The 284,673-nt window shown below is 37.9% G+C and overlaps 16 protein-coding genes, 2 long non-coding RNA genes and 1 pseudogene across 28 annotated transcripts; 10 read left to right on the top strand and 9 right to left on the bottom strand.

Moving 5' to 3' along the window:
• Positions 1–33,050: 33,050 nt before the first annotated feature.
• LOC136252077 (testis-expressed protein 11-like) lies at positions 33,051–99,112 on the top strand. Its single transcript, XM_066044434.1, has 28 exons — positions 33,051–33,166; positions 39,393–39,602; positions 53,190–53,269; positions 53,710–53,740; positions 55,020–55,069; positions 55,196–55,294; positions 55,940–56,020; positions 89,345–89,430; positions 89,497–89,551; positions 89,829–89,924; positions 90,478–90,641; positions 91,436–91,587; positions 92,559–92,644; positions 93,477–93,569; positions 93,809–93,853; positions 93,949–94,051; positions 94,343–94,434; positions 94,760–94,845; positions 95,121–95,174; positions 95,230–95,267; positions 95,465–95,622; positions 95,821–95,934; positions 96,262–96,331; positions 96,520–96,666; positions 97,670–97,778; positions 98,020–98,143; positions 98,218–98,288; positions 98,758–99,112. Exons 1-28 carry the CDS (start codon positions 33,094–33,096, stop codon positions 98,918–98,920), a joined length of 2,730 nt encoding a protein of 909 aa, XP_065900506.1. The 5' UTR covers positions 33,051–33,093; the 3' UTR covers positions 98,921–99,112.
• LOC136252085 (uncharacterized) lies at positions 64,899–65,723 on the bottom strand. Of its 2 annotated transcripts, none has more exons than XM_066044445.1 (2): positions 65,546–65,723; positions 64,899–65,372 (listed from the first exon to the last, which is right to left on the bottom strand). In XM_066044445.1, the coding sequence occupies exons 1-2, from the start codon at positions 65,621–65,623 to the stop codon at positions 65,046–65,048; spliced, it is 405 nt and encodes a 134-aa protein (XP_065900517.1). In that variant the 5' UTR covers positions 65,624–65,723; the 3' UTR covers positions 64,899–65,045. The 2 variants fall into 2 exon arrangements, with proteins under 2 accessions (XP_065900517.1, XP_065900516.1); XM_066044444.1 differs by having other exon boundaries at positions 64,899–65,411; positions 65,546–65,713.
• On the bottom strand, positions 70,135–70,737 carry LOC136252084 (uncharacterized). The gene is made up of 2 exons (XM_066044443.1): positions 70,594–70,737; positions 70,135–70,507 (listed from the first exon to the last, which is right to left on the bottom strand). The coding sequence occupies exons 1-2, from the start codon at positions 70,672–70,674 to the stop codon at positions 70,142–70,144; spliced, it is 447 nt and encodes a 148-aa protein (XP_065900515.1). The 5' UTR covers positions 70,675–70,737; the 3' UTR covers positions 70,135–70,141.
• LOC136252083 (uncharacterized) lies at positions 73,912–76,022 on the bottom strand. Of its 3 annotated transcripts, none has more exons than XM_066044442.1 (3): positions 75,727–75,930; positions 74,486–75,613; positions 73,912–74,399 (listed from the first exon to the last, which is right to left on the bottom strand). In XM_066044442.1, the coding sequence occupies exons 2-3, from the start codon at positions 74,564–74,566 to the stop codon at positions 74,034–74,036; spliced, it is 447 nt and encodes a 148-aa protein (XP_065900514.1). In that variant the 5' UTR covers positions 74,567–75,613; positions 75,727–75,930; the 3' UTR covers positions 73,912–74,033. The 3 variants fall into 3 exon arrangements, 2 of the variants coding, with proteins under 2 accessions (XP_065900514.1, XP_065900513.1); XM_066044441.1 differs by having other exon boundaries at positions 74,486–75,652; positions 75,727–75,918; XR_010699347.1 differs by lacking the exon at positions 73,912–74,399 and adding an exon at positions 76,008–76,022 and having other exon boundaries at positions 75,190–75,652; positions 75,727–75,953.
• Positions 83,342–84,090, bottom strand: LOC136252086 (uncharacterized). The gene is made up of 2 exons (XR_010699348.1): positions 83,860–84,090; positions 83,342–83,788 (listed from the first exon to the last, which is right to left on the bottom strand). It is a non-coding gene; the product is annotated as an uncharacterized lncRNA (long non-coding RNA).
• A 2,963-nt stretch (positions 99,113–102,075) lies between the features above and the next one.
• Positions 102,076–103,575, bottom strand: LOC136252081 (beta-1,3-galactosyltransferase 6-like). Its single transcript, XM_066044437.1, has one exon. It carries the CDS (start codon positions 103,486–103,488, stop codon positions 102,232–102,234), a length of 1,257 nt encoding a protein of 418 aa, XP_065900509.1. The 5' UTR covers positions 103,489–103,575; the 3' UTR covers positions 102,076–102,231.
• A 1,109-nt stretch (positions 103,576–104,684) lies between these two features.
• On the bottom strand, positions 104,685–106,497 carry LOC136252078 (tubulin beta chain-like). Its single transcript, XM_066044435.1, has 3 exons — positions 106,337–106,497; positions 106,056–106,275; positions 104,685–105,890 (listed from the first exon to the last, which is right to left on the bottom strand). The coding sequence occupies exons 1-3, from the start codon at positions 106,391–106,393 to the stop codon at positions 104,824–104,826; spliced, it is 1,344 nt and encodes a 447-aa protein (XP_065900507.1). The 5' UTR covers positions 106,394–106,497; the 3' UTR covers positions 104,685–104,823.
• Positions 106,498–106,539: 42 nt separating this feature from the next.
• Positions 106,540–108,259, top strand: LOC136252080 (tubulin beta-2B chain). Its single transcript, XM_066044436.1, has 3 exons — positions 106,540–106,703; positions 106,823–107,042; positions 107,098–108,259. Exons 1-3 carry the CDS (start codon positions 106,647–106,649, stop codon positions 108,162–108,164), a joined length of 1,344 nt encoding a protein of 447 aa, XP_065900508.1. The 5' UTR covers positions 106,540–106,646; the 3' UTR covers positions 108,165–108,259.
• A 22-nt stretch (positions 108,260–108,281) lies between these two features.
• On the top strand, positions 108,282–128,071 carry LOC136252082 (protein Wnt-4-like). Of its 2 annotated transcripts, none has more exons than XM_066044440.1 (4): positions 108,282–108,427; positions 125,947–126,188; positions 126,810–127,075; positions 127,363–128,071. In XM_066044440.1, the coding sequence occupies exons 1-4, from the start codon at positions 108,378–108,380 to the stop codon at positions 127,828–127,830; spliced, it is 1,026 nt and encodes a 341-aa protein (XP_065900512.1). In that variant the 5' UTR covers positions 108,282–108,377; the 3' UTR covers positions 127,831–128,071. The 2 variants fall into 2 exon arrangements, with proteins under 2 accessions (XP_065900512.1, XP_065900510.1); XM_066044438.1 differs by lacking the exon at positions 108,282–108,427 and adding an exon at positions 124,392–125,707.
• Positions 128,072–140,256: 12,185 nt separating this feature from the next.
• Positions 140,257–142,604, top strand: LOC136252073 (protein Wnt-4-like). The gene is made up of 4 exons (XM_066044431.1): positions 140,257–140,413; positions 140,533–140,777; positions 141,285–141,544; positions 141,845–142,604. Exons 1-4 carry the CDS (start codon positions 140,340–140,342, stop codon positions 142,298–142,300), a joined length of 1,035 nt encoding a protein of 344 aa, XP_065900503.1. The 5' UTR covers positions 140,257–140,339; the 3' UTR covers positions 142,301–142,604.
• Positions 142,315–165,874, bottom strand: LOC136252072 (zinc finger protein 184-like). Of its 2 annotated transcripts, none has more exons than XM_066044430.1 (3): positions 165,600–165,676; positions 164,023–164,526; positions 142,315–144,213 (listed from the first exon to the last, which is right to left on the bottom strand). In XM_066044430.1, the coding sequence occupies exons 2-3, from the start codon at positions 164,517–164,519 to the stop codon at positions 142,686–142,688; spliced, it is 2,025 nt and encodes a 674-aa protein (XP_065900502.1). In that variant the 5' UTR covers positions 164,520–164,526; positions 165,600–165,676; the 3' UTR covers positions 142,315–142,685. The 2 variants fall into 2 exon arrangements, with proteins under 2 accessions (XP_065900502.1, XP_065900501.1); XM_066044429.1 differs by lacking the exon at positions 165,600–165,676 and adding an exon at positions 165,793–165,874 and having other exon boundaries at positions 142,316–144,213.
• On the bottom strand, positions 165,873–168,447 carry LOC136252076 (adenylate cyclase CyaB-like). Its single transcript, XM_066044433.1, has 6 exons — positions 168,276–168,447; positions 168,149–168,204; positions 167,893–167,991; positions 167,629–167,677; positions 166,936–167,030; positions 165,873–166,132 (listed from the first exon to the last, which is right to left on the bottom strand). The coding sequence occupies exons 1-6, from the start codon at positions 168,445–168,447 to the stop codon at positions 165,998–166,000; spliced, it is 606 nt and encodes a 201-aa protein (XP_065900505.1). The 3' UTR covers positions 165,873–165,997.
• Positions 168,151–183,482, top strand: LOC136252074 (deoxynucleoside kinase-like). Its single transcript, XM_066044432.1, has 9 exons — positions 168,151–168,653; positions 169,151–169,225; positions 169,907–169,960; positions 170,201–170,290; positions 170,404–170,477; positions 170,911–170,999; positions 174,257–174,336; positions 182,819–182,902; positions 183,226–183,482. The coding sequence occupies exons 1-9, from the start codon at positions 168,534–168,536 to the stop codon at positions 183,331–183,333; spliced, it is 774 nt and encodes a 257-aa protein (XP_065900504.1). The 5' UTR covers positions 168,151–168,533; the 3' UTR covers positions 183,334–183,482.
• A 1,830-nt stretch (positions 183,483–185,312) lies between these two features.
• LOC136252070 (cilia- and flagella-associated protein 57-like) lies at positions 185,313–199,968 on the top strand. The gene is made up of 7 exons (XM_066044425.1): positions 185,313–185,469; positions 186,387–186,711; positions 188,141–188,206; positions 188,377–188,547; positions 197,770–197,832; positions 197,971–198,036; positions 198,760–199,968. The coding sequence occupies exons 2-7, from the start codon at positions 186,430–186,432 to the stop codon at positions 199,777–199,779; spliced, it is 1,668 nt and encodes a 555-aa protein (XP_065900497.1). The 5' UTR covers positions 185,313–185,469; positions 186,387–186,429; the 3' UTR covers positions 199,780–199,968.
• A 9,361-nt stretch (positions 199,969–209,329) lies between these two features.
• LOC136252071 (putative leucine-rich repeat-containing protein DDB_G0290503) lies at positions 209,330–222,494 on the top strand. 2 transcript variants are annotated; one of them, XM_066044427.1, is made up of 7 exons: positions 209,330–209,487; positions 209,602–209,910; positions 211,838–211,903; positions 212,626–212,748; positions 215,018–215,095; positions 221,064–221,120; positions 221,189–222,494. In XM_066044427.1, the coding sequence occupies exons 2-7, from the start codon at positions 209,611–209,613 to the stop codon at positions 222,215–222,217; spliced, it is 1,653 nt and encodes a 550-aa protein (XP_065900499.1). In that variant the 5' UTR covers positions 209,330–209,487; positions 209,602–209,610; the 3' UTR covers positions 222,218–222,494. The 2 variants fall into 2 exon arrangements, with proteins under 2 accessions (XP_065900499.1, XP_065900498.1); XM_066044426.1 differs by having other exon boundaries at positions 209,592–209,910.
• Positions 222,495–227,713: 5,219 nt separating this feature from the next.
• LOC136253849 (interaptin-like) lies at positions 227,714–245,812 on the top strand. Its single transcript, XM_066046510.1, has 13 exons — positions 227,714–227,755; positions 227,864–228,194; positions 228,822–228,887; positions 229,271–229,396; positions 229,888–229,962; positions 232,577–232,642; positions 235,514–236,484; positions 237,413–237,486; positions 242,518–242,675; positions 244,175–244,251; positions 244,301–244,702; positions 244,782–245,192; positions 245,734–245,812. The coding sequence occupies exons 2-13, from the start codon at positions 227,898–227,900 to the stop codon at positions 245,810–245,812; spliced, it is 2,802 nt and encodes a 933-aa protein (XP_065902582.1). The 5' UTR covers positions 227,714–227,755; positions 227,864–227,897.
• Positions 245,813–246,133: 321 nt separating this feature from the next.
• On the bottom strand, positions 246,134–254,674 carry LOC136254215 (uncharacterized). Of its 4 annotated transcripts, none has more exons than XR_010700370.1 (2): positions 254,549–254,674; positions 246,134–246,375 (listed from the first exon to the last, which is right to left on the bottom strand). It is a non-coding gene; the product is annotated as an uncharacterized lncRNA (long non-coding RNA). The 4 variants fall into 4 exon arrangements; XR_010700369.1 differs by lacking the exon at positions 254,549–254,674 and adding an exon at positions 248,446–248,947; XR_010700368.1 differs by lacking the exon at positions 254,549–254,674 and adding an exon at positions 247,649–247,764.
• Positions 254,675–254,710: 36 nt separating this feature from the next.
• On the top strand, positions 254,711–261,905 carry LOC136253475 (myosin heavy chain, clone 203-like). Of its 2 annotated transcripts, XM_066046152.1 has the most exons (6): positions 254,711–254,799; positions 254,850–255,144; positions 259,385–259,462; positions 260,349–260,423; positions 261,016–261,288; positions 261,337–261,905. In XM_066046152.1, exons 2-6 carry the CDS (start codon positions 254,863–254,865, stop codon positions 261,814–261,816), a joined length of 1,188 nt encoding a protein of 395 aa, XP_065902224.1. In that variant the 5' UTR covers positions 254,711–254,799; positions 254,850–254,862; the 3' UTR covers positions 261,817–261,905. The 2 variants fall into 2 exon arrangements, with proteins under 2 accessions (XP_065902224.1, XP_065902223.1); XM_066046151.1 differs by having other exon boundaries at positions 261,016–261,905.
• A 20,695-nt stretch (positions 261,906–282,600) lies between these two features.
• Positions 282,601–284,053, top strand: LOC136253848 (zinc finger MYM-type protein 1-like; annotated as a pseudogene).
• Positions 284,054–284,673: the final 620 nt, after the last annotated feature.

Below are 284,673 nucleotides of genomic sequence, written 5' to 3'. Positions count from 1 at the left end.
TCTGTAAGGTTTACAACTATATGATTTACACCTTCTTTTGAACTTGACATCAAAGATATGTGTGCATTGGGTTCTAGTCATTTGTTGGGCTTGACCTGCTGACTGTAAGTTGCAGAACCCTTTCCTCTTGAGCTGGTCTCTCCTCTGGAGTATGGTAGGCTGTTTTTCCGTCTCAAGATTGTCTTGGTTCTACCCCCTTGCTGAGTGTAATGCTAGGGGGTCTTGGAAAACCCTGGCTTGCCTTGGATCCAGCACCTCTAGCCTGGCAGAGGGTCTTGAGCTGTGTCAGGTGCTCCACTGCTTTCTCCTGAAAGGATGGTCCAAAAAGTGTTGTCGTAGCTGAGGGGAATTGATTGAAGTCTTGGCCAAGGTCCTTGTTATACTCCTCCAAAATGAGTGTCCTCCTCTCAACGTTACATTGGGAAGAGGCAATCCCCAAGAAGGTAAGAGCAGCTTTTAGTGCAGCCTCCACATCCTCCACAACAATAGGACTATCCTTATTAATGTTGTCTAGCAGACCTGTGAGAGGACCAGCTGCATCCAGGAATAGTGCCTGGATGCAGGAGTGGGATTGGTCTGTGGATTTAATGCTCTTTGAGCATTCTGTAACCATCAGTTTATCTAAACAAGGTAGAGTGGTGACGGGCGCGTCCGGAACAATGAACTTGCCCCTGGTGTTTCCGGTCCTCAATGGACATGGGTTTAAATGCCTCCCGTAGAAAATCCTCTGTGCTTTCCTCCACTTTAGTCAAGCAAAGTTTTTCGCCCTTTGGGCATTTCCCTGACTTGTTGACTTTGTCGACATCTGCTAGGTCGTCTTCGAGCTCCATTTGCTCTTCCCAGGTCAGGCATGTGGCGACATTGTCGTCATCATCACCGCCAAATACATTGTCTGGCTTTGAAATGACGCTTGGCACTGACCTACTTGGTAACGTGCTAGGATGATGTCCATAAGGGAGCTGTGCTCCCTGCCCTCCTGGGGACTGACTGCACTTCAAGCTCTCCACATCCGCACATACGGTTTCCAGGTAATCATTCATCTGTTGAAGTGTTTGCTGCATGGCAGCAAGCAGTTCTGAGTTGTCTCCCAACATCACAATTAACAATTAAGTAACTTGGATCTGTGAGAGATAAAACCTCAATCTTCTGTGCTCCATACCACTTCGCAATGTAAAGTAAAAACCTATATAATACATCAACATGTAAAGTAGCTGTCGGAGATGTTTATCTCCAATCCAAGTAAACCCTGTTTCCACAGATTATCTTCATGCTCCTCAGTAAGTATTTCAGCTTTTTTCACTTGATAACCCAGTAGTTTTCAATTCTCTCACTCGAGCATGTAAAGTAGCACGAAACCAACAAAACATAGGATCAGCTAGTGCATTGATGTCAGCTCTATCTACCTATGCAATAGAGTACAGCATATCTGATAAAGATGTACTAGGTGAGCATGGCCTTTCATCTTTTCAAGTATAAACTTTGCTAACCAAAAATTCATAGCTTGTTTAGACATTTTACAGAAGTCATTAAGTAGCTTGTGCTCTTTTTCCTCAAGCTCAACACATGGATACTGCAAATGGTATTGAACCAACTCATGCCATATATTCTCTTATTCGGGTCTTGTATTTTCACTAGTATTCTATACTTCCTTGGACATTTTTGGTGACCCATATCATGAACTATCTCTATATAACAATTCCAATAGTCTCACTAACAGCTCCGTTTTTACTACCTCCTTCAAACAGTGTTGGTTGAAGTCCACCATGAGTGTTACTGTGATGCAACAGAGACTGTTTACTGTACCTTCAAACTGCTGCAATGCAAGAAGAATGTCATCAATAACCTGATCGGGAACTCTTCCTTAGCCGTTTGTGAGTAAAGTATTGATGAACTGTTGTCGAACTATTGGTCAAACTGTTGTGATGCATTTCATCAGATACTTGGTCAGGAAACTGTTTCTTAGTCACTCGTAAGTGAATCATCGAACTCTGATTAGCTTCAACACCTGCGCCATTAAACTTTTATACCATAAAACCGAATGCTTAGCAAACGATACACTTGTATCCAGCTAGTTCATAGCAGTTTGCACCTGCTCAGTAACAGTTTCCACCTCAGCATTAGCTTTATATACTATCACCACTAGATTTGGATTCACTTTCTCAAGGTTCTCCCAACCAAGTTTAAATTGTTTATAACCTGGAGGAGGCTTCATAGTTTTAAACAATTTGAGCTCCAACTGTTCCACCATTTTCAAAATAGCTACAATTATCACAACCACAATCATAAATATCACCATCATATATGTTATAACAATACATATTAATAAACCAAGCCCTGTTCCAAGTCAATTAGGAATCACGCCCTCAGTTCTTCATGGTTTAGAAATATTGCTTCATTTAGTTTCTAGATTAATTGTGGGTTGAGTAAAACATCATCATGTCATCATATCTTGCACAAAATGTAAACCCACAATCACTTTCTACATTGTTATGTTATATTATATAAAGCAAGCTCACTGAATGTCTCTGCCTTCTGAGGGAGGCAAAGTAAATCAGTGATCACTTGTCATATCTGTAATGCTACCGTATAGCGGGTTATTTTCAAAACAGAAAATTTTGCACAAAAAGCAAAATCTGAATTTCGAAGGATTTTAATTTCAAAGAGTACATATCTTGAAGTCCGCGAATGGATTTCAAATAAACGGAAATTCGTATCACATAATATGAAGATGTGTGAACGTTTGCCAAAAACTGACTTACTAATGGAATAATCCTCATCCCTGTGCATTGGAGAGAAGACTGAGGGAGTCTCGAGTGGAGTAAATTCACTGGCTCGATCACACTCGATCGTAGCTATTGCTATCTACCATAGATTCTAGAGCAGACAGCATCAAGTCCCAATCTGGATCATCTGTTTTCTGGTTATTGGCACAGCAATGATACAGTTTACCCATTATCGTCAGTAATACTGAGCTAAAACTCGATGAATACACACTGAGCGAATCACCAAAAGTTGGATCATTGCTTTCACTTGTGGGAATTTATTTTTGAAGAACAACCAGATGTGAGAATTTATTTTCGAAGAGAAGAGCCTCTTCAAAATATCCGAAAATAAAAACCTTTCGAAATTACCAGCTTTACGGTACTCAGTACATCAGTGATCATTAGTGGGGTGTGCTGTGTGTGTTGACTCCCTCAACTGGAGATAGGAGCAGGGGGCGTAGCCAGACTTTTTGGTGATGCCAGGGCCTAGTTGTAAAGTGAAGACAAAAAAATACTGTAACTGCTCTATTAGAGCATCTCGATCTTGACTGCTCTATTAGAGTATTTCAAATTATAGATGCCCGAGCCTAGGCCCGGGTGGCCCAGGTTCTGGCTATGCCTCTGGATAGGAGGTCTAATTTTAGAGAACCTCTCCAGGAGTCCCTTAGGGATTAAAAAGACCTCATTATCTCCCAAAGATCAATGGGTTTTATACATACCATTTTCTAAATTCATGCAGAACTTTGGTCTGGGTTCCTAACCTATGTATACTTAGAAACATTTGTATGCATAACCATTAATTTCCATGGTAAAAAAAAAATTTCGTTACTTTTTGGTCATCCAATGTCTTCATGAGTTGTGTTAATGTTTGTGTCATGTTCACACAAAGTGTGCTTTATTGCTAAACAAAGAATAAAGCATACTTTCCCTTCGATATTACACATTAAAAGCACTTATAGTACATGTAATAGTTGTAACACACCCAATGAAGTTTGGATCTGATTGTAAACACGACACTGGAGAGCCGCAGTATCTGATTTGTAAACACAACACTAGAGGGCCGCAGGCAATCAGGTACCCCAGGCACTTGAGTGTGGTGTTTACAAATCAGATACAAACTGAATGGATGTGTTCTAACTGATTTGTGGTATAGGGCGTGTACAGATCAAAGGCACCCATTTGCAACACGGAAGGAGCAAGAACATAAGGCTAATATCGGCTACTGCTGAGCGCTTTGTACAGGGGTGGTGTACAAGGAACGATTTTACTTGCTAATTACTGTCTTGATGGTTAGTTAATTCATTGTTAGCTAGTTTATTCATTGGTAGCACGTTTTTTATGCATGAGTGTAAGGTGCCGTCATCGATGCCAATCACTCTAGCCATTGTACTGCTTCGCATCATTTAGATGGGGTGTAGCTGAAATGTCTGATATTCATTGTTGAGTGGTTCATCACTATAATAGCCTTGGTTAGCTTAATTTATTGGCGGACCAGATACCGGGCTAAGCCCAGCAGTTTGTACTGATTCCCATTCATCATATTCAGATGAGTGCAGTGTTGTGCGTTTATTCATTCCAGAGCGATTTACCTCCTTCCTTAATGTATTATATAGCCTCGTTTTGTGACTTCCTGTGTCAGTTAGGCCTGAGCCTAATGTGCTCAAAATTTTACTTATTATTCTTTCCAGAATTTCTCAAATTTTCTCCTGTTATTTTTTTTATTCTTGTATCTATAGTATGTACGCTCTGAGCTGAATCCTCAAAACACATGGATGCAATTACACATGATCTTGAAATTTGGCTCATTTGTAGTACTGCTTGATCTGCTAAAATATTTCAAAATCTTTTTGTTCAAATGTCTGACATCAAGACACACGGTAGTGTATCGTGCGGCCCAAGAAGCCGGCGCGTAACACCCGTGAGTATATTGACAGGAAGAAAGAAAACGCAATTTTCGCACCTCCGTAGCTCTGTGCTGCCTTGATGAAACAAGACGATTTTTTCTGTGGACATGCCCTCCAACTGCAGCACTCCACATTCCACATTTGAGCGAAATCGCTTCGCGCGTTCCCGAGATATGCGACTTCAAAAATTGGCTCAGTTTCTTCGTTTTTTTTCTTCTTCTTATTTTTCTTTTTCTTGTCGCACACTTACAAAAACTGCTATAAAAATCGAACGCCATATCCGATTGCCTTGAAATTTGGCACATAGAAGGGGGATATAAAGGCGCATCTCGGTACCAACTTTGGCTGGAATACGATAAACAGGCAAAGAGTTATGAGCGATTATTCACGAAAAATAACACCAATATGTTGTCACGCCTACAGGGTAAACCGCGTATGGGAAGAAGCTGAAAATCGGTGGGTGAATAGGTTAACTATTGAACCTCAAACCTTTTGTGGTTTGAAAGAAATCGAGCTAAAAACCAGGAAGATACAACAAAAAAACCAACAGTGTGTAACAATTACGCAATCGAGATCAGCTAATAAAAAAACGACTGCTTGCCACGCCTACCAGATAAAGCGCTTAGGGTAATGCTTTGAAAATCGTTGTACAGATGGAGTAATCATCTTAGAAAGGCTCACCAATGGTGTAGAAGAATCAGACTTAAAGCCACGGAGTTATAACACGAAATCCAACTTGGTGCAGCAAGTGCGAGATCGAGATACTCTAATAGAGCAGTCATCCTAATAGAGCAGTCACCCTGAAGAGAACTCAAGAGATCAGCTAGAAACAAGAAACCTGTATAGAGATCAGCTACACACAAGTCACCCTGTAGAGAGATCAGCTAGAAGAAGTCACCTTGTAGGGAGTTCATGCAACTATGGAAAGAGATAGTTCAGCTAGAAAAAATCACCTTGTAGAGTTCAGCTGCAAAGAAACCACCATGTAGAGAGTTCAGCTACAAACAAATCGCCCTGTGGAGAGATCAATAGAAGAAGTTACCTTGCAGAGAGTTCAGCTACAAAGAAACCATCATGTAGAGAGTTCAGCTACAAACAAATCTCCCTGTAGAGAGATCAGCTAGAAGAAGTTACCTTGTAGAGAGTTCAGCTTCAAACAAATCACCCTGTAGAAAGATCAGCTAGAAGAGGTCACCTTGTAGAGAACTCAGTTACAAAAAAACCACCATGTAGAGAGCTCAGCTACAAACTAGTGACCTTGTAGAGACATCAGCTAGAAGAAGTTACCTTGTAGAGAGTTCAGCTACAAAGAAACCATTCTTTAAAGAGCTCAGCTGCAAACAAACCACCTGTACAGAATTCAGCTACAAACAAATCACCCTGCAGAGAGATCAGCTAGAAGAAGTTAACTTGTAGAGAGTTCAGCTACAAAGAAACCATCATTTAGAAAGTTCAGCTACAAACAAATCTCCCTGTAGAGAGATCAGCTAGAAGAAGTTATCTTGTAGAGAGTGAAGCTACAAACAAATCACCCTATTGAAAGATCAGCTAGAAGAAGTCACCTTGTAGAAAGTTCAGTTACAAAGAAACCACCATGTAGACAGTTCAGCTACAAACTAGCTACCTTGTAGAGACATCAGCTAGAAAAGTTACCTTGTAGAGAGTTCAGCTACAAAGAAACCATTCTGTAAAGAGCTCAGCTGCAAACAAATCACCTGTACAGAATTCAGCTACGAACAAATCATCCTGTAGAGAGATCAGCTAGAAGAAGTTACCTTGTAGATAGTTCAGCTACAAACAAATCTCCCTGTAGAGACATCAGCTAGAAGAAATTACCTTGTAGAGAGTTCAGCTACAAAGAAACCATTCTGTAAAGAGCTCAGCTGCAAACAAATCACCTGTAAAGAATTCAGCTACAAACAAATCACCCTGTAGAGAGATCAGCTAGAAGAAATTACCTTGTAGAGAGTTCAGCTACAAAGAAACCATCATGTAGAGAGTTCAGCTGCAAAGAAATCACCCTATAGAAAATTCTGCCAGAAACAAATTGCCCTGTAGAAAGATCAGTTAGAAGAAGTTACCTTTTAGAGAGTTCAGCTAAAAAGAAACCATTCTGTAAAGAGCTCAGCTGCAAACAAATCACCTGTACAAAATTCAGCTACAAACAAATCACCTGTAGAGAGTTCAGCTACAAACAAATCTCCCTGTAGAGAGATCAGCTAGAAGAAGTTACCTTGTAGATAGTTCAGCTACAAACAAATCACCCTGTAGAAAGTTCAGTTAGAAGAAGTTACTTTGTAGAGAGTTCAGCTACAAAGAAACCATTCTGTAAAGAGCTCAGCCGCAAACAAATCACCTGTAAAGAATTCAGCTACAAACAAATCACCCTGTAGAGAGATCAGCTAGAAGAAATTACCTTGTAGATAGTTCAGCTACAAACAAATCACCCTGTAGAGAGATCAGCTAGAAGAAGTTACCTTGTAGATAGTTCAGCTACAAAAAATCTCCCTGTAGAGAGATCAGCTAGAAGAAATTACATTGTAGAGAGTTCAGCTACAAAGAAACCATCATGTAGAGAGTTCAGCTGCAAAGAAATCACCACTGCCCAAATTTCAAGGCAATAGCTCTTTCCAATCTGAAGTTATCAATTGTCAAAGTTGGCAAATTGGATGTGTGTGGAAGACCCCTTTTCGCAAATCCGATCACATATGTGGTATATATATAATTTGTACATTTACTGATAAAATATTTAAAGTACATCTACTTCATCTTTTCGTCTTCCTGTAGTAAAGAAAAAAAACATAGGTTAAAAAAGTCCCAAAGCTGGCCATAGGCCGGCTTTGGGGTATACAAATACAAAAAGAAATGAAATCTAATCCAAAACAGCCAAGCTGTAAAAAAGTGTGCGGCCCTCAGAAAGGCTATGGTGAAAAAAGATGTGAAATCCAAGATGGCGGCCAAGAAATGGCTGTGATGGTAGGTTAATGGTAAAAATTATAATAACGACAATTCAGGTGAATTTTTGTGCCGCTTCACAAAATTTACCTGAATTGTCATTATTAAAATTTTTACCATTAACCTACCATCACAACCATTTCTTGGCCGCCACCTTGGATTTCACATCTTTTTTCACCATAGCCTTTCTGAGGGCCGCACACTTTTTTACAGCTTGGCTGTTTTGGATTAGATAATATTTATGGCCAATCAAAATTTTCACAATATCTCCTATGTGGAAGCCATATAAGTAGAGTGTCAATTATAGCCCTTTCCCGAACTTGTAATGGAGCCAAACTGTACGCATCTCTTGTTGACACCTTTGCTATTACCACTAATCATCTGGTTGGCTGAAATGTTAACTCTGTTGAGAAAAAATCCACTTTCAATTTTTAGCTGCTTTCAGGATTCAGCTAGCTCAACTTGTACATACTATTGCCTATTATTCCATAATAATTCTCAGTTTCTGTGGTTGGTCACTTAGTTTTCAAGATGCTCATATGGAGTTTTGCCAAGAATTAATCAATAACCATTATATGAAGTATTCCACAATTTTTGTAATCATATAAGTTACAACAAACTTAGAAAAGCTATGTGCAGTAACAAGAGTTCATAATAATATAACTGATAGTAATAATTCAAGTGTTGTCAATTATTGGCTGCCAGTGTATTAAAGCTGTAGCTATAGCTATATAATAAGATAATGATATCAATCAATATACTCAAAGACTTGAAGAAGATACACTAGTATAAGATGTACAAGCTTCAGGAATTGTAGATAATCATGCAGTTAAATCCCTGATACTGACTGCAAATTGTTAACTTGAAATGGCCTGACTGCTCTATTAGAGTATTTGAGCATTCTGTTACAGTATATCAATCTTTTCAGTCTCTTCAGCGAGCACTTTGTAGCACTCCTATAATAAAGTCAGCTATACATCATTCTTTAGTAGCTTAACTTTCCTTCTAGCTACTCAAGAAGAGACACGCCCCTTAATTCCACCAATTATTCCCGTGAACATCCAATAGTTCTAAAATTATTCCTGTAATAATCCTATTACTCCAGAAATATTCTCAAAAAATGATGACCTATTATTCTCAAAATTATACTAGTACATTAGGCACAGGCCTAGTGTTGGTCTGGTGTTTGGTTTCGTTTGAAGTCTTGAACTAATTTGTTGTCAGACTATGTGGCCAAAAGGAGGTACTTAGCCATGTTACAATTATTTGTAAACCGGTTTACGACTGATTTGTGATAATGGCAGCAGCCTTTGATCTGCCCACACACCATACTACAAAGTACGTACATAACATATATACATATACACTGTTTGTACATATATACATTTGCATACCATCACTTTTCGTTTAATCCTTGACACAATACTCTAGAAGTAGATAAAATTAAAATAATAAGTTAATTTCCATCCAACACTGGAACATGAGCCAGATGAATACTTCTTCAAACAAATAATATGTGTACAACAAAGGTACATATGTACATGCATATTCTATTAATGTAGTGTATGACTTAAAATTCAACTGACAGAAATTTTGGTACATTAGATAGAATTTCAGACAAACATAAGGCACATCATTATGTACCGTATAGCCTAAATATTTTGAGGGGCAAATATTTCGAGGTTGAGCAATGTTACTAAAAATAAATTTTTCCCCAATTTGCAAACACTCCCTAAATGTATTAGACTATATGGAGGGCTAAATATTTCTTGGGTAAAATTTTCGCTGATAACCCCCAAAACTGCCCCTCGAAATATTTAGGCTATATGGTAGTTTATATGTATTTTAGCTAGTTTCTTACCCGCTGTAGCTTTTTATCAATATCTTGAGCAAGATTTGGAGAATTAACAGATCGTGATTGCAATGCCACAATAACTTTCTTCCAACTGGGTTTAGGGTCCGATTCCAACCATTCGGAGAACATTTCTGTACATGAATCTTCCATGTTCCTCATTTCAGCTCTTAAGCTATCCAATTTTTGTTTAGCATCTTCAGCAAATAGCTGTATGCCAAGACGGTACCATTTATTAGCAACATATGGAACAACAAAGTTGTTTAAATCTTTTAAAGATGGACAGTCATTTCCTAGCAAACAATAGCAATGATAGCTGTGCAAAGGAAAGAACAGTTAACCTTTAGCATTCAAAATTTGTGGAGTTCCTCGTGCAGCCATATTTATCTAACTCTTGGAACTACAGTTTAACAAAAATAGTATGCATATGTAAAATTACACATATACATATAAACAATAAAGACATAAAAGACCTAAAATTTGAAATTGTGCTAAATGATATTACTTGTTTCCCAGCACAGCTGGCTGGTACAATTGTAAATGTTTAACTCAATCACCTTGAAATTTGGTGTACATAAGGACTTACGCTAATAAGATAAAATCATATACTAAGTCTGGTATGAACCTGATAACCATTAATTTATTGAGTTATGGACAATTATTTGAATAAAAAGACCAATTTTTGTCATGTATACGAGGAAAACTGTTTATTAAATGAAAATTGGTTTGGATACTGAGAAAATGGTTTGAATGTTATGAGAATCAGTCTTACTATAGGTTACAGTAGCTCAAACCTTTTCTCTTCAAAAAGTTGACAGCTACACAGTTAAAGTAAGAAAATTAACTTGGTGTAAAGTTTTACTCTAACCAGAACAGTCACTAAGAAATTTAAAATAAACAAAAAACAGCTGTACTCTTAACTTCTGAGCCCTTTGCCACTGAACCCCTGTTAAAAGCTGTTTAACTCATTTAATTTTTACGTACCTCACAAATGAAAATTCTAGTTTAAATCTACGTAGCACTGAAAATATTACTTTATAAGCATGAGTTCAAAGATTAAATGCTGCTTTTAGCTGCCATCACTACATACAGCATGACCAGATGGCTAGCTACTTGAGTGTTCCATGTTGTTATGTAAGTATGCAGAAAGAACTGTAGTGACTGTATAGAGAAAGAAAGTACTTCAGTTTAGTTATACGTATATACGGTACTTCCCAAGTGCAATGTCGCACTTACTCGCACATGCAACTTTGCTCGAGATTTTATAAAATACTAATTAAGGGGTGTGACAACTGTTTCACTTGCGAGACAACGTGGCAGCTGTTTCGTTCACAAGAATCGCAAGCAAAACAGTTGCCATGCCCTTTAATTAGTTATTTTTAAAATCTCGAACAAAGTTGCATGTGCGAGCGAGTGCGACGTTGTGCTTGGGCAGTACTGTATATTGCATGGTATATCGCTGCAGAATGGATAGTTTTGTGTACATCGCTTAGATGACCTCCATTGTTTCATTGCTTTTTTTGGTCACTAGAGATATGTAATTTTCCTTGCACTTGTTTTATTTCATTTTTTTGTAACAACATAGTACTGGTGAACCACATCAAAGGAAAGAATGGCACTAAATCCATTATAACATTAATTGCATGACTGTGAATGCATGGCATGTCCCAAATAACAATTTCTGAAATGCATAATACACTGTAGTTATTCTGCTTTGTTTTCAACTACATATATTCACCTATTAATAGCAAAAGAACAGTACGAGAAGTAAACTCCAGTCACTACAAAAATTATGACATTGTGAGTAAACACATGCCACAACTAACCATTACTGAAATGAGGAGTAGTGCTATTCCACTTCTACATAATTATGTACCACTGGCTATACAGTGAAGAACAATACAACAAGTGCCTCTACAATCAATCCAGTCCCTCAACAGAATTAAAGCACCTACATGTTACCATCTACATGGTAGTAGAGAAGAAGTGGGGATAAAAGTAAGTCCATGATGTATGCATTGTAGCTGCTGCAGTTGGCAAGAAGGCACTTTTGACTAAAGCAATGAATAAATTGAATCCATAGCCTTATCATAGTTAAAGTATGCATGGCTATCATCAGTTAGTCAGACAGTCAGTTACTAGTAAAAATATAACAAATTATTAAAATTTCATAAAAACTTGTCAGAGTTGCTCTGAAGACTTTTATGGGCTTGACTATGCATAACCTCTGCCATTAAGGAAAAGTGAAGTTGGATATTTTAGGACAAAAAGCCTAAGCCTAACTATACAGTACAGTACAGAACAATACAATACTACAGTACTGTATGATGTAATTGCCAAAGAGTTCCTTAGAACATTTATGGTCACTCCTCAAGGATGTATGAAATGAATGTATGTACAGTGCTCCCTCCATTATCTGAGCTCATTGGGTCCTGGGTGAGTTCAGATAAAGTTCAGATAATAGAAGCAATAATATACAGAATTCCGTTCAAATAGAATGTACGCTTTCATCAAAATACTCAAATAAAACAGTCATTTCCATAAGTCAGATAGCAGTATATATGTTTGAACAATCGATGGCCAATTAATAATAATAATAATATTAATTAAAAAAAGGATTACTGTATGTGGCAGTTATCATTAGTAGAATAACAAAAACAGCAAACATATCACTCAGACTATGATCTAACCCAAACTTTGTTATTTCAACAGACCACAAACCACATGGTTATATTGGGCTGTCCAAACACAGAGAATTTTGAATTGAAATGCACAAAACACAGAAGTCACCAAAAACAGTATCCCATTACATAATTTAACATATTTACATAATCAATACCTTTACAAAGAAGATGCAAAGATCACAATTATTGTAATTGTTGTTAAATGAAACTGTACCAAGGAATGGCTGTGACAGGTGTGCAAAGAAGTGCAGTATTTGATAGTCTCATGTAGACAGATTGCCTTTTTTTTCTTTTGCATATATGATCTTTACATCTTCCTTGAAAAGATGTGAAAATGATATAACGGAATCATGTTTGTGTTGTGTGTGTGGTGCATTTCAAACTTCTTTCTATTTGGACAGCTCAGTATAAACATGTGGTTTGTGGTTTATAGACAATAACAAAGTTTGGGTTAGACAAAAAGACCAAGGTACAGTGTAACTAATGAAGTTGATATGTTTGCTGTTTTGTTATTCTACAATGATAACTGCCACATACGTACATTCATGTCATGCATCCTTGAGGAGTGACCAGAAATGTACAACGTAAGTAACTCTCTGACAATCAGTACGGTGTTACTGTATGTACCATACTGCATAGTACAGGACAGGTCACATTATACCAGAACTCAGTAATCAGCAACTTAGTGGCCTCAATGCAATAAAGTACGTACTCGGCTTTGTCTTATGCTTTATCAATGTTTCAGCCATGTACCTCATGCTTTAATTATTATCTTTATAGAACTTTGCGTGGGCGAGATCAAAGGAAAAAGTGTACTTTAAATTTCATAAAGTACACTCTCAGCCGGCCAACTGCTTCATCGACCACAAAGAGTGCTTTATTGCACCGCAAAGAGTGCTTTATTCGTTCAATGTACCACTCTGCGTGGGCAGTTCAAAGGCACCGCCAGTGCCATAATTTGTATATTGCACTGCTGCAGACCGCAGCGAGTGCATTATAACTTATAACACACTGGTTGCAGTTTTGTAGACCACAACGAGTGCATTATAAGTTATAATGTACTGACCGCAGTGCAATATACAGATTTTGCACTTGCTGCGGTTTTGTGCAGCATAGCACAAGTGCCGGTGGCGAAGACCACTACGACACCTCACCTAATAGGTGGAAAGACACTTCACAGATCACTCGAATTCTTTTATAGCCTGACATGTAAAGGTCGATTGTGGGCCATAACGTCACCAATACGTATAATGTTTACAAGCAGCCAATGGCGATCGAAAAATCCAACACGGGTGGCCACAACTCTAGTCTACATATATATATAAACGTACTTATACACCTTACTAGTCTGGTGCCATCTTAGCTCAGATTAAACTGTAGCCCACTTCGACAATGACTCAATAAAACAAATATATTCTAAATAATACTAACCTTTACGTTCGATTGTGGTAACCAGTTTTGTCATGCCACCTGATTCGAGTTTAGCCAGTGTGAATAATAAGAATTAGACTAGCATCGTTTAGTAGTTAGGTTTTGTTTACTTAAAACGTCTATTTAGCTACTTTTTTTGGCTCGAGAGAATCACTATGGCGATTAGTCTATATGGCGATTGAGTGATCACGCTGGCATGCTGAGCACTACATGATGAGAGTCGAACAGCGAATGCAGGTTAGTGATATAACCCATAGCGTACTAGCTTTCAATATCTCAGGTGGCTGCAGTACTGCAGGGGGAACGTCATCGCAACGTCCGGCTTGGTTACCCACAATCAATGTTAGAAACCTGGCCTTTATAAGTGTTACAGCTGTCTTGTGAGACTCTCCCCACCTATTAGGTGAGTGGTACATAGCAGTTATACAACGTGCACTCGTGCTCTGCCTGTATAAACGCACTTGCCTTTGGGCCTAACGGCCCTCAGGCTCGTGCGTTTATATCAGGCAGAGCACTCGTGGCCGTTGTATAACTATATAATAAAGCACTCTTTGCGGTGCAATAAAGCACTCTTTGTGGGCAATAAAGCACAGTTGCCCACGTGCCTTAGTGTAGGCTAATAGCCTACGGGGCTCGCGCCAGTACGACTAATCACCCAAGCCGGTGAAGGCTGATAGCCTCGCCGCACTGAGTGATCAATCACCCCAGCCAATACGAGTTCCACCACTGGATTGCTTTTATAGACATACCTAAATGCTTCAATGATGGGTGGGAGAAGGTAACGTTGCTGTTATGTTTGTTAATGTAAACGGACAAGTCCTGGAGATATCACGGAAATACTTCACCATGTGACTCACAATAGAATCTATTGTGGGTTGTGAGCAAAACCTGCCAAAAGACGCGATGAACGTCTACTATGCCAAACTATGGTGAAATACGCGTGAGTTACTTTGTTAAACTAGTTTGTGTGCGTTCAGGCTGCTAATAGTTCGTGCAACGCTTGTTAATTACGAGTCCTAGTGTATGGTGAAGCTACACGACTAGAAAGTTCCATAAATCATTTAAAGCATAGCCTTGCTCGTGCTATATGAAAAATAAAGTACGAGGCGCGCGGCCGAGATGCTAATAAAGCATGAGGCGAAGCCGAGTGCTTTATTAGCATCGAGGCCAAGCGCCTCGTTCTTTATTTTTCATATAGCACTCGCAGCTATACTTTAACATATACATATAGCACTTGCAGCAGTGCTTTAACATATAATAAACACTGCAGATTTTTTAATGGCAGTTGTGGCTATTATCATTTGCAGCTGTTTGATATGAGTTACTAACGGACAAGACTTATATATGCTATCGTTACTCATGGCTGCCAGATTTGTCTACCCTCTTTGTGTAGGAGCTGTTTCCCATCCTGTGATTTGCTTAGCTGCCTGTTATTCATCCACACTCTTAACTTAACTATACATTCATAATTAAATTTTCATGTGGTATCACAGTTGTATTGTGCATGTGAGAGTTTAATAGCTATATACATACATTTATGGGCTCTGTGAATAAACAAGTTCATGTTGGGCTACTTTAGAAACTAGACACCCAGTAATGCAATATCTGACTACGAACACTATTTGTGTTGCTAAGGAGCTCAAACCAAAATTTTATATATATATAAACACTATGCTCGAACAAACCACTTTATTCAAACTGCAAACGATGCACAGAACTATATCCTCAACTGCCTTAGGCTTGCTTATTGTGTTTTCTAAAAATTCTCTCAACAAACTGAACAAAGTTGCCAACCAGTGAGGAAAAGTGACATTATGTAAAGTAAAAAACAAATTCATTGTGTAGGCTTGACTATTATGTGCAAGCTCTCTCTGCCTTGAGTACTTAACTGGAAAACTTGATTATGAAACTATATTGTAGCCCATCCATGCATGCAGGCATATTTAATATGGGAGCTGCATTGCTAGCATGCTAATTTATAATCAATTCCTGCATATGGTTGGCTATTTGGAGGTTTGTTGTGTTGCTACCTCCAAGTTTCCTCTTTGCATCTTTACCAATATCTGGGTACAATTTTTTGCAATAATCACAAATATAATATACACAAGTGCAAGGGAAATTGAGAAATTCAGGAATTTTAAGTTAAACAAGTGAAATTGTCTACACATGCCCTGACAGTGCCAGGGCGTGGATTGTCAATTATGCCAGGGCGTGGATTGTCAATTAACCCATGGGGGGCAAACCTTGAAAACAGCCATGTTACACAAGTACACAGAGAGAGGCAGGCCGGTATAAATCCGAAGGATCCACAACAAGCTGAATTGTTGGCAAAATCTGGACAAGTTATAATGATGACCTTATTGGAAACCATGAAATATCATGCACTTGGAAAAATCTTAAAAATTTGGGCAAAAATCTTAATTGTAACTGGCTTTGTCAAGTTTGCAATTCCTCATCTGAATCAGTAGAGTATCACTAGATCTAATACACTATTATGGTTTAAAAGAATTTATCGCTATCACTTTTTTATACATCGAGTGTTCAAGATGTGAGCAAGGCCAATATGAACAGCAAATATCACCATAACTTCAAATAAAGTGTTTGCATAACAATCCACATGTTTCATTTGTTAAGAGAAGACTTGACACCTTGTTTAACCTATAAACAAGGTACACAGTACATTACAGCAGTTAAAGTATTACGTAACAGACAAGTTAGCAGATTCGCTTAAGACAATCACCACACGTAACTGTCAACATCCCGAGGGTTAACTACTAATACTTTTTGGTGAAGGTTCACTAAGTTGAACCGTGTATTGTGATAGAACATCATTTCCAGGAGTTAGCTACAGCTCATAATCTTGTGATTTGCAGATATTGCGATGATGCAACTCCAATTAAGAGACAACAGAAACATGTTTGAATAGGCAGGATGTATAGTGCCAGCAGTTACATGCATTAAAAAAACTAAGACAAAAACCTAAGAAAACAAAAAAAAGTTGCCTCAGCTACCCAGGCATCCATACTCACAATCTATGCTCATAACCGCTGTACCACCGGTGCTGCAGCTACTCACCTCCCTTAGTTTCTACCTCATAAACATCCAACTGAAGTGACTTCTATATATAACAAGAGTGAAGAAGAAACCAAAGCTGAACCCAACCGGCCGACCCTACCCTAATAACTACCTTTCACATGCCCTAAAGTACAAGACTTGAGGCAAACTACTGGTCATGTTCCCTAAAGTCGACTACTTGGGGCATACTGGATGCGTGCCAACCCTAGCTTGCCTTAATACAACCAGTGTGTTTGATAGTCCAGTTAATTGATGGACCATTGCCAGTAAAATAGCCATTCACATTCATAACCGATCCCAGCACTACATCCACTTCGTTTTGAATGTCATTTTTTGCAATGGAGAAGAGAAACAGTCTAGCGCAGCCATGCAGTCTCTTATTGGGTGAAGACTTCTTCCCAAGAGACCCAATGACAATAAAAGGACTAAACTGGGGCTAACCATACTAAAAGAAACCAAATAGCATTGCCATAATCTAAATCATCCTTCTCGTTTCCAAGTTTATCAGTTCATGTTTTTTAATTTTTTGCTTTACCAGTTTGTGGGGGATAGCCAGCGCCCACGCAAAAACCCAACACGGTTTACGAGAGTCCCAATATTTAAGTATTTAAAAACGTATTTCTGTATTATTTCAATAAATATAGTACTTCATGTATTATAGTTGGATTTCTCAGATAGTGTACGAGAGTCCCAAGACGTTAGCTACCCCTCGCCAGTTTGGAACTACAGCGAACACTAGAGGCAGAACCTGTACGAGGTGTCATGATTAGATTAGATTAGATTATCGATTTTTGTCAAAAGACAAGGGTCACACAAAAGGCAAAGCCTGCAAACGTGCTCCCCTTACAAAGACATACATACATACATACAGTTACAAGTACAAAATAAAACATACAGCAGAAACATGACACACGACAACTACATACCTATACAAAAAGAAAACAAAGAGAAAAATTCAAAATCAGGTTAGCTGAGCAGAAATCGACGAAGTGCCATCCGAAAAGGAATTGCTTTGGAAATTTGTACAATTTCTACAGGTACTGAGTTCCATAGAAATGGAGAATTTATAAAAAAGAACCAAGGAACCTAAGCTAGCTTCTTGCAGCAGACTGAAATACGGAGAATTCAACGGGTAATCTCACCATCATATGTGAAAGCACAGCTACCCACACTAAGCAGTGCCTTAAAATATATATGAGCGCAGATAAAGACACTGAATTTACATCAAAAAGAGTACAATACACAACTTCAAAACCATAGTACAGATTCTTACGTATAGGCGCAAAAACAGCGCGCCGTTTTGATGGGCGTATCCGCTCAACCTGTCAAAAACAGTGTCTTCCGGCCCTGCCGGTTCTCCTTTCGAATGAGTTGAAACAATTAAGTAGATTTATACCGAAATAGCTGAATAGACTCTAGCTACTGTGAATTCTAAAATTTAGCCACAATATACACAGTCTGTCGCTTTCCAAAACGCTTTCAAATGAAGTTCACGTGTTCTCATGCAAACCGCGCTTTAAAACGTGATTGCGGTTTCAGCACTTCTCAGTTACCAGGTATATTACGAGCTAGCGGCTGCAATACGCATACCTGCTTTCACCTATTATATATCGTAGTAGCTATAGGTATCAAAATCCATAGATTAACTATATGTGCAAAATCAAGCTCCATGCACATATCAAAACTAGTCTGTACATTTTGTCAAATGAAGCCATATGCGTATTTCGTTTTTTCAATACAATTTGTACGCAAAACACATGTTTTTAAAGCGTAAAGTTTTATTACACCTTACACATTAGACTTTTCCAAAAAAAAACGGGTGGAATTAACAATTTCTAACCTTCAGCTTTCTTTTGTTCAATACAATTTTATCACAATTCAACCGGGAAGTCACTGCTCTTGGAGGCTGAAGTCCGTTGATTGCAAATAACTCCCATACATTGCGTATTGATGATTGCGCATGGCTCAATTATCGCGATGATTCTAAGTCACACATGGGGAAATCCCCATTAAAACGGGTAGCATTATTTAGAGCAGTCTAGCAGCAACAGGTTGGTGTGAAATTTATGTGGATTGCGACAGTATTTGCCAGTGCTCTCGTGGGTTAAACGTTTGTAACAAAAACTCCATATATTTGAATGGACACACGAAATACCTACTTCCCAGAGAGCTACTTTTCGGATGTTACTCGATGCAACAGGGGTTCTAGTGGACTGAGGTTTGTAGTAATGTATTTTATATCAAGTAGGAAGAGAGATTCTACTGGTAACTCAGAGTCAAATTTTCGTATACGCGTAATTTAATTTTTGCGGTAAACTTGACACAAGTTTTATGCAAACTTCTGTTTAGACCATTGCGATCTAGAGCGTGGCACTTTATAAAATCACGTGCGCACATTAAAACGCATTAAAAGTTTGAAACGCCATTTTGTGAAAGAAAAAAGGTATTATTCTCATACCCAGACCCACCCACTGCTAGTCTCATCACCCAGACCCCTCCTAAAGCGTGCTTATCGGTAAGCATGCTTGAGGAAGGGTCTGGGTGACGACAAACTACATGCATCTGTTGCCCAGACTCCACCCACTACGTTACAACACTTCATATTACTCCACCTCTTGTAACTTTTATTATTATTACTGTGTAATGTACAGACCTCAATCACGAGTATATAGTGTTCTGTGATACAGTGTATTTTGTGTATCACATATCACCATCAATAAACTGTTCGATACGATACTGTATCATGATACTATAATGAAGTGGTCATATAGCTAGTTATGACTGGCATATTAGCTAATAGTTGTAGCAATATCTACTTTTTCTGTACCTTGAAAAGCCAACACTAATTCTACATTCATTGTGTATACAAATTTCTTTATTCAGTGAATTATGATAAACTACAGTATGTGACAAATATAGCTAGTGTGTTCTGATATGAATTTTAGTATGGAAAACAGAGTTGCTAGTGTTAAAACAAAGCACATCTGGATACCTGCCTCTATTACACCACCCAGAGAATTAGCTACCTCAAACATTTTAACACATGCTCCAACAAAGGCTTGTCCGGATTACTCCGCATTTTGATGAGTTGTCAAGATGGCCAGAATATACAATTGTTTACTGCTTAGTGGTGCCATTAAAGCAATTTATCTATGAATCAGTGTCATTGGAACACATTAATTAGGCACTGCCAAATTTGAGTTATAGCATACAGACCCTTATATTTTGCAAAGGAGCAGGTAGCGCCAGACTAGATTATGATACAACCTCCTCCAAGGAATTTGGTGGCAGGTTTCCTAATTTTCTGTTACATATACACGGGGTCTCAATGGGGAATGTTCCTCCAAGAAATTTTAGCTGCATATAGTTATTCCGAGATTAAATCTGGCAAAAATTATTTTTCACCAACATTTTAAAAATATGTTGGGAATTGATGGCAACACAATGTTTTTGTTTGAACTAAAGAGCACTCATACTAAAGGGAATTCATATGACATAATCAGCAGCTACATATTATGCTGCCTAATAAACAAACAATTAATGAAAGCAAAACAGCACAGCTACTGTATTTACAACAGCATATTCTGCCATATATAAGTTACAAAATTACATACAGCAACTAGAACTAGCTACAATAACTGAGCTTTTAGTTTTTGGCAAAGTACAGCCAGTTGCCATTCGTCTTGGACGTTTTACTGGCCATCATAAGGAAGATCTTGGATTGGGAATTTGTCAGCTAATCGAATGTTTTGTATATATGCAGCAAGTGGAAAAGTAGTTATCAGGAAAGGTATGCAACATTTGTGACCGGGCCTGCATGCGAAAATGGGGCATGTAGGCACAAACAATACACCCTGTCACTCTACAGGTCATATCTCAGTACTGGAATAGAATATTTACATTCTGTAACTTGCATCATGAAACCAATTAAACGCGTACTAAGGGTGGAAAATTCCATTGCCATAGTTCAATGGCACAAAACGTTATGAGTGACGAAAGTTTGAAAAAGTAGGCAAAAATCAGTACCCACATGCCCTATTTTCGCAGGCCCAGTCATATTTTAAGAGTGTTCTTATATTGTTACATATAAATAATTTCTTAACTTTTATTTGAGGAAAGCCAGCAAATACTTTGGAAGTTTTTGATATGCTTGGAGTGGAACTTAAAACCATTTTAAAAAGATCAACCAAACTGCTCTGACCTTTATTCACTTTGATAATTTGGTACCTTAGATGTGGCTCTGAACATTTAAGCCACTTTTTAAACTGTTTATAAATACTGCATTAGCTACTTATGAACCCTGTAGTCAGTAACACTAAAGAAATTCTAATGCCAAAGTTACTTATAATACTGACTGTAAATAGTCTGTTTTATGACTAAATAAATTTGTGTTTTAGTTGAATTGCATGTATATATACCTATATGTTTAATTCTGGCAAACTTTGAAACATCACCGACACAGCTTCTAGAGATGGGGGAAGGAGGGGGTGCCAGATATTCTATTCCTCCTCACTTCCTCCACCACTGAGTCATTTTAGTTGTATAGTTAAAACTTGATATTCCTTTTGCACAAAATTTTAATGAAATGTTAAATATCTATAAAGTCAGGCTACAGCATGTGGGAGCTGTGCCCTTACTTGATCAATCTCCACACATTTTCTTTAAAAAAAATTAGACTTCTGTACTGATATACAATTGTATTATTATTAGTGTTTAACAGTAGGATAAGCATGCCAATTAAGAGCCATGCAGTGGCGGATCTAGGAATTTATAAAGGGGGTTTCCAGTTTAGAAGGTGGAGATATACACTGACATGAGATACAAAAACTTTGCACTATTATTATTATTATTATTAATACTTTACAGAACTGTACAGATCAATAAACAAAATTAAACAATATTTAAGAGCTTATAACAATTAAATTACAGAACTGAAGGTCTACCTGTGTCTTGCACTGGTAGCCATAATTAATTACTTACAAATTACAATTAGCTATATAACTACAAATAATAATTACAAGGGGTAGCTATAAAGAGTACAAGTTAAAGAATAAAATAGTTTGTAGGAGCTGGAATGTTTAAACATTTGGAACAGGGGCAACGGAAATAAAAAGTACATAGGTTATTACTGTCAAAATTGTTAACAAAATGATTCCAAAAATAATTCTTGAGTTTGAATTTGATAGTTAGGAGGGTTTGGGATAGGTCAATTAATGGTAAGCTGTTCCACAATCTGGGTATACGGTAGAAGTAGGAATTCATTACACTGTTTTTAGATGCTATCATGTGTCTAAGTTTGTAACCTGCTGATCTTGTGGGTCCAGAGATAAATTCTACAAAGTTTAATATGTTGAACTTTTCAGATGGAAATTTTACTGATTTTATAAAAAACATGATGTCAGCTAAATCGTAAATATACATCAGTGGAAGAAGTTTCAGTCTCAAAAGCCTTTCTTTGTAGTTACTGGTGTAGTCATTAAGAATATATTTGGTTGCCCTCCTTTGTACTCTTTCTAACAGTTCAATATCAGATAGTAAATATAGCTTCCACAAGCAAGAACAATACATTAAAGTAGATCTAATCATTGAAACATACAGATTCTTCCTAGTCTCCAGACAGTAACTTTCCTTAAATATGCGGCGAAGTAATCCAAAAGATTTATAAGCTTTAGAAGTAACGTCTTGATAGTGTAATCTCCATGATAAACTATCAGAGAAATAGATACCAAGATCTTTACAGCTATCAGAGCAAGGAATGGTATTTCCATTGATGGTATAAAATGAATTAAATATGTTGTGATAACGTAAAAATATAAATTTTGGAACACTGAAGGCAAGGTTATTGTTATTACTCCAATGAGAAACTGATGACAAATCTTCTTGAAATCTATGGATGTCCAACTCAGACTTTATTTTCATAAAGCACTTTGTATCATCAGCAAAGACAAACATATTGGATGAATGAATAGCAGAGGGAAGGTCATTAATGTAAATTAGAAAGAGTAAGGGGCCAAGTATATTCCCCTGTGGTACACCTGACAATACGGGTAAGCAATTAGACAAACAGTTGTTGATAGAAACACATTGTACCCTACTGCATAGGTATGATTTAAACCACTTCCAAAGAGTTCCAGTGATCCCAATGTTCCAGAGTTTCACCAATAGTTGATTGTGCGGCACACTGTCAAAAGCCTTTCGAAAGTCTATGTGAACAACGTCCACTTCATCCTTGGAAGTTATCAGTTGGTGGTGATATAAAAGTAATTGTTGTAGGGTTGATGAGTTACTCTGGAAACCAAATTGACAAGGGGTAATACACTTAGCCACAGTACCAATCATCTTAACATATATCAGGTCTTCTAACACTTTTGAAACATTGCATTAAGGAAATGGGTCGGTAATTTTTGACAGATGTCTTATCACCAGTTTTGTAAATTGGAGTAATCTTATGTGTCTTCCATTCAGTTGGAATTACACTAGTGTTTAAGCTGGTGGTAAATAGGTGAAACAGTGGTGCCACAAGAGAGGTGGCACAATTTTGCACTACATCGTCTGGTTTAGTAAAGTGAGACCAAAAAAAAAAAAAAAGGTCACAGCCTCTTGATAATACATAAAATACCTTAAATAACTTGCTACACACTACTTTAATAGCTACTGTGACTGCTCTGTTAGAGTATCTCGATCGAGGCGCACGCCGCAATAATTAAACATTTAATTGTTACGCAATCATTTTTCAAAGGGGATTTCCGTGGAAACCTTGAAACTCCCCTAAATCCGCCACTGCCATGCACTGGCACGTGCTGCCATACTCAACTGACTAAACAATGACAGTAGCTTAAAAATAAAAAAAAACTTGTGAAAGTCACTATACTAAGGCCCCTATTCGGTGATTATTAGTTTCTCATCCAGCCTTTCTAATTATTATGATGCGGGCGGGAGGGGTCTTGCAGAAATTTACTTAAAACGCAAAAATTACCATACCCTTTACGGGAAAATTTTAAGTAACCAGCGCCATCATACTTACGGAGTAACTTTAAGTTATGTGTTCCGTCTTCATTACGGGGAAACTTTAAGTAATCATCTCCGTCATCTTTACGGGAGAATTTTAAGTCATTGCGTCACGTGATCTTAGTTATCTGCAGTTGTGACGTGTCTGCCTCCCACTGTCACGCAATCCGTCCCATGAATTCATTACTACAGTACCGTATTTATTAGCTTATTACTGGGCTGCTCCAAATCAATTTTGGTACCATCGCGCACACCCTCTATGATCACTCGCTGCCTTAGCCAGTATCACGTGATTTTAGCGGCCCTTAACCACTTGATTTTTGATCACGTGACTTTGGCGGTTCAACCACATGGATTATGAAGTGTACTGTAATGAGGCTGCAGATTTTCTATGCTATGACTGCAGTCCTGAAGGAAGGCCTCTTTCCAGCAGTTGCTCAGAATTATTACGACGTAACCCCAAAAGAACTGGACATTCACTGGTGAGTCTTATACCTCATGAATCTTCATACAAAATTAAATAATACTGTGTTGTGTGCATATGTGCCTGTAGAAGAGAGTCCCAGCACCTGACTGCCCAGCACCAACACTTAGTTCTCAGAGCTCCCATCACAGTAATGATTCTTTGGAGGGTGCCGAGGCCAGTAAAGTTTTAACTTTAGTTGAATCTTTTTCGCTTCTCTCCTTTTATCCGTATCAGAAATCCATCATTGATGCTGTACTGGATATGAAGAACACAATCATTATCCAATCTACTTGAAATATGAAAAGTCTTTATATAGCAATATGTTAATCTATGTCAACCTTAACCATAACTTTAGTATTGCCTGTTTAGCAAAATGATGACTTTCACTGTCCGTATGAAGGTAATTTTTTCTGAGCTCAAGGCGAGCATGGGTTGAAGTGAATAACTGAGCAGACCCTAACCAAAATTTATACTAGTGTATTTTGATAATACTGAAGTCTGTTGATAAATATTAGTGGTAACATAATATGAAGAATTAAATAAATAGACTGGTTAAGTTGGCTGGAAGAATAGCCTCTATGTTTATTAATGCACTATCAACAGGGTCAGTAAAATATTTGCAAGTGTTAATATACCCTAGCAAAATATTGTAGGTATGTAGCAATTATGGGCAGCACTAGTTAGGTACCATAAATGATGGTAACTTAATTTTGGCGAATCAGCATGCAAAGCAGGAAATGTTTGGCAAACATACTGTATATGGCCAGTACTGATTAGTATAAAAATAACTAATAGGCAAATAAAGTTTGGCAAATTTCCTTTGTTTGTCAAATTTGCTTAAGCCACGCTAAACTTTCGTTGTTTATGGTTAGTAACAAACCTAACAGTATCTTCAGAACAGCCAATAAATGTTTCGGGTAGATTGATACAGAATTTTTAAAAACAGAATTTTGGAATGACGGACTGCCTTCAGTCAGAACGGCTAAGGATACAAGCTCGCTGTTAGATGCTGACCGTTGCCTTTTGGCATACTGTAGTATATACAATGCACACACACATCATGCCATTCACATGCTTTCATTTGTCCTCCTTTTGTCCAATTTCTTACAGTGCAAGGTGTTGATTCTGTAACTCTGGCCAAACAGTGGCATTTATGGTTTCCCAGTGAATTGTCCATTTCTCCATAATGACTGGATTGAATACAGAATGGCTTTTCTACTAAGTGTTGTTTAAATGCTGTGTAAAGGGGACATAGCTGTAATGATAATGATACGGCTAACAAACTTTTACAAATTAATAGGAGGGACACACATTCGGACAATAAACTCTGTGTTAGCTATGCCAAATGAGCTATGCACAGGATTACCAGCACACTGATTCTTATCTAAGTACACCATACAAGTACAAGAAATACGATTACATTTGTTTACTTATTTGCAACACAATTATCACTGTAATTAGAGTCTTGTATGTAACATGTGCTGATAAACAAGTTATTAAATTCTGTTATAACAAAAACAGGTAGAAAGAAAAATATTAATAAGCTTTGGATTCATGGAGAAAGGTCAGGAAACAAGGGAGATTGCCAGCACCTGTGGACCCCTACTGACTGTTCTGTGTGTGCAACATTACAATACTGTTAATATATATTAGTTAATGGCTTAATGATTAATGTTATATGCTATTGGTAGATCAGAGGATGCTAAGAAGAAACGATTACAAAGCAAAAGAAGCCAAGAGATACTGCAGCTATCTATGGTCCTCCAGACAAGCAGCAACACTTTTTGAATGATGAAGATGACTTAAAGCAGGCAAGAAAAAGAAGGGTGCCAGTCCTAACAATAAACCCAAGATAGGAGGAAAAGTAAAGACAAAATATGACTGAGAGTGGTTTACAGGAGAACTGGTTTCCTACAATAAAGACATTGATCAGTGGACGATTTACTTTAAAGATAATGATTATACCAATTATGTGATTTTTTTCCAGACAGACATTAAAATGGAATATGACAAGCTTTAAGCAGGAAATTTTTATTATGTAATTGTGATATTGACATAAAATTACAATTTCATGCCTACATGTACTGAGACATATCGACAATATAAACCCCCATGTAGCAAAACTTGAGGTTCATGGCTAGGAGGGGGTATACACAGTTGCATGTATATGTGATCTATATTCTGACTTTGAGCCAGGCTTTAGTAATACAAGTGTAGTGGCTGGCATCCAAAGAATTTTTCAAATCTTGCATTGGTATTGTTCTTGGGCACCCTTAAATTTTAACAATACAACCTCCACTTTCCCTTAATGGACCATATCCACAATTAGAGGTGTACCGATAATCAGATTGGCCACCAATATGGGAATTTTATCCCATATCGGTAATTGGTAAAGGTGCTACAAGAATTGATATTGCTAGCAATATTCACACAGTGGGATTACATTGGTTTCTTACTTAATCAGTGGCACTTTTAGTGTCACTGCTCCTTGTTTATTGAGGCTGTGCAGAACAAAGCTAGAAGCCATACAAACACAGGCGATTGTTTCCTTGCTGAAGTGCTTATCCATTGTTTAAAATGAAATAGTAAAAGCCAGTAATTTAGAGATGATGAAATAGCCACAGGAGAACTAAGGAAGGCAGAATCTGTCTTCCCTACCAGCCATTAAAATGTGAAGTAATGCAAAGTAATCCGTTTAAGCCTTGATGGGAGCATGCATAAAGTAATTATTTGTGGTGCTTCTGGGTTGCACAATGGAAGCGACACCACAAACATAGACCATAGATTGCATTTAACATAAAAGAGCTACAGTAGATCATAGATAGGTGTAGTATTATCTATGGCTGGCTATATACATTTGTTGAAAACTGTGCCTTGCAAATATCAGATCGACCATCTGTTATTGGTTTAATTTCTTTAGGTGACATCAGTATCGGATATCGGAAAATGGCAAAAACCCATATCGGTAAACCTCTATCCACAATGACATCATAATTGACTAAATAGCCATGTTAGTGGGGTCTTCACTACGTTTTCAACTGTAGTAGCCAAAAGGAATTTCACTTGTGGCTTTTACGACATGGAACCATTAGATAAGGTAGCATGTATGATCAAGTGATGTGACTAAGCAAAACCAGACCAAAGTTGTGATGTGGATACAAACTATCAGAATTTGTCTTGTAAGTAGATGTACATGCCTCACCTTCCCACTTGCTGCAGTGCATGCATTATCACCACATCTCCCAATACCCCTCTGTACAATTGCAAGTTCCCCACTATTGCCACCATTTTTATGTTGTAATATCATTGTGTATAAGGTTCATACCCTCAGCCCATACTTGTGGTATTCGGACATTACATTGATAGGTGCATTTAAGGGTATACCGGACTAAACAAGCTGAGAGATACCTTGCTACAACTAATTGGTTTCTCGTGGTTTGAATTGGCCATTATCAAATGTACAACTACATTAATTTTATTCCCATAATGCCTATCCCCCTAACACAGTATGGGCAGGGTGAGGAATGAGTGGGGATTCACAAATCGAAGTGGAAAATGCCCCACCGTTTCCCTTCCCAACTTTGAAGTAATTCCAAAGAACCAACACGAAGACAAGAAAACTAATGCCAAAGGCCATTATAAATAGTGAATCTCCATATAGCTAATTCCCTCTGTACTGTGGGTACCAGGGGCGGATTTAGGGAGTGGGTGGGCTAAGGTGGCTGTAGCCCCCCTTCCTTAGTACTTAGCTAATAAAACCCTATATCTTCTGTGTGTATCATTATTTCAGGAACTATATACATCACTACCAACACAAATAATGTCTATGTAACTATACCTATTATTCAACTCTGTTCCAGTAGAATATAGCTTCCTTTTCCTATAAGTTCTTCAAAAACAAGTTTCGATTGTAGGTTGCATCTCCAGTTACAAAAGTTGTAATTGTGGGTTTTGTTTTATTCAAATGATTAGCAGTGTGGCTATAAGAGTTGATTAGTGTGGTTTTTATATTTAAAATAAATTATATGATTCAAAAAGTGTTAGTTGGTTTAATTGGTTAGACTTATCAACTTCAGTATAATATGTAGCTACCAATTCAGCCATTTAGCAAACTGTAGTCTTTGGAAATTTGCAGTCTCATAAGGCAGCTATAGCATATTCACCCACTTTGCTTTAAATATAAAATATGTATCAGTTACCTTCTGATATGACCCCATGCTGTGGGTTATGGTGCTGACATTTGTAACTAGCCTATAGTTCAGTCTTCATAACCTGGCAGATCTAATAAATTGACTATCACAACAATAAATTCAGAAAGTCCATAAATGCAAATATAGTTGCACTTTGCTAAGGATTGCCAGTGGACTAGCTAATAGCTACTAGTACCCTTCATTGCATTCCATTTTCAGTATATTTCATCGGTTTTATGGATAACAAATAGGCTAAGGAGCATGCATCATAGTTGTGACGTTCAACACCACTACTACTTAGCAGTGGCGGAGGAAGTAGTTATATGAGGGGGGGCTCCGCTGAGCTGACCCAGACTTACTTCTATAGTTTGGTAAGGTGAGACCAAAAAAAAAAAAAAAAAGGTCACAACCAACTGACAAGAGCTTTCCACCTCACTAGCTACCGTTTCTAGCTGATAAACTACATAAAAATCCTTACATAGCTCGTTACACACTGACTATTTTATTAGAGTGACTGCTCTATTAGAGTATCTCGATCTTCATCACGGTTATCAGCCCCACTCCAAGAAAGATAATTTAGGTGTGATATCATTCTGAGGGGGGGCTTTAGCCCCCTAGCCCTCCCCCCCCCCCCCCCCCCCCTTTCCGCCGCCTATGCTACTTAGCTATACATGTTTCTGCTTCACAGATTTAGGCATGGCTAAGAGGAGCTGATGCATTATGGCATATAGCTAGCTATATCTAAAAGCTTGGTAGCTACAAGTAAAAAGGAATGCATGATAGCTATACTCAATGCATATTGCAATCAGTCTTGATTTAATGGAAAGGTAAAATTTGAATGATAAAATAATAAACTTCCATTATTTTCCACTGAAAAACTGCTAAAATACTCTCAGGTTCACCTTTAGAGGGCCTAATTTTCAAACATTTCCTAGGGGGAAATGCCCCCAGACCCCCTAGGTTGGTTTGCACACTAATGTAGTCATTATTCCAAACAGGGGCAGATCCAGACTTATGGAAAGTGGGGGTCAAAGTTTAACTGAGGCACTACATTGTTTCTGGTTTGATAAGGTGAGACCAAAAAAACAAGGTCACAACTAGCTGAAAATAGCTGCCCACCTTACCAACCATGCATTTATAGCTGATAAAGTACATAAAAATCCTTAAATAGCTCACTACACACTGTTCTAATACTGTGACTGCTTTATTAGAGTGACTGCTTTATTAGAGTATCTCGATCTTGGTATACTAATAATTTTTGGAGGGGGGTCAAGAGCCCCCTTTGACCCCCCCCCCCCACCTGTATCCGCCCTTGATTCCAAATAGTTAATTTTACCATGGATGCTACATGAATCTTACAACTAGGGCCTTGTAAGAAGGTTTGGTATCTTCTGACGTCTGGCTAATTACCTATGTCCCTAGTCTCGTGCCCAGACCGCTTTTTTTTTCTTTTTGTGTGGGGGCGGAGAAAAAAAGGGTCTGGTGGATCTCTAATACCTTTTTTGTGCAGCCAGATCTGCAACTTTTGGGGATCGTTGATTAATGGTGATGAGTAGCAAAGGCTTGATAACGAAGCGACAATAGGAAATACGGCGCGCGTTTGCTTGGCAAGGCTGCATCCTTGGGCACGCACGCCGTATTTCCTATTGTCGCTTCGTTATCAAGCCTTTGCTACTCATCACCATTAATCAAAGATCCCCAAAAGTTGTAGATCTGGCTGCACAAAAAAGGTATTGGAGATCCACCAGACCCTTTTTTGTCTCCGCCCCCACACAAAAAGAAAAAAGTGGTCTGGGCACGAGACTACTATGTCCCTGTCAAGCTTAGCCCCCCTTTCAAAAAATCACCCCTGGGTACTAGGTGATACAAATTATAGGTGTATAATTACTAGCTTACCACAACTGGATGTCAGGAATTAGTGTGATACCAATTCTCAGCTATTCCGGATGCCGCAAAGGCACCATGCTACAGCTGACTATTCGCCATTTTGTCTTGCACGTCTACACTAAGGTTAATGGATCACGTGATCTTTTGAAAAGTACTTAAAAGTTCCCCGTATAAGGTATGGAGTTGCTTACTTAAAATTTCCCCGTAATATAAGTGGCGTTGCTTACTTAAAGTTATCCCGTAATAGATATGGAGTTGCTTACTTAAAGTTTCCCCGTATATATCAAGGAATTCATTACACTTTTAAGTAAATATATGTAGGACCGGCGGGAGGGTATTACCATTATGCCATTATTTTATAATATTAACATACTGATGTACAGACCTTGTCCAAATTGTCTTTCTTTCTTACTACAAACATTTCCTTCACCAGCTGATTCTACTTTTCGTGATCGCCAACTGTTTTTCGACAGTCAGCTGAAAGCCTGCTTTGATGAAGTCAAGCTCTTAGTTAAACTATCAAATTATGGAATAACTGGAAACCTCTGGAACTGGTTTAATAACTACCTACGTAATCGCTTTCAACATGTTAAAGTCTGCAATATTATTTCTGATCCATTGCCAGTATTATCTGGTGTTCCCCAGGGCAGCATCCTTGGCCCCCTGCTGTTTCTAATGTATATAAATGATCTAACACTAGCTACACAGTTTTCTAATCTATTTTTGTTTGCTGATGACACCAAGCTTTATAAAATAATTCTTCACCCCCCTGATCATACTGATTTACAACAGGATCTAGACCAGCTATATATCTGGAGCATCGACTCTGACTTATTTTTTGGCATCAGTAAATGTATCTACTTGAGTTTTAACAACAAGACACCTACTTCCTATTCACTTGATGGTAACACACTTCCTCGGCTGCACAGTCATCGTGATTTGGGTATACAAATTTCTGACTACCTCTCCTGGGAGAATCATTACAAACATATAACTTCCAAGGCTTATAGATATCTCGGCCTCCTAAGGCGTGCTTTTAGTAACTGTCACTCTGTTAAAGCCAACAAAACTCTATACATAACTCTTGTTCGATCTCAGTTAACTTATTGCTCTCAGCTGTGGAATCCGTACTTGATCAAGGACACTATTACCCTAGAAAAGATTCAGCGACAAGCAACTAAATTCATCCTTAAAGACTATGAATCTAGCTATCATACTCGTCTCCTCAAACTAGATCTATTGCCTTTAATGTATACACTGGATTTCTATGACATCATGTTTTTCATCAAAGCTCTAAAGCAGCCTTCCAACCATTTTAATATATATGATCATGTTTCTTTTAGCACTGCAAACACCAGATCATCCTCTAATAATAAACTCAACCATGTCTACACTTCTAACAATTACACCAGGAACTTCTATTTCAACAGAATATCAAGACTGTGGAATAAATTACCATCCATCGATCTAAGCCAGCCACTATCAGTCATTAAAGTCAACATCTACAAGTATCTACATCAACACTTCATACTTCATTTTTTAGCTAACAATCCTTGTACGTATCATTTTTGTTGCAGATGTAGTAATTGTTATAACGTAGGTTTATCTAGCAATTTCTCGGTACTTTAGTTTTGTAATTAAGTAAATTAAGTTTTAACTTTTTCGGGCTGCCAACACAGGTTGTTGGTTGACCCTCAATACGTTTACTGTATTGTAAAGTATTAATAATAATAATAATAATAATAATTAATAATAATAATAATAATAATAAAGTCGATAGAGCACGATTGCAACTGGCACTGCAGCAATTTGTTAAGGAAAACAACAGTTCTCCTGGTGATATATAGCGCATTGTAGCGTTCATCAACAAAAATTATAACAGTTTGGTATCACGTGTTCTTCTGAGCATGCGCAAAGTAAATAATGGCTCACCATGCAGTGGCTAAAGAAGGATGCGGGCGGTGGATGAGAAACTAATAATCACCAAATAGGGGCCTAATGTCTGCCACAATACTCACTATTTTTATGTGTGACCGTCACTACCATGCATATTTAATTATAGTAGTCAATGTCACTAGCTACTTAAAATAGCGAGTGCCAGTTGTGGCAGAAATTAGTCCGACTATTAAATTTCTGCCACAACACTCATTATTTTAATGCACTTGTCAATTTCATGCCCCACCCCCGGGCGTCCCCACACCCCAGGTGGAGATTTGACATTGCTTCTTGTCCCCACCCCTGAGGCAATTGACAGTTGTCCAATTCACTGACCGATTTTCGGTAGTTGCATTCTAAACAATACTGAAAATCGCGGCACTTGCTATAATTTTACTAGCTACACTGAGGGCAGGTTTATTACTAGTCGCATGCATGAAATATGCGCTTAGTCATCCTTGAGGTGTTGTCAAATCCCCTTACTATGGGGGTGGGGACATAGTGGGGATTTGACAGCCGATTTTGCCCCAGTAGTGGGGAATTTGACACCACGATTTGTCAAATCCCCTGTATTCCCCCACCTCCCCGGGGGGTGGGGCATGAAATTGACAAGTGCATAAGTAGTGACATTGACTTCCTCCATTCTTCTGGCTGCAGCTGGCTAGCTGAAAGAGTTGAATTTCAAGTCACGCGGCTTTCAGCTAGCCAGCCGAGGGGACAGCTGCATACAGCCAGAAGAATGGAGGAAATACTAATACATAGTAAACCTAGATTCAGTAATACCCTAGCTAGCTGCTAGCTGTATCAACCAGTTGCAGCTCTCCATATGGCCATATAGATGCTTCTAGCTGAGCACCCTAGATCCGACCTTCCAGCAAAGTTGACGCGCGCCCTTATTAAGAATTGTGGCGTCGCAAATTCAAGTATACGGATTCAGCCAGGTGATGTCAACGGACAATGTGAAAATGAGTGCAGAACCTCCTGATAAACTTGCAGGTCTACTGACTGCCATACAAGGTATTGTTTATGTATGTTTATGGGTATAAGGTATTAAGTAAAGGGGTTTCCGGACAGCTGCGTATTCGGGACACTTCGATTATACCCCGCTACTGAAGGATGAAATGGAAACCAATCAGCCTATGGTTTGAGTACCTAAGTACCCCACTTGTTTGCCATAAAATATTTCTCGATAGCTTCAAGGTCATCACGATTTTGCTTGTGCATGCAGAATATTTTTGTGTAAAAAACTTTCTATACGCGTGGTAAAAGATTGAGGGCATCGTTCATAATTCTAAGCGACCATATGTAACAAAAATTGTCTATACAGTGAACGGATATATGGTTTAGAGACAATACAACTGGATTCAAAGCCCATTACCTGCGTCGTGTTAACTAAAAGCGCAATCAACACAACCAGCAGCCCGGAGAAGCCTGCAGCAAGGATCCGCTGGGCCACATTGCTAAAGTATGCTGTTTCTGCCTTCAGGCAAGGGTTGGTACAGATTCCCAGGCAGTAGATCAAACGTTGCATCTTTGAAAGCGTTGTAAGGCAACTGCAAGGTCAACGCAATTCTGCTGCTAAAAAAACGCTGCCAGAAACAAAGTATCCAGGCGAACAGAACGCTGTCAGTCTCTGCTAGGCCACAGCACCATAGATAATATACCCTAACAGGGATTAGCCCATACCTATTGGATCTTATGTTGTGCGGGTAAAACATCTCAAAATGTTGGTAAGTAGGTCGGTTAGATAATGATAATCAAACGGTACGGTCGTACTATTTAAGTAGGGATCGTGGTGAATGTTTCGCATGCCACCCAAAACTCTGCCTTTAAAAATCATCCTACAGAAATTTTACGTGGCGAAAATTACCTTTACGGAATAGTACTAGTCCATATAATACAACAAAACAGTTACAGGTGGCTGGATATAAAATTTTTAAAACTTGCCAACAACTCGAATTTTAGTCTCACTGCCTGACCACAGTCGCAAGCCTAGAGCCCAAACGAAGCAGCATACAGTCACCATTTTACGCCACAACAACAAACCCACCGGTGGAATGTGCCTTTTGGGGTTCTGACAAGTGTCCGCCTTGTCTTTCCTTTTATCTTCACAATCAGGTTGGTTGTCTTCTTCAAGCATCGAAACCCTACCAAGGCATTAATTTTCCGTATCAACACTTTTTTGTAGACACCACAAAATTATTTTAGAAAGCACTTATGCTGCTGAAAGAGCGGGTCGCTTATAATTTCAAGTGTTACATGTGAAACACCAATATCATGTGATTATCATTCTTATTTGAGATCAAGCAAAAAGATAGTCTGTCGGGCCCGTGCAACATAAGATCCAATAGGTATGGCCTTAATGACAAAGTTAGCAACGCGTACTGATGTCACAGCAAATCCTCGATACGGTTGTACGCGGACCCACCCACAAATTTAAGTGCCTTTTTGGTTGCTAACTGTCCGCTACTATAGCAAGGACAGTGTTCAGTCCGTTCATCGCGGCTGCTACTTCATAAGTCTTTCGTAATATGGTATTTTACTTACTCTTAAAAGATTCTCACGTAAGTACGTATTCTTACGTATGCTCACATGGAAAGCTGTACGAATTACGTAAATTATGACATAATGAACAGGGTCCGTCCACAAGCACTTTTTTATTATTTTCTAAGCAACAAGTGATATTTATAGAAAGAGAATTGTTTCAGTGCAAGCATATAACTCCAAGAAGTGTAATTATCAAAATTTCCTTGTTTTGGTAAAATATTTTGAGTGAAATGAAAATAGGTTTCGTAGTTTTCACTCCCCATAGTAGCAATTTATCAAACATGCTTGTGAACATGTGAATAACTTTGTTTAATGAGTGTATTCAACACTATGGTTAATTAACATTGTACTCATAAAGTTGTTTTTAAGGTTGCCCAGTAAAAGTAGCCGTAGGGCGTATTCCTGGTGACTATAGTAACAATACTCATGGCTATTGCACATACAGGTACAGTAATTACCAGCGTAGCTATTTACGTCTGCTCTAATGAGATAAAAGAAGGTGTTAATTGGAAGACAACACAAGAACTGGGAAAAGAAACAACAGGCTTTAATGCAAAGACGAAGTTTTGTCAGGGATCTCTTAAAAGTATTCTTTTTGGTAAACAGCATGCTCAGGGAGGATGCAATGACAATCCAACAAACCATCCATTTTTTAAAGAATGCTGGTGTCAATACGAATTCAGGCAACTGTGGCAACAAACCCTGTACAGTGGAACCTCTCTTATCCGGGCGGTCTGGTACACACTACTGTCCGTATTTCAGAAATGTCCGTAACTAAGAATAGCATGCTATTATGCTAAAGTGACTAATTTAAAAACTAATATTGCTGTTATTGCTATATATCAGGTAGTGCTATGCAGTTTAGTGGGCATAGGGGAAGATACTACAGAGCATTCATGGCCACTTCCCTGGGCTGTAAAAATGGATTATCACCTAGCAACCAAGTGATAGTTATTATTAGTAGAATAAACAAGCCACCAAACTGGTAAACAGCAACCTTTAGGCTCCCTTCTTGTGCTTTCATGTAAACCAAACTTCATTATGGTCAATAAACTACAAGCCACATGACCAATTTGGGCTGTCCGGACAATGGAGGTGCCCGGATAATAGATGTCCGGATAATAGATGTCCGGATAATAGATGTCCGGATAATAGATGTCCGGATAATAGATGTCCGGATAAGGGAGGTTCCACTGTACATGGAAACTACAGAAAGAGACCATTACTTCAAGATGCTGAAATTGATGAAACACCACGAAGAAGAAACCACGAAGAAAACGTGGTAAACCATAGAAGCAATATTATTATTACTGCTATAACTAGACAGATGCTATAGCATCGAGGGGCGAGCCTGATCAAGTTAAGTAGTGATGCTCATGCATTATAATGGATTGAGATGATATTGCCACAAAAAATGAATAATTGCAAAGTACATAAAGCAATAATTGTACAAGTGTCATTTAATAAGCAGTACGTTCATGACGCAACCTGTGATACGGAAGTCAACTGTGTCCTTTGAATTAATGGTATACACCAGTACAGGTGCTGACAGCAACTGGTCTTCAAGGTCGATGCTGCTTGTGTGAGGCACTGCATACGCCAAGATCTGATTTAGAATGTCATTGAAAATGGTGACTTTATAAAAGGGTCGTCAAATGATGGCAGTTGGCGTGTAACAGCACTATCATTGCAATCCGTAGCAGCAACTTGTTCTCCTTTCGGATACAACACGTTCTCTTCTTCGTTGCGACAAAGCCCTTCGTTAATCTATAGTCATCTGTGCATACCTGCCTCTATCATATTCCCTACGTCTTGCAAGTCGCTCTTCTCTTTGCTCGGGGGTTTCCCTATTCCGCCTGGCTCTGTACTGCTCCCTCCTTGTCCTCAATCTTTCTTCTCTTTCCATCTGCAATCTAATCCTGGCATGGTTCACGTTACGACTGAGCGATATTTAGAAATGGCATGATATTTCCGTGCACACACACCGTGGCATGGTTGACCTTATGAACCATATTTAGAAATGGCGTGATATTTCCGTGCACATACTCCGTGGCATGGTTGACCGTACGAACCATATTTAGAAGTGGCATGATATTTTCGTGCACGTACTCCGTGGCATGGTTCACTGTACGAACCATATTTAGAAGTGGCATGATATTTTCGTGCACGTACTCCGTGGCATGGTTCACCGTACGAGCGATATTTAGAATTTTCGTAGTTTTCCGTTTTCGATCGCGAATGGTTCACCGTACGAAATCTCTCGCTAGTGTGGGGCTCGCTCAGGCTCGCCCCAATAATCATACTGTATTATATATGATATCACAAAGTATATTACAATATAGGATATTGCTTCGTAATTTCTTTAATTCTTTACGAAGTCCTTTCTTTTTCTTACTTTTGACACACGACAAGTGTTCGTACAGTTCCATCCATTGTGGTTATGCTATATCCACAGATAGTTAGCCACATGCTTATGATGGCAGTTAATAACTCGGCCTTCTACTCATCATTTTGCATGCTATTGCTTACAACATCCCAGTAAAGCAAAACATTAACATCACTCTTTACAAATCCCAGTATTTCTCTCCCGGATGACTGTACAGTGGCATTTACTCCCTGCCCAAGATGAGTTCTTAACCTCACTTGTATAGCTTTTCAATTTCTTTAAATAGCAAAAGAGACATCATTTACTTCATATAGTCCACCTCCGTTAATAACCCACTGGGATGTATACTCCATAAAAAGATGTCACTGGATGCATAGAGTCTTCGTTGTTTGGTTTTATTCTATTCAAGCATTCCACAAATGTTGCGTACTTCTCCCCATGCTGCTTCAAAAAAATTTGGTACAGTTTCTTTGCCACATATCCACAAGCATACTGTACTGTGACATTCTCTTCGCCAACTGTTAACTTGGCTAGTGTTTCAACTGGTTGTTCCATGTGTGTCTTGAATATAGATGTCAATATTTCTTCAAAGTTTTGCTGGTTCGTTAGTTACTAACGGTTCTGTCATGATATGAGGACAGCTTAATGCCTCACACTATTCCTTCCAATATTTTGGCAATTTGTTGGCCCGTAGATACGTCTGCAAATTCCATCCATATCAAGTTGTGCTGGTGTTGTTGACTTACTTACATGTAGCACTGACTGCATTGTAGATATTAGAGCTTCGAAGAAAGACTTAAAGCATTCCTGCCTGTCTTCTTTCTTTAAGACATGAAGCAACTCCAGGACGCATTCCTTAATTCTGCCAGTCCTAGCCGTCTCCACAGCTAATTCACCCCTCTTGAGTGAACTGCACACCTGACTGGCTAGCTCCCTCTACAGTACTCACAATGTCTCTTCTAAATTCATAGCACTCGAGCTCTTAATACGGTTACTATTGTTGCATCATGTTTACTTTAGCGCACTACGTAATATTTTCACGTGACCGTAATGAAGATTGTCAAACGGTTGTTAAGTTCATCACTAATCCTTGTTAGGGTATATTATCTATGACGGCACTCAGTGGAGTACAGCAATTCCCATAGCATTGCCAAGTATGCGTAATTTTACTGGTGTCCAGAAACCCCAGCCATATTAATTTTTAGTGTTTTCTCAATTTGCAAGTTTGGACCGTTCTTTCTCCTAGCGCCCTATACTTTACCACTCACAATTTATACAACTGATAGCCTATTTCATTGGCTACAATTCGGTACCAAGCATGCTAGAATCCGTTCTTCTCTCGATGAGAAATAACCAATTTTCTAATACATGTAGTCCGGAAACACCCGCCCTTACCTTATACTGAAAAATTGTAACGTTGTTTGGTGCTGACTCTATTATCTGTTGGTTTTTTTTTGTTGTTTTTTTTCAAGTGTTTTGTTGCCATCATCACTAGCAGTACAACCTATACAGCTGTGTGTAACTCGGTGTGTAATTAACAATAACGAGTTTTCCTCTCAATCATTGTTTTAACTCGTTATGAATGCAAGAGAGCACTCTACACGGCGAGTATGAAGTGTTTCTGATTGTTTCATATTCTATTGTTCGTACTTTTTGGGAAGCAGGATTAGTAAGGCTAGTTTTAGCGATTTACAATGTCACGCACATGATTAATCATGCTGTCTTAGTGGGTTGTGTTTAAATAGCTTCATGATCAGACGATCAGTAAGTGTTAATACAATCTATTTCTAGCTATAAAATGAACTGGTAGGATTAGTTGGCTGGTTTTAGCAATTTACAGTGTCATGCACATTCCTTAAATATATTCTCCACATAACTGTACTCTATTTGCCCTGGTGTGCTGTATTTGCCCTTGTGTGCTGTATTTGCCCAATTAAGAGCGTAACAGTACTTTATGACTCATACAGTACAGTTATGCAGCTAATTAGTACTGTATGGGCAATACAGTATGCGGCATCACTTTGATCATCCCACGCAAAGTACAATATTGTAAAATAAAGCATTGTATTCTATCGTCGTTAGCTGTGTAATGGTGAATTATATCATAAATGCATGGTGGTATGACAATCTAATTAAGGTGTGGTTTGGGACAGTAACATTGAATCAACTGTTGTTGACTAAAACTCCACATAACACCTACGTATATGGTATGTATGTCCGGTAAACACTATCCAGTAAGTCTTAATATCTTATAGTTGAAACTCAATGAATGACATATTTCTACACATTACCTATTGTTCTTCCCTACAGACCTCACTACCCAGCTGAGTACTAATGGAGGTTGTTGTTCAGAGCTAGCTAGTAGAGTAGTGGAGATGATGGAGGTGTTCCCTCCATTAGACCAGTCCAACAGACACACTAACACTTCACTACAACTACACACAATGGCCATCACATTATGGAACTTGGCTGTCACTATGAAGACCAAGGATAACACTTCTAATGAACTAAATGCTCAATGTGAGAATGTGTAGTGTAATATTAACTTGTAGAAACTGTCTAGTACTTCATTATGAGTACAGTGAATCCTTAGTTATCTATCTATATATATATAAAGCTGAAAAGCTGTCTGTCTGTCTGTCTGTCTGTCTGACGGTCACGCTGCTTACTCACCAGACTTGGCGCGAATCGACATAGTCTGTGCTGATAATGAAGCGCTCATCATCCGCCTACTCTAAGATTGTTATCACGAGTTCACGCGTGCTTCCGTTCGGTCTCTACAGCGCGTAGAAGGCCAAGGTGTAGAGAAAACTTGAGCAACATTCCTTTGAAAACCACAGCACATACTGTTCAAGTGGTAGAACGCCTGACTAGCGTGTAAGAGGTCGTGGGTTCAAATCCACGTGTTGACAGATTTTTTTCTTTCTACTCAGTACCTTTTTGTGAACACCTTTTTAAAACACGACTTTTAGCTCATCATATCTTGGCATGCAAAGCACGTATCGAGGCGGGACTTTAGCGAAATTAAACGCCCATCATCTGGCAACTCGAGTGTTGTTGTGGCAAATCAATACGTGCTTTTGTTCGCTCTTTATAGGGCGATGAAGGCACTGGTGTAGGGAAGGATCACTGAAAAGTTGAGCTACATTCCTGTCAAAACCACTGATAAACAACTGTGGCGATTTGTGCACCTCCCTTAACCCAAGTTATTATAACCAGCCAGGGTTCAATCCCCGCCTAGGTCATAACTTTTTTTTTCACTTTTGAGACCTTTTTGATGCACCTTTTTGCTCTATCTGTTCCATGCAAGTCTTCATCTACAAACTCTTATGATCAGTTTTTCAGCACTGGCACTGAATTACCTCACATAATAGGGACTCTTATAGTACTTTTGGGACAGGGCAGACAAATTGCCAACATATTTGTCCATCTGTGTGTTGGTCCAGTGTGTTGTATTAGAGTAGGTAAAAGCTTCTTTCACCAGTATCCAGAATATCTACATCTTTGTTTTAAACACATAGGTGTGCAATGACATGAAAAACTGTTTGTTCAGACTTACCTCAATACTGCTGTAGTAATAGGCAGCTTGCATGATTGAACAAATACTACTGTGCATCTGAAAAATGATAATACTGGAACCATGCAGATCCATAGTTTACACCGAGGAACTGCATCTGACCTGGCACAACTGTTTCACTATCCTGCTTACATGCTTTCACTCTAAAGATTCATACATTACCTTATTGGTCAATTACACTGCAGGTGTTTCAAAACTGGGTTTTTGTATGGCAAGAGGTATATGTGTCACTGCAACATCAGTACTGAAAGTGCATAGGACAAGTTCTGAACTTTTGCTTGCCATGCAGTAACTATAACTGCAAATTGTGTTGACTTTAAATTATGCTCAAGTTCATTTCTCTTTGTGACAGTCGGTAAGGTAAACATCAAAATGTAGAAACTGAAACTGTACCGTGTGTACACAACCTGTATGTAATGTAGGGTATACTGTATACAATTGCCTTAGCTCGCATGCAGTTTAACTAATTAGCTAGCCTTGCATGCATGCTTCACTATAAATTATTATGTACTGCATAAGGATCATGTACTTTAAAGCACTATCGACATACATGCTACACAGCAAATATAGGACACTAATATTTATGCTTGGTTCCCAATATATTAATCATCGTTGCATTAGTTCTCATGTAAAGCAGCAAAAGTTTCATTTGTTCTATACAGCACGTTGAAGTCACTGGTAGGGAAGATGCACTGAATAATTAAGCTACATTCCTGTCAAAACCACAAACAATAAACTTTAGTGTTTTGCATCATTAATGACATAAGAAAACCTCATGCTCTTTAAAAAATGTGACATCACCATGTACCCTACATAGCTACATTAGCAGTGCTGGTGTTTAATGCTTAGTCCCTCTTCGTGGCATTAAAATGTTTAATGTGGAGATGGTCCTGCACATAGGGCAGGTACCAATGCTAGTATCCTATAATCCAACAAGTGAATGTGTTACAATATAATACTCTCAATAGCAGCTTGACATATTATTTCAAGTGATTAGTCTATAGAATTAGTATTACACTTGTTTATCAAGGTTTCTTAACAAAAATCTGTAATACTGATCTGATTGGCTGAAATAGTGTGGTGTACAGTGGCATAGGCCCTGGCATCAGACTACTTTGCCCCACCATCAGCCACCCAGAGCAACTAAAGACGTGGGCTGGATTAAAGTTAGCTATTGTAGCTACAAGACTAGATAGCATAATTTGCACAATACTAACCGTGTTATGTTTTTCTTTCCAACTAGTCGATGGACAGAGATGGGATTATCCAAGGGATTTTCCCTATGAGTAACTCGATTGTGTACAAATAATAGGAGGCAATAAATAGAAACAAGATCATGTGATTACAAAAAGCCGTACAGCAGAGTAAAGGACAAGAATTTGTATTAGTTCTTCCAGTATAGTGGGATGAACAGTTAACATTTGAGTATCATTGTAGTCAAAACTCAGATCAGAGAATAGAGTTGAGGCAGCCTAGGCATTAGCAACCGTCAGCTATGTCAGATACTATTTTGTGATAGTTAAAACAGTGTGGAGTACTTGTTCAGTTAGCAATTTTTTTTTTTTTGGGTTTCTCTAGGCTGACTAGTGGCATTGGCAGGGCATAGTCTTCATGTGATACAACACGAAAGTGCCTCATGCTTTAATTCAGGTTTCTTCTTAGTCTGGTATTAAGACACAGAGATGTAGTAAGGAATAAGAAGGCCAAAAGCTAGCTAGCGTTCACTTAGAGCAAGGTTACAGTACATTAGTCATCTTGTATACAATAGTGTAGTAGCTATACGTAGTGGTGTATACACATTACTTTTAAAATGCTGTGTTGATGTCCATAAAGATGGACATGTGTTTGTGTGTTGCATGGTCGAATGGCTTGCCCACCAATGCCCTGGCATGACAAAAAGTCTGACTACACCACTGGTGGTGTGTTTCTATTGGAAGTAAATGTCCGACTTGACAGTGTTACCATAGTGATAGATGGCCCATAGCATAGCAACAATATGGTTGCTAGGCAGCAATTACTTTTTAAAGGTAACTCGTACAATACAAAGTACATATTACTTGCAACTGAACTATTTAGTTACAGTTACATACTACTCATAAAATATAGTAATTGTAATAATATTACATATTATATTACTTTGTGTCCACAGCCTTAAGCTGGCATGTGTGAAACTACCACCTTATCTCGTGACATGATTGCGCACTTGGATAAATTGAATGTAAGGTTCCTGTCAGAACTCCATTTGTATAGTGAGTCAGTATCTTTTTGCAGTTGGTCTGAGTCAGACAAGTTTCCTACAGTTTTGAAACATTTGGTATCATCAGCAAATAATAGTATTATAGAACAGCATAGTCTGGGATGTCATTGAGAAACAGTAAAGGACCTAATATACTCCCTTGCGACCCTTGGGGAATTCCAGATAAAACTGGTAATAAGTGGGAATGTTTGTTGTTGATTTTCACACATTGCTGGTGGTTTAGTAAGTATGACTTGAACCAAAGCCATAAATTACCTGAGATACCCATTGATCTAAGAAGTTCATTGTATGGTACACTGTCGAAGGCCTTGCAAAAGTCCAGATAAATTACATCTGTTTGATCTTTGGCATTGATAATGTGATTAAATAGGATTAGTAATTGGTGTGGTGTTGATCTGTTGCTCAAGAAACCAAACTGGTGAGGTGATAGGCAGGTTGTGATGTGAAAGATAATCTTGTTATAGACCAGACGCTCCATCACCTTGGATATATTGCACAGTAATGAGATTGGACGCATGAGACTTATCGCCAGATTTGAAAATGGATACTATGGAGTGAGTGCACCAGTCTGTAGTGCTTTCGTAGACTAAGTGTGAATAGAAAATGTAAAGGTTTGTATAACGATAAAGCACAAAGTTTTAGAATTTTAGGCCCTATGCCATTGATTCCTGTAGATTTCTGAGGATCAAGGGAGTCGTTGAGTGCCTCAAGCACTTCATCTTCAGATATAGACACAGAGACTAATTGGTTATCTATGGAGGAATCAATGGTATTGACATCATCTGGAAGGTCAAGTCTAATGGTAGTAAATATAGAATGGAAGTATTGGTTAAAAAGAGAAGCTTTGCTAAAATTGTCCTATGTGCTTAAACTGTTTAGTTGTAGGAATTAAATGGGAGTTGGTTAGATTTCGTACGTATGTATTGATAAACTTTTAAGCATTGGTAGAAGCAAAGTTGTGTATAAGAGTGGATTCGTAAGTTGACTTCGCTTGGATGAATTCGTTGTTGAGATTAGTTTCAGCTGTGTGTAGTCTTGTCTTGTTGTTTACAGTGGGTGACTGAAGATACTTTTTCCTTAAAGTGTGCACACATTTGATATGATGTCTCAAAGTTGGCATCTTGGTTGTTGATTTGGGCCAAGTTTAATCTAAAGAAGAAAGTGTAACAGATTTTATGGTGTCCAGATGTACTCAACGTCACTGGAATGGAGAAGTCAGTACTACATAAGTACATATTAAGGCTTTCATAATCTCCTCTGGATGTAGATATAGAAAGGTTCTCTTATTTGGTGATGATTCAGATTAATTTGTTTATTAATTTTAAATGATATCATGTGGTGATCCGATTTGAGAGAGGAGGAAGTTGTATCGTTGACTGAAATACTGTGAATTAGTTTGTCACAGTTACTGATTGCTAAGTCCAATGTGTTTCCATCTATGTGTGTTGGGAATTCAATTAGCTGGAAAATTTGTACTGAAAGACCGGGTCACAAAATAACGTAGAGAAATTAGAATCAACACTTAAAGATGTCCAACAAATATATGTCGTATTAAAATCTCCAAGAATAACAGCAGATTGCAATATGTTAGAAAGAAAATTTTAAAGGTTTTGCTGATAAGTGGCAGAACTGTTTGGGGGATTGTATACTAAACACAGGGATTGTGGGTGGTGATTTGGACAACAATTACTTCAATATTGTTAGGACTTGGAAAGATTTTACTAGGGATGGATATGTCAATGGCTAGCGTAACTCCACCTCCACGAGAAGTACAATCTTTACGGTAGATAATGAAATTGTTGGGTAAAATTTCTTTATCAAAAGTGTGATCACTGAGCCAAGTTTCAGTAATGGTAAAATTTTAAATGACAATGCGTACGCAAAACTAATAAGTGAGGGTAATTTGGTAACAATGCTTCTAGCATTCCATAGGCACACGTCGATATCTAGTCAAATTGAGACAGAATTGAGATCCATTGGTTGGGAAGTAGGAGTAGGGTTTGGTGTTGCAGTAGTTGTAGTTGTAGATCTGGCTTCTGGAGTTGTTGACAAGAACACTAACTTGTTTTCAAGTACCTTGGCAAAAACCGCATTGTCTACAATGAGGGAATTACGGTGGATTTTGGTTTGTTTCCAACTGTATCCATTTTGTAGTAACTGCTATCGTTGCTTGAGTAATAACTGTTTACTCAGTCGTTCCTGTTTTGTCATATCGGGCTTTATGGTAATTGATGATTGGAGGTCTCTTTTCTTTGATAGAGTACTAAGGACATCAGAGAAACATAGGAATTTCACTAGGATTGGTCTTGGCCTTTGGCAGTTTCTCTGGTATTTCCCAAGTCGAAAATGATCTTTGATGGCATAATCTTCAATGTTGTCATTGATATCAGAAGAAGTTTCTACTACTTTTGAAAGATCACTCTGGATATGCTTGGGGCTTTCTTTCCTCTATTCCATATACTATCACATTGAATTTTCTGTCAGCTGTGTTATATTCTGAGGTTTAGACCGCCCCAGCAGGTATCTGATTGAACAGAGTGTATTGAGCATTCCCTTCTAGTCTTGTTACATTTTGTGTGAGTATGTGTACTTAGATATTCGCTGGCATTTTCAAGGGATTTTGAGATTCTTACCTCAAGCTGCTGCAGTTTGTTCAAGGCCAGCTCTGGAGGGGGAGCCGAGTAGGCCATGGCCCCCCAAAATTTTTACAACTACAGTCAACTTGACTAGATTATAGTAGACTAACAGTACGCAAAGCCATACAATCCCGTGCAAGTCTGCTGCCTTTTTGTAGTAAAACTTACACTCAAGACTTCTTGTAAAATGTAGCAGTATAAAACACTAGTCTGCAAAATAGGTTAGAGGACTTAGATACTGTGCTACAGCAGTCTATACCAGTCTCTCAAATGTGAAATATTGCGGGAAAGTCTTCATCAAAATATTTGTAGGTGCCTTATTGTCTATGTGGTGCAATTGAGGCCACACCTCTATTACAGCGGTATTCATCTAGCAACCAGCCAATAAGCTTACTGTAGATTGAATGTTTACACATGCGGCTGTTAATCAACAAATTCAGTGTAGTGCATTCATTTATTTAAAGGATAACTATCTCCAACTCAAATTAGGCTAAATATGCTTCTAGGTAGCACTTCCTAGGTGATAATTTTAAAAAAACATTTCCTGGGGGAGCATGCCCCCAGACCCCCCTAACAGTAGCATGCTGAGTGTGCTTCACACACTATCTACCACCCACCATGGATGGCCCACCCAACCCAATTTGGCCAGAGCCGGCCCTGTTGTTCTCAAGGAACTTATGTTTTTCTTTTTCATCAAAAAAACTTCAGTGCTAGTTTGACCTTTGGTTCACAACAAGAGCAAAAACACATATACACCACCTGGGGAGCCAGAAAGAGTTTTATACAGACTTTTAGACAGCCAACACAATCTCTATGTTCCCAATTAGAGCACCGTTCACATTGTACACCATCAGATTGTATTGACTTACCACATTTGACACAAAGGTCCTCCTTCTGCTTGTTTTAAGCTATGGTGTCAGCAGTCGACTCACTTGCGGCTTTCTTGTGAGGTGGTGAATCGCTGTTTCTCTGTCTCATTTCTCTGGCGTGGCGGACTACTTCACCAAAAGTTGGTGACATATAGCGACACAAATGACACATGAAAATCGTGAGAAACACTAATCCCGGGTCTTGGATTCTTCTTGGTAAGGAGAGAAAGATCCTAGCCACACTTTGTGTCACACGATTTTTTTAATGCTCTTTTTGTTGTGTAACAATCTGCACTCTATTCTAGCAGTGTTGATTAGTGTCATGCTCTATAATATATGTAGTTCACGAAGTGAAAATACAGTCTAAAGAACAGAATAAGGTTGATTAGTATAATTTCAAGTCTTGATAGCATTGTATTAACCAATTTGCAGGAACAAGATGGAACTAAGTAAGAACATACTCACCAAAATGATGATAGAACAAAGTGACTGGATGTTGAAGATCATGAACCAATGGCTCATTGAAATGAAGTAGCTAAAATGCACTATTTTGCTATGCTAAATGACTTTGATCAATAGTATAATAACTTTTGACTTATTTACCTGCAACAAAGCAATATTTGCATGTACTATTTATTTAATTTAGCATTGTATTTATGCTGAATTGTATAGCTGTAGCAGCCAAGTTCATGATTGTTATTACTATAGCTGTGTACTAGAGTTAGCTATAATATGTAAATTCCATTATCTATGGTAACTTAACACTTATCCCTTCACATTAACTACAGTACTGTATATTAACCATCTCACTCTGTGTATTCTGTGAAGTCAAATAATTTTGCCAGTGTTCAAATTACAATAACTACACTGTACACTTGTCACATAGCCATCTTCTTGTTTTCATCAAGCACAGGCTTTGTGGTAGGGTAACACAGATGCCAGCATGATACCACTCCTTACATTAATCACATGCTATCATGTCCATCATTCGTGGCATTCTGCATATGTAATAGACACTGATAGTTTGTCTGTTATTCATTAAATTATTAAAAATACAATCCATACCGTGCATGTATTTGTACCGTAATATTTTCTATAATACTGTACCGGCTTTGACAAATCTCATACCACCCAGCTCTAGGTACTGGTTTATTACCGAAGCAAAGAGTGGTGACTAATACAATGACAAATATTCCACAATCATGAGACCCACTTTGCCTCTGGCAACCAACATATTCTAAGATGATTTCTGAGTAACTTTTATTCATTATACAAGAGATTTGTTGATGGATGTTTGGTGGTGACTATAATACTGTTTGTGTCGCATCAATGATCAATGAATTTAACCATGACTTGGGAGACTGGATGATGGCTTTATCAGATTCTAGAAGTACTGTACGTACCAATTCTTTTAGCCAGTAGTTGACAGTTACCATTTCTCCTTCTTCATTGTCTTTACAGTCAGAGACAAGGATGGCGGGGCTCTCATCAGGATGAAATTGAATGTTAAGCTCCTTGTGTCTTTCTCTACAGCCTTTGCTAATCTGTAGGCTGCTTCATTGTGGCAAGGAATTGGTTCGTGATCTTCAACATGCAGTTTCTTTGTTTTATCATCTTCATTTTTGGTGAGCATTTTCTTCAATATTTAATTTCATTGCTCCCGTATATTGCTCCTGCAAATATATTTGTATGATAAGATAAAAAGCTATACATGTAACATAACTCATCTTCTTGTTGAGATTTTGCTTTTACTTCATCAGTTTCTGGTCATGAAATTCCCTCTACAGAACATACAAAATTATACACGTATATAAAATTCAGCATATTCAAGTAACAAACAACATACTCCGTTTTTTAACTTCAAAATAATACAATCAGCAGATTTGCTATCAGTGGATTCATGGTTTTCAATAAATTCAAAGTTGTAGGTAGAGAGATTGGGTCATTAAGCACGTCACCATAGATCATACAGTCTTCTGGTGATTCCACATAGTAACAAATGTGGAGGGGCAACACTCCTTGCGTTGTTGGAACAGTTCTTGCAATATTGATTTATCTTTGTAAGTAGTGAGAACATATGAATGTGGAAAAGCACCTGGTAGATAAGATGTTAACTCATCAGGTATTACTGTATACAATGGACCAATGAGTGGACTATCAAATATATTACAGTTTTCCAAAACAATGTGCTGCATTTGTTCTGATACTTCTACAGGTGTGTCTTGGAACATTGAAGTGCCAGGCAGATCATTGTCATCATCAAAGTATCGTGTTGGGGATGGTGAAGGCGTGAAATGATCTTGTGAGTCATAGTCATCTGGAATCATGCCGTGCGCGCATTATATACTTGGTTGCTTTCTGGATGATTGATATCCACATTTCCTGGTACATCTTCTGTATGGGGATACACTTCAGTCTTCTTAGGATTCAGTGTAATTTCACCATCTGAAGGCATTACATCATTTGCACGAGGATGTTTTCTTCCTGGCCTCATACCTCAACCTCTGATGTTTCTTCGGAGCAATGTAAGGTTTGCTGCAACACTTTTCTGCTCTTCTGTGTCTCCAATGCTTCTTTTTACAGCTATAATGTGATAGCACACTCCTTTTGAAGGGCAGCTACAGTATTCTGCAGGAAATAGGCGTACAACATAAGACTTATCGCCAGAGCCAAGAACTTTGAAAAGGTGCAACTTTGGATCAAAAGAAATCTTCCCTGAGTCTATAAATGCTTTAGCTCCCCTGTAGCTGTCTGGCTCAGAGGAGGTATCATTCTTCTGCTTTCCACCGTCTGATTCTACTGCCATGTCCTTATTAACATTGAAAATTAGACCCTCTTTTATACATTTAACAATGTCTTTAGGCAGCACGCAACCATCTATGAATTCCACATCTTCCGTTAGTTCTAACAAATGTAAAAAGGCTGAATGTAGGTGGTCATCACCCTGATTGCAAGCTCCTCTTGAAATTTCATTCATAAAACAGCACTGAAGTAGTAAAACAAGAGAACCAAACTATCAACTGACACTTCCTTTCATGCCTCAAGCTGTTTCATTATAACATTGAAACTCTCTGATTGATTGTTATTTACTCCACTAAAAGGACTGTATACACCTTGTTCCTCCAATATCCATCTTCCAATTGATTTGCCTACTTCAGGATGGATATTTTTACTGTAATAATCACGGACTCTTTTAGACCAGTTAGGTGATAGTTCTTTGTATATTCCTGGAAGGATGGTTTATGGAACAGATCACGTAAGTCAGATATGACGCTTTTAATTGCAACTCTGGAAACTTTGGATGCAAGTGAGTGTCTAACTCCTTGAAAAATGTGATTCCAACATCGTAGCCTTCTTGCACTTGAAAGTATATTAGAAATGACACCATGCATTGATAGACTTTTCCTCATCAGTAACAATGGGGTAAACTTCTTTGACTAAGCTTGGGACTTTCTCAACAGCTATCCGAAAAAAGTCTCATGCACACTTTGAAACTTTCTCTCATGGATGACATGCCTAAACAGTACTGTGGATACATAGAAATCACCTAGCTGAAAAGTTGTATCATAGGATAACAATTGTGGTGAAGTAGAGTCAGTTAGTAAGATACGATCAAGACTTCTTATATTCCACACACACAAGGTAAATCTGGATATGTCTGAATGAACCAAACAAACTGAGGGAGGTCATACGCAATTTGATCTTTTGTGATAACCTCTTGCTCATTGCTCTTGTGCGTTGTTGGACAATGTGCAAATCTTGGTTATAAGTAAATGAATAAGCTTAGGCTTTGTTACTTTGTTGAGGCTCAGTGGAATACTAACAAGATTAGTAACTCCGTTACATGTAGTAATAATATTACGTAATATACACCTATCACAGTAACTTTATTACTTAGGTAACGTGTTACATTTGTAAGTAAAGTATATTACTAGTTTTTATTGTGTATTTCGTTACAATTACTTTGTTACCACAAAAGTAATAATTATTACGTAACGCATTATATAACAAGTAATGTGTTACCCCCAACACTGTTGCTAGGTAACTGTTGCTAAGGTAAATGTCATTTTGAGACCAAAGCAACGGTTGTAAATGTGATCGGTCTTTTGCAGTATTTTTAGTTTCTTTTGCTTAGTAACAGTTGCTATGGTTATTGGATTAATTTGTATTAGGACGGATGGTAGTGTGGGTGTTGTTTTAGAGTGTTTCTGTCAGGTAAACTTGTTATTCTCTTGTTATGGTGAGCCAGAATGAGCTAGTAGGATACAGTACAGCTCACAGGTAACGTCGTGAGTATACACGTGCGAGTAATGCTCATATCTTCTCGCGGGATCATTCTTCTGCAATGTACTGTGCAATACCTGTGGAACATCATGTGGATATGCACTAGCCACGCGAGAAACTCGCCACACATGAGAACACTGTTTAGAATACCTTCATGCAACACTTATACTACATAAACATTTGTGACCTGGTCCCAAATGTTCGTGCAAGCCTAGCTAGCTAATTTTACAGTAGAATGCAATAAACGCGTGCTTGCCGGCCCGCAGAATTCAATGGGTGGAATATTTACGAATCGAAAAAAAAATCCGTAACTTCTAAAGCACTTGTTTCACACTGAAGGAAAGTGATAACACCAAAAACGTTGATAGCATCGTGATCCCCAAAGTAAGAGGAGTTCCAAAATCTTTGTTTCGTGTCAATACTCCCAAGAAGACGGAAGATATCAGCATTAGTCTGCCTTGCATTGGAAGAGCGGTTCACTATCGCTTTTTCTCACGTTCGTTCGTCTTCGCCGGTTCCCCTTGGTCGTAGGAAAGGCCTGGAAGACAAAACTTACCCAGCAATGGATTTGCTTGTTCATGGAGAATTTGATGGTGCAAGTTGCATCTTGGTAGAGGACTGCACTCGTACGTTATGATCGTTTTATTAAGCACCTGTATGTCACCGTACAAATGGATTTTTGGCTGTTGCCATTTTGTAGCGCTGTAATTTCGAAGTTTCTTGGCTTGAAACTTCGGCTGACCATTCCTTTGGCTATCTAGATAAAGAAAATATGAATTTGAAAAATGCACTAACTGGGGTTCTGTCACATTACTTTGTGACCAGGTCTACGGTAACTACTGCTAGCTACAGTACTGACTGTAGTACGTGACTGGCCAGTCAGTAGCTAAGTGACCAAGTATTCGGTAGCTACAACACAGGCATTGCAACAGGAGACCTCACAGCTGGCGGAACTGAGCCAGTGCCGCCTCCCAACACCATAGGTGAGTCCTGTTATCTTGTCTTGCATGACACTCTCAAGTAAAGTTTGCTATCACGGAGCATTACTGTAGCCTTGCTGTATCCAAGCGGGTTACTCGAGCGCACCTCACGCGTGTCGTGCGTATACATGCGACATAACCCGTGAGCTGTACTGTATGTTGACTATTAATATGTTCTATTAGATAATTAGTGTTTGTGTACTAAACATTGTTTAGTTAAACAAAAATTTAATGGGGTGTATACTATTTGATGGATGAAAATATATTGAGATCCAGCGGGACCTCCATTGCCCAAACACCTGTACTGTGCCAGTTTGATCACAAAGATCTTCAGGGAAATACAAAATACAGTCAATTCGTTAAAAAAAGAACCAGTGCAATAAAAATTTGAAATAGGATTCCAGCGATAAAGATTAGTGAAACAAGAGATGATGGTAGCTATGAGAAAAAATTTCTATTTGGCATTGTAGCAATGTGGGAATGCCAAAGTAGGGATTTTCCCTCATAGCTATCATCATCTCTTGTTTTACTACTGGGACCATACTTCATTTTATATGTAATAATTTTTATTGCACTAGTTAATTTACTTTTTTCTCACGTGTGGTTGTGACTGCTGTATATATCTCAATCTCACTACAGTACTACGCAGTAGATTAAACTAGGGGACGTGGTACAATAGGCTACTTAGTTTTCTGCGGAGCTAGATTGTTGAGTGGCGTGGCCTCAGTGCTGCTTATTAGAGATATAGTGGTGTGTTCTGATTGTTTACAGGATGTGGCCCATTGTATTTATAACTTCATGCATTTTAGCTGCTACCTGATACTACCAAAGATGCCATTAAGTTCCTCAAATATTTTTGAGAAGGAAAGTGTTGATATGGAAAAAAATAACACCTGAGGGCACATTCTGTCATGAGTTTCCATATCCAGTTGCCTGTAGGTGTTTTATTGTTTATAGGCCACTTAAATTAGCTCGCTAAAATGACTCAGAATACAGTTTTCTTAAATACAGTTTTCTTAGACTGCTCTAGTAAGGTACCAACTATAAAAGGTGCTGGATGGCTGCACTAAGCCGCCAGTGGTGCAAAAAATCCTTAATGAAGTAAGAAAAACGGTGATGCAGGTGGGGATGAGAAACTAATAATTAAGTTTATGTGGCCTTATGCTGTATTTGAGTAGTACTATTCTGTTTTGTCCTGTATAATATTTCTATGACAGTTTTTAGACGTGACATTTTTTTTGGGGGGGGGGGGGGGGGGGACCCGATCTACAAGCACTTGTAAATACTTTAGTACAGCCACTTCTAGCATTCAGATAAGCAAGGGTTTGAAACAGCCAAGTCTTGTCAATCAAGATTTGGATAAAGTGTGATAAAGGTGAGACCACAGGCTGATGCTTCAAAATCACTTTCCAACAATAGTGTTCCTCTGTGTTATACTGTATGCACGTACGTATTTTATGGTGATTCAATTTGTTGACATTTAGTGTATTCCATCATTCCCTAGTGAGGTACATTGCCTGTAGTTTGGTGTTCAGGAGTAGCTCCCAATCTACCTCATCAACTACTGTCAACAAACAACTAACGGTAAGTAAGATTACTGTATAATTTGATTATGTTTTCATTTTCCATGTCTTGTGTTCCATGGAATGTACAGTTTTCTACGCTCACACGTGTATATATGGGATATGACAAGTGTGGTACCTATACACCAGTATAAATTCTGGTGGTGAACACTAGTGTATTGGCCAACAGTAATAATTTCAAATTGTCTGGTTGGATTATAGCAATTGTAGCAATTTTGGATAGCAGGTTTAGCAATTTTGAATTACTGTAAGAGTTCCACCTTTTGTATAGTCTTGTAATCTTATTTATTTCAGATGCTCCAAAATATACACAGATACAGCAGTCTGTTTTGTATCAGTAGCTGAATTGACTGTGTGACTTGTACTATATCCATACAACAATGTACATACAGTACTTGTACCAAATATGTGAAGATGACTACTTTTATTTGTGTATTCCAGATGGCAATAAAAACTGGACGAGCCTGGATGGGTAATGTTTGTATGTACTGTCTACATGTGTGTAAGCATATCACTGTGTAACAAGGTCACTTACTGTAACCACCCAGTATGTTTTTAATGTGAAAAAAAGTGATAAAACTGTGACGCATAAGTAGAAAGACCTGACTGTAGTAAGTACAGTGTATGTGTAAACACTGCACTGTACACACATACGTATGTGTGTCTTGTTTTGAAATTTGTTGTTAGCCAATCCCTGATGGACAATTATGGCTTGAGTTTTCCACATTAAAATAAATGATTTTGCAAAATAACATGTACCATGAAGCCACTTAACTTCAAAGGCAAATTTCAGGGTACATATCTTATAAACCATGGTACATTTAAGTTAAACCATGGCTGGCTACGGTACATTTTAAATGTACCATGGCCTTGATGTGGGAGCAGTACCACCAAATTCTTTATATAAAACTCAAGCTGAAATCAACTATGGGAATTTATTATTGGTTACGTGATGAAAACCATGCTTTCGATTTTGCATCCTACAGCACTCAGACGGAAGCAATTTGTCACCCTTGCCATCCTATGAGTTGAGAAATGGTGAGAACTAGTACAATAGCATACTCATAAGTGGTTTGCTGCATTTTCAAATATGGACATGCCCACTTTTTGAGCAACATGAGATAAACACTCCACAGCAAAGTTTACCCCTATAGATGTTTAATAAATGTAGTAAATGGTCTGTAAAGCGATGCAATGGTTTTATAATACTTGTAAAATCACTTAATTGAATTTTTCTGTGATACTGTTAGGACTTTTCCGTTCATGTTAACAAACGTAGTCACAACGTTAGTTGTTGCTGTTACATAATCAAATTTCACAAGTTGGTCTATATAATGAATTCAGTGGTCGGTCTCATATTGGTTTGGGTGATTAATCTCCTTCAGGCTCTTAGCCTGCATTGGCATGGTACATATCAGTTGTATCACGTGCCCTCATGATTTGCCTGATATGTACCCACGCTCTCGGGCCTGACAGCCCTCAAGCTTGGGTGTACATATCAGGCAAATCACTTGGGTACATGATACAACTATTACATATCCAGGACATGTTACAAATACGTACATACATACATCCTGTATGATCTGGACACACTAGTTACTGGGACCACGATAAGTTTTTTCCAAGTATCCCCATATTGGATGGGATCTTTGCTTATGTATGTAGTATGCATGTTGTTACATTGCATGAATATATGTACACAATTACCCTATAACATAAACATCTATTCATCTCCCTTGTCTCCAATACAGAATGCAGTAACTACACTATGGCAGAAACCTCCCTGAATTTGGCCACTGAGGTTGTGTTTAACTCGTGTGTATCACATAATGTGTCTTTGTGGTTGTTATTAAGTGTATGATGTGTTGTTGCTTGTGCCTCTGTACATGTAAAAACGTGTCCTTACAGTATACCATTTCTCCTCTAGTGTTGGGAGAGGATGACAAGGTTACTGGGGGAGAAGGCAAGGAGTAATGAGGACCATGCTAAGATGTTATTCAAGCTACTTTGTCTCCGATCTGAAACAGTAAGACTACAAACATGTATTGTAACCTTATCACAATATGTTACTAGATTTTAAGTCTATACTGTTATTGGTAGTATGAAGTAAGCCATGTGATGTGCGAGAAATCAAGTTTTAATTTAATGCACAGAAAAGTTTAGATTACAAGTTTTAAACACCAAATGATCACCAGCTGGTTCCATATCCTGCTTTACCTAATCCTTCTTGTAGATTCCTAATGGGGAAGTACATAGTTAAACAATAGGCAGCTGTGACTGTCTACTAATACATGTAACACTGTAGTGTAATGGTTGTAGTATATACATACACATACATACGTAAATACATCCATGCTACAAACGTGAGCATATGGCTCACTGTTGAGGCACATTATATGGTGAAAAGTTATATGGTGATTGTGATAGATCATGTCAGAGAATTACTCTACATTTATACATGTAGTTCTTGCTTTTTGTGACCACTTTGTTAGTTCACTGGTCCATGTTAGTAAACTGTACTCTAACTGAACAATCTGTTGTAGTTGAATGGCAAGTATACGTACTACATACACAGTTTACATGTATACATGTAATTATTAACCTTTTTCTAGCAGTACAAAAACTACTATAACAATGCAGTAACAACACGTGTGCATGTTTACATGTGTAGGCCCTGAAGCTATCCAATCACAAGCAAGCATTTGAACTAGTCAGTAAGGCCAAGGAGATTTTAAAGGACCTCAGCAAAGAGGTACCAGTGTGTGTACTGTAGTGTAGTGCGTCTGTCTGTAGTAGTTGTGTATGTACGTATGTTTACCATTCATATACGTGCAACTGCCAATGGTGTCAATAAAACAGTATACCCCAGCACAACATTGCACTCGCTCACACGTACAATTTTGCTCGAGATTTTTAAAATTGCTAATTATGGTACTCACGATTCTCATGAGTGAAACAGCTGTATCGCAAACGAAACAGTTGCCACGCCCCTTAATTAGTGATTTTAAAAATCTCGAGTAAAATTGCTTGTGCGAGCAAGTGCAATGTTGCGCTTGGGCAGTACCGTATGTCTATGTATATTCTTAAAATGTAGCCAGTCAATATGTAAAGTTGTCTGTGTATGTGTGTTTGTTCTGTATTGTGTAATGTTTGTCTGTATATGTGCATGTGTGTCAGTCTGTGTGTCACTATGTGTACATTTGTCTGTGCTTACAGCAGTTGTGTATGTATGATATAGTCATGCCTGTACACATGCATTTGCCAATGTGTATATGTGCACTGTATTATATTGCAATACATGTAATAGCTGTAACACGGGCATGAGGGCATACGTATCAGCAAAGCCCGAATGCCCCGTGTTACAGCTAATATGTAACACTTGTTAGGCTGATAGCCTGTACAGGCAATCAATCACCCAAACCAATACGAGTGTAGCCACTGGATGTATTATTATATGCATACCTGAAATTTTCTATTATGGGTCAGCAGCTAGTACGTTCTGGTTACGTTTGGTTATGATAAACGGACATATCCTAGAGATATCACAGAGAATTTCCGTTACGCGAGTTTAATGTTTTAACCAGTGCTATTGAATCGTTTATGGAAAAACTATGCAGTTCACTAAAGGCCTAAACAGGTAAGCTTGCTTGTAGAGTGGTTACTCTGTGCAGAGTGGTAGCTTCGTGATGGGGGTGTGTCTGTATTCGGAAATGATCGATGAATAAGCCATAGCACTAGTTTTCACCTTAGCCCAACGTTTTTCAACTCGTATGTAGGATGGCGAGGATAACAAAACGCTCTCCATCTGAGTGGTTTTCATAGCGAAATCCAAGTCGTGCATCCTAATCACGCGAGTGTTGATCGATCCCCACAATCGATTTCAGCATCAACGTCTATATAATTACTACCCAGTTGTAGACCAGCTACATTTCGTATGTAGCCCGGCTAGCTGGGCTACATACGAAATGTAGCCCGGGCAGCTCCTTTGATCTGAGGTGTGAAAGTGTTACATAAATGTATGTAGTACTGTGTGTGACACTACGTAGTTAGTATGTCAGTTTGTATGAGTTTTCACTAATGTACATACACACACACGTGTGGGTGTGTTTTCTTAATGTGTACACTCATATTATACATAGTACTTTAGTCTGTGTCATCCCTGTGTAAGCTACATGTACAGTAGGAACTAGTGTTGTAGTACTTTCTGTGTATATTATATAATACAACACACAAAGTCTTTTTATTCTTACGTATTTCAATACTCAGCTATTACTATACAGTAAATACTAAATACACAGGTGTGTACACTAACTGTACTCATATAGCCTCAGTGATATGGCCACTAGTGTACACATGCACTTGTGTATTTAGTATTTACTGTATATTTGAAGTTCCTTTATTGATGTAAAGCTGAGTAGTGAAATACGTATGTAAGAATCAAGGTAATGGGCACACAGATACACAACACATGAGTATGAGTTGCATGATGGAGATAATGCTACCATCACAATACTTATTCCAACAACATGGCAACCCATCATTAAGTCATGGTAAAGCATTACAAGTCAGAGAAAGGAGCCCACCATTTTTTGGCCCAAAAAGTTCCATTGCATCTGTTAGTTCTCCAGTATGAGATCCTGAATGTGTTAATCCATACTGTTGCACATGATGTCTAACTCAAAAACAATGTAGTCTGTGTAACAGTAACGTCTCACTAGACTATGTTGTATCTTTGAGTGCAGAAAAACTGTAATATTAAACAAGATATAATGTCTCACACTGTAATATTTTTTGTACAATATGTAAAGTAGACACATCTCATCTTAGCACTGTATACAGGTTAATGTGTAATCTTAACTACCAAGCCAGTGTGGCCTTGATAATGTGGTGGCCTGGACATGGACAAAATTTGCAGAAGACCTCGTAGTGTCCTGATTTCAGATGTGTCTTGATTTCAGGCATTACAAACATTTTAATTTTGACTTGTCATGAGAAATCTATTTGTGATGTTCGAAGCAACTGGCTTCCTTAACAAAACAATATGTTACAGTTAGAAATGTGCGCAAGCCAGCTATACAGTATTTCCTGTATGGTAAAAACCATTAGAGTGACCACAGCGGTTATTATATTTCATGTGGGAGTAAACCATACAGGATGAAACAGGACAGTAATATGTCTGACCAAGTGTACATTATAGCAGACAGTCATCCTGTGTGTGTTGTTATTTGTGGCCACAGGTAATGTATTATGTTACATGACTGGCTCCTCCTGTGTAAACCACAACTAATGATGGTGGACAATGGAATTTTATTGTTTGTGGATCACAACAATAGGTTGCCATATCAACAAGGGGATTTCCAAACATTCCAACATTAGCCAATATATTAGAAGCTGAAGTGTTAATTATTTTTTGCATGTCAGATCCAGTTTAATAACTGAACTGAAGCGTAGGTACATTTTTGGCATTCTGCTACCATGTTAAGTAAACAGATAGCCACATGATAAGAAAACATGTATAATGCATTACAAATATACAATCAATTGATGGGTGTGGCTCCACACATGCCTACAAACAGTGTTACACATTCCCAATAAGTGGGTGTGGCTCGCAAAAGTAGCTGGGCTGCTGTTGGACTAGACTATGATGCATGCACTTCCACATAATCAAGAGCTTATTAATTGATTTGTTTCACACGTGGTCCAATCCAGATCAGACCTGGTTGACTTGTGACTCAGATATCTAACCCAACTCAGACCTACAGTACATGTGGGTATAAACCACCCCGTGGTGGTTGCCATGTTCTCCACACTAGTGAAGAGTTATTATCACTGCCCGGCTGTGGCTTCAAAATGAGACCACTAGCACATTTTTTTCAGTTGCACTGGTGTTTTCAGATCTCCACTAGCAGTTCACCACTACATTTCTACAATGTGGCCCATAACATCATCTGTAGTAGCTTTGAATCATGAATTCTGTTCCCTTGTAAACCAAGCCTTCATGCTCAATAGCTACTGACATCACTGTTGAAAATAGTAACTGTCTTTGATACCAAGATAGTGATAATTGTAAAATGAATCTATTACATACGTGTTGTATTTACTCGGTTACATGCCTCAGCTACTATTATCCTTTTGTCTAAAAGAGGGTAGCGTTTGTAGTATAAACAGCTCAGCTTACTTCCTGGACATAAGTTTCTGGACATTAGCTCAAAGGATAAATCTCAATACAAGCAGCTAGTATCGTGGAGATTTATTCTAGATTTTTCAAATATGAAATGTCAACCTGATCACCTTATAAAGTTTGTTGCTCCTGTCCTGAAGTAAAACTTTCTAATTTTCTTTACAATGAAAAGATCTTGCGTTCCTTTAGCGTACTGTTAAGTTGGGAAGTGTTGTGAACATAACTGAACAATTTAAACTGAATGTCAGTTTTATTTTATTTGGAGAGGTTGGCCACATATACTTGTGGGGGTGTAGTACACTAGCCTGGCCATCTTGTGGGTCCCAAGTGTGCAAACTTGTGGAGTAGTGGCAGGTCGTGTGGCTGTGTTGTTTAATAACTAATTATGAATACAGTGGAACCTTGATTATCCAAACTCTCGATTATCCGGACACCAAATCGACTGCTCAATTAGGGTATTTTGTCAACAAGTGTATTTATACTTTATTAGAGAAGTTGAGCAAAGCTTTGTTATAAATGTATGAAAGTTTGATTTTACGTACTGTGTTCGCGCGATTATATGAACACTACTTCCCCCCAGTTAGTTCAGATAATCAAGGTTCCACTGTGCACTGTACACTACAGTTGGTTACACCCCCTGTATGGATGCTCCCACTTAAATGCCATTGCATTAGCACTTAATCCCATTACAGTGACTTCTAACCCAAACCCCTATCACTCCCACGATCAGCCATACAGTACTGAGGACATAGCTTCCCACTAGTGTAGGCTACTTTAATTAAATTTTAACATTTATTAGTACAACATTGTCTACACAAGTAGTATGGCATTAAATGAAAAGAAAAGTTGAGAAATTTCAGAAATAACACACAGAACAAAGCAGAACAGAACTCAGCTAGATTGAATTATTTAATTGTCAACCAACTGTATGTACATACACCAGTCCACATGTTACATCATACCAGCAGGAGCTTATTTCCTGTCTAATTCCATGACAGAAAAAGCATTTATTATGCCGTCTACAGTGTGGTAAGATTTTGTTCAGGATACTGATACAGGGTAAAATTGCTAACCATTTCAGAGCTACGTAGCGTTGTCTAAGAAATGAGAAGGTCATCTACGTAACTACAAGAGCTTTCTTTGCTATATGCACATGTCTTAATATTTACACAATAATCTGGCACTAAAGTACACATACTGTACCTTTGACCATTACTAGTATGCCACATCTTTGATCACATACAAATCGAATCTCAGCAAAAAGAACATCATGTTGTTTCAGCACATAAAAATAAAAACCACTATACAACTACAGTAGAGTATGGTTTCAGTATATTGCTAATTTTCTTGTAGAATTACAAATCTTTGAAGTATTTAACTTTTGTTTCATGTACCAGGGATCCAGTTGGCAAGCTCTGAAGAAAATATGTACTTCAATTATATACTCTTTATTACACAGCTAGCATTATGATGATATCAATTTATTTATTTTATTTATTAAGGCTTTACAGCACAAGTGCTAAAGGCCTGTAGGACACCTGGTCCTACAGCCTGTTTAAAGTTGTTACAGAAAGTGTGTTTGAAAAGTTGGAGAAAGGAGAAAAAATCCATGACTGGACCTAGGCAGCCTCAAACCTGCATATTAATTAACAACCTAGAGTTGTAGTCACTTGTATACTTGAACTTTGCAAGAAGTAAAGGACCATAACTTCAAAAACCAAGCACTTGCAAGACTCACTTGTCACTTGGCATAACATAATAGCTGGTAATCAAGCGGCTATACAATTGTATGGCATAGTTTCGATCACCTATTGTCTATCATCAATTCGTGTGACCACACCCACTTGTTCTATTGTGCTCCCTTCACATAGGACTTAGCCTTTTGCAGCTTTCTAGTGATTCTGAAGTCAAATGGTCACCCACTCTCTTTGTCTACCCTTAGATACATGTGTGGAGCATTTGTGGTATTTTACTAATTATTATTAGTCTTGTACCCAGCAGTGCTAATAGTGCTAACATCATCCAGTGATAATGTTTACGTTCCTTAGGCCCAGAAGTGCAATCCAGTAAAAATATTGACTGGCCAATCAAAATCGAGGAGTTGCATCAGGATAGTTAGAGTGGTACACAACAACTTGTTCCAGATATACGTAGCAATTCCTCCAATGCATTTCCATGTTCCATAGCCAGCTATCTGACTGTCCTGGGCTCTCAGGTTAGGATCGGTACACACTTCATCACAATAGGTCAGAGCATTGGTAAATTTAACACAAGTCACAAAAGTTCAACACACGCCATGCATGTGAAATGATATTACTGTAGTGGTGTAATTAAATCAATCAGTCAGAGTGCAACAAGGTCACTGACTAGCTAATCAGCAATGTAAACACTGATCACTTAGTTAGTTTGATGACAGTGTTTACTGTAAGATCGCCTTCTAGTCAAAGTTTAAATTTCTTAAGCTTTATAAGTAGAACTTTTAATCTAAGCACTTGTCATGTCATGCAGGCATCAAATATCAAACTTTTAGCTAACTAAAAAGAATTATCAATGCCCAAAATTTGCTATAGGCTTGATAATACAAAGACCTTGCACTCCTTGAGTACTGAACATTTCAAACTGAACTTTGGTATCATTGGATTTGGAGAGGTTCATATCACTGTGGTTTTGTCATTGCTAGGAACCACATCAGTTTCTATATTACAATAGCTGATATCTGAGATCTCAGAACATATTGCTGTCAGGGTGAATACTCATTAATACTCAACACTATACATTAATGTCATTACAGCCTCCTTTAATTTTGCAACCTTTTCACTCAATTTCACAACTTGGCTGTTGTTGTTTTTTTTTGTGGATTTTACTTCTTTTTTACAGGCCCCCAAGTCAGCTGATGGCCCACATTTTTCTTATCTACAGACACAATGATTATTGAAGACATGCAGTTAGTCCACCTAAGTACTATTTACATAAATCAAGTCACAAATATGGGTGCTAATTTATTGTGAAACAATGTATATAGTTCATACGTACATAACTCTATACAATTCTGTTTTGTAGAGTACACTTTTATGTGTGCACAAAGTAACAAGGTCAGTAGTCTGAATGGTGTCCAAACTTATTAGAATGGTACACAGCAACAGTAGTTTGGTCCACATCCTCCTCCACAACTGTTATATGCAAAGTAGTATTGCTTCAGTCCCAATGTGGGGGTAGTGCCATCTCCAGTAGCAGGACGGTTGGAGTACACATGGGTAGATCCAATACATCTCCATGTTTCATAGGTAGCTGTCTGACTGTCTTGAGTTCTCAGTTTAGGATCACTACATACTTGAGCACATGTTGGAGCTTTGGCACTACATTCTCTACGTACAGCATACACCCATCCACTGGGATCATGTGACACGCAGTGTTGGGAGTAACGCGTTACTTATGTAACGCGTTATGTAATACTATTACTTTTGTGGTACCTAAGTAATATAACGAAATATGCTATAAAAATAGGTAATATAACTCAAGTTACTTACTTACAAATGTAACGCGTTACCTAAGTAATATAGTTACTGTAACGAGTCTAATATTACGTAATATTATTACTACAAGTAACGAAGTTACTAATCTCGTTAGTTATCCTCTGAGTAATGCCTAGCCACAGCGAAGTAACGAAGCCTACTGAATGAAGCTTATTCACCAGCTTTTTACTTACAACCAAGATTTGCACATTGTCCAACAACGCAATCATGTCACGTGATAAGGTGGTAGTTTCACACGTGACAGCTTAAGGCTGCGGACAAAAAGTAATATAATATGTAATATTATTATAGTTACTTTATTTTATGGGTAATATGTAACTGTAACTAAATAGTTCAGTTGAAAGTAATATGTAATATGTAACTAGATACTTTTAAAAAGTAACTTGCCCAACACTGGTGACACGTAGGCTGCACATGATGCTTGAGCAATCACATCTTCAAGCTGATGATGACCAACAATGAACCTCTTGTTATGTGTAAGCTAAAGACAACATGTTTTTCATACATACATAAAAAGGTTTGCTATGGTATATTCCCTATACAGTAGCTGATAATAGCTGAAGATATACTATAGCTGATGATTTATTTCCGCAACTTCTGATCTGTTTAGTTCACCTTTTTAATTGGACTTACTCTCGTCACTCCATTCAGTGGATATTTGACGGATCATTTTGGACGTAAACTGTCCATTATTTTATGTTGTATTCCTTACATCTTTTATACTTTACAACTCAGATATATGTATTGGTGCGTACTAACTGGGAAAAAAAAGAATATAAAAACTACTCTACAAAGCATTACATGGTAGATTCTTGAATTGAGAAATCTAAACTGTCGAGTTCTAAAAGCTTACATTTCATAAAACAGGTTTCTGAAAACTCTTGGTGTATATGGAATATATTAAAACACAGATGTAGGCTAGTGTTGCCATGTTCTGAATAAAGTTCATAGATCTATAAACCTTTTTGTATTGTTTGTGAACCTGAAATAATCTATGAACTTTAAGCATGCTCAGGCTGCGATCTTCTTTTTTAAGAGATTCACCTAACTATTATCATTATCCTTATCATTATTATTATTTTGTTGTTGTTTCACAACAACAAAATCAACTTGACAATCAATTTAGATTTATTCAAATCATTCAACATTTCTTTCTCACTCATATCTTCTTCACAAACTCTAGCATTGGCGGTGAGCTTTGGGCATGGTTTCTGACATATGTAACAAACAGATCTCGATTTGTATCCATCAATGGTTGCAATTCCCATCTTCTTCCTGTAGAATCAAGAGTACCTCAAGGTAGTATTCTTGGACCTCTCTTATTCATTATTTACATGAATGATATCCCCCGTGCAGTTGCTCATAGTAAAGTTTTATTGTTTGCAGATTACACAAAATACTTTAGACACATTAAAGGATCTAGTGATATGCAGCTTCTACAACACAATCTAAATTGCTTGTCAAGTTGGAGCACAACATCTCTTCTACCATTCCATTCTCCAAAAGTACTCATCTCTCATTTAAATGTAAATTTACAACTTCTTATAGCATCAATGGCAATCCTATAAACTCGACCTGGGTGTTTTGATCAGTGATAATCTAAATTGGAATGTCCACCATAACTACATCCCAATATCTGATAATTCCCAATAGCTGATATCTGAGATCTCAGAACATATTGCTGTCAGGGTGAATACTCATTAATACTCAACACTATGCATTAATGTCATTACAGTCTCCTTTAATTTTGCAACCTTTCACCCAATTTCACAACTTGGCTGTTTTTTTTTTTGTAGATTTTGCTTCTTTTTTACAGGCCCCAAAGCCAGCTGATGGCCCACATTTATCTTATCTACAGACACAATGATGTTTACTGAAGACATGCAGTTAGTCCACCTAAGTACTATTTATATAAATCAAGTCACAAATATGGGTGCTAATTTATTGTGAAACAATGTATATAGTTCATACGTACATAACTCTATACGATTCTATTATGTAGAGTACACTTTTATGTGTGCACAAAGTAACAAGGTCAGTAGTCTAAATGGTGTCCAAACTTATTAGAATGGTACACAACAACAGTAGTTTGGTCCACATCCTCCTCCTCCACAATTGTTATACCCATAGTAGTATTGCTTCAGTCCCAATGCAGGGGTAGTGCCATCTCCAGTAGCAGGACGGTTGGAGTACACATGGGTAGCTCCAATACATCTCCATGTTTCATAGGTAGCTGTCTGGCTGTCTTGAACTCTAAGTTTAGGATCACTACATACTTGAGCACATGTTGGAGCTTCGGAATTGCAATCTCTGCGCACAGCATACACGAATCCAACAGGATCATGAGACATGTAGGCTGCACATGATGCTTGAGCAATCACATCTTCAAGCTGATGATGACCAACAATGAACCTCTTGTTACGTGTAATCTAAAGACAACATGTTTGTGGTGTATGTTAATTTGTACATACGTACATAAATAAAAAAGGTTTGCTATGGTATATTCCCTATACAGTAAGTAAAGTGTGTGTATTATACAGTACAACATACATATTGAACATACCTTGTCATTGTCCTCAGCTGGGGCTGCTGCTCCAATAGCAACCATTGCAGCAAGTAGGAACACCGCTAGAATCTTCATCGTCTTCTCTGTAAGTTTCTTCTCAGTCTTTAGCTGATTCACAAGCTGATTTCTTCTCTGTCTGCTTCTGATGATCAGCTCAGAGTTTGTGTCTTCTTTTATACTTCACCTGGTGACCACATATACACCTTGTGCTTGTGGGTGAAGTGCTAGCCTGGCCATCTTGTGGGTCCCATGTGTGCAAACCTGTGGAATGGTGGCATGTTATGTAGCTGTGTTGTTTACCAGTTATCTATCTGTTATGAATACAGTGTAGACTACAGCTGTTATGTCACATCTGCATTGTGGTGCTGACATATGGAATTTTTTTATTAAAGCTTTCTGTAGGACACTTGGTCCTACAGCCTGCTCAAAGATATTAGATACAAAGACATTAGCTACATAAGGTGTGTTTGAAAAGTTGCAGGAAGCAGGAAAAATCCATGACTGGACCTAGGTAGCCTCGAACCTGCAGCTATCCGATTTACGCTCAAACGCTTACAGGAGTCTACCAGGCAGTCAGGATGTTTTCTCCTTGTTATTTTCATGTAATTATATCCATAGGAGTTCTAGAGAGTGACTCGTTATCTCTAAGTACCCCCAAGTAGAACCAAATAGACACTAGTTAATTTTATTAAAGCTTTAAAGCACAAGTGCTGATGGTCTGTAGGACACCTGGTCCTACAGCCTGCTCAAAGACAATTTTTGCAAGGATAATGCTTTGTAGAGTAATTTTTATATTCTTTTTTCCCCCAGTTAGTATGCACCAATGTATATAGCTGAGTTGTAAAGTAGGTATATCATTTTAAAACTGTAAGGCACTGTTATGATCAGCTGGAGCTGCTGTTGTAAATAACACAACCTTATACAGAGTGCTAGCTAGTCAGTGTGCAAACACTTGAATGATCCACAAACCCTTGACTCACTCCTCTGAATCGTTGATACAACACTGCAGCTATAAAGCACACGCTGGTCTATAACTCAATGATGAAGAGTCAATGCATTAGCCCAGGATAGCTGGAGAAATTCAGTTAATGAGAATAAGCTTTACTGTTCTGTAATTGATCCAAACTATGGTCCCAAAGATTGAAATTTTGAAGGTATTGTGTATTTCTGTGCTGTTTTTGTACAGTGTTCAACCTGATTTACCACACTGCTGTTAGCTATGACATCATGTTTTGGGGTTAGCTCATCAAAACATAGCTATGTCACACCCAACAGTTGTGGGTTTGGGTATGTGAGTTTGTAGCTTATCCTGTCTATCTCACTTAAGTCCCTCAGTAGTATATTACTCTACAGTATATGAGTAAGTCTAGCATGCCAGTGTTATACTAACATTTGCTGAAACTGTGTGCCAGGCAATACCATGTAACAGGTTAATTTCAAAGGAGAAATTTTCAAAAAGCAGCTGGTAAAATTAATTGTTTTTGAATGCTCAATTGAGTCAAACATTGTGCATATCACCAATGAAAATAATTTTGGTGGTGCACATTTAACCAAGCAGATTTTTATTGAGATGGCGATGTTTAACAATACAAATGATAACAAGATGTCATGTCTACAACGAAATGTGTACCACTGCGTTATATAGGGGAATTTTATTATGTAGACGAGACTGAAGCGCCAAGAGCACGAATCATTGAATATGTCCGTGTGCACAGGGAATTCTCGAGTAGCTTTTTAGAGTCCACTTGCTTATAGCAATTGGCAATACAAAGACATGACACACTGTTGCAATTGTAGTTATGTACTTCCAGTTATGTATGCACTTCTGTAGCACAAGTTCACATGTAGTAGCGATCACCAAGTGAGTTCCAGGCTTGGCTATGTCAAAGTAGTCAGCACCAGCAATTGTGATGAGCATTAGTTAAATTTTCATAGAATTACTTCTCTTCAAACAATTCAACAGTTAAACTCCTTCAATAATAACCCCTTATATGGTAACTACATTACCATACAGTCCAATATAAAGGTGTGCAATAAGTGTTTACTGCAAGCAGCATGTAAATGTAGCCAAAAAAAATATCAAATGTGCAATGTCAGCAATGAAAATGCCAGTACCAGTAAACATGTTTATGCAAGCTGCATACAAAGCCATATACATACATCAAAGTACCTACCAAGTGTTTTACTGGTTTATATCAAAGCAGTCATAGAATACCCAGTTATTGACACTGCTCAGCTTCCCTTTGCCTTAGACTTGTGTCAATAACTAAGGTATTTTAGATATAACTATAACTTGTACTTTTGTAAGTCCTTTACCATGATACTTGAGAAACACATTATTCGTTTCCTGGTCTGGTCTACACAAGAGGGTACTGGATGTTCCTTGCTTTTTCAATCTTTAATAGCATTGATAGTAGCAAGAGTTCATATTATATGAACTCATGATAGTGGGTTATGGTCCACAGTATTTCAGACATATCCATAACAACATATTGCTGAATGTCACTTGGTAACTACAACAAGTTATATCACAGGTTTCTAATAGTAACCAGACCACATGACAGTAACATGTGGTTGAGATAAGAGTGTTATGTGTATGGCACAATAGATCATTAATGACATGTATAGGCTGACAAGGTGGCACATGATGCCATTGTTACTATAGGTCTAGACAAGAAAAAAACGTTATCTCACTTAAAGACACAGGTATAGGAGCGAGGAATTATCACTTAACTGCTGTGTGGACCACAATATTGTGTGTTCTACCTTTATACTTGTTTTATCAGTTACATGTGCTAGCTAGACTGTGTAGTTGTATAGGAAGCATATACAACCCTTGAAGGTTCACTGAAATGATATAATACACTTTGGTTATTATCAATCTAGGTTGGTGCATGTGATTTACATATCTACCATAACAATTTGAAAAGTTAAAACTTGTACTGCAGCCAGTTACAAGCCTATGGGAGATAGTTAGTGAATTTATGCTGGTCTTGTGGTGAAGAACACTCGAGAACACCTGGTAAAAGGACTGCCAGTCAACAGTACAATGGTCAAAAGTCTAAGTTATTTTCTTGGATGTTTTTGAGTACATTTAAGGCTCCAATACAGCGGATGGAGGTAGGAAAAACAAAAGCAATTGTGATGGTGCCACTGACAAGGTATGCACAAGATATTATCCCTACCAGGCAGAGAAGCTACTCAGAAAAGTGTAACAGTGTTTGTTTCATGGTTTTGCTAACCCAGCTTTGTAAACAAACTGAACTAATCATACGTACTTCAGAGAAGCATAATGAAGCGTGAGCTTCAATAACACAAAGCATAACAGTATAACTTGATATCAATTATTAAAAGGTTTTTTGTTCATTGCATATACAAACAACCTATTAAAATGTAAGTGGACCTTTAATGAGACAGGAGAAGTTATGCTGTTAAGTATATGTACTGGTTGAATCCTGAATTTCAGGCTGTGTTGCTCCTCAGGCACTTGCCTAGACTACAAGCTGTCTGTGGGTCAAGTCACCACCTGGTCTGCTGAGAGGTTTAGTATCATGTTACCTGCTACACCAGCTCCTGTACTACATATGCTGTTATTCTGGTGATTTGCTTCATACACATTTAGCAAAGCATATCAGAATGTTGCACTCTGGTATTGCTCGTGAGTTGTAGTCCATACCAGCTAATGATGTGGTGTGTAGTAAACTCATTAACTGGTTAATGGTGACCTTAATGATGATGTCATCAAACTACCTACCCAATGGTGGGTGACTTGACATCATGACCCACACAGTGTTGACTGTGTTGTGCATGTGATATAGAATGCTTATCTTATAAGATTTCCATGTTTAAGAGGTGTATGTGACCAAATGGAGGAACTAAAAAGTAACAGCAGACTTTATGGACACATAGTGCATGTCTGATACCAGAAAATTGTTCTCCTGTAACTATTTTACATTGTCTTTTGGTAGGCCAAAATTTCTCTCTCTCTTTTCATTGTTTGTAAGCTACATACGTATATGTGTACGTACATGTTTACTTATTGCTTCATCAGTTATAAGATTCTGAATGCGTATAGTAGCTATATTTCCTGGCTTTCTGTCTTCTTGCAAGTTCCCTTAGTGGAAAAGCAAATTCTTCTCCAATAGTGATTGATTGTATGTGTATAAAGACTTTTTGATGGGTCTAAAATTTATATACATCCACCTCATTGTCTATCACCCACATTCCTTACATGCAGTGATGTAATGAAGGCACTTAATTGTGTCATGTGATCATAAGCATGCGTGGTTACTATGATGGTAGAGATTCAGCTACTTTTGTTGATGATACTGCAGAAACATTCATGGAAGGAGTACCAAATTCAAGTATGATATAGTAGTCATACAGATACAATGTGGGGTCTAAGGGATTTATCACCCCAGTGGCTTGAGAAGTATCAGTTATCACTTTGCAATATCCCACCATTCATCCAAATACCATTCTCTTGATCAATTATATAATTTATTAAAATATCTACATCTAATATGCAATGTGCTAGCTATATAAAGTGGATACAGTATAGTTGTGTAACATTGTTTGAGAGAGCATGAGTCACTAGATTACTCTACAGCAGCAGTAGTTTGGTCCGCAATATTTCAGATTACAGTTAGCATAGCCGTAGTAGTAATCCTTCAGTCCCAGGGTTGGGGTGGTGCCATCTCCGGTGGCAGGACGATTGAGGTGCACATGAGTGGCTCCAATACATTTCCAAGTGGTACGCTTAGCTGTCTCAGGATCCTGGGCATGTAACTGGGGATTGTTGCACACATCAGTACAAGTTGGTGAATTGTTACTGCAAACTCTACGGACAGCGTACACAAAGCCTGTGGGATCATGAGACATGTAGGCTGCACACGATGCTTGACCAATCACATCTTCAAGCTGATGGTGACCAGCAATGAACCTCTTGTTATGTGTAATCTAATGTATTACATGCTATAAACAACTATACACCACACATAGACCATTGACTCTGGTAGTACAGTTGGTATTTGACATATACACACCTTGTGATTATTCTCAACTGGAGCTGATGTCCCCACTACAATTATTATAGTAAAGATGATCACAAACAAACTGTTCATCATTTCTTCTTCCCTCTACACTTCTTACTGTTGATCATCATAGACCATGTTCTTTTATACTGTGAACAGAAGTGACAGGTTTGTTAGGATATGTACTGTTTCCCAAATTCACTTGCATATTCATACATTACTAATCCGTGTGACTTTGAGAATCACACTGCAACTTGATAGTACACTCAAACTCTTAACAGTTCTTAGGCTTATACACTCCAGTCTGGCTTTGTGTACATTCCAAGACTGCCAAGGGTAATCTGAACCAGCCAAAGTTGGTTGAATTTTCCTGTAATATTGATATGTACAGTATTTATTTTACAACAGTGACATGCAAAATTTGTTGTAGACAACTGTTTATAAATTTACACAGTGGATGCTGAGGAAAACTGTGGCCAACTATCATGAACTGTATACATTTGTCTTCAGCTCAGCATCTTTGACTAAACAGTTTGGATCTGCTAATCCCTGGAATAGCAAAGCATGCAATTATATTGATATTACACCATGATTTAATAGCTATATCCGTAGCCTCCATTTTAAAAATAGCATTGATATATAAAAGATCATATAACTACAAAATGGATTGCTGATACACAAAAAGCACTGACAATGTTTAGTGAAGATGATGTCACGTGTCACTTCATATCACAAGTGCTCATTTATAGTGAATAGAATTGTTTATTTTGTAGCAATTTAAATGTTTTATGTCTATAACAATACTTTGTCTTTGTTTAACAGTAGAGTTGTGTAATACAAAGTTACGCATTCCTCTATACTTGAAAAGTCACTTGTTCTTAGTAACCAAACAATACCCATAACATCACTAAGCATACAAGAGATATATGTGTGCAGTATATGTTAACCTTATATATGCCTACACACATTACAGCTGACAGAAAATGGTACAAGTTCTCTTTTCCTGCCAACTCATTCCCTCATCGGCCTGCTCATTAACTGCAGGTCAGAGATGCTCTATTAACACAGTCAAGTACTCTGGACCAGACTACATTGTAAATTGTATTTATTGCAATCTTGCTCAATGTAATAAATTAATCACTTTAACTGTTGCAGGATCAGGATTGTAGCATTATGCACATGGGTGTTGTGTTATGTCTGATTACATCATTCACTATATAAGCCTCACGGTTGATGGCACTGCTGTGAACTGCTATTTGATTATATGTAGTTGTTTTATACCAAGACGTGACAATAATTGTTGCACATGCTGTACACATCACTAACTTTGTACCAATAGTACACTCTACGTATCTCTGTATTTGTTATAAGGACATGTTATTAAATCCTTGAATTCACCAGAAACTTATGCACAAGTGTATCACCTAGTGTTATGAACATAATCGACACATTCATTTGGTTGTACTTGTTTCCCAAATTTACTTGTATGTTTTCATACAAGCTGAATCCCTGTGTAATAGTTTGAACAAGGGGATCACACTGCAACTTGATAGTACACTCAAACTATTAACAATTCTGAGGCTTTTCTGGCTTTGTGTACATTCCAAAACTGTCTTTGTACAAGGTTATCACATACCTGGATTGTGGTTTGATGTCTGTATTCTAGTCTGGCCAGAGTAGGTGGAATTGACACCTGCAAACATATCTGTGATGTCAGTAACTATGATATGTTTTCTACTGTGAGCAGCTCCATGGAGGCTAGTTCTATCCCTTGTGCCTTCCTACATGTTGCTTCTTCATTTTATTATGCTGCTAGTGACTATCCACCCTCCTCCTATTGAATTTAGGAACACTATTATTAGGAATAGGAATGGCTGAAAAAATCCACAAAACAAGAATTTTTTATCATTGTTCCTTTTACCACAGTTACATGCATACTTTATGGTGAATATTTACCAGTTTAACGTGGGCATTCAAAGACGCCACCTGGGATTTAACTCCTGGCTTTGATGCCCAACCAGTTCAAAGGTACGTATGATTGAGTAAGATGGACCATTAATTTGTGGGTTTTAGTTTACAGGTTAGGCTAGGCTCATTGCATGTAGTTATTAAATTTTGGCTAGCTGATAGTTACTCTAAAACAAATGATCAGTAAACTAATCGTTTGGGCAATGTGCTCCTACCCACCACATGTCAACCATTGAGCAGAAAAAAAATTGTGATGGTGCCACTGACAAGGTATGCACAAGATATTATCCCTACCAGGCAGAGAAGCGACTCAGAAAAGTGTAACAGTGTTTGGTTCATGGTTTTGCTAACCCAGCTTTGTAAACAAACTGAACTAATCCTACATACTTCAGAGAAGCATAATGAAGTGTGAGCTTCAATAGCACGAAGCATAACAGTATAACTTGATATCAATTATTAAAAGGTTTTTTGTACATTGCATGATACAAACGATCAGAATTTTGCACTCTGGTATTGCTCATGAGTTGTAGTCCATACCAGCTAATGATGTGGTGTGTAGTAAACTCATTAGGTGGTTAATGGTGACCTTAATGATGATGTCATCAAACTACCTACCCAATGGTGGATGACTTGACATCATGACCCACACAGTGTTGACTGTGTTATGTGTGTGATATAGAATGCTTATCTTAAAAAATTTCCTTGTTTAGGAGGTGTATGTGACCAAATGGAGGAACTAAAAAGTAACAGCAGACTTTATGGACACATAGTACATGTCTGATACCAGAAAATTCTTCTCCTGTAACTATTTTACATTGTCTTTTGTAGGCCAAAATCCCTCCCTCTCTCTCTCTCTTTTCATTGTTTGTAAGCTACATATATACGTATGTGCATGTTTACTTATTGCTTCATCAGTTATAAAAGATTCTGATGCATAGTAGCTATATTTACTGGCTTTCTGTCTTCTTGCAAGTTCCCTTAGTGGGAAAGCAAATTCTTTTCCAATAGTGATTGATTGTATGTGTAGACTTTTTGATGGATCTATAATGTATATACATCCACCACATTGTCTGTGACCCATATTCCCTTACATGCAGTGATGTAATGAAGGCACTTAATTGTATCATGTGATCACTTAATTGTGTCATGTGATCATGAGTGGTTACTATGATGGTAGAGATTGAGCTGCTTTTGTTGATGCTACTGCAGAAACAGCCATGGAAGAAGTACCAAATATAAAATAATAGTTATACAGATACAATGTGGGGTCTATGGGATTTATAAATCCCAAAGGCTTGTGAAGTATCAGTTATCACTTTGCAACATCCCACCATTCATCCAAATACCATTCTCTTGAATACGTCATTGAATATATAGTTTATTAAAATATCTGCAACTAATATGCAATGTGCTAGCTATATATAGTGGATACAGTACTGTGTACATTGTATATAGTGTAACATTGTTTGAGGGAACATGAGTCACTAGATTACTCTACAGCAGCAGTAGTTTGGTCCACAATATTTCAGATTACAGTTAGCATAGCCGTAGTAGTAATCCTTCAGTCCCAGTGTTGGGGTGGTGCCATCTCCGGTAGCAGGACGATTGAGGTACACATGAGTGGCTCCAATACATTTCCAAGTGGTACGCTTAGCTGTCTCAGGATCCTGGGCATGTAACTGGGGATTGTTGCACACATCAGTACAAGTTGGTGAATTGTTACTGCAAACTCTACGGACAGCGTACACAAAGCCTGTGGGATCATGAGACATGTAGGCTGCACACGATGCTTGACCAATCACATCTTCAAGCTGATGGTGACCAACAATGAACCTCTTGTTATGTGTAATCTAATGTATTACACACTATGAACAACTATACACCACACATACACCATTAACTCTGGTAGTACAGTTGGTATTTGACATATACACACCTTGTGATTATTCTCAACTGGAGCTGATGTCCCCACTACAATTATTGTAGTAAAGATGATCACAAACAAACTGTTCATCATTTCTTCTTCCCTCTACACTTCTTACTGCTGATCACCAGACTGTGTTCTGTTGTACTCCAGCAGCTAGCGCACAACTTTACTAGCAAGTGTCAACTGGTGTGCTTGATTTATTGGTTGGCTTTTTATACTGCAAGTTCTGCAACTGTGTATGAGTTAGGTAGTTATGTCTTGAAATAGCTGATATCATGGGACACATGTAATGGTCCATATCCCATCTCATTTCTCTCACACATTCAAGTTGCCTACACAACTTTTTATCCATGTGTTCAGCATTTGTGTGGCTATTTGTAGTAAGGTGTTTTGTGGATAGAGACTGTTCTCTACATATCTACATTCTTGTATGTTTTAAGTGTGACTTTATGCTAAAAGTGAACTAGGACCGCTATAAATTTTCTTCTTTTCAAGAATTTACCTGCCAGGTAGTGTATGTCTACTACACAGACTTTCACTAGCTATCTTGCAGGACCCTAAGGGGTGCAGTGGTTTATAAATGCATCTTCCATTACGTAACAGGTTTATATTTTAACTAGTGCTAGTTTAGTCAACCCTGTGTACTGAGTGTTGCTTCACAAGGATGCAAAGCCGGTCAACCTCCTTGACACGTTGTACTGTGCTGCTCTATGTAAACATATGTACAGCTATTAAAATGTGTCCACTAAATTATTGCTCTACAGATGACACATATTACAATATGTAGTTCATACAGTTTAGTGATGTCAGAGGTTATGCAGTACAACAGCAGTAGTTTGGTCCACAAGTCCTTCCTCCACAACTGGCATACCCATAATAGTATTGCTTCAGCCCCAATGTTGGAGTGGTGCCATGTCCAGTAGCAGGACGATTGAAATATACATGGATAGTTCCAATACATTTCCATGCTTTCCTGCTAGCTGTCTGACTGTCCTGGGCATGTAACTTTGGATCTTTGCACACTTCGTCACAAGTTGGACTTTTAAGTGAGCAACCTCGACGAACGGCGTACATAAAACCGGTGGGGTTGTGGGACACATAGGCTGCACACGATGACTGAGCAATCACATCTTCAAGCTGATGATGACCAACAACGAACCTCTTGTTACGTGTAATCTAAATAAGTGATATGTGTGTATTTTATAGTACTGTGGAGTGCTTAAATGATCTGTACGATAAACTAAACACACCTCATTATTATTCTCAACTGGAGCTGATGTCACCACAACAATTATTGTAGTAACGATGATCACCAACAAACTGTTCATCATGTGCAGTGTACTAGCTTTCTTCCTTGTGTTAATCCTTCCTGTGTTGTTGTGATCAAATCTTTGCCTCTTCCCTTATATACTGCACCTGGTATAGACAAAGTTCTGTAAGGCTCAATGCCACTGTAGCCAATAAGGTCAGCTTTGTACTAATAGTAAAAATAAAATGTTGTCAATTATCAACAATAAACATTAAACTTTACCAGCTTATTCAGATCTTGACCAACTTGTTTATTGTTTATCCAGCAACCTGTCTATCAGGAGTTAATAATTTAACTACTTGATAATATATTATTAATAAATGAAGAAAATTAAATCAAGAGTTAATAATATGGAGAAAAATAGAGTATAGCAGACTGGATGAGTGAACAGCTCAAACAAGGCAAAATAATTTGATTAACATATAAAAGTAGTATACATTACAACAGTATTAAAATCATGAAGGTTGGCCAAAAATATCACCCAAAAACCAGATTAACAATGCCTTCATGGCAGTATTGGTTAGGTGCATATAACCAGGCCCAAAAATTCTATGACCTGAAATGCTTCTAACAGGTTGTTGCAAATAAATTTGTATTTTTATTATTATTATTATTCAAGGGAAATTTCTACTGACTGACTCACTGACAAACTGCCTGACTGATGCCTTCTGACAACAGCTAAGACCACAGGCTTAACTTTTTCACTGTTCAGCCTGACAGGTGCCTTTATGTATAACTTCATGGACTTTCCTGATGAATAGCTAAAAGCAAAACATAATGGCCACTTTAGTAATTGATAGTTGAGGAGCATAATCAGACGAAAGCAATAGACCTGGCACCATTCCTTGTTTTAATGTGGTATGCGCAGGTTCATCAGTCATAATTATGTTACACAAGTTTTGTTTAGGAATTTTAAGGATCATTGAAATAAAAAGTAGTGGCCTTATATTCTTAATTTTCCTTATACTGTACTAAATATAATATATTTCTAGTCACTTTTAAAATGAAGTAATATGTAAATTGTAGTAATTGCCTAATAGATTAACAGCTATCCATTTGGGGCAAATCCCCCCCACCAAGTAGTTAAAGTAACAACATAGCCAGAAATACAGTTGGTGACTCATACTATTGAAATAATAAGCATTAAATTAATTTGCAATGAGTGGTCACTAGTATTTGTGTTAGAGATTTAATATTTTAACAGTGTTATTATATTTTATATCTGTGTTTACTCATTTTGTAGATCACCCTTTTGCACACACACACACACACACACACACTCACACTCACACAAAGTAAAGCCTTTAGCAGTCACACCTTCCCAGTGAACCAACACTGTGACACCTGTGCACTACTGAGGTGCTAGGAGTCAGCGCAAGTGTATCCTCCTGGGGCACCCACAGGAGGCTGTACCATGTGTCACAGGTAAAGGTGTAGGCACCCAAATTCCCACCTGGACCTTCACCCACTGTGTGAGACAGTCATTTGCTTCCTTGGTTAATACCAGGTACCCATTATAATGTTAGCTGCTTCCACCAGTTGTCACCAGGTGCCCTTTTATACAGCTGGGTAGACTGGAGCTTTGGACCTCCTTTGTGTGTGCCAAATTTCAGCACTATCAATAACTGGTTTGAGTTTTATTGTAGCTTGACAGCAATTGTAAAAGGAAGTTTCCTTTGCCACAAATGTTGCCATGATCATTAAGCTATTTTGAGGTTAATGAAGAGGTCAATGTAACTCCCACTGGCTCACTGCCTTATCTTACAGACAGTTTGGAATGGTTGAGCCATTGCTATTCACTAAACCACCTCATTGTTGTGTCAGCATTGAAACTGGATTAATACTGTGACCCGGTGACCCACTGACCCGGTGACCCACTGACCCAGATATCTGGTTTAGTCAAAACATAAGTATGTATTAATAGCTACATTTTGGGCATAAACAGATAACTATTATAATAAATGGGGTTCACATAAATCTATGGATAACAAAACATGTTTCCTATAAGCATGTAGGTGTGGCTTCATGTATGCCTGTAAAGTTCAACATACCTTAGCAATGTTCCACATATGCCTACAGGCAACAGACAGTATAACACATTCCTAATGTTAAAGTAAGCATGGCTCATTAAAAAGAAGCTGGCCTGATGCAATAGGCTTATGACTCTATCGACTAGTTGGTGTGGCTTCAGCAAACATGACCTACAAACTGCAACACACCTACTGATAAATAAGCACAGTTCCACATCAAACTTAACGTTTGTCTGCAGACAGTAATACACAATCTTAATAAGTGGGTTTGGCTCATGAAAGAAGCTGGGTTGCTGCAGGACTAGATTATGGTGTAATTCCACATTGTCAAAGTATTTACTTCATTTCACAAATGATCCAATCTGGGTCATACCTGAAAATTCTATACAGACTTGGATGACCCAGTGACCCAGGTGACCCGACTAGTTCCTACCCTGTCTTGCACTGTGTAAACTAAATGGTGGATAAGCCACAGTGGAAAGTTATATACGCATTCACAAGCTGAGTTTAAATAAATTTCATTTGTCAAATCTTCATTTAGTCACACAGGTATACGTAGGTAAGTACAATGATTGATGACCATGTTCATGGTACATTATCTCTTCAACAGAATAGCTAATTGTGTTAGTTTCCCTCTTTGTACATTCCATGCAGTCGGTTCTTTCCCACAATACAGTACTACATACGTACCACATTTACTGGTGGGTGTAGTGAGCATAAGAAAGGTATTAGTATTAACAATGTTCATTGCATCCTATAAATTAGTTAATCCTTGCAATTTATGATGTGTAAGTTTACTATCCACACAAAAACAGCCAAGCTGTGAAAAAATGGTGCGGCCTTAAAAAGCCTGGGTGAAAAAAGTTGTGAAATCAAAGGTGGCGGCCAAGAAATGGCTGCAATGATGTTAATGCTAATAAATTTTAACAATGCACACAGCCATTATTAAAATTTTTAGCATTAACATCATTGCAGCCATTTCTTGGCCGCCACCTTTGATTTCACAACTTTTTTCACCCAGGCTTTTTAAGGCCGCACCATTTTTTCACAGCTTGGCTGTTTTTGTGTGGATTTCACTACTTTTTGTACTTTACAAGGCCCCAAAACCAGCCTATGGCTGACTTTGAGGTTTGTCTTTACTCACATTTCTTCTTTTCTATGTAGATACAATGATGATTATTGAAGACAGACTTATAAATGTATTTCATTGCATGATTTAATTCAATATTTGATAATATTATTGTAATACTCTAATAGAGTGCACATTTTTTTTGAGGACTTCTAATAGAACATACATAGAATGTTCTAGAACAGTCTAGAACTTCTATTGGTAGATCTATGAAATTACAAACGTTTGACTATAAGCAGATTTCAACTAGAAATTTCATTTATAAAGCAGAAATTAAGTGAGGTGATCAGTCAAGGTAGCAGTGGTTCAGTGGTTAATGATGCAGGTGTTAAGTATGGAGGTCCCTGGTTCGAACTCTGGTAAGTTTTTTTTTTCGACATTTTTTGCACACTTTTTTTACCCGTGGTGACTGCTCTATTAGAGTATCTCAATCCCGCGATTTTACACTTGCTTAGTTTTTGCTTTATAACTTTGTCGCTGTAACTCTATTGCTATTCAAACTATCAAAAGGCACTGCTACGATGATCAGCCTATCTACACACCAATTTTCAAGTTATTTCTATGCTTGGTTTACCCTGTAGCCGTGACAGAAGTTTGATCTGTTTAAGTTTACTATCTGCCATGATTGGCCTCCATCCAGCTAACTAACAACACTGTTTACACCGTGAAACTTTTCCTTGTTGATTTGGAAACATTTAGTTGTGTAAGCTACATATATTATGCCTTCATATGTACTTTTATAGACTAGCTCTCAACTGTACAGCCACAATGGAACCACTGATCATGTTCAGATAAATGAAAGTCCATAACTCCAAAGTTGTGCTTCAACTACTCTAATAGAACAGTCTTCAGCATTTGGTAACTGAAAGTTTAGAACACTGAAGATCCACTGTAGATTGACAATATGTATTTACATAAATACATAGCTGATAATTCTGTGTACTGTTTGGATCCACCTGTGATGTAATGAAACTAAAAGTTGAAACTGAAAGTTAAAATGAAAGTAAAGTTGAAATTAAAGTTGACCACAAGGTTAATGTACCAACCCATTGTGTAGCTGTAGTGGGTGTGTTGTTGGTGTCTATGATGTCATTGTGTATAACACCTGATACTTTATATAGCCTTCTTGTTTCCATATAAGGTAATTATTGCCTTTTATAGTAGTGTGATGTAGTATAAGATGATTACCTATATAAATGTTGTTTGTTGTTGACTCATATTATTTAGTAATAGACTTGTTGCAAGTGTCAATGGCTGTTGGTTGGTACTTGATAGCAGTGTTAGCTGCTATAGTCACACTTGCGACTGGTGTGGTGAGCAATCAATATGGTCTTATTCCTACACAACCTGGAAAGTCCTGTGGAGATATTTACAAGCTAAATCCATACTGTCGAGGCAAGTCTGGTTTCTATGTTGTAGTTATTGGGTCAACTCCTAACTTTGTGTACTGTGATATGGAGCTGGAGTGTGGTGGAGAGATGGGATGGATGAGAATAGCTGATGTTGATGTTGCTAAAAGAGACAAATGTCCCAATGGATGGCGTAAAATCTCTAGTCCTGTTGCAGCTTGCAGAGCACCTGGTGATCATGCTGGATGTTATTCCGCTCAATTCACAACACACCAAATTCCTTACAGTAGAGTATGTGGAATGGTTGTAGGCTATCAGAAAGGTACCCCTGATGGAATTGGGGGCAGCAATCAATACCCGTTAAGATCTATTAATGGTCCGTATGTCGATGGTGTTTCTATAACTTATGGGACCCCAAGAAAACACATCTGGACATATGGAATAGGCTACACTGATAACGCCAATCACGGAAGTAATCCAGTCAATTGTCCCTGTTCTCACTACCCTGGCCGTTGGCCCCCTGCTTTTGTCCATGAGAATTATTATTGTGAGTCCGGGGCATCAACTAGTGCAAGTGTTAGTCGATATTATACGAGTGACCCGGTGTGGGATGGTGAAGGTTGTCCCAGTGACAGTAGTTGTTGTTCAGAACCCAACTTGCCATGGTTCTATCGACAGATACCACTGACCAGTGACAAGCATCTTGAGGCTAGGATATGTCGTGATGAACATTATTCAAATGAAGGAATTCTGGTGAAGGAAATAAAGTTGTTTGTGCAGTAGTTGATGCTTGAGTTTTGTATACGTAGCTGACTTGGTAGTAGTTTTACATTTACCCCTTGAGTTATTTACTGAATACACAGACTTAATTCTTTTTACTGAAGTTACCCTACCTATATTCAGTTGATAAGTTTATATTCTAAGTATACTGAGTGAGTACATGAATCATTGTGTCATTGCTGCTTTTGATCTTGAAGATGATAGGTTGTTGTATTTATGTAAAGAAATATGCATGCAACAACCAAGTAATCAGTTTATTAATTCGTTTGATGAAAGCATTTTTAATAAACAAAATTGTTCATAATTGTTCATAAATTCATAAAATTTCAAATGCTACAAAGAAAAAAATATGCAAGTTTTTATCGGGCCAGTCTCGAAGAAGGAAGACTCAAATCGATTAGAATTATATACCATCTTATTCACCTGTTCATGAAGAGTTCGAAACTCTTTGTTTCGTTTCTGTAGCTTCAACGGTATACGTGTCACGTGCGTTTGTTTACGATGCGGTAAATGTTAAAAAGATCGTCATAGTTTCTTTTACCAAACTGCCTTCACATCCATATGCACAAGTGTCTACAGGGCTAACAGTATACCTTGGCTGATGTGCTGATCCATGGTGAACGTTTTAAGCCAAATTGCAACATTGTAGACTAATCCAAACGGAAGTCATGGCTGCAAATGTAAGTGCCTGTAGTTTATTTTCAGTATAGTTGCTGTACAAATGGATTATTTTGCTCTTCCTACTGTCTAATACTATAATTCCTAAACTACACTCCACAGAAGGCTGAAACTTTGGTGATCTATTCCTTGGACACAGCAGAAATGCTAAGTGAATTAATTTTTTTTTAATTGTGCGAACAAGTCAGGTTTTTGCTGAGACGGTCACAATCACGTTGAAAGAATGTTAAAAGTAAATAGGGTGCTAATAATTAGTTGCGTACACTTGGTCCAGGTCACAGCTCTACAACTTATCATATTAAGAACCACCAAACGTGTGTATGGAAAATACTGGATGACTGTGTTGTTAGTAACTATGATATGTTTTCTACTGTGAGGAGGCTAGCTCTATCCCTTCCTACATGTTGCTTCTTCATTTTATCATGCTGCTAGTGACTATCCACCCTCTTCCTATATGAATTTAGGAACACAGGAATAGAAATTGCTGAAAAAATCCAGAATTTTTATCTTTGTTCCTTTCACCACAGTTACATGCATACTTTATGGTGAACATTTACCAGTTTAACAAGGGTATTCAAAGATGCCACTTGGGGTTTAACTCCCATATTGCCTGGATAATATCATGGAAATGCAGTTTGCTCATGGCTTTGATGCCCAACCAGTTCAAAGATACATACATATGATTGAGTAACATAGAGCGTTAATTTTTGGGTTTTAGTTTACAGGTTAGGTTAGGCTCAGTGTATATAGTTATTAAATTTTGACTAGTTGATAGTTAGTCTAAAACAAATGATCAGTAAAATAATCGTTTGGGAAATGTGTGGATGTGCGCTCCTACCCACCACATGTCAACCATTGAGCAGACAACACGTAGAGGACAACTAGATGTAACTTGGTGAGTAACTTATAGTCCTAACTGCTTAACTTAATATGTTAACTTACTGTCCCAATAGGGAAGTTAATAGGCTTAATGTATTAAAATGGTAAAACTTAAAACTAGATCCCACAATCACAGTTTTTCTGGCATTGTCATAATGATGAATAATGTTCTGAGGGCTATTAACCCATACTTAAAACCCCTATCAATCATCAGATACTGATGTATAAAAGAAACAGGGTGAGTGCTCTGTACTTATACTGCAACTACGTCTGGTTTTGTTGATAGCCCTCAAGCCTATAGCCCTTGGACTTCGGGGTATATATATATATATATCAGCCAAATCCCTCACAGCCGTGGTGTAACTATTACATATTGTCCCATCTTGTCTTTCCACGTTTTTGGACCTATTTAACGATTTAATGAAATTAATTCTGATTGTGAGTATTGCTAGGCGAATACCTTGAGAAGTGGAATCTCACAGTAGTACCATAATAATTAGGGTATCTGTGTTATTACCCACTCACCACTCCCACCTTTCTAACTGAATCACTAAGGAGTGTGGTGGTATAATAGCTAGGTCTCACAACAACAGAGGTAAAAATTTGACAAATTGATTTGAGCAACACATGACTACACACCTACAAGGTGCATGTGCCACTGTTTGCATAACTGTGTTGTGGTGTCATCGTATACACTGTATATTACAAGTGTGCACTATAGCTGATGGTATACATGTATATACAATTTGCCAATGATATTTACAGTAATATAATGTAGTTCAGTGATGGTATATACCACTAGATTACATGGCAACAGCAGTAGTTTGGTCCACAATATTTAATATTACAAGTGGCGTATGCATAGTAATACTGCTTCAGGCCTAGGGTGGGGATATTTCCAGTAGCTGGACGATTGTGGTGTATATGAGTGGATCCAATGCATTTCCAAGATGTCTTCTTAGTGGTTTCAGCATCCTGGACTCTCAGTTTAGGATTACTGCACACTTCAGCGCAAGTTGGAGCTCCAGATTTGCAATCTCTATGTACAGCATACACCCATCCACTGGGATCATGAGACATGTAGGCTGCACACGATGACTGAGCAATCACTTCTTCAAGCTGATGATGACCAACAATGAACCTCTTGTTACGTGTAATCTAGTGTGTTGAATACACAATTTATACACCTTTGACTCTGGTAGTACAGTTAATATATGACATCTACACACCTCGTGATTATTCTCAACTGGAGCTGATGTCCCCACTACAATTATTGTAGTAAAGATGATCACCAACAAACTGTTCATCATTTCTTCTTCCCTCTATATACACTTCTTATATTGCTGATCACCAGACTTTGGACTGTGTTCTGTTGTATAGAACAAAGCCTCTTATACCTTTTTACAAAAAAGACACTGTTCTTTGGGTGTCTACCCATATGTGTATGCGTGATGGATTGATAATGTTAAAATTCAATGGTGCTATCTGCACCATATCATTAAGTCATTAAGTAAAACAAAAATACTGCCAACCCCTTACATGATAACAAATTGTAGTACAAATTACATAACTGCACATCAGTATTACCCCCATGTGTTGACCTATGTATGTGGGTCCATTGATATTATGCTGAATTGGTTGATGTTTAAGAGTACAGTGAACTGTTATTGACGTATGGTACCAAAAATAAAGCTTCAATAATTAGGTGGTATTGAAATCATGAAATACACCTTAGCTACAATGTGTAGGATCAACACGATCATGTTTATGAGCTACACATTGTCTATGGCTACTATAATAAGGTGGTCTTATTAGCCATAGTCAAATTTCACTGTGCTGTGATATCCCATGTCCTGTATAGCATGGCATAGAATATTGTAAACTCGGTAATACTGCTCCTTGGTTTGGATAACTGAGCAAAAGTCTGTGCAATACAGTACAGTATGTTATAGTTAAAGCACCACCACGCATGAGTATGGAAAATACAGCACGAGGGGGTGTGTCAATAGGTAAATACAGTACAAGGCGAAGCCAAGTGCTGTATTTACCTCTCTGTATTTTTCGTGCACACAAGCATAGGTGGTGCTTTAAGTGTTTTGTTGTACTTCCTGGTCATCTTGCTCGGAGTGATTTTCTTGAGTACCTGAATCGCTTCAATTTTCAGTTATCAGACTATCAGTTGGTTGTCGTAAAATCTATTTGTAGTCGTAGAACAAACTGGTAGGATTAGATTGGCTAGTGTTTTACAGTGTCACGCATGTGATCACTCTGTGTGGGGTTGTTGCTTCAATTTTCCATGTCAAATTATCAGTAAGTGTTCATGTAACTAGTCCTAGAACCAACTGGTAAGATTAGTCTGGCTAGTTTTAGCGATTTACAGGTACAATGTCATGCAGATGATCAATCATGCTGTCTGAGTGGGTTGTTTTCGTAACATTCCATACATAACTGCGCTGCATAGCTAACTGTACTGTATTTGCCCGATTAGCCACTGTATGACTCATACAGTACAGTTATGCAGCTAATCTATAGACGGGTTTAGCGGGAAGGCGTGGTCACCTTACATAACCTAAAAAATCACGTGAATTATATGTCCGCCATTTTGTAGGGCAAAAACGTGAAGCTTGACACAAGTGAATGCATGTTCAGAATTCCTTCCAATTGTTGTGCTATTATATACGCACCATGAGAAGTAAGAAATGTGGAATTGAACTTTATGGATTCTCCAAATACCCGGAGAGAAGATATCTTAGTGCAGTTTCAATCATGGTTAGCAGTAATTTGAGAGAGCTTTGGGATGGCTGTGTTGAGCGAACTTTCAAGACTCATGCTAGACAGCTAAATTCTTCTCACTATTATTTCAAGCTGATTTAAGATAGCTAATACTGGCATATCTGTTTGGCATACTCTGCACTGGTAGCTGGCACTGGTAGCTGGCACTATGATGATGTGCCATCAGGTTAATTTATTCCAGATTAACTACATTCTACCAAGAGAAGAATATCTCATTTTATTTAGCAGTGCTGGAAGGATGGTGCTGCTAAATGACTAGCTCTACAGTAGTTCAACATCATTGAGTTTTACTGATCAGTGTATGCAAGTTATGTATCCTGAGCCAGACAAGCAAAGCTAGACTTCATGTCAAATGATGAAGGACTGCAAGTTGCACTTGCGCTACAAATAATTGTAAAACACGTTGTGCATGCAAAGTATACATTTCAGCTTCTAAACATGACCATGCAGGGTTTGTGTCTCGCTTTATTAGGCTTTGGCTGCAATTACACAGACATTTAGTTTCTTGTAATTTATCATGACACATATTACACTGCATAGACAAACTATTGGCTTGAAACCAAGGTAAGGGTGCATCGTCAGCCTTGAATTTATGATTAATGTGTGCAACTCCTTGAAAATAGATATAGCTGGTCTGATATAATTGATATAACTCTCCATTGTACGTGACTGATATCTGGCTAAGAGTGTCTGAATGTAGCTATCACCTCACTTCATGAGTTGTTAACCTTCCTTTGTCTGTTCTATCAGAATTCTTGTAATGTGGTGAAGAGAACACATAGCTAGTTCTTAAATTGTAATATTTACACACGGAATCCACTCTTGATTTTCAGTGGAGCCTGGAATTTGATGACTATTCTACAGGATAATTCAAATTGCTGACCTCTACAGTATGTAGAAGTTGATGGTTCAGTTAGAGTCACTCAGACTGATACTGAAACAAGCTCACTCTGGAGCTGTCTAATCTGGTCATTCTTCAGCTTCACTGCCTCTGATGGAATGTACTAATCTCAAACAGATTATCCAGAATCAGTTACTGCGTAGGAAGAATATAGTTGATGCACTACAGACTCTAGTGAATCACTGAGTTTGGCACGAGTTGGCGAGAGGCTCCCAAAAACCCGACTTCAGCGCTGCATCCTCTCAGAACAAGTTTTGTTGTCTTTACAGAGAGCAATTCTATGTTGCTTATTTTCTTGTTGTGTATAATCCATTAGCACAACAACTGGACAGCATATTCATTCATGTCAAGCTTTGTGTTTTTGCCCTACAAAAATGGCGGACATATAATTCACGTGACCTTTTAGGTTATGTAAGGTGACCACGCCTTCCCGTTAAACTCGTCTATACAATCCAAAATGGAAAATACAGCATGCAGCGGCACTTTGATTCTCCCATGCAAAGTACAATAAATATTTTTAAAATAGCAAATATCTGGACATGTTGAACAAGATACATAACCACTGTACAATATACAGTAGTACCTAACTAGCCTACTAAAACAAGTTCAGGAACACAGTTTCCTCTAGTGCTACAGTTCTAGTCAATGTAGTGCTGTGTATTCTGTCGTTTCCAGATGTACCAGCAGAAGCAGCAGTACCGTGACATACTGCAAATCCAACTCCTGACGTTAAACCCAATCACCTCGTGGATTGAGTGTAGGAATATCCCATAGAACACAGCATGCAGCAGGATATTGGCGTTAGTGACAGTGCAGTATACAAGTGATAGCAATACAGCCCTTGCAACACCACCAATGTGTGGCTGTACAGCCTCAATGATCGTAGGGATTACGATACCAAGAATTGTACTGGAGCTAGCAATGATTAGAAGCGTGACTGAAGCCTTTTGTGTCTCCCTGAACTTGCTCCATGCTCTTCTCAGGCCAGAATGAAGCAGATCTGTGCTTCCATAGAGAATCATCTCCTTCACATCAAGGACACACTTGTGGTAGAGGAAGATTCCTTGTACTAGGGCAAAGCAGTCAGCAAAGGCTAGTGACAACATGGCAATACCAAACTCAAAATACTCAAAGTAGTTGTCACTGCAGTAGCCAATCTTTGATTTATTGGGGTTGGAGTATGGATGACCAAGACATGAAGAACTGGCGAGAATCGACACCATCCAAACAGTAATCACAGCAACATAGCCTCGCTTTTTATCATTCTTGTAGTGTTTGTGAGCTACTATGGCATACAGGCGATCAAAGCACACCACAGCTAACATCAGTGAGCTTGCCGTATTGGGAAATGAAGTAGCTCCAAGAATCCTACAATCAATTCCTTCTGTGTCTGGGTTTATTATTGTCATCAAGATGTTGGCAATGGGCACTCCATTCTGTATCACAGCCACCCCTACGTCAGCTATCATCAAATGTGCGATGAAGAAAAGGTGTAGGCTCTCTGAAATCCTGTTACTCCTTCTAATTGTTAATGCCACAAGACCAGCAGCTATGAAAATGGCAGTGGCAAGAACTAGCCTCAAGGATACAGCTATGTATAATTCTATAACTGGATAGTGAACATCAACACTCACAGTTCCATTGTAACTGGCTTCAGTATTAATATCTCCGTCGGCAGACATTACACACAACCACTACGTCTAATACTCTTTGAACTGACTAGAAGACCTGCTCATAGTGTGATTTATCAGTGTCGTTGTCAAGGAAATTTCCAGTCAACAAAGGGGACAAAAGCATACCTGTCAGTAACAGTAATGATGTGTTGTATACTGACGAAGAAGCCAGCTGATTGTAGCAATTAGCACTATTTGTGTGTGTTTGTTAGGGCGGGTTTGTCACTTCCTATGTGTGTACAGGTGCATGTTAACCTATAGTCTGTAAACAGCTGTTGACTACAAAATGTCTTGCTCTATGCAGCTGCAACAAGATCGTTCTTAGTGTTGCTACATGCCTGCTACATGCCTACTACCCGTACAATTAGTCATACTGAAGCCACAGTGGATTTTTATTTTATTGTGTACTGTGTTTCATCCAAGGAGCATTAAATTGGTTGATGCTATTTAGAATAATAGAAAACTGCCTAAGAAAAGCTCTGCTACAATTCTCCATTGGTATACAGCTGTAGTTATTGAGGTGTTAACAAGTGTGATGTTGTTTTAAGATCTGAAAGCAGAAATTGTCACATGAAGTACCAAAGTATCAAATTTACACTGAATTTAGTGATTAGCTAAATATGAGAGGAACAGATCTTTTTAATGGTGTGTTCTCACTTTTGAGTCACAGCATTCTGATCAGCCCTTTCTAGTATAGATACAGGCAGTACTATACAAGGTATCATTGTATCATTAGGACTGATGGATTTTTGATGGTGCCTGTACACAGTTGTAATGAGATAGCATGTGTGAAGCTAAACTAGGGAAGTCTAGAGGCATTCTCCCAAGAAAATCCAGACTGAAATCATGAATATAAGTTACAAGTGAACCTACAGACTGCTCTATTATTGACTGTTCTATTAGAATGCCAATCTCTTGCAATGAAAAGTGATCTAGCCAAACCACACCAGCCAGATCACTTGCTACATTACCCTGCTTTAGTAGATTGTGTGTGTTGGATGAACATGTTTGGGACATGGTAGCTTTGTATTTCATCAGAGAAGAATACTACAGAATCTGTGCGTGTTTAATTGAGTATATTATACTATTAGCACCATATCATGTGGTGAAGCTTCAACCTCTTATGAGGCTATGCAATATAACACTATGAGGCTACAATGTATTATTATTAATGAAGATAAAGTAACGTGACATGGTCACTACAATGAGATGGTCTTGTTAATAAGTTGACCTCTAAGTAAGTACTTGTGCTACATTGCATATTCAATTTTATGTGTATATACCGCCATCCATTATGTGTTAGTGGAGTAGATATGGTCAGTGATGATTTTGTGTGTTGCCATACAGGCTGGTTACTTGTCAATGTTGTGCTACAATTTTGGAGTGGAGACATTTCAAGAAGCTCTTTATGAACACAGTGTCCAGTGGCTGAGGTATGGACTAACTATTTGTGTGAAGTGTTATTAGTGATATGATTATAAAAGTTTTTCTCGTCATAGGGAAAGTTATGAGCTCGGTAAAAGTGATTTATCGTTTGTTGTTGCTAAGAAGCAAGTGAGTAACTTTATGTGATTGCTGTATAGGTTATAGATATGTGTGTTTGTGTATAGTACTCCACATGCACACTCAAAAGAGGAACACACACACACTCCGCACACACACACACACACACACACACACACACACACACACACACACACACACACACACACACACACACACACACACACACACACACACACACACACACACACACACACACACACACACACTAACAACACACACACACTACACACAAACACACACGTGCATACATCTCCATATATACTAGGCCAGGACACTGAGATTACTAGCCAATGCATACCTGGAGTGGGACGTTACTGCTTACTGGCAGAAGGCACTGAATGCAGTTGGCTTGGCTAACTCAGTAAGTTGATAATACAACACTTTGTCTTACTGCATGTGTACATGTATTGGTATTGTTAGTGTATATATGACTAATCATTAGAGTTGCACTGATATGACTTTTAGCCGATATTCCGATAACCGATATAAAATAATATTATCAAGCCAATAAATATTATCAAGCCAATAAACAAAGCCGATCCAATATGGTGGCATAGACCTTTTCTCTAACAATTTGCACTCTAAATTTAGTTATAAATTGACAGTGTGGGACTTTAATCAACAGTTACATAAACAGGCATTGCTAGTATTGCTAGAGCACGAGTGCCCCTAAATAGATGTTTATGTATATCTGTATCTGTTGCTTGTTTACACATGGTACCAATCTGATACAGATATGCAAAAACAAGGCCAATATAGCTGATAGCCAATCCGATTATCGGTACACCTCTACTAATTATACCCTAAGATGTACATATGTTGTTATTCACACTTCATATCAGTTGGTCAATAACTTAGTCTTCAAATCGTGCATCATACACAGTTGACCTTATGTACATATCTTTTGTATACAGGAACATGCCCACCCATCGGGGCTATACTTGAAGTGTAGTATTCTACTAAGACATGATCCTCATGATGTGCGACTACCCTCTGTGATGGAAGAGACATTATCCCACACTGAGTTGACCCTGGACCTTGCTCTGTCCACCATTAGGCTAGCGGCCCAACACAAGAGGTGACTGCATATTAGAGATGCAACAATATATCGATATATTGCGTATCATATCGTTTTAAGACAATATCGCTGCATCGATACAAAGTTAAACCATATCGATATATCGCGTATCATGATATATCGACATATCGTGGCTTATTAACATTGCTGACAATCAAATTATTGTACATTGTGGTTAAACTGAGTAGTATGTAATGCTTCTCGAAGAAAATTTAGCTCACTTATTTCTCTTAAAAAACAAAAATCAACATTAAAAAACAACATAGACCATTGCTTAGACTCCACTTTGTATCGCGCAATATATCGCTGTATCGTGATACACCAGAGGCAATATATCGATACATCTACACATTGTATCGTTGCATCTCTACTGCATATTATTAGTAATTGTGCTGTAAAACTACAACAGTTTGGTGTGGCTTAAGTTTGGTGGATCAGCATGCAGGGCAGATAAAAATTTGACAAATTTACCATGCAGCCAATATTGAATAGTATCAAAATGTTTGGTGGATTTCCTTAGAGTTACCAAACTCACAAAAGCCAAACTATAGTCACGCCAAATTTTTATTGTTTACTCTATACACTGCAATATCATGGAGGCTACTTATGCTCCTACGTACTCTGGCAAGTACAAGTGTATGAACAAATTTCCCTATTCTGACTTGCAGTATATCCATGTTACTCTAGTAGCTTTCCTACCTATCTTAAAACAGTTGCCAAGTGGTAACTACTTCAGAAATGAAAACACTTGTTTATATCATGCAGCAGTCACTTACATATGATGTTATCAACAGGTTGGAGTTAGCATTCTCTGGTCTGCAGCAGCTGCTGTCTCGTTACCAGAGCTCACATGACCTGTCAAAGGTGCAGCTACTTCAGCTAGAACTGTTACTGGAGAATGGACAAGTACAGGAATCTTGTAGGGTAGTGGAGCAGTGTATTACTGGTAATGTTTGTGTATGTAGTTGTGTGTGTTGCGTGTGTATGTGTATATGAGCATGTGTGCGTGCGTGCGTGCGTGCGTGTGTGTGTAGTGTTCTTCCGGTATACCCAGCACAAGGAAAACAAATGCCAACTCAGGGTTTAGAGGGATGACATTTGCCCCCCTCTTGAAAACTGCTTGAAATTTAAAGTTTTATGCTCTTAAAGGTGCTACAATTTCATTGTTTTACATTAACCCAATTGACTATACTAGTGGCATGCCTCCCTAGTTACTGCATGCTACCCTAACTGCATCAACCAAACTGGATTACATTACCAAAAGAGTTCATTTGTATTTGTCCTTGCTACCCCTTTGCCTCCCCTCCTCCACTGGCACTTTACCACATACATACAGTATGTCCCCTCTTGACTATATTTCTAAAATAAACTCTACAACTTCCCACATATCAGTGGGGTTCAATATTCACACCTTCACCCATGAGACACAGTACAGCTGTCTGGGGGTACTAGTTCTGCCCCAGGAGGGACTGACTTAAGAAATGTTGTCTTGAAAGTTTTATGCTGTCACACCATCATCAATTATTCATATATTTGCAAATACACATACAAATACACATACAATGAGATTTGTTCACACTTAATACAAGTGGTCTCACAATATCTATAGAACAAAGTTATTCAATTTCAGGATAGCAGCAACAGTAGTTAGGGCCACAAACTTCTTGGTTACAAGCCTCATAGTCAAAGAATATAGTCTTTAGCCCCCTTGTTCAATGTCAGCTCACACAATCTGAGTAAGCTCCAAATTTCTCTTCATTTCTTCTTCGCAAACAGCCAAAGACATACACATCTAGATAGAAGTGTAGTTTAAAACAAGAAGGCCACCACTAAACAACTAAATTGTTGCTGTGTTAGGGAATTAACTAGTAACACTCAACTCACTCAACCTGTTCACATTGTCATCATTCATTACAGCCCATCACTCTGGAAGTACTCTGGAGCTGAGTGTGAGGAAAAGATTTCATTGGTTACTTTGGGAGCAGGCAGCTAATGCTTATGAGGTAGAAAAAGTTTTGTATGAGCTTTGTGTGCTGTTGATGTACCAGTACCAGTATACATATTGACTCTCTCAATATGTGCTATGTACATTACAAGAGCAAAAATAAGTGTAACTGCTCCTAATCTTATTCATTTACACTTATGGGGAAACCATGACGACAACAGCAGTTGGTTTTTCTCACCAATATTATGTTGCTTTGAACTATTCAAGAGCCACAAAATTAGCACAACATGACGGGTAAAGGCTTAATAAGGGCAAAGTGTGATGGTGGGCAACCTCAGAGTGACTATGTAAACATACCTACTAGAAATTAAAGAATTACAGTACTGCTCAATGTAATGTTGTCTCACAAAAGTGCGAGCGATTAAAGAACTCACTAATTAAAGGACGTGGTACCTGTTTCGCTTGCGAGTATTCATCCCAAACAAAATGGGATGAATACTCGCAAGCAAAAAGAGTGTCACGCCCTTTAATAAGCGAGTGTTTTAATTGCTCACGCTCTCGCGAGATGACATTACATTTGAGTGGTACCGTATCTATGACGATACCATTGGAGATCTTATGCAGTGATTGATTTGGGACCTCTACACTACTACCATATGCACAAACACATTATCATATTATCCAGTCACATGTAACTATTTGTCCATAGTACAGTACATTGGCGTACAACAATAATATCTTAGAGGGACCAATGTTGCATATTTGGCCCAGACTTAGAGAAAGTACTTAAAATTAAGTGTACAATTGGGAGTGTGTTTAAGTAGTATGGAGTTGATATGTATGTACAATGGACAAGTTAATGGTTAATGAGAAGACTCAATACATCACAGAATGGTGACTACACTAACTCACTGATGTGGTACAACTACTCACTCAGTTTGTTCTCTACTGATCAGGTGGATAGTAACTTAGCCAAACTACAGGTATAGTGGGGACTACAATATTGAGCTTGTGTTTACCATATCACATACACATGTGTTTGACTTATAAGATAATACAGTGCCACGTGTGTATCATGTGATGTTTATACATGTGTGAGTGTCACAGTGTCTCAACATTACAATTGTGTACAATTCACTGTACATATGTTACCAATACACGTTTGTAGTATATGAATTGAAATGTACACAATGGGATGATTAATTGAATGATTTTATTACAGCGTAATCGTTGTTCTTGTTTCATTATGATTGGAGACAATGATAAGGTGAGAACATGATAGTGTTATAGTGTCCGTAACATGATATGTATGTATTTAAAATCATAACTTCTTTTTGGTGTACATGGTCCATGTGTTCACAGGCAGAAGAAGCTATCCAGGTGGCACTAAAGAGCACCACTGATAATCCACACACTCACTTCTTAGCCTTCAAACTGGCCTTAGTACAGGGAGACACTGATAAAGGTATGTTACATGGGTAAAGTGGACAGCATTTGTATGTGTAGTTCACTTTTTGACCACAATCTTTTTGGTACTAAATTCTCTTCATTCAAACCCTCCTTTTCCTCAGTTGCTTCAGCAGTCACCAGATGTGTCCACAAGAATAATGTTTATGGTGTAGTTGTACATGTATCATTAGAAAACATGTCACATAGCTAGGTACATACACAGCTGTGTTATCTTGAAGCTAGTGAGTAGTTGAGTGCTATAGTTCCATGATCATTTTAGCCATTTCTCCTTACATGTGATTTATAGCTATGGAGAGCATTGCTCACATGAGCTCATGTGATGCTGGTGAAGATAGTGTACATGGACTAGTGTGTTTAGCAGCTCAACTAGCATTTGAGGTGAGTGGAGCAATGAGGGGAAATGTGTATACATGTACTATGTTATCACTTGTGCATACGTACCACACTAACACTTCTATCATGGTATACAGTAGAACCTCGTTGGTCCTATGTAAGCACAAAACAGCCCACACACACTACTTTGCTTCTGCTCCATTTTTTCTCAACACCAGTAAGATAAGCTGGTTTAGCTCAACACTTAAATATGTATTTACCTACAGTATCAAAATCCCGGACTAACACACTAACCGTACAGCCATACACATGATCCATATTGACTATTTTTACAGCACAAAAAAAAAATTGTGCTATTTTGTCTTCACAGAAGAGCAACAGAGTGGTAGCCATTAAGGCATTAGAGCATCTTGTGGAAACTTCCCAAGACATTCAACAATCTCTGACAGCATTAAGGTAATAGTACGTATGAGTTAAAATTTGTATTAAGTAACTGTGTGTGCTGTTGTGGTAGTGTTTAGTATGATATATAAATAAGTATCCGTGTGTGTGTGCGTTCGTTCGTGCGTGTGTGTGTGTATGTGTCAGAATCCATCACATCTGTATTCTCAATTCCTGATTACTTAATTAAGGCCTGTCTAACTCTATTTTTATAAAACAATAGTATTTGTATACTGTGCCACATATAATTATGTTCAGGTTGGATGCTTACGCATTTTTATTGTTATTAGGTGTTTGGCTCGGTTAAAGTTGACGTTCATCTCACCTGATCAAAAGGACAAAATGTAAGTATGGTCATATAAGTGTGACTCTGCTGTTACCATATGACATGTCCCTTAGGAGTGGCATCTCCTGTATCCTCAACTATACCAATACTGGTAAGTGTGGACCAGTAGTGTACATGAGAAGTTTTCAACTGTAGTTCAACTGTAGCTTATGAGTAGTTTGTCACTCTTTTTCTTTTTCTCAGTGCATAGTTTCGTAGTAGAATCAATATATAGTCATTTTAATATTTATACATACGTATCTGGGGACTTCATGGTGACTGTTCTATTAGAGTATTTCATTACGACAGCACTAGCCAAGCTTCAGAAAGGTGTCACCACAAGGGGACCAGTGGGCACCTCACTACAAGATGAAGTCACCTGGTTCATGAAGGTGTCATGGAATGTGGCCTTGTTGTGTGGGGACCCCTGTCAGGAGATGTACCAACTGTTCTTAACCTGCTACAAGGTGTGTCTATTATTGTAGTACTATTTTCTCCTAAATGTAAATCACACATTATCCAACTGCTACAACACACACACACACACACACACACACACACACACACACACACACACACACACACACACACACACACACACACACACACATACACACTACGCACACATATGATATCACTACAGTGTACTAATGTAACATGTACAGTTATCGGAGTTGGGAGGTACCAAAGGAGACAGAGCCAGACAGAAGACTTGTTTGTTAATGGCATCAGCCATCAGTCTACAACTAGCCAGAGACTGCAAAGATGAAACCGAACAGGTGAACTTGGGTCTAATCATATAGTTAGGGGTATACCTGTTTAAAATGACCAGCATAAGAACCCTGCATGGTTGTAGCTTCACAGAAATCAGGCCGCCAGAGTTTCCTGAAACCTAAAATAAGCTAGGTTCATCCCATGATGTTACAGTAGCATCTGTCTTATCTTACATAACCTGAAGTCATACCTTACCATCACCAGATGATTAGAACAGGTCTCAGCGTACATTGTTCATACACGTGTGTGATGGTTGAGAATTGTTTGGGTCCAAGAGTGATCAGTCTATGCATGTAGAACATTTGTACAATTTTATAACATTATTATTTTAGGTAAAGTTACTTGAACAAGTCTTGGACCATATCTCTCAGTGTAAAGAAATTTGTAAGAAGATGTTGACAGGTAAGCGGGCTAACTGTTAATGTAAGTGTGTGCACTGCTATGACATGCCGTAAATGGAAACATCTAAACCTTTTGATTTGTGAAAGTTGGTTCACACAAACGTTTGTGAATTGTATTATCAATAGTAAACAAGTACCCACTAACACACCTACAATATAATACTGATACATGCATACTGCATGTTACAGAGTCTGGTGATGGTACATGGACGCTACTGGGGTTGTATGAGTATGAGGCACAGTTGAGGTTACATCACTATGATGAGCTGCAGGCTATACTGGATCACGTGTCCTCACAACCTAACGTGGAGCTGAAAACTCTCGAGACTATGGCAGGTATGTTGTGTCTGTATAGTACATATTGTGGTATATTGTGTGTACAGTGGTGAGCATGGTCAGAACACTGGTCTGGTAAACACAATGTTCCTAGTTGCTGTTGTTGAGTTAAGGGGTGCCTAGTGTCAGCTGGAAAATGCTCAACTGTCCACGTCTCACATACAGCTGACATACCCACACTTCACCCATGAGACATGCATTTTTTTTTATATACAGGGTATTCTCTACCTCCCTGACTCCTATCACCTGAGTAGTGTGCAGGTAGCCCAGTTAACAGAGTAGGCATGACCGTATGTGACTGGATCTGCAAGAATCCCATACATTAGCGCAAGCCTAATTTTAAAGTATAGTGCAATAAACTCAATGGGTGAAATACTTACGAAATCGAAAAAAAAAATTCTGTAAATTTTTTGAGCGTTTGTTTCACAGTGAAGGAAGGTGGCAACGGCAAATACCTTGGTACCATCATGATCCCTAAAGCAAGAAGAGTTCAGAAATCTTTGTTTTATGCCAGTGCTCTCAAGGAGACGGAAGATATAAGCGTTAGTCTGCCTCACATTGGACGAGTGGTTTACTATTTTTTGTTTGTTTTGTTTTTGTTTTTTCTCACGTTTTCGCCTTCACCCTGATCGTAGGAAGGACCTGGAAGGCAAAACTTACCCAACAATGGATTCGCTTGTTCATGGAGAATCCAATGATGTAAATTTCGTCTTGGTAGAGGACTGCATTCGTAAATTATGATCATTTAATTAAACACCTGTAGTTTATTTTCCGTATTGTCACTGTACAAATCTATTTTCCTGTTACTCCACTTTGTAGGCTTCTAGAGCTGAAACTTTGGTTGACCATTCCTTTGACTATCTAAAGAAAATGTAATAAAATGGAATTCGAAAAATGCGCTAACATATGCAGATCTGGTCACATATATACAATAGCAAAGTTGCTTTCACATGTGCTTGCATTTACAAACTGACAATTCACATTACCTCTCTAATGTACACAGCACTAGCATGTGACACTGTTAGTGGTCACAAGCCAACAGCAGTGACCACACTGAAGATGGCCATCAACAAACACATGCAGAGAGACAACGTGGACTATGCCCAATGCAGGTACACTGTACACACAGTACTATAGTGGAACCTCTTTAGGGACTCCATGAATTAAGTTAGACTATCCCACTTAAGGACAATGGTTTTGTGATTAGTCCAAAAGAAAGTTTGCTGTTTCTAGAGAAAAAAGTTTATTGTAGCAAGAAATGGACCACAAACTCTAAAATTAATGTCTGTGGTAAGGAGGTTCCATTGTACATACTTAGAAAAATAGTCAATTTTTGCTGTTGTATATTTACAGCAAGGCCTACCACAGTTTGGTACAGTTACTGATGCAGCGAGAAGCTTCCAGAGACATGGCAGGCAAAGAGCAGGCATGGCAAGTCTTTGTAGAGGCACTGAATTGTATCTCAGAATGTGGCAAAGTTAGTACTGTACACACACATGCACAGACAGTGCATTACAATTATGAGATCACTGGTATGGTGTTACTATACAGGGAGAGTATCCTGAGATGGAAGTGTTGTGGTTACTGACAAAGGCTTGGAATTGTGGAGTTCACCTGTACAGGTAAGATTTGTGACTACTATAAATGAGACACAGCAACCATTACTTGTACCCAAGTTATACCCATCCACAAAGTGCAAGGTTCCTGTCTTACTAAAGTATAATAAAATTTGTAAATTTCAAGTGCACAGCTGGTCATGCTGTCACCATGGCAATACCAAACAAGGTCATGACTATACACACAACACATATCACATAAACACAACTATTAAACCTCTGACCAGATTTGTGCTGAATGTAATGTGCATAACATGTGTCACTGCTGTGTCAACAATAATACTGGAGCCATTGTGGAATAACAGTGGTTACAGCTCAGCTACTGTAAGTAAAAAATAAACACCAGAAATTAATTTTAGGTTCTAAAGTATTACTCTTGGTATTACATTAAACAAAATCAGGATGTCACAGCACTTGTAGCTCTTGACTATAATTTCAGAGACGTGACACCCACTACACTTCACTATTGTTACAGTACGATGCACTACAAGGAAGCAGAGCAGTGGTGTAGTCTGAGTATGAAGTTGTTACAGCACTTGACTACATTACGAGCTAGTTATGAGGCTCAGATGACGTCCGTGTATGGTGAGATATTATCCAAACTTCAGTCAGGCAGTCTGCCAACGTGCACTCTCTAATGGAAACTATGTCTCACTGTATTTATGATATTTAACTCCACTATACATGTAATTCCTTAATTCCAATGTGTTTAACATGTAGTTTGATAATTCTTATGGTCTAACCATTCATGTTGTAAATATGAAATACTGTGTCAAGCATTCATGTATGTAGCGATCATTTAAAATAATGTTCTGGACTACTGTAAGAAATGAATAGTATTCAGCTAGCATACTATTGGTGAGGAATATTAGTTGGCCAATCTGTCAAATTAAACAGGCACCTATACGTAAACACTACAATAATTTTTTTTTAAAACAGTATTAGTGGACAAAGGACTGGTCACAAAGAGCGTACTCTATTTGATTAGTAATTTTACATGCATTATTAGCACCTACTGTAGTATGAAAACAGTCTTGGCTTAGTTCAGTCTTTAGCTGGTTGCATTTGCCACACCACATTGCGGGTGATGCAACCAGCTACCAACTCATTTTAGGGGAATAATTGCTTCGGTGAAGCAGTGGCCCCATGCTCAACATGAAGAACATTTCATTAAAGCCACATCACTAGGGTAAACCAAAGTTTCCATTATGAGCAAATTGCTTGGCAGACAACGGATTACATGAAGAACTCACCTTGACAACCAGGACACTTGTCTGATATACAAGGAACTGAAGGCTTTGTGTGTCAGCACTCACAATCAATAACTTCAAAACTTTGAATAGCAGTGACACATCTTTTCTCCTTGTTGTAGCAGAAAGGGGGGTAAGTTCGTAATACCAACCAAAGTTTAACAATGAGGGTTCCTCTTATATATGCACATGATACAAGAGCACACTAAACAGTAACGATGTTTGTCTGTTCAAGATGTTACTTGACTGGCAAAGAATGTGTACTCAACATCATACTTTGTTGGATTTTTTGGAGTCAAAATTGTGTAGTGTAAAAAAATTTGTTAAATTACAAAATTACCCAACTGTTCCACTACTATGACCACAGTGAAAAGCTGATTAATTCCCGTACAACTTTATAAGCACTTTAAGCATAAACAATCAACATAGCTGCAGTTGGTCGCTGTATGTTTTGAATTCTTCAGGGCTGCATGGAGTCAAACATATTATATACACAGAGTTTAGTCAGCCACCTACCACTCCTTCACACAACCAGAAGGGGACTCACAGCAGAATAAATGCAGCATAGTGAGGGTCATTGTACACAAACCCCTATACAATCTACCAATGCTCACCATTTAGACACTGGACAAAGAAGTGTTTACTATCAGCCAGACAGCATATAAGACAAATTATCTAATGAGGTAAACAATTAGAGAGGTAAAGATAAGCTATGCTACCAATACAAGACTTGGTCCACATGGCAGCGGGGATACCAGCTGCAAAATGCTACACTTAGTGGTAAAAACAATTTTTACATCATTATTTTACTGTAGCCCCCAGGTCTACGTAGCTAACTATTACAGGCTTGGTTTAAGCAAGAGTTCATAATATATATACTAAGGAGAGTATCCTACTCTCATATACCCCTGTAGAAAGGCGTATCGTGAAGTTATGACGTAACACTTCTGAGTTCACCCATTTTTCTTTGTATAATTAATGATGTCATTAGTTGAACATGGTATCGATTGAACGCGTGCCTACCAATGTCGCTAGCAACCAAATTAACTCCAGCTCTAAGCGTTTCTCACCCAACTACAATCGTTCCTTCATGGGTTAAGACCGCTTCGTACGTTTCTTACTAGGCCATTCGCGAATACGGCTATCCTGAGCGTCGCAAGTGTGAAACGGTGCTAACAATTCTTGCACTTTTACGGCTTCCTGTACGTCACAAACCACAACATCTTGTTGTTACATCATAACTTCACGATACGCCTTTCTACAGGGGTATATGAGAGTAGGATACTCTCCTTAGTATATATATTATGAACTCTTGGTTTAAGTTACTGGCATTTTTGTATCACTTCCTAATAACATGTGTTGATGACATTCGTGACAAATTTCATACCAATTTGAACTGGATAATCACTTCCTAATAACATGTGTTGATGGGGTACTGATGAAAGCTGGAATGGAGTGGAAGGGGGGCGCCAAATTAAAAAATCATTTTGAACAGATTGTGCACTGTTTCCAACTTTCACACGATAACTAGAATTGCCCTAGAATTAGTTTGTTTCTGCTATAGACATGCTAAAAGTCATTTGCTCGACAGCTCTATTTAATGCCCACTGCAAGAATGCGTTGTACAATCGTCTAAGCTAATTTAACTAAGCTGTTCTCCTATTTTTTGTAAGCACTGTTAATATAACATACTGCAGTTTGCTAACTCTCGTAAATCGCTGCCAATAATGGTAGAATTATAGTTGCTTTATAAAACCAGCGACACTTGTACTAAGAAGGCTTGAATACCGCTACAACTTGAAAATACTACAGTAGTTTACCTTTTAGAATGGTAAGGAAGTACTTGTACATCAGGATTAAGCTAAACTGGATGGATTTTATTCACACCTTTCCATGTGGTGGGCATTTAATAGAACTTTCGAGCGAACGATTACTAGCATGCCTATAAACAGAAGCAAACTAATTCTAGCTCAATTCTAGTTATTGTATGACAGTTGGAAACAGTACACAATCCGTTCAAAACGATTTTTTAACTTAGCGCGCCCCGATTGATTCCGTTCCATTCCGGGTTTCATCAGTTACCCGCCGTGTTGGTGACATTCGTGACAAATTTCATACCAATTTGAACTGGATAGCAGACACCAGTGTAGTGTAGTGTGTGTGTGTGTCTTCTGTCCATGACCATGTGGTGGAGATCAAAAAGGGACAGAGTGCCCTTGCAAGCCAACAACAAGGTTTACAACATTGCAGTGAGGATGAATCAAGAAGAGACTATGGCCTGTACTATTGTCTAGGCACTTGAAGGACCATTCACTCAACTGGCCTAAAAAAATTAAAAGCTTGTAACAGTACTTGCTTGTGTCCCTTAGCTAAGTGAGTGGGTGCCTCCCATGAGGGCAAAGGCAGGAATGCAGCAGTCATAAAGTGTGTTGCACGTGTGTAGTCAGTGCGAGTAAAGTGCACTACACAACAGCAAACATTATTGGTTCACTTTATACCAAGTACATTCCGCCACACAAATAATTGTGGTGTTACTGTAAGGATTCCCATACCATATATCAAGTATCTTTTTAAAAAAATCAACCAACACTTTGGTACAATATACGTATGCATTCTGTGCAGGTATGTTAGTACGACTCACATATTGGTCAACCAGGCATCTTCTCAGCTTTTGCCTACTATAACACCCTTGAGACTTCTTATATCAACCTTTCACTGGTAGATTTTGCAGACTTGTCTCTACTGGAATCATCCATAGACTTTGTAGTTACAACTGGTTTTGTAGTTGCCGATAGTGTAGAAATGTCTGAAGACTTTGTCAACTTTGAAGGTTTTCTTGTAGACTTTGAGCCTGATAGTGTAGAAGTGCCCGAAGACTTTTTAGTAAGCTTGGAGTCTGAAAGTTTACTTGTGGATGACTTAGAATTAGGCACATTTGTAGTTTTTTTATTTGAGCCTTTCTTAGAATTTGTTTTCCACGTAATTATCTCAATGGGTTTGTTTGAATTTAATTGTTCATAAATGTGATAAAACTGCTGTCGTATTTCATCGTCATTGTAACCAAAGAAAAGATGGGCAAGGATAGTTTCGTTACAACCAGGTGGATTAGTGGAGAGCTTGCCTGCTTGACAGAACATGTTATCTGTCCTTCTCTCATGATCAAATGCTGACAGCCATGCTCCGATGGTCGTGTCTTCATTAATGTGCCACTTCAATCGTGGTGACAGCACACTGATAAGTTGAACAAGGTCATGTGACAAAATGTACCCTCCACCCATAGCAAATGGTAGGTACACCAGACCCAAGTCCCACTCATCATCGGCCCACAAGTAATTTCCCCTAATGGGCGGATTATTGACTAGTATTATTCCATAGTACAGTTTGGTGTCTGTCGGACGTTTCTTCAATTCAGCAATCATGTTCTTCACAAACACATAAGTATCATCATCACATTTCATCAAATAGCTGAACTTAACGTGTCGGTGTGCCCACCTCATAATTGACATGGTCTTGTTGGTCAGAGTGCGAGAATTTTCAATGGAGTCTACATAAATGATGTCTCCATATGTTCCATTCTCTTCTGCTATTTCGAACCGTTTATTGGGGCCTAAGTCCCTGCCCCCTACTGCAAACCTCAACATACAGTCCTTGCTATCTTTGAATCCTTTATACCAGGTGTCGCGAATTAGCTGGCGCGCTTTAATGCCCCATGGACGCACTGGAATGACTATTAGAAGAAACGTAGAGAACCATACTGGCGAACATCTAGAGTAGTTGCAATTAATGAGATTACTTTCCACATCAATATGAATGGAGGGGAGTGTCGACCTCTCTACGAGTGTTAATGGCTCAATCTCCACAGCTCTTGGTTGGTAGAGGAACGCCACATAGCCCAGAAATACTATCTCAAACGCGAAGAATACAACACAGCAGACAACATTTCGACTAGTTCTCATCCAGTTTCAGTTAACCAATCGACTTATTCCTACGCAAACCACTACAAAGGCGGAGCCATCAGCACGTGGTCTTAAAAACATGGCGCATGAAGTTTACAAATATCGCGGGCTTTACTGAAACCAATGGCGGATCCAGGATGGGGCATTTGGGGCAAATTCCCCCCCTTCAAGAAATTGCATACAAGATCGAGATACTCTAATAGAGCAGTCAATTACTCTAATAAAGCAGTCACAATGTTCATGAGGCAGTGCAGCTTACTTATGAAGCTATAAAATTAATAGGATTTTATTGTGCCCCCCCTCTTTCCAAACTCTGGATCCGCCCCTGGAAACCTTCCAGCTAAAGTGAAGACATCCAAGTACAAAAAGTTTATTTTGATTGCTTAACATTGTCTCGTTTACATTATTCAACGTTGTAAGGGTGAGAGTCTCCTTATGTACTTTGTCCACTGTCAACATCTTTATTGCCGCACACCTTCAGCAATTCCCTTGGCAATTACGCTCTGGATTATCTCCTATTTCAGTTTCGTTACAACCAGGTAGATTAGTGGAGAGTTACAATCACCTCATGGTCATGTCCTTTAACGATGGTGATAATAAAGGTCATGTAATAATATACCTCCACCAATGGTAAATAGTATAGTCATTCTGCCCACAACTGATCTCTATGGATGACCCGAGTTATAGTTCAGCGACATACCATGACACAGTCATCACATCTCATGCAAATAGAACAGTTATAATTAGTGTGTCACTCATCATGTTTCATTTTCTACGTTTCTTGCTGGTAGGGAATTCCAATCTCAGAGTAGATAACTTAACAGTATGACAGCAGGGACTGCTATATTGAGGTTTACGGTAGGAGGCAGAGACACTGCACCAATATTGAAAGGGTTTGAATCAGCATAAGAAATTGATAACCCTGAGCCATTTTTTACTTAACTTACAAGAACATTTTTGTTAATGTCTGTACTGATTGTGCATTACCAGTTCTGGTATCTCCAGAGCCTCTTGAGTGGTAGAGGAATGCCACACATGTACTTAGTCCAGAAACACACAGCAGGCAATACTATGTTAGGTCTCAAATTTCAAACTGAACGGCTCCTATGAACAAGACAGGACAGATGTAACCTCATGCACAATACATACAAGGGGACCAACAGCAAACACCACTTCCCCTCCCCAAAGTGCCAGACTTGAATTTTCAAAATAGAAGAAACACCTGCAATGGCCGTTTATTATTAAAAATAATATATGTAGGCATAAAATAATAAGTTCAGCAAAAAACTTTTCGGCCAGTTTTTAAAAATGTTTATCTTTCCAGGAAGTGATCATTTAAGTAGCCTCTTCCTCTCCCTCTTCTTCCTCATCAAATTCTCCCTCCTCATCAGCAGTGGCATCTTGGTATTGCTGGTACTCAGAGACAAGGTCGTTCATGTTGCTCTCTGCTTCGGTAAACTCCATCTCATCCATACCCTCACCGGTGTACCAATGCAAGAAAGCCTTTCGACGGAACATAGCTGTGAATTGCTCACTGATACGCTTGAACAGCTCTTGTACAGCAGTGCTGTTTCCAATAAAGGTACCAGACATCTTTAGACCTCTTGGTGGGATATCACACACAGCGGTCTTCACATTGTTGGGGATCCACTCCACAAAGTAGGAGCTGTTCTTGTTCTGCACATTTAGCATCTGCTCATCAACTTCCTTCATTGACATTCGCCCTCTGAACATGGTAGCAACAGTGAGGTACCTTCCATGACGTGGGTCACAGGCAGCCATCATGTTCTTCGCATCAAACATCTGTTGGGTCAGCTCTGGGACAGTTAGGGCTCTGTACTGTTGAGATCCACGGCTGGTTAATGGAGCAAATCCTGGCATGAAGAAGTGAAGACGTGGGAAGGGTACCATGTTTACAGCTAATTTCCTAAGATCAGCATTCAGTTGTCCAGGGAAGCGCAGACAAGTGGTCACTCCACTCATCGTCACAGACACTAGATGGTTCAGATCTCCATAAGTTGGGGTGGTCAGCTTCAATGTACGGAAACAGATATCATACAAAGCCTCATTATCAATACAGAAGGTCTCATCAGTGTTCTCTACAAGTTGGTGGACTGACAGAGTAGCATTGTAGGGCTCTACGACTGTATCGGATACTTTGGGTGAAGGACAAATACTGAAAGTGTTCATGATCCTATCGGGATATTCTTCACGAATCTTAGAGATTAATAGGGTTCCCATTCCAGAACCAGTACCACCTCCAAGGGAGTGAGTGAGCTGGAAACCTTGTAGACAATCACAGCCTTCAGCCTCTTTCCTTACAACATCAAGTACAGAGTCAACCAACTCAGCTCCCTCAGTGTAGTGACCTTTAGCCCAGTTGTTTCCAGCTCCACTTTGACCTGCAGGTAGGAAGAGAAGGTGTCAATTACAAACATGCAATCAACAATATACACTCCTTTCATTTGCGCAACGCCAAAGAGTCAGCACATTGCGCAAGCGTTATAAAAACAAAAATGGCGCCAACACAAGAACGCGTGATTTTTTTTAAATATTCAAAAACTTACCAAAGACGAAACTGTCTGGCCTGAAAATTTGTCCAAAAGGTCCAGAACGGACGGAATCCATAGTTCCGGGCTCCAGATCAACTAGGACGGCCCTGGGGACGTACTTTCCACCAGTTGCTTCATTGTAGTAGACGTTAATCCTTTCCAACTGCAAATCGGAGTCGCCCTGATATGTTCCAGTTGGATCGATTCCATGTTCGTCCGAAATTACCTCCCAGAACTGTGAAAATTTAAAAACACGTTAAAAGTGACACACCCAAACCTTACTAAAATCGACTTACTTTGGAGCCGATTTGGTTTCCGCACTGGCCAGCTTGAAGATGAACGATTTCACGCATGTTTCCGCTTGAAAAATCAGCAAATGTAGCAACAGGCTTCGCAGCTCTTTTTTGAACAACTCACTGTTATCGACTCAAGTGTCGCTTAGCAACCGTCAGTGTGACGAAATCGTTACTAAGTAACAAAATTTGAATATGTTGCTAGACGACCAAAAACGCGGTTTGCATTATTGTCAGCAGCTGCTCGCTTTTCAGCTTCAGTTTGTTGTGCGTCGTTGAGCGTCTTTCTTAGTGATTTAGAACTGTGTGAAAAATGCGTGAAATTGTTCATCTTCAAGCCGGCCAATGTGGCAACCAAATTGGCGCGAAGGTAAGCTGTTAATAGTGTTTACTGGCCCAAGAATCCTTGAAAACCACATTTGGGCTTTGTGGTCAACCAAAAAAGGCCCGGGCATTTAACAGCTTACCTTACGTAATGTTTTTTTGCAGTTTTGGGAGGTCATTTCTGACGAACATGGCATTGACCCAACGGGGACTTACCAAGGTGACTCGGACTTGCAGTTGGAGAGGATTAATGTCTACTACAATGAGGCTACCGGTGGAAAATATGTCCCTAGAGCTGTACTGGTGGATTTGGAGCCAGGGACTATGGATTCTGTGCGGTCTGGCCCTTTTGGACAAGTGTTTCGCCCAGACAACTTTGTGTTTGGTAAGCAACACCTTATTTTTGTTGATTAGAATTATTTTTATTTTTTTTGTCACAGGTCAAAGTGGAGCTGGAAACAACTGGGCTAAAGGTCACTACACTGAGGGAGCTGAGTTGGTTGACTCTGTACTCGATGTTGTAAGGAAGGAGTCAGAAAGCTGTGACTGTCTACAAGGTTTCCAGCTCACTCACTCCCTTGGAGGTGGTACTGGCTCTGGAATGGGAACCCTATTAATCTCTAAGATTCGTGAAGAATATCCAGATAGGATCATGAACACTTTTAGCGTTTGCCCTTCACCCAAAGTATCCGATACAGTCGTAGAGCCCTACAATGCTACTCTGTCAGTCCACCAGCTTGTAGAGAACACTGATGAGACCTTCTGTATTGATAATGAGGCTTTGTATGATATCTGTTTCCGTACATTGAAGCTGACCACCCCAACCTATGGAGATCTGAACCATCTAGTGTCTGTGACAATGAGTGGAGTGACCACTTGTCTACGCTTCCCTGGACAACTGAATGCTGATCTTAGGAAACTAGCTGTAAACATGGTACCCTTCCCACGTCTTCACTTCTTCATGCCAGGATTTGCTCCATTAACCAGCCGTGGATCTCAACAGTACAGGGCCCTAACCGTCCCAGAGCTGACCCAACAGATGTTTGATGCGAAGAACATGATGGCTGCCTGTGACCCACGTCATGGAAGGTACCTCACTGTTGCTGCAATGTTTAGGGGAAGAATGTCAATGAAGGAAGTTGATGAGCAGATGTTAAATGTGCAGAACAAGAACAGCTCCTACTTTGTGGAGTGGATCCCCAACAATGTGAAGACCGCTGTGTGTGATATCCCACCAAGAGGTCTAAAGATGTCTGGTACCTTTATTGGAAACAGCACTGCTGTACAAGAGTTGTTCAAGCGAGTCAGTGAGCAATTCACAGCTATGTTCCGTCGAAAGGCTTTCTTGCATTGGTACACCGGTGAGGGTATGGATGAGATGGAGTTTACTGAAGCAGAGAGCAACATGAATGACCTCGTCTCTGAATACCAACAATACCAAGATGCCACTGCTGATGAGGAGGGAGAATTTGATGAGGAAGAAGGGGAAGATGAGGAGGCCACTTAAATGGCATTCTGAACATGAACTGGCAACTATATATATTTAAATATGCCTATTGTATTTATTTCAACTCAATGATTATGAATCACGAGTATAAACAATTACGTTTAAATTGTCAGCCAGTAACATGTCCAGTTAGGCCCGCGCTAATAGCGTTGTTTAAAATTTTAAAACCCACTATCATTGGTCTTGACTAGCCCTAGTAGTGACAAACAGCTGATGCTACTTTTCGAGGTGATTTTGTACCTTCTCAACTTAGTCATACAAGAGTGAGTATTAACTATACAGAAATTGTTATCTGGAGTGGTTTATTTATGGTTTGGTGCATTATTCTTACCTTATTAAAATAAATGTTGCATCTGTGTATTAATGATGAAACCATGTACAGTTCAGCTAGTCTTTAGCACACTTAAAATGGTTTGTTGTGTGTACGTATCTCCTACCTCAGTACCTGGTGTATGAAAGAGAATGATTTGATTGTTCTCTTGAGGCCAAATTGTTTTGTCAAAAAGCAGGTTCTCTAGTCTCGCGTGGCCAGACCGCTTTTTCTCCGTCACGGCGCTTATGGATTAGAGATTATAAGCACCTACTCCGAAAAAGGGTCTGGTCCAGAATCAATACGTAAACTCGTTTTCACAAATAGGCCAAATAATCAACTTTCGTCATAAAACGTATACTTCCTTTTAAATTTCAAGCCACGTACATACTGGAAATGCCATGAACAACAGCCGGTAGAGTTGATGAGAGACACTGAGGCTGGTTTTCTATGGTTAACAAGGTCATGGATCAATTCCTTGTGAAAACGAATAGACTAAAGGCGAACTGAGCAAGGAATCAACCCGTGTCCTTTTTAGCCTTAGAAAACCAGCCTCAGTGTCTCTCATCAACTCTACCGGCTATTGTTCATGGCATTTCCAGTGCATACGTGGCTTGAATTTTAAAAGGAAGTATACGTTTTATGACAAAAAGTTGATTAAACACCCCGAGCTCTTCTTGCTTGGGGTGTGAAAACAAGTTTACGTATTGGATCTGGACCAGACCCTTTTTCGGAGTAGGCGCTTATAATCTCTAATCGATAAGCGCCGTGACGGAGAAAAAGCGGTCTGGCCACACGAGACTAGTGGTTCCCCTAAGGTTGGTTGTGAAAACACATTCATGATACGAATATCTCGTGCTAGCATTAGCAAGTGTTGTTGCTCACCAATGAAATGAAGTGATAAATGATAGGCAGCAAATGTTTGCCAGAATGCACTTTAAATTCTGTTGTAAAATACACACGATTGCGTTTTATTTATCGCAAGCAAGTGCACTTATGTGGTCACAATAGTTTATGAATGGGTCACCTCTGGGACCAAAAATTTTGACCTCAATAATAAGGAACCTACTGGACATGGTCCCTATAACGAGGTGGTCTTATTAATGAGGTCATGAAGTACATCTTAGCTATGTTTAGGACCTACTAGCCACTATAATGAGGTGGTCTTATTAATGAGGTCATGAAGTACATCTTAGGCATGTTTAGGACCTACTAACCACTATAATGAGGTGGTCTTATTAAAGAGGTGGCTGCTAAGTGAGGCTTCAATGTACTTGTACTATAGTTGTACCAATTCCCACTTCAATGTCCAATAAGCCAATATTTTTCCCTATTTAATAGTTGACCGATACCCGATGGTAGGAGTCTGCAAGTGCATAATCCACTATGTAAGGGAAGGCACAAACACTGGACTGGTATTTTTTTGGCTTTTGATTGCATTTTTCAACACGTTAATTAGGCACATTGGCTGTTACTCTTTCTTCAACACTTGTTTTAGTCATAAATGTTTGAATGTGAGTGTGACATGTCCTAAGATTATTGTGTTAGCTATGGTATTAGTGAAATTTGACGAGAATGCCTCCTTGGTTTCTACCAAATCATTCTATTTTGAAAATAATAATTATGCACATATATGATGATACTAACTAAGCCAATGTGTACATATAAAGGTAGTGGCATATATGTCATTTCAACATCTTGTCCCAGAAAATTATTACACTTTGTGCAAATCTAGCAGTTGATCCAGAGTATCTCTCTTCAGTCAATACTGCTTACATTTGGGATCAAACATGGACATTAAAGCATTTACTATCAATATACACATTAACCTTTGAAACAGGAGAAATGCTTTGTAGAATTACTAGAATTTGCAGAATTCCTAGAATTTACCAAGCAGCGTATTTCTGAGGGATACGTTTTTACACAAACGCAACCCTATACCCTGGAATGTAAAAGATGAAATTTAAAACCAAAAAACACCAGTCCAGTAGTCCAGTCCAGTGATCCAGTCCAGTGTTTGTACCTTCCCACTATGTAAAGGTAATGCTCATACCATCAGTAAGTGGGCTGGGGCTCCAATCATGGAAGTACTCTTTTTGACGAAATACTGTTAGCCTTCATGCTCTGCCCTGAATAGCAACAGTCGTTAAGCATTTTGCAACATGCGTTTTGTATTAATTTTAAACTCTCTATTACAACTGAAACAGCTAGTTATCAGACTCTACCAATTACTGATCCAATTATCAGTACAACTCTAGCTTGTACTGTAAATCTGAAAATGAGTTTCTATAAGAAAACTAACTGGTTCATAAAATAAACCTTAGTAGAGTTTTGTTTGTTGTTTATTTTCAATGAAATGGGAGCTATTTAGGCCAACTTTTATTCTTTTTTCCCTATTTATCCACCTGCGTACCACCATAGATAATAGACACCCCCTTGTCTATTATCTATGGTACCACTTTACCCTACTGCACTAAAAATTAGAGATGCACCGATACTGATATTTTTTTTGGCCATTTTGGGTGGTATCGATTATGGATTGTTGGTACAGTTGAATGGGCAGTAAGCCACGAAATAAGATTCATTGAAGCCATATGTGATGATTGATCATCTGTATGATGGCCACAAAACCAACAAGCAGTGTTATAGAATAGCATGTGTATTTTAAGTAAGTTGGTTTATTCAACAGCAGTGGAGATACTGGTCGTTTCTTATAAATAATACCTGTATGGCAAAGTATCGGTATCAGCCACATTATGTATTGGTATCGGATCGGCTGGTAAAAAGTGGTATCAATGCATCTCTAATAAGATCAAGATACTCTAATAGAGCAGTCAGTCACTCTATTTCAATGCACTACTACAGCTGGGAGGTGTTTTTATAGATTCAAACATCTCTGGAAGATGTTAATTTGTTACTTAATTTCTTGGAAAGTACTTTGTTGTCCTTATGATGAAAAGATAACAATAATTTAGGACATCCATTGTAGATAGTCTACTGTTTTAAAACCATTGTATTGTCACTTCGAAGGCCGTCGAAGTATAATGAAATTTTGTTTATTAATGATACTAATTGCCCACCCTCAATAACTGATTGCTCATAAGGTGATGGGAAACATGGAATCTTGTTATGTTGACCTTAGCCCTCATGAATGAAACTTTTTTATCACCAGCCGGTCGCACAAATATTGTGGTGTTGCCCATACTGATGGCTACTAGCCTGAGGTGGTTAGAAAAAATGTTGTGGGTATTTTAGGAGGTATGTTGAATATTCTGGAAGAGGACTCATCTGTAAAAACACATTGATAAGTCATATTTATTTGGTGGAGTGTTTGTTGTTGGGTGCTATTGAAAATACGATGGTATGGTGATATACACTGTATCATGGGAATTATCAATCTGTATCACATAGTGCTTGATTTGAAAGTACATACAAGAATATTTTAGGAGTGTAGGTGACTGTTATATTAGAGTGTTTGACTGCTCTATTAGTGTCCCGATCATTATCAATTTGAGTTACCTGATTTTCATCCCCATTGTTAGATGGCATGACATGATGTGGTCCTTATAGACTAGAACAAGATCACTATTATTAGGGGATGAAAAGTAACCATTCTGTTAAATCATTAGTGCATCATATCATGATAATATTGTTTCACCAAAATTTCCAGCATCAATTCAAAAGCATGCTAAAATACTGAGCCACTACCCAGTCCTAGTTGTTTGGCTAATAGTTTGCTCATTATTAGCATTAGTCATTGGTTCGTGATTCTATTCAGTTGTCAACTACAGTGGAACTTGTGGACACTGAACACTTACAATCCTATAGTGTTCCTTTGGTACACCCTCTGAACTGGATACCTTGATGATTGTAGGAACTATCTTAAGTTAAACAAGCTACTTTATGGGATGTGTTACACAATCATGTGTGGTTGTGGTATTCTTGCCACACTAACTTGAACCCTACCTTATATTATTGAAGCAATTTCATTTGCTCTAAGAGCACATCCAAACACAGTGCACGTGTACATTCAGAAGAATACTCATACCTAACTTGACCTATATATGAGTGTGGATGTATCTCGTATGAAAAGTGCATACGTACAATTATATTTACAGTGTGCATGTACAATTTCAATGAGCATGATTGAGTAACTGGATTTTCTTGATTGAGTCTCCCTAGTAAAACGTGACAATGAAAATTTTACAGAAACTTGCATATGAAGTTTACTCAAGTCCCAATTAGCTGGCTCACTGTATAAATGATCATCGCCATCATTTGCTCTACTACCGATTAGTGGAAGCATTATCACCTTTATCTTATAGGCTTAGCTCTTCTTATATATACTGTTTGGCATCTCTGTCTGGCAACATAGATACTAGAATACATAATGGATTGGAAACGCAATACATTTTTTTACGGTTACAGGCTCGGTACGGTCACGTGATGACACTTACGGGGCACAGCAGCATTTTCAATAGGCACAATACATTTTTGTCGAATTCACCCAGAGTTTTCTCGAAAACAGGTGTCTTGTTCAATTCGTTCATACTTTTTTAGCACTCTCGAAGGTATGAAATTTTCTTTAGTATAGCATGTATCACTAGACTCGTTTACACAAAGCCAGGAAAACCCCCACAGCCACTACCGTCATGTAGCCATTCTTTTGCTTCGCTTACTGAAAGTAACTGCTGTACAGTACTAAAAATAATTATGTGCACTCATTACTATGTGGCGAAACTGTTCAGCACTTCTAAAACTTCGTATGTAATACGCCCTATGCACTAAAACCCCCACACTAGTTTTTGAACACAAATTTCGCATTCCTTCCTTCACACCTTTGGTTGTACGAAACGACTAACCTTCAGTCACAAACCAATAAATAGCTGAATCCTTTAGCAATGATTTAACACTTTATAAAACCTGTATAGTAGTCTCAGTGTTAAGAACAACTGCAGTTTCTACACTTGGTAACGTTTCCATAAATCACGTGACCATACCGAGCCCGTAACCTTAAAATGTATTGCGTTTCCAATCCATTATGTATTCTAGTATCTATGCTGGCAATGACACACACTCACGCATACACACACGCATGTGCACACATACACACACAAAAAGCAAAGCCTTGGGCTGCTGTGCAAGCACAGTCATACCTACCTAGTGAACTAGCACTGGGACACCTGTGTGCTACTCAGGTGCTAGGAGTCAGCGCAGACAAATCCTCCTGGGACAGGACTAGTAACCCGCAAGAGGCTGTACCATGTGGGGGACACACACACACACACACACACTACACATGCATGCATAAAATGGCTAGATTGTCTAAAGCAGGCAATGTTACGGTGCTCATGTCAATCTTCAAATGACAGAAAATTCCGAATGGATCATCCTAAATATATGAGTGCTGTATTTGTCTTAGTCTAGCACACATCTGTTGTCTGTCTGTAAATTAGTAATGTTTTGACATTAAGATTTAGGTATCTTCAATTAAAATAATAATACCACCACAAGCCAGGTAGAGTGTTACTGATATGATGTGAATGAACTAGTAGTCTGAGCTGAGATATTATAATGCAATAGAATCTGAATAGATCTCCATTGCTTTCCCTAACCAGTGGATAAACTGCAAAGGTGAACTTTATTCTTTCACCATATTGCTGATGCTTAAGACCACTTCTCTTTCACCTTGTGTACGTACTTACCTGCCACGAGGTTTGTGCAAAGATTTATTGCTTCAAATGCATGTGTTGACTACATGTACATATTTCTTGTTAAAGCCACAGTGCTTAGTAAATTAACTAATAAAAATTGTCGTATACAGTGCTTGTAAATATATGTTGAGTGTGTTATCTACTATAACTGTATGCTGTGGTACCTCACTACTGCAGAAATGGTGGTGTGTAGCATTTTGTGATATGGCTAGAAACTATAGAAGTAGTTTGCATATATCGACACGATTCATGCTCGAAAATAAGCGCTTGTCATCTGACTACCTTAAAATGTGTACATGTGCTCTCATATACTGTAATGTGTATACCAGTATATGTTACAACACAATTCAAATGGTTATCTGTTTTATTTTATAAATGGTACATGCCCAAAACTATGTCACTGTGACAAACTATTGTATATTTAAAGTAGTTACATCCATGCAGCCCTTTGTGGCTGTGGGGCAACCACATTAAACTTGTTCATCCTTATCAATCTCCTCAGTCGCTTCATCATCGGCTCACGAACTTGTCTGAAGTACAGGCCATATGCAGTTGGACTCAAGAAGTGGATCAAATATGTGCTGTTGTCAATGATAACATACTGCAACAACTCCTGGTACTCTACGAAGACTCTTGCCAAAAAGGACAATGCCACGAACACCAAAATGACCATTATATTACCCAGGGTGACCATGAGTAGAGTGATGATTGGCTTCATATTTCGTCTGCTGTTGCACTGCCTCTTCTTCAAGGCGGTAACCTTTGCAGACACTCCTGATAGCCTTGTCTCCTTCTCAATCTGCTTGCATACCTGGATGGCTATTTTGGCTAGATAAATGTTGAGAAATATCATGAGAACAGATTGCACAGTGACAGGGATTGTGAAGGCTAAGGGAAATAGCAACCTTTGCATCTTCTGCAGGAACACACACCCCATACTCTGGCACACTGATGACAACATCTTCATGCAGGATGATGATGCTGTAAACTGTAGGAATAACAGCTAACTAGAGGTGTACCAATGTGGTTTTTTTTGCATGTACCGATATCCGATATTGATGTCACCAAAAGAAGCCGATAACCGATAATTGATCCGATATTTGCATTATAGTTAAAAGTGTACATTTACCTACCCTACAACAACATGTGCATGTATTCATTGCTATACTCTGCCTGTGGTGGTATACAGCTTGGGTTTCTATTGTACAATCCAGACAATTAGGCACCCACAAACATTTTTATGTATACTCCCATGAAGCTTTATACGGATATTTCTGCATTACTCTGCATTCTAATGGTTTGTGAGAAAGCTGGTACAGCAAGTTTCCTTGGTTATCCTGTGACCCTTATTTTTATTACAAGGTACTCTATAACTGCTTCATTTATAAAGACTGTGATAAGCTTTCCAGCAACAGACAGTAGAATCGCGTCTGTTTATATGGCTTCTCATAGTGTAGCGCTTGTTTCAGATTGAATAATAAGTCACTGGCACTAAAGAGCCACATGAATAATGTAGAAAACCAATGCACAATCCGTTTATGTACAAACTATTGCTAGTGTATAAATATCGGTAGCGATATCGGTCCTCCTGCTGTTCTGTACCGATACCGATATTGGTAAAAATTACCATATTGGTGGCCAATATTATAGCCGATCCGATTATCGGTACACCTCTACAGCTTACAGTCATGAACCAGTGATATTAGCACTACAACACAAGACTTCATCTTTCTTCTGTGCTTGTAAGTCCTTAACTTGTGCCTTATCAGCTGCTATTACCACCGTCGATATACCTATAACATGAATTGGGAGCAACATATAGTTGTATATGGTGCAGCTTGCAATAGACTCAACCCCAAGCTGAAAGCTGACCATCATGGTAGAAGCAGTCAAGGTGAACATCAGGATCACAATCATAGTGGTTACCAGTAGATTAGCAACAAATATATTGTGAAGGCTTGTGTAGACTTCTTGTTGTCTTGATGGTATAGACCACCCAGCCTGATAGCAGTATGACAGCCATTGTAGCAGTCATCTTGAACACCAAGGATAGGTAGGGAACATATTCAGGAAGACCAGAGCTGTGATCATCTATTTGCTGGTTGGATCCTGACCCAGAATAATCGATTCCACCACTCAAGTTATTGTCTGTGTTAACACTGACTAACAGAGTGTCATTGTGATGGTATACACACTAGCATGTGTATACTATTACTATTTTATTAACAGTTGAGGAAACCTGTTAGCTCTGGCACAAGGAATGTGATTATTAGCACAGTTTTATTGATGAGCTTATGATCAGCAGTAGAGGCTAATGATTTTATATTATTTATTATGTTTCAGTCTTTGTTAATTTTTCAGCTTTTTTAGCTCTTACTAAATCAGGTGATGACATGAGGCATTTAACAACCATCATTAATTTTGGTGTTAACATACAGTTCAGCGGTGCTTTCCCACAAAAAAAAAAATACTGACCAGAAACTAGCCTTACAATATCTTCATGAGACCTTGGTAGTATTAGTTATACTAATAAGTTGTTTACCATTGAGATGAATTTGCTGGTCTTTCTAAACTGATGGTTGCTTTAAACTGGTGAATATTAATTTTTTTATAAATTTCTAAAGTAGAGGAATGGCCAGGTGGCTACCAAGCTGGGTTCTGCTGTAACAAATATGAAAACAAACTAATATTATTATTATTATTTATAGTTTCTTATATGCAGTGTTTCCTCGTGGATTTTATTTTTTATGTGTTGTTTGTTACTAGGAGTAGTCTACACCAGACAAAGTTGGCCACCTTTAAGTGTATCCTGACTTTCAGTCCTTTGACTGCTCTATTAGAACTTTGTATATGAGTATATTGATAGCTTTACTCCCACTCCTAGAAATATAATCTTGGATTAAGGGAGGGCTTCGGCCTCTAGCTCCACCCTCCGCCACCTATGGCTAAAATGGTTTATTCTAGGACATGCATTGTGTTGGGTCTACAATTCTTGAATACTTGATAATGTTAGTCTTATTTACAGTACTGTATCTCAAGGCAGTTTTAGTTAATTCTGAGGTGTCCATATGATGTAGATTTCGTAGTTATTACGGTTTCTGTAAACTCTCACATGTTAATGGATGCAATCCATATACTTACTGTACAGCGGGTTATGTGTGCAAAATCCAATTTTTTTTTGTAAAATTTGTGCATTGAAGCTTAACTCTGCTGGTAGACTGAATTTCTTATATTTTCAAGTGAACAGATTGACTAAGCCTTTCTATATTCTTAAGTTTTCGTAACTTTGCCATAGTATCCAATAAAATGCATAGAATTACAGACAATTTGTTCATGTCTCACAAATTTCACAATCGCAGAAATTTATGCTGGAGGCTATTTTAACAGCTTTGCAAAATTTTGGAATACCCTGCTATATGGTAGTTTTAGATACCACAATATCTTGTTGGCACATAAATGTGTTGTTCATAACTTGAATTCTTGGAAAACGTTATCTTTTATATGCTATGGAAATATGGAAAAAAACAATCACCCTCACTCACCAGCTGGTTACTTTCAAACAAGGAATTAATAAATGCTAGCCTAAGTAGAAAGGTTCCACTGTGTCACTAGGAAGTGAAATCAAAGTAAGTAGTTACCATGGAGAAACCTTGATGTACATGACTTGTAAGAGTTGTGACCTTGGTAACATGTCTAGGTGATGAATAGGTGCCTTGTGTAGGTATACATATTAAATTAGTCTACTAAATTGTGTAGTTTCTGTAATATACACATTGTGCTCAATATACTGCATATGGTTAAATTTTAGTACATTTTTAAAAATAAAATTTAACGGACATCCATAGGTTTGAGGATAACAAAATTAATGACATTTTGAAATTTTAGTTTGCGCAAAGTCACACATGATGTTTTGAATTACTTTCTAAAATTTCCACTGTGCGTCTAAAGCAGATACTCCCATCACAAGTTTCACATTCTAGCTATGACACATCTGTTGTCCCTAAATATGACAAAATATTTGCATGTCTCTTGAAATGCTTAGACGTCAAAATTGTAAGGTGTCAAATTGTTCTATTAAAATATTCCTACCACCACAAGCCAGGTAGAGTGTTACCGATATGATGTGAATAAAATTGGTGAAGTAAATTTGTCACTTGATAGTCTGAGCTGAACTATTGTGTTACAATATGTGCACATCATCTCTCAACTCCCTAGACGGACCACAGGTGAATGAAGTACATACCCTGTACCATATTCAGTGATGTCAATCACTTGTATGATGTAATTTGTTTTTAGCAAAATATCCACATTTAGAAATTGCTATACAAAAACTTCATTATAAAGACAAAGGATATTTGCAGGAATGCTCCATACAAATAGAGGTTGTTCACTTTGGCATAGACAATATTGTACTACTTTTAACCAAGGAGGACATCAAACAAAATCCCTTAGGAGAACATGGCAAACAGTAAATCCATCTCTCTACAGGGTATGTGACAAAATATCATATCAATCACATCGTTGGCTAAAAAGATTCTACCGTTCTTATGAAAGTTGCAGCTTCGTGATACATACTGTTATATTTGAACAGACATTTTGGGACACCTTGAATGTGCGTGTGCGTGTATGTGTGTGTACGTGTGTGTGTACGTGTGTCTTTGTGTCACACATTTGCACATGAGCACACACATGCATGCATGTCTGTATCTGTGTGCTTTCACAGTCTGCTTGAAGCCACCTCAGTCTTGGCAGTAACGCCAAGTTGTACCAAAAAGAATGTAAGAGAGTCAATTAGTATGCAGTTACATACACAGACACTACACAAAGATATACACACCTTATTACTCTCCTTAATACACACCTTATTCGTTACATCAACAAAGTGTTGTATTCCTGGAACTGATTTGTAGCTACCCAGATTGAATCCATTAAAAGCCCATTAGCTTGAAATTTAGCACTACAGTATAATTCCTGTTTGGGATTTTACATCACAGTTTTTGCAGAAACCAAATCTTGATAAACACAAGTGGTAAAATGTAATATGTGTAAAGCACAAAATCATTAGCATGTTCTGTCTACGGAGCTTCATAAGTTTACAAATGATTGTTTTGAGAAGTGAAAGCTTAACACATACTTTAGATTACTGACTCGCACACTACACACATGCTACTCACCTGCACAAAGCAAAAAAAAAAGACTCTGGCAGCTATGCTAAGCACAGCTATTGCTGCCTAGTGAACAACCAGTGGGAGGTTTGAGTACCACAAAAGCACTCAAATCTGTGCTGGCAAATCTTCCTGGGGCACGACTATCAACCCACTATAAGTGTCACAGAGAGATGCCTTGCAATCCAAAGTTTCAAAACAACCTCAAAAACACTAAGCGAGACAACAACAGTTGGGCATTTATTTCCTCAGTTGACACCAGCAGGTCACTATAGGTCTCCATTATACAGCTGGGTAGACTGGAGTAGTGTGAGTATAAAGTCTTGCTTAAGGAATCAACAACAGCAACTGGGCATCACAGAGTATTGAACCTGGAACCTTTCGGTTACCAGACCAATACACGCACACACATACATGCCCACTACACACACACACACGCACGCACGCATAAATACACACTCACAATTTTATTTTGCATAAATTACATAGTGTGACACTGTGCCAGTTGTAATCAAGTATTTAGATTTTTTTTTCAAAAATCAATTAAAACATTATGATTTTTTTTAAAGCCCCTCTTCACAGTAATACATCTACAGTATCTACGTAAGTGAGACCCTTGAAAGCAATTTGAAACTTAAGGAGGGTGTTGTACTGATATTATATCGGTATCAGTACCAGTATCAACATTGTTGCATTGGTTGTGATCAGTAAGCCTACCCTGTATATTTCATTGCTTACACTTCAAGTGATAGTAGCTCAGTAGGTATAGGCTCCAGGATAGTGGAAATTCTTGTGTTGTTATAATTAAAGGACTGGCCGTATTTCAAGGCAACACGACAGTTTTATTGTAGTTACATGCCTCTGAATGGAAATTGATGCATGCAAGCCATATTAGGGTTGATAAGTGGTGACATCATGACATGCTGTTGTCATGGTGAAATCATTGTAAGAAATGTGACCATGACAACATGTCAAACAATGAATCAATTAACCAATATCCTACAACTGTTTTTGTCTGCCATTGAATGTATGTCACCATAGATTATATAGAAGGGCACTAAGAGTCTATCTAATATGATATCAATATTGTAGAATTAGGCTTGTACATCTTTCAGGTATGTAGCTGTTGTTTCAATTTTATTTACAGTATGTAATGGTTACCAAAATACGAATGCTGCATACTGATAAAACAAGTGTCCAAATGGTTTAGGGTGCCAGGCATGTTGACCAACTGCACCTGATCTTATATCATGCCATATCTACAATGTAACTAACTGTGTATCTAAGGACTGATAATTACACAGGACAAAAGCTAAACTGGTTTTTTTTTTAATATTCCCATGTGCCTGGTTTTCACACATCCATGTTAAGGGAGAATACGTGCATGTTTGAGCCATTGAACTGCCAATGTACTTTAGTGTATAGTTTTCAAGAACAACATGTAACAGTGACTTTGCTTTCCTATCCCATGTTATGTACAGTGTGGCAATAACACTATACAGTGATGATACCTGTCGGATGTTACCTTATTAGCAAGTTGTTGCACTGAGGCAATAAACCCACTCAACTTTGGCTATATTCTACCATTTGTAAGCTACACTTAACCTCAGTTCTGTCTTGGTCTCATGTAATAACTGGTAGTTATATGAAATATCTGTACAGTTTTGTGTAGCACCTTTAGCCACATCCACATGTATGTGCATACACACATAAAGTGTGTACTCCGAATAGGTACAAGGAATGTACATATCTGCTATGTTTGCATGTGCTGTAAGAAATGTTAGAACAAGTGAAATTATAGTACGTAACTTCAACTAGGGTTAGAATTGAAAAGGATGTGGATTTACTTAGAACCCTGCTCTAACTTAATCTAATATCACTACACCTGTTGTCACTAAATATAGTAAAATATTTCCATGTCTCCTGAAATGCTTAGACGTCAAAATTGTAAGGTGTCAAATTGATTAATTAAAATATTCCCATCATCACAGGCCAGGTAGAGTGTTACCGATATGATGTGAATAAAATTGGTGAAGAAATATTGTCCCTTTAGGTAGTCTGAGCTGAACTATAGTGTTACAATATATACCCATGATTCTGTCACCACAAGATCAACCAGACACTGTGCAGATGTGACAATTTATAACCAGTATGGTATGAATAGAATTTAACAGGAGGTATTCATAGAGAAATTCCAGTGTAGCTTATAAGGGTTAATGTAATATCATCTTGTTATCTTAGTGTATTTACTTTGCGACACATAAGGACATAGAGAGATGTGAGTATCCACACTTCACCAATCATGGTCAGACAGATTAGCTTGGAGAGAAGCCTCACCAGGGACATCATGAATCTGATTGTGTCACTGATGAACATGTAACCAATACAAATTGGGAATAGTATGTTATAAGTGGATATGAGATGTGGTGGTCGTCTGATTGCTACTAATATGAAGCACAAGTGCCCCATTCATCTGTGGTGTGCTATACCTGCCTCACCCTGTACAAGATGTCTGGACACCAAAACTGTTTAATGCTAGCTTTTACCACGTACACATGTAAAGCTGTTGATCTGTGTGACATTTAATCCCACACCCTGTGGCCTATCACCTCCAAATTTGATAGACGGTACTTACGTGGGACCTGACAACTCAACGTAGCATAGTTTGTACCTACAGGTGGGCTGGTACCACTGCCCCTGTCATAACATTTTACATCTTTTCTCCCTATTGGTATAGTAGAAAATGTGTACAGGGACATGTTAAAATTTACAGTCAAATCCCTCTTTATTTCGGACACTTTGGGACTATTCTACAACATCCTTATTAGTGATGTGTCCTGATTATAGGAAGTCTAATGTAGTGTGTACTAGCAAATGAGACAAGGTGTCCACATTTCATGGTGACTATCCTTTTAAGGAATTCTACTGTATTTAAATATCTCAAATGTTTTCATAAATATATATAATTATATAACCACTGTGAGAGAAATTGTACGTACCTCTATGTACATACACAACTGTCTTTTTCTAATTTTCTTCTATTACAGTTTTAGCCTTGTGCTACAGGCAGAAATTTTCGACCAGAAAACTAAAGTATGGCTAGACAGATTAACTACTAATCTCTCAAATTATCAATTTAAAATCCTTTACATCCAAACCATGTACTGTATCTAGTGGTCATGTGTGCTATATGTCATCAGTGATTAGTCCCAGACAGCAGTGGCTATTCTCAGGTGTTAATGGTCATTTACTGGTGAATGCTGCAATTAAGATTATGTGGTGAGGGGCAGCCAGAAATGATTTCAATACGGTTTCAATACTTGAAGACAATCCCGTGAAGAGAAGGGATTTATGCTACATAATTGATTGTGGCATATCAAGTCTGGCTATTGAATGATGGCTATATGAAATTTTACTGCTCCACATATTGAGACCATTAAACAGAGCCAGGGGCTATGTTAATTTCCATTTCTGAAAAGTGCAGTATGTACATGTGCGTACATACATATGTAGTACGTGAGTACCATTGACTTCTGTCTAATAAGCAAAGCATCCACTTTTAGGTGTTGTTTCGGAGAGGGACAAGGGTACATATATCTATGCGTAGTCTCACTCATAACTCTTTCACTCGTCACTAAATAACATACTCAAGGACACACACTATATCCTGACTAGCGTTACAAGTTCAAGCTCAAGTAAGCATATCGATGTTATGCTTATCAACCAGTTAAGGATCTACAGACCATTACAGTAACCCACACATGCATTAGTATACATTATCTTATTCATTTAGTATAGTACACCTGGTAGGGTATGGAGGAGGTAACTGGTGGTAACTTGATCCACAGATAAACCTCACAACTACATCTCATGTACACTTCCTACATGTTCACACAGGGGGTGACTATCAGTGAAGGAGGATGTGCTGTATACCACACAATCACCCCACATGTGTTTGACCACCTCTCATGCCACTCTGTAATGGGATACTGCTGTAACCATGAACACTCCAGTGTAGCCTTGTATGGCTATAGGTGTGCAATGTTGTAGGGTTTAATGTAATAATCTTTAACTTAATGTCATTGTTCAATCGTGCTACTATATGATGTTAATAACATGTCGATTTGCTGCTAGTTTCAGTCTTATTTAGTGCATTGTTAAGTTTTTGGTTATTCCCTGTCTGCCTGAATTATTTTGTGGCTTTCTTTTAATATGATTGAAAGTGCAGTGTCTAGTTGCAAAGCTAGCCCATCTATCAGCTTATATAGAGGAGGGTTTCTTATGAACACTCTTAGTATAACCATTTAAATTCGACAATGTCCTTTGTCCTAATATGTAGTTAATTGCATGCGCTTCAATGTACACAGAATCTTAAATCACGTGATGATGTGCTCGAAAGAATGGTATTGCCCTCAATAGCTCACAGATCCAGTCTAACATGCTAACTATGTAAGTTACGAACATGTGAACTACGCCAACTTTTTTCCATGAAAAATATTTAGGAAAGCATTATAATGAAAGTATAACTCATTAAACACAGATTGCATAGCTATGTTAATAACTATTTGCATTGGACAATTTGTAAGGACAATTTCTGTTTCATACATGTCGTGTGATGTTGTTCTTTGTCAAACTGTGTAATGACTCCCATTCAGAATTGATAGTACTATGAACTTTGCCCTTAATGTGTTACTTTCACAGGAGACTACCAATGTGGAACCACTCTGTACAATGATCAAATTTCTTATTGCCTACACATCTAACTTCATAATGCTGCATGAATGCATATATCCGGCAGCAAGGCTCATAGTTACAGTCCGCACTACAATGATTTCTGTTATTTTGACTGAGGCTTCTGTGGGTAACATTTTATTTTGATTTTGCTATTGTATTTAATGAAGCCAAACAGTGAAATTCATTAACTCAAGCTACTTCCCTTGTGTAGATGAAGCATAGATAATATATACCTCCGGTCACAGTGTCCAGAGATATATTATCTATGGTTGAAGACACTTCATTCACATTAGCCTCAACTGTCCATGTCTCATGTAGGAGTGTTAGGCTTGTTGTGGAACTTCAAGCCGAGACTTATATCTGTGAGATATGTACAGTCCTCCTGGTCCTGCCCCAGGAGGATTTACATGCACTACTCCTAGCACCCGAGTAGTGTATTACTGGCTCACTAAGTAGCAATGGCCATTTAGTGCAGCTGCCAGAGGATTTGCTTTGCTTTTGTGTGTGTGTGGTGTGTGCATGTCTGTGTGTTTGTCACAGAGCATGGTATTTTGTGTAGGTGTGAGTACACATGAGTAGTGCTACGATGTGTCTATATGTGGTGTGTGGTAGTTGTACAGAGCAAGGGATTTCAGTTACTTTATCACAATAAATCCATAAAGCAACTTCTCTCCTAAACTTGCATAGTTAGCATATCATGCAGCACTACCACAACCCCTTGATCTGGTGGGCTTCTAACTCACTGCTAGTTCACAAAGACCATTCAAAGCTGTTTCCAATTTCAAAAACTGCTTGTCTGTGACTCTGAAAAATTTGTATTCCTTCTATCAAAGACACACCAATTATATACCACTTAAACTTAAGAAGCTTTATGTCAAAAATAGTAGCCAGAGCCTTTGACAGATAATGGGACTATAACAACTCTCCAGTACTACACTATATTTTATACAAATGCCATAAAACAAATTGTACCTTGGTATTCCATTATGACTTCCAATTGAGAGACACCATCCCTTAATCCCATAGACCAAGCTTTAAACACACCAACTTTTCCAGGAATAATGTGTTAGTCCATTTTCTATGCATTTAAATTCCTTATCAGGTCTCCACCACTTCTCTGCCTTATATTAGGCTGAATACATAACTACCATGGTGCCCACTTGTATATAGCGTCTAGCAAGGGTTTTGTGAAAATCAGATTTTATGGAATACAGACAGACAAGTGGACTGTATGAATGAATTGGATGAAACTATGAGATTAAGATCCGATTACATCTTCTTTTGGATGACATACTAATGCATCTCTTGTATGGCTTTGTGTTGATAGTGTTTATAAACGAGTGAGTGAGCAATGGTTTAGCACTTTTGTGAGAGTTACTCTGAAGTGGTCACTACAAACAGAAAGTGTTGAGTGCTTTAGCTTCTGTGGTGGCAACTTTTGACTGAGGTGTTGATTTTCCTGTAGTTAGGCATACAGCGTGTCAAATAGTTGCTATTTCTAGTCTGAAATCATTTGTAAGATTGTGTCAAGTCTTGTCCAGTACTAAGAATGGTGATCTCCGTTTGTTTGGGTGTAGTTATTTTTCTAACTGCCCTTCCACCATCACTATCCAGTTTATGGTAAGTAGATAATTGTAAGAACAGATATTTTGTGTCATCTGTTTATAAACATCTTAAGCTCTATTTTTCAACTATCTAAGCTAAAATTTGTCTATTCCAGTAGAGAATTGATAGGTTTAGTATATGTGCTGCTGTGTTAAAGCTGGCACCAATCATTATTGTAGTTTTATTTTTGTTCTATTATATTATTTTGTATTTAAATGTTTCTAAATTATTGAGTTTGTGTTTTATTTGTGCAGGTCTGTAGATTTTGCACTAAATGCTCTTGAGTCAAATCAGAGCCCTCTAACTGATATTTGTAGAGGAGACAATGGATTAAATTTGAATCAGAAGGATGAGTGTTTCCGACAACCGGATGCAGCCCTGGCCATTGCAGAAGGAGCACTGGATGGCTTAGTACAGTGTTCCAAACAGCTAGAACCCAGAAGATGGAATTGTCCATACAGTTCTAAAGAACTCTTCAAGAATGGTCTTGAAAGAAGTGAGTATTGTTGTGTTACTTTGTTCCTAAGGCTACAACTGTGTTGTCACATTAAGTAGCAATCATAGTGAAGAATCTGTTACTGTTTGATCTTCAGTCCTGGCCTTACTCCAAGGAATGTGTAGGCCTGAGTAGCACCTTTCACTCCTCAGTATTGGTTAAGTTGACACCGGTACAAATCAACTTACACCTAGCTACATCTAAGAAGGCATACAAATACTGTTGAAACCTATTTACTGCACACAGTAGTCCTACTTGTCTTTGTTAGTGAACTCCCAACTCTGCTGTTTACAAAGCTAATAACATTTCAGTTCTTATTAGCAATATAATTTTTAACTTACTTCAAGCTTGAACAGCTGTTGTGCTTTTGATGTGGCTTGCCTTATATACAAGCTGCTGTCTGAATAACTCAGCTGATTTTTAAACCCTCTCAGGCTTCTATTGTCCTACACAGCAATACTATACATGGGGCCATGAATTGATTTAGCTTAGCAAGGCACTGGCATGTAGACTGAATTTCTCAATTTGTTCAACACATACACCTTATATGGTTGTACATTGCGTTAATTAATGTGTTTACCGAACAAACTGCTATACTGAGTATCTGTTTTTCATATTTAGACACTCGGGAGACAGCCTATGTTCAGGCAATCACATCAGCTGGGATGGTGTACTCCATAGCCAGAGCTTGTTCCAGGGAGCAGATAGAACAGTGTTCATGTGATGCTACTGACCGACCAGCTCCAGCTAACAACTCATTCCAATGGGGAGGTTGTGGTGACAACTTGGCACATGGCTACAACTACGCCAGCAAGTTTGCATTGTACACATTGAGCGGTGATGCATCGAGTTTACTAAGGAACCACAACAGTGAAGCAGGAAGACTGGTAAGCTTTATGTGTTTTACTTGTAACTCCAGTTTTGACTCTTACAAAATTTTACATGGGTTGTAAAGTCCCAAATGTGTTCAGTTCAAACTATATTTGAATTTCACACAATGGTATGGACCTATCCTGATTCTATTGATTTTTACCCTACACTACCCATCCTGCTGGTTTCCATGTATATGGGCTCCCTGGTAATTAGTTTCAATTAAACATGTTTAAGTGTGCACTGAGTGTCAGTCAAACTCAGCATTTTGTGATTTGTGAATTATTGTTTATTTATCTTGTAGGCGGTGACAGAAAACTACAGAAAGGAGTGTTACTGTCATGGCATATCTGGATCCTGCAGCCTCCAAACTTGCTGGATAGTTACTCCAACTCTTAACACTGTCGGTGAAATGCTCACAGAGAAGTACAATGAAGCATCTCAAGTGACAGTATCCCAAAAGGACAATCGACCAGTTCTTATTCCTGGTAACAGTCAGTATACAGCACCAACTGGTAAAGATCTTGTGTACATTGAGGGCTCACCTAGCCACTGTGAAAGAGATGAACAGTATGGCTCCTTGGGGACTGTCGGCAGGGAGTGTGACAGAAAACCAAACTCCATCATGAACTGTGATGTCATGTGCTGTAACAGAGGCTTCCGTAGAAAGATAGTGACGTTCACTGAAGACTGCAATTGTAAATTTATTTGGTGCTGTCATCTGAAGTGTGAAAAGTGTACCCACGTGGAGGAACGTTACTACTGCAAGTGAACAATGTCCCAATACAATAGTGTAACCACAAGTACCGCCTGTATTACTGAGTAATACGTTTTAAATCACATTTTAATTCAATGTACATTTTATTTCACTTGTAATGTATTATGTGTATCTATAGCGACCGGTACATTGGATTAGTAGTGTATAAATCATATCTCTGTTGTATTTCTCTAGTATTGTAAAATAATGTATATAGAAATAGAGTAATAATATTATGTATATAGCTACCTACTGATATCTCTTATATATTTTTTCCTGTATGTAATAATATCAATGAATCTACAAAGAACTGTGAAATACCTAATTTTATGGGGATAGGTACTGTATTGGTAGATTTTAACAGTACTTAATACTATGTAGTAATAATGATTGCTTTAATACGCTTAAGATTTGTAAATGTTGCATCTAGATCTTTGCGGAATATATTTTAAGGTTTTTGGTGAGATACTTTTCAACATGTACAACTAATCAGACATCAAACCAGTACATAGATTACAAGCCACACATAATGTCCATTTCCTTTATAACCTTGAGCTCATCAACCAGCCTTACAATGTTGAGTTAGGCAGTGCGTGATCTTACCCCATAATGCATTGGCAGCCGTAAATGTGAATGATCCAATGTGCAATCTTATTGTGTGCAGGACTTTGGTAAGAGTTTAACTCCTTGCTATAATAGTTACAACATGTAGCTGTGCTAGTAACACTGTTCAGTTAGTATATTTGTGACAATATATAGTTATATTCTGTGTATATGTCCCACAGGATGTGTCCCTAGATCTGTGCATGTGATGTGGTGAAAAGATTTTGTAGCAAGAACTCTGTATTCATTCACCATCAGTGTCAGCTACATCAAGAGCAGCCGTATGGAAATATAATGAGAGTATCCTTTGTTACATGCCAGGAGCTTATATAATAGATTACAGATTCCTAAATTTTACTGATGTGTACTGCAGAAAGCCCTAGTATTTGTGGATGATCGGTGGATACCCAGCTGGTCTCTTGTACACATGATAGATTCTACACTTACCACCTTTTAGCACACTATACTTCTTAGTAGACTTCTTATATAAATCCCTAACAAGGCATATAATATTTAATCAAGAGTGCTACATCTATTAAAAATTTTAGGCATACCCTAATATGTCTTATAGTCTCGGAGCCTCCTGAAGCACAAATCAAATCATCATCCTGGCTTACTTGTATTGTCCAATTAAAGGTTTGTGACAGTTTCCAAGTACTACACCACAATGCTCAAGTTACAGGCCAGCCTTGTCTTATTGTATTATCTATTGTCTTTGGAATTACGCACAAAATTTGGGCTATCCAATTTATTGCCAGCCTTTTAAATGAAACTAAATCATTTCCACTTTAATATGTATTGCCAAACTGTACCTCCACATGTGGTAACTCATATAATTATGTATGTGTTGTAAAGAAAAGAATTGGAAAAAATAATGTGATGTAACAGTATTGTTCTAGCTATGTTTTAAAAGTGCATCTTGGTATAATGTCTCTGTACATCAAATTGATGTAGATGTTTTCCATTAACAACATTGTTGAAATTCATGAAGTCGATAAAGATTTCATAATTCTATGTGACAGGTAATTTTCTCAGTGCAGACTGAAATGCGTAGCTCCTAGATATGATTTCTGGTTAACTAAAACTATATCCATAATGGCTCCAGTTTATACAAGCTGTATTTACATGGTATTGCACTGGAAGAAAAAGGTATCAATTAAAAACAGCATCATCTGTGAGGCAAGATGCACCCCTCTTTCCTAGGAGGAGATTTGCTGACTCTTAGTATGTTAATACAAGGCTACTATGTACATCCATGTATAGTAATGTTAAAAGCATGCGTGTATGCACATGTCTCATGTGCACATCTACATCTGTTGTTGTTGGGTGCTTACCCTTTTGTGTTGGATCACATTTCATTTTGACAAGTTAAAATGTTGTGTGTGTATATAGCTAACTCCCGTCAACATGTACTAGTATGTTGTAGGTACAACTGTGGTCCTTTGTAAAAGAAACTGTGTTGTATCATTTTACCTTTGAAGACCCACTGTGTACTACTGTAGCATGCCAAACGATAAACGGCTAGGTTCCTCATCTTTAACTTTGACTTGTTGAACTTTTCATATGAGGTGAGTGTGTGTAATTCATGTGTTCTGTACATTGAATATATTTATACATGCATTGTGTATACTACATGTGTGTGTGTGTGGGTGTGTTGTGTGTGTGTGTGTGTGTGTGTGTGTGTGTGTGTGTGTGTGTGTGTGTGTGTGTGTGTGTGTGTGTGTGTGTGTGTGTGTGTGTGTGTGTGTGTGTGCATGTGTGTGCGTGTGCTGGTGGTCACTGGTTCTTTATTATTTTTTGTTTGTGGCTGTGGAAGAACTTCCTATCATTGTTCTAGGAGTACTACATTGGTCAACCTTGTCCACCAACTGAAACAGAATTTTGTTGTGATTCAATTTCACCATCACAAAAATTTAACCCAACAATACTGAGCAGTTCTTTGGACCCTTAGGCCAGATTTATGTGTGCGTGTATGCATGCATGTGTGCGTGCGCGTGTGTGCGTGCGTGCGTGCGTGCGTGTGTGTGCATGCATGAGACCTGGATAGTCCTCCTGTGGGTTACTAGCAGGAGTATTTGCCTGCACAAGTCTCAAATTCTTGAGTGGCGCACAGGCATCCCAGTGCTAGCTCGCTGGGCAGCAATAGCTGTGTTTCTTACAGTTGCCATAGGCTTTGTAAGCTTTGCTTTGCTTGTGTGTGCATGTGTATGAGTGTGTGTGTGCATGTGCGCGCAGTGTGTGTGTGTTCTACTTGTATGCCAAGTATTCCTATATATTGCATATTTTGTATCCACATGTCACAACAGTGAGTCAATACCAGTGTTCTTCTAGACAGACTAATACTACATTTTTTAGTTGACCGCTGTAACTAAAATGTTGCTATCTTTTACTAGATGACTAAACTGAACTCGACAAATTAAAGGACTATGATAAAACTAGCAATTTCCCCCCAGTGTAAAAATTTTGTGTCCCGGATAGAATTTAACTGGCAATACTCTGTTGCACTTTAGTCCAACAGCTATCATGTCTTCAAAAATTTATTCCCTGGACCTAAAAATATTCACTTACTGTTATTAGTGGACTAACCAAAACAATTGTTTATGACTAGAGCAACATTGTACACAAATACTCAAATGTTCGATTGTGGTGACTGCTATAAGTATAGCTTGGTCCTGTAGTCAGAAATCATCATGTCAGTGGTTGTTAAGGTCATAACTAATCATTAAAGATGTGTAGTATTGTATTGATGACAAGTTCACTTCACTGCACGACCACCTTACATCATTCACTAACATGTATCCAACTCCTTTTGTTTCTGATAATATTTATTTGTGATCTGCAGTCAGGGATGGTTCTACCTGTCCTATAAGGCATTTGTTTCTTTTTTCCCCTATATATCTGACTAGAGCTGTAACTGTCGAAACTATAGAAAGTTACATGCAGACATAATGCCACAGAGAACATTTTGGTTTGCTTTTTGTGTCTTACAAAGCTTGCACAGATACAGTCTATACATCCGAAGCAACAACATACTATAGTAATGAGATTTAGACTTGTTATAATTATGTGTGACATAGTTTGAGGTCACTTCCTGAAAGTTCGTAATACAATATATTGTTAATGTGTGACTGCAATTTGACAATTAAGCACTCAGCCAGGTTAAGTGTATTGTTGTGTAATACTTAAATTAATATGTTTATCTGAAGACTTACTGCAATTGCTAATCCGATTCTACCCAATCAGGATACAGTTTCATTGCTTGTTATTTGGTGGGAAACTCCTAAACAGAAGCAATGAAAAGCAATTATGAACTTTACACTTTTAATGATAAGTATCCCTAGTATGCCTATATAAGGGAGATATTTAAATACTTTGTGTGTATATTTGTAGACTGTTAGACTTTGTGCCAAAAAACTTTGTATTCTTAAAAGATCTTGTAAAGGGATTAAAAGCACACACAATAGTAATAGTTTTATTTGTGCCAGACCTGTAATTTACATGCACATATTCTTCTGCAAATATATATAATAGCTCTATGAGCTATTTATAATATAACTTTTCACTGGGGTCCTCATACTGACTGACATTTCAGCAAACATTAGCTATACCTTCCTAATACTGATCATTGAAGTACCCCTATGTGAGTTTAATTCCTTTCATAGGTCATTCATCAATGCTGTGGAGTATAACAGGCAGTGCATGCACTTTCAGAAAATGACTATGTTGTCAGTGTTGTGCATACGTTGAATAGGGTATAATTAATGTGCAAGCAGCTAGTATTCACTCTGTCACTCTCGTTGTAAGTTGTAAACTCATTCTGCTGTATGTATAGATAACACCAATACTTGTGTAGGGAAGTGAATTTGGTGTTTGTCAACATTATGATTTTGAACATTATATCCCATTGTACAGTAGTATGCAGTACGAGGCAGTAGAATGGTTTGAAGCCAGAGAGATGTGTGACCATGTATATCACCAGCTTCACTCAAACCGTTCATGCTGTGCCATCCAATTGCACCAGTTATGTCCTGGAGGGCATGTGTAAGGTACTATCTCAAGTCATTTCAACTTGAGTAAAATTTGCTCTCAAATATGACATCATGTTTTTCTAGAGGTGAGAATGGAAGGAAACTATATCATATCTGCATGAAAGTGTGACTCTGAGTTATGTACAGTATTACATTTGAGTGACTCTACCATATTGTAGACATTAAGTTAATAAATGTTTACATTCTAAATTGTATAGCCAGTGGGGATTATAGTATGTACGTGTTGAGCTGGATCCTGAAAAACAATTAATAACTCATAGATGCAATTACACGTGATCTTGAAATTTGGCTCATTTGCAGCACTGCTTGACCCACTAAAAATATTACAAAATCTTTTCATTCAAATGTCTGACATAGTATTTGCAATCAGTCAAAATTTTCACCACACGTTTTCTAAGTGGAAGCCATAAAAGTGCACTGTAAATTACAACCCTTTCCCGAACTTTGTAATGGAGCCAAACCATACGTGTCTGTTGTTGACACCTTTTCTGTTACTGCTAATCATCTTGTTGGTTGAAATGTTAACTCTCTTGAGAAAAATCCACTTTTAATTTTTAGCTGTTTTTCAGGATCCAGCTCAACTTGTACATACTACAACAAATCCATTAACATTATTTGCATTCTGCTATACAGTCTTATCAGTACAGACCAATTCCCATGTGTGTCTTTGTTGTGTCAGTGTTGTCCCAGTATAGGAATATGACACTTGATATAAACTAGAAAATTAGGAATTGCAAAAATGACAAAAAAATTTTAGTCAGACTTAGTTACCAGACTAAACATTTAAAGCATGTAATGACATGAATAAATGACGAGCTTCTGTAACACGCTTCATCACCTTTCTAAACCACACTTGTTTTGACAAAGGCATATGCTAGGTAATAGTATATGCTTGATGACGGGTATTACTGTTAGTGACAATGAGAATCTTTACATCAAAGAAATGCTGCACAGTGAGGCGGTGAAATACGCATGTGAGTCTAGTACATTTGTGTAAGGCATACAAACCTAAATAACTTTCCATCAGTTTTTCCACCTGTTTTGCTAATTTACAGTGTTGTTCATAAAATAGAAATACATAAGTCAAGGGATATACGCATATATGAAATAGCAGTATTGTTTCAAGACAAGTTGTATAACTTACTTATACATTATATTTTCCTTGGTTAAATGCTGCTCCTTCAATAGTAGCCACACATGAGTGATATCATACATACATATACATAATATTATGCATATGTTCTTCACTAGCTATATATATATAGCTAGTCTACAATATTATCTGCAATGGTAACATTCTGACTCCTTACATCAGTGTTCTTGTGGATTACTAGTATATTATTGTGAGGTAACAATTTCCTTCCAGTAAATAATACTCAAATTGAAATAGCGCATGTTTAGTATGAGTGTCCTGCTCTAGAATATAGCCATAGTGACTCAGTGATGATGATCTTGATCAGTGATGATGATCTTGATCAGTGGTGATGATCTTGATCAGTGGTGATGATCTTGATCAGTGATGATGATCTTAATCAGTAGTGATTGACTACATTGTTGACTCACTAGAAGGATCAAATCTAAAACCACAATAGTACTTATAGGCACTTTATCTATTTGAAAATTATCCTTTGAAAGTTTCTATATTGTCTTTTTGATTTTTTTTATCAATTTGTGAAACCATCAAAGTCTGTATAGATTGGAAACTACTTCTATTTCAAAAAACAACAATTATATACATACATGAAGCATTCTTCAAGATAGGTATGAGTGTAAGTAACTGGAGTACTTGTGGACACAAAAAGTCATAACATTTTTTGTATTCCACACAATACAAAATTATCCACTCCGCTGCACATAATGTATCTTGTATGGTATATCTGTCTGTATCATCGGGTGATAGACATACTTCTATCAATTATTTTTGATGTCACAAACTATAAAAGTAATACTTAAAAACCACACTAATTATTGGTAACTAACACTTTCAATGTTCTTAAGGCAAAAGCACAAACTTTTCATGGTGCTGTGACAAGTGTGAGGGATGATGATATTAGTGAAATGGAATCTGAGTTATATAAAAGAATGATGATTATGAGAGTTAGTTTTGTGTGATGTATGTATGCACACATGCATACACATACACCAGCACACACTACATGCACACACACACACGCACGCACGCACGCACGCACACACACACACACACACACAAAGCAATAACTTTGCCTACCATGACACAGCCATGCCTACCCAGTGAACTGGGACACCTGAGTCAGCACAGGTAAATTCTCCTGGGGCAGCACTAGTAATCAACAGGAGGCCGTACCATGCATACGTCTGAAAGATTAGGGTGTGGGCATCCAAGATCCCACTCTCAAACACTTCACCCACTGTATAAGGCATGGACAGTTGGGATTTGCTTGCTAGCTAACTCCAGGTACACATTGATGTTACAGATGGGTTGGCTGCTTCCCCAGTTGACCAGGTACTGCAACACTGGAGGAATGTTTCTTGCTCAAGAAAACACAAACATACAAGGTAGACTCGCACGCAAACACAACACACACAAATTAAATACATACACTGCACAAACATGCATACTACTCAAATACAAACATACACACATGCTTTTGAAGGGGGAAACAAGTCATCTTGCATGCTACATGTGTGGTAAAATAATTGCTAGTACATAGTGAAGCTAAAGAACCCAAGTATATTACACATTTTACAATACTTTATATAACTTCTGTTGCTGATGAGGCACAAGGCCGCCAATTGTTAGACTTGGTGTGGTCTTTTGTCTTTATGGCTTTAAGAGAATCTCTTCTCAATGGCTCACACAAGTCACAACAGTACACGCACAAGACCTGTGGCTACACACTTGCCGATCTGCACTCTCAACATCAAAGCATTCTTAGACCAGTGGAGGTTGTTCTTTCCTTTTAAAAATAGAATCTGGTGCCAACTGAGATTTAATAATGTCATTACACTCCCTTATGTGTGCAAAGGTAAGAGTTCTAATTGTTTGATTCACTTACGTACCTACCTTGTTCTCTGAAATCATGAAGTACAGGCAGTACAAGAGAAACCTTTGCTAGTAACAGTTCTTTTCACAGCATTCAAAAGTAATATCCCCTTAGTGGCTATTATGTACTCTTTGAATAGTCAAATAGACCAAATTACAGTACTAGTGTCTTTTGCTTACTGAGTAGTTTTGGCTGCTGTTGTATATGCATTCCAAGTGTCTGCAATGTGATATTGTTGTTAGAAAGTAGTTTGAATATTGAAAACTTCATAAAAGCATACTTGTCATTATCAAGTGGAGTCAGACTATACAGCCACTGTAAACAACCAGTGTTTTGTTAATCTTAGGGTTTGCCAACTGTAAATTATGACATTATGAATTGGTCTGCATGTGTATGAGGTGTTAAATGAACATACGAAATACTTATGAACACTTGAACAGGTTGCAATCAACTCCCAAAAATGAATATATACACTGCTGTTATTTACACTGAAAGTGTAGCAAAGATCAGCTATGTAAAACAAAGCATTTCCTGCTGTACTGGGCACTATAATAGTCAATGCAGAAGGTGAATCTTTCTGAGTCAAGACTAGAGGCAGGGCAGCCTGGGGGGAGCAACTGGGCTAACTTGCCCCAGGCCCCAGCCTGTTAAAGGCCCCAGTTTGCCTAACTTCTCTATATTGTAAAGGCCCCACTTTAATCTTTTGCCTCAGGCCCTCTAAAGCCTCTGGCCTGCAGAGGACACACATACACGCGCACACTAATCAATACACATAAATCTTTGTGTGGTATATACATGATCTCCTGGGAGGCCTCCTTAAGGCTATACTAAGTTACACACATACATATTGTACGTGCACACTTAGTACACAAGTATGAAAGTAACTTGGTCTTCTTTGATCACATTTGTTGATGAATATTACAGCTTCTACAAATGGCTTACACATTTCTGCAATTGTATTGCCTCTTGTTTACATTAACAAATTCCAACTGTTTGTTTTTCTGCCTCAACTCTGGGAAGAAGCCATTCACGAGGCAGCCTGTCTTCTTCTGAATGGCTTGCTGTAGCCTACCCAACTGCCTGTGCACATAATGTTTCTGCTAATCTTGTTTAGTACAAATTGCTACCTACTGCGATCCACTGGTATCTGATGTAGTTCAGTACAAGAAGAGCATAATGTGTGGGTGCTGGGTTATTACACCAATGGGTCTTGTTACATTTTTGTGTAATTGCAATTTGATTTACACTGTTCTATTGGTAAACTTTAATCATGCTTTAATTGTATCTAATTACTCACTTGTCTTCTATGGTAGTGTACTGCTAGTGTGAAACTATGTGGTGATTTTTGTGGTGTGTTATTTGTGTAAATGCTAAATACTACCTTGTGGAACTCCCTCAAACTTATTTGATATGGAACTGTTTGTTGCATTAGAACTAAACTGTTTAGAGTGCATTAGATTTGTTTCTGGCCCCACAGCCTAGGATTTTAGAATTCTCTATTATGGATCACTCTATTTGACCTCTACTTAAATGTTGCTAGTGTGTGTAATATATCACAAGCAGTCCCTCTATGACATATAATTATGCATGCATGCACACGCACGTACACACAATCATATAGTTAGATGCGACTGTACAATTCATGTAGATAAGTGTGAATGCACATTTGTATGGAAACACTTAGCTACATGATACTATGCATAATAATTGTATATGGCCTAATATCCATGGTCACTGTCTCATTGCATAAAATGACTGAATGTGTATCTGGTTATCTGTTAGCCATCCTATCTTCCAAGTAAGGAAAATATTGGCAACATTTCATGCATGCATGCGCAGGCCTTGTTATGGAGGAGTCAAAAAATATTATCAGTTATGATCTGTCAATTCTGCAATGAACACATCTATTAAGCATCGCCCACACCATAATTAAAAGTGGTACATCACAACTCTATGCAGGTGCATATTTGTGTCATAGTTAACAAAGCTTGAAAAACAATTACACAACAATTACACGCTCACCATACGGGGGTACATCAATGAAGATGTCCATCTGCACACACAACATGCATGTTACTAAATATAGATTCTGTGATAATATTATACACATAATAATGTATGCATATAGTTATATATTCTGTTACTCTTATATAAGTGGTTGTTGTTTTAGGTTATGCATACTTGAATTGCCAGTGGCCACAGATCCAGTTACATATTGTACAGTGTCTAGACCAGTAATAACCACAGGAGTGTTGAGAAATAGTTATGCTTAACATGTTATGTAATTCTTTGTCATTTTATTCATGATCATGTAAGTATGTACAGATGTACGTGTGTACGTGTGACCAATGACTTAGTTAGGAATGTTTATCTACTAGGTGATAATTGTAGGGGATGTTTGATCTGGTGTAATCAGTCTTAAAAAGGTGTATTTTTTTACAAAACCATTCATATTGGGAACATCCACGTGTACAGTACCTCTAGTAGGCGATAATTGCAGGGGGTGCCAGAAGATTCTATATATAATGTGCCTAAATGAATTGCTTTTAATACTTTCTAAATTTACATTTAAAACCCATGCAATATAATATAGGCAGGCTCCTTGTAAAGTATACATTAATTCTAGGCATGTACACCTATTATGTAAATTGTATGGTATACTGAAACTTTTGTATGTATTATGTGCCAAGTCACATTCTCAGTATGCATACACCCATACAATACTATAATAATGCCATACCATATTCTATGTTCTCATATAACTAATACAAAACATTTTTTCATCAAGAAACTTCATTTTTCTTCAGTTCTTACCACGTACATGTCATATTCATAGGTAATATTGCTATTGTTAGCCTGTAAGTTTCTAAAACTATTTTCCCACATTGTTGTGGGGGGTTTATTGGTTGCCGTTATCGATGGTTGTTTTCTGAGGGATGTGTGATGTGATGAATGTCAACATGTGTAACTCCTTATGACTTGGTATACTATTGAACATATCATGATAACCCTTATGAAAATGTGCACTATCTAAAACAAAGGGCATTTTTGGCTGTAAGTTTACAAACACATTGGCTTTGATTTACTAATTTAACAAAAGAAGGAATACAATTATGTGTCTACAATTCTTGGCATGTTTTGGTTTTCCCAACTTAGTGCCAATTATTCTTTCTTTGATAGTTTTGTTGTCGACGAAGCCAGTAATATGTGCTGTTACTAATATTACTTGGCTTCCATGGTAACAAGATTACAGAACAATTTGTGCACACACTACACGAAGCAAATTGTTCACCATATTGTAACAAATAATAATATTTTAATGTATCATTATAATTATTCAAATATGTATGTCATTTTTATTTTTTAGCTCAATACACAGTATGCATATCTCAGTTATACTTTTAGTGGTGGCAATTCCTGCTACAGACATTTATACATGGTTGTAAAAACATGAGTTATGGTCAGTGCTTTAGTTGAAAATGTTTCTACCATTGTAATAACAAGTACGTATATCGTGCACATGTGGATTCTAACAAATGTTATGCACATACATACTGCATTGACGTGCGTATGTGTTAATTATATTGATCATTTCCCATATACATATAAGGTCACTTTAGAAACAGTATGATCCCTTAGTGATAGTGTGGTCGGCAGGTGGACAAAAACTGACCAAAATGGAATTGATATACATTACAAGAAATTGGAACTAAATTACTTGCGTGCGTAAACTGAAAGTATCCAGTAGTCAGCCAAATGTCTGTATAGTGGCAACGGCTCTGCTGACTATGTTTGTGTAATGAAGAAATTGGATATGGTTGTGTGCTGTAACACAAGTCATTAGTGATAACTCCTTCAAGGCTAAAACCTGTCAACGACTTATTATATCTAGTAATAATTATATATAAGCTGCACTCAATATATGGGTTGTGTAATGTGTACAATATTGCTATAACATGTCACCAAATGCTTTCTGCATAACAGAGTGCGTTGTTTAGGTGGGTCACATGGGTATGTGTTTTAAATTACGGTGTACAAATTGATAGATTGTAAAAATTTTGTCAATCGGCATCCTTTTTTATTAGCTACCTAGCTGCAACAAAAGTAACACTCTTATGTTTCCAAAAGAATAAACAAAGACAGAAGTATTAGAAAGAGAACATATATAATTAGGCCAGAATTAATGTCAAATAAAGGTTGGAGCAAAAAGTGTAGCTATCATATGTTTTTATCTATTTAATTCATGGAGTTTGTACCTAGAGATCAGATTTAGACATAACATGTTTATGGGTACCTGTGCTCTTACAATATCTTAGCAACACTGTGCACATGGTGACAAAGTCCCACATTTATATAGTGCTTAAATTGTTGAGGGTAGGCAGACCTATACGGTTTGTTTATTGACTTGATAACACAATAATTATGCATCAATTCACTTTCAATTGGTTTAAAAATTGCATTTAATTCTGATTTACTTTGAGTATGCACATGTTTGGGCTTGATGAATACCTAACCAATACCATCATGAAGAAAGGTGAGGCTGGTCTATAAAACACAACCCTTTGTGATCCCTACTATACAGTACTACTGTATTGCATGGCATGATGAGGGCCACTGGTACTCACTGTAAAGAATATCATACTGTCTTTTGTTGATATCAGATTTTATGGTTAACAGACACTTTGACTTGGTTGAATGAACTTAGGTAAGTCTCACGTAACAAGTAATGTACCACTTGTGTGGCTTGCCATTTATAAAAGAAGAGTGAACAAAGGACAACATCAGTTTTGTGTGACTACAAGTTGAAGTGTGTTAAGCTTAGTTGCTTGACTGTACTTTGTCAAGAATGATGTTCATTTCACTGATCACAAGTGTAGTCATCTTACTGATCACCCTACCAGCTTCACACTCAAGTTTATGGTAAGTAGACAACTGCCATATATTTAGATCTACTAACTTCCAATTGTACTGATCTTGATGTATTGCATTAAGTATTGGGTGATTTTAAACTGCATCTTTTAATTTGTTTGCATATATAGGTCAGTAGATTTTGCACTTAGTGTGGCTGGGTCAAGTTACAATAATCTATCTGACATTTGCACATTAAAAAGTAATGGATTAAATTCAGCGCAAAAGGAAGAATGTTCTTTGCAGCCAGATGCAGCACTAGCCATTGCAGAAGGAGCATTTGATGGCTTGACAGAATGCTCCAGACAGCTAGCACCCAGAAGATGGAATTGTCCCTACACTTCTCAAGGAGTCTTCAAGAATGGGCTAAAGAAAAGTGAGCCTTTATAAGAAATAGTGTAACTATAAATGCTCTATATAGTCTTTGATATTGTATTGATCTCTGAACAAGATCTTGAATGGAATTTTCATTAACTGCAGCTACATTATCAGTACTTCAAACTCCCCCGTTGGAAACCTGCCTGCTGCAAGGAGCCAGTCCAGCTACCTGTATTTAAACTTTAAAGCTTTATCACTTACTAGTTCAACACACTTGAGCAGTGCAGAATTTTTGATGCTGCTGGCTTTAGACAATTACATCAATTTCTGCTGTTACGTTACTCTTAAAGAATTTTTAGAACCATATGTTTGTGGCTATATCTTGTTTCAGTTGGCTTCCCTCCTATACATCAACCATGAATTAATTTAAGTAGTTAGGAATCACTTCATAGTTTAATTCAACGTGAAAATATGTGATTGAATTTCAGTTTGTTTTAACACGCACACTTTAAAACGTTGTGTTATGTACAGCACGAGTATAAGACCATCTTTATTGTACATTTAGACACTCGGGAGACAGCCTATGTTCAAGCAATCACATCAGCTGGGATAGTGTACTCCATAGCCAGGGCTTGTTCTAGGGGGCAGATAGAACAGTGTTCATGTGATGCTACTAGCCGACCAGCAAACAACTCATTCCAATGGGGAGGTTGTGGTGACAATTTGGCATATGGCTACAGCTACGCCAGCAAGTTTGAGGCCTTCACAATAGGCAGTGATCATTCAAGCATACTAAGAAACCACAGCAGTGAAGCAGGAAGACTGGTAAGTACATTGATGTAGTAGACTATACAGGTATTCCCAATAACAGGAATAATATTAGCTTAGCTGTTTATTTTTTGACCTGGTGACTTTGAAGCCCCTGTGGTATGAGACTCCTACAGTAAATATACACATTTAGTTGTAGATAACACCTTCTCTTATTTCCCTTATTAGCACCCTACACTAGCCTTGTAATTACTGGTTTTCCTCATGTCTCAATTGCTTTCAATTTGAAATGAATTATCTCACCTACAAGTTGTTCGAAAATTTTTACTTGTAACTGTTTTATTTTTAATCTAATAGGTGGTGACAGAAAACTATGAAAAGGAGTGCTACTGTCATGGCATATCTGGATCCTGCAGTGTTAAAACATGTTGGATAGTTACCCCACCTCTAAACACCATTGGTGAAATCCTCACGAAAAAGTACAACGAAGCACTTGAAGTAACTGTGTCCTCAAGCAATCCACCATTACTTATTAGCCAGCTTAAGACAACTACCAGCAAAGACTTAGTCTACACCAGGTCATCACCAACTTACTGTGACAGGGACACACATCACGGTTCCTTGGGGACTGCTGGCAGGGAATGTGACAGAAAACCAAACTCTGTCAAGAACTGTGATGTCATGTGCTGTAACAGACGCTTCCGTAGAAAGATAGTGACGTTCACTGAAGACTGCAATTGTAAATTTATTTGGTGCTGTCACCTGAAGTGTGAGAAGTGTACCCACGTGGAGGAACGTTACTACTGCAAGTGAACAATGTCCCAATACAATAGTGTAACCACAAGTACCGCCTGTATTACTGAGTAATACATTTTAAACCACATTTTAATGCACTTGTAATGTATTATGTGTACCTATAGTGACCAGTACATTGGATTAGTAGTGTAGTGCAAAATAATTGCTATAAATAAATGTTTAGTTTTATAGTGAACAGTGATAAGTATCTTTATATTGTATTGTATATTGTGCTGGATGTGTAGTACAACAATATTTGTAAAATCAAGTAAAATACTAAACAATATTAAAAAAACAGTTTTTGCTAGCAGTCATTATAGTGCAACAGTTCAGTCGTTTTAAAGGTATGAAGATGATGAAATCTTCAACACAATTAAAAGCAGCAGAAACACAAAAACATCTATCAGGCTTCTATGGGCAAATGTACGTGCATGTCATCTGAGTCTAAAGCTGTGGTGCTCTCTTCGGGAATATCACAATCCGAGGGCATAGAGACGCTTGAAAGATTTAATGGTTGCTGCTTGTCACCATTACCAGAAGGATCATGCAATGCTTTCTGATGGTTGATGAGGTTGCTAGGGTGACTGAAGGACATGTTACACAGCTGGCAGGCATAGGGCTTGTAATCTGGGTGCAGTTTAATGTGCTGACGATAGTCAGATTCATTATCAAAACCCTTGAAGCATGTAGAGCAGTTGAATCTCTTGTCACCTTCATGTACTTTAATGTGTACCTCTAGATAAGCAAGGCGGGAAAATGTCTTGTTACAAACTTCACACTCAACCCTGTGCTCTTTTGTCTTGTGTAGTGACAGATCTTCCTCATTGGAAAATGTCTTATGGCAGTAGCTACATTTGTGGGCTGCAGTGTTTGTGTGTGCATCTCGAATGTGCTCCTTGTGTTCACTAGAATATGTGAATGATTTTTCACAGTAGCTACACTGGTATGGTTTGCCTCCAGTGTGGAGCCGAGTGTGTTGAAGCAACTGAGATGAATTAGAGTATGCCTTGTTACAACCCTCGTGTGTACACATGTATGGACGCATGTTTGAGTGTGCTGCTTTAACATGTGCTTCCAGTGAGTCATGGCGAGTGAACGTCTTAGTGCAGAGGTCACATTTTATCTTTGGTCTGTTTGGGTTGTGAACTTGCAGGTGCCTCTTCAGCCGGTACTGACGGTCAAATGATTTCTTACACAAGTAGCAGACGAAAAGCCTCTTAAGGGAGTCATCCAAAACGATGGAAGAATTTTGGCTATCATATTCCAGGCTGCTGGAGAGATCAAATGAGGTTGTGATACTGGTAAGACTAGAGTCACCAGTGTTGCTACTGATTTCACTGGGCAGGTTAGGTCTAGGTCTTTCAGAGTTGAAGTTTGATCCACTTGCTTCTCCCCCTCCAGAAAATGAAGCATTCAAGTTTATGTCATCTGAATCGTATGAAATGTACGAGTGCAAATTATTCAAGTCAATAACATCTTTGTGTATGGTCTTGAGATGACGTACTAGGCACATGCGATAACGAAACTTTGCGTGGCACAGCTTGCACGAAGCTGGTGGCATTGTTACACGTCTCTCTTGCTTTAAAGTAGCCCCTTGTTTTATCACAGTCTCCTCGCTATCAACTGCTGCACCAATGGTAGCTGTGGGGTACATTACAATGCTCATACTGTCCACGCTAGAAGTGGAAACTGCAAGATGTGTTGGAGAAGTAACCGGGACCGACTCGACTAGTGTGTCTACGGACTCAACCAGTGTGTCTACATTATCTTTTTCATTGTCAAGGTGATCATCTTCTGTAGTAACCACAGAGTTGGCGGCTTGTAAACATAGTCGACAGTGTTTGCACATTGGAGTGTCCCCCTCACTGCTACGCTGAGTGGCAAACTTTCTTTTACATGAAGTGCACTCCATTATGTTGACAGTCGACCTCCTAAAAAAAACAACAAACAGTTGACAGTTGAAACAATACATGTATACCATGCCAATTACACAGATAAACACTTAACTATTTGGAGAAAAAGAAATTTAATCCAATACATATGCAACACAGGCATGCATCTATTTAGTAGTGGCAGAAATGCTTAAGATTACACATCAAATGTGCTACCTTTTTTGCTGTATCATCACTCATATAGGAAGGAAAAGGATTTTTAATCTTACATATCCCATAGTGAAAGAATGGAATCCACTACGTAGTCATGTGGGGCATGAATAAAAACCCTATGGCAGCTATTTCAGTCAACGTTGCATTCAAATACAAGGCTTCTACTCTGTTTACAATTGTCTGTATGCACACATGCACACTATGGCATCTAACAGCAAACATGAATTGTTCACTCAATGAAACATTTCTCTCACATTAAAATACACTAAAGTGTATAGTCTTCTATAGCCTCTGTTAAGGACCTTCCCACCACATTCAAAAACAATGTAACCTTATTTGAGCATAAATGAATACTCCGCCAAATTATAACACATTTTGATTAAATTATCTATACCACATTATGCAACAATTCACTTATCCTGTGGTCACATACTGACCAAACCTTACAATGTCACATATCTACCACAACCATCAAGCATTGAGTTACATTCACGGAAATGAACTCCAATTGCATAAATACATGCATAAATGTTCTATTAAGGACTAAATCAAATTACTATGAACTTATTTATGGTAATAAATTTGTGCTAGTTCATACACCATATATACAATGTTTGTGAATGTGAAAGTTAATGTGCTTTACTGTATGCTTGTGCAAGCACAGGGTGACAACACACATTATACTTGCTAAGTGCAAACACAGTCACACTATGCATGCAAAACTATGCATTCATTAACGAACATCTACAGAGAAAGACACACCAACATGTGTACAAAACAAAACAAACCACCTACACACACGTGCACATATACGTATGTACCCCACACGCACATGCATGCACGCATGTACACATACGTGCTACACATATCTCTGCAAAGAATACAAAACTTTTTAAAAGTCATTTCGGTATATATGTACTACACTGAACATGATCTTAAGCTGTAACACCTGACCGAAGAAATACTAATGCTTGTTTACGTGTATCTAACTCAGCATGTTACATAAGAGGACTTCATACAGTAAAATGATATGAGATGACATCAGAATAGTTCCTTTTGTGAGGGAAAGTGTTGTACACACAACATGCCTATGTTGATGTTAGCTACGCAGGATACACAGCTTGACAAAATGAATGAGCAGTAACCAGATCCAACAACACATTAAAGTAAACTATTTACCCCACGTGTGTATGCGATACACATGTTACGCATATGTTTCATTGGGTCGGCAGGACATGTAAACAGCTTAATATGTTTGTGTAAACACTAGAGGTGCTACAGTGGTTCAATCTTCTCTAATATGTGACCAGATCTGCAAAAACAGGACATAATGGATTTATTTTTTGAATTCCTGTTTATTAAATATTTATAATCTACTAAGCCAAGTGTACCCTCTAGCAAAGTTTCAGCTTCATATGCCAATAACTTTGGGAGTTACAGCCCTCCAAAGTAGTAACAACAGAAAAATCAATTTGTACAGCAAGTATAGGGAAAATAAATTACAGGCGTTTACAAAAATGGTTGTAATTTACCAACGGATTGAGGTACAGAGCTAAACGTCCCACCATTGTGTTTGCCACGAACAGGGGAATCTAAGTTTTTTATTTACTCGCCCTTCTTCACTGCATACAAAGGCGAAATCCATGAAGAAAAATCCATCGTGTACGATTGTTTCGACATGACGTAAATAAACACTCATAACTTACATGTCCTTGGGTCTATTGCAACAAAACAAGGATTTTCCAACTCCTCTTGAGCAGGCAAATAAGATGATATCCAGATTTTTATTGTTAGTCCCTTCCTTCACTAATAAAGGGGGGTTAAAAAATTTACGGAATTTTTCAATCATACACAAGTATTTCACCCAATGTATTCAATGCTTTATACTGTAAATTTAGGCTTGTGCAATTATGTCCCTTTTTTGCAGATCCGGTCTCATATGTACCAAATAATAAATTCTTGGATGACATTTCTGTCAGGTTTCCATGGCCTATACTTGATACACATAATATACAGTTTAGGCACAAGTCTTGGATTACATGCCTATTAAGGTAAGTCACTTAGTTTGTTGTTATTATATGGTGCACAGTTTCCATTTATGAAGTTTTTGAATATGATAGACAATGGAATATTCATTGTATTGTTTCTTAGCCATAATAGGATACTAGAATCAGAAAGCATTGACTATTTTAATTCAGCAACGATGATAATCAGATATACCAAAGACACCACAATTTAAAAAAAGGGCATAAAAAAGAAAATACAGTGTAGAATGGCTCTAATATAATTTGAGCTGTAAAAGGATGTCAAATACCAATTATGTAACTCCAATCAGACAAGCAGGCTATAATTTGACAGCAAACATACCATACTATAGACACATGTACATAAGCAGTGAGATAAAATAGAAACGCTATCAAAAAGTACATACATTAGTTTTGCTACAACGAAACTACTTTTTATATAGTACAAATGCCAGTTTGTAAGAGTAAATATGTACAAACAAGAACCAATGTGACTCCTCAAAGGAGAATGTAAAACATGAGTGTATATTTACACTCTAAATATACAAGTGCACATACACAACATGTTTCAGATTGTATTGTCTACAAATGTCAACAATTGAAAAACTACAAGCAAAAATAATTTCAGTTATGGTTTAGATTACACCCAAATAAGGACCACAAAGCATTAAAGCATTACGTATTTTCTTTTGTAGAATCCTTCAAATATATGAGTAATTAGATTTGGCTATCAGAAAGACTTTTTAACAAAACAGCCAGCCCATTGGTTAATGTGTATCAAACATAAATATATTCCAAAGTTTGGTTTTATTAAGATGGTATAGTGACGGGACAACACTGTCACGAGGAGTATATATGACAGGAATGCGTAACTGAATGACAGGAGATGTCATGATGCACTTCACTACCTCTGTATACCATACCTGTCAGGCTGGGAGGCACATGTCAAGAAAACATGGTAAGTTTGATGATGGAATCCTATATAATGTACAATGTACAGATATCACTGCATCACACAGAGATGAACAATGGATCTGCTGAACGCAAATGCAGATTACTACGATGCGCTTCATCACCTGTCTAAACCACACCTATCATACTACATGTATAGGCCAAGAAACACAATATGCTTAATGACAGACATTACTATGGAAACAACCAAACTTGTATGTACATTGTTCATGTGTGCACTAGTAACCTGACCACTTGCACAGAGGGAATTCAGTTTCAACTGTGTAAATGATCATTGCTAACCACTTCATTAACCACACTGCTACATAACATAGTAACATGGATAGAATACACAAGCCCCTAGAATGTGAAAATTGAAATTTAGAGGAAATTTCAATGCAAAGCAAAACGAACGCAGGGAAAGTTTGTAGTGGTCCTGTATACCTAGACTGTACATTACTGGAAGATCAAGTCTCCACTGCATTAGAGATTTGAGATTTCCAAGCTCACATAATAGCAGAAGTCTTTATCTCATTAAAAATCAACACCGTGCATTTCAAACATGTCTACGGCATGTAAAATTCTGTGCAAGCAAAAAATGATAAAAGGTTGTATGAGAGAATAAATATTATCACAATTCTATAGAAACTTACATTTGAGTAGGTACAGGGAGTGTACATATCATAGAATATCTACACCTGTTAGTATACTAGTGGCCTACTTCAGTCATAGTCATGGAATTAAATGTCCACTAGCATTCCTATAGCTACAGACGTATACAACCTTCCTTGTCTCATCGCTTGTTATTTCTATGATCCTTGTTCAAATGCAAAATTTACTTTCTTGCTTACTTTCATGATGTTAACCAATGCATATCACATCAAAGGAGAGAATGGCTTGAGGCAGACACATTATAAAAATCAATTGAGCAACTGAATAATCAATTACTTAATAGTGATGTGGCTATTCTGCTTCGTTTCCACCGGTTACGCAGTATTATGAATGAAGAACAGCACAAGAAACCAATTCACTGATTACAGTAACAGAAATTTTCTTGTGATGGCAGCATTGAAGCCACCACACGAATCAACACCTACGCAGCAGTGGAAAAATAAATGGAGGGAAAAGGTACAGTACCGCCCAGAGGTAACATTACACTCGCGAGCAATTGACACTTGTGTAGCCAATTTTCGACATGCGATTTCATTGGCATGTGCTAACTAACTCACCACCTGTAGCCCCGACATGTGAGCTCCCTCAGGTGGCTGCTCCAGTAACTGCCTGCCTTCGCACGTGATGTATTCCAGTCGTGCGTTGTGTCCAGTCGTGGCCTGGATTTGAGCACTTGCGAGGGATTGTAACGTAACCTCTGGGCGGTACTGTATATCCATGATGCGTGCACCATATAACTGCTCTGCGGTTGAAGAAAAGGCACATCTTTGGCTGAAACAATGTCGAACATTGAAGAAAAAGCCAAACAATATTCACCAAATTCCTTGTCAAATCCATTAAATAGCACACACATATCAGTGCATTGTGAATCAGCATGTAGTATGATATAGACTTGTTTAAGAATCTGACCTATCAAATTGTCACAATGCAATGATGAATTATGAACAATTAGTTTCATGTAGTGTGTACAATAACAACACTGTATTCTTGTTACCATGGAAGCCAAGCAATTTTCTAATAGTACATATCACAGACTTTGTCAATGACAAAACCATCACACATAATACAATATCACTGTCCCTTAATCTGTACTAAGCAAAACATTACAGCTTATGTGGACACGACTTCCTTTGTTTACGGTTGTATTAGATGCTAAATGAATTAATACAAATGTGTTTGGAAACTTATAACTAAACATTTTCATTGATCAAATCATGAGTATAACTTGTGTAATAGTAAACATGTTACTGGATTGTCATGGACTTCCATAAGTTGACCCAATACATGGGAAGTTTTGATGGGGAATTTTTGTGGCAGGGGTCAATTTGTTCACACTTAAACTTTTGTATGGCTGTGCCCACTTAAAAGTGTTAAGCTGTTTACGAGGAGCTACCACATGCGTGCGTGAGATAGCTGTACATTGATCAGGGTTAGCATAGAAAAACCTTGTCGGCTCATTCTAACTATAATTTTTTTTATGAATTTGCTGTTAATGATAATGTACTTATTGTCAATTAACATCTTACATTGTGAGAATTTTTACAGGTTAGTACAACTAGTGTAAATATGGGACTTCAGTGTAAACTTCACACACACATGTGCATGTAGTGGAACCCATGCGATAACTAGACCAACAGGTCTCCTGGCTATTTTCTGTACTATGGAAGCATCAGGATTATGTAGGTGTTCTTAAGCATCCCACATTAACAGGTTGCAGCGTACCACCCAGGCGACATATGCAAGAAGCTAAATAATTTACAGTGTTGTATAGACTTCCTTAACTTATACAATTTTTTGATACAATTTATTCCTGAGGTTCTGAGGCTGGTATTGTGAACTGTACAGCTTCTCCTTTTAAAAAGTTAACCATAAAGTCACTGACAGGTCTCTGTCAGTACAACAAACATACTAGCTTTTATAAAATTATACATGAAATCTCCAAATACAAAAAGACACTGTAAAGTGCAGACACCATTATGTAACACACACCGAGCAGCTTATCAAACAAGTCACGTTCACCAGGTATACACACTACCATACGAATAAATTTACTGGCAATGTTCAGCGTTACACAAGAAATTATATAACTATATTCATTTCTCATGTCTCTAGGGCTTAGACCAAACACAATTGTATTGTTATACATAACAAAACAAATATGGCATGAAGCAATGAAAGAGAGATATACTTTCTATTATTCATGTAAAATCTGTATGCAATAGAAATTATGAGCACACATTTTTGATAGGATAGCTAGCTGATCATGCTTGAAACCAGATTAATTTTGTAGAGACAGATAGTCTGTAATTCAGCAGATTATAAACCACCACTGGCTGCTATATCAATCATACCAGTACTTCACCGCAAATTGAGACCACTTAACAACTAAGGAATAACAATTATTAAAAATCATACAACAATTACATACATATCCAAATGGCTATAACAGGAAGACGACTTTCTGTCTTACAGCCTCAAGCAGCTCTCATCAAAAAACATTGTTTACATATATAGTATAGCGGTGTAGTCCCTAAAATTAGCCAAACCATGCACTTTCCACGTTAACAGTACTCCACATGACACGTATATTTTGATATAGTGCCATCACAGATTTGACCTTTGTGGCCACTTTTGCACAGAAATTTGACCATTTCTGTCCTTTATCTCCCTGAGGCATTAATTAACATGGTACCAAAGTAAAGGTCTTGTTGAACAAAATAACTTGGTTTATATTTGAAGTTACTAGGTAGTTCCATTTTGAAGTTATGGTCACTTATATTATTGAGTTTAGGGTGTAAATCACGTACCTGTGGGGAGGTAATTTATCTCTAAATTCATGGGTAATATAAAATGATCATAACTTTGGAATGAAATCACCTATTAATTTCAAATAAAAAACTAAATTGTTTCATTCCGACAAAGCCAAGCACTTTATTACTTCTCAAGACCTTGACAATGAGTCAAGTACTTTCAATTAGACCACAGCAAGATGAAACACTTGAATGTCACTGGAAAGACTTCAGGCCATAAGGGTCTACGTAAGTCACGTACACATGTGTGTAATCTGTATGTGTACACATACGTATGTATGTAGCTATAGTGTGTATACATGTGCGTGTGGTATGTGTGTGTACGTTGTGTGTGTGTGTGTGTGTGTGTGTGTGTGTGTGTGTGTGTGTGTGTGTGTGTGTGTGTGTGTGTGTGTGTGTGTGTGTGTGTGTGTGTGTGTGTGTGTGTGTGTGTGAGTGTGTGTGTGTGTGTGTGAGTGTGTGCATGTGTGTGTGTGTGTGTGTGTGTGTGTGTGTGTGTGTGTGTGTGTGTGTGTGTGTGTGTGTGTGTGTGTGTGTGTGTGTGTGTGTGAGTGTGAGTGTGTGTGCGTGCAGTGTGTTGTGTGTGTGAGTGTATAGTGCATGTACAACACTTCCATACTACTGCATAGCAACCAGCGTACAAGAACCACACCACAAAAGATGACACCACAAAATCTTGACCAGTAATTGGATACAATTACAGTTTACCAATAAAACAATACAAATCACATTCTAACAGCAACAAGAACCATTATACATCACCCACACATCACGTACATCTTTGTCACTCAACTACAACGGAAGCCAGTTTAAATTAATACACAACTAAATACGTAGGTAATAGTAGCAGGAACATAGTTACGTAGGCTGTCTTCTTATGAATGTGGGATTCTGTCCAAGTCAGTAACTTTGCTTGTACTAAACTTAATAACGTTAATAAACTTAGAAAGAAACCACAACTTTACAAATACACGGTCCAACCATTGTAGTGCATCCTCTCTATAATGGACACTGGGACCAAGAATTTTTCTGTGGTAAAAGGTTTTCCTCTTCTGGTAAAACAAAACACAAGGCCAACACTGTTGGGACAAAAATCTTTGCCTTATTATGGAGGTATCTTCTATTGAATCCTTACTTTTGAGAGGTTCCTAAGGCCCTGGAAATAGTTTCTCCCTGAGTTTTCAGGCAGTGAAGATGGACAGATGTAATCTATTAATGCCAACAGGGAGGCAACACAAATGCACATATCTTGTAGGTTAGGATGAACACATTAACAAATCTTATCAAAGAAGTCCTGCTACCTTCATACTTGTGCACTACCTGTACACGTACAGATGATGACAATACAGTGTAGGTACGTACATGTATTAACAAGTGTTTGTCATGAACCCATGGTGATAGTATGCATAGCTTTGATACGTACTTCTAGAATTTTTACCTCTACACATGCACGCACACACAGTATATGTACGCATGTGCGTGTGTGTGTGCATGCGTGTGTGTGTATGTGCGTGCGTGTGTGTGCGCGTGCGTATGTGTGAGAGAGTCAATAGTTAGCACACAAACAACATGGTACACACATTATCATACACTATGACAGTCTTGGGTTCAATTACATCAGTATTTGTATTTAATTGCAATTAAATACAAATTTTGAGTAATTGTATTTGTAGTTTGGGAACTGGGTGTATTTGTATTTGTAATTAAATACTTTCCTAAATACTTACAATTACTTCTAATACTTTTGCTACAATAAGATGGTAAAATCAAATGAACCTTTAGTGTGAGATCAGCTATGCATAGCTTGTCGACACCTTTGGTCCACACTACTTTCAAGTGTATATTTCACTGGATACATAAGCAGTTACCTTTCCTTTGAAGTCGACTGTTGAAAGACTTTTTAGTATTGCAGGGAAAATATTTTGACCTGAGGGATGTAGACTAATGGATAAAAGATTTGAAGAACTGATGTTTATTAGATGCAATCATTATTATATACATACACCTCCTGTACATGCATAGAGGCTATGGTAGAGCTGGCATGTACCTAACAATTTAATCTCAATAGTAACAGTGTTAACAAAAATTAATAAGCGCAACTAGCATGTGTACAGCGTAGATACTAAATTAGAGAAATTAAAGTATTTGTATTTAAATATCGTCCTGACCAAAGTATTTGCAATTGTATTTGTATTTGGAAAATTTATAGTATTTGTATTTAAATACTATGCAATGTATTTGGACCCAAGTCTGCATTACGATAGTAGTGTATAGTAAAGGAGTAGGCGTGGCCCACAAAATCAAATCACCCAAAAAACAACCTCAGTTTTCCCTGATGACGATGAGGCAGTATTGGTTAGGTAAAACTAAGCCCAAACAAGCTTTCAGATCGACCCGAAACACTTTCAACAAGTTGCTACGGAATTTAAAAAATAATTTATTTAATGGAATTTTCTACTGACTGACTGACTGAGTAACTGACTAACTGATGCTTTCAGACAAGCATAACTCGATAACGGCTAACGCTACGGGCTTGATTTCTTCACTGTTCGACGTTGCTTCGGCCCGACAGGTGCCTTTTGGAATACCACAGTACGTGCAATGCCTTCTTCATGGACTTACCAGTGTCCACCTTTGTGTCCCATTCATCTTTGCTGACAGCGAAAAGTGTCAATTTAGCAATAGCACGTGATGGCTTCCCTTTGTAACAGAAATCGTCCGTATTTGTCATAGTAGCTATTTTGATAGCAGAGGCACTTTTCAAACAGTTCTTTGATTTGTACTGCTGTGTAACGGGTTGAACATAGCCGACAATGAAGCGTAATGGATACTTCACTTTTCAGACGATTATTATTGATATAACCCGGGGCGAGCAGCACAATTTCTTTCGGTATGCGTGGATTGCAGAGGTGCTTTTGAACAGTTTTATTCGAAATACTGCGTAACGGGTTGAACATAGCTGACAATGAAGCATAATGGATACTTCAATTTTTAGACGATAATTGAGGCACGCGGTGTCATTTCAGATGCGGTACTGCATGGGTTCACCAGTCATAATAATTATTTACAAAAAAAGTTAACAAACAAGTACACAGAAAAATTTGGAATTTTCAACTAGAGTAGGGACCATAACACATCGATAAAAAGTACTGAAACAAGCTGGAGTAGTGCACAATATTAAATCACAATAAGAAGTGTTATATTCCTACTGTGCTCAAGATACTGGATATGCACAGTAGGAATATAACACTTCTTATTGTTTTACTGTGATTGCACTACTCCAGCTTGTTTCAGTACTTTTTATCGATGTGTTATGGTCCCTACTCTAGTTGAAAATTTTTCTGTGTACTAGTGTATATAATGTCACCACCAGTGATAACACATTGCTACCGGTAAATTACAGTCACTTATTCTACCCAACCTGAAAAACCACAGATTTTCTTTTGACAAAGTGTCCACACATACACACCAACTGTATCATGTTACAAACACTCGAGATGCTCACACAAATGTAACCAAAATCACCTGCCCAGAAAAATGATGCTGTAATTCGGCCTATTAGGCTGTTCAAAGAGTATAAATTAACTACCAAGGAGATACGCTTGAAACATACTATAGCACAAGTTTCTCTCAGTTAATTGGCACTACTGTTGCAATCCTACAAGAACTCTCCATGGTTGTACATGCAAGGGAGTATAATTAAATCTCTGTCAGCACCAGATTCTTTTTGTTTAAGAAAAGAACAGCTTCCACTGGTCTAAGAATACTTTGAAGTTGAGAGAGAAGTTCGGTAAGTGTGTAGCCGCAGGTCTTGTATGTGTACTATCATCACGACTGGTGTAAGTCATTGTCTTGAAGCCAAATAGACGAAAGACCACACCAAGTCTAACAATTGGTGGCCTTGTGCCTTAACAGCAACAGAAGTTATATATGTTTTTCCTGTACGAGAAACACAAGACTTCTTTTGTGTTTTCTTATTATCATCTCCTCACCCATGTGTGGACATGCAAGAAAGTGTTTGGTTAGTGTGTGTGTGTGTGTGTGTGTGTGTGTGTGTGTGTGTGTGTGTGTGTGTGTGTGTGTGTGTGTACGTGTGTGCGCATGTGTGCATGCATGCATGTTTGTGTGCATGGTATTGTAGCTTCTGTGTTATCAACTAATTTTCTCGTAGCAATGGGAGATGCTCTGGATGGTCCTCTCAAAACAGATTTTGGAAACATCCTATCGAGTGTGGAAGCAGCACAGCGAAATGGTTGCTGGTAATTGCAAGATCTGGGTTTTGATGCTCAATAATTTCCAGTTGCTGCAAGAAATTCTCCAGTGTACCCAACTGTTTAAATTAAGGGTAACTAGAGAAGCAAATGCCAACTGTCCATGTATCACATCTCACATGTAATAGACTTCGGGTGTCCACACCTCCTGCAGAATACTAGTCCTGCCCCAGGAGGATTTGTAAGGTCTGACTATCATATCTGAGTAGTGCACAGGCGGCCTAGTGTTTCTGAGCTGGCATGATCGTGTATATAACATCCAAAGACTTTTTTACTTTGCTGTGTCTATGTACAAACGGATCTAACTTCTTGAGAATATAGACAACACTCTAATAGAACAGTCATGGCATTCATATCAGCTTTTATCTCCTATTAAACTACACACAAACTACACTAGTTGTCAGCATGTAATGTCTGTACTAAGGTGCATGATGCTTTTAGTATTACATGGCAATAGTACTAAAGTTAAGCGCGTTGCAACTTTACAAAGATACATGTTCAATTTTATGTGTTTTCAAACCCCATGAATACCACACACATACACACCACACCTGTACAGGCACAATGCACATCAGCTGTTGGTGGGTAAATGTTACAAACAAGAAATTCTAAGGTTCAAGATATGCATACAAGCCATACCATACATATGCACACAACTCAGCATACTAAGAATATACTAGAATATACTAGAATAGTTGTTCAAAGAATGTAGCACACTGGATACTCAAACACTCTATTATCATGTGGTGAAATAGTATATATTATGTAACAAATTGTTGACAGTTTTTTGTTGTAAGGGGAGGTCCTTAATGGTGCCATATTTCATTACACAATGGTATTTGGTGTCTTCTTCACATGTGTAAGTAAAATGGATGGAATCCTCGTAGACAGCTTAGTGACTCTTAGTTACAATTACTATCATGTGCGTTACTACTTTTTTTGGTCAGTTAAGGGATGGTATCCCAAGTGCGTACATTTGAATGCCTCGTGACATGGATAATTACATCAACTTATTTTTCTGTATTTTAATGGAGTCACATATGCATTCTGACTTCCTAAGAGTTTGCCAGTTCCTAGTGGGACAGTGAATGAAAAACAGATCCTTGCTCTAGAGTGCTATACAAGGTGATGCTACAAATACAAATACCCAGAAGAAACGACACATGTAAGGCACAATAAAGAGCAAAGCATCCAGGAATGGTTGTACAGCATATCAGTGCATAATACAGTGTCAGCATGCGTGCTTACATAATCGAGACACTTACCTTACATAATCGAGACACTTACACTTAGTTAATGTCCAAAAGTATCCCTTAGTACATAAACTGACCTGGAAAACACTTTTGGTCAAGTCTCAAGGAATTTAGTTCTAAGACTTATGTAAACCATTTTACTGTTACAAAACATTCAAGTACAGACAATAAACTGAACATGACGTGGTAAAGTACACACACTTGGAATGCCATTCCTCAATAATATGGTGGGTGAGTGAACTGACCAAAAAGGCAAGAGCGTAATTGCAACTAAATTGGTCATATGCTTGAAGTATCCAAGAGTCAGTAGGATGTCTACATGGCTTCAAGGATTTCATCCATTTTATTAACATATGTAAGAGTAGATATCAGATATCTTGTGTAGTGAATATGTTACTATTAAGGGCCTCTGTGTTGTGGCAAAACTTGTCAGTAATTTGTTATATCAGTGTACTATTTCACTAAGCGATAACAGAGTCTCCAGTGCATTACATAAGGTCTACACAGTTCCATTCTTTGAATAGCTGTTGTATTCTTTGTATGCCGAGTCATGTGCATACGTACGAACACTTAGGAGTTTTTTTAAGTTTAACAGTACAGAAACAAGGGAGGTTATGACTGAACTAGAGGAACTAGTACCTACATGTAAATCTTCAGGTGTAGGCGACCTCCTTTGTTTCACTACTTATGCCTATGATCCCTAAAATTTCTACTTTTTTCCCTTGTACATACATACATACATACCCTTTTTTTTTTTTTTTTTACTTTTTTGCAATGCGCACCACAACTATCAACTACTTAAAAGCAAAGCGGCCATTTTCAGCTATATCCAATACATGGCATTATAAACAAAGAGAACATTATGCCATCATGTGCTACCGTGAATCATAACCTTGTACTGTCAGCGAGAAGAAATGGTCTAACACTCATACCTTCTAATGAAGTAATTACACACGCAACATGCCTGCCTACACTTGATACTCTACCACCCTCTCCCCAAGGAAATGTAGTACATCAATGTGGATATGCTAGTTTTAACTGAACGTTGTAGCCAAGCAACAACTATCACTTGTCAGAATACAACATTCATAAAGAACCTGATCAAAATAAAGTCCAAGTAACTAGCAAAGTCCAAGTATTCAGTAAAATCCTTTTGAAGTATGTAGGTCAAATGCGTAACATTTCTAACATTACAGTCTTATTTGTGACTGTCTCTGGGAAAACCGGTCTTATCGCCCATTTAAAAGTATCGAGAAACGTCGGTTTTAAATATTCTGTGTGTTGTAGCTGGCCAATGGTGGTAGCTACGCATACCAAATTTTCACACGTTTCACAATTTCTTACCTTCCTGATCGTCCACTGAAGAAGTAGTCAACAGCTAAGTTTCCCGCCATTTTAGATAGTTTTTAAACCGAGGTTGTCTGCATCAGGCGAGCTCCAGAAGGGGTGGGAGGCGGGGGCCCTGGAAGGTGGGCAAGATGGTGTTCAAAAATTGAAAAGAGACGTGCTAGGATGAATTAGGCCAAGTTATAGGCCATTCAGGGCTCAGAACTGGCTAAAATGAAAGGAAATTTACAGCACAGGTCATTGTCCAACACCACAGAGCTATACAGCCACACACAGCCATCTCCTGGTCGGCCAGGGCTCCATCAAGACCCCAGACCACTCGTACGGCTCGCCACTGTGCTCTAGAAAAGCAGCCAGCAAAAGCAGACCACTTTACTCTGGTCGACTGTGGCAGTGAAACTTGATAGTGCATTCATTAAGCTTTGTGTTTGTGTGAAAAAATCAAACTTCCTGTCTTGGGCGATAAGAACGGTTTTCGTAGATCCAGTCACATTTAACCTGTACATTTGGCAACTAGAGCTGGCCAGCTTGCAGGCTCTTTCTTTAATTTTGATGTTCATATTTAGTACATGTCAATGAAGAAATGTAATTTCTACAAGTCCAATTTACTTTAGCAATACCTTTTGTAAATGCATTACATTCATTTTTAGAGCGTTATTCACTCAACGATGGGTTAGTAATTTGTGTGATTGTTTCCTTTGAACTAGGCGACCATTTGTATGGACATTCCTTAACAACGGGATAGTAAACAATGTACGAGAAATGTAACTTGAAAGGGGTAGCATACAAATTACAAATTATGCATATAAAAACAACCTTTATAGAGACACTTAGAAGTCTCTTTGATTCTCGCATACTTGATCTTTGATATATAATTGGTGCATGAAGCTGCCTAGGGATATCTGGAAGAGAAGCCACTCCGCTTAAGTACTGGCTGGTTCAATGCAAAGGGAATCCTAAATTCCATGCTGTGTAGCTCTTTAGGCACCTACCTACATTTGCAAGCTGTCTGGTGATCAACCCAGTCAGAGATTCCTGTTTTCAGCATTTAATGGAGTTACAGTGAAAAGATCCTACATTTATATACAGGCTACGTATATGATTCTTGTGGTACCTAGTGAGACAGTGCATGGTAAAATAAAAGCAAAAAAACAGACCAATGCCCTCAGGGATTAGGAAAAGCTCACGTGAATTGGTAATGGAAATACTTATGAAGTGTTACTAAAATTTCTAAAGAAAAGGGTTCTGTACTTTTACCTCTTTGTTGGCATATTTCTGCTACGGACAATTGTTTGTATTTGTTTGATAACACCAAGAATTCGTCGAACTCTTGATAAAACGTGATGACCATTAGTTACAAATTGGAGACCGCCACATGTTGTCATTATGACGGTCTTGTTTCTTTGTAATGGCATTGCTTGGCTGTATGAAACTCACACAATCGTAAAGTACGAATAGAATAGAACTCAAATATGCACAATATCACCCATTGATTTTGTACATTATAACCATCGGGCCAAAGTAAAATATTTATGAACGTCATATAGAACACAGTGCTATACAGCTTGATCTAACTACATATATCTGGTTACACTACTGTAGTTATCTGAAAAGGCAGTAAATAATTCACTTTTCTGAAATGCCAATGACAGAAGTTGCAATAGTTTAATAAGCTCATGCACGAATCAGGACCTTACATCTTGAACACTTTGTATATGGTTTCTTAAGAGTGTGTGGCAGAAATAATGTAACAATACATTACTAATCACATCTACAGAGTGTACGTGCCTCCACTTGAATATGGTTTCTTTTACCAGACATTAAGTAACATTATGAGCTGAAATGACCAAAATGGCAAGTACGTAAATGATGGTAATTTGCTACTAAATTGAAGTGCTTAGGCAGAAGATCCAAGACTGAGGAGTCACCACGCTGTCTACTTGGCTTCAAAACATTTATTTATGTACATAATCAGATATCTTTGTGAAATGTGGTACTATCAAGGACCTACTGTTACAGCAAAGAGTTGTCAACAATTTGTTACATTGAGATAACATACCACATGATAGTAAAGTACTGACTCTACAGTGTACTACAGGTATGTGGGTCTTCACAGTTCTGTTCTTTGAACTGATATTGTATTTTCATATGTACTTATGCCTAGGAACCCTGAATTTCTACTGTCACTACCAATAGCAGCAGTGCAGTAGCAGTGTGTATTTTCCATGTAGCTGACAAGTACTTGAGAGTATGTCAACAATACGTGCCTTAATAAAAAGTCAGAGAAATTGATGCTTGCAAGCCATTAATGCACTTGAAGTAGTATGCACAACTGTAGCAGCGTGTGTTGTGTGTATATACATACTTATTGTTTTTCGTGTCTCTTTGAATGCAGTAGCACATGATGGCTACTTCATGATATGTATTCATTCTAAATATTCAATACTTCACTTCATGGTCACCTCATTAATAAGACCACTCGTTATAGTGACCATGTCAAATAGATTTTCATGATCTTGTCACAGTGGTTTGCTCAGCTTTAGAATATTGTTGGCTATAAGAGACAGGGTCATGTCCAGACATGTGGTGTGGGGGGCTTAACTTTTGTACATCACAGGTGAATCTGTAGTGGTGTTGAGTGGTAGTGATGGCTACATGTAAGTGATGGCTGGTACCGACCACTGCCAACCACTGTACAGTAGGTACATCCCTGTTTAAAGAGCTGCCCCCATTACTGTGCACGCGTGGTAATACAGGACAAAACAATAGTGAAGGTGAATTACAATTATTTCCAGCCATTTGTGCAGTCATGATGGAGTATCACAGAAAATGACAGACTCTCATTATGAGTACATGTGAAAGAGACAAGGATATTGGTAAACATTATCTGAACTATGTATCAAAATGTAATGATCACTGTACCCTGAGAATGTCAGGTAGGGCTGATTTTAGCAAGACAGGAAGTCACACCTACGTAACGCACACACATTTGATACGCTACCCCCCAGGCAATGTAGTACATTAATGTGGATATCCTAGTTTTAACTGAATGCTGTTGCCAAGCAACGACTGAGTTGTCAGTAAATGGCATTCACAAAGAACTGTCTTCAGAAAAAGCCCTCAGACATATTGTAAGTAACCAGAAAAAGTCCTTTGAAATACATAGGTCCTTAAAAAAAAGCAAGGAAACAGATTTGAGTCTGGCTTTCATCAAAAACTACATAAACTAACTGAATTTAGCTAGCTAGCTCACCAAAAGTAAATAATAATAATAATAGTAACTGAATAAAATTGATCTAGTAATGTTCATACTAAACCTGCACATTTACTTACAAGTCTAGTAAGGTATTTCCTACAGGAATTGTCCTGCCTTTCAGTAAAAAAATAAAATAAAAATACAGGACTATCTTGAAAACAAAACCATTGATAATACAATTCTTTCCAACACTTTTCTACAACGAAGAAATGTAAGGCCTATTTACTTTGGCAGTACTTTTCGTAAATACATATCATCCATTATTATTCGCTCAACAATGGGCTACAACACTGTAAAAGTAGTAATACTCAAATCAATTTGTGTAGTTCCGTTTCCTTCCCTTTGTACCAGGTACCATGGCGACCATTTGTATGGGGATTCCTTAACGACGGGATAGTAAACAATGTATGAGAAATGTAACTTGAAAGGGATAGCTATACCATACAAATTGCAAATTACGCATATAAAAAACAATCTTTATGGAGACACTTAGATGTCTCTTTGATTTTTGGAACCAGAAGCTTTGTTCTATGACATGAATGTGTGAAAGAGATACTTGATATTGCTATTAAATTATCATATGTGAAATTTAACACACTAAATGTGGCCCATGCCCTCGGGGTTAATGTTACATCATTGGGGCTTCAGGTGTTCGTGAACAAACTGAACCTAACAAGTCAAGTTGTGGGGAACTAAATGGGTGACATTACATAACACATTGCATTCTGTGTGTAATGGTAGTAATTGGTACTCAAGTTGTTATGTGTAAAGTACAACCCATCAAAAGAATACCAGACACCTTGATAACGGGGAGACTTATCCATGGTACCATTTGTATTGAAGTACACACATTTAGACCCCTGAAATCACTAATAAGGTACCACAGAACAGTCATAACAAATGATACGTATAAGCGCGCCCATAGCTCATTAGTTATGTCCTCGCATACAGCATAGATGTACATTTACACTATCTCCCAAGTTACCGTACTTTCAACTTTGGACCTATCAATCCAGGTTATCAAACTCGAGTCAGCCCTCGTTCACACTACTGCTTAACACATGAGCTTAGGATTGTGAGTGTAAAGTACAATGTATAACAAACCTTTCTTGGCGCAGAGTAAAACCGTACTGAACTAAACGGTTGGGTAGTTGTTTCGCCAAGAATACCAATGTCAGCAGAAGGGTAGGGAGTGTACTGAATGTACAGCACGTATTGTGGTACATCATAGCCCATGTTGTAGAAGCTTTAAGAGTTTAGAAAGTACTTTGCAATTTAAGTCCCCTAATACTGAACAGAAATGATATTTAACATTTAAATACATGCTTAATGGTCTCCCATAGGTTAAAGGCAGGTATAAAATCAGACCTCTAGACTGCTGTTGCCATTTGGTTAAGAGAAAAGAACAATACTTGTAGCAACAGTTACCTGACCATTTTCTCAACTCAAAAGCTTATACATTATGCTTTTACAAAATACTCTATTACAACAATCATGTATATCTACCTACTGTACACCTATACATGATTTGTACTAACATACCTCTCCCTGACGTGGACATGGAACAGAGAGGCATACTTACCATGACACATACACAAACACATATACATACTACATAGACACAAGAAGACATACATACATACATGCGGCCGATATAATTTCACAGTTGATTACTAGCTATAACCCCATTGCACTGTTATACAACAAGCTTAAGGAGTCTACAAAACTGGTAAACAACCCAGCTACACCGCCAAACTAGACCTTCACATTTCCACGATTGTGCAATCAAACATCAATACGCAAGTATGCATATTAGCTTTGTGGTACAATAAAGTATTGAGACATTCCAGTAATCAATATGTATCGTACATCACTAGTGCATTTGTGGTAAGATGGTAAGGAATTCTTGATAACATACACCTTTTGTACTCTAGAACCCTGATTATCTGTATCTTGATTAAACAAATCCTTGCCTATCTGAACAGTGTACTTCGTCAGTAGGTGTACATTCTATTAGAGCATGTGTATGTTCTATTAGAGTAATTGAGTGGAACCATGTGTACAAATGAATGGGTCTCATGGTGTAATGTATTTGACTCATGGACTGGACTCACAGACTGAGCTAGAAACAACCTCTTAATCTAGACATTTTCTTGTTATTGTAATGCTGGAGACACCACTATGGGGCTAAAACTGCTGGTACTGCTCTTCCCTCATGTCACACATGCCCTAAATTATTAGAATTTAGAATATTTGTAAAAAAATGTATGACTATACCATACAGGGTAAAAATTTAATGTGGGAAAATTTTGACGAATTTGGTGAATTGTTGCAATTCGTCAAATTTTTCCTCGTCAAAGCTCACATGACTGGTTAATTAGAATAATGAAGTCAGCACATTCGTCAAAATTTTCCTTGTAAATATTTGACAATAATGAATTCGTCAAAACCGTCGAATTATTACACTGTGCGGTAATAGCCTTGCAGGCTGGTACATGGCTAGATGAATTTGCCATAATTTATAGAAAATGCACACTTGCTGATGTGTGTAAACTTACTATTCAATATAGAATGGGTGTGTGGTGCCAGAACACTTTCTGGTTGCTTAAACACTAGTACTAAGTACAGGAATAAATCTATGCTACAACAATAGCCTCTATCACTTCTTGTACATACGACTGCACGTGTCTTGTAATTCTAATAAATATTCTAATTTTGCATGCGCAAACTTTGTGACGTAAGGAAGAGAAGTACTGTATCAACAGTTGTATAGTAGCTCGATGTTGGTGTCTCCAGCATTGCAACAGCTGGATAACATCTGAATAATTGTTAAGAGACTGTTTTCAACTCAGTCTGTGAGTCCAGCCCGCAAGTTATGTCTCACAAATTCACTTATCCAAATACTCCTTCATAATTGAACTTGTACACACAACAGGTGGTTTTTAAGCAACTCAAGCACAAATTGGAGCTCCTGGTAATACATACATATGTACATAGCATACTACATGCGTTCAACACTACACCATTATCGTGCTGTACATGATGACTTACCCAGTAGTGTCCAGATTAGCCTTCTTAGAGGGAGGACTGCCTAGCGCCATCTCTTCCATCTCAAGGTCAGACATAATGTTACTGGTTAGGTCGAGATCCAATGATGACGTCAGGTTACCAAGTGTGGTGGAAGATGATTGGCCACAACCATCGTCATTAGCAACAGCAGGGGATGCAGACAAATCAAAGCCCTTTGAATGTGACAGTATTATCTCAATAGTTTGAATGTTGTACATTACACTGGATAGGGTTTTCCTCATTGTCTCTAATGATTTCATTGAGTTGGTTACAAGGAAACTGTGTTGTGGTTGGTTGAGAGATAAACTGAAGTAGGACTGCATTTGTTGCAAAGATGTCAATAGTGTAGTCGATTGTTGTACAGAGTCCTTTAGTCGGTCCATTATCAAGTCTTGCTGCCTACTCTTGTCCCCCATTACAGCCACAACAGCCTCTTCAGGAGAACTACTCGTAGCAGTCACTGGTATAGGAGCAGCCATTACTCAACTATGTGAAAACATTGGGTTCAAGGGTAAAAACAAAAACAATCGCTAACGGCAAAAGCCATACAAAAATAGTTTGAATAACGGGTTGCATTTTAATGCAATAGTATAAGTGGAGTAGCTAGAAAAAAAATGCAACATACAGATGGACAATTTATGCTTACATCATGCATGCACAATGCTCAGCTTTTAGACAAACTTTCTTGAGAATTCATTGGCAGATATAATGTCATATAAAGCTTTCAAAGTGAACAAAAATTTTTAAATTTTGAGAAGTTGTGGACTTCTTGGTTTTAAAAGTTACCTGGTCACTACTGGGCTGTCCAGGCAATGGCTATAAGTGTAGAATATCCTATTGAGAAACTTAGTTGACACACATGGGGAGGTGTACTTTCATAACACTTTGAATATGGAATGGGTGAATGTGATACTTCTTAGGATCAATTTCCGATAGAAACAGGCCTGACCAATTTCGAGTCATTTTGGCTGGACAAGCTTACTGTATATACTATTCAATGAGGGGAGCTGCTAATAACTTTTATACAGCAGAACCTGTCTTAAGGTTACTTGTTTCTCATCCACAAAATTTTGGATTCCATGCAGGCGTGGGGTCGTTTTTCATTGTTCAAGAAAATGCTCCAAATCACCTTTTCCGAGGTGCAAGAAATGTTGTTGTGCTGTGAAATGACATTAGCATCAAAATGAAATTGAGGCGGTGGGATAAAAAGTTACAGTATGTAGGTGGGGATGAGTAACAATGAATCAAGTTTACCTGGCATAACGGTTATATGTATAGAAAGCCACCTCTCTAAAAAGACCACTTGCAAATTCCCCGGGAAAAAACAACTTATAAATTCACCAGCTGAGCTATTTATAAAGAACCTGTCTAAAGCAACCACCTGCCTATTAAAGCCAAAAAAAAATCTTGGTCGTCTATGACAAGTTCCACTGTGTTCTCAAGCAGCCTTCGTCAATATTCATATTTCACGTGTGCGTGTCAGATATCGTTGACACAAACAGTGGTTAGAAGTTGCATTCGGTATTCAAACGAGCATTTTATTTCAACAAGAAACGCACCCACCCCATCCCCAGTCCACTTTCTCTAAACACGTGAAACACATCTGATGCTGATTCGACACCACCGTCAACACACGACACGCACACGGGGTTTAATTCGCATCCATTTCATTCGACTACCCGCGACCACCTTTGTAATTACAAGAGGGTGAAGATCAAAACGAAACAGCACAAATGTGGTTATGGTACTCACAAAAATCCCTTTAGAACACAGCGAAATTCTTTTCGTAGCTTCTTCCCCGAAAAATATCGATCACGTGACCCAAAACCCAATTATACAACGAAAAAATTTTATATCTAAAAATCACGTGATACTAAACACACCATTGTGGCATTGTATGAACAAAAAGATATGCATTCAAAAGTCAGCTTTCAGTTTCAAGTAAACAATGTCCCAATTACTTCTTTAGTGACAGCAATAGATCAATGTAAGCATTAGTGATCAAATCAGATTCTGACACATTCAACTTCTTCATGAGATCTTCAGCTATCGCTTGTCCATCTTGTTCAGTCTGGCTGTCCTCCAGCATCACCTAAAAGTAAAAATCAAACAGTAACATCACAGCACTAGAACAGCAGATTGGAAAGTTAAGGATTATTATACCGTAAATCAGGAAAATTTTGGCATAGAATTTTTTTTTTTGTCTAATCGTCGTTTTAATTTTATTAATACAGCCAGCGACAAATTTTTTTGAAACACTGTCTAACCTGATAGCCCATGGGGAATCCTTTTCTAAAACATACTAACCATGTGACATTAGGCACGCTACTTTACTGCACAGCAATGACGTTGTTACATTCACATATTAGAGGAGTGTAGTTTGGATATCTATTTATAGGACCGTGTTAGCAAAAAAACCTGCACAATTTCCATACCAATTATGGTGAGTAGTTTTACAGTACAAAGACTAAAGATATAGATTTGTATTATTGCGACTATACTGAAAATAAACTACACACATAGGCACTTAAAACTTGCAGCCATAACTTTCATTTGCGTTTGTATACAGAGCTTACATGAATTAGAAAATACACAAAAGTCAGGTTTTTGACTTACACAACAAAATTTTAATGAAGAAATAACAATAGATCTTGTTTATATATATCACACTGTAAATGAATGCAAGCAACACGCCTATCCCACCCATGTACTTGGGACTACAGGAACGAAACAACATTTGAATTCTCCACGAACAGATCATGTATATGTAGGTTGAATAAGAGATTTGCTTTCTTGAGCAATAGAGCTGTGAAAATGGACAGTATATCACAACCGGGTACTATGCTTGTGCAAACTACATGGGTTTTACTGAGATTGTCACATCATATAACACACCTCTAGTTCTAAGAAGTGACCAAGTCCTTCAACCTCATCAATATGGACCCTGGTCTGTCCTACCAGGTATAACATCCTGTGCTTCTTCACTATACCTGTAGTACAAAGAACAACACACTTTATGACACCAAAACTCAAACTTGTAAATCAGAGGCAGGGCTGTCACTATAAGACTCCTGTTTCTCTCTATATCTGTTTCAACAGGCAACTACCATATTTACCAGCACCTGTAATAGTTATCACAGAAACCATGCAAAGGAGGTGTTTTAATCAAGTCAGTATTTTTTTATGAGAGGAGCCAAGTTGATAAAGGTATTGAAGAACAAAGTCAGTCACTCAAGAATCCATATAAATACACAGGACTTCACTGCTGCACAATTCCACAGTAGCTGTTCTTAAATAGTATCCCATCCTTTGCATAGTAGCCGCATGCCTTTCCTTGCTGAAATCTATGGGCATTGGTGGGTCAAGATATTAAGAGCAGAACTGTCTCAAGACACTCTGCAATGATTAATTAAATATTTTACCTTCTCAATTTAGTTCCCTTAAATCTAAATGGCTACAGTGTTTAGATTTGGTATATCAGAATACATTAGATTGGTTCAAAGTTAGAAAATCAGCTATGCTCTACAAATTTGTAGAACAAAAGGGCAACTTGCACTATAGCATATTGTAAGAAAACACAACACTTACCTACTACACCAAGTGCTCTTGTAAGAGTTGTCTTCAAACTCTCTCCATCCTGTAACAAAGAGGGAACAGTCAACCATGAATTTCTGTCAAAATGTCACAAATAATTACTAAACACTACACCGACACTGCCTGCATACACACAGCGGGTCAGCCAAGCTGCTTTATATAGAGAAAATTACTACAAAGCAATAATGACCTGATCAAAGCACATGTAGTTCTGCCAAGAGTGAACTTATTATTCTTATTAATGCACACCAAACTAACCTCAACAAGTGCAATACAGAAATCAGACAGTTTAGGTCCTTCCTTATCAGGGCGATTGTACTGGATCAGTTTCGCCTTAGAGTTGGACTCGATTCTCAACTAAACGAAAAAACAAGATATTAAATTATTTACAAGCAGCTGTAACAACAAATTATCACCCACTCTGCACCTGAAATAACCAACCAAAAATTTTTAGAGGGCGCCGCTAAACAGCGAGCATACAAAGATTTGTGGAAGACTTCACCACGTAGCGTACCTTGAGCCTTCCTTGAGGAACGGTGAAAAACGTGTCCTCTTGCACCAACAAACTTCCTGAAAATTGAATTAGATAATTGCGCATGCGTTTATTTGCCACGTGGACGTGACTTAAATATGAGATTTACCCTCTTTTCCACTGAGAGTTTTGGCCACTTCTGAAGATTTAGTTGGGTTGGGCAGCTTGGCCTTGATTTCAACGTTTCGAGGCATTGCAGAAAAGCGTCGCAGTAAGAAATGACAGCCTGGCTTAACCACGTGAGCAAATCTTGATTTAATGCTCATTACAATTGCACGCATGCGCTAACTTTGTGGTAGCGGGAAATCTTGAGTTTCTGGGCGGCATTTTTCAACCGTACAAACTTGAAGGGGACCAGTGTAGCGATATGTTGGGATCAGTGAGCCGTCAAGTTGAAGAGGATGATAATACGCGATTGTCTATTTTGCGAGGACCGCAGTTGGCTCAAGTTCCGAGACGAAAAGCAACCACGACTCCTTCTATAAGGGTACGTGTGTATGTTGTGTGCTTGTGTGCTTTTGCTTCAGTGTCAGTAAGTGGATGAATTTTGAAAAGGCATTGCTGCAGTATATTATGTGGGGTGATTGTGGAACTTTGGGTTCTGCAACCTCTCTCCGTGAGACCTAGACACTCCTCCTGTGGCCTTGCCCCAGGAGGATTTGCCTGCACAAGGCTCAAGTGCCACAGACATCCCACTGCTGGTTCGCTGCTGTGCTTTGCACGACTGCCGTAGGCTTTTTGTGTGTGTGTGCTACTACGAATGATAATAATAGTATCAAGGGTCAGTGCTAGTGCTGTGGCTGTACTAATCATTCACTTTGTAATTAAGTTTTCGCCACTTACATTTATGTAGGTTTGAATTTAGCCTGGTCTGCTGGCTGGTACTTTTAAAATATTGGCGTAGGTAATGGCACAGCTAGGTCCTCTCAGAATAAACAATTCTCATATACACTTGCTAGCTGCCGTTCATGGTTATTGTTACAGATAGCAGTGGAGGGGAACATAGCCAGTGGTAAATCTACTTTGCTAAGGATGTTTGCCAAGCAATACTCTGCCAAGGTTAGTAGAGGATGTTTGATTCAACTAGTATAAAGTTTTGACTGGTCCCTTTTGTTGGCCTTTTGTGATGGACCCTAAAGGGATGATGACTATTCCATTTGTGCATGTCCTCCTTCATCAGATTTGTAGGGTGAACTGCTTTGTAGCTTGTGTTTCTTTGAGGGAAGCCCATCTGTAATGTCCAGTTTCCAGTAAGACTTTAAAAATTATATAGAAGTACTATACTGAGTAATATTTAAAGATGTTACGCAGATAATCGTGTTTTATGTCCGAGATTGTCCATACTAAAACTGTATGGGAATTTAACGCCTCATAACTCGGTTCTTATCTCATCAAAATGCTTTTTTTAATGACCAGTTATCAGTGTCGAAAAGTCTCCACAGAAATGCTAAGTGTTTTGCCAGGTATCTGAGCTATTAACAATAGATGGTAGATGAGGTGAACGTGAACACTACCATAATTTCTTTCATGAATCATGCAGTATAAAATTCCCCACACCAAAATATTTGCAGATTTGTGTTTACTATTTCAATTCTAGCAATTTAACCATCTTGATTAAAGCTTTCATGATTTTGGTCTAGCACATGAAAATGCTTTAATGTGAATGTATCCAGATCTGTATATGCTATATTCCTTTTTAATGTTGCTGCTATTAATGTTACAACTGCTTTTGTCTTGTAGGAACTTGCTGAACCAGTCAAGAAATGGCAGAACTTGGGTGGTGAAAATGTTCTGGTAAGCGTGTACTTTTACTTCACAATACTTGACCAGTTTCAGTAGTATACTAAATATTTTGTGGCAAATGTGTTTGTGTATACCAACTACATTTGTAACTGGATGATGTGTGGATATTCAAGTTAGGACACAAATATCGCTTAGTTAATGCCCTGAAGTATTTCTTACTTCACAAACTGACTCAACAATAGATTGGTAGTACCAATCAACCCATTGTGATGTGTGGTTGTCATTGTTCAGGATCGGATGTACCAAGATCCTAAACGTTGGAGTTATCTCTTCCAATCCTATGTGTTACTGACCATGATGGAAGTGCATAATGCTCAAGTGGTATGTGTTTGTGTATGTGTACACATGCGTTATATGTGCATGTGCACTTGTAGTGCGTGCGTGTGTGGCTGTGCATGCTGCACACGTTACAGTAGTTTTACTATTAATCACAGGACTCACGATTGTCAGTGATGGAGAGGAGCGTGTACAGTGCTAGACATTGTTTTGTGGAGAACCTGCATGTCAAGTGAGTACCTCAGTGTTGTACTATGGCACACTGCATATCTTAATAACATGGTCAGTGGAATGTAATGAAGACACTTGCATATTCCTCTTGTCTGCTGTTATTACAAACTAACCTAAAGGACGCTTTGTTGAGTTGAATTGCTACTTGACACCTCAACCTTTAAAGCCATATAAAACTTTACAATGTTAGGCTCACAGGTCTGTAGTGGGATAACACTTGTTGGTACAGGTGTGCAGATATTAAGTGGTTGAATTGTAGTCATAAGCTGTATAGCTGGAAACAAATTCGCTGGCAGTTCAACACTTTGTAACATTGACTTACCGTTTTCAAAGATCAAGGTTTGTATTGGAATCATGTAAACTACCTCAAATTTTCCAGCAGTACAGCATGTGGCATCTATTATGTTTGTTACCATACTAACTGATCACTATAGCAACCTGATGGATGACATGGAGTACAGTTGTTACCTTCAATGGTTTGATTACCTCATCACCAATAACAAACCTCAACTGGATTTAATTGGTTAGTTTAGTGATTGTGTACATACATATGTGTTTGTAGTGTCTCAGTATATCAACACAATGGATGTCGGAATCTTGGAGACAACTTAGTGTTCAAAACGCTGTTGGAAGTTAGCTTAACATAGGGGCAGAATTTTTTTTGAAAGGAGGTTTCCATTGTAACTGGTTGACTGTTCTATTAGAATAGTTAGTGTAACCTGACTACTTCATAAGAGTTTCATACAGTAGTATTCATGTGATTCATTCTTTAGCTGAGATGTAGTGACTTGAAGTCTCACTATCCTAATACATAAGTAGTGTATATAATCCATAGGTTTCTTAAAACAACCCCAGGGTATTTCCCTTGCACATGTAGCCGTGTATGGCTGTTAAGCAGCTAGTACTTGTGAGTAGTTTGGTATTAGTATTACTGAACATCCTGGTGCTAAATTTACATGGTTGTAGACCTATTAGAACAAATACACAGAAAAATTTGGAATTTTCAACTAGAGTAGGGACCATAACACATCAATAAAAAGTACTGAAAACAAGCTGGAGTAGTGCATGATAGTAAAACGATAAGAAGTGTTATATCCCTACTGTGCATTTCCATTATGGTATCTTGAGCACAGTAGGGATATAACACTTCTTATTGCTTTACTATGAATTAATATCGTGCACTACTCCAGCTTGTTTCAGTACTTTTTATCGATGTGTTATGGTCCCTACTGTAGTTGAAAATTCCAAATTTTTCTGTGTACTTGTTTGTTAACTTTTTTTGTAAATTATAATTATGACTGGTGAACCCACGCATACCGCATCTAAAATGGTACCGTGCGCCCCAGTTATCGTCTGAAAAGTGAAGTATCCATTATGCTTCGTTGTCAGCTATGTTCAACCCGTTATGCAGCATTTTGAATCAAGAACTGTTTGAAAAGCACCTCTGCAATCCACGCATACCGAAAGAAAGAAATGGTGCCGCGTGCCCCAGTTATATCAATTATTGTCTGAAAAGTGAAGTATCCATTACGCTTCGTTGTCGGCTATGTTCAACTGTTGCACAGCAGTATGAATCAAGTAGTGTTGCACTGATATGAGATTTTGCCGATATTCCGATAATCGATATTGAATAATGTTTTCAAGCCAATAAATGTAGCCGATCTGATATAGCACAGCATGTCTATTTTGTAGCAATTTATACTAGAAATTTGATTGTAAAGGACCAATTTAGCTTGTTTATAGTGGCAATATTGCTACAACAGCTGACAGTACACTGAAGTAATAAATAAATAAATACAGGAAAATGTAACTCAATACATTTGTAAACATAATTTAGTGTCTTTCTAAACAAATACATATATCTGTATCTGCTGCTGTTTTCATTGTGGTGCCGATCCAATACCGATATACGAAAAACACAGCCGATATATGGTTTTTCTGATAACTGATCCGATTATCGGTGCAACACTAGAATCAAGAACTGTTTGAAAAGCACCTCTGATATCAAAATAGCCACTATGACATATATGGACGATTTCCGTTACGAAGGGAAGCCATCACGTGCTATCGCCAAATCGACACTTTTCGCTGTCAGCAAAGATGAATGGGATACAAAGGGGAACACTGTTAAGTCCATGAAGAATGCATTGTATGTACTGCGGTATGCCAAAAGGCACCTGTCGGGCTGAAGCAACGTCAAACAGTGAAAAAATCAAGCCCGTAGCCTTAGCCGTTATCGAGTTACGCTTGTCTGAAGGCATCAGTTTACTTACTCAGTCAGTAGAAAATTCCATTAAATAAATTATTTTTAAAATTCCGTAGCAGCTTGTTGAAAGCATTTCAGGTTGATCTGAAAGCTTGTTTGGGCTTAGTTTCACCTAACCAATACTGCCTGATCGTTGTTAAGGAAAATTGAGGCTGTTTTTTTGAGTGATATTATTTCGTGGGCCACGCCTATTCCTTTGTGGTCCCTACTATACACTCAATAAAAACATTGCCACTATTATAACATCACCACTGTTTACCCCCTACCACACAAGCTATATCACCACCTTGATCTATATAACCACAGTCTTGACATATTTCTTGGTAGGTGTCACACAGTTTCGTCTGAATCCTTCATAACTGCCATTGCATTTCGATTTACAACATTGTGTAATCCCCTATCAGTTCCCTGAGCACTGCAATCCATATTTCGTTATAAACATGGTAGTCACAAATGCAACAGCTTTTGTGGAACACTAAGGCCACTTTTCAACGAATTTCCCAATGTCCTCTTTGCTTGTCTCTAGTGGTGAGCGTCTAAAAGGATAATAAATAGCTGCGAGATTTAATTTGTGCTACAACAGGAAATTTTGTGATGTAATTTTTTTGCTTGCAGCATTTAAAGCTTGTGGCAAAAACCAGCTATACAATATGTATTCTGTACATCGATTACTTACACAATCAAATGTTGTATGTTCTATTAGAGTAGTGAGTTTCAGGGTATTGCATATCAAAAGGTATTGTCCATTTAGTTGCTTTGGCTGTTGATTTTGTCCTATTGGTTGTTGCTTTGGTATTAGAACTTGTCATAACTACATTGCATTCAAGAAACCGTCTTCTCTTAGATGAATCATTTTTGCTATGGAGAGGCTTGAGACACTAGTTGCCATTAGCTGTATTAAATATATACCCACTACAAAATACCTACTACCTAGCTACAGTTGTGTGTGTTGCTGAACAAACTGCAGAAGAATTATCATCCTTAATAAGAATTTTTATTTCACTTGTAATCTTGTTTTCTCCAGCTGCCTATCTTGTTACTGGTACCAAACGAAGATGAATTCAATTACCAAAAGTGATGAAATCGTTTACCAACATTCAAGTGTATATTAAGCATGATATTTAATATTACTTTTGACCAATTAATGACAGTAATGGACTTTTTAAGTGCCCTTACTAATTAAGTTGGTTGGCATTTACACTTTTAACCTTGTGTGAAATACTTTATTGTCAGTCAGGTGAAATTTTGGTTTGTTTATGAGTGAGTGCGAGGTTGTGGATAATTGTTGACGAGGTTGTGGATAATGTGTGGTTAATTGCTGACGTTTGTATCCGGTTGGTAGGTGGTGCATGACACGTGGCAACTATGAATAATGTTGGACGGTAAAAATATTTTATAGATTGTGCAGTGTAAGGAACTGTGGTTCACGTACGTGTTGTAGGAGGAATGGTATAGCACGCACCCTCACACACACAACACACATGCAATTATTGTTGTTGTTTTACTGTTCATAGTATACCTGAGGACATCCCCTGAGGTGTGTATGCAGCGACTAAAGCTCCGTGGGCGTCAAGAGGAGGAACCCGTCACCATGGTAATTACTAATATTGTATTATCATCACACACACATACATATGTACTACCAGAACACCTGAAGCAGTTAAGCTCAAGCACTGTTGCAACAATTTTTACTTTTCTGAGAGGTACTGTATATAATAAAAAATTAGTAAAGAATGCCTGTAGCAGGATAGGTTATTCATGGCCATTACTCTATGGCAACTAACTAGTTACCTTATATGGTAGTATACAGTGTGCCTGTCATCATCCCCTTGATGTGTAATGTAACAATTCACAGGTGCACTTCCACAACTAATATATGGAATGGGTGATCTGGTAATATTATTCTGCTACTTCATAAATTTTGTTTGAATTTACTTTTTAAAACATAATTCATCATTGGTGAACTCCTATTTAAATTCGTATTTAAATAAAAAATAACATCATAAATATAAGGCTATAATTGCACGACAAAACATGTACCCTCGTATACTTATTGCTAGTAAGTGCGGTAGCTTTTTTTTTTGCTCATTTTTTGTCTATATTCCATCCATTACACAGCATTCAATGTAGAGAACAATTGGGAAGTTTTGCTATCTGCTTACTTTGACAGTCAGGTGTGGTGATGAAATTGTTGTTATACGTATTTCTTATGTGATAAACAGCTTACAAAGCCAGTAATGTATTTGACATTGAATGGGAGTGCTAATGATACATGTGTCGGTATGCTAAGTGCTGTCCAACATTTTAAAAGCCTGTAGCGTTAGCCATCACTGAGTTAAACTTATATGAAGGTGAAGGCACCAGTTAGTTTGTTAGTCTATCAGGAGAATATTCCATTGAAGTGGAAACTCTATGGCAATGTTTTAGAGTCGCTTCGGCCCAACAGGTGCCTTTTGGCATACCACAGTACGTACAATACATTCTTCATGGACTTACCAGTGTCCTCCTTTGTGTCCCATTCATCTTTGCTGACAGCAAAGGGTGTCGATTTTGCGGTAGCACATGATGGCTTCCCTGGGAATCGTCCGTATTTTTCGTAGTGGTTATTTTGATTGCAGTGGTGCTTTTCAAACAGTTCTTGATTCGTACTGCTGTGTAACAGGTTGAACATAGAAGCGTAATGGATACTTCACTTTTCTGGCAATAATTAATATAATTGGGGTGCGCGGCACGATTTCTTTCTTTTGGTATGCGTGGATTGTGGAGGTGCTTTTCGAACAGTTCTTGATTCGAAATACTGTGTAACGGGTTGAACATAGCTGACAATGAAGCGTAATGGATACTTCACTTTTCAGGTGACAATTGATATAGCTGGGGCGTGCGGTGCCATTTCAGATGCGGTATGCGTGGGTTCACCAGTCATAATTACGAAAAAAAGTTAACAAACAAGTACATGAAAAAATTTGGAATTTTCAACTAGAATAGGGACCATAGCACATCGATAAAAAGTACTGAAACAAGTTGGAGTAGTTCATGATATTAAATCACCGTAAAACAATAAGAAGTGTTATATCCCTACTGTGCTTTCCATTATGGTACCTTGAGCACAGTAGGGATATAACACTTATAGTTTTACTGTGATTTAATATCATGGACTACTCCAACTTGTTTCAGTACTTTTTATCGATGTGCTATGGTCCCTACTCTAGTTGAAAATTCCAATTTTTTTCGTGTACTTGTAGTATGTCACAAAACTAGTATGCTTTTACAAGCTGGAGAAATCACAAAGGCTTCATTTGTGATGGCTAAGTTGATGAAGTGGATACACTGGCATTGGTGTTGAAAAAGCTATTCATCATCACTAACACTAGTTGTATGAAGGTAAGTTACTAGGGTTGGAGGGTGCAAGCCAACCCTAATTAAGGTGTATGTTCTATTAGAGTATTTCAACAGAGCTCTATGTAAATATATGGGCTTCAGTTATCTGACTAATTCACTTATCTGAACACTTTTACCATTGCCTGAGACTGAAGGGTCAACTGTATGTGACGGGGAACAAGCATATGTTCATGTACGAAGGGCAACATAAATTATTTAACTGGCTTGTGGGACAGTAGCCACAAACATATCCTTATTACTGTGTTTATCATAATAATAAGTACTAGGAATTTTAAGTTTGACCGGATCTGCAAGAATCCCACATGATAGCGCAAGCCTAATTTTACAGTAACACAGTGGGGTGAAATCTTTATGAAACATAAAAAAATCGATAAGTTTTTGAGCTCTTGTTTCAGGAAGGTGCTAATAGTAAAAGCCTTGGTAGTATTGTGTTCCCCAAAGCAAGAGGAGTTTGTTTCATGTTAGTACTCCCAAGGAGATGGGAGATATGCATGTTAGTCTGCTTCACATTGGACGAGCAGTTTACTGATGTTTTTTCCTCGCGTTTTTACCTTTGCCCTGGTCGCAGGAAGAAGACCACTTGCCCAGCAATGGATTCGCCAGTGCATGGAGAATGTGATGATATAAGTTTCATCTCCTTAGAGGACTGCATTCGTAAGTTATGACTTTAATTAAGCGATTGTAGTTTATTTTCCGTATTGTCACTGTACAAATTGATCTTTTTGTTGTTACCACTTTGTAGTGCTGTAACTTCAAAAGTTCTTAACTTCTAGAGCTGAAACTTTGACTGATCATTCCTTTGGCTATCCCCAGGCTACATAAAGAAAATGTAATAAAATGGAATTCAAACTATGTGCTAACATGTGAGGTTCTTGCAGATCCAGTCACGTATTTGTTAACCAGTGTTGACTTGAGTGCTAATTACTTACAATGTGGGTGTCAACTAACATTAAGAGTGCTCTCATTCTATCCAGTGTGATTTAACATTTTAAAAATGATCTCACTTTGATGGAAGCTCAAGGTGCCTAATGTTTATATAGGAGTTGCAGTTTAATGGTTTGAAAAGTGTCTTGTGCTGCCCAAGAACTCGACATGCCATACCATACCAGTATGTTGTTAACAAGAACAACAGTAGTATGATTTTTAAAAGACTATGATTTTGTTTCATAATAAGTGCACTTGCTATACTTAGCTCTGTGTTTGCCAGATTGTGTTTTATGATAAGCTAGTGTTTATAAGTAATAGTTGTAAGGGCTTTGCCTGATATGTATGCCCGACTGCCCGAGGGCTGCAGGGCAGAGGGCATACATATCAGGCAAAGCCCGAATGCCCATGTTACAGCTAATATGTAACACTTATTAGGCTGATAGCCTGTACAGGGCGATCAATCACCCAAGCCAATACGAGTGCAGCCACTGGATGTATTATACATGCATACCTAAAATTTTTCATTATGGGCTAGCAGCTAGTACGTTCTGGTTATGTTCAGTTATGATAAACGGACATATCCTAGAGATATCACGGAGAATTTCCGTTACGCGAGTTTAATGTTTTAATCAGTACTATTGAATTGTTTATGGAAAAACTACGCAGTTCACTAAAGGCCTAGACAGGTAAGCTTGCTTGTAGAGTGGTTACTCTGTGCAGAGTAGTAGCTTCGTTATGGGGGTGTGTCTGTTCCGAAAATGTGTGGAAACAATCGATGAATAAGCTATCACTTTAGCCCAGTGTTTTTCAACTCGTAGGATGGGGAGGATACCCAAACGCTCTCCGTCTGAGTGGTTTTCATAGCGAAATCCAAGTCGTGCATCCTAATCAATTGAGTAATCAATTGAGTATTGATTGATCCTCACAATCGATTTCAGCATCAATGTCTATATAATCACTGCCCAGTTGTAGATCATATGTAGCCCGGGCAGCTCCTTTGATCTGAGGTGTGAAAGTGTTACATGTAGCTAATACTAGCTATATACACCAAACTATGATGTCTCATTATTACTGGCCAGACGGCAATTGCCGATGCACCCAGGGGGCGATTTATACCCCCAAAGACTACAATTTTATCTTTCTTTGTACCACATTGTAGTGCTGTAAGCTTGAAAGTTCTTGGCTTCTAAAGCTGACATTTTGGCTGACCATATCTACATAAAGAAAATGTAATAAAATGGCATTCGAAAAATGTGCTAATGTGGGGTTCTTACAGATCTGGTCACGTATTTATTAACCAATGTTTGTTGTTTGTGGGCTAATTCGAAAAATGTGCTAACGTGGGGTTCTTGCAGATTTGGTCATGTATTTATTAACCAGTGTTTGTTGTTTGTGGACTAGGGAGTTACCAGAGTCATGCCTGCCTCACACATATGTAGGGTTTCCAATGTAAAAAATCGACATCTTCAAAATAATTTGCTAACTGCTGTTACATGTTGGACTAACTCTCACTTGAATACAGCAGCAGTGGCGATAAATTTCATTGCCTTTTTGGGATAGAAATCGATCGAAATATCTGCAAGCTCTGAGATTATGAGCTGTAACTCTCGGTATCCTTGATCCTCTTATCACAATACTGGAATTCAACCTCTCTCTGTTCACGTAAAAACATTAGTTTGATTCGTGAGGTAGGTTTCCTGTCACTGCATCATTTGAGCACGATTTTAGCTCCAAAAACAAGTTTTCATCTACGGACACCAAACGAATGATAACCCAAACTTCCTCACACCACAGTAGTAATCATCCATCGACAAAGAATCCACATACGAAGTTTGAACATCTCTAACCATCTAGGTGAGCACGATATAGGGTGAAATTTGCTGAAAATCTCACCCGGACTACATAACTTGCCCACTCAACTGCTTAAACAACAGAAAGATCCATAAAGTGCAGCTAGAAACAAGGTTATTGTTGTCAGGAACTGTAAAATAAATTAAGTGGCGCTAAGGCAATTACAATTAAGCTCAGGTGATTTCCACCATAATCGTGATTTGAACACTTGATTCTTGTGCAGTGCTACAACAACATCTATACACTGTGATTTTATCCATCAATACAAAGATAGGCAGAATGTAGGCAATGTATCATTACTGACCACACCCAAGCTGAGTCACATGACCCTGATTGGAGGATAGGCTAAGTGCTTTTGTAACCGATAGCCTTGCTATTAGTTATACTTTATGAATCATACAGTTGTTTTACTTGTTTTTAAGCAGTTGAGTGGACAAGTTATGTAGCCAAGGTGTGATTTCCTGCGAGTTTTGTCACAGATCAAGCTCACACAGATGGTTAGAGATATTCAAACTTAACCATATTTGTATGTGACTTCTTTGTTGATGGATGATTACTACTGTGGTGTGAGGAAGTTTTGGCTAGCATGTGTTTTGGTGTCTGTAGATGAAAATCTGTTTTTGGAGCCCAAATTGTGCTCAGCGACAGGAAACCTTCCTCACCAATCGAACTACCGATGCTTTTAGGTGAAGGTTAACTCACAGAGAAAGGTTGAACTCCAGTATTGTGATAAAGGATGATAAAGGATCAAGGCTACGTTACAGCTCGTAATCTTGGATTTTGCTGATATTTTGGTCAATTTCTATCCCAAAAAGGCAGTGGAATCTATCGCCACTGCAGCTGTATTCAAGTGAGAGTTAGTCCAACATGTAACAGCAGTTAGCAAATTATTTTGAAGATGCCAAATTTTTACATTGGAAACCCTACATATATACAGCACACATTCATTACATGCATACACACAGACTTGAGTGCTAATCACTTACAATGTGGGTATCAACTAACATTAAGAGTGCCCTCGTTCTATCCAGTGTGTTTTTACATTTTAAAAATGATCTCACTTTGATGGAAGCTTAAGGTGTCTACATATTTCAACGTTTATATAGCAGTTATAGTTTAAGGGTTTAAAGAGTATCTCGTGCTGCCCAAGAACTCGACATGCCATACCATACCAGTGTGTTGTTAACAAGAACAACAGTAGCATGATTTTTAAAAGACTATGATTTTGTTTCGCAATAAGTGCACTTGCTATACTTAGCTCTGTGTTTGCCAGACTGTCTTTTATGATAGGCTAGTTTTTTATAAGTAGCTATATACACCAAACTATTATGTCTAATGCACCCAGGGGGGTGATTTACACCAAAGTCTATTGTAGAGGAAGTTATTGGTTACCTCATACAAAATGTAATTTTTATTTTTGTGAATCAATGGCTCGATGATGCTTTTCCACTGGACCATCATCAAGGAGGAGTTTGTGGGCTTATGGTTATCACTGCTGGTTACTATATCACTATGTTGCTAGGTGATAAATTGGTGGGAAACAATTTTCACACAACACAGCAGTATCAAATTACATGTTTAGTCAGTCACTCAAATTGTGGTGTCTACCACTGTCCTAGCAGTGTTATATTCATAGTTGAATGAATAATTGTGTGTGCACGTGTGACTGTGTGTGTGCATACGTGCATGCGCTCGTGTGTGCACGTGTACATGGGTGTGTCCATGCATGTGTGTGTCAGTCCAAAGAACATTTCTATTGACCATAGGGAAAGTGTCATCACTGTAAAGTGCCACAGTCTGCTCTGTGTATTTTGTCAAGTGGTGCCCTAGTAACAATAAGTTTTCACAATGAAATATGAGGTGTTTGAGACGGTTTATTGAACTGTGTAATGACTGAATTTCTTAATGGATGTTAATGCATTCAACTGTTGTCATTGTTAAGTGGTTTGTGTACATACTTTTCAACAAGCAATTATAGCTTTTAAATGTTCAATTCCTGAACAGAACACTGTCTATATACTATAGAGTGCAACCTCATAACAGACTTTAGGACCCCAAGATTTTTTTGGCCAAAAAATGTTGCTGTAATAAGGGGGATTTTCCTCTTTCAGAGGTAAAAGCTAGACTTCTTACTATTTTTTTTCCATAATTTAGAAAGTCTTTTATGAGAGGTTCTATTGTATACTTGTTGCCATGGCACAAACTCCAAACTCGGTAGTGTTACTTGATGTCTGTTTTCCATATGCCTCAATGGGTTAGCTGTTAAGGCTAGTTTCCATATAGCCACTAATGCTGTTGTTGTTGGCTGCGTCAAAAGCACTCTGTAGTAGTCTGTGACTAGCCTCCATGGCCTGCAATGATAGTTAAGATGGGTAAGCAGTTCGTTACGCACATCTATATTATTGCTGTGTTTTAAAACATTGCCGGAATTTGCCTGTGGTATTTGTTTCCATTTAAAAATGGACCTGTCTGCAATGCTGAAATAATTGGAAAGGTTGAACCTCTCCCAACTCTTGTGGTGGCTCTAGCACAGTTATTCCAATACTGGTAACATAGTAGTCGTAGACAATGAATGAAATGGGCATTTGTTGTTATGTGGAAACCAGCCTTTAATCCTGTACACTTGGGTGTAGCAATTATAGTGCTATGGAGTTTTAGTAGCTTCTTAGTCCATGTTGGTATCACCATGTATAAAATATGCATTAATATTGATGACCTGTCAATTATGACATCATTTATGGAAGTCTTGAGAGGTTTGGTTAAGCTCTTTGTGGGACAGGTAATGTGTGGTGAAAATTGTTGATGATTCTTTGCTTTGTAGCAATTAACAAGTGCTTTATTGTTTAGTGGTGATTTAATCGTCAGGTTCTGAGTGGTTGTTTTCTTTGTACTATTGTTATTGTTTTGGTTACTGCCTTTGTCTTAACTGCTTAAACATACAAGTGATGTCCTAACTGAGTGATGTTAGTGTTGCATCGATAGTCGGATCAGCTATTGGAAAAACCGTATATTGACTGTATTTTTTGTATATCGGTATCAAATCGGTATTGTGACGGAAACGCAACAGATACAGATAAATGTATTTAGAAATACATGCTTATGTGCACCAAATAATGCACAGAAATGCATTCTACAATATTGTTATTGCTGCTTAAAATGTACTGTCAGCCATAATTGGAGCACTAATGGCACTGTAAACATGGAAGCTAAATTGGTCCTTTATAGTCAAATTTCCAGTAAAATTTGCAGGAAGATTGACGTGCTGTACTATACTGGATTGGCTACATTTATTGGCTTGAAAATATTATCCAATAGCGGTTATAGGAATATCGGCAAAATCTCATATCGGTATTACACTAACTGGTACATATATATTTTGTTGTGTGTTTTGGTATGAACCTACCATATAGTATATTTTTTTACCGTGTGTATAATTTATCACAAATCTTAAAGAGTACGACACAAATTTCTGCCCACATAGCTCTCCGTGAAAATAAAATCTGCTGTTGATTGTTATGTACACGTTGGAAGAGGAGAGAAAAGCATTGCTAAGCTCTTGTATATGTTTATAAAGATGTTTTGAACTTCTGTCATTGGCGAGGAACTTACTTGAAGTAGAGAATGTGCGCTGTGGCTGTGCTGCATGGCGACTCAACAGAAAGTTTGTTCTTCGTTTCATGGTGGCACAACTATACATCAAGTTACAGGAGTAAAAGCACGTGAGATAAGATAAGCACAAATTTAATTCCTGCGGCTAGCCACTGTTCGCAAAAATATAGTCTTCACGGTAGAAACCTGCTATATGATATGGACTGTTACTAAAGCTGAAGCCATGTCATGTGTATAGTGTGTACATGATACTTTAGTCAGATTTATATTGTCATGTGCTACTTGTGTAGGAATACTTGCAGTCACTTCATGATAGGCACGAGGAATGGTTGAGTGGTAATAAGTGGGCTAGCTTGAATGGCATCCCAGTATTGGTGAGTGTGTGTGCGTGTTGGTCTAGTATGTTTACAGTGTGATCGAAAATTGTGTGATCGAAAATTCTTGAACCATTTAGGTTAGGAAATTTGCATCGATTGTAACTTTCAAGGGCCAAAAAGTTGATGGTTTGGCATTTCCACAAAAAAAATGCATGAAGTGTTGGTCACTGTAAATTTATTACCTTACAATGTGCCACATATAATTGTTGATAGCACTCAGAAAAGTTTGGCCAACAGAATTATTTTCAAACCTACGCAGCTTCTGTTCCCTCCAAAAATTTGAATTTTGTGTTACTCTTTGTTATATACTCTGTTTATAGGTATTGAATGGTGATACAGATTTCCAGAAGGACACTACATTCCACCAGAAACAGTCTTATAAAATTGTTCAAAAACTGTCTCAGTTGGGAATCTTTTCATCCTCATGATGTCTCCATATCCTACTTACCACAAATCTGTTTGTTTTGTTTTGTATAGAAATAATAGTCAGTCTTGATATATTTATCTCTCTGTTGTATAGTATATTATTTTATTAATGTTGCATTGAGTTTACATAAGATGGAACTTTGAAGATTTAGTGGAGTATGTTGTCTTGATGTATTTAGGGAGAACTTGGGCTAAGTATGTCAGATTTATGCTCCCTAGATCAGTAAATTAGGTGGCATTTACTTTTTGTTTGCACTGTATTGAACTAGGGGACCTATTGCTTGTGTTGTGTAGCCAAAATTTGAAGGATTTCTACTGGTGGTGAATTGCCATAAATTCAGGCATCAGCAACTTTTTGAGAATACCATATAACCGGAAACTTTGGCAAGTTTTCTTCGATTGGATTTTGGCGAGAGAAAAATTTGGCAAATTTCGTAGAGCTAATACGGATTTGTATTGAACAAACGATTTGGTGGATTTTAGTTTGGCGAAACACCACTCAATCACCAAACTCGCCAAACTTTCCGGCTGTATGGTATGTGATTTTTAATAAACTTACATCATGAATGAAGCTTTTGTAGTCCAAAGAAACTCTTAAAAGAGTGTTTCACTTCTGTTACTAGTAGTTGATTTGAAACAATTACAGTTTGGGCTACAGAGATGACTTATACTGGTACTGCTATATAGATTTACAGTGGAACATCTAGAACATACTTTCTTTTAGAGAGAGATCTTTATGGGGTCTAAAGTTTGGACAAAAATTTCACCAAGTCTCAGCCAAAGATAACCATGATGTCTTTGCGACAGTTTTGAATCAAAAGAGAGTACACTGCTGTGCATTTAATGTTAGATAATGGAAATTGAAGAATGCTTTGATACAAAACATACAGTGTTTTTATTAAGACACCTATCCACAGATTTGACAATCAAATTGTATACTTTGTTCCTAAAGTGACAAACTCTTCAATGAATGAATACTGCTCAGATGTAATAATCACCTTGCATTCCTTCAGGTTGTTTATACACTGAAGAATCCTAGCATTGCATCTGTTAGGAGATAAGTAGATTTATACTTCAAAACAAATAGTTGTGTCGTAGGGAGTAGACTTGCCACATTTGATATGGCTCATCACACATTATCAGGTTACAAACACAACACATTAGTATCCAAGTGAGACAGCCTAGTTACTGTGCACATGTGTCTTGTTCTGTGTGGCATTTCAGGACATGCTCAAGTCCACCACCACCATGCACCACCTTTGCAATACATGAATGCATTTAATATAGACCTCGGCCCATTGTAACCAATGGCACAAACTACTTTTAAAATATACAACATAATAGAACTTGGTACATACCTACGTAATTCAGATATTGTGATGTTGCAAATCAAATAGATACTGAAAATTTAATAGTTTGATAGGTTTTGTGAGCATCCTGCTGGCTGCTATGCATGATAAGGCTTTTGTTGCTGTTTTCAAATTCGGCTTCTTATTGCTCTACAATCCATTAATTCCGAAAATTTTTTGGTACACAATTATGATTTCTGATTTCAGTGAAACCTCAGTTAGTAGCAATGTAGCTGTACATACACGCACCATCTTGTCACAGCTGGTCATAGATAAAGTGTGCTTCATAAAGCCACTTTATCGTATGTTTAGATAATTCATGATCAGTTGGTGCTGAAGAATAGTCCTCACTATTCTTCAGCACCAACTACCTTATACTAGTGTCCTGATAAAGTAGCTATGCATGGCATGTGTAGCATTGATTACATTATGTAATTGGCTTTGAAATTTGGACCTTGTCCTGACTCATCAGTTTTGTTGTAGAATAGCATAGCCATACTTATGATCCATCTGGTTCGATCACCTAGATATAAGGAGAGATTTTAAGTCATTAGTCTGGTGGCGCCCGCCTCTTCACAAAAGTAAGGGGCGGGTCTTACACAAGCAGAGAGGCACACGTGAATTTTGCGTTGATCATGACCTACCGGAAGTTATCCACTAAGGTTTCACAGGCCTGACGCCAAAACAGTTAAGAACGTGGAGCAGTGCAGTTGTAGCTACGTATAACGCCACACCATACATTCGCTGAGGATATCAGTTGAGCGTCAGCCATCCAGCCTTTTTTGCAGCGTGAGTTGCACAATAATATCAGTCATGATGAGTATGGTGTAGTAATGTACCTACGATGTGCATGTCGTAGCTGCAGCCTTTATAGCTAGCGTAGACAGGATCGTTCGTAGGAATGTTTACTATCTATATGCTAAAGGGCATTAAATACTGGCTTGCCTAATTATTTAAATTGCTCCCTTTAATCTCAGTCCAATTTTTTGTCTAGCACTTCAACATCTAGTGCTAGGGGTGGTGGCAAGGGGTGCTGGTTACCCCGGGGAAAAAAATATATAAAAAAAAAAATACTGGCTTGCCGGGCCCTGACAGCTGCACTGAAGCTTGAAAACGCTTTTCATTGCCTAGCTAAAAGGAACTCCCATGACCACCCAGCTAGTGACTCGTTTACAAACAACGTCGGACTTGCTGCTATATAAATAGCTTGGTTGAGTACAGCATGCACATGCAACTAACTTGCTATGTCTATTCATACAATTTGGCTATTGCATATACAACGAATCCTCCAGTTTTCTAGCTATTATTCTTCATGTTGCAGTGATAAAAAATGGCTCAGGTCTAACTGAGCAACAGCTTTGAGGCAATGCATTCCTTGTGGATAGCTACAAACATCTGCAGATTGCATCAGGTAGAACCTCTGCATATCTTGTGCCTAGTGCCTAATTAACATACGAGGTGTTTGCCTCTCACTCACTATGGTAATTCATGGTGTATGGTATCCACAGCATAGGAGATTTAGTCTGTGGGTCAGATCCACCCTTCCCAGTTATATGTCCCAATTATTGTATGTGTTTTTAAAAGTCCTTGCACAGGTTCTGCCTTCTGTGCTCACGCACCCTCCAGTGCCTAACTGCATGCTATTAACAGTGGATGATAATCTAGCATGTATATAACCTAAACCACATGTAATTGTATGAACGTAGTTTCACAGAGGAGGTACCTATACACCAGTTGTGAGGTTATCAGATGTCATCACTGGAGAACTACTACCCGAGCATCATCAGGTTATTGGATGTACAAGTGATTGGTCCTTACCTGGTGAAACGAGGTGTCCTCAGCAGCCAAGACTACTATGACAATTATGTTGGACCACTTCAGAAAGGAGACACCAGCAACCATAAGTTGTCGTTGTCATTGAAATTAGCCAATAAATGTTTGAAGAAGCCAAAGGACTTCCTTGAAGCACTAGAAGAATCACTCAACAGCACAAACCATGCTGATCATCAGGAATTGATTGAACTGCTGCATGTAAGTCCTACATGAAGTATGCTGTGAACAATGGTGTAATTTTAGCTGACTGAACTCATGGACTAGATTCACATAAACTGGCTTGAAACTGCAAGCAATAATCAAGGCATTACCTAGCTTTTGTTATAATAATCCTGGAGACATTATTATTATTATCTGCTCTTCCTTATAGATCATGACGGTCACACATAGCTACACTATTTTAAGTGAAACATGATTACCACATAGATTTAATTTCTTCATACATAACTCCAGTGCATGGTACTAAAGTTCAGTGACGGGGGTATAGCAACCACCTAGTGTTATGTTGCCTGCCTGCTCAATAATAAGTAGTTGGTCTATAGCTAGCTACAGATCAATTGTTGGGAATAGCCATGTACAGCTATATAGAACTCTCATGTTTCATAATAAATTACTGCATGCACAACCTTGTGATCTATAAGGAAGAGAAGATTCAGCAGTAGTAGTATCATAATGGCATTACCAGCATTGCAAGAGTGCCTTGGTTATTGTTAAGGGTCTGTGTCAAGCTTAGTCCGTGAGTCCAGTAGACAATATACATTACAATACTGTTATCAGTTAAGGATTCTGTTAATTATATTACATGCACATTATGCAAATGATTAAGTTTCACTGTTGGGTGTGGTACACAGTTAAGGTATGCAGGCACATACAATACATATCTTTAGAGGTGCTCTAACAGTTTATAATGAGATGTAGTGCATTAATCATAGTGGGCTATAGTAAGTTTCCTTTATGAAAAAGTAAGGTAACCATCAAGCATGATAGCTATATGCATATATGCGTATTGCTAACTATGCATATATGCGTATTGCTAACTATGCATATTGATCAACAAAACCATATAAGTCAAACTGTGATTCCCCTTGTACATAACCACAAACCATTGAACAAAGCTATCATTCTGCCTGAAGAAGCATGTTTGACTGCCTCCACATTTTTGCATGTGTTAATCCAAACTTACCATCCACAAATATTTAAACTGTAGTGGTATAGTTATTTGGGTCACTAATTTTTATTTCCATATTTCAGTGATAACACATATTGCCACTGTACATTAGTTTTAGAATGAGACAGTGAGAAGACTTGAGAGTTAATATGTGTATGCTGAGGAAATAGTAACTACAGTGTTAAATTTATACTCTTGATAAATGTTCTTCTAGCAATACAAGTGCAAAAATGGGTCGGTATTCATGATCAGACTTGCTGAGCTAATCAGTTTATAATTGGTTTGATCACCACAAGCTATATAAGTCATATGCAGTTATTTTAGTGAATAAAATATTTACCACAAAACACTACTGTTTGTTTTGATAGCTATTACAAATGTATATTCCCTTTGTGTATTGTGACCAGTGATGTGTATAATGGTGTGATGTGTATAATGGTGTGTTGTGTGTGCATTTAGGGAAAGAAAAAGTACCTGGTCCACAGAGCTGCTCATACGGTGATAAAAAGAGCATTCTCTAAACAGGTAGAGTATTTTTCTAAATACTTAACTACTTGTGGATGTATATTGTGTGTATACATGTTTAGTAAAAATTTATAGTTCAATTAAACATGTGATAGTTAGCCAGCTGTGTTTATACGTAGCCTGCCTTATTGCTAGGTAGGGATGTTATAATTAATGTGTTTGAATTGCAGAAAAGTGAGCAGGTTCTGAAAGTGAATGGTCATGTCAATGGTCATGTCAATGGCGACGTAAGCAGTGACAGTGACATTGACGGTCACCTAACTAACGGATACAACAGCGATGATGATGATGATGAGGCTATAGTACACTTTGACAAAAGCAGTATCACTGAATTGTCTAAGGTATCAGTTGTAACACTATGGTATCTACTGTACTTTCAGTATACAATTGTGGGGTCTTCTGTTATGCAATTAAGTAATTATAAGTTGATATACAGTAAGGATTCCATATTATAATAATAATTCAGCCGTAATGAATGAGCCTTATTCACAATTACGTCACAAAATAAAAGTGGCAGAAATAGTGGGGGTGCTTTGTACAGAGAGGTATTGGGAGAGATGGTGTTAACGTTTGTATGTATATTCACACAAGGGCAAAAGTGAGGTATACTAGGGTGTTTACTAGTTTTAGTCTGGTTTCGCCAGACAGTCTCTTTTCACACTGCCACAACATGTTTACTATCTCTTGTCATTATGTCTGATGATTCCAAGTAGAACAAACCACTAAAAGCATTCAGTTCAATGACTGCGCGAAAGTACCCCCACTATCGTAAAATTTGACATCATATTTTGTAATTTTCAGATAAGGCTCATAGTCCTATGTACTAAAATAAGGCTATATGGTCACAGGTAACACACTTGTTAGTGCAGTGTAATATCATATATAGAATCCTTAATGTATATCAACTTACCTAACCAATGTGCCACATCAGTTGAAACATTATCTTGGTAATGGCAACCACAATGTATGGTAATTATTGTCATAGACTAATATGCATACTTCTCATACATGAAGACAATGTACTTGCATGCAGTCCACCATGTGAAATTGAATTATTCTGGCTCATTTCATGACTAAACTTCTTCAGTGTAGTGTGTGCATAGCTATGTGCTAAAGAAATGGAATCTGTTTACCAATACTGCATGAGCATCAAATGTTTAATAAATGCAACCCACTTAAGTTTAGTTTTAATACAAATATTGATAGAGCTTGTGGACCCCCAGATAAGTTAAACAGGTTGTTGTTACATAAAGTTACCAACATATCATGAGCTATTAAACCTCAAATATGTGACCAGCTCAGCAAAAAACCCACACTATTTCTGGATTTCTTTTTATTGCCACAGTATTATCTACAGTGTCCAAGAAATAAGTTAACAAGAGTTTCAGCCCATTGCATGATTATAGCACTACACAATACGCCACAGGAATTTACATTCACTTTTGTATACATCAGTCTACAGTATTGTGATTTGGCTTTGTTCTGTATTCAAGTAACTACCATGTGCTTCACCAATACACTCTAATTAAGTACAATCACGCACACACATGCGTGTAATAAGGGTTTGCGTATACAACACTCCTCCCCCCTAAAAAAGAGAGGTACCTACAACAACATGTGAGTACAATCGTGTATGCATAATCGAGGGTCCGCTATAGTTCAAGAAAAGTTATCAGGTCAGTCAAGTTATTCATTCAATCTCTTTGGCTGCACTCTGGCCAAGTACTGACCGTGGAATTTCTATCTGTAAACACAGGTGACTATTTTATTAACAAATCTTCAACACCTGGAGCTTGATCTGTAATAGACATCTCTACTGATCTGTCCATTCACTGTCTGTAGGTCAGCTACTGGCTGGTGCTGTTGAATAGGTTCTAGTTCTTGATCACTATGTGGTTCGTCATTGGTAGGCCAAGGTTGCAAATGGTCAACATGTGCTTGTCCAGTATAACCATCAACAACTACTTCATTGGTAAGTGGCTTGATTTTCCATAATACTATTGCTGACTGCCACTTGCTGAATGCTGTGGGACATAAATCACAAAGTGCTACTCTCTGGCTTGTGTGAAACGTTTCACCAACATTGTCTTCTACAGCTACTGACATCTTCTGGGACATATAAGGATGAAAGTTTAGTTCCAGGAATCCTATCCAGGAGGACTTCTGAAGGTGTTTGGCCTGTAGTGGTATGGGGCGTATTGCGGTATGTGGCTAAGAATTTAGCAATTTTATTTTCTACACTTTCATGGCTGGTACTCTTTGTGAGTGCCTGCTTCACTGACTTTACAAAATTTTCTGCCAATCCATTTGATGATGGGTGGTAGGGTGGGACACGCCAATGCGTGATGCATTAGCTTTCATGAACACAAAAAACTCTGAGGAAGTAAAAGGTGGGCCATTGTCTGATACCAGTGTGACTGGTAAGCCATGTGTAGCGAACATAGTACGTAATTTGTCAATGGTCTGTGAAGCTGTTGTAGAGCATACAGAAAATACTTAAGCCATTTAGATAATGCATCGATGATAACCATTTATCCCATTCTGCATGGTCAACGTGACCACACTCTCAAGGTTGTTGAGGCACTAACCATGGGTGTACTGCTGCATGACATAGATTGATTGCTGTCAAGCAACATTCATTGCAACTCTTAGACAAGTCTTCTATGTCTGCATCCATCTGTGGCCAACATATGACACTACGAGCCAGTGACTTCATGCGAGTAATCTCGAGGTGAACACTATGTAGCTCTTCCAGAAGTTGTTTCGGTAAGCAACCATCCACTACAGACAAATCATTTCTCTTGTTGTAGTATGGTGACAAAAGATTTATCAATCTTACGAGGCAGCCACCACGTTGAACTGCTGAAATTACTGTAGCAATTGATTTGTCCTCCACAGATGGCTTTGGCAATTTGGGTAGCCAGAACTGGTGAATTCTCTGGAGTCACCACCACTGTATGGACTTTTTTAGCCTTATCTCTCCTGCCACTTGGGCTTGGTAAATGAGACATACAATCTGCTTAGTAATTGAGTTTACTGGGAATGTGCTGAATTGTATAACAGTAAGCACTCAGTAGCACTGCCTAACGGTGCATTCTTGCTGCAGCCAGAGGTGAAATGCCCTCTATCTCACCTAGAATTTTGCAAAGAGGGTGGTGGTCGGTTACCAGAGTAAATAATCTACCATATAAGTACTGGTGGAAACGGTGTACCCCAAAAATGCTTCCCATTCGATCTGAGCATAATTGAATCCAGAGGAAGTTAAAGCACATGAAGCATACACTATGGGGTGCTCATCTCCATTAGGCATTATGGACATTACCACACCATGAGGTGATGCATCCCAAAATAGCTTCAATGGCTTGTCAACATCATAATGAACTAGCATAGTGTCTGCACACAGCAACTGCTTAGCTTCTACAAATGCCTGCTAGTGCTTTGTCTTCCAGTACCATTTAGCATTATTTTGTAACAACTGGTGTAGTGGGTGTAATGTCTGCGACACGTTTGGCATGAACTTAGCATTATGGGTAATCATGCCTAAAAAGGACTGCAATTCTTGCTTGTTTTGTGGCGTTGGTGTATCGTGTACACTTTAACACAACTCTGAGACACCTTCCTTGGATATTATGTGGCCTAAAAACTCTAATTCTTTCTGGAAAAACAAACACGTTTACCATTTAAGCTGTAACCCATACTCCCGAATTCTGTCTAAAGCTGCATGCAAATTTTTCTCATGTTTAACTCTAGTGGTACCAGTCACTAATATGTCGTCAATAAAGTACACCACACCAGGAATTCCTTGCAAAACCTGTGCCATCGCTTTTTGCCACAAAGATGGGGCTGTGGAAATTCCAAAGGGAAACTTGGTATATTGATACAGCTCCAAATGTGTATTGATAGTTAACAATGGCTGGGAAGCTGCACTAACCCTCATTTACTTATAGGCTTACCAGGTCTAGTTTGGAGTAAGACTCCCCATTAGAAAAGGTGCTGAACTTTCCTCTAGAGTAGGAGTGGGTACATTTTTGAGCAAATTACTGGATTAACAGTAACCTTAAAATCCCCACATATGCACATACCACCATCATACTTATGTACCACAACAATAGGTGCTGCCCACTCACTTCTCTCCACTGGTATCAGCTCACCTTCAGCTACCTGAGCTAGCAGAGTTTGCTTGACCTATTCCTTTATAGCAAACGGCACTGGTTGGTGGCGATGGAACTTAGCCGGAGTAGCATGTTAACTTATGGGAATGGAAGCCTCTATATCTTTTACTTATCTCTAAAAACATCTGCATACTCAGAAAGTAATGATTCATGAGTAGATGGTCCTTCCATAGTACTGTGTACTTGAGTAGCTTGCAAGATGAGAGATAAAATATTGATTCCAAGCAATGACATTCAATCCCAGCCAAACAAAGGAAGCTATGCCTCTACATCCACTACTATGAAGGTTGCAGCAATTACCCATTCATTGACTTAAACAGTGGCCTGACATTCACCCTTAACCACTAAAGGGGACTTGCCACACTGGAAGAGTGTGACCGAAGTTGGATGCAATTCACATCTTAGAGACAGGGAATGTCTAAAGTGTGACCAAGGAATTGTAATGAGCTCTGTACTTGAGTCCACCTCCATGTCAAGTTCCACACACACAGAAACTAGAAATTTTCCACCTGACCCCAAGTTAAAAAACTGAGTACAGAGCACTATCAGTACTACTATTGCTGCTAGCATCACTTTCTTGCAGCTGATGGACACCAATTTTTTGCTTGCTGTCTTAGCTGCCTTCTTTTTCCATGATCTGCATACTCTGGTCAAATGACCTGTCTTCTGGCACACGTGACATGTAGCATCTTTATAGCAGCAGTCTGCAGCTGAATGATATGGCTTCCTACATTAGCAACATTCTAATTTGGCCGAGTGAATTCTGTATGTCTCACCATCTTCTTGTTCATTCCCCTTGTTTGATTCTTGTATGCATTTAGTCTCTTTGCAAACCACTTCAGCTGCTTTGACTCGTTTTAGTGCAAGTTAAATTTACCACACAGAGTAGTTCTTTTTGACACTTCAAGTCTCGTAGACCACAAACAAATTGGTCATGAATGGCAACTTCCAAATACTGCTTAAAGTTACAAGTTTTTGTCAGTTGTCACAACTCTGCCATAAACTCCGCTGCTGATTCTGATTTCTGCTGACTTCTCTTAAAAAACTTAAAGCGCTCTGCTATTTCTATTGTTTGTGGCCTTCCAAATGTGTCATTGTGTCATCAAGTGTTAGTTCACTTACTGGCATAGGACTCGCTAGATCCTTCAACTTTGCGTATGTTGTTTGTCCCAGCAGTGTCCTTTGTTGAGTCAACTCCTGTAGACTGGCATGGACCATCCTTGTCACCAAATATGCTCTGTATTCAAGTAAAACCAGAGCCTGCCACATCCTTCACCAAATAAAGTACAATCACATGCGCGCATGCGTACATTAAGGGTTTACATATACAACAGGCTTAAAATGTTTCCATAGTTTTATTAGCCCTGTATTCACTTGCACATACAAGTATGAAGATGTTTCAAATAAAGATTATGATGATTTTGTTTATGTATACAGCAATGCAAATAACCCACATACATCCGTAATAAGACATGAGCAGGCAATTAAGATGGTGTATAGGTTGAGACTCACATTCTTGAGTAATGGCTCAATTAAAATTTGCATTATCAGGTGATCTCATATCATTATCTGATAGAGCATAAAGTTTGATGTAAAAAATGTCATAAAAGGAGCCGTGATCAGTTTATAACAACTCTTGCATATGAATGCTAGATGCTATGGGTAAGTAAAAACAGTGAATCTGGGGATGAGGACTTGCAAGGATCCAACTTTTCTCTGGATTTCAAGCATCTAACATTCACATGCAAGAGTTGTTATAAACTAATCACAGCTCCTTTTATGACATTATATACATCAAACTTTATGCTCTATCAGATAATGATACGAGATCACCTGATAATGCAAATTATGACTACATTGTACTAGCCTACTCTGCATGCCACAATTGTTTGCAACCACATAAAAGCCCTACATAATTAGAAATTATAAGCACCTACTTTGGAAAGGGTTTTGACTTGGGTCTAGCATTGGCCACTTGTTCTTCACAACTCCAACCACATGAGTGGTAAATCTAGCGATGTGGCATTAATCTAGCCTTTGACCACAATCACTGAACCTGTCAAAGGAAGCTACGGTTTCGTGCTAACTATCACAAGGTAAAGGATGTATATAAACTTCATGAAGTACATGAATTGAATATCAGTAAAATCCTGAAAAAATATCGGTCCCTAGTCCTGGGTCATTGGTCCACTGCTTGTATCCAACATATCCTGCTATCGTATTGTACTCTAGTGGTGACCAGTGTAGACAATTGTTTCTAGGTCAAACCTCAACACGTTAGAGTTAGTAGAAAGTGATTGAGTTGCTTGTCACTGGTTTGCACTCACATACAGGTTATACACATGATGGTTGTATGTTTACTAGCTATCTTAGCCTGCTGTATGCAAAGACTTATCTTGTAGTCTTCCTACCATTTTGCAGTGGAGTTGCAATACCACAAGATTTCTCATACAGGTGGTGGTGGGAAATCAGTAAAAACGAAGGACACAATACTTTCACTAGACTCACAGTACAATACTCTACTCCTCTAAATACAATTTCATACTCATTGCTCTCACCCCATTGGACTGATCAAAAGACATACCAAGTCACTAGATTGGCCATCAGAGGTACAAACTGAGGCCAAGAAAGCAGCCAGAGTAATATATATTATATATATATATTATATTAATGGTTTACAGATCAAATAACACAAGTACAGAACATTAGACAAATCAAAAAGGGAAATTACATGATCTGAGGGTCAGCTAGCCACCAGTGCCAGCTGCCTTAAATTAATTAACTGCTTAGCAACTAAACTTTACTTACGTACAGTACAACTACAAAATATTAAAGTTACATGAGTGGGGAAGCTTACTACAGTTCCTACAAGGACATAAAAAATGCAAAGTACAATTACTGTTAGTGTCAAAAGTATTTGTAAAATGATTCCATAAAAAATAATAAGTTTATGTTTGATAGTAGGGAGGGAAAGGGATAAGTCAATGATAGGTAATGCATTCCACAATCTAGGGATTCTGTAAAAATATGAATTTGCTGTAATGACATTGTCAGAATTTCTGTGGCATAACATGCTGCTGGATGATCTGGTACGACTGTTGTTGAAGCAAACATGGTCGGATATGTTGAAGCTACTAGTAGGGGAGTTCAAAGATTTTATTAGAAAAAGAACATCATGTAATTCTAACACATACATCAAAGGTAAAAGCTTCAGATGAAACAATCTTGTTTTGTAATCCATAGTATAGTTATTCAATATAAATTTAGTTGCACGGCGCTGGACTTGCTCTAACAACAAAATGTCCTTCATAAGATGGGGTCGCCATAAGGCAGAACAATATAAAAGCTTGGATCTCACTAGAGTCAGATATAGTGTTTTTCTAGCTTGAATAGAGAAGGTGTTCTTAAAAGTTCGGCGGAGTAGGCCAAAGGACTTATAAGCCTTAGCCACTGTAGAATCAATATGACTGGCCCAAGACAAATTTTTGGAGAAAACTATTCCGAGGTCACGATGTTCTGTGACATTAGATAGTTGAACACCATTAATGAAATAGTTTGTGTTGTGTAATGTGACCTTGAAATGTAAAACGACACACTTCTTAATACTGAAAGAGAGGTCATTATCAAGACTCCATCCATATAGGGAGTTTAAATCATTCTGAAGTTGGTTGGAGTCAGTGATACAATGGATTGCCTTAAAGCATTTGAGGTCGTCAGCAAACTTAAAGATTGTGGAATTCTCAACTTTATCACACAGATCGTTAACATAGATTATGAACAGCAATGGTCCCAAGATGCTACCCTGAGGTACACCAGATTTAACAGGTCGAGAGCAAGATAAACTATTATTGACCAAAGCACGTTGACTACGGTCAGACAAATAGGACCGTAGCCATGACCACACATCACCTGTGATGCCAGCAGACCATAACTTCAACAACAGTTTAATATGTGAAACACTGTCAAAAGCTTTGCTGAAGTCAAGGTAAATACTATCAGTTTGTTTCTTGTCAGAACATAGATCATCAAAATATAGTAACAACTGTTGCAAAGTAGATTTGTTTTTACAGAATCCAAATTGATGGCGTGATATGGAGTCTGAATAGAAATCAAGAAGTTTGTTATGTACTAGTCGTTCTAAAACTTTAGATACATTGCATAGTAATGAAATAGGCCGATAGTTTTTGACAGAAGATTTATCACCCGACTTGTAAACAGGTATTATGTTGTGGCATTTCCAGTCACTGGGAATGACACCATTTGCCAAAGACAGAGAAAATAGATGATGTAGAGGTGCAGTCAATGAATCAGCACAGCTATTTAGGACTTTAGGTCCAATATTGTCTGGACCAACAGCTTTAGAAGTCTGTAAGGATCTTAACTCTTCAAATATGTCTTGGAAACTGAGAGTAATATCAGGAATAGCACTGGATGGAATGGACACCTCTTCCAAATTTGGTAAAGGGGTGGCAGCATCAGTAAAAACGGAGTAGAAATATTGGTTAAACAGTTCAGCCTTATCCTTATCTGACACAGCTTTTACAGAATCGTTGACTAAAATTGAGGGAAGGGATCCAAACTTGGTGATACTTTTGATATAACGAAAAAGTTTTGGGTTCTTAGATTGTGCGTAACTGTTAATCAGTTCTTTCTCATAAGTTTCCTTTGCATTATATAACTCTTGTTGGGTGAGCTCTTCAAGTTGGATCAAACGTTGTAGGGAGGCAAGAGTAAAATGACGACGTAATTTTTTACGAAGAGTACGGAGACATTTAAGATGATGTCTAATTGTTGGAGAAAACCAGTTGGGATACTGAGTGGGTTTTAGTTTGATTTTAGGAATGAACAAGTCCATGCCACTAAGTAATAGTTCCTTTAATATAGCCCAGGCACTGTTGACGTCAGTAGTATTGTAGTAAGCTGTTAAGTCACAAGTAGAAATGAACTGATTCAAACTGATGTAGTCACCTTTAGAATAATCGAACACATATCTTGCTGACTTATGGATGGTATGAGAAGAACTGTAAGAAAATGAAAATGTAATTGGGTAGTGATCAGATGAAATACCAAATGAATTGGAAGAATGAATAAAGAGATTACTAATGAGTAATGGTGGAAAATGAGACTGTATATACAGAAATAAGTAGTGTAGCTATCTCAGCTTCATGTTGTGATACAAACATGTAGGGCATTGCTCAACCAGTCTCAAATGTGCTTTCAAGAATGATGCCAATATGGGATGCCGTTTCTTTGCTTCACAATACATAGGTGGTGTGAACACAATACATAGGTGGTGTGAACACAATACATAGGTGGTGTGAACACAATACATACGTACATCAGTGTATCAATTACCATGTAGTTTTATCTATGGTGTATCTTCCCCTTTAGAAAGGATGGCCCTTGAATGTGTCTTGTTCTTCACTAAATATTTCACCAGTTTTCACTGAGAAAGTGAGTACCTAAATTGTTTGGTAATGTCAAAAGTAGCGACACTTAGCACACATTATTATATATATAATATATCACAATACGTAGCTGCGTGGTATTAGAAAACAATTATAACAGTTGTAATTGACTTTAACATTGTAGGAAAATTTCCGCGGATCAACAGGATCACTAAACATGTCTGGATGTCATGAGAGGAGTCGAAAAAATGTGAATAACTTATTGTAGTACTACTGATGGTTATGTGCATATAGTTGGGTTCTTAATTTGCTTTCTTATTGTTCAAATTATACCCTCACACACCCTTAGATTGGGGTAACTCAGCAGCAGTCAGTTACCCTGTGCCTTATCAAATCAGGACTAGAATTATAAAATTGAAGTTGGCAACCATGTTGTTGCAAGAAAAGTACTGCTATATTGGTACCTGTCTCAGTTTTGATAATCAATACATTTCGTATTATTACTGATAAAGAACATAGTTTTCTTTGTAATTACACAGATTGTTGTAATTACACAGATTGCTACATTGTTTGTATCTACTTTGAATCCATTCAACACTGCAACTGCTAAATAAGTGTATTTGACTGCTTTATTACTGCACATGTCTTGATTTTGCCTCTGGTAGGGCACCAGAATTATGGTAGGGCCCAGGCCCATCCCTAGGTAATGCCACTGCTAGAGTCATGTAGTAGTGACACCATTTGTATACCAGAACTACCTTATTATTAATAAAATAATTTAATTAGAGGGATTAAAATTAGGTGTTGCACTGAAGTTGCTACTGAATGACTGACTGATTGAGAAATAATAGAATTTTATTGTACGTTTGCTTTGCCTAGAAGTATCAATCATTTTTAGCCATATTGCAGGAAATAATATTTTCTAGTGTTGATGTTCAGTACTATTTTATGGTTACATTGTGTGCATTTGTAGTCTGTAGAACATCTCAAGTGCATCTTCAATGGAACAGCATCACCACACCAGACATCACCAACACTGAAACACAAGAGGTCATCAACACCATTATTCCAGAACATCATGGCAAAGACAAATCACAAAGACGAAGATGACAAAAACTCACAAGCACTTTATGAACAGTCCGAGGTAGAAATCAAGAAACTCAAAGAAAAGAACAAATTGCATGAAGAAACAATGAAAACATGTCAGTCAGAGTGTGAGGAGCTTCGAAAACAAGTCAAAGAGTTGCAGCAGCTAAAGGGAAGAGATGGAAATGAAATTCTTAAAGAAACAATAGAGAAATTGAAAGATGAAAATAAACAGTTAAATGAACAAGTGACACATTTCAAAATTGAAATTGCCACTTTGAACGAGAGGCTGTCATCTAAAGCAGAGAATGAAGAACGTTTGGAAACAGCTAGAACAGAACACGAGAAATATTTACAGGCACTACAAGTCAAGGTTGACAGCATGACAATCCAACTGGAAAGTAGTAACATCAAGTTGGAATCAAAACAAGAAATGGTCAAACATCTTGAAACCCGAAACAAAGAACTTACAAAACAATTAAATGACCTCAATCTAAAACTAAATGAACAAATAACTCATGAACAAACCAACCACCAGAATGAGCTTGCAAAGTACCAAGAAAAATGTAAGTTGCTAGAACATCAAGTTCAAGAGAGGGATGTGAAAATCAGTAATTTTGAAGGCAAGATGGAAGTCACTGCTTTAAACCTACAACAGATACAATATTTGCTCACTACCATAAACCAAAGAGAGGCTGCAAAAGATATTGTAGTGACTGTTACTGAAGAACCACAGAAGAAAAAGTCCAGAGATCACATAACTGACTCTTTTGCAAAGTGCTCCAAACAAGATCTAATAGAAATCATTGAAACTCACGTAGACCAGATTGAAGCTCTGCATCAGAAGTTATACAGATACAAACGTGAAATTAAAAACTTACAACGAAAGATTCAGTTAGTTATATGAATCACTTGAAGGACAAATTAGTATAAGCAATGTGAGTTTGTTAGTAACATTGCTATAGATTTCATTGAATTCCCCTTTCAACTATGTACAATTATGTTAAATGTTGTATATTAAACATCTTGTGTGTATAATAGTAATTAGAGCATATAGACAGGGTGTATTTTGACAGTAAAACTTTATTGCAAAAGACCTTGTAAAACAGTACTTGATAATTGTACCACTAAAAGTGGAGCCAGCAGTCATTGGGGGCAATGGGGTGAGCCCCAAACCAGCAAATATCTCAGAAAACATCCTTGTTTGCTTGTTTGTGCAGTTAACTGCATCTGGTACGTACGTATGCATGTTCCAAGCGCTTACTAAACTTCCTTATTTCTTTATACCATCAACAGTGTCCGGTACAAATGTCACAACTGTTTACTGAGCTTCCTTATTTGCCCTTACGGTCGACAGTGTTACGCAGCAGGTAAGCATGTTGTAAACATATGCTGGACTTCCTAATTTACTTGTATGGTTGACACTCGACAGTGTCATGATATGTATGTCTGAATTCCTTAGTTTGTTTGTCCTTTTCATGCTGGCCTCAACTTAATTCTGATAACCATAGTGACTGAGGAAAGTCGAAGAGACCACCCAGCAGTGACACAGACTTTTTCTGAAAGCTGCCCTCTTACAAGCCAATCTTGTACAACATAATCAATGCACACAATGCTACAACAATTCTGTGCAGCAGATTTCATTAATTTAATCATGATAACATTGCTGTGTCTTGAGTTCACTTGCTTAATTGATGATTTAACATAAACAATTGTCACTTGATCCTAAGAATTGCCCCACAATGCTGTTAGTATCTGTCTAGCTTATTTTTTGTGCTAAAGTGAATAATATAATGTAGAATGGTTTGGTGCATGTACTACTATATTTTGACGAAGTTACACATGTCCACAGTTATGATGACAAAAAGTATGTAGCATTCTCGTCATACATCAAACTTTATAAACTTATGGCTTTTGTGAACATACAAGTCAGTAATTTAGTATCTCAATGGCTTTAAGATTGTAAAAGCGTCATTCTACCTACAATGGTTGCAATGATGTCAATGCCAAACAATTTTATAATGGCCAGGTCTGACAGCATCTTTGCAATGTACAACCTTTAGACAATCTAAGTGAAAGCAACCCTCAAGCCCTCCACCACAGACCACCTGATTTCTGGATTGAATGTCATGATTAAAATATACAGACAGCTGAAGGTACAGTTTGTCACTGTGAGACTATAAAGCTTAGCACTCACTACTCATTGTATGTACTGTAGCAGTTAATTTTAGAGTGACTTTTATCATTGAAAAGAACTACAAAATAAGTTGCATGCTATAACATTGGGGTGGTGGTAAATATTCAGTTGTGGTTAAAGGGCACTATATATGGTATTATTGTTTAATAGATATAAAAGCAGTATGCACATGGGGGAATAAATTGCATACATCTACAGTTTTGCCATTATTCAACAAAAATGCGCATGATATATATTAAGAAAGTTGGATTGGCTTTCAATTTTTTCTGTAAAAATTAAGACATTGTCAAAGAAAGTATGATTGCTTCTAATATTATAATTGCTGTGTATACTATGTACAGTGGTAGGTACACACATACGATGTTTTGTCCCTGGAAGGCCTGGATCAGTTGTAAATATTATTCGTGAATATCAAGTGTATGCAAATTGGTTTCTACTTAGTAGGGCTTGATAGCTTATTGTCTGTACTTTTTGAAGTTAACTATTCACCTTGGACACATTGATAAATTCATACAATTGTCTCATTACCATGCAGGTACAAAGAATTAAAGTAGACATGTATGGCCAGCTACGAGTAAACAGCAGATGTTTATGCTCAATCAGCTTGTGGGAAAAAGACTATATTGCTGTATTTGTTGCCAAGAGATGTTGTCAGTTTATGGTCTGAGGGGTAACAGTGTGTACACAATCTTAATAGATATGTCATATTGTGGCAGGTTGTACACAAGCTGACATGGCTACATGGGTATAAGACTGTGACCACACTGGTAACCACACGAATCACAATCCCTTAGCAACACATACTTCAATCTAATAAATTAGACAATGGTATGCAGACTTCACTTTGATGTGTGGAGGTCTCTCTTTTAGTTTATAAAGCAGGTCTCTTATCTGTTTACAACCACAATGAGACCCACAGTTGTGCAATTAGCCTCTTGTTGGACAAGTATTGTAACACACCAAGCAAATTAAGAGCAGCATGATTATAATGAAGAAATCCTGCAGCTATTCAAAAGTTTAAACCATCATCATAACTGGCTAATACATAAAGAAGCAGCTTTCATATTGCTCTGTATACCTATCACCCTATTGACTTTTAATCTCACACATCTCTCTACATCCTCAAATACAAAAACTTACAAATCGTTATCACGCTCCATTTTACAATCCATGGCTTGCTGTGACCTCTCAAATCTTAGAACCCCCCCCCCCCGGAAAAAAAAAACAAAACAAAATAAGGCTACTTTTGAGGGTTTGTATTCCATGAACATATAAGGTGATTTAGCTGAAATTTAAAACTGTGAGGTGCTGAAGGTGGCCGGCAGCTGTAATGCAAAAATTGTGTATTTTCAAGTAGGGACCACAGAGCTATGAAAGCATAAAAAACATGCTTTCTTTCTTCCTGTCAGTATACCCATGGTGTGGCACACTGGCTTTCTTGGCCACACAATACACTACTGTGTGTCTTGATATCCTGCACATGCATTACAATGTGTAGCTGGTGTTAGAAAATAATTACAACATTTGTTATATTTGACATTAACATTACAGGAAAATTTCTATGGATCAACAGGACTCACTAAACATGCCTGGATATCAAAAGAGGAAATGAAAAAATGTGAATAACTTATTGTTGTACTAATGTTATTTGCATATAAAATATATTGATTATCAAAACTGAGAAAGGTATATACCAGTACAGCAGTATTTTTCTTGCAACAGCATGTTCACTTTTATAATTCTAAGTTAGGCATATCTAGGCTATCTGGTTTGATAAGGCACACTGCTGCAGAAGTTAGCCCAATCTAGGGGTGTGTGAGGATATTCCCTCCAAATAATTTGAAGGTAAAATAGCTAATAATATATTACGAAACTCTTGATATATATGATAAAGAACATTAGTTTCTTTGTAATTACACAGATTGCTATACTACTTGAGTCCATTGGTGTCGTTTTACCTACAGTATCACGGGGAGCCTCTAAGAAACTGTGTTTGTGGTGAACGAATTTTTCAGCATGTTAACTTTTAATGTCAACATTCTCACTCTCTGTATTTAGTCTTCTGTAAGCTTCCTTACTTATTATGATCAGACAAACAGGTTTCTGTAGGACCAGAATTGGTATTCCTAATTATGTATTATGCCAAGTAATTGATGTATAGGTGAAGCTATATAGTAGCTACTCATATCCATCATCAGCCTATGTGTTTAACTGGAACTAAGGGTGTCAATTTAAAGATATGCATATGACATGTTTCAGTCTGGTGTATGATCAGCTTTCCTTCTCAAACAGCTAAGAAAAGGATGCAGTAAGTCTGGACTCATAGAAACCTGTTAATCTTATCATAAGTGATGACCTGTCAGGAGGAAATGACTAAAGGGAGGGAAAATACAGCTGTATCAGGGGGGGGGGGGGGAAGTAATGTAAGAATCTCTGTGCTTACTTTGCATCTAGGGGCCATGCCCACTAGATTGTCAGATTGCTTCTGGTGCATTCTCAGGTACAGTGCCTGAGAATAGCATGCCGCTTCAGAAATTTTTGTATTTTAGACTTCTTAGATTGCTTTTGGTACATTCCGAAGTACTTGAGAATAACATGCAGCTTCAGGAAAATTTAGCGTTTTAGACTCTCGTACATTGCTTCTGATAGGTACCTGAGAATAATGTGCCACTCCAGAAAAATTTAGACTCTTGAAAGTTGCTTCTAGTGCTTTCTCCTGTACCTGAGATGCCGCTCCCTGGAATTTAGACTCTCTTAGGTCAACGTTGAAACCGGGTCACTACTGCTGACCCAGATGACCTGCTGACCCAGATGACCTGCTGACCCAGATGACCTGCTGACCCAGATGACCTGCTGACCCAGATGACCTACTGACCCGGATTTATTAAAGCCGAGACGTGTTTCAGCTAGTCTTGAGCGAACGAGTCTACATTTTGAGCGTTCGATTCGTGTTGAGTAAATATTGCAACTTCAGCCTAGCTGTAGGTTGAAGACCAAAAAAAAAGAAAAAAAAAAAAGGTCTTCACCTACTGACAATAGCTACCCCTCACTATAGATACCCTCAATTTCGTGCTACATACTACACTTACTAACAAATGAGCGTGGCTGAGCGTATGTTTGTAATGCGATAAGTGGGCGTGGCTCACGAAAGAGCTACGCGATAGCGTGTATAAGTTTCCACGTCGTCAAACAAACAATTTCGTTTCTCACGTGATCCAATCCAGGTCAGACCCGGATAAATTGTAAACCGGGTCAGACCCGGATGACCCGGAGAAAATGTGACCGGGATAACCCGACCCGGTTTCAACGCTGTCTTAGGTTGCTTCTGATGCATCCTGAGGTATTTTCATTTAAATTATTGCTTAAAATTTAAAGGGGGGAACTCTCCCCTAAATGAAGCCACGCCCATGTAAAGGCTAGAACATGTAAATACAAGGAGTGATATTATAAATACTATACTTTTATTCTTTGAGGTTAGCTGGTCATCTTAGACATGTACAACTCTTAGTTCAAATTTTGCTATAACTGCCTCATTGCCACTGCCACAATTCAAAATCATGACAGCAATAATCATGTTGTAAAATGAGTGTGGAGACAAAGCTGGCTTTCAGGCAATAAGTACTAAAGTAGACATGTACGGCCAGCTACGAGTAAATACCAGATGTCCATGGATAACAAAGACATGCTCAATCAGCTCGTGGGAAAGACTATATTGCTGTATGTGTTGCTAAGAGATGTTATCAGTTTATGGTCTGAGGGGTAACAGTGTGTACACAACCTTAATAGCTATGTCACATTTTGTCAGTTTATGACATGGTCACATGGCTATAAGACTGTGACCACACTGGTGACCACACAAGACCATAATCTCTTAGCAACACATGCATCAATCAAATAAAAATTATATTCTTAATTAGACAATGGTATACAGACTTTGCTTTGATGTGTGAGGGTCCCTTATTTACACTTTCAGGACTCTTATTGGTAAGACACCTGTTTACAACCACAATGAGATCCAGTTATGAAAATAGCCTCTTGTGGACAATTGGTACTATAAACACCTAGCAAAGTGCAACATGATTATATAACCAAGAAATTGTACACAGGTAATCTTTTGAGCCTGTTTCCTGTAGCTATTCATAGGGATTAAAGCATCATCGTAGCTGGCTAGTACTTAAATACACATTCATCAAGTTAACAAACCATTGTCATGCCCCATCTTGCAAACTCCATGGCCCATCATGCCCTATAAAGTCTTTAGGAAAAGAGCTTGCTGAAATGCTGAAATACTGCATTTAAAGTACAGGTATGTCATTACACAGTAATTTTCAGCGTGTGTAAACATGTGACGGACAGTGGAAGGTGCTTGGCTATCGTTGATGACAAAGAAGAACATAACAGTGAAGAGACAGACATTTGTAGTAGCAAGAAACCAGACACCATCATGAAAGATGGGAGGATAAAGAGGCCATTTCTCGCAAGAAGCTTAACCTATCAATGAATAAATACGTACCACTTGCTGACACTATCGGTGACCCAGCTGGTGAAGAACACAGCAATGTACACTAATCTACTAGCAAGTAGACAGCTTGTTGTATCACAATGTGAATTCAATACTCCATCCAGAGGGCGATATTAATTACAAATGGACTTTGAAATGGGTCAATTATCACCACTGTTAAATTTTCGTCCATTTGAATCTTGATCTGTCCAACCCAGGTCTCACCTCCACTGATTTGAAGCTGCCATTTTGAATGCAGTGCCACAATGCCGTGGCTTATACTTATAATAGGCAATATTCACAAAGCACAGTGGCTAATACCAAACACTTGAAGTGATTGCAGTCTTCCCTTTGATATATCAATGTCTACGTATATACAGGTCTTTCACAGCAAAGCCCTGCACTGAATTTTACTGAAATTATACTAAAACATTCAGATGCAATACTATAAAGCAGTATGTATTGAAAGGACAATACAAGCATAGGGTCAATGAAGCTTGTGTTACTGACCATCTTTATAAAGATCATATCTCTATAAAGGCACATTAAATTCCCCATTTATACCCTGTCTAAAGCAGCTACCTGCCTTTTTTAAAGCAGCTACCTGCCTTTTTTAAGGCAAAAAAGTTTGGTCCATAGGTGACCGGCTTAGATTCCAGTGTAGTAGCTAACTACTGACTTCCAAAAAGCCATTACGTATGTAGGATATTGTACATGGTAACAATGCATACATAATAATAGGAAGAAAGTTTTTTAAACATTAGGAAATTGGTATTAATAGCTTTACTTGACCTATACAACCATCCACATACATATGGGGAGCAAGATAATTGCATAAAATTTAAATGGTCTTTATTAAGAGGCGGTCTTTGCTAGGAGGTGGTCTTATAAAGAGGTTACCACTAGGTAGAATTATCTAATGTGCCATTCCATTTTAACCTATTTTATGTACACAACCTAACTTTTAAAATAACTGCTGTAATATACAATGTGTCATAGACAAACTGTACCTTAAGCTGTCAGCACACTGTACTGTATACCTTGGCACTCAGCTTTTGTAGTGCATTGCAAAGTTGCTGTCAGACCATCAGGTACTTCAGAAGTCATTACTGTGTTTCTTTAGTATTTGCTTCTTTACCAACACATTGAGTTCCAGTAACGCATAGTCAAATAATCACTAATTACTCCTACACAGCCAGCTTGTATCATTATTCATAAGTTGTGCTACACACAGTAGGGCAAGATGTCAAGACATAGCAATATAGTGTGCGAGTGTGCGTACACACCACATTCCTTAGCAGTACAAATAACCCACAAGCTAATCAAGTTATGGTCACATGACTACTTCAATTTTAATATTTTATGCTTAGTGACTTTGGTTTTCATGACACTGGGCAATTAGTCCAGCATACTGGATCCAGTCACAGTTAACAGATTCTGTGAACAGCAGAAATGCAATGTGCTGTTATGGTGCTGTATCATTAGACTACATCATTACAGATTACATCATGGTGCTGTTTTGTGTCAAGGATGGTGTAATAATCGTGTTAATTACCTCCATGAGCAGACTGAGGCAAAGATTGTATTGGTAATGTCCTGGTGATGTATTTGAAACATCATTGAAGGTCTCCTTCCGTTTCACAAATCCATAGCGAACCACATTCTTTTCTTTACCAGCGCTTATAAGAGCTCTGTATGGGGGAACAAAGAGCTTATGTCCATTGCACTTTAAAACATTCATTATGATCTAGATTCAGCTTTTTATAACATAAGTTTCTGAATTGCTGTTTGTTTTGTCATAGAGTGCGTGAAGCAATCCGATTGGCTCTGCCAACATTCCAGCAGTGTTCACGGATTGTGTACAACAGTGACCAGACGGTTTACTTGCCACCCCCACACAAACTGTCTGGCACACAAGACTATCATACAATGTGAAAGTTACTCTGATTGCTTTTGATGTGAAGATCAAAGTAATAACAGTTATGATGAGGCATAACAACAATTATGGTTATGTGGCCTATAATGTTAAAAGGTTACTTACTAACCACAAAGATTAAGGGTGCACGCTGTCAGGCTCAGCCTCATAGGATGATAAACATTTGTGTGCACACCTGATATATTTTCCAAAGCCATGTCATGACAGGCTGTGACACATGAACAAAAAAATCATGTCTACCTACAGTAAATAAGATTTCTTACACAAAGAGTCATAACAAGAGTTCATAATAACATACTAAGGAGAGCACCTAGCCCAGGAAGTTTATGACATAGTGACAAGGCCTTGTGACTTTTGAAAATCATTAGCACTGCCTCACTAATTACATATGAAACTAGGATACAGTATTAGCCACTTTGCGGTTTTGTTATATGGTAATGAACTTCCCTCTCAGGTATACTCAAAGGTAAATTTATATGCCGATGATGTATCACGTACTTTATTGTCACACATGGTTTGAAGCTGACTGTTTTGTGTTGCAACTGAACCTAGTGATGGGCATACTTTTGGCAGACGGAGTTTAATTTAATGTACGTGGTTTTCTAAGAATTCCCACTAAAGGGAGCCCTATTGGTTCAAATACTGCATTGAATCCGTTCCTATTAACGAAATATCTCACTGTAATGATATCTCTGATGGCCATCAAACTCATGGAGTTTAAGCATGAGACACATACATCATACTGCAAGTGTATAGGATAACTATTTTTGATATGTTTCATTGTGCAAAAATGGTGGGTTAGTCAGGCCTTGAAACACTAAATAAGTTGACATGGCCCTAACTTTGCTACTAAAGCTAATACTTTTTACAGAATAATTATGAAGTAGATATTGTGCTGGTACCACTTTACAAACTAGAACGGCTGTTTGTTTGACCAGCAGTTCGTCTGTTTTATTGGACTATTATTAAACATATACTAGTTGTAAGAAAGTAAGTTTATGGTGAATTCGAGGTAAGAGGGAATGAAGCATTTGCCGCATTGAACTCACCATAAACTTATCATCTACAGACAGTGAAAGACATCATGTGTAACAGGCAAACGTCAATTAACTAGCATTAGGGCTAGGGTCAGGTTTAGCCTTGGTTTCTTCTCCTTTGTGAATTTAATAGAGATAACTTTGGGTTCACATTTATAAGGCAGAAACTAAGGAGAAGGGTGGCTGGCAGTGCCATGATAGCTACAGTGGTAATGAGTATGATGAGTAAGAGTTCTGGATTCGATGCCCAAAGCAGACTACTCTGGTGTATTTTATTTTTTCTTTAATACTTTGGATTTTTGTTTAAGTTTATCACCAGTTCTATATATAAAACCTGCAAACAATTAATGGTCACTGTATAACTCTCTGCCCACAGTGAATCCTACCCCTTGAATTTTAAGTCTAGGGAGTGGCTAGTACTAAGCATAAAGTTTACTTCTTCCACTCTTGAACGAACTTCCTGTTCAGTCAAATGTAATTCCACCCCTAATGATTTTTGTAATATCTCTCAAAAAAGACGTCAAACTGACAGCACTGAGTAACGATCAGCAATAAATGTGAATGAGCTTGACAATAATACAATAATAAACTTACAATAACCATATTCACGAATGGTCCAGCGAGGAATGATCACCTTGTAACAATGTAGCCGACTGTAGCGAGCCCCTCAGTGCCGTTTCAATCTGAATGATGAAATCATTAGTATACATAGTCATAGAGAAACGGACGAACTCGGAAGTATTAGCACGCTTTTCAACAGGGTATATTATATGCAAACTCTTGGTCACAGAGTCAATCTTGTGTGCTGTGCAGTGTCTGAACCACGTAGCTTGTGCACAGCGTTAATCTGACACGTATCTGCGTGCTTCGTATTGCAATACACGCTGCTATATATCTGTACGTAGCTAGCTATTTCACTTGACTTGAGCTGTTGTGAATTAAAGGTAAGACGAGTGTGTGGGTTCTTTGCTTGTAGCTATACATTAAGTTATTTACACTAATAGCTAGGCTACGTAATCTCTTACAATTGCTACCGTATGCTTATCAGTCGATTTCAGCTTGGACAAATGTCATCACTGGAGGACTACTATCCTAGCATCATCAGGTTATTGGATGTACAAGTGATTGGTCCTTACCTGGTGAAACGAGGAGTCCTCAGCAGCCAAGACTACTATGACAATTATGTTGGACCACTTCAGAAAGGAGAGACCAGCAACTACAAGTTGTCATTGAAATTGACCAATAAGTGTTTGAAGAAGCCAAAGGACTTCCTTGAAGCACTGGAAGAATCACTCAACAGCACAAACCATGCTGATCATCAGGAACTGTTGGAAACATTGTCAGCTGTGGGTAATGATAGTGTAAATGTGAGTGGCTAGCTAGAGCTGCTTTCTTATCCGCAATATTTTGCATGTAGGCAGGCGGTCATTGTTTGTGGCTATTCATTATTGAATAAAAGGCTCCAAATCATATATCCCATCTATAGCTAAGTCATTTCACTGTCTTTGTTGAGCAGCAAGAAATGTTCAGTTTCAGGCTGTGCTATGAAATGACAGCATCTAAATGTGATTACTATAGCTATAGCTAGGATGCTTGACAGGAGGAAACTTTGACGAATTTGTTATGATAGGATTTTGGCAAGGCAAATTTGCTGTTAGCTAATTGTACTGGACAAAGTTTTTTAGTTTGGCGAAACACCGATAGCTATCATTCACCAAATTTGCCGAACTTTCCTCTTCCTACTACACATGATGAAATTTGAGCAGAGTGAAATGTCATAGCTAGCTACAAAAGAGTTCTATAATAGAGTTATTTATTACATACCTACTGAAGGTTGTAGCTACAGGGATTTGTTACTTCTTGCAAAATTGGAGAGAAAAATGTGAAGAGTATAATTTGGCATCTTATGTGTTGACTATAGCCACAAAAATGCATAGTCGACTTACTAGTTGTTTACTAATACCATTCCTAATATGGACAACAACATTCTCTGGTTAAGTAAGGAAGGTATGTGATGCTTTGTAGATAGCTATTCTCCATAGAATGTTGTGAATAAAGCTGGCTTGCAAATGTATGGTCATTAGGCTGTATGTTCTTTGTGTTAGGACTACTGGACTCATGTTTTCTGTTTTGTCTTTTAAGCAAATATTCAGACAACTGGTTGAAGTTACGTACACATACACATACATATATTGCTACACTTAATGTGGAATATACAAGTGCTCGTCTGGCCTTACCACATTTTTTACCCACACAGAAAACAAAGTGGTCTGACCACATAAAACTACAATGCACTTGTCACCTTTACCCAGCTGTAGTTGTTGTGTATCAGCTACCGATGGATGTAGTGGCAAAACAGATATACTTCAGCTGCTTAGTTTTGCTGACTTGGATGCTCATTAGAATGCATGGAACTTCCCCTAGCATATAATATTTTTTTGCATAAATGTTAAGCCTCTTGGTAAGGTAACCATCACACACCGGAAATCCACTGTTGATCATTAGAAGAAACTGGACTGATCTTGATTTAAACTTAGTGATGGTGCTAACTACTATGTGCTTCTTTTGCACATATTTCAATACTGATTAGCAAACAATACTAGCCAAGCAATAATGGTAATTGTGTGCAACCCTTAAGTTGAAAGATCTCCCTACATATTTGACATTCAGTGTAGCAATAAAACAAAAACAAACAAACAAAAACATGGTTCCATCACTCCATTCCACTAGTCCCATTCTGTTATTGCATATATGTATACAGTCTTAGGTGTTTATCAAAATTCTGGACTCTTTGTCTTAAACACCAAAGGTGTGAGTTAGCTAATTGTATTAACAACTATTTGCCGAGACAGAAGCTTATCATGCATATATTCATATACCACAATAATTCCCTTAGCCACATCATAAGAATTGTTATTTTAGCAAGTCACGTTTACTCACACATATAAACAGGACGTTATACTAATTTAATTAAGTATATAAAGCCTCGTTAATGAACTCTCATAATATTATATGACTAACAGCCCATTCAACCTTCTTATGGGTTCCTCTAATGACCTCCATGCTCATATAGTAATCAATACACTACTCTTGTGGCATATAAAGTTGTACTGTTCAGTATAGTTATATAAAGGTTGAATATGAAGGGATGGCTGTGTGGCTACCCCCTTAGGCACTTTGCTAGATTGCAAGTTGTCTAGCAATCAAACTATCACCTCACCACCTACATAGGCTAATAGCTTTAGTAGCTCATTCTAAGAAAGGGTTGAGATCTGCTTTTAATCACCTCCGCAGGCCAAGAAAAAGAATTTGGTCCATAGAGCTGCCCATAAAGTGAAGAAGAGAGTGTTTGCCAAGCAGGTAAAGTAACTATATGTATGCTCGGAATTTATAATGCAGTTATCAAGATCATGTATTATGCAACTACTAGCATCATGTATGTCACAGCAACTCTTTAGCATTACAAGCTTCTAATCTTGATGTCTAAACAAAAGACCAGAAACATTTGAGGCCAGCATTTGCATGTATTTACAATGCCAGTATTTGTATATTTCATTGGAATTTACTTCATACCTTCATGTTGTACCCTCCTTGATGGTTTCTTTAGTGCATTGGGTGTTAATACAGTAGGTTGCAAAATAAAGTTTATGTTTTGTAATTGTAATTACAGTGTGACTACTAAGTAATTACGCTTGTTTGTACTGTAATTACATTTTGACCGTAATCCGTAATTATGCAAAAAAGTGGTTTATCACCAGCCATATTTACAATATATTCATAATTACCAATAGAGTACAATTCGTAATTACGCTTTTGTAATTACGCTACTACAACATAATTACAATTACAAAATGTAAACTTTTTTTTGAAGCCTACTGTATTTTAGATTCAGTATTTATTTAAAAGGCCAGCATTTATTTCTGTTATTATACCCTCTACTTCAGCTACTAAACAGGACCTAGACTTTACATGAGACTGGGTGTAATTTGAGGCAATACAACTAGTTAATTAAAAACTATTTTGCATAAATTTGTGCTTCAGGTTTATGAGTGTTACAGGTATTTGGTGTATTTTTATCATAGAGCTCTGTTGCAGACATTCACATATCACAGAACAACACAAGGAGTGATCACTCAATGATGCGACACTACAGTAACACTGATGTTAAAAATTCTGACGAGATCACACAGGATAAATCAGCAGAGGTAGTACATATAACCAGTGTATAGTTGTGTAAAGTGGATAATTGAGAGGCAGAATATTTTCAAACTTTGCATAAAATAGTAATGGTAGAGAGGACCCTCTTGAAGGATACCCATAAAGCACAGATGTGCCAGTGCTGTGAGCAGCGTAGGTGGTCCTAAAAGAGACCAGGGGATGGAGCACCGGTCCTCCTGGTTAAAAAAATGTTTGGGGAAATGTTGCAGCATAAGTTGGAATTGTTAGGTTTGCTTTTAAGCATCAATTTTAGCCATTTTAAGTTGGGGGTTTCACCCCAGACTTTCTGGTAAATCAGACTGTGTCTCTACCTTTATGTCAACTCTAGAATAGCCATTGGTGGTATTACTGTATGTTATCCTAGGTATTACCTATACTAGGATCACTTAAGGTAATACCATAAGACATCCAGTGCTAGGATTTTTCAGTGGATAAACAACCCTGAAAGAACGATGTAATAATCACCAAGGAATAGCCTGGGTGATTATTACATCATTCCTGAGAGGTGTTTATCTATCCTAGCATTGCATGTCTTCTTTATTTAGACAATGGCCTCTGTAACTGGAATTTTCTTAGTATTCCACAAACTGTGTAAATTGCTTGTCAAAATTTGTGGCTAGGTGTCTTATCCAGTAAGTACATCTGTGTATAGGTCTCTTACCAGAATTCAAACCCTGCATACTTTGCAAATATCTAGGCATTCTCCAAATTCCATTGTCTAAAATCACTCACAATTCCAAACTATCTCATTTCAGCCTATTAGATATGCTCGCTATTAATTTTGCTACTTATAGCCTCCATGTTTACAATAATAACTTTTGGCTCATACATATGAGTATCTGTTTAAACAGGTTGTTGTGCTACTTCTAAAAACCAGCAGCTAACTAACTCATAACAAACTATGTAGTGCTATGCTATTATTTTAGCTATAATAGGTTTTTGGTTTTGCAATAATACATCGATTAATTAAGTTATTGTAATTTTGGATTTCATAATTTATGAAATTTTCGTAATTCTTCAATCTTCAATTGCATTGCTATGCACTGTTAAGGAAGCGCTTGTTAAACAAACCGCTTTTAACAACATATTACACACAGAAGTATCTTCTAAACTGTTTCTATAGTTTGACTATTGTGTTTTTTCCCACAAATTCTCTCAATAAACCCTCAAAACTACCTTTCATTTTTGTTAGGGGACATGTCCCCTTTCAACTTGAAGGGATAGGCTATTCCTGGTAGTCTACGAGATCTGTACTATTGTTTTTCAGTTGTTAAATGCCTGTAGAACCTGAAGGGAAGGTAATTCACAAAGTCTGAGGAGAGTTGCCACATCCGTATATCGACCACCAGAAAGAAACCACCTCAGAGCAAAGTTCAGCAAAGTTCATGCTTTGACAATTAACAATTTTGCTCATGTGAGCGCATATGGACATACACAGGTAGGTAGATAGGTAGGTACACACGTACTCACGTCACGCACACACACACACACACACACACACACACACACACACACACACACACACACACACACACACACACACACACACACACACACACACACACGCACACACACACACACACATACGCACACACATATATGCACACACTTTGCTGGCCGTGGGTGGTTTAAAAACAATGTTGATAATTAAAATTTCAAATAAAACAGTCATAGCCATAGTGATTGCTGTACTTAATTTTTGAGTTACTGACTGACTGTTCTATTAGAGTATGCCATTTTTCTTTTGTATGTGTTTTCACAGGCAAGAATAAGTAGTATGGCATAATTCTGTCCATTATGCTAGATGCTTCAAGCACCAATAGTGATAAAGCATTATCTGCAGGTGCCTAATATGATTTTGCCTTGTTGCGACTGAGCTCTAGAGATGCACAAAGATCATTTTTAGTTCCTGTATAATACACACTTGTCTGCCACTTGACTACATAACACATTATTGTGTGTCTTTATTATTAAGTAATGGTATGAGGTTTTTGTAGTTTTTTGATGATGGTTGTCTCTAAATATGATAACTGTTTATAAAAAGTATTGTCTAATTGTATGCAGACACTTGATGGGCCTGTCATAAACTGTCAGATAACTTTATAAGCTTGCTGTCACAATCATTAATTTTAGACATTGCATTTATCAATGACATGCAGCCTATCAATAGCTACTGTCTACAAAATCTCATGCTTGCAATAAACTTGTTGGCATTATACTGTATGTCAAGTCAGTATAATACATTTAATTGTTTAGCTACAAACTGGATGGTCTTTTAAACCACCGAATGCTTCAAACTCTTCTCTGGATTTACCACCTACCCATTCAGATTGTGTGAGTTTTACATTACTGTACTGAATGTATGAGCATGAAGATGTGTAGGATGCATGAGTGTACATGTGTACCATATAGTCTGGTAGTTTGATACACGCACGCGTACACTTCATAGGTAATTACTATACAGTCCTTGGGGGCCAAAAAGACCCAGCATTTAGACAAAGCACTGTAACTTCTGCTGCAGTAATGTGGGTAATAAACCATTGTGTCAGGGGTGGAGAACAGTACTCAAAAGTGTGTGTGTGTGTGTGTGTGTGTGTGTGTGTGTGTGTGTGTGTGTGTGTGTGTGTGTGTGTGGGGGGGGGGGGGGGGGGAGTCATGTGGGTTGGTTGTAAGTTACAAAATGTTTTAAAATCATTAACCGTACCTTAGTGTGCTTTGCACTCTAGCATGCAAAGCGCGCCAATACTAAGGGGTCTGGAGGCATGCCCCCACAGGAAAATTTTGAGATTTGGATGTTTTGAGATTGAATCTGAGAGCATTTTCAGTGGAACATGTGTACTTGAATAGGATACTGCTATGCAATGACTATCATTGAGACACTGTACATCAGTAAATGAAGGCATTTCAGATAGACTCATGCTGTTGATTATATACATATAGATATAAGGGTTGTAGTGAAGACATATTGAATTAATTGCATATAGCAGGGCAAACTTATAATGATTCCGCTGAATGTTCTATTAGAGTAGTTAGGTGACTGCTCTATTAGAGTATATCGATCTCATGCACTCCCAGTACTGATTCATGCAATATTCCATGCTTGCATAACCTTTAGCACAAATCCCAGTAAATAAAGGCAAAGTAAGTGGGCTAATGACTAAAGTAGTTGCTTTACTTTGGCAACTAGGCATTGGAAAAAGTGAGGGGGGCAGTTGCCCCCTCTGCCCCCCCCCCCCCCCTATTTCTCCGCCCCTGCATTGTGTTATGCTGGAACCCCAACTTGATATTCCCTTATGAAATACAAGATGAAAATCAATATTTTTATAGGTGATGCAGTTGGAAAATCTTCCACAGCAACTTCTGCCAATAGCAAAATCAACTGTGCAGCATGATCAGTTTTTGAAAATCCTTTTGATACTGTGGCAAGTACAATAATAGTAGATCCTGAGACCATCTACATAGTAGAATGTTTTCATAGTCAATTCCTCTTTGCAAATTACTGCAGAAATTTGGACCCTTTCACAAAAGCAATTTTGGTGCAACATGCAGCCTTCTTTTCTAAGGTAATAGACAGTATATTTTGTTGCTCATTAAATCATTTGCTTAATTCAATTTGCTCAATTGCTGCTGACTCCTGTATAACTGATGGCTTATGTTTTATTTCAGTTGGCAGAGTTATCTTAATGTATTCTGACTTGTATTAGAGTAAGTGAATGCTCTATTATAGTATCTCAACTTTATTTCTGTAAAGTGGTGCAAACTAGGGATCTGCAATACATATCGATACGGCAATATATCGATACAGCAAATAAGTATCACGATACGATACTGTACTTAGAAAGTATCGATATATCGAAGTTTTCTAGTAGAAACAGTCAGTGATTGCTCTATTACTGTAACAGTGATCTAGATACTCAAATAGAAAGCCTCTGTTTAAAATGCAACGCTACGAGAAGCCATATAATTGCATGTGTATTAGTGCTACTGTTAACGCCTGTTATGGCTAAAATATTCTTACCCAAGTCTTCTAAATGGTTGCACTTCAAGTATATAGGACTGTACCACTAAGAAATAAACAATCTGCTGATACTAGCCATCTTGACAACTCATCAAAATCCGGAGTAATCCGGACAAACCTTTGTGGGAGCATGCATTAAAATGTTTGTGGTAGCTAAATTGTCTGGATGGTGTAATAGAGGCAGGTATCCTGGTAGAGATGTACTTTCATACTAAACACACTGGCTCTTTGTCATACTACAGTTTATCATCACTCACTGAATAAACTAAGAAATTTGTATACACAGTGAGATACACAGTGAATGTAGAATCAGTGTTGCCTCTTTAAGGTACAGATAAATATACAACTATTTTAGTTAATATGCCAGTCATAACTAGTCATGACCACTTCATTATAGTATCGTGATACAGTATCGTATCGAACAGTTTATTGATGGTGATACGCGATACATCAAATGCACTGTATCGCAGTACACTAGTGCAAACTACCAATCAAGGGTTGTAATATAAATGTTTATAAGTTGCAGTAGTACTTCGTAGTGCATTCATTATGTTTGCTTTCTTTCGAGTATGTGCATTGCACAATGTTTGAGAATCATCATATTGTGGCAGTACAATGCTTTCGCTATACCTGTGGGTTGAGCTACAGTAGTCACCTTCACATATCCATCAGTTCTGCTTGCAACACTATCAGGTTCTTCTTCCTGTAGATCAGTGACTGCCTGTTAATCAGACTCTTAGACTAGTTCTTGATTACTATATAAATGGTTAATCATTGGCATATAGGTTAAAATTGCAATGTTCATGGTAGTCATTCACCAACTTTGTCTTCTGCAGCTCTGAGACACACAAGGATTTACCAGTGGAGAATCTCTTGTTCATTGTGGTCCTGGTTTTAGTATAATTATGCTTATAGAGTTAGCAATTCTGCTTTCCATTGTGTCATAAGTGTTGAGTCACAAACTTTTCTGCCAGTCCATATTTTGATAATGGATGGTATGGCTGGACATGATGGTGTGTGATTCTATTACCTTCCATGAATGTGGAAACCCTGAGGAAGAATATGTAATGGAGCTGACAGCAACTCCTGCATACACTGTCGTAATTATATGACTTGTTACCTGGTAATTTTAGGTGCAGTTTCCAAAACCTATAATAGGAATTGTCTATACTTTGTAAACCTCTTCATGCTTAATAGTTGTATCATTTGGTTTAAAGGGAGTAGCCAGCTTTCACTGTTGACATCCTAGCTAGTCTATATACAGTGTGCTTAATCTATGCCTCTAATAGTCCAGCAAATTTATGTCCCTGGTGGAATAGCCAAAACAAATGTGTACTTGGAGTGTTTTGATGGTAGGATTTGGCATGCATTGTGATGTACAATCCAAATATATGCTCAAAATTTTCACCTGTTATGCTCTTCAGTATTTCTATTATGCTTGCATTATGCTCCAACATTTCTTACAATTATCATGGAACATTTTAATTATTAGAGAGCACTGATCTAAGGAGCTATATACAGTACGTATTGTAGTTCCATTTTCCACTGATTGCTCTATTAGGGAATATCGATCTATTTTCAAGGAATTAATCTCCATAGTTTGAAGTATCGACATTAATGCTAGTTATGCTGGCATAGCACTCTAGCCTACTATGCCTTTTGTTATGCTGACATATTTGATGTGGGTCTAATGACCTTTATCAGGCATTTTCTGTTGGTAGTTCTTGTTCCTTCCTTCTGTTCCCATCCCATTTCCTATAATGCTACTTACCAACCACAAATTTGTTCCAAATAACAGTTTCAACAGTTACAGGTTTTTGCCAGTCATTGCAACTCAGCCATACACTTGGCTGGCAGGTGCTCAAATTTTACAAAAAACCTTGTTATTCTAGTGTATGTGGCTTTCAAACATGTCATATAGCACTATCAAGATTAAACTCACTACTGGCATGGCCTATCATCCAGCATTGTTATAAAAGTTGTCTTTTATCATGTAGTAAAATCAGAAATTTTGATTATCACAGAATCCTGAAATTCTCAATCGGTTCCTTCATCAGGTTGAATTGATGTAGCCTACAATTGAGCATTTTCTTGTGTTCTATACTTGCTAAGAAGCTATGCCACATGTTGTACTCTAACTGACATGCAATCACAACTACATGTACATGTACATATTATGAATGTGAATATGCATCCATGTAGTGTCTTCCTTAGTTTCACACGGCAGATGATTTGGTTGTGTCAGTGGTAGCTTTGCTACTAAACTGAATCAGTGTTATTTCACAAGCTATTATTGGTGATGATTTTTGGTCCAGCGTAGCACAGTTAGAGCATGTTTTATTTTGCATTGATCCTGATTTGTAGTCATTCTGAGGATTAAATATCTGTCTTTTCTTAAACTACACAAGTACAAGGAAACACTAAAAAAACTTTAAGATCGAGTGAGGATCATAGCAGTAAATGTAAAGAACAAGAGAGTTAGCCTACAGCTGCAGTTGCATGTATACTAGTACACATTCATTTACTGTCTATACTTCAGTCATATAACTTGCTATAACCATGACTGAAGTAGGGATTAAATGCCCACTATAGTCGGTACGCATTCACCTGAGCCCCTGCCAAATATAGTAATATCAAAGAGGTGAACATGTGTTCACTCCCAATGGTTTTGTACTGGAACAAGCATGTTTTCATGTTATAAACATGTTTGCGTGCCCGAATCGTCCATACTAAATGTATGGGTATTAAATGGATGGGATATTATTAAAGCCTCATAACTCACTTGTTCTTGCCCGCATCAAAGTGCTTTTTTGAGTAACAGTTCCGATGTTTAAAGAGCTTCACAGTGCCACCAAATGCTTGGACAGCTGGCCCAAGTAACAAGAGTTATTAACAAGAAATGAGGCTCAGGTGAATGCAAACAGACTATAGTGTAGAGCTGCAGATATGTGTAGGTGAGCTCTCATGTTTATTTGCTATTATCCTAGTTTCCCTACAAGATTTTAAAATTATTTTTTCTCATAATTATTGGTTTATTTACTTATTTTGTAATATAACTATGACTGGTGAATTTGTGTATACTGCATCAAAGGAAGAATGACACCAGAAATATAAACAACTTTTGCATCTGAACATGTTCCCCGACTATCAATTACTGAAACCTGCAGTGGCTATTTCCAGCTGTTCTGTCTATTACAATAAAAAGTGCTATGCAAATAATCCAGTTATAACAGACATAATGGACAATTCCCAGTATTAACACAGTGACGGATCTATAAATTTTTAGAGAGGGGTTTCAGATTCAGGAAGTTTTCAATAACTGTGATCCCAGACTGTCCAGCTGGGGTGAATGCTTCCTTGATAGCTCAGTGGCCAATAGCTACATAGATCCATGGCATAAACTAGCTAGCAATGAATCAGTAAAAATCACTCCACAGCATTGTTTCACAGGTGAATCTTGAATGTTTTGAAGCAAAGTTGCTTTGCACTCATTAAAATGATAATTATTTTCAGAGGTGCTTAACACGCCTAAACATCGTGATGGCATTTTCAGTGATTTCAAAGGCAAAGTACGAAGTTTGGCCAGTAGAAAAAATCCCAATATAATACATGGTGATTTTATCACCCATAAGAATCGTAAATAAATTTGGGACGTGTGCAGTATTTTCAGAGGGGTGAAACCATTGCAACCCCCCTGTATCCACCACTGTAACATGTAAGCCATAATGTACTACCTGCAAATCAACACCTTTGTGGTAGTAGAGAAACCAGAGATGCACATAAAGAAGACAAAGGTACATGCACTGTAGCAGCTGTGATGGATGAAAATGTACATATTGGCCTATGTGTAACATTGAACAGTGAAGAAACCAAGCCTGTAGCCTTAACCATATTCAAGGCTATAAAGACATCAATTGGGTAGTCAGTTAGTCAGTAGAAAACTGGTTGGATAATTGGAAACAAAGTTCAATAAAGAAAGCATTTAGGGTCACTCTGAAGGTACTTTTGGGCTTGATTATGCCTCTTACCAATACTGCCAGGCTATCATGAACGAAAGCTGAGACTGGTGTCTGGCCAGCAAAATGTAAAACAGTACAAACCTTCATTACTCCTACAATACAGTACCGTTGTACAGTACTGTTGTACTGTATCATTATGTTCCTATCAACTGTATCATTTTGTAGTAAAAATAAGAGCCATTTGCTATTTGTTTAACATGTGAATATAAATAGCTAGACTCTATGGTATGCAAGAAGCGATATATGCCTAATACTATCTTTACAGCAACCACCTCTTCGGTTAACTGGGTCACTGAAACATCTTAATAGAAGCCTTGGAAATGTAAGTAGGTTTTTCATGTATGTTAAATTAGAGTAGAGTCAGTATTTGACGGTATTTTGTCATTTTAGTCTGTTAGTCACATTAAGCAGTGCAATGGTTCAGTATCGCTTCCATCATCACCAACTTGTTTACCAAGACAACACAGATCCGGATCATTATCTATTCCTTTAAGTTACAGCACCACAGCTAAAACAGAGACAGAACTTTATCAACAGTCAAAATTAGAAATTGAAAGGCTTAAAGAAAGGAACAAATTCCAAGAAGAAGTTTTAAAGAAGTTGCAATCAGAATGTGATGAGCTAAAAAGTCAAGTTAAGGAGCTGGAACGTCTTAAGGAAAGGGAAGGGTTGCAAAAAGAAATGATTGAGAAATTTAAAAGTGAAAACAAGCAACTAAATGAACACACAACTGAGCTTAAGGTAGAGGTTGCTACTTTGAATGAAAAACTGTCAAATACAAAGGAAAATGAAGAACAATCCAAAGCTGCAAGAAATGAACTTGAGAAGTGCTTGCAAAGTTTACAAAGCAAAGTAGAAACCATGACAGTTCAAGTGGAGAGTGCTGATGTGAAATTGAATTCAAAGCAAGAGAAGATTGAACATGTTGAAGCACAGAACAGAGACTTGAGAAAACAAATAACTGAACTAAAACAAAAACTAACACAACAGCAAACACAAGCAAGAATTGACCATAGCAAACATCAAAAAGAAATTGAAAAGTATCAACAAAGATGTGAGCAGATGGAAAATCAAGTACAGGAAAAAGATAACAAACTGAGCAATATTGAAGGAAAGATGGAAAACACATCAGAGAATTTGAAACAAATACAAGAAATACTTGCCAATTTGAATGAAAAGGAGGAGATAGATGATCCACCTTCACTACATAAACAGGATTCCGGAAAAGTTGCAGAAGTGATCATCAGAAAAAATGGTGTTGAGTGCTCCAAACAACAGCTGGTATTGGAATGTTCAAAGCAGGACCTGGTGGATATTATTGAGGTATATATTGAACAGATTGAAGAACTCCACCACAAAGTACACTTGTACCAGTGTGAGATCAGGAAATTGAAATTAAAACTGAAGAGTCTTGTGTAACATGTAGTATATAAATACGTATATATACAAGCTTATGGCTTAATGCACCAAGTACGTAATTATGTGTGTATTGCTTGACATTTTAAGTGGTTGCAACTCCAAGTTTAAACATACGTTATAACATTGATTAAAGTTAATGTAGTATGTTTTGATGTGTGCATGTTTTATAAAATATATTGTCTGTACAAATGCAAGTCATGGAGCCACAGTGGTTACTCCTAGGCCATTTTTTTGGATGCACAATTGCAAATTAATATTCTTGTTCATGTACATGTGAGATTCTGAAGAAGGCACACAAAGCAATTGATCAACTGCACAAATGTATATAATTATCTTGCATTCAATCAAAATGTTGACCTGGATCAAGATTAGCTATGATAATGGTAACAAATTACTGTTTGGAAAGTAAATATGATGATTTTAAGTGAATCTTGTTGATTTCTGGGTTGAGAGTAGGCCGGCTGAATCAAATATGATTAAATTTTCCCAAAATACTTTAGGAATTTCCCAAAATATTCACCTATGTATTATGCTCTCTGTGTTCCCATTATGCTCCTAGGTTAACAACATTTCTTACAATAATCTTGGAACATTTTAATCAGTGCATGAATACTCTATTAGAGTATTTTACTACAAAGTGACAGAGTTCCATCAGAGAATAACATTAATCTAAGGAACTATGTGCAATGTATTTGAGTGCTCTATTGCAGTTTGCATTTTCTACTGACTGCTCTATTTCAAGGATACATAGTTCGAAATACCCAGCTAGCGTTATGCTGGAATTGCACTCTGGCCTATTATGTGTTTAATGTGCTGGCATACTTGATGCAGTCATAGTTGGGAGGCCTAGAGCCTTAACATCTCAACATTGTATATGAGTAGTTTTATGTAAGTCTCCCTCAATTTTATGCATGCAGTCAGTTAGAGAAATGCCAGTGATAATTACACACCACCCTGAACCTCATTAAAATTTGTGCCCAGAGTGTTGTGTACAATTGCACATGTGTATATATACCCTATAAGTGATATGGTGATATTAAACGGGTGGGTAGTGAGTCCCCAAACAGATAAATAGTGGCATATATGTGACTGGGCTTGCAAAAATAGGGCATGTGGGAACATGATTTTTGCCTATTTTTTCAAACTTTCGCTATTCATAACTTTTGTACCATTACACTATGGCTATGCAATATTTAGCTCTTAGCAGACTTTATGATGCATGTTACAGAATACAAATATTCTGTTCCAGTAGTGAGATATGACCTGTAGTGTGACTGTGCCCACATGCTCTATTTTCACAGGCCTGGTCACATATTTGATTTGATTACAGCCGTACATTTGTAATTTTGTATTTTTGGGTACATACATTAACAATGAGTTTTGCCAGTTACGTAAATTACCTGCTTTTTTAGTTGTAGAGTTTGTGAGACTGGCTTCATGGATCTAGCTTAGCAAGTTGTTATATGTCATAATCACAATAAAAGTCTACCTCATAATATACTCAGGCCAAAACTTTATAGTTCTGGATTTGCAGTCTGATATGTTTTTATGAACCTCCAAGAGTGACACAGCAGGTAATAACTGTAACAGTTTACTGTGGCACATATATTGTATGCAATCATAGTGGGTAGGTATAGTCATACACTTTCCATTGCATTAGTTTTTATAAAGCCAGCATTTTGCATAGGCACAAACTATAATACAAAAGTATATATTATATATATATGAGTGAGCTTGATATTTCAGGAATAAAAGTTTATTCAGATGACATTGTTTTAATACATGTTGAAACATTTTCACAGAGTGTTCCTGTGTGTATACACAGTAGCTATACAAATCAAAACCAGAAATAATGGAAGAATACCAAAATAATATAATGAAATACTTTTAAGACTTGGCAGTAAACAGTTGCAAACAGTGGATGAGAAAATGGTGTCTAGAGAATCTGGGGACACTATAGTAAGGTCACATTATTAACAAATGGCTGAAAACTAAACCATGTGCTTACTTCATTGTCATTTAAAAATACATGATTTTCATTTGGTTGATATATAGACAGTACATAGCTATAACTGTGCTATAAATTCAGAATTATACTGGTATGACTTTTATGGCAACATTTGTACATGCTTTAGCACAGGTCACTAATTGCTGAAATAGTATAATTATGATGATAGTTATATATATACACAGGCATGAGTGCTTTGCCTGATATATATATATATATATACATGTAATAGTTATACCACGGGCACGAGTGCTTTGCCTGATATATACGCATGTGAGTGCGTATATACAGGCAAAGCACGAGTGCCCGTGGTATAACTAATATGTTCTACTTTAGCATGTAGACCCACCTAATTGACAAAATCGTTCGTTGCTATATCCTTCTCTTATATAGGGAACCAAGTAAGCTGTGCTTGTGGGATTGAATTTGCCAAACAAACTGTGATTGTGGGATTCAATTTTAATACATCAAACAGTAGTTTGATTATATTTTTGCTAATATAGAGACTAGTGTTAATTGAGTTACTTTAATTTCTACATTTGTAAAAGTAAAAAAACAAACTAGTGCTGATGTATTAAAATTGAATCCCACAATCACAGGTTGTTTGGCAGAATTCACTCCCACAATCACAGCTTGCTTGATTCCCTATATAAGAGAAGAGGATAACAGCATAACATCAAAGAGATCTGATGATTTCTGGATATAGTGTGCACTCCTATTAGGTGTGCAATGTCTCAAGTTAACGAGATATACACACTGGTGGCAGTGCATATATCTTGTTAAGGCAGTGTGTAATGAGATATACGCACTGCCTTAACAAGATATATGTACTGCCTTAACGAGATATACGCACTGGTAGCAGTGTGTATATCTCATTAACATTTTGAATCAGTGCGATATGTGATATATATGCGCTGGCTTTCCTTTGATCTGAGGTGTGAAGTGGTACATATATATATAAAGGAATGCTGAATGACCTTTTAACAAGCTTTGTGGATAATTATATATATAGGCCACACATGGACAATAGAAGAACTTAATTATCTGTAGAGCTTAATCTGAAAGTAAAAGGTCGAATTCTCTTCTGCATGAAAGCACGATGTGTAGCTATGTATGCATAATGGTCTGTAATTGCAAAGCTAATGTGAATCTAGCTAGCCTGGTCTCTAATTCTCCATCCGTCAAATACAGAGGAGACACACACACATAACACAATACGTTGCACCCAGCACACACATACACATGCATGCCCACACACATACAAGCGTGCATGCACACACATACAATAATAAGAGGGTTGTGTTATGGGATCTATACATACATATGTGCAACAAAAGAATGCCTACTGTCCTACTGTAACTACATAGCTACTGTCCTACTGTAACTACATAGCTATTGTCCTACATAGCTACATAGCTACTGTCCTACATAGCTAATTAAGGATGTGTCATTTAATGCCATGATGAATATCAAATTTGTAAAGAAATCTTACTAACATGAAGCTGTGAAAGTAATAATCCACTTTTCTACACTGAATAGGTTATGCCATAAAATCATTTTGGCTATCTGCTATCTATGAAAATGGGTAAGCATTAGTATAATGGAATGAAAAGTAACTTTGTGACATCTATATAACTGTACTTATTTATGATATAATACTACATCTTAGCATCTCTCAGTCTACAATATGATGCCGTTTGCTACAAAAATACCACCTTAATAATCCAACATACATTCTTTTTATCTGTCCTGTAAATTATAGCTATGCCACATAGCAGCTACATGGCATGACACATTCTGCTAGAACTGAAAACAGAAGTATGGTATTACAAGTGTAGATGATTACCAGCAAATGACAAGTTTCCAGTAATGTTATCTCATATGATAATAACAATTGTGAAAACTGAAAACTGTGTAGTTCGATACACATATCTATGTGTGGGTGTGTACATGCATCTGTATGTGTGAAAGTGTATGAGTATATGTGTGGCTGGAGTACCCTCCAGGTTTAATGCATGGTTATGCCCAGTTGCTGTTGTTTCCTTGAGCAAGAAACTATACTCGCATTGTTCCTCAACCCCAACCTGGTAACTGGGGAAGCAACTCACCCAGGTGTAACACCAATGGGCACTGTAGGAAAGTTGTGTGTGTGTGTGCGTGTGTGTGCGTGTGTGTGTGTGTGTGTGTGTGTGTGTGTGTGTGTGTGTGTGTGTGTGTGTGTGTGTGCGTGCGTGCGTGTGCACACACACACACACACACACACACACACACGCTGTCTATATGATAGCGTGCACTGTGATTTTAGATTTTATTTCATATTATATACAAGCATACTTGTTGTAGCTATGTATTTGTTGTGTGTAACTACACCTCTATGTGTGTGTGTGTGTGTGTGTGTGTGTGTGTGTGTGTGTGTGTGTGTGTGTGTGTGTGTGTGTGTGTGTGTGTGTGTGTGTGTGTGTGTGTGTGTGTGCATGTGTGTGTGTGTGTGTGTGTGTGTGTGTGTGTGTGTGTGTGTGTGTGTGTGTGTGTGTGTGTGTGTGTGCATGTGTGTGTGTGTGTGTGTGAGTGCCCTGCATATAAATGGTTGTACAGATTTATACCGTCCCTAGGGTTTCCCACTCAATGTGGGAAGATTTACTTCTTTCACACGGACTGATCATTTGGATAAAGCAAACAAGTACTAATTTATTATTGGATTGTTTGTAGCATTAAAATCAGTATAATTTTAGCATACGTTAATATTGAAAAGGTGGTCACATGAATACTGGCTTCATTGGTCCAGTGGAATAGGAAGACGCCTTCATTCAGTGTTTCTGATACTTTTCACACAGAATCACCATTAAGATAAAACAAACAAGTTTTAATTTTCTGCCTATTGTTTTCATTATCAGTGTATGTACACTGTGTAAATATCCATAAGTGGTCACATGGCTAACAATCCCACAACAGCTTTATTGGATGTGCTCATACATCTTATATTACAAGATGTAGAAGCTTTCATTTAGGTAAGAAATACACTTAGATCACCTGGTTTTTGACTTGACTGTCCAATGTACCTGCATTGGTATTGGGTCACGTGACCACTTATGGACATTTTTATGCTGATTTCAAATGAACAATCAAATAATTAATTAACACGTCAGTCTGACATCTTCCTATCATACATAATCGTTACTGGATAATCATGTGATGCTACATAGTCGTAATGAATTCAACCGCAGCCGGAAGTTAATTAAACGATCATACACGTGATCCGTTAGCATCAACCCGTGTGTGTTGAGCTCACCATAAACGTGTTAAGAACACTGCAGTTAGTGCGTTATTAGGACTGATTATTAAGTGGCTTATTTCTCTACCGGAATCTTCATGTAAGTACGGACACGCTTTAGCTGATAATTGAGGTGTAAATGTATTCAGCTCAACTGATTGACCAGTAACTAGCTACAGTATGTAGCTAGCTGTATTTAACTATAGTGTATTGAATTGATTTGCATTTTTTTTGTATCTACATAGCTACAGCTACACAGGTAAGTATGTATACGTACATATACTGGTGCCAGCCATTCAGTATTGTTGCATGTTTTATTTCCGCTTATGGATTGGATAATTGGGTGTTTTCACTCCCTAATTTGTAGCTATCTATAGAGCAGTGAATAGAAATTGGCTCAGATGTCATCACTGGAGAACTACTACCCTAGCATCATCAGGTTATTGGATGTACAAGTGATTGGTCCTTACCTGGTGAAACGAGGAGTCCTCAGCAGCCAAGACTACTATGACAATTATGTTGGACCACTTCAGAAAGGGGAGACCAGCAACTACAAGTTGTCATTGAAATTGACCAATAAGTGTTTGAAGAAGCCAAAGGACTTCCTTGAAGCACTGGAAGAATCACTCAACAACACAAACCATGCCAATCACCAGGAATTGTTGGAAACATTATCAGCTGTAGATGCCATACATGTGGTATGTAGGTGTCATCTAAGCTACATTAACTTACCTGTCAGTATGTACATAAGTGAATGATTTGAAATCATATGCGCATGCTAGCTATCAGGTGTCAGATCTCGGTCTGTGAAATCTCATACATTGCTTAAGTGATCAGGAATCATTTTAATCAGGTGGTAGTTAGTTTAGAGTGAGATTGAGTTAGTTTCCACATATGCATGCAATTTGATTCTGGGAACTCTGAAATCATACCACACATAAAGTAATTGTTTGGTGATACATGTATAGCTATGTACACATGCACACACACACACACACACACACACACACACACACACACACACACACACACACACACACACACACACACACACACACACACACACACACACACACACACACACACACACACACACACACACACACACACACACACACACGCACACACACACACACACCCACACCCACGCACACACGCACGCGCGCACACACACACACACATGCATACACATAAAAATTATACATGAATCTGGTTGTATATCTTTGCATATCTCTGTGTATATGTACGTGTTGTGTTGTGTTGTGTGTGTGCACGTATAATGTGGTATGTATAATTTATGTTAACTAAGAGGAATCTGTTTATAGGTTAAGAAAAAGAATTTGGCTCACAGGGCTGCCCACAAAGTGAAAAAAAGAGTGTTTAGTACGCAGGTATGTATGTACTTCAACTACATAGTTTGATAGTTCTAGCTACATAGCTGATGACAACTCCATGAATGGAGTATCAGTTCTTAAAGCCATGATTGAGAAACTAAAGTATCCAAATATGTACATTTCTCTTGATAAGATGTATATACAGTACTAGATCACGTTTTTCTTATTTTGTATGTTTACTTTTGTTGATCACATGATCATCCTGTTTTACTTTGAAGTCTTTAGATTACCAGTAACAATGTAAAGCTGCATACTTTTTCAATAAATTTAGTCCTGCATGGCTAGGATGCATGGCCTTAGGGTCTTCTATGAAGTTGCCAACCTATGATAGCGTAGTTGTATGTAGTTCGGAGTATATTCATTATGTAATATGTTTGTAGAAATCTGCTGTAGATATTTTAATGGCAGAACAAAGTTCAAAAAGTCACCAGATGATGGAGAATGGATACCATAATAATAGTGACAATAGCTCTTCTAGTGGAATTGCTGTTGGTGACATATCAGACGTAAGTACATATAAATACAATTCATAGTAATCAGAAATCTAACAATGGAATCCTTAAGTTGTGAAATCAAATGTGGCAGTTAAGAAATGACTGCAATGATGTTAATACTAATCAATTTCGAAAATTACATGTATATAGTTTTATGTCATCATTACTATTAACATTGTTGCTCTACCAGTTAGGCACTGGAGGGTGAACATGGAAGACAGAGCCTGTCTTCAAAACCTTAGTTTAAAAGTTGTGAATTCAAACCAACCAACCAAGAACTTTTTTCAGAAAGTACATGCTTGTTCATACACAAGTGTAGTAGACATATTTTCTTGTATCTTGTAATAATATATATACAAATACGTACCTTATATACTATGCTTGTGGTATTGATCAGTTTACTGGTTTGTAATAAGAGTTATAGCCTTTTGATCAAAGTAGGGAGCAAACGTTTTACTGTGTGTTTCAGATCTAATGCTGGTAAATACCTTCATTGTTTATAGACAAAGAACAGATGGTGCTCTATGCCACTAAACGCATCATGCTCTTCACTGGACACATCTTCTATTTGTGCTAACGTAAGTTGAGTAAATTAAAATGTGATGTCTAACAGTACTATTTTTTTTCTACTTGAAAAACGAACAGTTATGGAGTTGTACTGTATTATATGGAAAGTTAAACATGATTATGTGTAGTGTGGAGAAATTAATACAGCACAAAGTCAGTTGTTGTATTGATTCACCACAAGTGATTTTAAAACCAGACTAATTATCTTTACAGGATTGAGATACTATAAAGAACAGTCACCTTACCGTAGAGTCTCTTGCAGATGCTTAAAAAATAGTATAATTTAATGTATAGTTGTTAAGTGCATGTGCCTGATATAAAAACCTTGTTGTGAGTGTTTATGGATTTACTTTCTTGGGGTGGTGTGATGTGCAGTCACCATGTATACTAAGAGTCCAGTTTCTGTGGAAATCCTTTGTGCAGATAATGACAGAGAACACGTTTATACAGCAGAAGACCATTTTGCTGGTAAGCACAGTGAAATCCATGTCATTGGTAGCCAATTAATAGGTGAAATTTTGAGCCTCACATATTTGATACACCTCTAGCATTTATTTTTTGTATCACAGCATATTGTGTTGGAGCTTTGTGTTTGTTCACATGTGCTTATCAACCATGATGAAGGACAACAAATTAACATAATATATGTGTGCTTAATTAACAAGACTTTATGGTATAATAAGAACCCAAAAATGTACATGTAAGCCACAAAAGAATGCAAAGGGTGATCAGATCAACAAGGAGGTGTCCATCCAGGTCATACAGGAGACTGTGCTGTATGAAGTCATATAGATGTACAAGATGTTACTTGCCTGCAATAGCATATAATTTCAATTACTCTTGTATGGTTTCCAAGCTGATTAAAATAATTATTGGTCTCAATGGTCAATTTAGTAGTTCCCAAACACACTGTAAGGCACTAATTCTGGCAAATTGTTTTGTATACCTTACTTGTTCCACAGAAAATGTGGTACTTCAATCACAAAGTAAACAGTTCTTGCAAAATTTGTTGCTTAACTACTGTACTATATAGTGTTGTTTATTAGAACTTCCACTCCACATTCAGTCTTTATAATATCTGGGGGCATGTCTCCAGACCCCCATCTTCAGGATACTTTGCGTAACATGATGTAATCACACTACACAAAAGGTCCTGACCAATGGTGGATCCAGCATGGGGCATTTGGGGCAAATGTCCCCTCTGCCAATTCCTTTTAGCACTTGCAAGTAAAACCAAAATCAGTATATTGCTTGAGCACCAGTGACATATTAAATACTCTTAGTTTGAAAGGGAGACATATCTCCTCCCATTTACTGCTAAACCAAACTCAAACTGTCACCCAACACTTTTGTGTGTATTAAGTGCCTCTAAAATAATTACCGTTTGGCAGCATTAATAGCTTTTGTAACTGCTTTGAGGGCTTCACAACCTTCTGCTATGGCTTAAATAGTAAAATTCAACAATGAACACTACTGAGAGGTGATTATTTGCTGCTGCTGTGTTTATACATCAACTATAACAAGTTGTAGCTAGCTATATATTAGCTGCTCAAAGTACTTTCCCTTTTTAATGGTGTGGATATGAACTCATTTGCACCCCTCCCCTTGCCAGTTCCTGTATCCGCCCTTGCTGACCACCTTTTCATCTAAAGAATCTACCCAGACAAAAGTCTTGAAAGTTTCATGCCGGCTAGTGAAGAAGATGGTGGAAACTACACAATTTTACCACTGAAAAAGCACAACCTGTTTATAACAATAAAAACTTCAAAGTGTCTGTTATAGAGAAATTATATTACCGTACTATAGCTGGAAAGTTTGGCAGGAGGAAACTTTGGTGGCGAATTTGCTGTGATAGGATTTTGGCAAGAAAAAGGTTTAGCAAATTTGTTAGTAGCTAATACTGATTTGTATTGGACAAACAATTTGGTGGGTTTTAGTTTAACAAAACACTGCTCACTCACCAAATTCACCAAAAGTTCCTTTTGCAGCTAGCTATACAGCAATGTAATGAATTTTGGAAAATCATCCTGATGGTTGTGCCTGAGAGTTTTGAAACTAGCATGATGCTGTTAATAGCAGGAAACACTTTTAAAATATTTTCTAAGATAATTCAAGGTATCTATAGTTTATTCTACCCTTAAATAGGTAGGAATTTAACTTATAATGCTGAGTTTCAGAACTGAATATTTTTATGTCAAATGCATCCATAAGGGTGATTTTCCACAATTTGGTCACGATTTGTGCCTAACTATAGCTAAATAGCTTTAGTTTTAGCTACGAACTTAATGCTTGGTTGAAATGCTTCTTTTTACAGGTAGAATATTAAATGTAGTGAAATTTAGGTGTCTTTAATGTTAACAGGACTATAATAAGCATGTGGGGATTTTTACTCATAGACCCCCTGTAATTAGTTTTCCTCTTTTACATAATGCCAATGGACAAAATGTACCACTCTGTCTACACTACGTGTAATTTACTGAGGAACTAGGCACAGAAAATTACCATAATAGTTATAATAATCTTTAATAAAATAAAATTCCTACTATAATCATGGATTGTATAGTACATGCATATGTCTGGTTGAAAGTTCATGTATGTATAGTAATCGTGTATGTTTTGCTATAGCAACAGCTTCATGGATTAAATTATTCACCACTAAACATGTGCCACCAAGATAGGACCTTTAGAAATGTAAGTTCTAATATAGCAGAGTACTGTTCAGAGGGTACTTGGTATGTCATTTGAAGAATAAAAACACACCATGCTCTATTGGCAAAATTTTCACAAGAGCAATTATACATAGCTGACAGATGATTTTCAATCCCCAAAATATAACTGATAACAAGGCATGCAATGCACAGTATGTTTTGATCTTGGAATGAATAGAGTAAGTACACTGTATACATAGCCCCTGTTAAAGCAAATAGGTGTGTCGTGCAGTCAAGAAAGCCAGCATACCAAACTGTGGTTATTTTGACAGGATGAAAGAAAGCGCATTTTCACATATGCATAGCTTCATAGTCCTTTTTGTAAACACATGATTTCTGCATTATAGATGTTCCCACAAACCTAATCTAAGTAAATTACCATATGCATTTCTGAAATACAAGCCCTGAAAGTCAGGCCCAATTCTTTGCATTTAAGGGGGCCTAATCTTTGTCTTTTTGCAAATGTTACAAAAGCCAGTGTAAAATGCAATTTTTACCTCAGTTGCCATAAAATTTGGCGTACATGATGGATGCATTGTTGCACCAAGTTTAGTGTCAATCTGATAACCATTCACGGAGTTATGGATAATTACTATGTAACACAGAGCACTATTTTGTCATGCTTGCAGGTAAACCACTTATGGAAATAGCTTGAAAATCAGTTTGTGTATAGGTTAACTATCATAGCTCAAACCATTTGTGGTTTAGAATAAATCTCAGTGATAGCTACAGGGTTACAAGGAGAAAGCCAATATAATGTAAAATCCTAGGGTCAAAATACTCTTATAGAACAGTCACCAAGTAGCAGAAAACTGAACAAAAGGTTGCCCCTGGGACTTCCACTGGATTGCTGTTGTTAGTTGCTTAACTCACTTAATGTCTACATTTAACCATCTGTACTTATTTTGTCATAGTTAGTGCATAAACGAATGCTAGAATTAAGCATTCGAATGTTTGAATGAAAAACTGCAATGTTTCTAATATTTAAAACCCACAATCAAAATATTGAATCTATGGAGTAAGACTTATTGTTGTGAGGATTCTATGCACTTACTTGTTGAAATACTCTTTGATATATATATATATATATATATATATATATATATATATATATAGACAGTAAAGTGAGTGTAAACAGTAGTGAAAGGTATAGTAGTTTATCACTGTAATCAACCTCACACCTGGCACTCTAGCGTTGCATGTAGCATTTTTGGCTTCACATGCACCTGACTGTAGACAGCAGGCTGTTAAATAAGTGCAAACAATGGTGAAGTATATGTTAACAACTTGACACCTGGCGTGTTGTGTCCTGTACTTTTTCAGCTGCATATGACCTATAATTATAATACATTGGGGCACCCGCACAAAGGATTTGATTGTTATGAATCCATATTCGAATGCTCCCAAATGAACGAACATTCAAATTTCAGAACATTCGTTTATGCACTAGTCATAATATAGTTTTAAAAGATCATAGACACATAGATTATCCATTGGTAAGTATGGACTTAAATAAAACATACACTACAATACTATTGTAACTTTTCTGTATTCTATTAATCATAATTGTGCCTGTAGATAAGAAGAAATTGGGTAAAAACAATCTCCCAATTTATGGCTGGCTTTTGGTGTATTTACTATACAAAAAAATGAAGTCCACGCAAAACAGCTAAGCTGTAAAAAGGGGTGCGAAAGTCTGAATGAAAAAGTTAGGTTGCTGCCAAGAAATGGCTGTAATGATGTTAGTGCCAATATTGCACCATGGCCATTTTTAAATTGATTGGCATTAGCACTGTTGCAGTCATTTCTTGGTTGCCACCTTTGATTTCACAACTTGTTTCACCAAGGATTTTTAAGGGCGCACTCCTTTTACTACTTAGTTGTTTTCACACTGTACAAGAAATGAGTAATTCACTACTGTTACACTACAAGAATACTTGAATGATTTTACTTGTTGTACGATGGATTTAAGCACTTGAAGACATTACCAAACTTATGTAACTAGGTAGTGATTGACAGCTAGTTAATAATATGCTATTAGTGATCTGCTAGCTGGAGCATACATTTTGTTGAATGAATTGATATTGTTATCTATTGAACATCTTTATTTATTGGAAACGGGATCATCCACATTTTCTCAAACTTCTTTCAAGTATATTATATGAATAATCACCTCAGTTTTCTTCACTGCTTCAACCTTAGCATTTGTCAGAAAGTAGGCATTGACAAAATGTTGGTATATAACAATTATTTGGAGCCTCATGTATATTACATGTACTTAGCCGCATATTCAGCCACAGAAGCTGTAATTGAGACTTGCTTAGTTCTACCACCTTTAATTATAACATTCTAACTGAACAGTAGTGCTTTATTATTACTAAGACTAACTTACTTGAAAAGAAAACATACAGTTCCTTTCCCCTAGTGTACTTTCTGTCATACTATGCTTTCTGTATTCTTGTGAAAATGCTAAAAATGATGGATGATCTCTTAGCGAAGAGTAGGTGGTAAAATATTTTTACTGGCAATTGCACTGCTAGAGTTGTTGAGTATATACAGCAGCCTGTCCGAAAGCTATTACAATTAGTACTATATAAGATGGCTACAGATGTCCTGTATATTTTACAAGTAGTCATAGGTGTAGCAGCATAGAGTTAGTGTAAATAGACATTGCTAGTCTCAGCTCTATGTTCATAAATGTTGAAATACTTTGTGGAGCAGTCATATACTGAACACTCTGCACAGCTGAAATTTATTTTTATTTTCCAACCTAGCTATTGGGTCACTAATTAAAATCAAACTCTGTATAATATATTGGAAACTTTTTGATTGTGCTGTTTGTTATGTCATTTAGTCTATTGGATGTATTGATCAACTTTATCAAACTTCAAATCAGTCATCGCCAACCTTTTCAAAAAAGTTCCATCAACTATCTACACCATTTCTGCACAGTATCACAACAAAGGGCAATGAAACATATGATAAAGACTTACAGCAACTTCATAAACAGTTTAAGTTAGAAAACAAGAGTGCTAAAGGAAAAGACATGTTTTACGAAGAGACTATGAAGAAATTACAGTCAGAATGTGACGTACTAAGAGGCCAAGTTAAGGAGCTGGAGTGGCTTAAAGAAAGGGAAGCATTACAAAGACAAACCATTGAGACGTTGACAGCTGAAAACAAGAATCTAAATGAACAACTGGCTCAACTTCAGGTAGAAATTGCAAGGAGTGAGCTTGGGAACAGTTTGCAGTGTTTACAAAGCAAAGTAGAAATTATGACCGTTCAAGTGGAGAGTAACTTGGACTCAAAGAAGGAGAAGATTGCACATGTTGAAACACAAAACAAAGATTTACAAAAACAAATAACTGAATTGAAACTAACATTATCACAACAACAAACACAAACAACACTTGATCATAGCAAACATCAACAAGAAATTGAAAAGTATCAACAAAAATGTGAGCAGATGGAAAGTCAAGTTCAGGAAAAAGATAACAAACTGAGTAATATTGAAGGAAAGATGGAAAACACATTAGAGAATTTACATCAAATACAAGAAATACTTGCCAATCTAAACAAAAAGGAGGAGTCAGAAGATGATACCTCTTCACTTCAGAACCAAGACACCAGAAATGTTGCGGAAGTGACCATCAGAAAGAATGGCATCGAGTGCTTTAAACAACAACTGATATTAGAATGTTCAAAACAGGACCTGGTGGATATTATTGAGGCCCATATTGAACAGATTGAAACACTCCATCAGGTGCTCTACTCCTATCATTGTAAAATTGGCAAATTACAGTTAAAACTCAAGTGCATTATATAATACTTAATGTAGCCTGATTTGGATATTTATGTTAGCATGTTGGGTATAAAATATATTGCCCATGTATGCACACATTGCTATTTTAATCCTATAATTATACATGTATGCAATATTCTATTGATTCATATTTGTATGTATTGGCTACTTGTGTATATATTTAGTTACATCATATGTATAGTTTAATGCAAAGAGAGTTACTTGCAAGGTAGAGTTTGGTAGTGAGGTGGTTTAGTTAACTTTGTAAAAGTGAGAAAAAGAATTCTCATCATTTTTCACAGTCCAAGTGTGATTGCGTGGTGTATAATGCATAGATGAATAAAAGGAGAAGCATAGAATTAATTTACACATGCTTCAGGTGCTTGTGATCCTTAGCTGAGAATGGCCCTTATGCATAAACCAGCAAAGCCATATAAAAACCATGACACGACTGCAATATCATTGCATCTCATTCATGCATGCAAATGTAAGCTATAAAACTTTAACACAGATTCATTGTCTCTAGGGGTCACACACATGTTCATAAAGCAAGAAAAGTTATGGGTAATTGGATAATTTTCTGGAGGACCTACTGTACTATGTAGCTGGTCACATATTTGATCCAAATATATACACATCCAACTTTTCCACCTTAACTGAAAAACCTATATTAGCTAAATTCAAGTTACCCCGGCAGTTGTAATGTCCATTTAGAATTCTTTCTGCTATGACCAATCTAGCTATTAGAGAAATTTTGACTGCTCTATTAGAGTATCTCAGTGTGGTTTTCCCAATGTAGTTAAATGGGTGCCCTTGTTTACCCTTAATCCATTTTTGAGGAATTAATGCAAGTTTCCCTGTAACTGTATACCACTCTGTCTTGTTCCCATTTATTTTGTATTTTTTTTGCTGCTAAACAACATACGTGTTCCTGCTGCTAGTCTATACAAGTTCAAATTTTCAGAGGGATTTCCAGTACCCCAAATATGCTCCCGTACTATACAACTGTCTGTCTAATACATGTAATAAATTTTTGGTACAGTGTACCTTTTACAGTAAATATGAATATTACAAATTTGTAAGTGTTCTGTTTTAAATAATTATATTATTGATTTCCAAAGGAGCTGCTTTTCAAATGTAAGGAAGACAACTAAAACACCTCTTGATGCATCACTTCAGTGCTATATGATGGTTGCTATGGTCATCATTTACTTGTTCAACAACTATACTCACTAAACATATTATGTAGCTGCAGAAAATATTAAAATGTACCGATATGACCATAAAAAAACAAGCAATTGTTTAAAACACCTCTTAAATTAAGATTATGCATAATTACATATACCAATGCTTTGCTTTTACAAACAGTTTCATAATGAGTAATTACAAAACTCTCACCAGGAGTTCACAAGTGCAATGCTCATGCACTGCACAAAACTTGTGTCCCATTATGTGTTCTTTCCAATTAAGTTTCTGATTTACATCTACAAGGGAGTTCCAAGAATTTTGGTGATAGCTAGGTTTCCAAATTTTCTGTTGCTTGCACACTTGAATCGGCAGAAAGGGGGCATGCTCCCTCAGGAAATTTTGTATTCTGAGATTGAATCTGGTAACAATTTTTACCAAAGGATCTTTACAGCTGTAATTGATTGAAATATAGGCTGCTTATGCCTGGCAGCAGGCTAAAGAGGTGAAGCTATTTGAAGTTTGAAGCATACAACAGACATGGATGTGAAAACTTTCAGGTCTTACACACTCTGAGATATGATTTTAGACTATTTTTACTAAGTAAATTTAAAAAATATGACTATTGTATTAATAACAGTAGTTGACTGTTCTAATAGAGTATTAATACCTTTGTAAATCAATGAAAAATTAATTGCCTGACCTGTTTCTGGAAACCTCAGAAACCCCCTTCCCCAGATCTGCCCCTGGTATAGCACAGGAAGATGGTAGATACTATATAACTATACTATAATATTATGTTGTATACCAATGGCGGATCCAGGATGGGGCATTTGGGGCAAATGCCCCCCCACTCGTGGAGGAGCCAGCCATACTTCTGAAATACTAAACTTTATGTCAGGCCAAGATCAGTTTATAAAACACATGAAAATATGCACATTTTACTAGCATTTATTACAAATTCACCTTAAACCAAGCTGTGAAATTGTCATCCAGCACCTTCATGCGTACTAAGCGCTTCTAAAAATTATTATTATGTTGATATTAGTTAAGACAATCGGAGCCTATTAAACAGCTTTTAAGACTTTACAACCATCTGCAAAGGCCAAAATGACAAAAATCAACGGTGAGACACTGCTAAAAGGTGATTAATTGCTGTTTCAAAAATGCAGCAATTAACAAGAGAATCTGGCTCTCCCCAACCACGCCCCTCCCCTTGCCAGCTCCTGGATCCGCCCCTGTATACTATAGTAATTTATGACTGCATGATATGCATAATCTATACTTGATGTCTCCTTTTCTTTCAGATTGATATGGTAAAAGTCTTTTTTATTAACTCAACAGATTGCATAGCTTTAGCAGAAACTTTGTCACATTGTAGTGTAAGTCAGGCTTGGACGTATCCAGACTCTCAAATCCTTTTCTGATGAGACAACATCAAGCTTAGAATTAGACCCATTGTTGTAGTATCCATAAGGTAAAGCTTTAGTACCATACTATAAATGTTTGCATTTAGTTAGCCCAACCAAAGTTTATCAAATTGTTCTGAATTAGTATTAGTATGGCAATGCCTGTGGTTCAAAAATAGTACAATTGCTTAGCTCTACAAAAATTAACTGAAAGTGCGCCAACAAAGATTTAAAATTGTTCACTGAATCTGCATTCACAACGTATAGTCAAGTAAAATTTTCCACATTAAGAATTCTGGTGAAGAAATACTTGACCCTACACTTTCAAGGGCGTAGGCAGGGAGGGTTCGGACGAACCCCCCTTTCAGCAGAATTTTTAAAATTAAAAATCACATCAAATCTTACAGTTCTGGAGTTCTCCGGTAGCTACTTTCCAACTGGCGCTCCTCTTACTACTCTTGAGGGTCACATCACATTAATGCTGAACCCTGCAAATCATATCTATTGCATCACGTGATCAATTGCGCACGTGATGAATGGCGCGGGTGAAATGGCGAAGGACTGTTCAGTGGTTGGTTGAGACATATTACAAGCTTAAGGCATAGATAATATAAGGTAAGGTATACATTATCTATGCTTAAGGCAGCAGCATAAACAGCAGTGTGTAGGTTTTAGCTAGTTAGATGCACAAACACCTTTTAATGTTACTGCCTAAGGGCACATTTTGTGTATGCATCATTTTCGTTCAAACATTGTCTAGGGGAAGCACCCAGGTCTTCCCCTTAAGACATTCCGGCCACTTTAAATCCGAACCCCCTTCAAAATAATCCTGGCTACGCCCCTGACTAATCTTAAAAAAGGTTTAAATAACTTAGATTCATGTCCCCTTGTAGTGGTGTTTGTGTAAAAAGTCTAAGCTAAAATAATTGCTTACAATTTTGTACAATAGAATTAGATCCCCTCTAAGTCATTGATGATGTAGGGCTCCAAGTAATCAAAAGATTTCTTAATAATTCTCAGGAGGCGAATAGCCTGGGCAGTTACCTCAGTGCTATGGTCATAGAACTTTAAGTGGTTGTCAAATATAATCCTAAGATCTTTGTGGGATGTTACACTTTCAACTAGATAAATCATTAACAAACAGTACAGCTAGAGGGCCCAAAATGGACCCTGAGGTACTCCACTAGTAACAGATACAGGGCAGAACTTTCTACCATTCAGCACTACTTGTTGTTTTTTAAAGCAATAGCTACTCTTTATCCAGTCCAACATATATACCAAACAATGAAAACTTAAAAAATTGTATTAAGCGTTGATGTGGCAGAGTCAAATGTCTTTTAAAATCTAGGTAAATCATTTCAATTGCCGTGGAATGGTTAGCCACTGTCGCTATAGTTACTATGTGGTGCATGTAACAAAATCCTACCCATCCTCCAGTGTCAGGTTAAAGGCTAGTTGTAAAAGATAGTTTTTTTAGCCATGCATTGAGGGTTATCATGGTGGCTATGATGAGGAAATACAAGTAGCTAAGGTAAGTAAGGGGGTTTCCAGACAGCTGGGTATTCCGGACACTTAGTTTTTAATCTGCTACTGAAGGATGGAATCGAAACCAATCAGGCTATGGTTTAAGTACCTAAGTACCCTACTTGTGTACTATAAAATACTAAAGTTCTGTTTCGATAGCTTTAAGGATTTCCGAGATACATCACAATTCACTTGCGCGTGTAGAATATTTTTGTGTAAAAAACTTTTACTACGCATGTTAACAGGAGATTGAGGGCACCGTTCATAATTCTAAGTGACCATAGGCAGCGCAAATTATCAGCCATACTATTCAGTGAACGGATATATGATTTAGAGATAGTACAACTGGAATCCAAGCCCATTACCTGCGACGTTTTTACTGATGCTGTCTCCCTGTCTAAATAACATTTAAAAAAAACAACAACGTGTTATTTAAACTGGCATGCACAATCAACACAACCAGCAGCCCAGAGAAGTCCCAAGCAAGGATCCACGGGGCTACACTACTTAACTATGCTGTTTCGGTATTAAGGCAAGGACTGATACTGATTTCTAAGTAGTAGATCAAATGTCGCATCTTCGAAAGTGCTGCAAGACGTACGCACGGTCCAAGCAAAGTTGGCAGCAGTTCTGCTTCTTAAACATCGCTGTCACCAACAAAGCAACCACACAAACAGAATGCTATCAGTCTCTGCTGGGCCTTGACACTCAATATAGTACAGCATTTTCCATAACAATGTCAGGTACGTCTTTTTTTAGTGGTGTCCGGAAACCCCCCGGCCAGCCACATAAATTTTTGACAATTTCTCAAACTGCTCTTTCTCCTAGTACCCTATACTTCATCACCTACAATTCATACCACTGATAGCCTAGTTCAATAGCTACAATTCGGCACTAAGCATTTTAAAATCCGTTTTTCTTTCGAGGAATGAACAAATTTCTGACGCGTGTGCAAACTTTGTCCGGAAACGTCCGCCCTTACCTTACACAGTAAATTCATGTGCTTTTCATTCTGCCGGAATTCAATAGCTAGATTCCGACTAATTGTGCTCGAGGTTGTACCTTTTAAGCGTATATGCAGGTGGTCAACTGATATTCAGTGTTCATATCCAGTGGCGTAGCTAGACTTTCAGTGATGGTATGGCCTAAGTGGAGCACATCTTCACATCAAGTCCGTCCATGCAATTATAAATATACGACATACGAGTCCATCTCACTGTAGACTCAGTCTATACATTTACATAGGAATCTGATTAAAGTGCATGGCTGTGCCTAGCTAGCTAAACATACTGCTACACTGCTGTTTCTGCAGCTACAACCTACGCTATTGCACGATCAGCATGCAATTTTACCCGATTTTTCTTCTTCCACAACTCTCATGGATTAACTCTTGATCCGACCTTTAATCGACTAATAACATGCATTATTAGCTCTGCACTGTTGGAGATCCGCTAAAGCATAGCGGGCATTAAAAGGAATACGTAGTGCTGCGCACGTACCTCATTTAATACCTCGACAAACTCCTTAGTATCGTAGGTCCACTTTCCAATCCTTTATTCACAATCTTATTTGCAGTGGGCATTAAAAGGAATACTTCACTATTAAACCACTTGCACATCTTCTATCAAGAACGCCTCCCACAGTTATAGAGTAGTATGTTATTACTTTGAATTGATATAAATCACGATGCGTACAGTCTCATTTTACTGATACCTTCCCTCCAACTCGCTCATATTTGAACTCGCGATCACGTGATAGTGTGCATTAAATAGAATTTTAACTTTCTTTGTCTGCTTATTTGAAATGACAAGGAATTGTACCTGCAGCGATGATTTTTATATAAAACGCTGCGTTGTAGCGTTGTGAGAAATCGTCGCGCGTCGAATCACGTGAGTTGCAACATTTACTGACGGTGGGGTACATATTCTGTTTCAGTATCGATCAAAACCACAGGAGAATATGATCACGACAATGAATTTGATCAACTCTCCGACCCGTCATGTTCCGAAGATGGCATGAATAATTTTCTGCGATCAGAGATGCTGAATTGTGATTGTTCACAGGAGGGAACCCTGAATGAAGGAGAAGAAAAGGTATTATAACTCAGTACGATCTGTACACAAGCAGTTATATAACATAGCTACGTAGTTTGGTCTCACGTGGCCTGACGAGCCGCTTACCGATTGAAATTCCAATCGATAAGTGGCTTGACTCATCTGTTTATAATGTGTTTATTTCAGTTATTTTGTATCTGTTTAATGTGTTCGTTTTGTAGTTATTCTCGTATCGATGCGTCTGGCCATGCGAGACTAACGGCTTAGCCAGACCCTATTATCGGCACGGCACTTATCGATTACAAATTCTAATGTGCTTTGAGAGCAGACGTTTTTAATTTCCAATCTATAAGCCCGTTAGGGACTACCATACGCGTATAGCCTAATATATTTCAAGGATAATGCTAATGTGAAATCAGCGAAAATTTTCCGCCTCAAAATATTTAGGCTATAGCTAAGGTACCGTATAGCATAAATATTTCGAGGGGCAAATTTTTCGAGGTTGAACAATGTTACCTACTATTAATTTTCGCGGATTTGCAAAAACTCCCAAATGCCCGTATCAGTCTATAAAGGATTTATTAACTTATATAATCAACCACTGTATGTGACCGAATTTTGGAAAACCGTCGATATACGCACAACAGTACTTTTGTAATAAAACGCATTTAAAAACTATGGGTAAAAATCGCAAGCTCCAGAAAAAAAATTACGCAAGTTTTTTATCGCCTCGCTGGTGGGCAAATTAAGCTGCCAATGGATAAATCCTGGGCATCATCGTGTTCGCCTGTCCATAGGGAGTACATAAATCTCTCCATACACGAAAAGATTCCAAAGTTACAGACGTTTGTTTACGTTGCGGTGACGAAAGAATCTACTGACAATCGTTTTTCAGTAAATTTGCCTTCCTTCTCAAACAAAGAAGCATGCCTGGGGAAAAACTATACCTTGGTGGATGCACAAATTCATGGTGAACACAATGAGCCAAGATTCAATTCCGTATGTCGTTGTATCAGTAAGTTATGATGGTTTATGTAAACACCTGTAGATTCTTTTCTCGATAGCTTCTGTACATATCAAATTATTTGCTAGTCCGGCTGTCTAGTGCTGTAATTCCAATGCTGCTTAACTTAGGAAGCTGAAACTTGGCTAGTCCATTTCTCTGTCCCTGTAGAAAACAAAGAACAAATAAAATGCATTTTTAAAATTGTGCGGATATCGACGGTTTTCTAAAATTAGGTAACATATACAACTACACAAACAACTACATAACCAACCACTACTACTACTACTATCAGGACTTACGGTAGTGAGTCACGAGGCCAAGAAGCACAAAGCGTGCGCCCACAAAATAATAAACACGCGACCACTACTGTGAGTCATTTACATGAGGGAGATGACCCTCAGGTAGAGCTCCATCTTTTACGTAGTTGCCTCAGTAGTTGTAAAATTATTCACCTCCTTCGCACTGTGCCTTTCACCATCCTGAAACCCTTTCTGCTTCAATTTGATTGTAATCTTCGTTCCTGCCTTGGTAGGATTATGCAGTGCAGTCTTTTCGACACTTCTTGGAGACAGGCATCTTTGCCATTTCGATTAGGAGGCCTGGGGTTACGTGAGTCTGCTTTTTCTGCTTCACCTGCATTTTTGGGTTCATGTAACAGTGTTCGTGAATTAGCCTCCACCCTTCTTTCTGTTGATATTAATCAGCTCAGTTTCCCTAATGAGGAGGATGCTGCTACCTTACTTTCTGAATCAGGTATTTCCAGTGGTCATTTGCTTTTCTCAGCCTTTCAGAAGGACCTGCAAGCTACATTAGACAAATATTTATTTGATGACTTATTTGCATCCTTTGGCATTCGCGATCAAGCTCGTTTGACTGCTTTGTCACACCCTTCTGGCACAAGTAGTGGCAGGCTCAAAGCTATTCCTCAAGTCAGTCTGGGTTTGGCTATCCCTTGGCCTGAATTTGTTATTGGATTACGTATATGGTTGGGTGTTTCTTTGTTTCCGTTCTCTCCTTTGTGTACCTGTCTTTCTGCCATCGATAACTATGGTGACCATCTGTTAGGTTGCTCTCAAGGCCCAATGAGAATACGTCGACATGATGCTCTGGTAAACATCATTTATAATGCCCTTTCACAGGATCATCCTGGGGTTCTTAAGGAACAGAGAGCTTCTTATGATGATGGGTTGCACCCTGGCAATGTTTTTCATCCTGACTTCCAGCATGGTCGTCCAGCTTACTTCGATGTCTCCATACGCTGCACCTGCTTTTATCTCCTCCTGTACTTCATGTGCTGTGGTGGCTGCTGCTGCTGGAGAGGTTGCCAAGGATGAGAAGCATTTGGCAGCTGTGGAGAAGGTGGGGTCAGATTTTATTCCATTAGTTGTGGAAACATTTGGAGTTTGGACACCTTTTGCTCTAAAAACTTTACAGAGTATAGCTGACCGTACCACTCCTCGCAGCGGTGTCCCTCAGAAAGTTGCTAGAAAGAACTTGCTACAACAACTGTCTGTGCAACTGTGGTCCAACAATGCTAAGATGATCTTGAGGTACTGGGCCCTTCAGGGCTCGGATGATGATGACAATCCCCTTTTCCCCTAGTAATAGTTTTCCCCTGTAGCTAGCTGTAGTTTATGTAGTTGTAATAGTTGTTTGTAATTGTAATAAGTTATTGTTAATCTTCTTTAAAAAAAAAAAAAAAAATTTACATGAGGGATCGATTACGCAATCTTTTAAAATCCGCATGGCGAAATCTCTGCCTTACTAAAAGATTCCGCCTCGAAACCAAGGGCATGTAACCTTTGTATAACTAGTAACTACTACACGAAAAGTCAGGCAAATTGTTGGAGTAGTTTGTTCCATTGCCCACCCATTTACAATGCATTAATTAAATTATTTATTCAAATGTGCATCGTTCTTTTTTTCATTTTCTTCGTCATCGTATCCCATTGGAGCGATTTTCTTTCAACCATGAAGTCGTATTGTAAAAAGGCTGCGGCTATCAGGGGCTTTTTATACAATGTATCTATACATTTAATTTCGCTAAGAGTTGTTCGTTGGTTTATGAGATCGCTTTTGTGCTCTTTGAAGATTCAAACTTGCAGCCATGACGTTGAGATGTGAGGCGCCTGCCTCAATTCCCAAACCCAAACAGTGTGGAAGTGGTTAGCCATAGCGAGCTGGCTGATTTCATTGTGCTGTCAACTCTTGGTTTAATTGTGAGTCCAGTCACTGATTTGTTTTAAATTCACCACGGTATGCCTCCACTGACTCGTTATAGCGTGACTCCGGCCCATGCAGTGCCGTACATAGCTATAGCCAGCTGTTTCATACCCGCTGTAGTGATATAGTTGAAGTAACTTACTGCTACATTACCCGTGCATGCCTTTAATCCCGCCCCAGCCTTTCAGTGCCTGTGAAACTTCAGTGTTCACTTAAAAAGCCAGCATCAGCGCATCACCTTTCAGTAACCCACAATTATAGACCATGATAGCATGAATATACTGTAATAGTAAACATTTACATTATGATGATCCCATAAAATTTAAAAAATGACTACAATAGCACAAGAAGCCAGATACACTAGTGTTTGGCTATGAAGTACCACCAAGAGTTCATAATATAGTAGTGGGGTCTTGGTAGCTACCACATATTAATTTTTCTTCACCATTTGCGTGATTTGTCCATTGACCATAAACTCACCCGCCAACAGTCACAACATCAGTATCCACCCTGCAAATACAGAAAGGTATACAGTATGGTAAGGCACAGCAACTAAAACCATGTAATCATATAGTCAGACTAACATTTCAACAAACACTTAATTCCACTATTATGATTATTGTGAAAGTGAGCATCCCACATAGCCATTCCCAAGATGTATTCAGCATACTGCAGCAGTTGATGACCAATTTTGGAATATACTACTTGACTTGTTTTGTGGTTCTCACCTACATTGTTGACATAACAAATTTTGTTGCTAGGAGACATATAAACTAGGAGGGACTAATGGTTATAGCATAATGGTAAACAAGTTACACAACAGCAAAGGAAATTTTAATTAAACTAGCAGTGATTGGATAGTTGATAGATAAAAGTAGAAGACAATATGTAGTTTTTCCAGTCCTGATTGTTTGAGAATAAGCACATTAGCTGCTATAAGCATGAAAAAAGCAAGACAGACTAAATTTTAACATAAGGTTTATGATGCAAACTCATTATGCACCTACCAATGTGTTACCCCACCACCCCCTTTGTATGTAAAGCCTGTAAGTGGGGCTTTACAAGGTGAATTGACATGAAACTGCTGCTTCACTATGGGGCATTTGACAATCATTCATTAAACAACCAAGTATTTTTTCTACGCTATGTCAAATCCCCCACATTGCAACTGGAGCCAATGGTGGGGATTTGACACAATAGGTTTGTCCTACCATGGGGCATTTAACATTCGGTTGTGCCCACTATAGCCCCATATATGCCTGAGGGGAGGGGGTTAGTAGGGAAATACATTGATATGTGCATTATATATAATATGGTGCATCTACTGGGGTAAGTAGATTAAGCCTGTACCTTGCGGGCCTAAGCATGTTCCTCTCCTGCTTTAAAAAATCTTTTATTGCCTGCCCCTAACTGGAGTTTGCCTGACACCTTCAACATCACAAAAAGCTGTCTAAAATGGTTAATTTAGCTTTGACCATTGGCAAACTACAACACTCAACAATTATATCAGAGTATACATAACTCTATATATCTGCCCAGTTACTATATAGTAGGGTCCATGGTTGTCTCAGATCTGCTTATATTATTATCACATCAATCAATCGATGCATAGTAATTACAGCCTACTGTATGTACGCATTGAGCTGAGCCCTCAAAAATATTAACTCATTAAATTTTGTAGTATTGACTTACCCGCTAATCATTCAAATGCCTGACACATTATTTATAGCCATAGTTTTCACCATACATTATAGGAAGCCATAAAAGTACATAGCCTATTAACCTTTCCTGAACTGTTGGTGGAAGCACTTGTTTGCTCTTGACATCTTTGTTGTCATCACCAACCATCTTGGTTGGTTGAAATGTTGAGAAAAAATATCCTTTCATTTTTAGCTGTTTTCTCAGGGTTCAGCTCAACTTGTTTGTGGTCTGATCCATGCAGCTAGAACAAGCCAGCTATGAGGCTCTGGCAAGGGGGTGTTACGTCGGCTCATGCTGTAGGTAGATCTGCGATCGCGGTCAAAGTCTTGACCAATTTTCACCTTGACCTTTGACTTGCAGCATTTATCATTGTGACTTTAGCGTTTCTTGTTGAACTTTTGACCTCCACTTATTTCTCTACTTTCCTATATGCACCTGCGCTTGTAACCTAGTACGATACTTTCTTAGTGCGTGCTACCAGCAGCTGGGAGAGAAAAATCATTATAATTACGGCGAAATGCCTGTTGGAGCTTTAAAACATCTTCTTGGAGATCCTTACTTCTTGTGAGTTACGTACAATTCCGTAAACTTGATAGTAGCTACGTATAGTTTTCGATTGTGGGTTTTAAATCTTCTGTATCGTCTTGACCCTTGACCCACTGTAAAAGCTATTTTGTGGCCTTGACCGTTGACTTAGAGTTTGACCACGGTCGCAGATTGACCTACAGCAAGAGCCTGAGTGACACCCCCTTGCTCTGGCCTACATGCACAAGCATAGTATATAATCCCAGGAAGCTACTATGGCATGGGAGTTTCCTGTCTAAAATATGACGGTAGTTATATAGCTGTTTACAATGACTTAACTATACACAAATTTACCTGGAAATTTGCTGGGAGAATAGTGCGATGCATTCAGTGCCATCAGGTTTCATGTCCATTCCGAGGCATACATTCAGCAACAACTCGCAGCTGATTTGGCTCCACTTGTCACGCACAGATTTCGACTAGACTAGTTATGTCACCAACCCACTGCTTCAGCAAGAATAGTTAAGACTAGCTTCGACTTTGCCGGTTCTTATCTTACGTGAAACATCACGCGAGATATCACGTGAGTCCTTGTGGGAATTTGAACATCATTTTCAGTTTGAATGAATTTTCTCTGAGCAAGTCACTTTTAGTAGTGCTTCTAAACACTGAACTTGGAAGCTTTTGCTACTAATTTAGCTAGCTAATCTGTTGCTGAAGCTGTTATTATGCATGCATGCATGCAGTGTCTCCTATAGCACTAAGCGACCGCAGGAGTCATACCAACAGTGTGACCTTCACACTTCTGGATTTACAGTGTATGTAATATAATACCTAGCTGTATGTTCTCTAGTCAACAAAAAGTAGTGATATTCTGTGCCAAAAACAGCCCAGCTGTAAAAAAAAGGCAAGGCCAAGAATGCACAAGTACATGTTCATGGAGTAACCAAATGACATGATATCAAAATCTGGCCAAGAAAGCATTTACAGTATATAGGCACTTTTATGCATTCATTTTCTATATGCTTCACATTATCACATCCAGCTAGCTGTACATGTGTGCTTGCAATATAAACGATGATAAAAGATATTACACTGCATTGTTATCAAAATTAATTTAACTAAAAATTTACAATCGGTTTCTACTTGGCCATCTTTTTATTTTAATATACAGTGCAAAAAGATGGCCAAGTAGAAACCAATTGTAAATTTTTAGTTAAATTAATTTTGGTAACAATGCAGTGTAATATCTTTTATCATCTCAGTAGTATTGTTTATATTGCAAGCACACATGTACTACTAGCTGGATGTGATAATGTGAAGCATATAGAAAATGAATGCACAAAAGTGCCTATACTGTAAATGCTTTCTTGGCCAGATTTTGATATCATGTCATTTGGTTACTCCATGAACATGTACTTGTGCATTCTTGGCCTTGCCTTTTTTTACAGCAGGGCTATTTTTGGCACAGGATTACAACTACTAAAAGGGGAATACAAATAACTAAGGGTGGAGAGGGATTGTTATCGTCATCACTGTCCTGAAGGGCCCAATGTCTTCTATGGTAACCCCAAAACCGCAAAATCAGTGAAAATTTCACCCCTCGAAATATTTAGACTATGCAGTATAGCCACGCAGGATTTTTGCGATAATTTTTTTTTTTGCATTCACGTGATCTATAATCAAATAATAGGGAGGTTTTCCCCTTATCTACCTACTGCTAATAAACCAGGGTTGAAAAATCGATCCCCTACTTCCCTGAATACCTAGTGTGTGTGTGTGTGTGTGTGTGTGTGTGTGTGTGTGTGTGTGTGTGTGTGTTGTGTGTGTGCGTGTGGTGTATGCGTGTGTGTATAGTAGCTAGTAAGGTAGTTTTAATCCAAAATAGCTGGGTTGTAATAAAGGGTGTGCTTCCAAAAAGCCATGGTGAAAAAAGATGTGAAATCCAAGTTGGTGGTCAAGAAATGACTGATGGTAGGTAAATGGCAAAAGTTTAATAACGACAATTCAGGTGAATTTGAAGTGCCTCCTCAAGTTTTGCTAGGACTCGGCAATAAACTCACCTGAATCGGCAAGTAAACCAGAAAATACTGTAAGTCACCCGATCCATTACTGCTATGAGTACTATATAATATAAGATGGCTATAGATGTCCTGTATAATACAGCGCAGAGCTTGTGTAAATGGACATTGCTAGTCTCAGCTTTACATTTGTAAAGATTGACATACTTTATATGGAACAGTCATGTACTAAACGCTCTGCATAGCTGAAATTTAATTTAATATTTCCAACCTAAGGCCAGGCAAACTTGATTACTTGTTTCTCATTCACAAAAATTCAGATTTCCATGCGGGTGAGAGGTCATTTTTCATTATTCATTATTAAAGAAAATACTCCAAATCAAGCTGTCTGTTACTATAATGGTTACTTTTAAGATCTAGTACATATGTTTTAGCTACTGTTTCTGAGGTGCAAGTGACATTTGCTGTGCTGTAAAATAATAGCCAGCCTTCCTGGCATCAAAATACATGTGCACGTGATTGATAACAGCAATAATGAAATTAGAGGTGGTGGGGTAAAAAGGGATACAGGCAGGAATGAGAAACAATTTATCAAGTTTGCCTGGCCTAACTGCTAGGTCACTAATTAAGTTAAAATTCTGTATATTTGGTAGCTAAGGCTTATATATGATTGTGCTGTTTGTCATGTCATTTAGTCTGTTGGATATATTGAACAACTTTATAATGATGAACACTCTTCAAGTCAGTCACCACCAATTTTTTCAGCAAAGCTGCATCAACTCTCCATGCCATTTCTGCACAGTATCACAACAAAGGACAATGAAGCAGATGATGAAGACTTGCAGCAACTTTATGAACAGTTTAAGTTAGAAAACAAGAGTGTTAAAGAAACTTCATATTTCACAAAGAGATTATGAAGAAGTTATAGTCAGAATGTGAAGACAGTTCAAGTGGAGAGTGACTTGGATTCAAAGAAGGAGAAGATTGAACATGTTGAAGCACAAAACAAAGATTTACAAAAACAAATAACTGAATTGAAACTAACATTATCACAACAACAAACACAAGCAACACTCGATCATAGCAAGCATCAACAAGAAATTGTAAAGTATCAACAAAAATGTGAGCAGATGGCAAGTCAAGTTCAGGAAAAAGATGTCAAACTTAGTAATATTGAAGGAAAGCACATTAGAGAATTTACAATATACTAGTTAATTTAAATAAAAAGGAGGAGTTAGATAATCCTCTCTCACTTCAAAACCAAGACACCAGAAAAGTTGCGGAAATGACCATTAGAAAGAATGGCAATAAGTGCTCCAAACAACAACTGATATTAGAATGTTCAATGCAGGACCTGGTGGACATTATAGTGAGCAGATTGAAACACTTCATCAGGTGCTCTACTCCCTATCATTGTAAAATTGGTAAATTACAGTTAAAACTAAAGTGAATTATTTAATACGCATACGTAGCTATGTAGATTGATTAGAATAATTTGTGTTGGCATGTTGTTTCCGTATTGTAATATATTGCCTGTGTAGCTATATGCACACATTGTCATTTAGTCCTGTATACATGTATGTCACATTTAGTATGTATCATCTACTTGTATGTTTAGTTACTATAGTATACTATTGTTTTTCATATATAGCTGCAATGAAAATTACCTGCACGCAGTGTTGGGAGTAACGCGTTGCATAAGTAACGCGTTACGTAATATTATTACTTTTGTGGTACCTAAGTAATATAACGAAATACGCTATAAAAACAGGTAATATAACTCAAGTTATTTTACTTATCAATGTAATGCGTTACCTAAGTAATATAGTTACTGTAACGAGTCTAATATTACGTAATATTATTACTACAAGTAACGAAGTTACTAATCTCGTTAGTTATCCTCTGAGTAACGCCTAGCCACAACGAAGTAACGAAGCCTACTGAATGAAGCTTATTCACCAGCTTCTTACTTATAACCAAGATTTGCACATTGTCCAACAATGCAATCATGTCACGTGATAAGGTGGTAGTTTCACATGTGACAGCTTAGGGCCGCGGACACAAAGTAATATAATATGTAATATTATTCTAGTTACTTTATTTTATGGGTAGTATGTAACTGTAACTAAATAGCTCAGTTGCAAGTAATATGTAATATGTAACTAGTTACTTTTAAAAAGTAACTTGCCCAACACTGCCTGCACGGTAGAGTTTGGGGTTTAGTTAAGTTTGTAAAGTGAGAAAAGTATATTCATCATTTTCACTTTCCAAGTGTGATTGCATGTATATACTAAAATGCGTACATGAGTAAAAGGAGAAGTAGGATCAAGATACACACAGTCACATGTGCCTCATGATCACTTTGTGATCCTCATGCAGCTTAGAATTAGGTTGTATAACTTTGGTGTAGGTTCATTGCATATAATAATATTATCTCTAGGGATCACACACATTTTTACAAAAAAAGAAATTTTTGTGGGTCATCAAAATGTGTATCATGGAATATTTCCTGGAGGACCTATACTATATGCTTGTGTTGTAACTTACACTCAGACACTGTACTAATTTATATGTAAGTACGTATATATAATTATAACCAGTTAAAATTAGTGGATAATTATAAAGGTTAGACACATTCAGAGTCTGGACTATATGCACTATACATGTATAATGTGGGTGACCTTAAGACATTAGATAAAAATCATGAGATTCCATGATTATTAATTTTGTTGCCTTTAGGTGTTCATCAGAAGCATTTGTTTTCATGATGTTCCATCATGCTATCTCTCACCCATGCAGGATACATGCTGTATATAATTAGCTGATTTATATCCTCCATATATATACCATTAGTGCATCAAAAGGTTTCAATGAGATGTCTTCAGAAATCTATTAGACTTAATGTATATGAAGGCATTAATAAAAAAATTGAATGCAATTTTATGGAAATTACTGCTGTAACAGTACAGTATAGACATTACATTGTATATACTATACATCTGTGCAATACACAGCGTATATATTTATGGTATCTTTTGAACATTGATTTTGTTTCAAAGTATGTGTATGTTCTATTAGAGTATTTTATTGTCTGTAAAAATAATATTTCACACACAAGGCCGACGATAGCTTGGTGAGTCATTTTGAGCTACAGTGCTAGAAGCAACAATAGCTCACCATATGCCACATTTTCAATGAGGAAGTCATTAAACTTGCAAAAGCTATAGGTACCAGAAATGGCTGACCACTGTGTGAACTTTGTGACTTTATTTGTAGCAATGGGCTTACTGGGCTATGGTCATGCCACTAGTTTACAATGCTCAAAATATACTGTTGTTGCAAACTATAGTTGTAGTTATGACCAGCGATGGATCTAAATGGTGCTATGGAAATAAGACTTAACCAAAACCCTAATAATAATAATAATTTGATTATTATTTTGCTTTTACAAAATTTTTCTACAATTATGTATGTAATAAAGCCGTGAATTATTCTCACAAGGAGTATACACTATTAGTATACTTTGCAGATCTAATGTTATTTATAACATGTATGCTTCTCAGCTGACTTTGGAATTAAATTTTCTGAGCACATTGCTGATCACAAGAAAACTCTACTTGGGTTTACCTTTTTCTCGCAGTTGCGAACCTAAAAGTTTTGGAGCAGAGAGTGTTAAAAAATTCTCACAAAGCAATGAGGGATCACTGAACAAGGATCATTGTTGCATCAAGTAAACCCACAAATTCCTTAGTAGCTATAATGAAACAAAGCTCGGTTTGTTCAGTTAAGGTCCCCAAGAGTCAATGACATAAATTTTATATTGATATTATACTGAAGAGAGCTACAATCGGTTTTGGTCAGAACTGCAAACTTCAAAAAAGTACTGGAAGATAAGACTTGATGTATAGAAGCGGTCACAATTAAATCAGAGTCAATTGTTCGTCATTCTTGTAGCGAACTTCACACTGTGGAACAGCTATTAATGTTTCATGGATAGCACATTGTCAGTTTTCTTCACAAATTAATGGATTGATAGCTAGTACATATCTGCAAAAGTGGTCAGACATTGGCCTGATCATGTGCTATGGCCTTGCTTAGTAAGGAAGTACTAGTGAACCATGACACTGAGTGCTTTATGCTTTTCGTAGCTACACATTTTAATATGTCCGAATCACTAAATGGTTACATTTGAAAAGCTCCTGGTTCTGAATGGCTGTGTGCCCTGTAAAACACTGAAATAGTCAAGACAATCTAGTGGCCCTTTAATGGTCAATATGATCGCCGTCACAATGGGGCTGCTGGAGATTCCCGGCCAACAGATGACCATGCCCTTTAATAGAATTGTGTAGCTTATGTCTCAGCATGGGGTATCCCCATGCCATTCATGCGTATTGTATGTTTTAGTGGAATCCCACTATGTGACTTTCATTGCTAACCACTCTTTGTCCTGCTCCGCCCCCTTCCCGAATGGGCGCCGAGACAGCGATACTGACTGATGTAGTATTTTTCTCGCGTTTTCTTTTGGGGCCGTGATAAACACCTCAGCATCCTAATAATAAGGGTGTGCCATTGGCTTTGGCCATAGCCCACGTGACATTCTTCCAAGAAATTAACACGCTTCTATTTTTTTTCGTCTAGCTCCTCCTCTATAATTTTTTGGATCCCCTTACACGCATTTGACTAGAAGGTGAGCAGAAACTACGTGGTGTATATGTGATGACATGTTGTGTATCGAAGATATCGACCTGCGATGTCGCTGAAAGAAAGCAGCCAAGAGATCATTCGTAGACTAGATGTACTCAATATCGGTCCGTATCTGGTCAAGTACAATGTAATTTCACAACGAGAATATATAGAGGAATACAGTAGTGTTATTGAGGATGGTAGAGCTGTCAATGGTGACCTTACTCCAAAGTTGTGCAACGTGATCCTGAAGAAACCTGCAGAGTTTTGCAAGGCCTTGGAGGAGTCAGTTAAAGAGACGAAGCACAAAGACCACCAGGAACTGTTGACATTGCTACAGCACAGTGCGGTAAGTTGTAGGCCATGTATACCCCTATTCTCGTGTGACCATGCAGACCCTACTCTTTGCATGGCACTTATCGATTGATAATTATAAGCGCCTAGCTGTGAGAGGGTCTGGTGTAGTCAAGTTGTTCTGACACCCTGAGCCTTTTCAGGGTGGTAATGAAACACGTGGTTAACTTTCATCACGCCACCTCATATTGCGGACTGGTGGCTTACTCTTAACAGAGAAAGGCAAACACGATGGAGAATATCGAGATTACAATCACTCTTCAAAATACTTCATAACCAACTCCCACTATCAGTACCATCACATTATCTCCCCACGACAAGACATACACGCCAGTATATATTATCCAAATAATTTTATTCTCCCTATGCCATCAACTACCTCTTAGCAAAACAACTTCTTCTCAAGAACAATTCAAGATTGGAATTTATTGCCAAATTCCCTCATCAATCTAAATGACTTTAACTCATTTTCATGTACTATCTCTAATTATTGTAACAATGCATACATGTTTGATTCTTTTTCCTGAGCATACCAGCTGTGCTAACTGCTCAGTACCAATAATAATAAAGGAAGTCGCTAACAACCTGATATGATGTGGCATGATGAAAGTTAACCAGATGTTTCATTATCACCTTGAAAAAGCGCAGGGTGTCAGAAAAACTTTGCCAGACCCTCTCGCAGCTAGGCACTTATAATTATATAAGTGCCGTAAGGTCTGGCCACGCGAGACTTGTATACCCCTTGATGCATGACTGAGCAAATACATTTTTTCTGCAAAAGGTTAGCAGAATTTTTATTCTACAATAGGTAATAGATGTAGCTAAGATCTGGCAGTTGATCATCACTGCCTTCAAGATTATTCCATTATTATGTGATACCTTGAGTTATGTGAAGTACACATTTACAGTAATAGGGCTAGCATATATGTGACTGGGTTTTGGCAAATCACCGTTATGGGTGCAGAGAAAAACGTATTTTAATAATTTTAAAGCATTGTTACTCACCAGCCTTGGCAGCTACACATATGGATTTTTCACCAAAGATGGAGCAATTCACAACCTTTGGAAGCACCCGGTGGCCAAGGTAATCCTTGTAGAGTTTCCCGCTATTTTAGATAAGTTTATTTACCAGATTGAGTGTTGCTGTATCACGAGTCCTCGGGGGTGGAGGGTGGGCAAGATATAGACTACAATATGGCCGAGGATGGTAATTGAAGGCTCCACACCACCCGTCAGAGGCAGGAAATAGACTTAAATCTCACAAAACAGACATACATCACACATTCAGCTGCCTGCTCGTCTGTCCAGAGTGGATGAACCCTCCAGAACACTTCCCTGTTGTCCACAGACCTGTACAGATGTCTGGCATGGTTATACAGACCACCAGAAAACAGTCCACCAAAAGCAGAGCAGTTGAAGGCGAGTTTTGATGAGGAAATTGTTAGCCTGATAGTGCAGCAACTTCATGCTGGTGTTATCTCATTTTTGGTTCTTGCACCCATATGGTTGATTTTGCTAAATCCGGTCACATATAGCTAATGCATACATGTAGAATAGGTGTATGGTCATGTTGGGCTGTGGTTTGGATTCTCAGCTCTTTCACTTTGTAAGATCAAGATATTCTAATGCAGCAGTCAAATACTCTAATTAAACAGCCGGGCACAGCTAAGTCAGTCTGCTTTCATTTTGAGTCCCCTACAATCAATTAATGCATATGTGATATAGTCTTGATTTATTTCACCTGTATATCTCATTACTGCCAGAGACTTTATGGCTAGAACTCTATGAAATACTGTTTATGTAATATAATTGTAGCATCTTTATATTATTTTTGCACATGGATTAAAAAGCTTATAGTGGGAAAATCTGTCTAAAATACTGCCAAGCAATGACTTCTGAAAGTATAGCACACCTCAATCTTTATAATGAAAGAAAGAAAAAACAACAATAAACAAAAGAAATCAAAAGCAAAACAGATAAAACAAAAACAAAAAAAAAGACTGCTGGCCTACTTGCCTGCCTGCATGCTTTTTTGAATAACCTTTGACCATAAACTGTGAGTCAACTTTGCCTAGCCTAAAGCCATTACTGCAGAAATTAATGTATGGAAAAGATTAGGCAAGAGATAAAATATCGCCAGGCAAAGCAGAGTACTGTAATAGTTTTGTCTCAAGGCCAATATTTGAGTGCTAGCGTAAGTCGCCAATTATCAGCACCATTTCATCACGCAATTATAATTCCTTAATTCAGTGGCATATGAACTTCCGGTTTAAGCCATTTAACAGAGCAGTCCTTCGTCTCTTAGCGTACCAAAGTTTAATTATCTCACGTGAGTGAACGTCTTGTTATGAAGAAAATCGCAATGCCTATCGTGTGCCAATTATCGGCATGGGGTACCTATTATCGGCAACTGTATTTCCCTGATTGACCAATTATCGGCACAATGTGCGATTTTGTGTGTAACTCCATGATGGTTCGTTGGTTCTTTGTGAAATTTTTATGGGAGGTGCAGTCCTTGGATAACTCTGTTTCACAGAAGGTTTATGAATATGAGGCCAGCCGTTCGACAGATATTCAGGTTAGACAAAAGCATACTGATTTCCAATACAAAATTATTTTTACGCAATTCCATGCTTAACCAGAATGACTTGTAAAGTGCTTTAACAACAATAATCACTGAATGAAAACAATTCTAAGAAATGTTTTAGAGGATATAACAGCCCATTATGGAACTTGGTAGCCTCCGTATACCCTGTAGCCTCTATAGTTTACAAGTGCCGATAATTGGTACCTGCCGATAATTGGCGACTTACGCTATATTTATTGTATGGCACTAGTTTATAGTTAATGCTTTAACTAAGGAACCTCTTTAAGTAAGGAAAACCATGTGCAAACTATTCAGCACTTACTGCGTACATGTAGTCTTGAAACTATCATCTACTTGACAATTATGGAGATTCTCTATTCATCTGGTGAATGGTTTGTGCAGCATTACAATATACCGTAAATCAGGAAATTTTCGTTCGAGATAATTTGATTTAAAAATAAATTCAATGTGTTATATTTCGTGGACAGTCTAAGCCACGAAAATATTTTACTAGCGAATTTTTTTGTACAGCAAATAATTCCGCTGGTGTGCCAGAAATGAACATGCAAGATACGATAAAAGTTGATATACAGGTACCTGTTGTACACTGAATGGGCAATTGTGATGGATGCCCAGCTGTGACTGGCCACGCATGCCACGCAAGACTAGATATTGGAACCCTGACGGTAGGCCATTAGTCTTTCTCCTCCAACAGTGTACTCATTCCTCAAATGCTTTGACTTTGGTTTTGACGGCTCAGTCTCCCAAAAATATTTCGCAAATAGAAAATATTCAAGAGTGAAAATATTTCATGTAATTTATTTTCATTGATATAAGCAACCACGAAATATTCTTATTGTCGAATATTTTCTGATCTACGGTGCATCTTTGGTTTGCTTGTTTTTATGGACAGTTAAATGAAGTGTACCGGTCTTTTGTCTTGTTACCTCTTAGTATGGTTTGCCTCTTTTAATCATCTATAATTATGCTCAGTCTTTTGTGAATAAATATTTGGATTCTATGTTGCAGATGGCTACACTAACCATTAATTGGACGAGTGAACTGAACTGGCCAGAGCTTTCTTCCTGCCATGATCAGTACTTATTATTGTTAATACTAAATGACATTTATTATATGTAGGTGCATTGCACTAAGATTATTTTTCATTACTATACACATACACAATGTCATTCACTCTCCTTACATTGTACAGCGAATTAATAGATACCTCAGTGTTCTTTGTGAACAGTACCTTTTGGTGGAATGAGGTTCACAAGAAACCAGTTTATCTATCTTTGAGCACCAGTTGTATACGTATGGTGGGATTTTTCAAGGGGGAAATATTTCGTGATTGACAGCAGCTATCCATGAAAATTTTTGAACTTGAAATTTGTAGTTCAATTAAAGTAAACACATATAAGATCCTTAAAGAAGCAAAAATTTCCCTCCTTGAAGTTTTGGATGATGACAATCCGCAAAGAAATTCCCCCTTAAAACCCCCCTCCTCCCCATACGGTATATTCTTGCACAACCACCTAACATATGTATTTGTTGTCTAATGCTGCGTGTTGTCCAGCCCTGCACTATGTGCTTTCTGTCATGTACTTTTTGTTGTGTTTTTTGGGCTTAACTATTCTTCTGTAACTAGAGACAAGCAAAGAAAGTGAAGAAAGGATTAATAACAAGGGCTGCTCACAAAGTAAAGAAAACACTTAAACCAAAGCAGGTATGTATGCTATCTGTGTTAAATACAGTATATTCGAACACAAGATGTTCACATGCATAATTGTATACTATACCCTGAGACCAATTCCACCAATATAGGAATACCATGGACAATGATAATAAGCTATAGTGTAGTTACTTTAGTAGGAATAATATAATGCAACACTTTACTGTATAGCTGGAAAGTTTGGCAGGAGGAAACTTTGCCGAGTTTTTCATGGTAGGATTTTGACAAGAAAAAAAAGTTTGGCGAATTTGTTAGTAGCTAATACAGATTTGAATTGGACAATGATTTGGTAGATTTTAGTTTGGCGAAACACTGCTCACTTGCCATATTTGCCAAACTTTCTGGCTATACGGTATGATACTATATACTACATATGTGACTGGATTTGTAAAAAGGTACCTTTTACATACATTTTTACATACCAGCAAACAAAATAATGTCTTCATATACTGATCAACTTGCTCTTAGTATCAACATGCAGCCAGGTAATGTAGCTGCACTCATGGAGAATTTCAGACAATTATATGCAATGATACAAAAGTTGTGAAGCATCAAAGTTCAGACAAATTTTGTGTGTGAAAGGTGTCTTTTTTCAAATCTAATCACATATTTGCTTGCACAATATATCGTATGGAAGGTGTGGAATATAATACAATATGTATATGCATTCTTGTGGTTTGTCCACAAGGGAAAGTGGTTTTCAAGAAATGCCAATAGTGTGCAGATATAGAATGTTACAATTTCAAAATTTTCTGCTAATAAAACTATTTACTTACGTACTGCTATTGAAAACGTATTGAGGATAGTTCCCATGTACATTATGGCTACTAATATACAAGTACACTGTACACACAATATAAATAATATTTATTTTGAATAGAAATATTCAGCACCAGAAGGCCAATCTTATTCTGACAACAGTGAGCCTGAACGTAGTGATGATGAGATTAGTATGGTAAGAACTTGTACATCCTAAATATATTAAAGTGAAAAATGTTATTGATAGGACCATCTATGGGACCAAAATGGCTTATTATAATAGTTAGCTATGTTTGGGACCTACTTGACATGGTCACTATAATGAGGTAGTCTTATTAATGAGGTCATGAAGTATACCTTAGCTATGTTTAGGACCTATTTGACATGGTCACTATAAAGAGATGTGGTCTTATTAATGAGGTCATGATGTACACTTTTGGTATGTATGAAAGCTACTTAATGTGGTAATTAAATTGAGGTAGTCTTTTAATTAGGTCATAAGTCCACTCTAATCCTACTTGACATGGTCACTACAATAAGGTGGTGTCCAATAATTTATGCAAGGGCATAGCCAGAAAATTTTAGAGGCAGTGACACGCCTTGATTCACTATTAGAGTATGGCTAGTGATTGACGTCAACTGTTTTATTAGAGTATCTTTTTGCAGTTCTAAAGTGTATATCTCAGTTGCCTCAATAGTAGCTATGCCACTGTTATGTGAGGCTTCACTGTTATTTCCTGTTTAACTGTTATTTATTTACTAAAACTTTGTTTTGTACTCATATACAGGTATCTCAGGACTATGCAATAGGTGGTCAACATGACAAGCAGTGGTACAGTTCATTGTCAGCATCTCATTCAAGTGTTGCACTGAGTACCTCATCTGGTCCCACAATTGATCAGACCAAATCCACAAATGAGGACACCACAAACAATGATAAACAAGTTAGTGTAGTTATTGATGAACCAGATCATAGTGGGGCACAAGCTACAACTCTGTCACATGATAAGATTCACGAACACAAGACTAAACATAAAGTTGAATGCAGTACCATTAACAACGTAAGTTTCACATTACACAAGCAGGATGAATTGGGTAGTGCCTTACAGAGAGCTAATGCTGAAAAGCAGCAACTAGAAAAGGATAATAAAGCACTTAAGGAACAAATTCTTGCCCTTCGTGTTGAAGTTAAAAAGAATGAAATCTTGATGCAGCAGCAAAAGGATGGTGCAAGTGCTAGAGAGGCTGAAATACAACAAAAGATTGATCACATGCAGTCCGAACATGATTCAGTGTGTGCAGAGATGGGTGCAAAAAATGCCGAGCTGATTTTGAAGCTTGAGTCTCTACAAGAGATGTATTCTAATGAGTTTCATGGAACTGTACATGTTAAGCAATTGCAAGTGAGGCTTGAGGCTGAACGACAGAAAGTGAAACGATTGGAGAAAGAGAAGAATGCAACATTTGGTAAACAAGACCTATACAAGGCTAATGAAGAGTTAACAAAAGAGTTAGCCCAAGCTAAAGCAGAAGTTAGCTATTTAAGACACATGGTTCCCAAGAAGTACTTGCGCTCTGAGGAAATGTAATGGGAGGGTAACTGGCATCCACTTAACATGCTTTTAAGACTCTGTAAAATAAATAATTTGTTACATTGTCATTTGGTAATTATGCTGTAGTATCTATCTAATCAAAAACAGCCAAGCTGTAAAAAAAGGTGCGGCCCCCAAAAAGGCCATGGTGAAAAAAGATGTGAAATCCAAGGTGGCGGCCAAGAAATGGCTGTGATGGTAGGTTAATGGTTACATTTTAATAACGACAATTCAGGTGAATTTGGTGCCAAGACCAAGCAGCACAAAATTCACCTGAATTGTCGTTATTAAAATGTAACCATTAACCTACCATCACAGCCATTTCTTGGCCGCCACCTTGGATTTCACATCTTTTTTCACCATGGCCTTTTTGGGGGCCGCACCTTTTTTTACAGCTTGGCTGTTTTTGATTAGATATCACTTCTTTTTGTATTTGTATACTGCAAAGCCGGCCTATGGCTGGCTTTGGGGCTTTTTTAACCCATGTGTTTTTTTCTTTACCACAGGAAGAAGAAAAGAACTTAAAGAAGGTTTTTAATGCTTCAATTGTTTTTGATTTTATTAGTAATTATACAAATTATATACATATGTTTATTACATGCCCATTATTCCCCACAGGATATTTTTTGCAGTTGATCTCTCTACTGGGTGACTTGAAATGTAGCTGAACTATATACAGGATGGTTTCTTTGTAGCTGAACTCTCTACAAGGTGACCTCTTCTAGCTGGTGTCTCTACAGGGTGATTTGTTTCTAGCTGAACTCTCTAGAGGTGATTTGTTTGCAGCTAAACTCTCTACATGGTGGTTTGTTTGTAGCAGAACTCTCTACATGATGGTTTCTTTGTAGCTGAACTCTCCATAAGGTGACTTCGTCTAGCTGAACTCTCTACAGGGTGATTTTTTTGTAGCTGAACTCTCGACAGGGTGATTTGTTTGCAGCTGAACTCTCTACATGATGGTTCCTTTGTAGCTGAACTCTCTACAAGGTGACTTTGTCCAGCTGATCTCTCTACGGGGTGATTTGTTTCTAGCTGAACTCTCTGCAGGTGATTTGTTTGCAGCTAAACTCTCTACATGGTGGTTTCTTTGTAGCTGAACTCCCTACATGATGGTTTCTTTGTAGCTGAACTCTCTACAAGGTAACTTCTTCTCTACAGGGTGATTTGTTGTAGTTGAATTCTCTACAAGGTGGTTTGTTTGAGGCTGAACTCTCTACATGGCGGTTTCTTTGTAGCTGAACTCTCTACAGAGTGATTTGTTTGCAGCTGAACTCTCTACATAATGGTTTCTTTGTAACTGAACACTCTACAAGGTGACTTCTTCTAGCTGATCTTTCTACAGGGTGAATTGTTGTAGCTGAACTATCTACAAGGTAACTTCTTCTAGCTGATCTCTCTACAGGGTGATTTGTTTGTAACTGAACTCTCTGCATGATGGTTTCTTTGTAGCTGAACTCTCTACAAGGTGCCTTCTTCTAGCTGATCCCTCTACAGGGGGATTTACTTGTAGCTGAACTCTCTACAAGTGATTTATTTGCAGCTGAACTCTTTATGTGGTGGTTTCTTTGTAGCTGAACTCTCTACAAGGTGACCTCTTCTAGCTGATCTCTCTACAGGGTGATTTGTTTCTAGCTGAACTCTCTACAGGTGATTTTTTGCAGCTAAACACTCTACATGGTGGTTTCTTTGTAGCTGAACTCTGTACATGATGGTTTCTTTGTAGCTGAACTCTTTACAAGGTGACTTCTTCTAGCTGAACTCTCTATGGGGTAATTTCTTTGTAGCTGAACTCTCTATATGATGGTTTCTTTGTAACTGAACTCTCTACAAGGTAACTTCTTCTAGCTGATCTTTCTACTGGGTGATTTGTTTGCAGCTGAAATCTCTACATGGTGGTTTCTTTGTTGCTGAACTCTCTACAAGGTGAATTCTTCTACCTGATCTCTCTACAGGGTAATTTGTTTGTAACTGAACTCTGTACAAGTGCGTTTTTGTGGGTGATCTCACTGCAGGTTGATTTGTTTGCAGCTGAACTCACTAAAGGGTGATTTTGCTTGTAGCTGAACTCCTTGCATTGTGTCTAGTTTCTAGCTGATCTCTCTACAGGGTGATTTGTTTGTAGCTGATCTCTCTACAAGTTGATTTGTGTGTAGCTGATCTCTCTGCAGGTTGATTAATTTGTAGCCGATCTCTCTACAAGGTAATTTGTTTGTAACTGAACTGTCTATAAGGTGATTTATTTGTAGCTGATCTCTCTGCAGGTTGATTTGTTTTAGCTGAACTCTCTACAGGGTGATTTACTTGTAGCTGAGCCCCTTACATTGTGGCTAGTTTCTAGCTGATCTCTCTACAGGGTGATTTGTGTGTGGCTGATCTTTCTACAGGTTGATTTGTTTGTAGCCGATCTCTCTACAAGGTAATTTGTTTGTAGCTGAACTCTGTACAAGGTGCTTTTTTGTAGGTGATCTCACTGCAGGTTGATTGTTTTGTAGCTGAACTCACTAAAGGGTGATTTGCTTGTAGCTGAACTCCTTACATTGTGTCTAGTTTCTAGCTGATCTCTCTACAGGGTGATTTGTTTGTAGCTAATCTCTCTACAAGTTGATTTGAGTGTAGCTGATCTCTCTGCAGGTTGATTAATTTGTAGCCGATCTCTCTACAAGGTAATTTGTTTGTAGCTGAACTCTCTATAAGGTGATTCGTTTGCAGCTGAACTCTCTACATGGTGGTTTCTTTGTTGCTGAACTCTCTACAGGGTGTTTTGCTTGTAGCTGAACTCTCTACAGGGTGATTTGTTTCTAGCTGATCTCTCTACAGAGTGATTTTTGTTGCTGACACCTCTTCAGGGTGATTTTTTTTCTAGCTGATTGCTCTACAGGTTGATTTGTTTGTAGATGAACTCTCTACAGGGTAATTTGCTTGTAGCTGAACTCCTTACTTTGTGTCTAGTTTGTAGCTGATCTCTCTACAGGGTGATTTGTTTGTAGCTGATCTCTATACAAGTTGATTTGTGTGTAGCTGATCTCTCTGCAGGGTGATTTGTTTGTAGTCGATCTCTCTACAAGGTAATTTGTTTGTAGCTGAGCTATCTATATGGTGATTTGTATGTAGCTGATCTCTCTGCAGATTGATTTGTTTTAGCTGAACTCTCTACAGGGTGATTTGTTTCTAGCTTATCTCTCTACAGGTTGATTTGTGTGTAACTGATCTCTCTACAAGCTGATTTGTTTGTAGCTGATCACTCTGCAGGTTGATTTGTTTCTAGATGATCTCTCTACAGGTTGATTTGTTTGTAGCTGAGCTCTCTGCAAAGTGTTTTGTTTGTAGTTGATCTCTCTACAAGGTGATTATTTGTAACTGACCTCTCTTCAGGGTGATTTGTTTCTAGCTGATATCTCTACAGGGTGATTTTTTGTAGCTGACCTCTCTTCAGGGTGATTTGTTTCTAGCTGATCGCTCTACAGGTTGGTTTGTTTGTAGCTGAACTCTCTACAGGGTGATTTGCTTGGAGCTGAACTCCTTACATTGTGTCTAGTTTGTAGCTGATCTCTCTACAGGGTGATTTGTTTGTAGCTGATCTCTATACAAGTTGAATTGTGTGTAGCTGATCTCTCTACAAGGTAATTTGTTTGTAGCTGAACTATCTAAAAGGTGATTTGTTTGTAGCTGATCTCTCTGCAGGTTGATTTGTTTTAGCTGAACTCTCTACAGGGTGATTTATTTGTAGCTGAACTCCTTACATTGTGTGTAGTTTGTAGCTGATGTCTCTACAGGGTGATTTTTTGTAGCTGAACTCTCTACAGGGTGATTGCTTGTAGCTGAACTCCTTACATTGTGTCTAGTTTCTAGCTGATGTCTCTACAGGGTGATTTTTTGTAGCTGAACTCTCTACAGGGTGATTTGTTTCTAGCTTATCTCTCTACAGGTAGATTTGTTCATTGCTGATCGCTCTAAAGGTTGATTTGTTGCAGCTGAACACCCTGCAAAGTGTTTTGTTTGTAGCTGATCACTCTAAAGGGTAATTTGTTTGTAGCTGAACTCTCTCCACAGTGACTTGTGTGTAGCTGAATTCTGTGTAACTGAATTCTCTAGAGAGTGACTTAATTGTAGCTGAATTCTCTACACAGTGCATGACTTGTTTATAGCTGAACTTTCTTCAGTGTGACTTGTAATGTTCTGAATCTCTATAGTGATATATTTGCATAACTCTCCACATGGTGACTGTCTTCTTGCTGAACTGTCTATAAGATTAACTGTTTGCAGCTGAACTCCCTACAGAATAACTTGTGATGTAATAAAATTCTATAATGGATTAAATAAATTAGCCGAATGCTCTATTAGGGTGACTGTTCTATTAGAGTATCTCGATCTCGCATTTGCTACACGGAGTTGGCTTTCGAATCATAACTCAGTGGTTTGTAATCCGATTCTTCTGTACTACTGCAAGGACTTTCTATGAAGATTATTCCAGCTATACACCGATTTTCAGCTCATTGCTCTAAGCGGTTTGCCTAGTAGGCGTGAAAACTAATACTTTTTTATTCATAAAAATCGATCGCGTAATTGTGACACAGGTTGGGTTTTGTGTCATATCTCCGTGGTCTTTATCTCGATTCCTTTCAAACCACCAAAAGGCACTCCTACGATGGTTACTCCATCTACATAGCAATTTTCAACTCATTCCATGAAGCGGTTTACCCTGTAGGCGTGACAACAAATCGATCTTGTTTTACGCGAATAATCGGTCATAACTCCTGAACCATTCATCGGATTTGTACCAAATTTGATGCTAGGATTCGCCTTTGGACTCCCTTTCTGTGTGCCAAATTTCAAGGCGATCGGAGCACGCGTTTGCTTGTTATAGCAATTTTTGCAAGTGTGCGAAAAGACGAAGAAGAAGAAGAAGAAGAAGAAGAAGAAAAAAAAAACGAAGAAAAAAAAAACGAAACTTTGGCAGCTCGTATCTCGGAAATGGCTGGAGCGATTTCCTTCAAATTTGGAATGTAGACTCCCTTGGCTGGCGGGCAACTGTGTAGCAAATTTGGTTCCAATCAGATAAGTGATCACCGAGATACAAATGCGTGAAAATGACGTTTTCGTTCTTCCTGTCAATATACTCACGGGTGTGGCGCGCCAACTTCTTGGGCCGCACGACACACTACCGTGTGTCTTGATCCTGTAGCTTGATAGCTATCTAAACAAGGTGCATGCACTGACAAAGTAAAAAAAGTACTGCAGCATATGAGGCTGCTGTATGTTTTAATGTATCTATTCTCAGATAAGCAACTAAAAGAAGTCATTATTATGGCCTACGACTGTAATTTTTATTATAAAAGTATTGGGAAGATGGCCACTTATGGGATCAAAGTATGTATATAACCCCAATTACAGGTGGCCTTGTTAAGCAGTTCATGAAGTTATAACCTTACATTTGGGACCTACAAAGGAGATTGTTTGGCTTAAGGTGGCTACTAAGGGAGGTTGTACTACTGTACACCTGCATGGAGTATTAATATAGTGACTATAGCATCTCCACTTTTAAATGCATGAAAGGAAGAAATGAGTGCACAGTGAAATATGTATAGACAGTGGAGCGTAAAGATATATAGCTTTCTATGAAGAATACAAAATGGTGTCTAGCCTCACAAAGACTGCTTGAGTGAAGGTAGAGTGACCAGTCAATACTCTAATGAAATGCATTCACAGCATACTACTCTGAAGAGCAGTTATGAAACAGAGCTAGAGTTGGCTATCGACAAACTTACTGATAACAACCTACCAAGTAATTTTCATCTGCCAAGTCAGGTGACTACAAAAACATACCTAATTATTTCATTAAATATGAATTTTCGGTTGTATGTCCTTACAAGTCAAAATTACTGGCTGGAGAATTGCCTAAATTGACTGAACGTACAATAAATAATGTGTCCACTATTGTGTAGCATAAGTATGATCTTTTGTAGTGTTTCTAGTATATCTAATCCAAAACAGCCAAGCTGTAAAAAAAGAGTGCATAACCCAAAAAGGCTATAGTGAAAAAAGATGTGAAACCCAAGGTGGTGGCCAAGAAATGGCTGTGATGGTAGGTTAATGGTAAAAATTTTAATAATGACAATTCAGGTGAATTTGGTGCTGCTTGGTCTTGGCACAAAATTCACCTGAATTGTTGTTATTAAAATTTTTACCATTAACCTACCATCACAGCCATTTCTTGGCTGCCACCTTGGATTTACCTTTTTTCATCATAGCCTTTTGATTACAAGCTTACATTCCATGATCATACCCATTAAAGTTACAACCAAAGCTAATTGAATACTTGGCATGATCAAGAAGTCCTTTGAATACCTTGACTCAGGTATGTTGTCTAAGTTATTTACCACACTAGTTTGACCCATCTTGGAATACAGTAATTCCATTTGGGGGCCACTATTAACTCTTGATCAGAGAAAGGTTGAAACAGTAGCTACCCATCTCCTCCCATCATTACATGACAAATCCTATACTGAGAGGCTGTCATTTCTATCCTTACCATCTCTGGTGTATAGACGCCAGAGGGGTGATTTAATTTTTCTATGCAAAATTCTCGAGAAATTCTTAATGATTATTCCAGCTCTGACTTTATTAATCTGTAGACCTATTCCACTACTACTACTACTACTATATACTACTACTACTACTACTACTACTACTACTACTACTACTACCAAACAACATCCAAGATTATGAGATCAAATTACATTATGAATAGAGTGATTAATGATTGGAACAATTTTCCTACCCCCGTTGTAGAAAGTACTTCAATTAACACTTTTAAATTGCTGTTAGACAATTATTTAACAGATTTTAGATTTACTTTTGTATAATGTTAATGCACTGATCAGGTATACAGGCTTCGCCTTTACCCATATTTAATCATAATCATAATATATATCTTGCTTGACTGATCAAAACATTGGTTATTATCATTTAATATTTTAAAGTGCAAGGTCTTACATATTGGCAATGCTCCATACACTGGCAATTGTACTATAACAGGAATCCAGCTGGAGCTATTGGATAACATTCGAGATCTTGGCATACAAATTGACTCAAAATTAAAATTTCATATAATTGTATTCACACAGACATGGTAGTTAAAAAGGCCTACCATATTCTAGGTCTCATCTGTATATCATTTGAGTGTAAAGACTCTGATGTCATGGTAAAACTATATAAAACACTTGTTCGCTCAATCATTTGAGTGTAAAGACTCTGATGCCAGGGTAAAACTATAAAAAACACTTGTTCGCCCAATTGTTGAATATAACAATGTCATATGGGTACCTTCTTACACACTTGACAATCAAAAACTTGAAAGAATATAGTGTAAAGCAACCAGAATGATTCCATCTATCAGCCATTTATCATATTAAGACATCTAAACCTATACCTTCTTTACGGACTTGATCTACTTGTACCAAATTCTCAAAGGCAATGTAATAACTCTCTCTTACTTGTGTATGGAAACCAAATGCATACACAGTATAAGGGCAGCCATTTTCCCCTTCTTTTGTGTAAAAGACAGTGCTGCGTGTGATCAACATATTATAGCTACAGTGTACACAATAATTACTAGCTATAATTAAGCCATAATAGTGAAAATGTTTGAACTACATAGTTTGTTAATTGTAAAACATTTCAAAACACTGTGCTTTGAAAAAGAGGTAGTACTCAGGTACAGGCCTTTTTACTATTTCATCCTACTGTATTATGAAATCAGCAATTTTAAAGGAAAATATCACATTTCCTGAGAAGTATAAGATCAGCCTTTGTTGAATTAAAACCATATCAGACCTGGTGTAAAGTGGTGTGCTACACACCATGCCCCATCATGGCATGTGCATTGCACATTTCCTTTAAATGGCACAACCTTAATGTGTTCATGAGAGAAAAAGTTTTATGTAACATTAGATGCCTGTACATGTCAACAGTGATATGCACGTAAACACTTCATTTGTACTGTGTGCTTTTAGACTAGCTGACACATGACATGGACTGACACACCATTTTATAGGCATTTGCATTTAACATGGTTGAATGCAGATCCTGGATCACAGGCAGTGTGGCTCTTCAGTCACTTGCCTAGACCGCAAGCTGTTTTTGGGTCAAATCACCACCTGGTCTGCTGCATTCGCCAAAGCTTTAGTATCGAATTTCTGACTCAGTGCTACTGTACATGCTTTCATAGTGGTTGGTCCATAGTGGAATTGTAACTATTAGAAATCACGTAAGTCCCATGAAATGTCTGCAAACAGCCAGGACAAGCAATAGGAAAACTATTTTATTGTGCACAATACATGCAATACTACTTCATGAGGTGTCAAAGAAATGTTGAAATTTCACCTGCACAGAATACTACAGTAATAATTATTATACAGACTTTTGGGACATCTAAAGGCATTTGCCTTTGCATTCTGTAGTAGAGACTAAGAATCCTAAAGATATCATCTTAGTAGATTTTTTTGTTTTCATTGATATCATAAGCTTAAATGGCTTCACATGTAAACAATCAAGCCATGCAGCTTCACAATCAAGTAGCTTAAGTTATGTAGCTTCACTATGTGAGTATGTGTAACAGTAGCCCTATAGGCCTGCTATTAATGGCCATGGCCACTGCTGATCTGCTATTAGATACAAAGGTTATGAATTGAAGCTATTTGATGAAATGATTTAAATTAAGATGTTGCAAGTATACAGTTGCTAGCAATAAGGCATTTCTTGCAGTCATGTTTAGGGCTCAAATGAATAGTGGTTCTTACTATTCAGATATTCTTTATTCATAACTACTGAATATTCTACTTTTTTTTCAGCATTAGTGTGGACAAGATATCAATAATCCTGTTGTACAAGAAGCTTCTTTATAACAATTCGGAATCAACATGATTTGATTACTTTTGTAGGATCAAGATTTGTTATGTACTCTACACACTGATGTTATGTATTTCCTTTGAAACAAATATTTGAATACCTAAAATGGTATTCGAATGTTCACTGAATATTCGAATAATAGAATATTCGTTTGAGCCCTACTCATGTTTATCAAATCCTCGGCTTTAAATGCACAGTGCTTGCGTAATGTTTTATGTACATTCAAGGGCATGTATCACATCAGCTTTAACATTCAAATGTTGGCAGCCAGCATAGCTGATGGACTATACTACGAGGTATGTAAATCATGTAGCTACAATGTTGCACATGTACACTATGTATGTAGCTAGCTACAACACAAGAAATTAACAACAATAGTTAGCAAACCAGTAACTACAGTAGTAGATAAAATCAGCTATTATAATAGGCATTAGGGTTAAAATGCACAGAAACATTACATGAAATTAAACTATTGTTAAAGGAATAGTCTTATAGCCACATACTGCAATATTGCTTCACACCATTTTCTATCCATTGGTGGGTACAACCAATCACTACACTGAAGAGTTTTTGTTCTGTAATGATTATCAGCATGTACCACAATTTATTTTAAGAATCCTGTGAGCAGCTTTTTACATACATCAGTATAGCTAATTGTGTGTGAATCTCATTCCTTTTCACTGATTATAGTCTTGTGAAGGTGGCAGTGGTAATTGAAGTGAAAGAGAATCAAATCCTTATAACAGACATGTTGCATGGTGTGTGTGTAGCTAGCTATTATTGTATGTATGTATATAATGCTAAGAACAAGTACAAGAGAATTCCTTATTTCAGACATGTCTCCAGCAGTAGAAAACTAGTATATCTAAAAAATTAACTGGAGTAGGGATCTGCGTATGCTACGAAAAGCACTGAAACAAGGGTTGTTTAGCTAAAAATGGTGATATGATATCACAATCAAACAATATGACAGGTAATCCCCACTGTGGTGGAGTGCTAGAATCTATGTTTTCTTTCATTATGGCACCCCACCACAGCAGAGATTATGTTGTATTGTTGACGTGATAAGATATCACCATTTTAGCTAGACAAGAAAGACAGCCCCCATTTTCAGTGCTTTTTGTTACATAGATCTTTATTTTAGTTTAATATATAGCTTTTTTTGTTATTGTTTTTTACTACTGAAGACATGAAACTATTTGTAGCTAGCTAACATTATTACTGCATATGTATAAGAACAAATACAAGATAATTCCTTATTTCAAAACCATCTCCAGCAGTAAAAAAATTAATCTATACCAAAACAGCCTAGCTGTGAAAACAGCTGCTGCTCTCCAAAAAGGCCAGGGTGAAAAAATTGTAAAACCAAACATGGCAGCCAATTCCAATATGATGCATCATTAAAAATGATACTGATCATTGCAGCTCCAATTGTATCCTCTAGTATCTAGTAATTCCCAGAGACCACACTATCTATATATACCACTATATACCACTTTGACACCTCAGATCAAAGGAAACCACAGGATTATATCACATATTGCCCTGACCACAGGGTGATATCTAGATATCAACCTGCAGTTAGGGCGATATCATGATACTGTATTATAGCCCCAAACACAACTGCCTTTGACGTTGAGGCACCTACAAAGCATCAGTTCCCTTTGATTATTTATATAGAGATGCTTAAAGTTTTGCATTGTGGGTTTGAGTTAAACATTTTGGTTTAGTTAGGGGCACTGTTGTGAAGCAAAAAGAATTGAGTGAGTCAGCATTGCATAGTTCAGTTGCTAAGCATCACTAAACAACCATTTTTGTAATGTGAGGATTGTTTTCTTCAGAGTTCATTTCAACTGCATGAAAAGATGCTTCAAACATTCCCAACCTATATGTCTAAGTGTTTATCTTAGCACCTTAGGTTACTTTATTCATCCACAAAGTGGTTATTTGGTTTAAAATGGTGTCACTTTCAAACACACCTTATGTAGCTAAAGTCTTTGAGCAGGCTGTAGGACTAGGTGTCCTACAGACCTTCAGCACTTGTGCTGTAAAGCATTAATGATAATAATAAATAAATCACTACAACCAGTGAAACCCACAACCATTTCTTTTTTGTGCCCACAATTTAAACCCATAATCGTGTTTGCAAACCTCTGTATAAAAGCAATGTGGTGATGCAGGTTTGTCTTCCTTCACCTATTAGGTGAGCATACCAGAGTGGTATACATTACGTATACCATGGCCACTCGGGATTTGCCTGATATATATGCCCGTGCCCTTGGGCCTGCAGCCCTCAGGCTTGGGTATATATATCAGGCAAATCCCTTGTGGTCATGGTATAACTATTAAATAAAATTATGTTATAGTTATATCCCGGTACGAGGGTGATATCATTGTTATTACACATTGTTATTACACGAGTCCGAGGCGGAGCTGAGGATGAGTGTAATAATAATGATATCATCCGAGTATACGGGATATAACTACTTTATATCCCAGTGCGCGGGAGTGCGCAGAAGTATACGGATAGTAAATTAAGTTCCGGTTTGAGTTCCTGTCACTGTGCTCAAGATTTCGTCCGAATTGTGTGAAGATTCTACTTCGTAGCTACAAGAGAGACCTTACATACTGCCTACAGTACTGTAGCGAGGGGCGGTGTTATGAAGCAGCGGTTCCAGGTACGATTCGTCGGTGGTGTCGCGTGGTGTGCAAGAGAAAAATAAAGACCAACAAGTGGTTACCATAGTCCGAGATAGAACGATGAAGCTAGAGGAAGTTAGTTCTTCACCATAGTGACCGTTGGGAGTGATTGCTGGAGCGAAAATCGTCACGAACTATTCTTGACATTTGTTAAACCATCGTATTGGTAACTTGTAGTGTTATTGTGTAAAGGATTAACAGTTTTCTTGTAAGATTTAGCTAGTTTTAAGTGCTGTATTGGTGTTTTGTATCAATATCAAGACACACGGTAGTGTGTCGTGCGGCCCAAGAAGCCGGCGCGCAACCCCGTGAGTATATTGACAGGAAGAAAGAAAACGCAATTTTCGCACCTCCGTAGCTCTGTGCTACCTTGATGAAACAAGACAAATTTTGCTGTGTACATTCCCTCCTACTTCAGTACTCCACATTCCAAATTTGAGCGAAATCGCTTCAGGCATTCCTGAGATATGCGACTTCAAAAATTGGCTTAGTTTCTTCGTTTTTTTTTTTCTTCTTCTTCTTCTTATTTTTCTTCCTCTTTTCGCACACTTACAAAAACTGCTATAAAACGCGAACGCGTTATCCGATTGCCTTGAAATTTGGCACACAGAAGGGTGGTATAAAGGCGCATCTCTGCACCAACTTTGGCTGGAATACCATAAACAGGCAAACAGTTATGAGCGATTATGCACGAAAAATAACACCAATATGTTGTCACGCCTACAGGGTAAACCGCGTATGGGAAGAAGCTGAAAATCGGTGGGTGAATAGGTTAACTATTTAACCTCAAACCTTTTGTGGTTTGAAAGAAATCGAGCTAAAAACCAGGAAGATACAGCAAAAAAATCAACAGTGTGTAACAATTACGCAATCGAGATTAGCAAATTTATTTTATTATTATTATTATTATGCTTGCCACGCCTACCAGATAAACCACTTGGGGTAATGCTTTGAAAATCGCTGTACAGATGGAGTTATCATCTTAGAAAGGCTCTTCAATGGTGTAGAAAAATCAGACTTAAAGCCACGGAGTTATAACACGAAATCCAACTTGGTGTAGCAAGTGCGAGATCGAGAAACTCTAATAGAGCAGTCATCCTAATAGAGCAGTCACCCTGAACAGAATTCAAGAGATCAGTTAGAAATAAGTAACCTGTATAGAGATCAGCTACAAACAAATCACCCTGTAGAGAGTTCAGCTACAAACAATTCACCCTGTTCAGACATCAGTTAAAAGAAGTTTTCTTGTAGAGACTTCAGTTACAAACAAATCACCCTGTTGAAAGATCAGCTAGAAGATGTCACCTTATAGATAGTTCAGTTACAAAGAAACCACCATGTAGAGAATTCAGCTACAAACTAGTGACCCTGTAGATACATCAGCTAGAAGAAGTTACCTTGTAGAGAGTTCAGCTACAAAGAAACCATTCTGTAAAGAGCTCAGCTGCAAACAAATCACCTATACAGAATTCAACTACAAACAAATCACCCTGTAGAGAGATCAGCTAGAAGAAGTTACCTTGTAGATAGTTCAGCTACAAACAAATCATCCTGTAGAGAGATCAGCTAGAAGAAGTTACCTTGTAGATAGTTCAGCTACAAACAATTCACCCTGTACAGAGCTCAGTTAAAAGAGGTTTCCTTGTAGAGAGTTCAGCTACAGACAAATCACCCTGTAGAGAGATCAGTTAGAAGAAGTTACCTTGTAGATCGTTCAGCTACAAACAATTCACCCTGTAAAGAGATCAGCTAGAAGAAGTTACCTTGTAGAGAGTTCAACTACAAAGAAACCATCATGTAGAGAATTCAGCAGCAAACAAATCATGTATAGAGAGTTCAGCTACAAACAAATCTCCCTGTAGAGAGATCAGCTAGAAGAAGTTTCCTTGTAGAGAGTTCTGCTACAAACAAATCACCCTGTAGAAAGATCAGCTAGAAGAAATCACCTTGTAGAGAGTTCAGTTACAAAGAAATCATCATGTAGAGAGTTCAGCTACAAACTAGTGACCCTGTAGATACATCAGCTAGAAGAAGTTACCTTGTAGAGAGTTCAGCTACAAAGAAACCATTCTGTAAAGAGCTCAGCTGCAAACAAATCACCTATACAGAATTCAACTACAAACAAATCACCCTGTAGAGAGATCAGCTAGAAGAAGTTACCTTGTAGATAGTTCAGCTACAAACAAATCATCCTGTAGAGAGATCAGCTAGAAGAAGTTACCTTGTAGATAGTTCAGCTACAAACAATTCACCCTGTACAGAGCTCAGTTAAAAGAGGTTTCCTTGTAGAGAGTTCAGCTACAGACAAATCACCCTGTAGAGAGATCAGTTAGAAGAAGTTACCTTGTAGATCGTTCAGCAACAAACAATTCACCCTGTAAAGAGATCAGCTAGAAGAAGTTACCTTGTAGAGAGTTCAGCTACAAAGAAACCATCATGTAGAGAATTCAGCAGCAAACAAATCATGTATAGAGAGTTCAGCTACAAACAAATCTCCTTGTAGAGAGATCAGCTAGAAGAAGTTTCCTTGTAGAGAGTTCTGCTACAAACAAATCACCCTGTAGAAAGATCAGCTAGAAGAAATCACCTTGTAGAAAGTTCAGCTTCAAAGAAGCAATCATGTGAGAGTTCAAGTACAAACAAATTGTCCTGTAGAGAGATCAGCTAGAAGAAGTTACCTTGTAGAGAGTTCAGCTACAAAGAAACCATCATGTAGATAGTTCAGGTACAAACAAATCACCCTGTAGAAAGATCAGCTATAGAAGAAATCACCTTGTAGAGAGTTCAGCTACAAAGAAACTATCATGTAGAGAGTTCAACTACAAACAAATCACCCTGTAGAAAGATCAGCTATAGAAGAAATCACCTTGTAGAGAGTTCAGCTACAAAGAAACTATCATGTAGAGAGTTCAACTACAAACAAATCACCATGTAGAAAGATCAGCTATAGAAGAAATCACCTTGTAGAGAGTTCAGCTACAAAGAAACCATCATGTAGAGAGTTCAGCTACAAACAAATCGGCCTGTAGAGAGATCAGCTAGAAGAAATTACCTTGTAGAGAGTTCAGCTACAAAGAAACCATCATGTAGAGAGTTCAGCTGCAAACAAATCACCTGTAGAGAGTTAAGCTACAAACAAATCTCCCTGTAGAGAGATCAGCTAGAAGAAGTCACCTTGCAGGGAGTTCAGTTACAAAGAAATAAACCATGTAGAGAGTTCAGCTGCAAACAAATCACCTGTAGAGAGTTCAGCTAGAAACAAGTCACCCTGTAGAGAGATCAGCTAGAAACAAGTCACCTTGTAGAGAGTTCAGCTAGAAGAAGTCACATTGTAGAGCTACAAAAAAACTACCATGTAGAGTTCAGCTGCAAACAAATCACCCTGTAGAGAACTCAGCTACAAACAAATCGCCCTGTAGAAAGATTAGCTAGAAGAAGTTACCTTATAGGGAGTTCAGCTATGAACAGATCACCCTGTAGAGAGTTCAGCTACAAACAAATCACCCTGTAGAGAATTCAGCTACAAACAAATCACCCTGTAGAGAGTTCAGTTACAAAGAAACCACCATGTAGAGAGTTCAGCTGCAAAAAAATCAATCACTCTGTTGAGAGTTCAGCTAGAAGAAGTCACCTTGTAGAGAGTTAAGCTGCAAATAAATCACCCTGTAGAGAATTCAGCTACAAACAAATCACCCTGTAGAAAGATCAGCTAGAAGAAGTTACCTTGTAGAGAGTTCAGCTACAAAGAAACCACCATGTAGAGAGTTCAGCTGCAAACAAATCACCTGTAGAGAGTTCAGCTAGAAACAAGTCACCCTGTAGAGAGATCAGCTAAAAACAAGTCACCCTGTAGAGAGTTCAGCTAGAAGAAGTCACATTGTAGAGAGTTCAGCTACAAAGAAACTACCACGTAGAGAGTTCAGCTGCAAACAAATCATCCTGTAGAGAGTTCAGCTAGAAGAAGTCACCTTTTAGAGAGTTCAGCTACAAAGCAACCACCATGTAAAGAGTTCAGCTGCAAAAAACTCAATCACCTTGTAGAAAAATCGGCTAGAAGAAGTTACCTTGTAGAGAGTTCAGCTACAAAGAAACCACCATGTAGAGAGTTCAGCTGCAAACAAATCACCTATAGAGAGTTCAGCTAGAAACAAGTCACCCTGTAGAGAGTTCAGCTAGAAGAAGTCACATTGTAGAAGAGTTCAGCTACAATGAAACTCCCATGTAGAGAGTTCAGCTGCAAACAAATCACCCTGTAGAGAACTCAGCTACAAACAAATATGCAGTGTAAAAAGATCAGCTAGAAGAAGTTACCTTGTAGAGAGTTCAGCTACAACGAAACCACCATGTAGAGAGTTCAGCTACAAACAAATCACGTGTAGAGAGTTCAGCTAGAAACAAGTCACCCTGTAGAGAGATCAGCTAGAAACAAGTCACCTTGTAGAGAGTTCAGCTAGAAGAAGTCACGTTGTAGAGAGTTCAGCTACAAAGAAACCACCATTTAGAGAGTTCAGCTGCAAACAAATCACCCAGTAGAAAGTTCAGGTATGAACAGATCACCCTGTTGAGAGTTCAGTTAGAAACAAGGAATCCTGTAGAGAGATCACCTAGAAGTATCGCCTTGTAGAGAGTTCAGCTACAAACAAATCACCTGTAGAGAGTTCAGCTACAAACGAATCACCCTGTAGAGAGATCAGCTAGAAGAAGTCACCTTGTAGAGAGTTCAGCTATAAAGAAACCACCATGTAGAGAATTCAGCTGCAAACAAACACCCTGTAGAGAACTCAGCTACAAACAAATCGCCCTGTAGGAAGATCACGCTAGAAGAAGTTACCTTGTAGGGATTTCAGCTACAAACAAATCACCCTGTAGAGAGTTCAGCTACAAAGAAACCATTCTGTAAAGAGCTCAGCTGCAAACAAATCACTTGTACAGAATTCAGCTACAAACAAATCACCCTGTAGAGAGATCAGCTAAAAGAAATTACCTTGTAGATAGTTCAGCTACAAACAAATCACCCTGTAGAAAGATCAGTTAGAAGAAGTTACCTTGGAGAAAGTTCAGCTACAAAGAAACCATTTTGTAAGGAACTCAGCTGCAAACAAATCACCTGTACAGAATTCAACTACGAACAAATCACCCTGTAGAGAGATCAGCTATAAGAAGTTACCTTGTAGATAGTTCAGCTACAAACAAATCTCCCTGTAGAGAGATCAGCTAGAAGAAATTACGTTGTAGAGAGTTCAGCTACAAAGAAACCACCATGTAAAGAGTTCAGCTGCAAAGAAATCACCCTGTAGAAAATTCTGCCAGAAACAAATTGCCCTGTAGAAAGATCAGTTAGAAGAAGTTACCTTTTAGAGAGTTCAGCTACAAAGAAACCATTCTGTAAAGAGCTCAGCTGCAAGCAAATCACCTATACAGAATCCAGCTACAAACACATCACCCTGTAGAGAGATCAGCTAGAAGAAGTTACCTTGTAGATCGTTCAGCTACAAACAATTCACCCTGTAGAGAGAGCAATTAGAAGAAGTCACCTTGTAGAGTGTTCAGTTACAAAGAAACCACCATGGAGATTTCTGCAATCAGTATAATATTATGTGACCGGATTTGCGAAAAGGGGTCTTCCACACACATCCAATTCCGTAACCGTTGGAGACCATAACTCAGTGTTCAAGTACCATATTAACTTGACAATTTCACCACGTATTCAGCTATAGTGGTGCTCACCACTGTCCAAAATTCAAGGCAATAGCTCTTTCCGATCTGAAGTTATCAATTGTCAAAGTTGGCAAATTGGATGTGTGTGGAAGACCCCTTTTCGCAAATCCGGTCACATATGTATTATACAGTAGAGCAGCTCAGGTATTTCCGACCACCATGTACTTTCGGACGCAATATTTCCTAGAGGAGCAACAAGACTCGATCAATTATTACACTATTATGGAGACCTATGACTATAACCTCCATATATAAAATATAAAAGGATTCGGTTGCATCGTCTGGCTGCAGTGACCTCGGAAAGCCACTGTCCAAAAACGTCGATGCTCGGACAAAGACATGTGCGCTCGGACCCCACCCTCTACACCCTTCCCATGCAACTTCAATAGCTATTGTGTGGTAGTGATTGATAGAGCTAACCTTGAGCTACCCCATGATATAAGCAGATTAGATTTTTATTAACTGGTATTGTAGATAGCCGGTTTTTCCCAAAGGTGGTAACTTGATCAACAGTCGGACGCAAAAAATCATTATATTTTCGGACTTTTCATTTATTTGTGATAATTTTGGTATTTTATGCCTTTCAGTAAAGCACTAGCTTAAAAGGCTTTAATTTCAGCAATTTAAACACAGGTATAGGGTGTTTTTCGTCAATTCTAGGTGGAAGAAACCAAGCTACATATAGCTGTAGTATAAGTACGTCTATACAAATTAGCTAAATAAGGCCACTCCTCTTACTCATTTCACATTTTTCATATTATTAAAATCAATTTCAGATAGTGGAGGTCAGCAATAAGCTGTAACAGTGTGCAAAACCTCGCTACCGCATATATGACTGTTCTATTAGAGTAGTTTATTGGTTGAGCGAATTTCACTTGTTAACTTTCGTGTTGTAAGCTCCTAGAATTTGTTCTGGAGCAAGTCATAGACGTTGGGTCATGCAAACACGAACACCTGTAAAATTTAAACCAGCGAAATTCGCTCAAAATATAAACTACTCTAATAGAACAGTCATATATGCGATAGCGAGGCTTCACACACTGTTGCAGTTTACTGCTGACCTCCACTACCAGAAATTTACTTAAACAATATCAAAAATGTCAAATGAGTAGAGAAGTGGCCTTATTTAGCTAATTTGTATAGACGTACTATAATACAGCTATACCGTATAGAGGGAAACTTTGGCTGGGGGAAACTTTGGCGAATTTGGCGATTCGCTACAAATTCGCCAAAGTTTAACCCGCCAATTGCTCGTAGCGCCTGAGATTAGCATCTTCATAGCTACAGATTGAGCTTGAATTCGTCAAAGTTTATTTCGCCAAATGTGATTTAGTTTCCAATTCGCCAAAATTTATCCCCGCCAAAGTTTCCCTCTATACGGTATGTAGCTTGGCTTCTTCCACCTAAAATTGACAAAAACACCCTATACCCGTGTTTAAATTACTGCATTTAGAACCTTGTAAGTTAGTGCTTTACTGAAAGTCATAAAATACCAAAATTATCACAAATAAATGAAAAGTCCGAAAATATAATGATTTTTTTGCGTCCGACGGTTGATCAAGTTACCACCTTTGGGAAAAACCGGCTATCTACAATGCCAGTTAATAAAAATCTAATCTGCTTATATCATGGGGTAGCTCAAGGTTAGCTCTATCAATCACTACCACACAATAGCTATTGAAGTTGCATGGGAAGGGTGTAGAGGGTGGGGTCCGAGCGCACATGTCGTTGTCCGAGCATCGACGTTTTTGGACAACGACATGTGCGGTTAATGACAATTTAGGTAAATTTTGTGAAGCGGCACAAAATTCACCTGAATTGTCGTTATTAAAATTTTTACCATTAACCTACCATCACAGCCATTTCTTGGCCGCCACCTTGGATTTCACATCTTTTTTCACCATAGCCTTTCTGAGGGCCGCACACTTTTTTTACAGCTTGGCTGTTTTGGATTAGATTTCCTTATTTGGCTCTTTGTTCCATTGGTAACAATGCCATTCGCGGTTATTATGATGTCACGAAAGAGACTGATTGGCTCCGCAACAGGGTGATAAGTTAGTTATCACTGGGTGATAACTAATATATCGTACAGTAGCAGCGCCGACCTGTCTAGCTGTATGGTAGTTATAACCCAGCGCGGCGCTTTGATACTCCCACGCACTGGGATGTAAGTTCATATACAGTACTTTTATAATGTATCCAAAAAGTTCCCTTTCTTTTTTGCAGGAGATCTTGTACTTGTTGCCATGGATACTGCTCACTGTAAGGCAAAATTCAGGCTGCATTTGTGAAATTGTTTGTAGGATACTTTTATTTATTTATTAAGGCTTTGCAGCACAAGTGCTGAAGATCTGTAGGACACCTGGTTGTACAGCCTGTTTAAAGTTGTTACAGTTGAAAAGGTGGAGAAAGGAGAAAAAATCCATGACTGGACCCAGGAAGCCTCGAACCTGCAGCCATCCGATTAATGCTCGAATGCTTACAGGAGTCTGCCAGACAGTCAGGATGTTTTCTCCTTGTCAATTTCATATATATGTATCCATAGGAACTCTAGTGGGTAACTTAGTATCTAAAAGTACCCATGTGGAACCAAATGGACATCAGTTATACACTAATGTACATACTGTATTGTCTTGAATAGCTAGTGAAAGGGTTCAAGTGTCTGGTCTTAGTAAGAGGCCTGGATGAAAATTTCTTTACAGCAGCTTTGACCCAGGCCACAGGGTAAAAGTTTGAAGGAAATGAACATTGCAGTTAACTGTCAGAACATTTATTCTTGTTATGATGGTTACTCAGTACACAGCTTGTAATTGTTTCCATAGAAACTATGTCAGTTAGTGGTATTATTCTTGTGTTGTGCAATGTATGGGGTTTGGCATAAAATCTTCTCATTATGTATGATACTGTAGAGATTGCTTGCATTGGGCTTTCCACCATTAGTTTGGCGTAAAATTTTCCCATTAAGTACATAGAGCAAAAAGTGGCATAAAATCAGAGTTAAAGGGGAGCATAGCGTAAAATCTTCCCTTTAGACCTAAAGGCAATGTACCCCTTAAATATGCCATTGTGTACCTACAAGGATAAAGCAGTCTTTTGGGAAGAAAGCTGTAGCTTTACATGCATTCCAAGCATCATGGTTTAGCACGTGGAAATGGATACACTATGACGAAATGAATGACAAAGCATACTGTTTTTATTGCGTGTAGGAATTTAAAGAAAATAAACTGAAGGCACCAAAGCAGATCCAGCATTTGTAAGTTCATACAATTGAATGTAGCCTAATGACTTAAATTAATTCATAGCTGTTACGTACGATAATAATGGTTATGATAATTATAATTATTATGCGTTATCCCTATCATGTAGGTGTACAAAGGATTTCGCAACTGAAAGGATGGGACACTGAGTTTCAGAAAGCATGAGCAAATCGCTTGCCACAAGGAAGCCATCAAGGTAATGAATACTTTACCAGCAAACATAAGAGATATTGGAGAACTATCATCGCAATGCCTTGCTAATCAAAAGGCAAAGAATCGACAGATGTTTCTTCAAATCTTATCAAGCCTTACATTCTTAGCCCTTAAAGGCTTGCCCCTGAGAGGAGATAAGGATGAGAAAGATGGGAATTTTATGCAAGTTTGTAAGATGAAGTCTGAAGACAACCCAGCTATAATTGACTGGTTGCTTCAAACACATCCAAAGCACACAAGTCACCAGATTCAAAATGAAATCCTGGGTATAATGGCAGATCATTTCATCACAAAAATCTCTTCTGGTATTCATAACGCTTCCTTTATTTTGGTAATAAGCGATGAAACAACAGATATATCAAATAAAGAACAGGTGACAGTTGTCATGATCATTCGTTGGGTGATAGCTGATTTTGAAGTTCATGAAGAGTTTGTTGGGCTTTAATTAGTGCATCAATTGATTCAAAAACCATCTTTACTACAACAATCAGTGCTCTTGAGCTTTTAAACTTATCAGTAACTAAATTACATGGCCAATGCTACAATGGAGCTAGTTCAGTACTTGGAATCAAAGATGATGTGGCAAAGCAAATTACAGATCTAGAACCTAGAACTCTTTATACTCACTGCTATGGTCATTCCCTTAATTTGGCTGCTAGTGATGTCGTAAAACAATCTAAAATTTTGCAGGATGCACTGGATACCAGCCATGAGATAACAAAACTCATAAAGTGCTCTCCTCAAAGGGAAAACACATTTCAAGGTTTGAAGGATACATTGTCTACTGCAGATAGCAATTCACCTGGAATCCGGGTGCTTTGTCCAACTATAGATAGACAATGCAAGCAGATTCCCTTGCTAGCACTATTAATAATTATACAGCACTGCAAAGCACCTGGGAAGAGGCCCTTGAAACTACCAAGGACACTGAAACAAAAGCTCATATTCAAGGTGTGGCATCACAAATGTGTACCTTTAAGTTTCTTTTTGGGTCAATATTAGCTGAAATAGTTTTGAAGCACAGTGACAACCTTAGTCGCACTTTACAACACAAAGTCATGTCAGCAGCTGCTGGCCAGAGTGTAGCTCAAATGACAGTGCAAATACTGCAATCAATTCAAAATGATGAGTCATGGAAAAAAGTTTCTTTACTTGCAAAATCATTGGAAGTAGATGAACCACAATTGCCTCGTCATCGCAAACGGCCTAGCTGGTATGAAGAAGGAACTTCAGCAGGTGACTTTCCAAGTAACCCTAAAGATCTCTTTCACCAGCAGTACTTTGAAGCTATTGATTTGATTATTGCATGCATTAATGATCACTTGATCAACCAGGCTACAAGATATACGTCAGGCAGAGGAGTTACTTTAAAATCTTACAAGAAGGAGCCATTTCAATCAGAACTAGACTTTGTTACTAAATTTTACAAAGATGACTGAACAAAAACTATTAGAATCACAACTTTCCACTTTTGCACTGGACTTTAAGTATTACGGTAAATCTAATCACACATTTTTTTAAAGTAAAAGAGTAATTTCATTTACTATCTACCTACAAGTCTGTCTGTCGTTTGCTGCAAATAGTACTGGTGATGCCTGCAACCAATGCTACCTCATAACATTCCTTCAGTGCTTTAAGAAGGGTTATAAACTGTCTTAAAAACACTCTGGGGGGGGGGGGGGGGGGGGGGGGGAGGGTATGCTCCCAGATTCCCCTAAATTGGCATACTTACACTTGACTAATAATCTCATAAGTACAGTTTGCTACTTCCAATAAATGGCCTGACCACTCAAAATTTCTGAGCTCCAGCCCTGAAAAAAGTTAACAAACAAGTACACAAAAAACTTGTAATTTTCAACTAGAGTAGGGACCATAGCACCTCGATAAAAATTACTGAAAAAGCTGGAGTAGTGCATGATATTAAATCATTAGTAAAGCAATAAGAAGTGCATTTCCGTGATGGTATCTTGAGCACAGTAGGGATATAACATTTCTTGTGATTTAATATCATGCACTACTCCAGCTTTTTCAGTACTTTTTATCGATGTACTATGGTCCC

This window comes from Dysidea avara, chromosome 4 (genome assembly GCF_963678975.1).
Source record: "Dysidea avara chromosome 4, odDysAvar1.4, whole genome shotgun sequence".
NCBI classification, from domain to species: domain Eukaryota; kingdom Metazoa; phylum Porifera; class Demospongiae; order Dictyoceratida; family Dysideidae; genus Dysidea; species Dysidea avara.
The sequence above is the reverse complement of the archived record's forward strand: the minus strand, read 5'-3'. Positions and strand labels throughout refer to the sequence as shown.

What these genes read in the sequence shown, in the direction of transcription:
- LOC136252077 (XM_066044434.1), top strand. Translation starts at nt 33,094, where the DNA reads ATGTCAACGGACAATGTGAAAATGAGTGCAGAACCTCCTGATAAACTT. An exon ending in TAATGAACTAAATGCTCAAT is followed by an intron (nt 39,603 to 53,189) that starts GTGAGAATGTGT and finishes ATCATTCCCTAG; the next exon opens with TGAGGTACATTGCCTGTAGT. An exon ending in ACAGGGAGACACTGATAAAG is followed by an intron (nt 94,052 to 94,342) that starts GTATGTTACATG and finishes TGTGATTTATAG; the next exon opens with CTATGGAGAGCATTGCTCAC.
- LOC136252085 (XM_066044444.1), bottom strand. Translation starts at nt 65,623, where the DNA reads ATGAAGATTCTAGCGGTGTTCCTACTTGCTGCAATGGTTGCTATTGGA. An exon ending in CAGCTGAGGACAATGACAAG is followed by an intron (nt 65,412 to 65,545) that starts GTATGTTCAATA and finishes TGTTGTCTTTAG; the next exon opens with ATTACACGTAACAAGAGGTT.
- LOC136252084 (XM_066044443.1), bottom strand. Translation starts at nt 70,674, where the DNA reads ATGATGAACAGTTTGTTTGTGATCATCTTTACTATAATAATTGTAGTG. An exon ending in CAGTTGAGAATAATCACAAG is followed by an intron (nt 70,508 to 70,593) that starts GTGTGTATATGT and finishes GTAATACATTAG; the next exon opens with ATTACACATAACAAGAGGTT.
- LOC136252083 (XM_066044442.1), bottom strand. Translation starts at nt 74,566, where the DNA reads ATGATGAACAGTTTGTTTGTGATCATCTTTACTACAATAATTGTAGTG. An exon ending in CAGTTGAGAATAATCACAAG is followed by an intron (nt 74,400 to 74,485) that starts GTGTGTATATGT and finishes GTAATACATTAG; the next exon opens with ATTACACATAACAAGAGGTT.
- LOC136252081 (XM_066044437.1), bottom strand. Translation starts at nt 103,488, where the DNA reads ATGAGAACTAGTCGAAATGTTGTCTGCTGTGTTGTATTCTTCGCGTTT.
- LOC136252078 (XM_066044435.1), bottom strand. Translation starts at nt 106,393, where the DNA reads ATGCGTGAAATCGTTCATCTTCAAGCTGGCCAGTGCGGAAACCAAATC. An exon ending in GAAACCAAATCGGCTCCAAA is followed by an intron (nt 106,276 to 106,336) that starts GTAAGTCGATTT and finishes AAATTTTCACAG; the next exon opens with TTCTGGGAGGTAATTTCGGA. An exon ending in GCCAGACAGTTTCGTCTTTG is followed by an intron (nt 105,891 to 106,055) that starts GTAAGTTTTTGA and finishes TCCTACCTGCAG; the next exon opens with GTCAAAGTGGAGCTGGAAAC.
- LOC136252080 (XM_066044436.1), top strand. Translation starts at nt 106,647, where the DNA reads ATGCGTGAAATTGTTCATCTTCAAGCCGGCCAATGTGGCAACCAAATT. An exon ending in GCAACCAAATTGGCGCGAAG is followed by an intron (nt 106,704 to 106,822) that starts GTAAGCTGTTAA and finishes GTTTTTTTGCAG; the next exon opens with TTTTGGGAGGTCATTTCTGA. An exon ending in CCCAGACAACTTTGTGTTTG is followed by an intron (nt 107,043 to 107,097) that starts GTAAGCAACACC and finishes TTTTTGTCACAG; the next exon opens with GTCAAAGTGGAGCTGGAAAC.
- LOC136252082 (XM_066044438.1), top strand. Translation starts at nt 125,637, where the DNA reads ATGGTGATCTCCGTTTGTTTGGGTGTAGTTATTTTTCTAACTGCCCTT. An exon ending in CCATCACTATCCAGTTTATG is followed by an intron (nt 125,708 to 125,946) that starts GTAAGTAGATAA and finishes TTATTTGTGCAG; the next exon opens with GTCTGTAGATTTTGCACTAA. An exon ending in ACAGTGAAGCAGGAAGACTG is followed by an intron (nt 127,076 to 127,362) that starts GTAAGCTTTATG and finishes TTTATCTTGTAG; the next exon opens with GCGGTGACAGAAAACTACAG.
- LOC136252073 (XM_066044431.1), top strand. Translation starts at nt 140,340, where the DNA reads ATGATGTTCATTTCACTGATCACAAGTGTAGTCATCTTACTGATCACC. An exon ending in GCTTCACACTCAAGTTTATG is followed by an intron (nt 140,414 to 140,532) that starts GTAAGTAGACAA and finishes TTGCATATATAG; the next exon opens with GTCAGTAGATTTTGCACTTA. An exon ending in GCAGTGAAGCAGGAAGACTG is followed by an intron (nt 141,545 to 141,844) that starts GTAAGTACATTG and finishes TTAATCTAATAG; the next exon opens with GTGGTGACAGAAAACTATGA.
- LOC136252072 (XM_066044429.1), bottom strand. Translation starts at nt 164,519, where the DNA reads ATGGCTGCTCCTATACCAGTGACTGCTACGAGTAGTTCTCCTGAAGAG. An exon ending in GCTAATCTGGACACTACTGG is followed by an intron (nt 144,214 to 164,022) that starts GTAAGTCATCAT and finishes TGTTTTTTTTAG; the next exon opens with GAGGTCGACTGTCAACATAA.
- LOC136252076 (XM_066044433.1), bottom strand. Translation starts at nt 168,447, where the DNA reads ATGCGTGCAATTGTAATGAGCATTAAATCAAGATTTGCTCACGTGGTT. An exon ending in AACTCTCAGTGGAAAAGAGG is followed by an intron (nt 168,205 to 168,275) that starts GTAAATCTCATA and finishes TTCAATTTTCAG; the next exon opens with GAAGTTTGTTGGTGCAAGAG. An exon ending in TTCCTCAAGGAAGGCTCAAG is followed by an intron (nt 167,992 to 168,148) that starts GTACGCTACGTG and finishes TTTTTCGTTTAG; the next exon opens with TTGAGAATCGAGTCCAACTC.
- LOC136252074 (XM_066044432.1), top strand. Translation starts at nt 168,534, where the DNA reads ATGTTGGGATCAGTGAGCCGTCAAGTTGAAGAGGATGATAATACGCGA. An exon ending in AAGTGCATAATGCTCAAGTG is followed by an intron (nt 170,291 to 170,403) that starts GTATGTGTTTGT and finishes TATTAATCACAG; the next exon opens with GACTCACGATTGTCAGTGAT. An exon ending in TGAATGGCATCCCAGTATTG is followed by an intron (nt 182,903 to 183,225) that starts GTGAGTGTGTGT and finishes CTCTGTTTATAG; the next exon opens with GTATTGAATGGTGATACAGA.
- LOC136252070 (XM_066044425.1), top strand. Translation starts at nt 186,430, where the DNA reads ATGTCATCACTGGAGAACTACTACCCGAGCATCATCAGGTTATTGGAT. An exon ending in AATTGATTGAACTGCTGCAT is followed by an intron (nt 186,712 to 188,140) that starts GTAAGTCCTACA and finishes GTGTGCATTTAG; the next exon opens with GGAAAGAAAAAGTACCTGGT. An exon ending in GTATCACTGAATTGTCTAAG is followed by an intron (nt 188,548 to 197,769) that starts GTATCAGTTGTA and finishes CTTCCCCTTTAG; the next exon opens with AAAGGATGGCCCTTGAATGT.
- LOC136252071 (XM_066044427.1), top strand. Translation starts at nt 209,611, where the DNA reads ATGTCATCACTGGAGGACTACTATCCTAGCATCATCAGGTTATTGGAT. An exon ending in AGAGAGTGTTTGCCAAGCAG is followed by an intron (nt 211,904 to 212,625) that starts GTAAAGTAACTA and finishes TTTTTATCATAG; the next exon opens with AGCTCTGTTGCAGACATTCA. An exon ending in CACCTACCCATTCAGATTGT is followed by an intron (nt 215,096 to 221,063) that starts GTGAGTTTTACA and finishes CTATCTTTACAG; the next exon opens with CAACCACCTCTTCGGTTAAC.
- LOC136253849 (XM_066046510.1), top strand. Translation starts at nt 227,898, where the DNA reads ATGTCATCACTGGAGAACTACTACCCTAGCATCATCAGGTTATTGGAT. An exon ending in ATTAGGAGGCCTGGGGTTAC is followed by an intron (nt 244,252 to 244,300) that starts GTGAGTCTGCTT and finishes TTCATGTAACAG; the next exon opens with TGTTCGTGAATTAGCCTCCA. An exon ending in GATAACTATGGTGACCATCT is followed by an intron (nt 244,703 to 244,781) that starts GTTAGGTTGCTC and finishes GCCCTTTCACAG; the next exon opens with GATCATCCTGGGGTTCTTAA.
- LOC136253475 (XM_066046151.1), top strand. Translation starts at nt 254,863, where the DNA reads ATGTCGCTGAAAGAAAGCAGCCAAGAGATCATTCGTAGACTAGATGTA. An exon ending in AAACACTTAAACCAAAGCAG is followed by an intron (nt 259,463 to 260,348) that starts GTATGTATGCTA and finishes TATTTTGAATAG; the next exon opens with AAATATTCAGCACCAGAAGG. An exon ending in GTGATGATGAGATTAGTATG is followed by an intron (nt 260,424 to 261,015) that starts GTAAGAACTTGT and finishes ACTCATATACAG; the next exon opens with GTATCTCAGGACTATGCAAT.